Source organism: Plectrocnemia conspersa, unplaced genomic scaffold, assembly GCF_051122295.1.
Source record: "Plectrocnemia conspersa isolate PC_06_02 unplaced genomic scaffold, ASM5112229v1 ptg000003l, whole genome shotgun sequence".
Lineage (NCBI taxonomy): Eukaryota > Metazoa > Arthropoda > Insecta > Trichoptera > Polycentropodidae > Plectrocnemia > Plectrocnemia conspersa.
This window is the reverse complement of record NW_028277167.1, coordinates 26,424,777-26,656,323: the sequence shown is the minus strand read 5'-3', so window position 1 is coordinate 26,656,323 and position 231,547 is coordinate 26,424,777. Positions and strand designations below refer to the sequence as shown.

Genomic DNA, 231,547 nt, shown 5'->3' with positions numbered 1-231,547 from the left:
CCCCTTCGCTCGCTCACATGTTAAATGACGAGAGTGAATGAGAGATAAGCGCGTGCGGAACGTACGCCCGTATCTCTCACTCATTCTCGTCACTTAACATGCGAGAGAGCGAAAGGAAAAATATCTCACCGTACGCGCTTGAATACCAGGGACGTAATTTGGAGGGGACAGATTTTCCCCCTCGACTTTGGCCAAAAAATGCGTGTTATTTAATGAAATATTGTGAATTTTGATAAAATCTAAATATTATCTAAACATATATCTAAACCAACTTTTGCCTCCTTACCTCCTAAAATAACGTCCCTGATTTTAATCCAGAAATCTCCAGGTTATTCCTTAAATAAATTCTAAAAAAAAGTCTCTAATCTATCCTAAAAAAAATGAATACATCATTTGAATGAAAGAACATCAAAATACATTTTTACCGTTAGAAATACATATTTTTACTAGTGAAAATATAATTTATCTGGAAGGTTCTAGTAAAATTATATGATTGTAACTTATTCACACATAGTAATATATATCTATATATATACATAGTTATATTTTCACTCTTAAATTCCAAATCCATTTTCACCAGTATATATATATTTCTTCTATAGAAAATATAATTTGACTATTAGTGAAATTATATGCTGCTCTAAATTGTTTATGAAACTCAATTTGCCAGTTGCGAAACGTATATTTACTGTTGAAAGCCAAACCAAACTTAATGAAAGTTCCAAATTGAATTATATTTTTAAGCTTTCATTAGGTCAAGTCCAAAGTACAAGCTAAGCCAACTCAACTCTCATGGGAAAATAAGCGAAGGAAGACGTACAGACAGACGTCGCATCTTGCATATTGCTCTATAATTTGTCTGAACTTCGATATTACACTATGTTTTAAAAATATGATGCTAAAAGCGGCATAAACAAATTAATTTATGTCCCTCAAATTAACTACGAATTTCGTTTTTTTGTTTTTAACGGAGTTGCAAAATGTTCAAGGGCTTTATTTTTGTTCAAACATTGTTCAGAATGGTTTTAGTTGTCATTAAGGATAAGCTCTCACTTGAAATGAATCGTATTGACTATATTAATATTTATTATTATATATTTAAAAGTAGACAAGACAAGTTTTAATTAAATAAAAAAAAATTCGTGCGGCACTCATTTGTCAAACTTTTTTTATTTTCTCAGCTGTTAGAAAAAAACATCATACAAATAATTGTTACTGGTATGGTTTCAATATAATCCAAAAAGTAGTTTAGGGTTTAATTTAAATCAACTCGTTATGCAGATCATTTCTATTGTGGTAAATAGTTTACGACACAGAAGTACAGGACAAATTTCGTAACAGCGATTATTTTTATTTTAGGACATTTTGTGCGGCACCCATGTTTAATCCTTTTTTTATTATCCTGCGTGTTTTAAGTAGTATACGTATTCTATTTTTAATTCAATGCCTCAATTTAAAGCAAAATAAACAATAAAACTAAATTTAATATTACTGTAATACAATAAAACTTAATATTTCTTGTATTAATAAGCATAAATAAAATGTATTATCAAGAATAGATGAGTTATAAGATATTTTAAAAAATATATATTTGTGCTATTTCTGCTAAAAATATAATAAAAATAATATATGTATATCAATAAACTTAGTTACTATGTAAATTAAAAAGAACGCTTCGTTAGCTATTGTATCTTAAGACTTATGAAAATGATATATCTCTCTGATCTCTGGTTCGTCTGGTTTATAGTTCGAGAGTATATAATGGTCCTTTAATAATGCTTGAATAAATGAGAGAGAATGACAATTTAGAAACAATCGCAAACAAACTTTTTTGAGATCTATTGTTGTAACTCCAACAGTAATATAAATTAATATTTTGTTATTATGGCAACATAAATAAAACCGAAATACTACATATGCAAGATGTAATACTAATAGTATTGATGACATCATTTTGTACATATTTATATACACTAACAAAGTACAATTGTATCTGCCTAATAAATCAATCAAATCCTTTTTTCACAGATTGGCAGTATAGCGTTTCCTTGCAACTCTACCCACGTACAAAAACAGTGCTCATGACATCATCCTACCCACTCAGAGATACCCGCATGGGTCAAAAGTCGCTAGCGACCGGTCGTTTCAGGGTTGAGTTAGGAGGAGCAGTAGCCGAACAACCGAGCTGACGGCAAGGACAGCGGCGATGCAGTTTAGCGAGTTTTAGCAAGTGGAACGAGTTTCATAAACAAATCGTTACGCCTTCATACATAACGAATTATTAGACAGCACTGCAGGCAAAAGGACCGATCGGACATCGATCGTTTAGGACTGGTCTCCGTATTTGGAGACTTTGGACCAGCGAAGAAAAAAATGACTCTAGAGATCGAGCTCTTTGATATGTAAAGAGGTCGCCAAGATTTGGTTCTTTCTTTCACTTTGCAAAATTTAAATTATGATCAAATACACGTGACGGTTCAACAGATGTATTAACTTACAGGTGAACTTGGAACCCTCATGACGTAGATTAAATTTATATTATTTTAATGTTAATGTGCCAACAATTAAATTGCTTGTAAGCTTTATTTGTCTCTCTCCCACGAGAACACCATCAGTGTAGTCGTGGTCATCTGGATGGGCTAGATTCTAGAACTACTGAACTCTAAAGAGTCTTAATGCTGAAAAAATATTATTTAGATTAAATATCTCCAACATATGTTCAGCAAAACCCTTGGGTTAATCTATGCAAAATTTATGTTGTGTTATAAAATATAGACAATCAAAAGTAAATGTATTAACATTTTTCAGTGTACAGATTATTTGAACGTATAATGAAACCACCTGTCAAACACGTGACAAAAATATGTGTTTAAATCGTAATAATAGTATTGGTAACTTAGATAACAAGTGTATTCGTTACGCGGATGCACGTGAAGATCGGAGATTCAGGCGTAATTAGGTCACTTACAAATGCACCATTCAAATGGACCTACAAGTTCAAGCTTTGGAATGAGCCTTGCAAGTACCAAGATCACAAATGCCATGGTAAGTAGTCAATAACTGACAAAATTGCATATTTTAAGACTTGTTTAATGTCTAATTAATATTGTGTTATAAATAGGAAATTCTCCTTTGTTTGGAGGGCATGATCATATAACACGGTCCGTTAGAATAGTGATAATATCGATTACGACACAAACATCACAACATAAAATTGATAGCATCTGTGAGCTTCATCAAAATGTTCACGCTGTACAATGACTTTTATCTAAGTAAAAATAACTAAAAATAAATTTGTTTGTGAAATTAAAAAGGCTGACTCATGCGCAAATGCGTTTTCTTTTACTTGATTGAACTATGATGATTCAACAGACCATGTTGCTATTTTCCGGTCGAACCTTGAACCCAAAAAAAAGCAGTGATTCTCTATAGAAGATCGAGGTCATCGAGATGTGTTACTTTACTTAGCAAAAAGTGAATTGAAGGCTAGTTTGTATTTTAAGAACAATGCTTTCGGTCTTCCGTTAGAACTTTGACCTCAAGGAAAAAATGCTCCAGAGAAGAGAGCTTCATGATATGACGTACAAGATCGAGGTCGCCAAGATTTTCTTCTTTCACTTTGCAAAACGTGAGTTGACATTATATTAATCTTTCGACTTGAGCAAACATTTTGAATAAACATGCAGAGAAGAAAGCTTTTACTTTGCTGACTCAGTCGATCATTGAAAATTTTGGACGTGTATTATAATTGCAGAGCTTAGTATAATATTTGTTCGTCTGAACTTTAACCATTAATTTTCATGTGCTTAATATAATAGTTGCAATTAAATTGTTGTAAAGGGAATTAATTTCTATTACGTCTTATATTATATAATATGGTAAGACGTAAGAAGCGAACAAATAAACAAAATGGAATTCTTTCAACAAGGTTTGAAGAGTATTTATAAAGTGTCACTAGTAATACGTAGTAAACACTAACGAGAGATAGAGAAAACATGACAAAGGAGTTGAAATTAGGTATTAATAATATAATACTAAAACGTAATTTTTAAAGATATACTAAGATTTCTATGAAGATATCTACACACTTTAAAAGATGAAAATTAAAATGTATTTTTTGTTGTTAAGCAATTTGTTAAAAAAAAAATATTAATTAAATAATTTAATGAACTACCCAAAAAAATATAAGACATACATATATAGATCTACTACACGTTTATATCTTTGAAAAAAAAAATATTTAAATATATAATAAATTAATTTAGCTTACTCTTAAACTATTATTAAAATATTTATCATATACACTAGTGAATTTTTTCATAATAATCTCAAGTGACAATAAATCATTATTAAATTATGCATTTTTTATTACGATGTCAACTGTTCAATTATGTTAGTATTATATGTTAATATAAAAAATAGCATGTAACATATATTTATACCTACACAAATTACATTAAATGTTTTATTTACATCATGTAATTTATTTAATCTGTTTTTCCATACGAAGCGATCATTCAAATATAAAAAAACTACAATTGGAAACATCTACAAAAAACTTCAATACAGGTAGTTCATAAAAACTATATTTTAAATGACTATTGATGGTGAATCAAATATAAAAACATAAAAATAGTTCACAGAACCATTGCAATAGGCACGGCAGTATATTAAAACATACGTTACAAATAAGATATCTAGTAATTTATTTTTGTGGACCTTCCTATATATTCTCAATACTCGATGCATTTAATTTTCTTCGAATCTCTATACAAAAAATAATATGTATTATTCATTAACGAATTTTTAGGCACACACGTCGTAAACACTTGTTCGAAAGATTCAAGATATTTTGTTTGACCGGAGCAAAAAATCGTTTGACGCAATTGCAAACACTGGCCTGTGGACCGCAAAGACTGGTTCTTGTATTGTTTTGTGCCATAGCAATAATGGCAAAAAATACTGTACGTGTGTGCGAGTTGGTCGCTTTATTGAAAAGATCAACATATTTTTTTTACGATGCAAAAGGGCCCTCTTGAAAAAAAGTAACGTAACCAGTTTTGATTCATCAGTGTAAACCCGAAAATTGGAATTTCTGATTTTTATTTAGAAGAGTGGTTAGATAAACGATTGATATGTCTAAAAATATGTTAGAGCTATATATCTATGGGCTTATGTTGAGGTCATGTTCTTCGAAAGTCTAAAAAGTACATCTCAAACCTCAAACCTTATACAATAATTAACCAGAACATTTTTAACATGGTATTGTGTATATTATGTATCAATAATCGCTCCTATTGACCTAAAAATATTTTAAAAAGTTTTAGTGTTTTTTTTAAACGACTTTTGTGTTAAATACATTTATAAATATAATAAACAGCAGTTGACCAGAAGTTGCTCTTTGTGGTACACCACGGTATACCCAAAATCATAAACAATAAATTTTCGTTACGATAAAACCGTTAATTTTGATTATATTCTAGCTACCACACACCGATTGATCCACGTTCAAAAGAGTCATTGTCTCAAACCCTAAACTCGCGTTAATGAATGTGACCAAAAACGATCATTTATTAACAATCTAGACAAACATAATAGCGTAAAAAACCTTCGGGAATGCACAGAACACGGGTTCCCTTTGTGGTGAAACAATCACGGATATCATAAATCACAATATCCGTGACATTTCCGAAAATGCAATACGAGCGAATGTTGTTTTCTAAAGGCGTAGATTTATTTCGTCGTTCTACGAAACGACTGGAAGATCGCTGCACATACGCAATTGGCCAACAAGCCTTATAGCCCTAAAGTATATAAGCCCAGACTCTGATGAGGAGAGGTTGACAATCAGAGATCGATAAAATCTTTATAAAATAATTATTTTTCGAATTTATTTTACTTGAGGATGAAATATTTAATAATTTTCCATCGCTCCAATATTCAATGTCAGATTAATCTATACATTTTTTGCCATAATTATCATAACATGAAATCTATTTCATATTTTGTAAATATTTTTTTGTCATGATCACCTGTGATCGTTACGAATCGATTTGTTGTAATAACTTCATAAATCTTAAAAGATTAATTACTTTATTTTTACTCTCAAAAGAATAAAGATTTTTTTATCAACGTTATAACGTGATATTATATTTTTTAGTTGTGTGTTACATCGGGAAAATTCTGTACCAACTGAGTCAATCAGATATAATGAATACCTGCTTACAAGAAAGTATTAACCACCAGACTGAAAGGTTGGAAAATGGGAATATATAATAATGTCACTGCAGCTAGGGCCGTTTTTTTAATAAGAGCGCATTTTTTATTATAAATAAAAATTCGAGTGTCGCTGCCGGGGCTCGAACTCGTAACCTCAGAGTTACTAGTCTGAGACGTTACGGACTACGCTATTCCATCCAAAGTCTATGCAGTACACGGCCAAACTTAACGTGCGTGATCTCTACATAAGTCTATAATATTGCACGCGTAGTTTACTAACAAATGTAAAATTTTGTATAAGATGCAAGGTAATAATGCGCACCACGCATTATTCTTCGATGTTTTTTAAACCACAATGTTTGTCATGAGTTGGAGATCGATTCATTACATATAAACAAATATTTAATAATTTTATAAATAACATCAAAATCACCATAAATGTCCCACCACTGATTCATCACACCATCGATTTAGACATTCGACCTTTATTTATTTATCTTAATTTCAGATTCGCCCCTCACTAGCACAATGCATTGCTAATTGCAAAATGTTTTAGCACCACTTTCATAAGAGATTCACATAGTGGTGCAAAAAAAGCAAATTCGCCATATTATACAACCACACGCACAAGCGCAGGCCACTATCGACGTGACTCATTCGAATCAATCGAACATTATATAGTTGGTTGGTTGTGCAACCGTCGAGCCATTACCACTTTCTACAAACGCCGATCAGTGTCTCATTATCTCTGGTTTTCTGGCGAATGCAGATTTTGGACCTCATCAATGGTACACAAAGATTATACTAGAATGTGACCTCTAAAAAGGATACCAAAGAGTTACTTGTAAATATGAATGTAGCCAATACTGTATGTATGTATGGTAATTATATTATAACTGTATCGCATTACAATTGTGACTGTGCAAAAGCAACAAAAATTGTATGTATAGGAAATGTGCCACTTTCGTTGGCTATGGATATTGTGTGCCACTTTTGATTAATTGCTTTAACAGAAACGAATAAATTTGATTTGTGGATCCATTGTTAACTCATAAATCAAATTAAAAGTAGTACATCTTATCACTTATTATATTTTTAAGCGAATTACTTCATTGCTTTTCTACTGACATAGGAGTACATGTAGATACTATGAAATGAATTTCTGACTATCCAATTAGAAAGTTCTTTAATTCCCTGTACGAAATTCGCAAGATATATATCTCTGCAAATATTTTATTCAACCAGTTGAATTATTCTCTCGTAGGGTCAATTAAAAATATTGGATTTCTGGAAATCAAGTCTCAGTACTTTTAAGATAAACAGATTTGAATATTATAATAATTTAAATAGATACATCTAGAGCTTCCGAGCCGGGTACCCGCATGTTTTAAAAATAACCTGTTATTTTCGATAGGTTTTAATTTCAATATTATAAAAGATTTCTCCATATGAAATATATCTCAAACAATTTTCGAGATGAAAAATTAGTAAGAACGGTGTATCGAAAAGGGACAGGAAATCCCTATTTAACAGTTTGAAAGTATTGTTTCACAATGACACATTTCGTTTCAGCATCCTCAAATATTTTCCGTTTAACAAAAAAATTAAAATGCAAGCATTTGCAAAAAATATACACATCTTACTTTATATTATTTTCCGTCATTGATTTATGAACGTTAGCGCCTTGCCCGATATCTATCGGTTGATGGTTAGCACCGCTAGCAAGAGATGTGAACAATTTTTATTTAAATATTTCAATGCAATTTAGCTCATTATTTCTCTGTATCAGTATATCATACTGAACAAAAATTACCTGGAACCGAACCGGGTACACGGTTAAGTAATGGAAAATACCCGTGAACCGGGTAATTAATTTAAGCCTGGTATTTATATGCCCTAAATATATATGTATGTATGTTCTACTAGTACAATCATAGTATAAAAATATTGGACGCATAGCTTGTGCTTGACGTCGCATTTTATCACGCTATGCAATTTTTAATTTGAATAATAATAAAACATTAAATTTTAACGTTTATAGTAGTATCCAGATTTGTGGCAAGATTTTTATTTTTTTAAGACAAGCTTTTCTAATAAAAAAATTAGGACATGTTTTTCGTTGGTACGTCCGTAGGCTCCAGGCGTTTTTAGTGCGGATTGAACTTTGGATTCTAAAGGTCAAACTAGACCAGAAGAGAGATACGGTAGTTTCTGCGATCTCCGCTGGTCAGAAGTATCGGCCTCCTCATGGTTAAAGTACCATGAACGATGCTTTGAACTCGGAAGCAGATGTTCAAGCATAAAAGCTAGTAGAAGTGTCTTTGAAAAAATCTTAAGTCCTTCTGAGAGGAAAAACTTAGACTTGGCTCCTGCATGGGAGATGTTGTTGTCCGCTCTTTTTCAGTGGGACGAACAATTACAAAAGATTGGCGAACTATTTAGAAAAAAATTTCGTTGCCCCCTAAAGCAGATTATAAACGATGGTTTTGATGGTAAACCCGATTGTATGCGTTATATTTTCTCAATGCAACTGATCCTCTCTGATTTTTAGCGTGTACCTTGTGACTTGAGCTGTTAAATGGTTTACCACGGTGGTGTCCCATTTTAACGAAGAAACATGGGACATGAGACATACCAAATTGAAACTTTTCATCTTTATATAGCATGAGTGAATACCTCGAAATGTGATTTATTTATAGGTTCATTTAATGAACCCATCTGTACAATAAAGTGCAGTGGTGCAAATGATGAAAAATGCTCATATGCTTATGAAATAAAGGTCATTGTGATTAATCTCGTAGAAAGTTCAAGTAATTGAAGGTGGGGATTTAAATGCCAAATACACAGATTGTAGATCAAGAATAAGTACTACGATAAACAATTATAAATTTCATACAATTGATAAACAAACCCACTAATCGTAGAAAAATGCCAGACTTCCTTGACTTATTAATTTATAGAAAATAGCAATAGCAATACTACTTTAATTTAGTAGTGAAATAATAATAGCAAGAGAAAACAGACAAACACTAGCCAACAAAAAAACAGATTAAAAACTTACAGTGCTGAGACCACGCCTGGTGCGTTCATAGAAGTTTGGTACGCCGTGCTCAACGCACCTCGCGCGTTCATAAAATATTTTTCGTTTTAAAGGTAACTTGCACAATCAGCGCAGCTGGAAACATTTAAAGATTATGTTAGCACACGATTTTAATCAGTATTGTTTTTGGTGACAATCGGAGCATGTGTTTATATTTTAACTGAATACCACAATACATTTTTATTTATATTATACTTACTCAACCAGCAGCATCTAAAAGAATGAGAATTGAGAGTGCTCCTGATAATGACAGTTAAAATTATATTTTTGACAATAATGACATCGGAAATGAAACAAACTCAGATGAAGAAGGGGATATAATAGCACCATCAACAACAACTGCAAAATGGAAAGATGTTTGCAGATCAACAAAAAATGTTTCATTTTCTAAAAAATCTGGAATGCCAACAAACCAATTCATTATTTCAATACCATAGCAATTAATTACTTTTATGATTTTATCGTACGTAAATAAATGACTGTAATTGAAGAACTGGCGCAATCAGATGTGACAAAAATATAATCTCAAGATGGAACGATATCAATAAAGAAAAGTTCAAAACATAGCTTGGTTTGTTATTCCATATTGGGAGCATCTGGTTGAATAGAATAAATAATTACTGTAAAAACAACCAGTATTTTCCCAATACATGTCAAGAAACAATTTTTTACTCATTATGCGTACATTACATTTCAATAAAAAAAAACCGAAGAAATCACAGCTTTAAAACAAAAAAATAAAAAATAAAAACAAAACAACAACTCGAGGAATGAGCTGAAAACTTATTCAATGAACTACTAAAGAACTCGCCTATAATATAGTAAGCAATAACTAATAGAGATAATAAAACTGGTAAATTAAAATAGGAGGGGTAAGAAAAGATGGCATCAAACCAGGGAATCAAAAGATAAAAATAAAGCACAACAATCAAAACGAAAAAATCAATAAATAATTACCTTAATAATTTATACAACGACAAAAAGGACCAAAACACCTATAACCCATACGCCACTAATCAAAACGATGAATGGAGATTGCTCGAGAGATAATGAACAAAAAACTTTAACGAGCTGCTGATATGATCACTGATTGGAGCAAAAAATGGAAAATGTAGTTGAATAAATTAAAAACGGTCCATAGCAATTTCATTAATAAAAATACAAAACCAATCGATTACAAATTTTCTTAAATGGCAACACCTTTTCAAATACATCCAAATATGACCCCTAAAAAACATAGAAAATAAGAAGAACTGTAAATCAAATCCTGAAACCACTTTAAGCATAAGGCATACAACTCTAGGTATGTGCCAAACAGTGCCACATTAGAATGATTGTAAGATTCTAAAATAAATGCTACGAAACATTATAAATTCTCTGTGGTATGTTCGCCTAGAGACATATGTCGTGATCTATGTATCGAAGTCATTACCAGTGCTATCTAACGTTATGCTATTACACACGAAACAACTCTTTAACAGCACGTCAATATCGGAGCAGCAATCTTATCAATGTAAATAATTTAAAATCGACTAAAGAAAATTTAGCTTTTCTAGCTAGTGATTATAATGATCATTACTGAAACTTCATTAGTGTTATTGATTGTGTAGTGTTACAAAAAAATGCCTTCAATGGGGCAATATAGTTTTAACAAAGAACATAAACTATAAAATTAATTGTTGTTTTAATATATAATAAAAAAATCATTATTATTAGGATTGACAAAAATCTTTATTCCGCTTACAGTTAATGCAAAGTAATTTTGACTGATATTTTGGGTAACAGCCTATTTAATTCAAAACATTTTAAAGTCGAAGACGACTCAAACGAGAATTGCTCCAATGTGTCATAACATGTGATGAATCATATGTGTATGGTTTTGAAAGCAAAATAAAAGACCAATCGTCTTAATAGAAACGCCCTAAAGAGTTAAAAGCACGTCAATTTCGATTTTGGATATTACTGAAATAAGAATACCTATCACTAAGTTTCAATGCTAATAAATTATTGTCAATATTTTTGACTACCCATAAATCTGAGAAGACTTTTTCGACCATGTTATGCCTGCACTACACTCTCTGGAAGTTGTCCGAACCGAAGTTACAACTGAAGTCAGCCGAGACCTACGACTTCGAGTAAGCGACCACACTGCCACAAATTTCATATGCCGTGATGACGTTTATGAATGACGTACGGATGGCGGCTTCTGTCACGTACAGCTGGCATATTTGCGCGCGATCGAAAAATGTGACAAATAATCGCAATTTTTAAATTGTCATTTTATTAGGTTTGTGTGGGCACTCACCAATACAATATCAGTGAAAACTTTACGGTCGTAAATATTCAATTTACGCAAAATCTTTGTCGGCTTTTGCAAAATGCCATAAGGCATAAAGGTGTGACTATCCTAGAATTTGTCGCCAACGATTCTAAATAAGAATTCGTTATGATGTGATATTTATATAAACCGATCTAGGAAAATACATAAGGATATTCGAAACGGATTTTTTTAACAAAATCATGTACCTCTAATTATTTTTTAATTATTTAATTTCATATGAAAAAAAAAATAACGATATCGGGATATGATTCGCTGAATTCTCGCAGAAAGCTGTATGTCGCTAAGCATTTTTTCAAACTACTAAAAGGTGCTGTCGACAATCCAGCTATTCTCGAGGAATTCCAGTTTTGGGTTCCGGAACATTTTCGAGAATCACGATCGAGACCTCTTTTGATGGCAGTTAGGGCTAGGACATCCGCACTTGCCGACTCGCCTATAGCTGTGGCCATACGGCTCCTTAATACGCTTGCATTACATATTGACCTGTTTAATGTTAGCTACAAGGAGCTGATCCAGTTTGTCTCATTTAATTTTGATATTTTATAATTTTTTGTTATGTTTATTATTTTTAAGTATTGTTCTATTTATGTATAGGTATATACGTTTTTTTTTTTGTTTTATAAATTTAAAATTTGTTTTCGACCATCGTGGCGCATTAGGGTAACCTGTTAGGCCACGATGGTCTTAATTTAATCTAAAAAATAAAAAAAAAATCTGTTACAAGAATATACTTTCAAAAATATAATTAATCCCTTTTGGTGCCCTAAAATATTCAAAGATGTCAGTAAGAGTATGTCGAAGTCCCCTATAAGCATGTGGCATTATAACTTGACCACGTGACTACGATGCAGTGCATGACATGCGTGTTAACCATAGGATGCCTACGCGCATACTGAAATTGAACCGAGTTACTCGTTCTATCTCAGTTTGCGAAAAACCATATCATTATCTCTCTCACTATCGTCACTTAACACGCGAGAGAGCGAAAGGAGAAGTATCTCATCGCTCGCGCTCGAAAGAGCAGCTCTGACTTCGGTCCCTTTGACTCGGAAATAATGCCGACAATGTTCGGAAGCGCTCGAAGCTGGCCAAGTCAACTGAATTACCTCCACTTTACCTCCCGTTCTCGGTAACCTTGGACAACTTCCGAGAGATTTTAGAGCGGACAGAACCGAACTCGACCGAAGTAACCCTTGTCTAATCTTGGCCAACTTCCAGAGAGTGTAGTGCAGGCATTAGATAGTAATTAATCGAAACAAAGTAACAGATTAAATGTCAACGCTGCGCATCATTAACTATTCTAGCAAAAATAGCAATATATAAAAATTATTCAAATAAAAAAACGCTAGCCTAAGTATAATATATTTTATGGAAACTACTAAGAATGATATAATAATAATATTAAAGAATAAATAAACACGTTCTAGAATTTTTTAAATTTTCTTTGTTAAAATCAATTCCTACAATACGTAGTGAAATTTTCTAGGGTCTAGCTTTCTAGAAAATGTTTAGCAATGCTGAACGGAAAACAATTTACCGAAGCCTATCTCTAGCACGAAGCAAGAAATGAAGAATAAGTATTCGCTTCAATGGATATTTATCATCGTCGTATAAGTCCATGCGAACAACTGCTATTTTTATGTCATTTATAAACGCAAAAACAGCAATGAGCAAAGATTTGATTTTTGAGTACTTTGGAAGGTAATGTATGTAATCGTTTGAGTATTTCTAACTATAAATTTACATTACGAAAGGGCCTCCTTTAGTTATTTTTCGTATTGATTTAAGATCACAAGTTATACTAAATATGGTTGTCTCTAGTGAATCATACACAACAAACTTTCAGCAATTCTCAAAATTGTTACAAAAAAATCTTGTTTAGAGTCTTCTTTGTGTATTACAAAATAATATGATTAAAAATGAACTGGTCAATGTCATCATGTTAGGTTTAACATAATATTTTTAAATTGACTGTAATAATAAAAAATATATCTAATTACATGACATGTATCCAATTGCAGTAACAATATTAAATGAGATAATTGTAAACTTCACGTGAATTTAACAATTATAGAGCACTCATTAAAATTCCACTCTACTATTGTTATATCTAATTATCATCATTAAAGATTCAATAAAAACAGTGTTTTTGCATTTCTGTCACTGCGTTTTTCACTCGGTTGCTTTTGAATCATAATTGAAATTCAGGTACGTAATATGAATTTTCAACTCATTGTTTTATATCAACTATATTTTTTACAGCAGTGTGCATTTTCTATTTTTACTTTCTACAGCTACGTGATTTATTTGTATAAAATATATTTCAACATGGTGTATTTTCAGAATTTAAAAATAATAAAAACACTGCATAAATCACAACACTCTTCCTGATCAGGTATTATATAATGCTTTTTTCATCAAAATAAATATTAAAGAAATCGTGACCCTTTCAAAAAAAATTTGCGGTCATCGTTCGTTCATTTTAACCTAAGCTTTTTCCTTAATGCTTTTTTGTATTAAAAAATCAAGATTCATAAGATTCATAAGAGGGTTTTCCCAAGTATCATTACCAATACTTGGTTACGAATCAAAGTAATGATATGTATATAAAATAACTATCACCATTGAAAAATTACTTATCCGTATGTTTCAAGGGTATAGATTGTTATCAGTTCCGTTGTGGTTTCATTTAATTATCATGCATTATTTAAGAATGTAAATTATTTCAATTGAACTTGACATTTGTATATACGTACAAGATCATTTTTGTGATGCTCTAATGATGAATCAAGGTTTTTACGCAAGTGAGACACATTCTAAGAAATATCTATCTATAGGATGTAGTGCTAGTATGATTTATTTTTATTTAATAGTTAATAAAACTTAAGTTGCAAAAAAATAGAGCCTAATGTGAAACATCAGAATAAAAACAAATTTTATAAATCAGTGAAATGTGTTATTAGTTACAAACTATTTTTTATTTCAAATAATTGAGCACGATATTCATCTATGAGACTAGGAAAATCTAGGAAAACCTAAATAATTCTGATCTCTAATACACGATAATAGTTTAAAAACTATAGCGCTCGTATAGGATTCAAGCCCAAGTCTTTGAGGTATTAGTCATAGACTTTTACTACTCGTATATATTATTAGGTAACTAAGATTATTCTCCAAAAGGTTTTAAAAAATATATATATAATAAGCACATAGAGCAGTGAATAAATCATAAAGTTAACCGCAAGGGAAATAATAAACATTTTCTCCTATATTTAATAAAATGATTCCAGATGTTAAATTCGGTCACTTAACTACTCACTCTAGTAATTGAATTCACATGAACATATGTTTGCCTCTTTTGGGTATCAATAATGTTTTTTAAATTGTCTGTCATGGTGGTTTATTATATAAATGCATACTTGCCAATTACTTGACATATCACCGATGGTGTCTTCTGTATGGGCTTAATCAAACAAGAGCGAAGTCCCGGCGGCAGTCCATTTCTGATATGCTGCGGTTGATTAGCGAACGGTAAAGCATACATATTTGTATCAGATTAGATAATAATTTAATTCTGAAATGGGCAAAGTTAAAATTTAATTGAAATGTAAGCAATATATTTTTTTGTTTTGCTTAATATGCAAAAAATATTAATTTAAACATATTTACAGATTTACCCCGTTGTAACGCATTGGTCTTACGCCTGTCAGCTTACAACGGAAGACTTAATACAAAAATAAATTGAAAAATACGCTGAGATTTACATTAGGTAAGTGTTAAATATATTTCTTTAAATAACCAATCAATGATCGTTTTTGCCAAATTAAAAGAAAATCATCAAGAGTAAAAATACTAGTTTACCTATTAAGTATTAACTAATCAAACAAGGACGAAGTCCCGGTGGCAGTCCGCTTTTGATATGCTGCGGCTTATTAGCGAATATTTTAATGAAGTTTTATGGCATTATTGAAAGAATGCGTTGAGAAATATATATTTGATAGTCTTTTGATTTAACACTCTGTTGACTATCAAAATATCGATGTACTACATAATATTTTAAAAAATATTACTTTGGAAAAATTTTTATTCACTCATAAAGCTAATGAAAATGTATCTGACTTTTCTTCGATTAAAACATCGGATCTTGCCAAAATAACAAAAACCAATATATTTGATTTCGGCAACCAAAGGGTTAATGCCGCAAAACGTAACATTTTTATGGAATAAAATAGCATTTTCAATAATGTAGTCAGTTTTGTAATAAGCAGTGTATTAATGAAGATCTTTAATATAATAATAAATCTCTTGTACAATAGATATAAATATAAGTTTGCCGGAAATATCTGAAGAAATCGAATCATGGGATATTGCTGAAGATTTATATAAATATAAATGTGATTTCTTATTATTTTAAAGCTTTATTTCTTTAAACAAACAATAAAATATTTGTGTTTCTGACTAATATTCACTGCAATATAAAATAACACATAGAAGACAATAACTAAAGTTTAACAGCAATTTGAGCTAATTTTAAATTTGTATCATTATAATTTTAGTGTTTAATGAAAATGTACATACATTAATTTTAATAACATAACCATTAGGTAAAATAATAGCCAAAGAAAACCATTTTTAATAAATAATTTAGAAAAAAAAACATTTTTGTATATGAACGACTCAAATTGAGTAATTTAATACTCGACATACAATTTTCTGGAAATATTCTTTTTTATAAGTATAGTATATATATGTATAGGCTTTTTTAATTTTTTCTCAATGTCTAGAATTCAAGCTAATTGACTAAACATTAAAAAAAATGAGAGACATTGTAAATTTAACAACTCAAATAAAATATTATTAATAGCAAATATCATAGTTATTATTATATCATTTCGATTCAATTAAAATGTTATTTTTAGCCCATGATATTGAAGCTACTGTTCACTGCGCAAACTCTATATAAGAAATTACATCTTATAATAATAATACATATTTATTTATATTATTCTAGCTAGTTGATACTGTTATGTCATTCGCAATTATTATGATGTTCGTTATTATGGTCGGTAATCGGATGCCAGAGAGTCATCTTCAATTTTATCGGAATATTCACGTTTCAATCGGAGAGTTTCATAATATCTTGACTGAGAAACCAGTCGATAAAGACGGGAAACTGGGCGTTAAGTACACATCATAGTATGTATATCTAGAAGTATCAAGTAATAATATGGAGTCGGTTGCGAGTACCAGTTTCCGCATTACATCCGACCGCAGTTTGCACCGGTAGATACTAATATCTAAAGGTATTTCTAATGTGAATATATTGTATATTAATAACAAAAATATATATGCAACATAAACACTTTTGATATGCGTGGTAAATTGCCAGTCATATTGGACGCGTAGTTTGTGTTTGACAGAGGCATTTTGTCACGATTTTTTTATTTTAAAAAATACGGTACAAAGGATTTGCATTACATTTTGCGCTAAGAATGAAATGTGTAGTAAAGTAGTGCAACTGTCTAATAATGCTATTGCTAAGGATATTAAAATCCAAAATAAGTGTTTAGGAATGATACAAACATTGAATAATTTGATTAAAATAAAAATTCTGTTTTATGATATTGTTTCTAGAAATTGCTTTGTATGCTTTTTATCTCTTTGCTACTTCAAAAACTCATTGCTTACTGTTACTTCTAAAATTTGTCGTCATTGATTTTACTGAAATGTTTTATTATAACTAATTAAACTGTGCCTTAAGAAACACCATGTATATACTGATATGGGCGCTAAATATTTGAGTGTATACAACAGCATACTTCATTGTAGTAAAAATTGATTTCTGGATATTTTCAATAATAAATATTGATGCTTCCATAAATACCCTTGCTAGCATTTTACTCTCAGTTACATATTCTTTTTTGGTGAATTATTATCAGAAATTTAAAATTTACATTGTGACAAATCGATTATGAGAGAACCATTCATTGTTTAAGTCAATATTACCACATTGCTAAGAATCAATGCAATTCCACGAAATATAAAAAAAACAACCGCGTTCTATGAAGGAACGTCATTTAGGAGGGGCAGGTGGGATTATTTTCCCGTCCTTGAAAAATGCATGTCATATAATAAATCTTAATGAAAAACATATCATAAAAAAATATTGCCCCACTCCCTACCCCAACCCCCACTCCCACCTTAAAAAAGTCTGAAATGACATCCCTGATTCTATATAATAACAGTATAATAAAAAAACTTTTTGGGTAATTATTTTATACCTTGCAGTAGGATTTATAAAATTCGGAATTTAAATCTTACACCTGTTTGTAAAAAATCATGAGATAAATGACAATTATGCGCAGTCCACTTTTTCGTCAACTTTTGTACTGTGAGCTACGCGTTTACTATTGAATCGAAACTTATGCGAAGATTCAAGACGACATAAATCTTCTCGTCGACCGACCCCAATCAGCACCAAATGGAATTGTTGATTCTACTTTCAACTAACGACACTACCTCTCTTTAATATTTAAGTGGATAATTCGGTATACATCTCAAAGCTGTCGATTCATTTATAATACCTAATTGCATATTCTTTAATATTTGAGACTCAAACATAAATAATTCTTACACAAATATTGCTATATGCTGATGGCAATGAATCACAGTAGAATCATTATAATCATTAGCACTATGAATTTTATGTGATCTCTGGTATTTTTAATATATTATACATATCTTATAAATAAAATTTTATATATTTTTAATATTTTGTAGCAATATATATTTTTTAGCTATATAAATAGAATGCGATATTTACTGCTATGATTTAGAAAATCTACGAGCTAGCTGTGACTCGGGTGATCGATATTATCAGTGTCCTGATGGACCGTGTGCTGTTTTGGCAGAACTTAGGTTAATAAAAATGTGAAGAAACTTTTGTCTTAAAATAACTTCGGTACTATAACCATATTTTTAATATTATAGCGACTGCAATAAAAATATTTAAGCATATCTAAAATGCAAGCTTTTTTTCAATAAATATTTAAACAAAGAAAAAAGTTGAGTTGAGTTGCTTCTAGATATGATTGTTGTTTATATAAAAATAATTTATTTATATTAATTTAAAAAAATAAAAATAATGGTTTTTACCAATTCACATTAACGTAGCGTATGATTCTAGGCAATGCTTAAAAAGTCTGTTTATTTATAAATAAATATACAGTAACAAATTTATGATTATTTAAAACAAGTTGAAATGCTAATTTATATATATATATATATACAACCCAATGTGTCATTATAACAGTGAACGCTAAACATAATCAACTTTTTATGAGTAAGAGATTATAATACCAATCTCTTTTACTAAGATTTATCGTATACATAAAACTTGTATTGAAAAAAATAGAGGTGGATAGCCTTTAAAAAAAACATCAAATTTATTTTAGGATAAAATATTTTAGAATAGTAAAACAATATTATTTTAACGCGCAACGAGCCGGATCCGGCTCATGACTTATATACAATAGAAATATCCAACCGATAAATCAATAGTCAAACCGCAGAATAAGTGGGACGAGTTTCAAGAATAGATGATATGAGATAAAAATAATTGTGTGTTTATCCAGTGGCATCTGATGGAAACCGACACTCTTGGAAGTGGTTGTTTGCTTATTGCGGAGTAAAAATTAACACTATCCGTATGCGGTAGCGAAGGTTGCGTCATCTTGGTAATTTTTCCTCGGTGATAATACGAACAATTGAGCCGATTTGGTGTTACGAAAGAGTAAAGAGGAATTCCGGTCTCGTAATGGGAGCACTTTGAGAAAGTTTAATTTCGTAAAGAACACGCGTCGACCTTGAAAAGGCGAGTATTCATCGAGACTCTTGGCGACGAGCTGTGGACTGTTCTATGGAACTGTTTTTATTAATAATAATGATAAACAATACAATAAAGCATTACCGAATAACAAATACAAGAAGTATAAGCACCTGAAGTATAATAGGTATTTGAGATTTCAAAAGCTCACATTTTTTTACCTTATGCAACTCAAGTGGATGAATAACATTGTTTTTTATCCTTACATTCATAAATCATACAATACATATGCATACAATGAGAAAAAATGTAATGGATTTGACGAAATTTTGACACAATCAGATTTTTACCTCTCGTTTTTTGTAATACTTGAGATGATGAGTTATATTCTAATCTCTCGTCATTTCATGGAATTTGGAATTACCACAATATTTTTTCTTACCCACACCAACAGGAAAATCTAATATTGCCAATATTCCTCATTTAAAAATATAATACGGATCAATAACATAACAGCAAACACCTTAATACTCGATATAATATAAATCTTCTATTATACATATAAAATTTATATTATAAAGGATGTAAATAAATTTATTGCGAGATTTTAAAAATACCCAATAAACAGGTAAAATATGTGAGATGGTAAATCTCGAAAAAATGAGAGATAAACTTTTACAAAAATGCTAATAATATAATACACAAAAATAGACCACCCAAAGTATAAAACGGGATTTTGAAACGAGTCGCCGAGAGGATGTACTTAACAATCAAGGATCATAAACCAATGCAAGAGCTGGTACATATTTCAGTGCGATTCTGATACTGTTACATATTTACACGAGCTTCACTTGCCTTTTTTGCCATTTTTTATTAACAGCTAAATTAACTATAATTGGTCCTTTGAGGGTGAAAAACACAATTTATATTGCTAATTTGAAACAGCTATGGTGAATCGCAGATAAGGATGTTGTGGGCGAATTGCATCACTTCTTTGACACACCCTCAAAATATGTTCTCGACTTAAAAGTGAAATTGCTAGGTGGTCACTTTTGGCGATTGTTTTTAATGGGTAAAAATAACAATAGTACATTTCCGTAAGGTAATTTATAAAAGGGCAGTTTCCTGTGTTTTAATTTCATTGGGTTTGAAGACTTCTTCAAAATAGTTAGCAAAGGCGTCAGCTTTTGTTTGTTATCTTTCAAATAAAAAATATGAAAAATATAAATATATTAATCTTATAACAAAATAAAATAATTCATAGCTACATAATAAAAATGACACAATCGTAATATTGTAAAAACGATTTTAATTAAAAATTTTGCAAGTGTGAATAAAACAATTGCTCAAAATTGAACTTTGGATCAAAAAACAACGCACACTTTTCTATGTTTTATTGTTATTAATTATATGCAATTGCTTTTAAAAAAAATAGCACACGAATCAATATTGCAAAATTATTGTTCCATTAAATATGGATTTGTATCATGTACATATATTTCAACATCATCATTATGAATCATAAAATTTGTTCTATTCTCTATTCGATTTGAACAGCAAAAAACGGAAAATCCAGTCGCATTAAAGTTTTCCACTCGATAAACCGCAACGGAAAATGTTCACCAGCAAAGTGGAAGTTATAGGTATTTCTACCAAAGATCAAAACCACACCTTCGATCCAAGAAATTGGTACAGCTACTGTGGCGAAACATTGCGTCAGTCGAGATTTTTTTTCTATCGTTGTTAGCAAAAATGAAGACTTCGACGATTAATTCGCGAATAATTGCAGATAAATACGCATGTGCGATTTTTTGCGTCCGACTGTAATGATATGTGCGCATTTGCAAATCCAAGGAGACTTGAGTAAAAGTTATCGTTTGAGACTCGTGATGAAATTAAAGAGTTTAACGTGCGCCATGCAAATTTTTTTAATAAAAATCTAGTAAAGTGACAATATTAATATAATAAAAGCCCAATGTCTTTCTGAGAAAAAGCGTTATCATAAAATAAATCGATGTTTGATTTTCTAAACCACGTAAACTCGCGTAACTCATGGGATAAACATACCTCAGATTGCGTCCCTTATCCTTGCGCCGTTGTGGCCAGAACGTCAGCGCTCGAGAACGCCTCCCATACACAAGCCATCCATTTTTTTCAGCGAGCTTCACAAACACAATGATTTTTTCAGCAATAGCTACAAAGACCTAGAACAATTTATGTATAATAGTCGTTATATTTGAAACATAATAATTGAGACATTTGCTAATTGCCCTTTATACATATAATTATTATTAAGAATATAATATTTTATGGTAAACATGATATTTAAAGACAACATTCATCAAAAAAAAAACAAAAATTAATTTTAACCACAAATAATATTAAAAATATGTTCCCTAGTAACAGAAAAGTATTTATTTTTGTACTAAATAAAAACATTTCGTATTAACTATTACAAATCAATTATTATACATATAACAAATAATAAGAATCAGCTAACATATTACTAATAGATAAATGATGAATTTGAGCTACATATTTATTATAATGAATCAATTAAAATGATAAACTAACCAATTAGATCTGAATTATAGCGATTATTCATCAAATCAATTATGTATTATCATTGAAACCGCAACAAGAAAACGAAGGTTATAGAAATTATTATACACATAGTATTTTAAAGTAGTAGTTTGTTAATATATAATTATATTTGCACTGAAGAAAGTAAAAATGTAACACTTGTATTATTATTTGGTTGCTAGGAAAATAAATGCATTTATATAATAAATTATAAAAAATAGTATGCTAATTATTTTGAAAAATAAAGTAAAAATTATGCTTATTCCAAAAAGAAAATAATATCTCACGGTGTTCCACATGGTTTCAAATTAGGACCATTGTTGTTTTTAATGTATAATAATGATATAATTAATAGGAGTAGTTTAATAAATATTTAATAATAAATAAAGATGTACATAGATTTAATACTAGAAATGGAGATAATTTAAGGATTGACAGGTATAAGAAAACGAACATTGTACGGAAATGTGAATTTATTTAATAAAATTCCTAGGACAATCCACAAAAATATGTAACAGGTATTTTACTTTTTTTGATATTCGTGCGGCACCCATTTGTCAAGTTTCTTGCTTGACTCTACAATCGGTAGATATTAACTGAAGAAAAACGCCAGCAATATTTTTTATGTATCTTTAAAATTCTCGTCCCATTTCACCGTACGTTTCTTGACGGTGTCCACACCAAAAGCAAAAGCTTTACTATCCGTTTTGAACTCCTACAAAAAAATGCTTTTATTTACTTATTTTTCATATTACTATATTCAATTGCCAAATTTGAAGCAAAATTGATACTAAATGTAGAGCGAAACAAATAAATATCTTTTCCTTAACATTATTGGTTTATGCCATTTTTTATTATAACAATAAGGAAGAAAAAGCAGCATAACTAATCCAATTTTTCATCAACGCGATATTTAAAAAAAAACAACTTATGGTAGTAGTGTGGTCTTTTCAGCAAATATTGATATACTTATGAATTGGATCGTGTCCTTTTCATCATTTAATTTCAAACTTCTTGCAATCTTGCACAAGACGTCACCGACGGAGTATTTTTTAATTGGCCCAAAAAGCGATTAAGGCGGCCATGGCCTTTCCAACTAATTTCACCGATCGGGACGCGTTGGAAAGCCCTGCTTCCGAGGATATGGCGTGTAGTGTGCGCCTGAGACCCGCTGGCCTTGCGCGTCGATGGTGCAAAAGTATATAATGTTTGCACAGACCGTTCATTGCTTGCCTACATTTCCCATTCGCTTTCGACATCGGTGCAATGTAAAAATGCAGCCACCTCTCTGCAGCAGATGCACTCGCCGCGAACGCAATGGTACATGCCAATTTGTGCGGTCGGTCGACTGCGTATTATTATCAAAGCTAACGAAGCGTTACCGTAGACGAAAACGCCACTAATCCGAACATATTTACACATTTACACCTCCCCCATCATACAATTCATCGAACGTCTATGAAAAATACAAAGGAATCAGTAAATTGGGGGGCAATTAATTTTGATTTAAGAAAAACAGTGTGGCGTTATTCTAAAGACTTCAAAATAAGCGTTGCGGTTCACTCCGTTTCAGCCCACTTTCCAATACAGTTGTTTTTATTCCATATCGCAAAATTAATCAGAAAGAACAACCATAAAGATATTACAAGCACTTAAGCATTTTATTTTTTTACAATTAACAAAAAGACCATTTATAAGGGGAGCGGACAATAGGGACCATTTCTATGAACTTTACAATTTCAGGGGCCTAAAATAGCAATATGTTCAATTTATCGACGAACACTTTTTTCTGAACAGTGTGTTTTTTTGTACATTTATTATAACGGCGCCATGCTCAGAAACCAATGGTTATGAACATTAGTTCTACTTTTGGCCCTAACGTCTATAAAAGTGGCCAACAAAATTTTGTTACATAAATAAGTTTTAAGATTAAAACCATACTCTTTTATTGTCGTGCGCGTGTTTTTCTCCCAAACATCGCTTAAAAACCGCAATTAAATGTCTATTAGTATCGTCATTTGTTATTGTGTTATCAAAAACCCTGATTTATAGTGAATTGCGGTTTTTAACCGATGCTTAGAAAATAAACAAGTGCACTGCAAAAAAAAACTAAGTTTTAAATTTTAAAACGTATTAACGTAGCAAAACGTTGTCGGCCACTTTCGCAGACTAGAGCCAAAAGAAGATGTTAATAACAATCTGGCTTCTGAGCGTGGTGCCGATATAATTAACAAGTATATTTTATTATCTTCGAACAAAATTGTCCAAAATTACCTATTTTAGCTCCCACGGCATCTCTAAATGAGCAAAAAAATCAGCTTATATTTGTACATATACTAATGATAACATTTTTATCACGTGTAAAAATAATGAAGTCAATATAATTACAAATTTAACCCAACAGTTTTAAAAGATTGTCTTTGTCTCTGTCCAAAAATTGCGACCTTTTACAGCTAAAAGGCACGCACGCTGGTCGATATTTTTGTCTGTAACATAGCCTCAATTACAATCAGCAGAGATATTTTAACGCACAATCTTTAGATAGTTTTCATCATTATTTATTTCGTGTGAAATGAAATATTATAAATAATACTACACGGTAATTTAGACAAATCAATCAATTTACGCAAAATTTCAGGTTCCTAGCAGAAACGATGTGGAAGTAGTTTAATTATAATTTTTTGTTTTATACCCTAATTTATCTTATCTTTATATTACTATGTATTACTTTTTGAATTTATATTCGTTAGCGCTAGATAATAAAAATTTAGTAGCTGTGTACGACTTTTTTATTTATAGTTTTGAAATATATATAAAAAAATATTTAAGCATTGAAAATATTAGGCACAAACTCGACAAATGCCGGTTTCGAGTTAATCAACTACATGTGTTTTAAAACTAAATTTATAGTTCTAATCACAGGTTGATAATTTTGGGTTATATGTCTGAAATGTTGGAATTTACGCATTTTGTAATTGGTTTGCTATTTTTTGTCGTTGGAATAGTGCCTTATTTTCTATATCTAGCATATTGTAACCTATTTACAAAAATATTTATTATTTTATATGGCTCTAAAATTATCCTGGATCGATTTGTACCTATGTTATTTGAATGGCCGATTGGTGAGATGTTTTTTCTTTCACTCGCTCGCGTGTTAAATGACGAGTGAATGAAAGATAAATGTATATTTTATTGAACGGTCTTATCTCTCACTCACTCTTGCCACTTAACACGCGAGCGAGAGAAAAGAAAAAAATCTCACCAATCGGGCCCAAGTATTTTTTGGGTTCGCCCTTAATAAATATCAATATTTATTTATATTTGTCAAATGTATCGAAGAAAAAAGTACGTAGAACGTAAAAGTTAATTTAATTTTCATTAATAATTTATTTTTGCAAGAGAAATACTATATATTCATTTTTAATCCTTATTATTCTGTATTCTTATACAGAAAACACAATATTTACAATAAGTTGCTGAATTAAATTTTAATTATAATACCTAATGGCCAAATTTTAAAAACTTTAAAGGAAGAACTTAAATTTAAAAAACGGTCATCTGGGAAATTTTCGTTGATCTTAGGAATGTAGTAGGAGTTAAAAAAATATCATCTGGATGCCACGAGAACTATAAAAATTAATTTCGGATTTTTTTGGTAATTTGTATTACGGGAGCTAAAAAAAAAGGTTACTTCGGACATTTTGTTTGACAAAGACAAACAAAGACACTCTTGTCTGATCACCTTAATATATGGTATTTCCCCTTTATCAATTTGGAATAGGGGGATTATTAAGTATTTACTATCTATAGCGTTTAATAAATGTATAAATTATAATATTTATATGCTGTTTTACTCATAAATAAAATTTTATTATTTTTTAAGTTATATAAGCAATTAAATTGCTTTAGACCAAATAATATTTTTAGAATGGCAACTTAAGATTAAATTCATGGCGGTGTCATCTTGACGTTTGTCAAATATACGACTGTAAACATCTGATATGAGATAACCACCGAATCACAAATATGTCGGTCAATTGGTAATGTCATAAATGTATATAAATAATATAGTTTTAATTCGCCATCTTGCATGATACAGCTCAATATTTGTATAAAACAGATTCTTATTATATGAATTATTAAAAATGGCTGACTCTCAGTAACAAATTAATAAGATTTTAATTTTACATATCATAATATGTAAAATTATAATCGTTATAACAAATTAGAGTTTGTGACGTTTTGGAAAGCTTATTTTCGTGTAATCAGTTGTTACTTTTGCGTCACAGGAAATTTTTAAAATGTGAAACTAAATCCCGGAAGAAAGACTGCAAAAGGCTTCCAGCTAATGATCATCCATTAATAAAATCGTCTTTTAAGTTTGTAAGTATTTTATAAGCGAAATGTGATTATTTAAGTTTAATATAGTGATTCATTAAAATATTTCAATATAGGTATCAAAGCATTCCTCAAATAAAAATGTTCCTTCCGATCCTTTGTCGATGGCACTGGACGGCTACGATCCATTATCGATGTATAGCGAAGATTATTACGATGCACCTTCGACTGTAAGAATATATTTGAACAGACTGAACAATTTATATTTTATTAATGTGTTTTATTGTAGGCAACGACTAAAACTAAAGACGAATGGCAAGAAACTTGGCAATCTCGACGTGCTGCAATACTCACAAAATATACGACGGCAGAAAAGTTATCCATTATATCCAGTTATTTACCAGGCGGAGAAAAAAGTATAAATACATATCGTTAACTTGAAAGAAGATATATATTACAAACTTAACATTTTGTTGTCAAATTCAATTATTCCATTGTGATTCAGTTAATTTTTCATTGCAATATATTGCTAAAGATTTCCTGCTTTAAGGAAGAGATCCATTCCCAAAAAGATGTCCATAAAATTGAAATTCCGTAAAACTTTTGATGTAGGAATACAAGTAAAAAGTCCAGATTTACATATTCTTAAAATTCTTCCAAACTAGTGATCTATAAAAAATATATAGATTTATATTCATAAAATATATTGTCTTTTTAAGTTCTTATGAAAACTCAAACCTATGTCGTGGACCAAGTCAAAACTCGACTCGAACAATTGGACGATTTTGAAGAAGGCTCTGTTCGTCAGATGTTGAATTTATCTCAACAAGAATATGTTTTAAGGATTGATATGTTAAACCGTGAATTAGTACAAGTGTGTATTATTTTTAAATTCTCGTTATCACTGAGAAGAAGTTTTTATTAACATGAAATATATTTTTCTAGGCATGGAATACTGAGCAAAGGGTCAAAGCATTGAAGATAGCAATTCAATGCTCCAAGTTATTAGTAGACACGACAGTAATACAGTTTTATCCGAGCAAGTTTGTCCTGATTACGGATATCCTCGACATATTTGGAAAATTAGTCTATGATCGATTGCGGAATAAAGCCGAATATTTTGAGTAATTATTTTATCAATATCTGTGTGTATATACTATATTAATCGATTAATATTTCAGGCCGATTATGAAAAAAAATATTTCTCTCCCGAACAACTTTACACCCGATATGGTACCGGAGATGGCTAAGGAAACGTGTCTCAATTGGCTGTATAAAATGGCTTCTATCAGAGAATTGGTTCCAAGATTATACATAGAAATGTCTCTGCTGAAGTGTTACAGCTTCCTCACTCTGCACGAGTTTGATTCGGCGTTGAAGAGAATAACGTCTATGATACGAGGAATTGGACATCCTCTAGTTGCTGTTTATGCTCGATTTTATCTTTGTAGAGTCGGCTTATCAGTGGGGACATCTAATAAAGACTTTTTCGTTCAAAATATGAACGACTTCTTGCTGACTTATCCACAGGTTTGATATTGCCTAATTTTACATCGATCAAGCTACTTCAATTCCCAATTTTCCCATGAGAAAAAAACGTTTCTTTCATGGACAATACTATATCTCAATGTCATATAAAAATCGTTGCTTATCGTTGAGTATTAAAATATATAACTGGGGAAAAAAGCCAGGTATGATAGTCTTGCATTTAAGATAATGTAATATAGATTAGGTAGAAGAATCAGGGCTTATAAATGATATCTATACATATCAATCTTCAGGTCTTTAATAAAAACGTGGTGAACGAACTAGCAGCTCAAAACGTCGATATCAACAAGTACATCCATCTTTACAGTCCGGCTTTAGATTGGATGCTATTCGGAATGGTCGAATGGTCAAATGTTTCAAGCAATATTTTAAACAAATTGATCGATCAGTGCAAAGATATGAACAATAGGTAGTATAAATCATATAAAAAAAATATAAACTAGTCATTATAATATACATATATATTTTTAGCGATCTTTTATTGCGTTCGATTATATCTTCGTTGAAGCCAAGCGACGTCACTAGCCGAGCTTTGCAATTGCTAGAGCTGATATGTCTGTCGAGCAGTGAAGATCAAACCATGAGCGACATGATAGCTATGTTGGGACAAAGGGTTTGCTGCGGTGGTAGATCTACCGACGATAAAAAGCTACTATCGAGCGTTTGGAGGATACTGAAACACTTCAAACAACCGAAGTATTATTTGGCTTGTGCCGAGCCATGGGTCCAGTTTACGGCTATTAATTTCTCCGTTAGTAATTCAAGATTCATTAAATGAATGATGAAGCAGTGCCTCAATTAATAAGATGATTTATCTAATTTTAGTCAAAACAAATCGATTGGTTATTGGGAGATATTTACGCTTTTGTTACTCAAGCAAATGAACCTGTATCGGAATTCTATAGTCAATTGCAAGCTATATTGAAGAAAATTGCGTTATTTACACCAGATATAGAAGAATTATTGACACAGGTATAACATATTTTATTAACACGATTCTGTCGCTGATTTGATCCACTCTGTTTCAGTCTGCGGACGAGTGATATTTTTATTTATATTTTTCTTAATCTTCACAAGTTTAAATTCATCGATTGCTTTGATACATTTGCATTAATTTCTTAACCAAATTTTTTGTACCACTGCCTCAGATCTTTGAAGAATATATTAACTTTCAGGAACATTTATTACCGATGCTGGAACTGTTCGATGCTGGCTCGTATCTAATGGTATCTTCTAAAGCAATATTGACAACATATCAAAGCCAACAAAGCTACATGATCAGCGATGAAGTTTTAATCAGCAATTTGATGCATATTTGTTTACTCTTACACGACTCCATCAAGTAATATAATATAAAATTAATTTCAATATTGTTTTATAGTATTATTGAAATTTTATATTTTTAATCAGCTCGTTCACTGTTGATGATGAAATGAAGCACATAAGCGAACTGGTTTGCCGTTTTATTAAATCTGTCTCATTCGGCAAAGATTTTCAACGGCAGCTCAAGTTTTACACTGAAGTCAGAGCTTCGTTCTTCAAGTTGGATCAATTGAACGTCCTGTTGGTTCAGGTTATACATTATTTATATATAATTATACATATTGTATTGTTATTTATGATCTTTTTAAATCATAGTTAGTTAACAATCTATCGATGAACGCTCGGAGTTTATCGATGGGCAAAAGCACTCAGAAATTGGAAATGTTTGTGAGGTGCTGTTCAGCTTATAGTTATATAACAGTGCCTTCTGTAACTTGCCCTTTCACTAAGATACAAATGTATTTGCTTACGGGGCAAGTGGCGTTAATTAATCGGTGTTATTTACAAGGTATATATATATAATACATATTCTTCATATCAAAGTATTATGCATAATAATTTATTTCTATTGCAGCCGAAGACTGTCTAAAAGCGTCCTTACATGCCTTAATTAAAATACCTCCAAAATCGTCATTTGATGGTCAAATGCGATCAACCGACGGTTTCATAGTGCTCTTTTTAAGCAGCTTCATGTCTACGTTATTAATGTTACCGGTAAATTAAATCAATCAATATTCTCACAATTACAATACAATAAAAAATATTAATCGTTTAGGATAAACAACAAAATGGAAACTTTCTGTACATGTTCAAAGGAATGTTGAAAGCTATGAATTGCCTTTCTTGGGATACGACTCCTCGTTATATGCTGTTGCTTAAAGCTATAGATTTATTAGCAAATTTGATACAAGAAGATTATCTATATCATGCTGGAGACGGTAGTTTATATATTAATATTATTTTATTATTAAATACTGATTCATATTTTTATTTATTTCAGCTGTGGCAAATGATAGTTTTTTAGTATACAACTCTGATTATATAGATCAAGTCAACGATATGGGTTCGCATATAATAGACGAGCTGTTGTCGATTCTGAAGCAATTGGGTGAAAGCAACGAGTTTCACAAGCAATCGTTATTGGCTTTAGAATTGTTTTGGAAAATTATCAAAAGAGGAGATACAAATGTGAAGGAAATCGAAGTTCTAACTGTGAATCTTTGGAACTTGGCACACAAACATAAAAATTGTGTCGATCACAAAATATCGGTTATATTGTGTTTTATTGTATTATATTTTTTTATATTTCCTGATATTAATTAGGTTATTTTTTCAGATGAAAATGTTTGTGGCGTTAGAATCAGAAGCGATAAATCCAAATATCGTTTCTAAATTGAAGAATATTATGAAATAGTATATAGCATGTAAAAAATGCATTTAAGAATTGCCTTCCATTATATTATATAAATAATATTTTAAACTACAGGTTATGTAACACTGTACAACAAATTTGCACTGTTTTAAAGTTATTAATTAGTTTCTCAAAAAAGGTCTTTTAAGAAATAGCCCATTTTATTTTTGAAAATACATTTTTGCTCTGACAAAATATTTTAAAATATATTTAATTGTATTTATAGTTAAGTTTTCTTAAAAAATCAGTTTTACCAAAAAAAAATATTTCTTGTATGCTTATAAATTCCACTTTCAGTTTGTAAAGAATGTGAGACCTTTCCCTATCTAAAAGAGAAGGGGGTTCTCGGAACCAAAACTTCATAGATTTCGATAAATCACAAAAAAAATTTTAGTCTTTCTAGAACAATGTTTCCCAAACTTCTTTATGCCATGCCCCACCGTAGTCTTTTCAAAAGTCATATGCCCCACCGGCCTCTTTTTTAATTAAACAGTAGTGTGGAATAGTTGATAATTGCCGACGTGTCCCATCTCTGAAGCATGATGCCCCACCTCTGAGACGTGATGCCCCACCGGTGGGGCGTACGCCCCACCGTGGGAAACACTGTTCTAGAAGAACTTGTTTCAAGAAGTAAACTATTAAAAACTATATTTATGTTTTTGTATAAAAAAATCATTGCTTTTTTAAAAGATAATAAAAATATATATTTTGATAAAATATTGCTGTGATTTTTGTAGTAGATCTTTACATGTGCGGATTCTACAATAAATGCTGAATAAAAATAAAAAATTAAATCCAATGTAAATTGAAGCCCTATTAAAAATTTATATTTTTTAATATTTTGTCAAAGCAATTTTTCAAATTTTATAAACAAATGACTACATCTTAAAAATAAAACTTTAAAGAGGGAAGCTTGTGAGTAATCATTTTGAACCTAAAATGCAAATAAATGAAACAATGAACAAAAGTATATTTTATATGTATCTATAAATAAAAATATCTTGCATTTAATCTTTTAATATTTTTAATTAATTATATATAGAAGTTTTATAATATTCTCTATTTATATAACCGCTTATTAATCAAAATTGTATTAAATTTTCAATGTCCATAATGTATAAACATATTGTGATAATAAAAAACTTTATTATATAACACATAATTTAATCATTTAAATTCACAACAACTTTTAAGTTACAATAAATCAATCATCGTCTTTTGAATCATCGGATTCGTCATCTTTATCGGAAGAATTTACTTCTTTTTTATTAACACTAGCTCCTTTCCTCATAGGAACGACTTGCATCAACGTTTCTTCCCAAGCTTTACCTTCTGTGATTCGAAGAAGAATTTCAAATACTGAAATACATAAATTAGATAATAACATACATCGTTTATGAAGTATATAAAATATATGAAATATTTACCATGATCGATAGTTAATACTTTTCTGGTTTTCATGTCTAAATATTTATCGAGAGGTAATCTTCCATGCGATATACCTTGCTCGCAAGCAATTTTATGACATAAGCCCTAGAAAACCATCAAAATCAACATAATTAATTAACAAAAAAATGTTCAGTATTAACTTTTACCTTATGAAAATTATGATCGACTAAACCGCCAATGATATACATTTTATTCGGTTCTATAGTTTCTATAATATTTTCCGATTCACTAGATAAATAAACTAAGTCATTAATTGGAAATAAATCTAAATAATTATCTTCTTCAAATTTTACCTAAAATAAAATCACATCATATAAGATAAACGTTTTTATAATAATTAAATTAATTAACTTACATCCCAATATTCATAGCCATTGTGCCTTGACATCTCAGCTTTAGCCCGTCCCTTAAAATTACTTACGATATACTTCATAGGATTCATCGATCTTCTGTTCAACGAGTAACATCTCAATATTTGCTTAATAACCTTAGCCCTGTCTTTCTCGATCATCAAATTATCGAAGCTGAGATCTATGATCACTCCCGACGTGCAAGAACTATTCGCTACCTTACAATGCTTCAACGCCTTTCTACTAGGACCTATGTCTATATTATTGATCTTTGCCTCGATTCTTCTCTGTTTAGCTTTAGCCTTTTCCTTCGACCTTTTTTCGTTTTTCCTCGCCTCCCATTTCTCTTTTTTCAGCCACCTTCGCATCTGATTCTTCGTGAAGGGTCTCTGTATTATCATCTCATCGTCATCTTTGCCGGTGATATTTAATTTCAACCGCTTTCCATACGTGTCATCGATCTGATCGCCATTTTCGCATTCCTTCACCGATTCGCTAACCTCAGGTACTTCGATCATATTTGATCGTCAATTATTTAACTATTAATAAATTATTTTATACTTTTAACTGATTAACTTTATTAAAAGTGAGAAGACTAAATATAACCTAAAATCTTGCATATGCTTCTGACGTTTGCATTCTTAAAGCAACAGTGGTCTAAACTCGACAAATAACGCGCAAGAGTAAATTCTGACAGCTGTAATAAATATTGTATTATAACTATGTAAAATTACGTTAATATACAATTGTTATAATATAAATTTAATTATATAAATAACTTTAAAAAATAAAATATGTAAAATATCAAAATATTTACAATATATTTTTTTATATTACATAACGTACTTAAACATTTTGACACTTCATAGAAGTGTATTTTTCTCTTTGTCTCTATTCCCCAATTTGCCAAAATATAAAAAAATGATTAAGAAAAACTGTTTATACGTAAAAAAAAATACCTAAATAGCTAAAAAGTTATACTTACATAGCCAGGGCTGCCGAGAGAAAAATTGGGCTCCGTGCTTAGTGTTACTGTGCCCCCCCTTAAGCATCTAAATTACATAAAATATAATATTTAAAGACACAGTTTGCAAATACTATATATGTTTTCTTGTATAAACAAAAATTAAAACTTGTGTTTAATTAAAAATTATCCAGGTCCCCCCCCCCCCAGCAATTACTAGTAAAACTCAATATAAACGGAACTACATCTCTCAATTATTTGATAATTTTAACCGATATTGATTAGTTTCATTCGTTGAAAGATTGTGTACTTTTCAGATAACGATGTATGTATGCGAAACTAGTTGGCGTATACTTATGAATAATATGCTGTAAGCATCAATATAGATGGTACACTTGGAGCAGCTATCCACCTCACTTCTTTCTTGGCGACTACGCGAAAAGGATGTTCCGTCGATCGGTGTATCTCTAAATATTTACGTATATGGGAACCCCAAGACGACCGTCCGTGACGCAAGTTAAGTCCCGCTGAGCCGTGCACCCGAACTAAGCGGCGTTGTACAACCACACCGCACCCCCGCCACCGCAAGCAACGCGCGGAGTGGGGATACTGTTGCGCACCCGACCGGGATTATAAGGCGGTGCCAAAAGGCTCACATAACACATTCGACTCTGGACTTCTGATGCTGCAACACTCACTGGACTACACGGATTCTACACCTCGCCTCCTGTCTGAGCAATCATCTCCAGGACACGCGCTCGAGGTTTAATATCGACGACTGTCGAAGGATCCCAGTCAACACGCGTCAAGAACATACCGGAAGATTTCATAAGGGCTACTTTGTACAGTTCGCTGTACAAACATCCTATCACAAATCGTCAACCGGACCTGCCGATAACTACAAATATAGAAGCGTAACCGCGACCGCTTCACGTATATAACTAGGTAACTCAACTAATACCAACGGCTTTAAACATGTCTCGCTATCACTATCGCAATCCATTCACTAAATTATATTAACACATTTGTTAGAACATACTAAAATATTTATGTAATATATACATTGTATGTAATATATTGCTTAAAGTTTTTTTATAAAATAAACTTATAGAATCGAAGCAAAACTGGAATCGAAGAAGCTATATTTTTTACTAACAGCACAGTCTCGAACTGAAACTGAATTAAAAAACATATTATAAATTATTTTTATTATTATTAGAAAAGAACGATTATAATTTGATAAATACCCCAATTTCCAATCTTTTACTTTTTGAAGAAAATGATAAAATGTGCAAGATTTATAGAGCAAAAATAATAAATTTAAAATATAAGTTCTATCTTTTACAAACAGGGGCACTGAATTTAAAATATCTAACATTTAAAGAACTGCTGGATTAATCAATATTATATGGTTTCTTATATCGAGTAATCAACCAAGCCACTTCAAAGTTAGTCTTTGGTGCTGAACGTTGATCGAATGTAGCTCTAAAGTTGCTGTTCAGTCTATCTTGTGACAGACATTTCCAAATTTACAAAGTTTCCCGCAATTTGGAAAACAGATGTGCGTGTAAATTACCAAAGTGTTTCTTCAATTGATTATTTTTAAAGATTCTGCAGTCATTATTTTCAAACAGACAATACACTGTGGTTTCATTATTACTTTGTCTTACACTCGGGTTGTTTTTATCTATAGACTCGTTTAATGATGATATCACGTCGCCATGATGGTTTCTAAGCAATTTTCTTAAAAAAATTATGTATGTTTATTGAATCCTTATTACTCCCAAAAATTTAATTTTTACCTTATTTGGGATAATTTACCACGGCTCGCCGATCCCTGATGTAAGCTAAATATATAAACTATATGAATTGATATAATTTATATGTATTTAAATAAACAAATAAATATATGTCATATAAATTATCATCACAACTTACAAATAAACATGTCACATTATATTATTTTTTAGTGGCAACATTATTTAGTATGTCAATTTGACATTACCCTCGTGTGTCGTCTCAGGTATGATTTTTACGTCGTTTTTTAAAATCTGTTTTTATATCTTATATTTGACGGAATTTATTAAAAATTTATTCTTATTTAATTAAGTAATTTAAAAAAACATAAGTTTATGTTAAAATGTCTGTCTATGCATATTATTAATTAAATTAATAAATCCAAGCATTTTATTAGATAAAATAATTAAAGTACGATTTGCATTAATTTATTAAAAAAAAAAGATAGTTTCTGACGATTGCGTAATTAGGATAAAATATTACATTGCCATTGACTTTGCAATGTCATTAGTAATTAAACTGATAAAAGTCAATGTTAATGTGTAAATATATAAAAAATATATTATAAAAACAATATTTTATGTCTTTTAAATTATAATATTATAAAAGTATGTGTTAAGTTGTCTATTAAAAAATGTAATATATGCTTAGTCATTATTAGATAACATATTTTTCAGAAACAGTTATCTCTAGAATGTCAAAGTCACTAATAAGACAGAGTAAATTAATAAAAAAATATTTCATATCACCCCAAAATCATTTATGGTATAATATAAAGAAGAGAGAATGCTCTAGTAAGTCAGACGATTTACCAAATAGAGAGGTGAGAAATTGTAAAGTATAATGTGTATTGTATGAATTTATAGATATAATTAATTTTAATTTTTAGAACGAAGAAGTGGAAATTCCAGTACCATGGGGACATATTTCTGGTGTTTTTTGGGGCCCAAGAGATGTTCAACCAATTTTGGCACTTCACGGATGGCAAGATAATGCAAATAGCTGGAAACCGTTAATCAATCTCTTACCTCCTAATGTGTCGATATTAGCTATCGATTTTCCCGGTCATGGGAAATCATCATGGCATCCACCTGGTTAGTGGAATTATTATATTTATGTTTAAAATATATGTTATTATCAATATGTTTATATTTTTAGGTATGTTTTATAGTCATTTCGACAATTTAATGTCTATAAGACGTATTCAACAGTACTATGGATGGAAAAACATATCTCTACTCGGTCATTCAATGGGAGCCATCACCAGTTTCGTTTACGGAGCTTTATATCCGTCCGAAGTCAACTTCCAGATCTTGATCGATAATATAAAGCCTATGAGAACAGTTAATAAAGATAGAATGGGCGATTTGAGTAACGAGATTAATAAATTCATGACGGTGGATCATCGGAATATGAAGAACGACGAACCGCCTTCTTATGATTTCGATACTATCGTAGAAAAGGTATATATAGGCTCTCACAAGTCTATAGAGAAAGAAAACTGTCACATCTTGGCCGAGAGAGCTGTGTCAAAGTCTGGCCGCGATCCAAATATGTATTATTTCAGGAGAGATTCGAGATTGAAGCACTTTTTATTCTTCAGACCTTCCCAAGACGATATCGATCTTATGTTGAGTCGTTCCACTTACCCGATTTTGCACTTTAAGTTTGAGTCTTCGCCTTATTTTGAGCCTAAAGAAAATTACACAAATGCAATCGATATGCTCAAAAAATCCAACGACAAATTTGAAATGCATTATATACCCGGAAAACATCATGGACATATGAATACTCCAAAATTGTTAGCTCCATTGATAGAAGAATTTTTGAAGAAGTATTCAAAACATTGAAATCAATGCAGTAGGATAATTCAGTATTATTTTTACGAAACTGGGATATGGATAGAATATGATAATTCTGAACTTTTAACAGATATTTTACTTACTGTGATACTCAAGCACAATAACCTTCCACAAATAGATATGTATTGTCGACCGATTTAATTATTTATATATTGATTAAATTAAACAATAATTCTTTAATTTGTATTAAAATTACAAATCTTTATCTACTTCTTTAAAAAATATTCTATAAACTTCTGGAATCCCCTTTGATATTTTTCAATAAATACGTAAGAATTGTAATTCGTTAAAAATATGTATATACATACATAATTATCTACTTTTATTTTATTTTTATAAATTTAGAATATTTTGATGGTTTTTATACAATTCCATTTTACTTAGACTTCAGCTCTTGTGAAAATAAAGATCATTACTATTCTCTACATCTATGTTTAATCAGATTCTAACAAAATTATCTATCAATCAGCTATGATTGGTTTCAATTGTTCTTCGTCTTTTCTCGTAAACTTCTCTGGAACATAAATAGTTTAGGTTATCTATTAAGTATTACTCGGATATTCTAGAATATTTGCGACATAAGAAACAGTTTTCAGTGCTGTATTTTCTGCTCGTCAAATTGTTCATAACACAGTGCTATTATTTTTGATTAAGTGGGCTAATATTTATTTTTCCTCATTACTTATTTTTGCGCTATTAGCTAATGGACTTGTTAAAACAGCTAAATGATTGCATTTCTAATGTCTACTCATTTTTTACTTCAACAAGCTTTGAAAATAAAATGGAACCTCATTTGGTCACCATCGCCAATTTGTGAATTATTAACTTCCTTAACAATACTTTTACATATAAAATCCTACAAATCAAATTTAACTGTTAATTGATTGACAAAATGTTCTAATATTCTTTGACTTTCTAGAATTGCGTCAAATAATGTTTTGAAGTGATTAGATTCTAGCTTTTCTTTTAGCTTTTACTAACAAGCTTTTAAAAAATTATATGGTATTTTAAATAACGCTGTGAAATGTTTTATAATTTAAAAAATCCCGAAGAATATTCTCAGTACATATAAATAATTAAATTATTTATATTAACATTGATATTTATTAATCAATAAAAAATTACCAATTTTTATTTTATGATTAAAAAAAAAATTATGATTAAATCATGGCAATATTTTTGACCATAAAATTATTTTTATTACAAAGATTAACCTCAACCGAACTATGATAATTAAAATTGTAATTGTTCTATACAATTTTTTGCCACAAAGGTAAGATAATTCAATGTAAAGCAACTGATGCACTAATGCGTAATTTATAAAAAATATCACTAAGAACCGTGGATATAAGTGTCATTCGTAATTAACTACATTAGTGTCATTTAATATCAGGAAAATTTATACCTATTTTTTACTATTGTTAAAAAAATATCGTTGGGAGCTGCTGACTCACTTATGCTTCATTTGTTATTTTAACGTTAACAGTCATTAAAACAAAAAATATTTGTTCTTTATGGCTAAATTATGCAATGTTATGTTGATATTTTTTGTTTAATTGTTATTTATTTATTGTATTAAAGATTTTTTTATTAAAAACAAAATTTAATTTGTCTGTTAGTTTTATTTTCACATTGGCTACACACATTTACATAAAATTTTATAATTAAATTTAGGAACATATAAAATATTACACGTAGCACACCGTAAAAGTATATTGGTTGTATTGCGATACTTCACAATCATCATAATCATCGCATTCTGGCACTATTATTATCCAATAAAGTAAACATACACTCTTTTCGCTAAACCCTATCGAAGACATTCAATCATGATTTAAAAATTAAAATCACAATCAAAAATATCGCATATATAAAAGAGTGTATATTTACAAATACATATTATATAAACATATATACATATACGTGTTACAATATCAAGTTAAAATTAACTGTCTCACAAGTCGCAAGTTGTGGGTTCTTTGCCTCTCAAGGCAGCGTTGATAGCGTTTAAAAGTGGATGTCTTCCGCATCCGCATTTATTTTGGAAATCATCTAAATCCAATGCCCAAATCATAGCACCTCCGAGTCCCATGGATTTAGCTAGCCGAGCTTTCTGTGCAGCTATTTTTGTATCGTCGAACGAAACCCATTGCGTTCCTCTTCTAGCCCAAGGTCCAACTCTATTTTCCGGATCTCTATCCACTGACCATCCGGCGTGCTTGACTCGGTCACAAATCTAAAATGGTTTTAATTATTATATATCATTTACTGCAATATTTATATCGTTTAAAAACTTGACACTAATGACTAGAAATAAATTTAAATTTCATCGATGAGTCACCCCTCATCTCACCTTTCCTGGAAATAGTTTGGTGATCTTCACAAAACAATAAATCGACACAAAACAATAGATATTCAATTTAAGAGATTTGATCACCTCTTTCAGGAATTAATGACTAGTAATATATCTATAATATATAAAATAATTTAACCGATGCTTAATAATAGTTATTTAGAAATATCTTATTTACTATCTCACATTTTAGAAACAAGAGAATATAAAATTGTGGATATATAGATTAAAAATAAATCAAAGATTCAAAAAGACTTTTTCACTACACTTCATAACAAAATTAAATATAAAATCTGGACCAGACGGTAGACGTGGTTTTAATTTACTAAACCACATATTTCATATCACCGAGCAGATACAGATTTTACTTCTTGTATTAAGACAATAACATTTTTCAATACTGTTTCAGATATACCCTACACTCTATTCAAACATATCTCTTTAAAAATATATCATAGAAATAAGTCAGATCATAAAACTCATACCTGATTTTGCAACATACTTTATAATAAGTAAATATATATATAATATATAACTTACTTCATAATAAGCAAGGAAACCGGGTGCTCTTGTGAATTCACCGGCATCTCCTGGACCACTAGCAGCCACGTTCATTCCACGATTTGCACTATCGACCAGTGTGAATGACTGTCCGTACATTGGTATACCCAAGATCAATTTGCTGGGTGGAGCTCCTTTTTTGATCCAATAATTGATGGAGAAGTTCTAAAAATAATCCGAATGTGATGAAGATACTATCCTGTGGATCACCATTATTTTAAAATTACTCACAGTATTGAAGTAGTCGTAAGTATCTCCAGGATAATAGTACAATGGAGAAACGTGTCCGGTTTTCTTATCCCAATGTCCGTGATAGTCGTAAGTCATGACTGCTATCCAATCTAAATCTCGAGCGAGCGCTGGCACATCATAAGCTTCATTAATGACCATTTGACTAGCCGATACAGCTGCTGACAATAGCCAACCCCTCGGTTTGAAAGCCTGTCTTAATTCACTCACAAATGCAGCGAAGGACTCTTTGTCTGAAGCTGGTCCTGCATTACAGTCGACCTAAAAGACCATTATAATAAATAAAAATATAAATTAATTTTAGTATTATTGATATTTACCTGCCAACATTTAGGATACTCCCAATCCAAATCTAAACCATCAAAGTGCCACTTTTCGATGAATTCCACTACACTGGTCACAAATCTGGCACGAGAGGACGGATCGTTCACGAGGCGAGAGTATTTGTTACCGAGGGAATCGTTCCAGCCTCCAATAGCAATCAATACCTTCTTACCTTTGGCTTTCAAAGCTGTGACTTTACCGTAGAAGTCTATAAAATTAGATTCAAGCATTTAATTTAGTTAAAAGTTTATCTTAAGCTTTATAATATTACCGTTATCGATATCGGCCCATGAATCGTGCGGCGTTATCGTCAATTTGACTGAATCCAAAACGGCAAAACCGTAAGCTATGTGAGTGCAAAGATCGGCGTCTATATCTTCTGGCTTGTATTTTCCATCACCAGGTCTGATGGCCAAATTTATTGATTAATTATTTATAATTATATGATATAAATTCAATCTAGATGAATCGTTTCGTACCTGTACCAAGCCCAGTTTGTGAAGTAGCACACTACTTTTTGATCAGTTGGACCAGAAACACTAGGTTTTTGTGTAGCTATCGGATAAGATGTTGATGTTATTTCTACAGACGGTGCTTTAGTTGTAATTATGGCAGGAGCTTGAGTAACGGGTGCTGCTCCTGCAGTGCATTTAGCACTGGACGGCCAGTCACAATGGTCCTGAAATAATGTTACAAATAGTATGATGAATCAAATACGAGAAACTCAGTAAAGTTTCATTAAATATATCTTCAAAAGCTACCTTATTCCAATGAAGACTAGCTGGACACATCTGCGGTTGTAATACACCATTGTTGCAAAGTAAATATCTATTACAGTCGGTCGGATCGGCAGCGAATATTCTGCCTGAGCACGGTTGTCCTTGTGGAGAGACCTAAAAATAAAACACATGATTTAATATAAAGCATAAGTGTAAGACCCACCACATTGTATTATTTACACACCATTGGTGGTTGTGCTATAGGATCTTGAGACGGATACTCGGCTGGAATTTGTGGAACCACTGGCATAGGCACTGTAACATCAGGTATAACCACTCCAGTAGATTCTAATTGACAGAATGGCTGTGGGGTTGATATGAGCCCAAGTTCCCTGGCTGCTGCACTCAATAGTGGATAATTCTCGCACTTGCAATTTCCTCGGAAGTCGTCAAGATCTAAAGCCCAAATCATACCGCCGGCTAGACCCATTGCTTTGATGTATAAACTCTACAATAAGACATATATAATTATTTATTATTTCTTATATTAGATGATAATTTAATAATATTATCAAACCTTATGTAAAATCATCGGAATATCATCAAATGAGACCCATTGATCTCCTTTGTAAGCATAAGGTCCAATCCTGCCTCTCGGGTCTCTCACTACTTTCCATTGTTGATTTTTGATTCGGTCACAAATCTATCAAAAATAAAGATATTTATATATGATATATGTTACATGCAAAGTGTGAATTTCTAAGATGCTATTTAAATTATCTAGTCAATTTATGCACTGTCAAATCACTTCAGTTACAATGTAACTAGTTATTGTATGTCTCACTGTTCGGTGTTTGTCAAAGTATTCAAAATTAAATAATTTATATATTTAATAGGTATTTTAAATAGTTTGTGTAAAGTAAATTTTGTTGCCAATTTATATAATCCTCATTTTAAGGAGATTTATTGCAATAAGTTATTCATGGGGTATTCACTATTCTGACAAAATAATTTAAACGAAATAGAAATATTAAAAATAGCTGAAATGACGGCACGATTTTATTGCTTTTGACGTGGATTCTAAACAGGGACGTCATTTGGAGCAGCATATACCCAGAAAAAGAGATGTCATTTAATATTAAAAAAAATTGTAACGACGTCCATACTTTGCTGAACAAAAATTTCTAAAAAGACCTTTTTTAACTCCACATAGCAATTTCTCCTTTAAAAATTTTCAGAGATGGCCTTTGAACAACATTTTTGATATGCCCTTTTCTTTAGCTCTCGCAGCAATAACGACCTTTTTATTTTAGTGTCCTTTCATATTTTAAAAATCCTGTCACCTTACTAAAACTCATAGTTAGTGCATACTTTGCCTAGGCATTGTATACTTTATCGAAATTCAACACTTTATCGGTAACATATATAAACAAAAAAAATAAACTAATATATACTTCATAATATGAAAGGAATCCTCTCGCTCTAGTTTGATCGCCAGCTTCACCACCGCCGTAAGTTGGAGCATTCAGGCCGTTATTATCTGGAGACGACAATGAGAATGATTGTCCATAAAGAGATAATCCCATGACCAGCTTTGATCGGTCAGCTCCTTTCGATAGCCAATGATGAATGGTGTAATTGACATTGAAGTGAACATCGGCGTCTTCGGGATGCTCATACATAGGAGCGACATGACCTGTCTTCTTATCCCATTGTCCGTGATAATCGTACGTCATGACAGCGATCCAATCAAGATTTTCTGATAAGACTGGTACATCATATCCAGCATCGATGACCTTTCTGTTTGGAGACACTGCTGCTGATAGCAATAGACCTTTAGGAGCAAACTCTGCTTTCAATTCGCGGACCAAAGCTGAGAATCCATCTTTGTCTGACGCTGGACCTTTGTCGCATTCAACCTAAATAAAAAACAAAACAATAAGTACCAATAAAGACTAATATAATCAATTAAAACTAACCTGCCAGCACACCGGATACTCCCAATCCAAATCCAAACCGTCAAAGTTGTTTGAAGTCACAAAATCAAGAGCGTGTATAACAAATCTTCTACGAGCAGCTGGATTATTGACCAATCTACTGTATTTATCTCCTGCTGAATCATTCCAACCACCCAATGCGAGCAATACTTTGATACCTTTAGCTTTAAGCGCAGTAACCTTTTCATAAAATTCTAAAAAAATATTATAGATTAAATATCAATATAGAAAGAAATAAACTCTGATTGAAAATACTAACTATTATCAATATCTGCCCATGAATCATGAGGTTTGATGATCAAGTTTTGAGTATCTAAAACTGCAAAACCGTACAATACGTGAGTACATAACGAAGGATCAATATCGCTTGGTAAGTATTTTCCATTGCCTTGTCTAAAGTTAACATAAAATTAGTAAAATATATATTTGATATAGCAATATTGGTATAGACTTACCTATACCAAGCCCAGTTTGTGAAGTAACAGATCATTTTATAATCATTGTCTTTGCCACTCGATATGCTTACGTCTAATCCTTGTTCAGGTACATCAACTTCAGCTTCAACTGGCTGTACTGGTGGTTTGAATTCCGGAACTTCTATGACAGGCGGTTCTTCTGGAATGATTTGCGGCATATCTGGTCTCCTTGGTGGTTCTGGCTTAGGTGCAATAGGTTTTGGATGGTCTTTCTCCGGCATTACATTTGACTCGAGTGTTTCTCTAATGGCACTCAACAACGGATGACGACCTCCACCGCAATTATTCTTGAAATCGTCCAAATCCAAAGCCCAAATCATAGCACCGCCAAGATTGAGCGACTTGACAAAGTTAGTCTTCTTAATGATCATATTTCTATCATCGTATGAAACCCATTGGTCTCCTTTGTATGCGTGAGGTCCCATACGTCCTTCTTCATCTTGTTCAATAGTCCATTGTTGATTATTGATTCTATCGCAGATCTGAAATTATTTATTGTATTTACATATAATTAAGCTCATTAAGGATATGAACTCTAGCTAAAAAGAAGAATCGGTATGGCAAAGGAAGCAATAACAAAAGTAAAGAATCTAGCTAGTCAAATCGTTGTCAAATCAAAACTATAAAACCTAGATTAGACATATTAATAACCTAGTGCAAGTTAAACACACGATAATCTAATCATAATCTTTAAGACAAATTTGTAGTGTGACATCATTAAAAAATCTCATTAAGGAGAGAAGAAGCATTTTGATACAAATTAAAACATACTTCATAATATGCCAAAAATCCAGCTGATCGGGTATGTTCTCCAGCTTGTCCTCCAGATCTAGCGGGAACATTAAGACCGTGTCCTCCTTTATTTTCTAGCAAAGCTGGAGGAGTATCCCAACTGGTGCCTAATGTGAACGATTGTCCATACAAAGGCATACCCATGATCAATTTTTCAGGAGCTGCTCCCTCTTTTATCCAGTAATTCATCGAATAATTCTAAAATATATATATAGACCATATATAAAAATCAATGTTTTCATATAATGTTTAAAAATGATGTACACACAGCATTGAAGAATTGAACATCATCATCAGGGTGGTAATAAAGAGGGGCTACGTGTCCAGTTTTCTTATCCCATTGGCCGTGGAAATCATAAGCCATAACAGCAATCCAATCCATGTTATCGGAAAGAGCTTGTACATCATATCCTGCATCAATGATAGTCTTACTGGCTGATACAGCAGCTGATAAAAGAAGTCCTTTTGGCTTGAAAGCTGTGCTGAGTTCTCGCACCCATGCCGTGAAAGCTGCTTTGTCTGTATCCGGACCTTTAGAACAATCAGTCTGAAAAATACAGCATCAATTAGACATTAGTTTTGATAAATATAATATAAGCTGAATTACCTGCCAACATGTTGGATACTCCCAATCCAAATCTAAACCGTCAAAGTTATTTTTTTCTAAGAATGCAAGAGCGTGATTCACAAATTTTGATCTGGCAGAAGGATTATTGACTAATCTACTGTATTTATCTCCTGCTGAATCGTTCCATCCTCCCAAAGCTAATAACACTTTAAGCCCCTTTTTCTTGAAAGCAGTGACACGGTCATAGAATCCTAAAAAAAATATAAAATGTATATCTATTCAAAATATCATTCTATATATAAAAACTTACTGTTATCAAAATCAGCCCACGAATCGTGTGGTTTTATTTCAAGATTTTGAGAGTCCAAAACAGCAAAGCCATATACAATGTGAGTACATAGGTTGGCGTCAATGTCTTCTGGTACATATTTTCCAGCTCCTCTTCTATACCAAGCCCAGTTTGTAAAGTAGCACACAATTTTGTATTTGCCTGTGTATAGCACAAAATTAGGATCTTCCGTAGTAGACGGTAAAGGTTTCGGTGTCGGAGCCCATTCATTAGTCCAAGATGCGGTAGTACTCGGTTGTGTCCATTGATTACTAACGGTAGTAGTTGTAGGTCTAGGAGTCACTGGTGTCTCATCTACCGGTATAACAGCTATCACCACACTGTCGTCTGTAGGAATATTACTTGGAGACTCTTCACATTTAGCATTTGATGGCCAATCGCAAATGCTTCTTTCCTGTAATTTACTAATCATTATAATCCTACTTATATAATATATCTTATATTGAAAAGAATTCTTACAGCATTCCAGTGTAGACCGGCAGAGCAATCAAATGCCTCTAATTTTCCCCATAAACATTGCTGATATCTTGTACAATCGCCAGGGTATGCTGAAAACTGTCCAGCTTGGCATGGAGATCCTGTGCAAAAATAATGATATTATAACTGACACTTTGAAAATGTTCGCACGCGTGATTCGTTCGCATGTTACTACTTAACCAGCGGTTTACCCATCAATAGAAACTTACTTAGTGGAGAAGCACGAGACTTGAACGACGCCCTTTTGTTGCATGTCTTTTTCTTATCAAAGTCACACATCGTCGATTCCTGAACCCACACGAGTCCAGGGGAGCAAATTTGCGAGATAAAGAAATTGTTCACGCATATGTTGAACTTATCGCAATCTTTGTGAGCGTAGTATCCACCATTGATGCATTTCTAAATACAATAATATTTTATTAATATTGTATAGCATATAAGCAGATCATAACCATCGAATCAAAGAATACCTCTTGACTAGGTTTATCTGGTTTCTTTACTGGAATTGTAGTGGTAACAGGCCTTCTGGAAGTAGTAGGTCTTTGGGTCACTCGTTGAGTTGTGGTAGTAGCTGCTGTGGTTGGTTTTCTTTGCGTCGTGTGCCTAGATGGTAGAATTGTCGTCTGTCTAGATGGTAGCATTGTCGTGGTGGCATCGGATGAAGTGCCGCAATTTGCTGCCGCTGGCCAGTCGCACAACTTAGCTGCTGCGTTCCAATGCAACCCTGGAGCGCATTGTTGCCTCCTCTTCTCTCCTCCGGAACATAGCAAATATGCACCGCAATTAGAATCATCGGCATAATACATTCCAGCTTCGCAAATCTCTGGTCCTAAGTCGTTTGAAGGCGTTGGACTACTGTAATCGAGAGTTGTCATTTCAGTTGTTGTTTTTGGTGTGGTGGTAGTAGTTGTGGTAGTTGTGGTTGTGGTGGTGGTTGTAGGAGTTGTGGTGTATGCCGTGGTGGTTGTCTTTTCAGGCGTCCACCATGGTGATGTTGTTGGGTGCTGATGCTCAGTGGTGGGAGATCCCCAAGTAGTACTAGCACCTATTAAAAAAACATTTATCAATAATTCAAGCAATATACATGTTTAATAGTAACATACCACTATCAAAGACTGTAGTTAATACGGGAGGAGCTGGAGTCACCGGGGGAGATGGTCTTTCACAAGAGTTAGTCGATGGCGGAACAGTGCGACCAAGAGCACGATTAGCAGCTCTCAGTAGAGGGAATGGCTCTGAACAGCAGAGGTTATTAAAGTCGTCCAAATCCACTGTCCAAGCGACAACACCTCCGAGGCTTTGCTGATTGGCATATTCGACCTTTTCAGTAATTGAAGCCGGATTTTCATATCCAACCCATTGATCTTTGTGGAAGGCATAGGGGCCAGCTCCTTCTTGCTTTCCAGTGTTCCACCTGAAGTTCCTAACTGTAACATTATAAAAATAATATGTAGTCGAAATGTTTATTTATTATAAATAAACATACGTTGTCATAATAGTAAGAGCGCCATTAAATATGAAATATCATTGGTATACTTTTTGTTAGATTGAACAAAGGGGTATACTTTTTGTTAGATTGAACAATAGTTCAATCTAACAAAAAGTATACCCCTTAAAAGCATAATAAAACTAATTGCCATAGTTATTTGCGATTTGTTAGGAACAAGTTTGTTTTTCTCGTCAACATATACAAGCGCACGTGCTGATTGCCTATTTGGACTGATTGGAACAAAGGATTTCCCTGGCAATACAAATACAAGGAAGAGTCGGTGCCCATTCAAAGTCCAACAGTAATTGGAATGTACCTAGCAGGTACCTGAATTACAAATGCCCAGTTAGAGTATTGTCTAATACCCAGCTATTCAAATAATGACCGTTACAAAAAAAGCATTATTGATAAATAACTAACAGACATTAACATAGTCCGTTTCCGCCCCGAATCATTGTATTGGAAGAGCGAAGCACCTTCATTAACTCTAAAACATTATATAAGCTCGATGAACGGTGTACTACTTGATATTCCATCTGGAACTTATTTGCCAGAACTTGACATTTCTAGCACTTCGCTTTTAGCTTGGAACACACGAAAGTTCAGTCGAACTCGCGCCAAATGGAGATATGCCGAGTATTGACTATCATTAAATTAACCAGACTGTCCTGGATTTGAATTGTTTGTCCCGCATTAAACATCGTCACGGAAAGTTTCCCGCTTTTTGACAAATTCCGAGATGATCTTTTTTTTGCTTCCGCAGCATACCTAAATGAACAAAAAAAAAACTGAAATCATCTTGTTTCATGCGTTCCATATTCCAACCAATAAAATCTGGTCACTTTACCTAAAATAGCCCTAATAGAACCGAAGAAGAAGCCAGTCAAAATTGGCAATTCTACTATTTTTTAATCATCGTACTTTCCCCTAATTCTCAATTTATCAAGGGATATAGAAGCTTGAACTGAAACTGTCAATTTTGACCAGGAACAATCTTTTTTAAGTTAGATCTTAACACTTCGCTTACGACTTGGAATAAACAAGAGTTCAGCCGAACATGCACCAAAAGAAGCTACGCTGAGTATCTACCGAGATGACCATTAGAAGCCCGATAAATCAGTAGCTTCGGAACTGATTCAATTGAGCAGTCACCGGAGCTCCAAGAGTTCAATCAGACATTCTAAACGATTTAACGCAGACAAGGTTCGCAGTATTTCAGTCCAGTATATACACAAGCAGTGGCTTTAAGATAAAAAAGAGAATGCTGTAATGGGTGCGGCAACACCGAAACTGGACACTTGAAGATTGGACGATAGTCATTTGCTCTGACGAATCCAATTAATTGGTCTATGCTATATTTAAAAAATACCTTTATCGCATATTTCATAATATGACAGCATTCCAGGTTGTTTTGTTAAATCGCCTGGCAATCCAGGACCAACAGCTGAAGTTCCAGGGCCGGCATCTCTCTGTGCATTGTTTCTCAATTGATAAGTTTGCCCATAAAAGGCTAAACCCATCAATAGTTTTTCGGCTGGAGCACCATTGCTGACCAAATATTTAATGACATAATCCTAGAATTGCAATCAGTTTATAATAATCTATACTTACCTAAAACAATAATAAATAAATACTTACAGCTGTATATTGTGGATACTTTTCACCTGGCGTGGCATACAAAGGACTGCCGTGTGAAGTGGTAGATTCCCATCCTCCGTGATAGTCATACGACATGACAGAAAGAAAATCTGCATTTTTTCCCAAGCTCGAAAGGTCATAAGCCGCGTCTATCACTTCTTTATATCCAGAAATGGCTACCCCCAACTCCATCGGAGGATCTTGCTTCATGAACTCTTCAGATAATTCTTGGATCAACTTTGCGAAATTAGCTTTGTCCGATACCGGTCCTTTAGCACAATTGCTCTGCCAGCATTTGGGGTAGTTCCAATCCAAGTGTAAGCCTTGGAAATCATACCTGCGTAAGAACGCGACTAGATTTGTGACGAATTTTCTACGCGAGGAGCCAGATGAGACCATTCTGCTGTATTTATCTCCGGAAGAATCTGTCCATCCTCCCAATCCGAGCAAGATTTTCGAATCTTTCAATGCTGTCACTCTTGCATACATATCTATAATAAATAAAATTGTTCAGTATATTTGATATATTTACAATATTAAAATACTGTAGATTATTACTGTTGTCTATATCAGTCCAGGGATCAAATTCTTTAGCAATTAGCTTATCAGGATCCAGAGAAGCATATGCATAAATGACATGGGTGCATAGTCTAGTGTCTAGATGTTCAGGCACAAATTTTCCATCGCCTTTTCTATAAAATGCCCAGCTTGTCATATAGCAGACCATCTTTTTCTCATTGCCTATATAAAACAAAGCATTAATCAGAAGAGGAACTATTAAACCAATAAATTAATTCTACAAAAACTTGCTTTTTTGTGGTGTATCCCTAATATTATAATATTCTTGGTTATAGCTTATCATGGTAAACGATTCCTTATGACCAGCTGCTTTGACGCTTTGTCCTGGTAAGCATTGCGATGATTCCATTACCCTATAAATAACATTAATTAATATTTGAAATAACACTTCAATCTGAACAAAAGATTACCTGCAGAAAGATGAAGATGAATCGTAAAGAGTTCCTTCGTGGCAGTGGAGTCTGTATTTTATACTATTTCTGCACATGTAATATACTGCGCAATTATTAGGATCAGAAGACAAACCTTCTTCATCTTCATCGCATCTTCCAATCATCTTGGTGCTTTCTTCGCGTTTCATTATCGGCATATCTATAATAGATAGTATTTTTTTAATTTGCACTACAGATAGATTATAAAATATAACTTACTTCTTAACGTATAAGCCAGAGTTCCCAATAATGGCCAAGATTCGCCACACAGTCCTCTAAAGTCATCCATATCCACAGCCCAGGCAGCAGCTCCAGCCAATCCCATTTTCTTCAGATATCCGACCTTTCTTATTATAGATTCTTTATTATCAAATCCAACCCATTGATCTCCCTTGACAATAAATGGACTGCCAATTTCATCACTGTACATTTTCCAATCGTTCGAAGCCATTTCATCGCAAATCTAAAGTTGGTAATAATAGTAGATTAATACTTTCGTTTTAAATAAAACTGAATCATCATATTATAACATCAAAGAACAATGTACGCAGTGAGCGCGAGACTTTCGTAAACCATAAACACGTATCGTGGTAAACAAAAGTATTGTAATGTTCCAAAAGGATCTTATCATGTTCATCTTTGAGATATTTTGTTGTCGTCGAAAAGCGACCACAATTGATTTGTTTATAAAGGGCCACCCGGGATTCATACTCATGCTTTATTAAAGGAAGTTGACATTACATAATTGTATGTACCTCAAAATATGCTAAAAGTCCTTTAGTCTGTGTGAATTGTCCTTCATCCCCAAGTCCATCAGCTCTGCTACCCGCGTGATAATGTGCTGGATTTTCCAATTGATACGATCTTCCAAACATCGGTATTCCCAGAACGATCTTTTGAGCTGGCATTCCAGATCTTATCAAATATTTTACAGAGTAATCCTGAAAATCGATTTGTAAGGCATCAATATGTCATCGTGGTATGACACTTAATTAATTTAGAGATTACTTACAACATTATAAAAGGAATCCGTGGTTGTACTATCTCTAAGTCTCGGTAGTAAAGGAGAGTGATGGTCAGCTACATTGCAACTATTGCGATCTTCTCTGAAGTCAAAAGCTTCCAGGGTGATCCATTCTACATAATTCTTAATAGATGCAGCGTCATATCCATCTTCAATGCGGAATCTATACCATAATAAAAATTTAAAAAAAAATAATCTGGTTAACTGTACAACAGTAAAATTTCGTTTAGCTTTCACAAGCTACTTTTTTTATTTATAAGAAGTATGATAAAAACAAAAACGACAATCATTGTCTGTGATGCGCATGTCAATTTTTAACCATATTGGATACGTAGTTTGTGCTTGACAGTCAAATATTGATGACACATTTAGTCACGCTTGGTGATTTCTTCATTTATAAAATGGCAGAGCAAAAAATTTGCAATAAAAATCAAATATAATATCTATCATAATTTGCTAAAATCAATCATAATACGGTGTGATCCAATTCGAGTTTCCTATATCGGCAGCACTGTAAATCAGACAGCTGTCAATAATCACGAGTGTTCTAAGTGTCGTGAGTTAGTTTACAACAACACATTTATTGAAATAACAATTCTGTACGAACTGTGTATCGACATTTACGGGAAGATTGTGTCAATTTTGAATTGTGTATTTCTTTTCACACAGAATATTAGTTTTTATCTACAGCCCAATTGTGTCTATTTGTGCTTATTTTGTTTCGAAATGCGAGACAATCAGAGATTTGGACGGTTTAGAGCCACTTGTAAATGAATCTATGCAATGCACCTAAACAAAGAACAGCCAGTGTTTAAGCAAATATGAAGTGGAATGTGGCTATCAAATACTCAAATTTTAAAATGGCCAGATCTGCAGCTATTTAAATTATGACCGTTACATAAAAGGCTATTTTTATAAAATAAGTATCAGACAATAAGATCAAGGAGTCGAGAGTAGGAAAGAGCAAAAGCACCTCCACTGTATATAAACAGGTGTATACGTACTCTCGACACTTCCTTTCGGAATACACTTCCAAATCTAATCCAGCTACATTCAACCTGGAATATAGGATTATTATATTTATATGTATTTTAATATGTACCTTGATCCAGGAACTGTCATACTGATGATTAATCCTTCTTTATCGAATTCGCTCTTCATTTCCTTCAAAAGTTCTACGAGATTCTGTTTGTCAGTATAGCTACCACCAAAGTCTTCAGCTCCCGGATATTGCCAATGTATATCCACACCATCGAATCCATGCGCTCTGCAGAAAGACACAGCACTCGATATGAAGCTGGCTCTTCTGCTTTCAGTACTAGCCAACTGAGAAAGTCTTCTGGCACTGGACCATCTGTCTCCGCCGACTGATATCATGACTTTCAACTGAGGTTGCTGCATCTTCAATCCCGTCACCATTCTATATCCTCCCTGGACTATATCATATTCTCTATCATTGGACATAAGCGTGAAAGTCTCTGGATGAAGAGTGGCGAAGGCGTATAGGACGTGGGTGCATAATGGAGGCAATGAACCGGAAGAGAAAGACATGGGTGCTTTCCTGTAAATCGACCAGCTTTCTATGTAGCAGACCATCAGGGAAGATTGACTAGATTGCCTCAGACTTTTACCTGAAATGCAAAATAAATTAGTATTCCTGCAGCGATTTTAAGCCAAATAGCGGTTTTTTCACCTCCAAACTCTCTTTTGAGATAGTATTCAAATCTTGGTGTTTGCGGACGTGCGACCAATTGCTGGAACTGATCGTGGGTATTGAAACGGTTCACTGAACTGCTGAAAATATGGAAATATATTTATTTAGGTCAAGGTCACCCGTTGTGGTTTTTTAAAAGCAGCAAAAGCTAAGCTTATTAAAATATATGCTGTCGTGTATTTTTTAATATATTTTATTACTAACGAACAATTTTGAGAGTATCATAAACGTATATGATAATTCTCGAATTTATTCATTTGTGTATATCCTATAAAGCTCATGTGTTAGAATAAAGAGTTCTAGAGCATTTTTTATTATATTCTAATTTGACTTTTTTTAATTATCGACAAATTATATTTCGCACTGATTAACGCCATTATCCAGTATTAGCGGTGCAACTATTTAAAAAATTGCCAGATCTCACGCTTGTTAAAGATATTTAATGACCGTTTCAAGCCTGTTTAAGTGACTGGTTGCAGCCTGTTTAAACTCTAGCACTTCGGTTATATAATTCTAGTAATAAAACAAGCTAATCCGATTATACCTCTAAATCGTCGTAATAGGCAGTGGCGGTAATAAATGGACGAGCACTAAGCCTCCCTCACGGCAAAGCAAGTACTATTTTATATTTAGAATGTTTGTGGTCAACGGTATTTTTAATTTTATGGTCCGTTTTCAAACAGTCATCTTAATATATCTAAATAAAATATATGGCACGACTAATTCAGCATCTTAAGCGTATCATATAAAGCAAAATCAAGCATTGATAATTTTCTTAACACTATTGTAACCTATACATTGGTTGATAAGCAGCATAATGTTGACTCCAAGCGTCATTGTTATTGTACGGTTTAGCAGCTCCATAATACGCGTTTTTGAGACCTGCGTTCATTCTCGTGTGATCGCTATTCTGGTGCAGTTGGGAATATTCCACTCTATCTTTGGGTGGAAGTTGGATAACATAATTGTGTGGAGAATCGCTCTATAATCAAAATATTTTAATGAACATCTCATATTACAGTAGCATTATATTTTAAGCAGCTACACTTACATCTTCGATTTTCTCTGGCTTCTTACCAGGCTTCTTTTTAATGGTCCACGGGTCAATTCCCAGCGATTCCAACTCATCAGTAAGAGCGAATAGATCATCGTCGTAAGCTGGCGGTCTTCTTTCTACGGCATCTCTCATTGGAATTCGGAATGAAATTGCTTCAGCCCGTTCATATCTAAGATAAGATATTAATTAGTATCGCACGTACGATAATAAATTAAAAGTTAATGCTTACTTTGCTGGCATGCTTTCTACTGCAGCTCTTAAAGGCAATCTTCGACTTCCAATCTCATCGTTTCCAGTGGCGACTCTGAGGGCAGCCGATTTTGGACTTGGAATCGGAGAACTTTCGACAGCAGCCCTACTGAAGCTCCTTTGTGGTGGAAATTCTCGAATGGAGACATCTTGCCTTTTGCGTAAAGTTTTGGCGTCGAGGAGACCGGCGACGCAGAGCGTCAGTAAAATGAAAACGCCCTGTGAATAAATAATATTTTTTTATTTAAAAATAAACACTTGTTTTAATCACAAATGCACACAAAATAGATATGCACCATCCCACATAAATTGTTCCAGCTCTTCGTAGCTATCACCTACAACATATTTTTTCTACATTAAATCGCCGAGCATCGACAGATTGTCGACACCACCCCCTCAGAGATTTCAGTGTGTTTTATTGAATATACGCTATGTCGAGAAAGTAATACATTTTATCACAACGCTCTTTGGATACAAATATGGATTCGATCCGTACCGCCACTTGTAGAAATATCTACCAAATAACGTTCCGTATAGACCACGAATCGTCAATAAATTGTTAAGATGATTCGCGCTCCGCGTGACAAAGCCGAGCATCGCAAATTTGCCTGAAAATTTGTGATGCCCAGTCCCTCCCCCCCCCCATACATTTTTTTGCACGGTCATAAAATCAGCATTTCTTAAAATTTTAAATTGGTTATTATTAAGCTCTTGTTATTCATGGATTTGTATATGTTTTAGTGCATTTAGGTTTAAGAACCACACTAGAAGGTCCCGTCGCGAATATGCCGCCCCCAAGCAAGTGCCGCCCGGGGCGGTCCACCCCCCCATAGCTACGCCACTCAGGTTACAATAGAAAATTTAATAAAAATGTTACTGACCAATAAACTGTAATAAATATTGACTAATAAAAATTATGCTTACCATCTGTCAAAATAATTCTTACGATTGAATGTAAATTCTGACCATTTAATATAAATCCGACCATTTAAAATAAATTTTGATAATCTAATATAACAAGCACTTATGTTTAAAATTAGATACTAAAAAAATGATTTATGCATAATGAATAAATTAAATTTTAAAATAATAGAAGCAAACTTAAAGTTAATTTAAAATGATTGCAGAGCTTTTAATGCTACAAATCATATACACATTACAGGTGTAAATGATTATATAGTATATTGTTTTATACTTAACATAACATAACATTAGATCATTTATAAAACACAACCTGCATTTAAGGCGATTTTTATATAAAAAACGGTATCATCGACAGGTTTTCACGCAACCAGTTTTAATGTAAAAATCGTCCATGTATATAAAAAATTCAAAGTCAATGTCATGGATTTATTATTATTATTTTTTTCACTATATTAAAGATGATATTTCTATAAGAGCGATCATAATCTATAAGTGGTACAATGCATATTTAAATTAGATCGATAAATTATTGGACAACATACACACAACGAACGTGTTTTGTTGAAAGACAAAAAAGCAATAATGTCCGCGAAAGGTTTCATTCTTAACATTGTTTTTGATTGTTGTATAGTTCACTAGGCGACCTTGCGAGGGTTGCTGGATGATAAAGCGCTCGATGGCTTTAATCGATTTTGTAGAAAAAAATGCAATGCTCGAGGTGTGTGATTTATTCGGTCGTAATGGTTAAGGAATAACCATTTTTGAACGGTTATAAAAGTCGTAGCATGTTAACGATGCTGTTCTCGGGAAGAGCAAGTCATTTATATATACTGGTAAACGAAGCGTGAAATGTGGTTTCAGCTTTAAAAATGGACAGGTAGTTCGTGATGCGATATCAAGTTGAATCTACGGAAAAGTGGTGAATGTCAAGGTTGATTGCAGCGGCTGGTCAAGAGGTGCAACGATGATGTGATGATGCTTGTTAGATTGAGTGGACGTGATCAAATATAACTGTAGACTAAGACTTAATATTAAATTCGAATTCACATTGTTCCCGAAAGATAATTACATGCATATAAGTAAATCTAAAAGTAATACCAACTGAAAGCGTAAGGTAGGAAGCACTGGTCAAATAGAAACAATTTTCTAACTTTCCCTTCCTCGTATATTCAGATAAAACATAAATAAGAACTACCAATCATTTTTATTAATAAAAAAAGCTCATATATATAATGCTACACTTATTAGAATAGATGAGAGGATTAATGACTAATAAATTCCTATTAAATTATACATAAAATATGACTGTATCGATGTCTATATTTATAACCGGCATTTATCAATTTCCTAATATTTACGCACCTTAAAATGGGATGGCGGTCGTAAATCGTATTATTATTATGACCATTTCCAGCTTATGAATCACACGAATCAATTTGTGTTACGCAAGCGCCTATAGCGCATTTCTTATAGACTAAATAAAATATTACGCGCTTAGACACGAAAAATTCAATCATCTGAATATTTTTAACCGGTTCTTTGATACAAAAAGCCTCTTGGTCGATTATACGCCGTTATAAGGATTTAATTTAGAAATGTCGATGACCTGAGGCGTAAGGACATTGAATGATCAAATGACTAAAAATTTCGGTTCGATGACCGATGTTCTAAGTTTTAAGTCATATAAGACAAATGGGAATTGCAATGATGAAAAAATCAACACGTTAGTCGTTTGTGTATAATTGGACTCTCGAACAAATTACACCAGGTGATTTTCTGTTTGTTTTATATATAAGCGATTTTTTTTCGGTCATGTTTGACGTGCGCTTAATTGGGCGATATTTCATATTACTAGAATCTGAATCTAACATTATATTTTCGAAATATATATAAGGTCCTCCTAAAGCTTCTTAAGCTGTGACTTTCAAATAGTTTGCTTTTAAGTAATTTTATGTGATTATTCTGTCGTTCAAGAAATTGTTTTATAATATGTATATATTTAGTCTTCATTTTACACTATTATAACTAAATATAAATTTTAAAAAATATTTTTACACTAGTAGCAATCTATCTATGTGTAAAAATATATTTAAATATAGGTTTTTGCTCTTGACCAATGTTTTTTTAGTGGTGAAAGAATATTTTATAGTTTTTAATTTACAGAAAAATGTTAATTTATTCTTGATTTTGTTCTCTAATTGTTTTAGTGTAAACCTAACCTTTTTAATTGTAATCTAAATATAGACGTATTAAATTATAAAAAAATGCATATATATTTACAATAAATATTATTTTTTGCATTAAATATATATCCGATTCTTTCTTCAATAATAACGTCAGATTCGACTATTTTACACAAAATATCAAAAGCCGATAAACCAAATATCAAACGTTTAAGTTTTTATAAATCAAATATAAAGTTATGTAACAGTAACTTCAACGGTAGTTTAAAACCTTAAGAACTTCAGAACAAACTGTGCAAGATTTTATTTTTGAAACGTTAATTTACATGACCATTCATTAACAATTGAGAGAAACAAGACAATGTAATGTAAAGGATGGTACCACACAAAGGCCCTTGTTATGACTAGAAAAAAATGTCACATAAATAACACGCAAGGATTCTCATGTTCATTGACAGAAAATTTGTTTGTTGCGCAACGGTCACGAAAAAAAATATATCACCATAAGTGCGACACAATGCGACTCGGAGATGTCCATCAAGCAAATGTCACTTTCTAAAGGCGTATACATATTTCGTTTTTTTAAGAAACGAGTGCAACGATTGGTTGGATGATCGCTGCATGATTGTAATTTGTCAGCAAGCTTTGCAGCCCTGAATATTTAAGGCTGGTCTCCAGTGAGGAGATGGCAGACACCAGCAGACATACGGTCATACTCCACCATACGATCAACCTCCGCTATACTGTTGCTGCCACACCAATTATAACTCTGAGGATCTTCCACTGACATCATCCCTCCGCCAACTTCTCCACAAATACGCAGATTCCAGAAAAAATGATAGAAAGAATCGACAAATAAAACTGAAATAACATTATAACATAAGCTCAAATCAGTTTATTAAACACAGAGCAAAACAATTGGATTTAAACATAATTTTAAAATCATAGAATGCATTTAAAATTACTTTTATATTTTAATAAATTATATAATGCATATATTATTTTTATTAGTATTTTTCATTTTGTTTGTAGTAAATAATAATAAAAATTATACACATTTGTACTAAATTTATCATAAAGAAGACTTCCTACATATTACGTGCTCCTAATAGTCCGGCATTAGTGAATCGCTCTAAACTCACACTAACACGGGGGACCAGCAGCGTGCTTATGTTATCTAGAAAAAGACCTTTTCATATGATGTGCACTTAGTAGTCCTGCTTCAGAATTTGTCAGTACATACTATCTCAGATCACATTGTTTTAAGTACATTTTACATTTTAGAATAATATTAAAGTATTTATTTTTAGGTTAGAGTTTTTTTTTATCAGAAAATAGTTGTTTGTTTATTAATTAAATTTATATTGTACGCCATCTAGCGGCTATGCAATAAATGTTTATTATGCAAATAATGTTCTATATATATTACACTTTTATTGTAAATGATTCGAAATCGAAAGATAAGAAAAATCTAGGAAAACCTAATATAATGTTATCGATCAGATTAATAACTATTATAATCACTAATTTTCATCTGCATTGTAAAAAAACGCAATTGCTTTATCTGAGATTCGAACCCACGACTTTTAGTGAAGTACTCGTTGTGCGAAACAGTGTAAAATGGGCAAGCGTAAGCCCAATGCGTTACAACGGGGTAAATCTGTACCAACTAAGTCAATCAGATATAAGGAATACCTACAAGTAAGTATTTACTACCAGACTGAAAAAGTATGGGAATCGGTGACATCTATATTATTAATTATAAATTATTATGTGCTATACAATTTATAATCAATATAAAAATTCTAGTGCCACTGCGGGGACTCGAACCCGCAAAACTCAGAGTTATATTATGGACTACGCTATTCCGTCCGCTATTGGAATTTTATATATTTATATAATATGATAAAAAATAGGCCAACTACACGCCTATAAATTTACGTCCACAAAATAACGCTTTATGCCCATAAATACGCACTCATCATATCACGCTTTGCGCTCGATAGTACTTGTGTTGCTAAATTTATATATATCAATTCTTCTTTACAATATCAAATCCTTAGACAAAACTGTGGTAGCTCTGAGTGGCTAGAAAATATAATAATGAATTGGGTAATCAAGGCAATTGATATTCAAAAAATTTTGGATCATAAATTCGATCTTCACGAATGAAACTATTATTTTTATAAGTGTAAATCACAACTCGTTATTTAATTAAAATATATTTACTTACTGCTACAGTCATAAGCAAATAAAATAAAAATTAAATAAGAAGCGATATCAGTCATCGTGTTTCGTACATTAAAAAATATTATTAGAAAAAAAAATATACGAATAATTAAGAAAAAATTCTAAAACTTTTTTCAAGTTAGATTTTTTATGATGATCTAAAAAGATGCAACCTTATTAAAATTATTTTGTTCCTGTTTAAAGCTTTGAAATCTGTTGTGTTTATAAAATTTTGATTAATTAAAATATTCTCAATTTTTTTCTCATGACCAAAATAATAATGCATACGGGGCATTAAGAATAATAAGGACGAACTCAATAAATGTTTGTTCTTAAAGAATCGACTAAGGAATTGATATAAGCCTTTTGAGTTACATATATTAGTATTAAAGTATAAAAAAAAAATTTAAATAGTAATATAATATAAATCAATGTTCTGAAAAATACATTTAAGTTAAAAGAACCGTCACAATAACATATAGACAATATATATAAAATAAATTGTAACTAATTAAACAATTATTATATACGACTATTGTCACTCACATACTTTATTTTTAAACAGCGCACAAATAATTAAAATAATGCACTATTTCAAAGATAGATCTATCAAACCCTTTGAGACACATGATTAAAAACATTGTGTCATGATAACGTAATTTTAATAATAAACTAAAATGAATATTTAAATTAAAATAATAACTAATATAAATAACTTACCTTTATATCGCGCTTTCCCATGTCTAATTTGTCGATGTGCTCTTCCTACTGCATTTGTAAATCAATCAAGTGGTTCACTTTCTGTCCTATAACAACAGAAAAAAAACAATGATTGCAACTGTACATTTACAATGAGACACTTTGTTAACCAATCCAATCGTTAACCCAAACATCGCGTCCGGAATTAACAATTTTGCGGTTTTTGGAACGATTTGTGGAAATGTACCTCTATCGAGGAAACTTTGCCAAAAACGATTGTCGCTTTGTTAGTTTTTTTCTGATTATTACAATTTGCGTGTCATTCGTCCGACGTTTAAATTTGCACTGACTCATAATAAAATTTCACTGTCGAATAATAAAAAGTGACTGACGGTCGCAGACAGGACGATCGATGACTTTTAAGGACCTTCCGGTGGATTCGGGGTCAGTGGAACGCATTGGGGGACACCTCTACGTGCAGGTGCATTATTTTTAAATTATTAATAACAAAAATAACTAATCTAACTTCGAACGAAATTAAGAGTTGTGCCAAACAGACGGCCGAAATTACGGTCGCTTACCTTTTTTATTTATGATGCTAACGAATGCTAATAAATTCCAATTTGTCATCCATCAATTTCTGACATTCTTAATAAGACAATATGATATTTTTTACATAAAAATCGTAAAATTATCATTCCATACGCATCCAGCGCGTGATGACCTGTCAAAAGAATACGGATTCGATCTGCCGAGGTGATCAAAGCACATGTCAACTGTTCCGTCCCATGGTCGTCGCCTCGAAATATGTCAACATGCATTGTATCAGTAAAATGTGTCCTTAAAATTGGATTCGAAATAGATTTAATTTATCGTCTGTCAGCACTGCATAGATTGTTGATAAAGGATTGCTCGGGTGTGGGTGGTTCTGGGTGGGCTTACAAGATGTGTAGCACACTAATTCCTTAAAGAAATTATGCATGCTGATGCCTTAACGCGATTGAATATATTAAAAGCTCAAATGAAGAAATTAATACTGTTTATATGGTCGTTAACCCTTTTATCTATAGATAATTTACCAATTAAATGCGTATAATAGAGCAATAAAAAATGTGATTGTCTAGTGAGTCGTAATTTTTTAATTGTAATTTATTTGTGTGCCTAAAAATTTTTATGAACGAGCTTTTATTTTTAAACAAAAAGGCAACAGTGATTGGTGTTAAGTATCAGGAGCGTACGGTGAGATTTTTTTTGAGACTCTTTCGCTCACTCGCTCGTGTGTTAAGTGACGAGAGTGAGTGAGAGATAAAGGCGTGCGTTACATGCGTTCCGCACGCCCTTATCTCACACTCACTCTCGTCACTTAAAACGCGAGCGAGCGAAAGGGAAAGTATCTCATCATGCGCGTCTGATTTTTACACGTTTCAAGCTGTAAGATGACAGTTTAGAACAGCATATAATTACACTAGTTCCTGTCAGATAAATTATATTATCACTAGTACAAATATATAATACATACATATTTACCAGTAAAAATGTATTTTCACCAGAAATACACATAAACTTTTATACATATAATTTAATATTTTTTTTACTAAATTAACCAGTGATTCACATACTATTTTTCTGATTGTTTACAATTTAATGTACGTAGTGAATTTTGAACTTATTAATTTATGAAATTCTTTACATAATAAATATAGAATTTCAATGCAAAAATTTACTACTTTTATATCAAATTTCGTATAAAATAATATTATTTATTACTAAATTTTAATTAATTACATTTTTACGATTAGTTGTAAAATAATATGCTACTCAGTAAATTTTTAATCAAATAATTTCTAAAATGCTTTACATAATATTATAAAATGTTATTGAAAATAATAGTATTTTTTATGGAACTACTTAATATTTATCTACTACATGCATAGTAATAATTTTAAAGTAAAACGTATAATTTTATATATGTATAAATTAGTTAAATAAATATTTGTGAAAAAATAATATTATGAAGAATGTTGTATTTGAAAGCTGTGCATCAAAAGTTTTTTCTTTTTTCATATCAATTTTACATTTTTAAAATCTATAACTGAACTACTGCATTAATTATATAATATGTAAAAAAATATGAACATAATCAGATTAATTGATATTTTCTCAATATAAATACTGATTGAATATTTGCAGTGAAAAAAATATACAATACAAATAATACATATGTAACTTCTTCGTTATAAAAAGCTGAAATAATTTATAGCTTGCTTACAAAAATATCAAATTAAAAAACAGCTTACTGTTGTGAACATAAATATTAACCGCATCTTCCTTAAGAGCACTATAAATCACAATTAAAAAGCCATGCGATAAATCTCCGATATATATCACAGTTTTTTTACTACAAAAACGTAGTTTATACTTAATTATTTTATATGATATGCATCACAACAAAGTCTCAACTACTACTGAGAGAAATTTTCAATAATTTAGTACTTGTTATAAAGTAATATTTTCACTTGCGTGTGGCACGCCTTCATGTAAAAATCATCATATCGGAACGTTATTGCCATTATGGGGAGCAAAAAAATGTTGACAAGCGCTGCGATTTTTTTAGGTTTGATAAGCAGTGAAAATTAATAAGACAAACGCGACCTCAATATTCTAATAAGGAACGCTTTGCGTGAAGTGCGTTTTCACGGTAAACGAAATCGACATTGACCTCTGATTGCACTTTTTGAATATGAATTGACTGATTCATTTTCATGCTAAAGTAATTTTATTTTATTTTATGTATACACAAAATAGAAGTACAGTTGAATGCATTGATCTAACTTTTATAGTTAACATGATTACAGTTCTTATTTAAGATTATGCTTAACATTTTTTAAATTAGACTTTCATTCATGTCAATGTCGATTGATTTATTTATATAAATATGCTTTTAACAATCAATGTCATTGCTGAATTTATTTGATTAAATTTTATTGTGAATCGTTTTAAATGCACAACAACATAAGACATTGCTTATCGATCACTGCCGAATAATATTTCAGATGTAACTATATTTTAATTATATTTATTATGAAAAATGTTTTTTTATATAAATTATAAAATACGGGTCTATCTTATTTTTTTAGAAGAAAAACATAATAATAAAATATTTATATTTGCTCAATCTTTATTCTGTATTTAAATTTTTATCAATATGTAAGGAAAAGTCACAAAGAAAGTAATAACGTGACATTTGTAGCCATTAAAGGGTAAATTATTCTCAGAAGCTTTTTTATCATCATTACAAATAATCAGTGAGTAATAGTTGCATTAGTGTACAATAAAGTATATAATATAATATGTTGAACAATGCCTTATTTTATTTTTTTATTAAATTTATTATATATAATACTTATAAAATAAACACGTTTTTGCGTTAATCTTTTTATGATCATTTAATTTACATTTCCATATACATCGTAAATTATCATAACTGTATCTACACACGTTTTTCCATATAAACATAGGCGTCGTGAAAAAAATCCGTTAGTATTCGGAGGTGGTGACTTTTTTCATATTAATTTATGCAAATTCGAGAGCGTTTGTTTCTCTCGGGATTCCTTCAGCTCCAAAACTCGCATATTGTTACTGTTTAAAACTTCTAGTTCTGATCAGTTATGCAAACAATATGTCGGTCAGCCGGTCACCGATGGAAGGTGATAAAGAAGGAGAGACTTATATCACGTATCGACGATTAACGACTCAAAACTAAGAACGTATCGGTAATCGAACCTTTTATTGTAGTACCATTGTTCGATTTAATCAATCGATTATTGTTTTTGGTGACGAGAAATCACAACAATGTAGTTCAACAATAATTCTTTCTAAAGTGTTTTCGGAATTTTTTTATATGTCTTTACCAGACAGGAAGAAATCAAAAATTTATATGAAGTCTATACATATATCATACAGAAAATAAAAATGCTTTTAGTTAGCCACATAAATTGACAAGGTGATCCAAATTTAGTACAGCATCTATTCCTACGATTTATTTATTACAAAAAATAGTTTTACCAAAAATTGTAATATTTTAATCACATTTCCTAGAATATATCTTTGTTTATCTCTCGTTGCTGTACATATTAAATTTTATTTAGCAAATATAATAATTATCTTGCTTAAATAAATATCCACCAATTATACCATTTTTGTTAGAAAAAATAGACTAAGAATTCTAACAATATACAACTAAAAACAATGGCCTTTATCTTAAAGGTAAATAACAAAAAATACAAGTTTTTTTAATTTTTTAAGAATCCCACAATTATAAAAATAAAAAAACGCTGTTATGTAAGACGATCGATTTTTCACTGTTTTGAGGTATTCTAGATAGTTATATATTCTAGAATACCTATCTAGAATACCTTAAACATTAAATTTCTATGAAAAAATTTAAATGTAAATTAAATTGTATATAATTTTCATAGAAATAGTAACAAAAAAAATTAAATTAATTTTAATTTTTTTTTTAATAATTTCATAAAATGTATTAAGAGCCTCTAATAATATAAAAAAATATATGTAAAATAAAATAACGAAATTTAACTTTGAGCGGTACCGACGTATATGTACGGCGGTTGATCTTTCATTGTTTTTAGGTATTCTAGATAGTAGAAATAATAAATAAAAAACATTTTATTTATATTTATTTTTTTAATTTGATTTAATACCAATAATTTAAAGAGTACGAAATAAATTATCATATTAAAAATTATTTTAAATTAATTTTATAAAAAGTATTGAGTGCTTCTAAATTGATTTTAAAAAAATCCAAATAATACATTATAAATAAAAAATAAATTTATCAAATTTAATAATAGAAAAGTGTCGAAACAAAATATTAAATCATACTAATACAAAAATGTAGTAACTTAAATCAAAGCAATAAAAAGTTAAGAATCTCAGATTTCTACTGTAACTTATTATAATTAAATATAAAATAATAATAAATAAATAACAACAGAAATAATTATGGAAAAATACGTAAAATTAACTTAATACACAAAGGGTAATAACTATTTATAATATGTAAAAGCTATTGAAGATAAAAGTTACATTTGAGTATTATTTACATCCTAGACTTGATTAAACATATTTTGACAGAAAAATATTAAAATCGTAATACAAAAATACGAAATTACTTAGTTACGTATTTAATTTTACTTAAGAATTATCTAAATCTTTGTTTATTTATTTATTCACCAATTATAGAATTTTTGCTAAAAAAAATCGTCAAAGAATGCTAACAGTTTTAATCTTACAACGGTAGATATAATGTTAAAGGTATTAAATTAAAAAATATAGATTTGATAATTAATTAATATGCCAGAAGCTGCTTTTTATAAAAAAAATTGTTGAAAAATACCCAAATCACAGTTGTACTCTTAACCCTTTAAGTTGTGTGTTAATTTATTAACATTTATTAATTTGTGAGTATACACTTAGGAGTGATTTAATTTTACGTATATTTCCATAATCATTTCTGTTGTTGTACAGTAAATATCAATAAAAAAACAGATTTATTGCTTTTACTGTATGTTTTAATAAATTTTTTTAACACATCTATTATTTAATTTTGGGAATTTATTATGCATATTTATTATATATTATATGGCTTTTATGGATTTTTAATATCAATACAGAGGCTTTTAATATCTTTTATAAAATTAATATAAAATATTTTTGGTATTATATTATTTTTATAACATATTTTGTATAAAAAATCATTTACAAAAATTTAAATTTATAAAATATTGTATAAAAATAACGTTTTTTATTTTTTATTTATTCAGTTATATATGTAAATATATTTCAATTTTATTATATGTTAATATATAACTATCTGGAGTACCGCAAAACAGTGAAAGATCAACCGCCGTACATGTACGGCGATATTCCTCAAAGGGTTAAAAATGAAAAATATGTAAAAACTTTAAAGAACGAATTAGAAGTTTACATTTCCAGACTTAATAGAAACATATTTTCAAATGAAAATATTAAAATCTTTAATTAAAAACTCAATTACTAACATTAATACATTACCACAATTAATTATTATTTTTGTACTAATTTTTATGCTCTTATGATTTATACAAAAATCATAAAATGTAATCTAAAAAGATTATGAAACCACTATAGCGCCGAAAATAATACTATTGACCGTTCATTTTTTCACACCTTTTTACCCGCGACAACTTAGGTAGGAGGTCAAGCCTACTATAAGTTCACGCAGTGTAGCGAAAACGAAAGTTAGACTACGTAAAGGTCTGAAACAAATGGCTTGAAACTTTGTGTCACTAATGAGCAAGTGCCAATTTTTTGATAATGCAAAACTATAATACAATAAAATCATTCTTAAAGTTAGATGTAAATATTATAGAACATAGCAATGATATGATATAATATAATATATATTTAATAGAACTTATTAACACTATAGCAACTAAAGGAAAATGTCTCATTAAAACAAAGAAATCCTTACACAATTTTATGACATCATATAGAAGTACTAAATCAACAAAAATAAAGCCTAAATCTAAACATCTATTTCTAAGGATCTTAATGATTTTATTTAATATCTTATTCAAGGATTAATATGTTTATGGTTGGAACTATATTACGTTTCTTTAGTATTAAAATATAATTTTAAAATCTTTAACTATAGATTTCATCAAAAAAAAAAACATAAATTGATTACACATTTTTAAATAAAATTTACCCTAAAAAATAAACTACATATTTAACAGTATAAATTTTAATTACCTACTAGGTATCATATCTAAACCTAATTATATATAAATTTAAGTTAAATACTTTGTCGTACTATTAAATGCAATATACTACAAAACTGCGTTCAGAGTTCAAACCCATATACAACACAGAAAGACCATATATTACGTTGTTGTCCAACACGAAACATACTATACTATTTTATTTTTCTTAAGAAAGCCAGGCGCATAACTCACACCATTCATCGAATCAGGCATTATTGTAGTCTTTGCGTATTTGCAATGCTCGTGCGTTATAAAACAACTCAAAGTATCCATAACTGTCGTGGCCCTTCGGATGTAACTTAATTCATGCAATAAATTCGGCTCTTAGTACTTTAACGTATTAAGCGTTTGTTAATCTTTTTCCGTTACGTGTATAGACCCATTTTTTCTAACGGGCGTGATTCGAATGTTACGATGCTCAAAACACACAGAACTGGATCTCATACGTGTGCGTATGGAAATTAATACGCGACACGTTAACGAGTTAAAAAGAAGGCGCATTGATGCACGTACATGTGTAAAGTGTGTTTATACAAAACGTAAATAAATAACGATAATCTTGAGTATAAATTTCGAGTGGGATCCATTATCGAAGTGTTTGTATTATGTGCTTAAACGGGTGTTAAACATGAAAGGGTGTTTGATAACAAACAATAATTTAAATCGCATTTGCGAAAAAAACAGTAATTACTATGACATCACTTAAGCTAAGTTACAAATAAAAAAAACGTAGCATCCATTAGCTTATCATTTTATGTATGTAGTTTTATAATATTCAATACAGTCTTTCATGTTAAATGTTAATAGACATTGAAATGTAATTGCAGTAAATATTATTTTATAAATATAAAGCAAAGAAATATTTTAGATTCATAATAAAGTATTAATTAAATTCTGCTGCTATGCAAAAATTTTAAAGACTCTCAACAGTACATCTGCAACTTTTCTATAATCATGGAATGTATTTAATTTTGAAAGTCTTCTATAATAAAAATAATAAGATAACGATTATATTTAATACTGGAGATTATGTGAATAACTAATACGAGTCTAATTTTTAAAATATAAATGTCATAGATGTTATGATGCTTAAACAGAAAAAAGAAGAAACTGTCTTGATGCAAAAAAACGAGACGTAACATTAAAAACGTGTTTAAAAAGTCTTGGAAAATGTAAAATGTAATACTATGTTTTAAACTATTTTTTATAATAAAAATTTCCGTCTGAAAAAATTATGGCAAAGTTGAAAACAAACATTAGAAATCCTATTATTTATTTTAGCAGAAAGAATAGGGCACTGAAAATTTTGCTTAAAAATGTATACTAGTAAATTAAATAATAAAAATGATAACTAATGGTAATATATTACATTGTATATACAAAAAATAAATTTTAATTATTACCACTTCATTTTAAGTATTTATTAAATTAGTTAAAAATATAAGAAAAATTATTATCAATTATTTTTAAAACAATTTTAATTGAATTTTATTGTATAATATAAATTAGTGGATAATATAGAAGTAATTACGTAATCATAAACTGAAAAAAATGAATATTACTTAATTTTATTTCGTTATTATAGCAAAATCAGAAAATTGCAAAAAAATTTAAACGGGTTGCGCGCAGCCCCGCGCGTTTGAATCTCCTAAATTTTCTCATACATACAAAATCAACATTTCAACTACTCATATCTCACTCAAAATCAAAGCTATTGCCATAAAATAAATATTATTAAATACGTTAAATATTATTCTAGTATATCCAATTATAAAATTTAAATTAATATTGCAGGTAATATTTAAAATAAAATCATAACCCAAAAAGTTAATAATCAAACACTGATACACACTTTTTCCAGTTTCCAGCGCACTATTAACGACCACTGCTTGCGCGTATTGTCTTGCTAATGAGATATGTGTATCAAGAGTGTAAAAATGTAAAAACTACGAACGTTTGTGGCGAGCGTCCCCGTCTCAAGACTTCGCGAGGGTTTCTGCCCGTGAAACTGTTAGCAAGTCCTCTTTTATAGGCGATAACGGGTCGCCCGTTGCCAAACTATGGTGTAGCCGAACAGTCCACAACCCGAAATTCTTGTATGATAATCGGACAACCCAAGCTCTTTGAACCCATCGGGATGGACACATATCTGATCTGGAAAACAAATTAGACACTTATAGCAATGTGTTCATAAACAATGATTCTTATTCATTGGACGCAATTCATGGTTTTTTTTTCACTAACATAAATTGTGCATTTAGATGTAAATTGTAAATGTCACATTGATGCTTTTTTAGCACTGAGTGAGCGGAATACTAAGGATGAAATCCGGTATTTAAAATATACACGAAAATAATAGTTTTAAATCTGATTTATGTTGTTTAAATTGAAATTTAAAAAAAAACACTGAGCAAAACTAACACTATATGCTTCTTAATATCACTGATATAATTTTTATTGCTTTAAAAGTAAAAAAACTTGAAGTAGAATCATATAATTAATCAGATTTTTATGATATTGCTATAATTTTTATATGATAATAAATTGTTAGTTTATAGTATAATTATGTATATATAAACTTTTTTAACTATATTTTTATTTACAATTATCGCTTATCTTAGTTCGAAGTTTCTTTGACCTTGAACTTGTTAATGTTTTCCGTTACAAAAAGATAAGATTTGTCTGTTTATTCAAAATTTCCCGTATAAACAGTGACACAATCTGAGATAATCTAGTGATTTATGTTTATATTTTAGAATAATTCAAATGTAAATGAATGACATCTTTATATATTGTCGAATTTTATGCATATGTAATATAAATAGCTATGTATTTACCACAATGATTATTTTTGAAAGTATATAATCATACAAAAAAATCAACGAAAGATATGTTAAAACAATACAAATTAATTTGATTTTTCTTTATAACTTACGTAATGAAAATTGTTATGAATTATTATTTTTTTATCATATTTTTTTGATAGAAATATTATGAATTTATTATATAAAAAAGAATTTATTTCTAATATGTAATTCAAAATGAATTATTAATAATACAACTTAAAATATTAGAATAATATTGTTGCATTTTATAAATAAATGTAAAAAAAAGTTAAGCTAGCGATTAATTTTATGTATAAAAAAAATGTTATAATAAATGTACAAATTTTTTTTTTAAAAAAAGTTAATAAATAGTTTAAAAAAAGTTAAAAATTTATAAAGTTAAAATTAAATGTACAAAAAAAGTTGTGTACAAATTAAACTAATGGTTAATTTGTATTTCTTTTATGTACTTTTCGTTTCTAATATTTCTAAATATTAAAAACGAAAAGTACATAAAATACAAATTAACCCTTTGCGGAGTATCGCCGTACATGTACGTTAGTCGAACTTTCACTGTTTTGAGGTACCCAAGATTATATTTACAATTATAACTGAAGAAATATTAAATAAAATCATTATATTTATATATTAAATTTTTAAATGTAATTTAGTGTAAATAATACCAATAAATTAATTTTATAAAAAAACCTTAAGAGCCTCTGTATTAACATAAAAAATCCATTGAAGCAAAATAATATATAATAAATATGTAAAATAAATTAACAAAATTTAGTAATAAAAAAATAATAAAATAAATTAATAAAACATACTAATATAAAAAATAGTAAAACTAATCAAAGCAATAAAACGTTGAGAATCAGTGATTTTTTTTTTATAATTTACTATAAATGCAATAAAAAATTTAAATAAATAAATTGTTACGGAAAAATAGTAAAATCAACTCACTAGTCAAATGATTAACCTTTAGTTTAACTTTTTATGTATTAATATAGCGTGAATATTATTTATTTATTTAATAAGAGACTGAGAGAGTACGCGATCAGTGTCGCGTCGCTTGGCACTCTATCTAGCGGTTTTTGGGGTTGATTCTAATTCGCTAGGAAAACCCAATATGTGATGATCTATCAGAAATATGATTATATAATAATCTCTAATTCTGATCAATCAGATAGGATAAAATTTTAAAAACATTATGGTTCGTGTAAGATTCTAACCGAAGTGTTAGTCATTGCTTTACATCTCTGATTGATCATTCTATAATTTATTTATTAATTTATAAATAAATACAGGTACTGATTATCAATTTGGAAAAATAAAATGGTACTTAATTTCAATTCAGAAATATGGTTTATTTATGGAAAACAATTAATGTAACAAAATTATTTTATTCTGGATATTTTTAAATGCGCCGTTACTAATTTTCCAATTATTTATAATGATACTTCAATGTCAAAAGTTGATTGAAGACATGATTTACCTGTACTAACATTAAAAGAATGACCTAAAATAATATTTTTTAATCAAATACATTCCAATTTCAACGGCATACCACAAGCGACTACCGATCTGTCGAGATAACGGAACAGCGATTGACATATGCGCTTATGAGTAGTTAATAACGCATTTCTTTACATATAAAACGAAGACTAAAAGTTATTCAAATCGTTCGTTAAAGATTTATATGATGCATTCTACGATTTGTGGGAATATTTTAGAACCCATACCGAGAATCAATTAAACTTGTAGCATATCTGCAATATTTGCATAATGTAATACGTCGGTATATAATAAATCTAAAATGAACGCTAAAACTTTTTTTGAGTAAATTTTATAAATCATATAAACAACTGGATTAATTATTTGGTCATTGATCCCAGCGAGTTTGAGGGTTTAATCACGACTCATTTTCAAGATTTCTGCTTGAAGATAAAATATAAAACATAAATAAAAATATGACTAACGCCCTAAACCATGTCGATAGTTATCCTTATGAACTAATTCTCATTTTCCTGTTTCTCACACGGAAAATTTACGGTATTGACAACATTTTTTTCTGGTCCGATTCTTTGTTATGTAATATTCGGCGACTGGTCAAACACCCTTCTCTCGGATGCACGTTTTTAATGTCAAAATATCGATTAACGCATTCCCGAGAATTAACAGGTCTCGATCGTGACCGTGTGCTGTCATCAAAAACAGTCAAAAACAGATTTACGTTCACGTATACGTTATATTGGGAACGATAAGTGAATTCTTTGCGATAAATATCCCACAAAATTCATTCAAAAGACATTTCACTATCGGCTCGTTAAACGAACGACTTGAAGAAAACACATTAACAAATTAAATTAACGCTTGTTTCGAACTAATTATGTTTTAGACCCATCCAAAATCGATCAATCAAAATAACAAGAACGCCTAAATGTCTGCAAAACAATGTTGGATAAGATTGGAACAGAAATACGATACTATTAAAATAAATAATACGTTATTTAAAATCAATACAAAAAAACATAATTTATTATCAAGATAGATTTTATTAATGTATTCAATAAATTATTATTTATATTTCGAATGTTTTTAAAAGGTTTAAAACCACTTTATAGTTCGTTCAACTTGATGCATAAAAATGCATGACATATTTAAAATATTCGAATATTGCGCGAAATTGAACTGTTTTTTTGACATTTCTCAGAGTTGTCCGCTAAAAAAACACTAAAAAGTAAAATTAATTACAACATATTAATTTATTAATTTATCAGTTTTGGACTTGCAGTGACATTGAATCTACTTAACTGGCCTTTTATACCTGTAAGTGAAATTTTGGTACGTTATAATCTATTTTTTTTAGCACGCAGAGAAAGTATAAGTAAATATATATACAATGCATATATTTAATTTCAAAACAATATCATTATTTAAACCAGCGGTTCTCAACCTGTGGACCAGTTATGGGTATGCGAAAATAATATTGGCTATCATAAATAGCTTAAATCATTTTCTTTTATATGTATATATTATTTTTAATTTAAATTTATTTTTTGAGTCCTACATAAAAAGTATTGTATTTCGATTCGAATATATATTTATTTATAGCATTAGTTTGATGCATAAATTTTAACTCACTTTGTCTTACAAATTTTACATATTTGCAACAAAACAATAACCAAAACTATTTTTGCACCTTGCTACTCTGAAATTTATTGACATCGACCATAAGCACTTGTATTTCTAAGAATCTCACGACAACAATATCGTATCGTATTATTTTCGTAGATAAACACTCGTATTTATCATACCGACCGAATAACTTATACCCACGATCGAATTCCTCGCAAATGTATTCACCTCTATGCCATCTAAATTCAGATGTCAAATGTGTCAGACTATAAAAAATCGAGATCTTGCAAGCATTCTTCACGTGTGTGGTAATAAAAATACACCAAGATTAATTTTTATTAGCCATTAAAACGAGGAAAGCTTTCCTAAAATCACCTCAAAAGGGACCACCGCAAAGTTTTCCATAACTCTGCGTGACTCAGTTCATGAAATATTCACGATGGGATGAAACTTTCTGGTCATGAGTTGGCGTTAAATCCAGATTAGGTTCACACAATGCCTTTTTGATTAGGCATTTTACAAGTAGCAGTTGATGGTTGCTGTGGTGTTAAACCAATGAGCGCCACATGAATTGAAATTAAATTTTATTAAGTACTTTATGTGTGACCTTTGCTGCATCGAATGGGAGGTACACTAATTTGTCTGACTGGCTTCACTTTTCATTTAGACAGGTCGAAGATAGGGTGTGCAGAGTACTTGATTTTGTAATTGAATACGACAGTATAAATTATTATAATGATATGGTTATTTTTTACCACATAAAATTTAAAGTAACTGTCGTTTTTATTACATCATATGAAATAAAATATAAAAATGAATTAATATTTTTTAACATACTTCAATTTTAAATTTTGTACTATAATTAACATAAGCTACTGAATTTCATAAACAAATATACAGTAGAAGGGTTTTACAGCTCAGTCATAATTTAAAGCCACTGTCACATTAGAAAAAAAAAATATTAAAACAAAGTTTATTGCCAACCTCCGTAGAGTCAAGTTACTACAATGTTAAGAAGATAAATTATAAATTAATAAACATAAAATATTGATAATATATTCTTAACATAGCATCGTCTAATCTTGCCTTTTTTTAAATTGCTACTCTTCTGACACAACTAATAAAATGGCATGGCTTTAATGCTCCAATTGAATAACAGATAAAATTATTGTACATTATTCACAGAATCATTAGATTTAAAAACAGAATAAAATTATATATTCTGTTATGTGTCATCTTTTATTTCCATTTATTTGTATTTATGCAGGGCCCATTAGCTTGCTACAAAGCATAAAAAGAATATAACTTCATGGGAATTTCAACCACTTGCACAATATATTTGCAGGTCTTTATTTCGAACAAACGAAAAGAGAAGCCAATAGCCTATCGATTTGAAATAGATCTTGAAACTAAGAAATTGTGTTAATACTTGTTAATATTAACAGTACACCTAATAGCACATCCATCCTGAAACGTCAATCATTTGTAATCACCCATAAGTGCAAGAAAAATCTACCCTTTGTGTAAAAAATATGCGCAATACACAATGCGTTTATTGATATTTTTACACTACATTGCTGTTTAATGTTTGATAACCCTAGGGGTGTGACTTTGTAGCCAGTGAGATGCTTAAGTGTAATCTAGTTAGAGTTTTATTACATTATATTTACATACGTTGCGACAGACGAAGACGGTGGAGAAGCTGGTGAAAGGATGATGTCAGTAAACGATTCTTAGAGTTCTGATTGGTGTGACAGCGGCAGTATATTCTCCGACCGGTGGTAGAGAAGCTGGCGGCGGGATGTGTGCGTCCATGATCATATGTTGTCCGCGAGTTGCAGGCTGTAAATCTAGTTAACCAATTAAAATTATGCAGCGATGATCCAGCCAATCGCTGCAGTCGCTTCTAGAGCGGCAAAATATGTATACGCTTTAGAAAGCGACATTAGATTGATGGGCATTGTCCAAGGTCATATTGCATTGTAGCGAGAATCTTGTGGATCTTGTGATTTATTATATCCGTGATCGTTTCGCAACAAATAAATATTCTTTCAATGACGGAGAATATTTACAGTAAGACCAAAACTCATGTTATTTATGGGATTTTTTCTGGGCGTAACGAGGGCTATTTTTTGATAAAAAAACACTTTTAAACGAAGGCTTCTGTGTGTGGTCGCCACAATATAATTAAAAATAAAGTTTTCCCAGACAATTTGAATTTATTCCATATGTTTATCCATAAATATTTTGCATTATCTCTATGGAATTTGTGTGTTGTTAAACCATACTGCAGAATATTTCTTGTCATGGTGAATTTCTGACGTTTGAATAAATAAACGTTTCATGCATAAATGCTCCAACCGGGTTTTTGTGATAATCCACTATAGCAATGTCATCAGCATAGATATTTTTCGGTTTTGATTGCCAATTGATGCGACTTATTCGGCCAGTTTCCGTAGCGCTACTGATCTCGCTTATCTGCATGTGTCTCCCGGGTGTATCTTTATAAGCAAAACCATTGTAGTCGCTTCGCAATAACGAATACATATCAATAAAATCGCAACAAACTGTTCCAAATATGAAAATTTCTCTCGTGCTTTTATACAATTGTCGCTTTGAACTTGACAATTATATTGGATCCTTACAGCAGCAATAGAAGTTTTATTTGTTGTCGGCACTCCAGACTGTACTGTACACAGAGCAGTTTTTTTACCAATATGTAGTGTATTTAATTAAATAAGACTAAAGCTCATAATAATACCGCGAAGTACTTATAGAAAGATATATTATATGTATGTATATTATATAATAAACTTATAAGCTTTAATTAAACAACGACGCTTGATGAACAAACCCTTGAGATAAATCGTCATATTGGTATACTCATGAGTCAGATCAACATAAAAAATATTATAAACACTATAAACATCAATCACTGTAACCAAAACTGCTATATACACTTAACATTATGTCACCATTAAATAATATATTGCACTCGTCGAAACTTTAAGCATTGATTCGCTCAGCAAATGAGTTTATTTATTTAATTGATCCCATCTGTTCAAACTTCTGTGAAAGAACGTATAAAGGTTCACACTTGGTCACTGTTATAATAATTTTAAAAAGGCAGTATTTTCCTCTTTTCGTTTCCTTCACCAGATGCTGGAATTTCCTTAAAACATTAGTAAGGAACTGTTTTATTTTCTTGCCTTCTTTCCATTTTCTAGTTATGTGTATATCGCAAAAAATGTTTATGCTGATGCTCTGTAAGTAACACATTTGAAATCTGCTCTCAGATCTTGGCCAATCTATCATCACTCTCATGTTCCCACCGCAGACTTCCTCGTTGCATCCCCGGCTGCAGCACGTGGCAGCTTATCAGCAACTCTGCAGCCAACTACATTCGCCATCAGACGCGCCCACTCAAGTTCAAGGTGGATCGTTGCCATTTACCGATCTTGTACAAGTCCGGTCCACTACCGGACAACCACAACAACACCATACTTTATCGATCTCATCATTAACCCACATGCAAACTCTAATAGATCATTCACTAGCGCCCTTAACTCCAAACTCCATATATACCGATATAGCGAGACGGACTTACTGAAAGTAAGTTGTCTCGGCCCATAAAACCGCTAACTAATAAAATTTATGAAAAATCACTTTGACATATCAATAAGATCAAGGTTAATACCATGTCCAAAAACGACCACAAAGTGACTTAATAATAAAATAGGACATAACGATGCTCGTGCGATATAAAGAAACAATACGACAACCTAGATTTTTAGCATTTTCAATGTTAATTTATTAACACCTTGACATTTAATTATAACATATCAACATAACAATATAAAAAGCCTTACATATACGTATGTGGCTGTAAAGTTTAAATTGTATGTAGTTGAAGAAGCAATAGAAATAGAATAAAAGCGTCTATTATCTTGACGCCTTTGAATAATCTTTAAATTATTGTTCATATGCCATTTACTTTATCGTGTTATTGTGATTAATTTTGCCCTGCGTCATTAAATTTACAAGTTCTGAAATTTTTAATCGAGTCGAGTTTCAAGCGCACTGAAGCTTTTAATGATCATGCAAATTTTTGCGCAACAAAAAAATAGTGCTCGGATTATTGCGCAAACGAAAATTATGTAGATAATTGTTGGAATGTGAAATATATTTTACTTTTAAACCCAACTGATATTATTCTCTATTTTTAAGTAAAAATTAGGAAATACAAGTGTATTATAATAACATAAATTACCAATATAATTATAAAATATTTTTAAAGCATGATATTTCTAAATTAATATCATATCATACTTATATGTGTATATTGATCATCTAAAATCGGAATTTTTGCTCTTTGAAAAAATAAATATGTTCTCGAGTAAGATTTCTAGGTATAATTTTTTTTAAATATTTCTTTAGTTACTGATTGAATATATGTAGATTATTAGAACACGTTAACAATCTGTGAAACGTAACTCAAAACACTAGTGAAAAAATCTACCATGTAAATGCCAACATCCAGCTTGATATTAGTTTAAAAGTAATTAATGAAGATTAAATACTATTTCTATTTATATATATCGATTATATAATATTCCATTCGACAAAAATAAAATATGTTTAGTGACTAAAGAGCACATATCAGGTTGTTCCATAAGTCTTTACAGTTTTTTTCTTACATTTGCAAAAATGTATTACTTTGTATAAATTAACTATAATTTCACTATTCTCTCGGTATTTGTTAGCAGTAATCAATGATACTATTTAGTAATGAGAATTTTTTGTCGATATTGTTAACCCTAAATCAACAATGGCAGTAAAGATAAAATAATATCAGTTAAGCTATATTATGCTTTATGCGTTTCAATTCAATAATACTGCGACAATAGCAGTTACGTTCCTTTAAAAATTAAAGAAGGGTAATTTACACCAAGTCAACGCTTGCCCTCATGTAACGAAGAAGACGATAGAAAAAAATATTGGATTTTCTTGGAGCTCCTTTCAGCTATTTACATCCCTGCAACAGTTTTTAGATGGAAAAAAATATTTTACAAAGATGGATATAAAAAATGACATTCTCCAAAAAATACATTATTTTTCGAATCAGATATAAAAAAATTAAATACCACGTAAAGAGTAATTGTAGAAAAAGGTGCAATAATATATAATTTAGCAAAAGTATGACATGTTTTAATTTTTAACACATTTAACCCGCACCTTTAAAAACGCAAAGACTTCGCTGCCGCATTTTTATTGATTATCATATTTTTCACCGCTTTTAACTTTGTTTAAGAACAGAAGTTCTTAAAGAATTTTATGTAAAGATTGATTGATTATTGCATAAAAGCAACGAAATTTATTGCAACGGAAAAAAATATATATACTAGCGATATGACGCTAAAATTTTTTTTACGGCGCAATTTACGCATTATAAAAATATATTTTTTTGATAGTCTGGCAAGTCTTTATTTGAGTCTAGAAAAAAATCATCGTCTATTAAAAATCAAAGGCAAAAATTATATTATGATCATAAAAATTATATATGAAGTTTTAAAGCAATATTTAAAATTAATTTAAATATCCGTTAGAATGTGTTGATGAATTATTATCAACAATCAATGTGATTTTATATAATCACAGTAATAAAATGTTGCAATGATTCTGAAATTGCTATCAAACAAGTTTACTTAGCAAATAAAACTGAACATAAAACATTTCACTGCGTGAGAAGTGTGCTAGTGATATATGAACACATTATACATTTTCTAGAGATAAATCTGAACGAAGAACTTAACTTGTAAACAAGTAAATCAGTCCCATAAAAACTTTACAAAATAATAAAAAAAATAATACACCTATCAGATTATAAATTTGACTTTAAAAATCGACATTATAACGGTGAAGACCTGTCTTTTGTGACCTCGCGCAATGGCCTTTGATTTTTTCTGTCAAGGATAATGTCAAGATGTCATTGGTATTTTTTTCATTGAACATCCAGAATCAAGTTCAAGCAAAAAAGAACGCCCATTGTGAGGGTTAGCTTTGTTAATAAATCGTCTAAAGCGAAACCTTTTCAGTATTACTTATTTTACAAAACCAAATCTATAAATACGATCTGAGCTCCCGAACAATACAGAGTCATTATAAATGTATATTTATAAACATGAGTTACGAGAAGACTGTAATTGGTTCATCCCAAAAATCGGTCCGCCCATTAACTAATGACCTGGGCGATATCGAAAACGACTCGTAGGGGTCAGCAAAGTGAGTTATTCGTTCAACATTTTAATACCTGGCTGTCAAATTAGATACCAGCAGGTGCCGGTGCCAATAACCTTTTGCGTGCCATTAGGGGCGATAAGACGAATGGACCAAACATATTATTAGAAAATATCTCGGACGCGATTATATACTTATAAATGCCTCGAAGGACTTATTTTTAAGAAGGCACTGTCGACTTAGCTTGAAAAATTAACAGGTTTATGCTCGCGCTGAGCTTTTATAAAGTATTTTATAAACTTTTTATAAAAATGTATACTCTAAATTATTATTTAGAATATGGAAAAACATAAATGAATATTGATTATACTCACATTAAGAAAAATACTTGGCTAGCCTATCGTTGCTATCGTAGTACTTATTTTATTAAAAATAAACAAAATAATAATAAAATATTATTTTTAAATTTGAAAGTCTTAAGATATGTTTCATGTGCACTTTTCGGTGAAAACACATTATGTAAAAATAAGTAGAACATTTTTACTGCACTTTTAATTTTTTTAAATGCAAAAAGGTTTTTTTTAATTATAAAGTTAATTTATTTGTACCATACATTTTTTTAACATTTGACTTAATATATACATTAATGATTGTTTTATTTATTAAAAAAATGTTCTGTGTAATGAATTTATAGAACTATTTAGTTATGCATTCATCAAAATTAATCTAAATATTTCCGATATGTGGTCATGTTGATTGTGCGCCAATTTCTAAGAGACTGAGAGAGTATGCGATTTTTGTCGCGTCGCTGGGCACTCTATTTAACTGCTTTTGTGGCTGACTCTAATTCGCCTTTGATGCTGTCACAAAAATGAATTTTAATTATTAATTTTATTTCGCTATTTTATTGATACTTGGTTCTTGTTAAATGAAGACATATATTTATTGTCAAATAAATTCATTTGAATTTTGCGACACTGCTATAGCTCGTGCACTAAGACGATATTATCTAAATTATTTATTAAAACACATGCGATATTTTATCAACAAATTTTAGCAACTGAATAAACTATTTTGTATGGGGAATTTAGTAACTTGATTTTTAGAGAGTACGCGATTTTCGTCGCGTCGCTTGGCACTCTATCTAGCGACTTTTAGTGCTAGCTCCTATTCGCCTCTGATGCTGTCACAAAAAATAATTTTAATTCGCAGTTTTATTGATACTTGGTTCTAATTAAATAAAGCATTATATTTTTAAAAGTAGAGGTTCTCTCTATACATAAATGACGTCTGTCATAAATCTTCCAAGAGGCTCGGCTTTATTTTGAAGAACGCAACTTTGACGATCCGTCAGTTATTTGCATCCTTTATGACACTTCCGTTCTCAGCGTTTTTAAATCAGGATCTATAATTTGAAACCTCCGAATAACAAAATACTCCTTAATCGAAAATGTTCTTAAGATACTTTTATTTGGCTATTATCGGTTCTTGTTACCCAATTCCTTTCTTTTAAGAGCTTTGTGATAGGAATCGTTGAGTTCTCGGGTGCTGTCTTTAATCAAACTATCCTCGAGGAATTCTAGTTGTGTTCCGGAACTTCTTCGAGAATCACGATCGCGTCCTCTTTTGATGACGATGCGTCCGAACGCCCGGAAGATTGCCCGTGTAGAAAGAAAATTGTCACGTTAGTACTACTCAAGTGCCGACCAGTTTTGGCCATAACAAATTTAAATCGGCCCCCATATTTTTGTGTGCATTGTAATAAAATATTGAATTGTTTATTTATTTTTTGATCATCGCGACACATTGGGGTAACCTGTTTTGTCACGATGGTCTTAATTTAATCTAAATAAATAAATAAATATTTTATAAAAATTCCTAAATTTTATTTTTGCTCACTATAAATAGATCTATAAAATTGTTCGAACGTGTTTAACATACGCCTAGATCAGTTTCAGATTATTGGATTGCAAAAAACAGCAAGACGATGATCGTCCGAGATGAAACCATGCTCACATAATTTAACGCTAGAATCATGTTTGAAGATCAAAAGTCTTTGACCTCAAATATGCCACTCCAAACAATCATTTTTTATGCAAATGTCCTTTTTTCTCTGTCATCGAGCAACCTGTGCCGTAACAGGTCATTTGCACGTTTTTTTCCACGATTAAATGTCGCACGAAGTAGCACTTTTTGCCAAAAGTATCGATTTAAAAAAAGTCGTTCTTTTTTAGGTCTGTCTAGTAAATCATTATATGCGTTTCAAAATTGTGATTTGAATATTAATTCGGTCAGGCAAATAGCAATGACAACGAGGCCGACAAAGAAGCATAAACCGAATACGAAAATACACTTTACATGAATAATTGAAAAAAATAGCATTAAAATGTTAATTTCATTTATTTAACGAGCGCTTGTTTAACGAGAACTAGTTTATTTAGTACTACGGCAATGGTCGATATAACAACTCTTTATGTTAAGCGCTAGACGCACTAAATTAAAAAATATCACCCGTTTACTATCTCGGATTTTTTCGACTAAATATTTATTTTTTTAAATAAACGGTTGAAAATAATTACTAATATCTCAGCCTGAACTATAGAATATCTTCGTATGCTTTAACTCTTTTAATCAACCTTATCTCTTCCGCATTTGACACTGCCGCCCGATACTGAAACCTGAATTATATGCACAGTATATTATTATAAATAAACACATCTTCCAGCGACTCGACTGTCTGAATAAATCACACTACTCGACGTTTTAAAAATATGATAGCTATCATTACCGATATTACTATGCACTTCTAATATAAAAAGGCTGATCAAAGTATTGCCAAACCGAATTTCGATAACGAGCGTTCAGACTGTGATGTGGATTTTTGATTTCTGAGGAGGGATAATTGTTTTTTGCGCTCTCCTATTTATTGCTTTTGACTTGTACTGGAAATTCACTATATGGCAACACTGAACAGCAAAGAAAACACGACTAATTGTCAGGTAAATGTTATGAATAGATATGCTTAATGCCTAATAAAAATATTTCGCATAAAATATAATTTCAGTAAAATAGTGGCTAATTTTATTATTTATTTGTAGCATAGAAAGGGTTAACTCGTACTTATTATTATTTATTCAAGAAATTATTAGAAATTAAAAAATATATAAAATGGCATTTTTGTCATGAGGTCCGGAATCATTGTTTTCCCAGGGCTCGCGTCGTTTTCGGCGGCCCTGATTGTGTAACATACCATATGTCCTTTTGTGCGTATTTCTAGTTAAATTATAAATTCAACTCCTTGACACCGTAAAATTTGGTGCGAGTACGTATAGAAAACGACACGATTTGTGTAATATCTTAATTATGTGATATATGTTAGAGTGAATGTGTGTTAGCAGTGAAGTTATATATTCACTTGAGTTTCGATAAAATTATATCTGAATACATTTTCACTAGTAGAAATATATTTCCTCGAAGAAACATCTTTGTGCATTAAGAAATAAATTATAATAATAAAGTATTTTTTTATATTCTGTTTATGTTCATGTTATATTTTGTATGTATATTTTTGAAGTTGTAAAAACGAATGCTTTGAAAGAGTACTTATATGAAAGCGAACAGAGCGTATTTTACTAACTTATACCAGGAATATATTTGTTTTATGAACTTCTAGTCAAAATTTGACTTTCCTACCACTTCGCTTCTGACTTGGAACAGACGAGAGCTAATCTGAAATCGAACTAAGCGCGAAGAAAGTCGAGTACCGACCGAGATGACCCTTGAGAAAATCGAGTAAGCAACAGCCTTCTATTTCTGACCAAGTCCAGCTCAGAAGCATAGCATTCTTATAGTTTTGCATCACGTAGTCTTCAGACTTGAAGACTACGTGATGCAAAACTATGAGAATAAACACTTATACATACTAGTTGTATGTGAATATAAAAACTTTGTACTTACTCATAAAAAATAAACATGCGAACCGTCGCTATTTATTTAATTATATTGTTGCAGTGTGCATATTATAATTATCCTCTATTCGGCAAAAATGACGTATAAGGATCACCCGAACGTTAACCCATTTCCCATTTGCGGTTTTGGTCATCGTCATTCAAAACAAAAAGCGGCATCATATTAGTCATGTTTGGGTGAGAGAAAAAAAGCATTGAAAGCATTTCCCATTGTCATCGAGTTATTCATAATAGACAAGATCTGATTCAGAAGAGCCTCGGGGTTGATGTCGCCGAAGAAGTTCGTCAGCTCCCGTCGACGGTTCAAGGTCGAAAGCGTCCAAAACTGGTATTATTTACTTTTGGCCGTAGCACGATCGTTTTTGAAAATGGTCTTCCAACGAAGAGCCACTCAAGAGGCAGCAAAAGCAAAGACTTCAATAAAAAATAAATATATATTCATGAAATTGGATCACGTATCTAACAACTAAGACGCTGATCAGGTCTTTACAAAAAAACAATAAAAATCAAATGTATTCATACAAGTTTTAAGATTAATTGCAGACAACGGGCAAAAAATGGTTTACAACTCCTGAAAGCGTTTAAAAGGTTTCAAATAAAAGTAAACATCGTCGAATGTGTCGTTGGATGAATTTGCAAATCTCGTTAAGAGGTCAGCTGATGTTTTTTTAAGGGTCCGTCTTCCAAAAAGATTAAATTCAACTTTGAAGAATGTTTAATAAACACGATATCGTGCAGAAAAACAATAAAACTTTTATTTATGTCGATAATGTCGCCATGGGTTATTTTGGAAAATAATCACATAAAATGGGCGCAAACAAGACATTGCTATTGTTGTGCGCGACTTATGTCTCATTCTCGCAATAATTTACAATCTTTTGTGGATTTGATTTTATTTATATGAATTTGATACGGTTACCATTGTAAAGTATTTTATATTATAGTATTATTTGTGTGAATTTGATGCAGCTTTTGAACAATGTATTTTTGCACGCTATATTATTTGATATTTATAACTTAATAAATTTATCTTGGTGATATGATGCGGTGAATTTATATGTTTAATAGTAAAAATATAATTTATGAAACTTCCTTTTGAGATTTAAGTATGTTTATATGGGAATTTACGTGTTATATAAAAAATTCTATAGTATTTTAGGAAAACCTTATAATAAAAAGCAATCAGTTGCACAACAATAAAAGTATATCTACATTTACAAAGAATTGATCGTTACATATTATGATGGTTATGACGACCGTTTGAAACCAGATCGCTCCCATATATCAATTATTTATAAACCAGAAATACCAGATGTACGAAAAAGAACCACCGAAATGCTGCTGGACCGACAACTATTTTAATTGCTCGACTAGAACGTGTCCTTCAAGGGGGGCAAGGTCGAGGCATCTGACAACCATTTTTTGTTTGCGATAATGACAGGGCAGCATCCGAAATGACATTTGATATGTCGAAAATAAAGAAGTAGCGGAAACATTCAATGGAACGTCTGTTTTCCCATATATACATGATTATGATTATATAGAGATAAAGCTGCGTCATAGAAAAACAAACATGAATTCAAATAAAAGAAGATAATAAATGGTCTGCCCGCAAAAGCTCTTCAATCATATTTATCATTATCAGCGTCCATTTTATTTCAGCTGTCAAACTCATGTAATAAACTGTCATTTTTAATTTGTAGTCTTAACACCAATTTTTACGACCAATTAATTTTAGATGCAAAAATTTAATGTTTTTTATTAAAACTATACTAAATAATATAAATATAGCTAAAAATAACAATAAACAGAGAATATTCAAATGTGCCGTTAAGATGATTTGATCATTAAGTTTTTCAAAAATTTTCATGGAATATTAATGGTATTATTTGTTTATATTATCAGGAATCGAGGCACTTTATTGATTATTACCCCATAAATATATTGTATGTGTATGTATATATATCATGATATTACCCCCTAAACCAGTAGCGGGACTTTAAATATCTCCACGAAACGAAAAACCGCTCAAGAATCATAAACTACATATTTAATACTGAACCAGTAAACCATTATTTTTGCACAATTATTTTATGTACCAAAACATATTAATCTAAATTAATATTATACAAATTAAAATATATACATATAAAGCAAATGTCAGTGTCGGGTGGCTGTGTCAAATGCGGTAAAGTCCAAATTAGGGCTCTCAATCGAATATTCGAATAATTGATCGAATATTTGTAAAATAATAATTTATACTATCCCGAATGAAAGTTTTATAATTTTTATACTTAAGCAACACTTGTAGTTGTTTTTCTCTCAATATACCGGAGTGACTAGTGCCGTAAACAAGGAAAACGTTAGGAATTGAAATGGTCGTTTTGCCGAGATTCAAAATGACTTCATAGAATAATCCATTAGCAAAAGGGTGCTATTCAATAGTGAATTATTTAAGAGATTTAGCATTTATTCGTTCATAAATACTTTGTTCCATAAAACTAATTGTTTATGCAATACAACAATAAGAAGGGAGCATTAAATAAATGCATAGATTGGGCAATATTTTATTTGTAGGGTGCACTAAAATATATAAACTGCGCATTGGCGTTTCGTAAGTGTAGAAAACGACCGAAGTTAAGCAGCATTGGATGTGGTTGTAACTTGGATAAGTTACTGCTAATAAAATTTCTGGAATATTTTTGTAATAATGCTCAATATAAAACGAAATGATTGTTAAACTAATATAATATGTTTTTTCTCCTAACAAAATCAAATGGTAATATAATTTAATTCAATACCCAGATTAATGACATTTTAACCCAAGGAACTGGAAAAATATAATATTTTATATGTCTAAATTTAATGTTTACTTTGCTTTACATGGACTACAAATATAGTTAACTAAAATAAACCATAATTAACTTAAATTGAACAAAAAAACATGTCCATCTTGTCATATAAAAAAAATATTTATTTAATGTATATAAAACGAAAATTTTATTATTACATTATTCTAATAAACTGCATATTTCTTACTTATAAATTACCATTTTACTATATTTTAAGAAAACTTTGAGGATATTACTAACTTTAAAAATAAAATCAAAATACAGTGCGATAACAGAAAAATAGTAACGGTTGGCTTTACTTTAATTCTCGGTTGATACAAAGTTTCATAATTTTACACAAAAAATTGCTTAATTTGAGTCGACTCAAATACATAAAAAAACAATGTTTATGACGCTGTAGTGACATCAGACATTTTAAAAGGGGAACTGAGCATTTCGATGCGCCCTGGCTATAACACGCCCAAAACCGACCATGCACGCTAATTGCATCGTAAAATATTGAGCGTCGATAAACAAAAATAAACATGGAACATTATTACAGGGCCAGATCCACCCTTTTGTATAAAAAAAATTAGCACGTGACAGCCCCAGAGATTACGATATAAGATGGTCATGGACCCCAAGGGGGGTCACCGCCCTATCGAATTATGGGAATTTTCTGCAATGATTCGGGACTCTCGCGACATTTTATTAGATGTTCGCTTTTATTTTATATGACAATTTATTTTGCAATTTTAGATCGCGCTGTAAATGAAAAAACAGTGGCGTAAAAGGGAATTATATTATTTTTTAAATACGGTTGATACGGTATAGATTTATATTTTTCAGTTCATTCATAATTAAGTTTTCTATAAAAATGTCCTATGATATATTATATAAGCCCGGTACAAATTTAAGATGTGCTTTGAAGGACTATTTAAGAAACAATGAGATAATTAACCCTTGTTTGTAATTGGAATTCCCATTGAATAATTTGTCCAACTTAGAAGAAAGGTTACCGACAACTGATAAAGGACGAGTTGCATTCGCGTGTGCAATATTTTGCATATCCTCTAAAGGTCGCCAATGCATATATGGTGGCTACAATTGGAAAGAATGAGAATGCATTGTTTTATGCTTTGGTTTATTGCGACGTTGCTAAAATACACAAATAGAAATAAAATCTGCGAGGCAAAAAGTGACAAAAAAAGGATGAATTCATCCATTGGCAATTTACATAATCAAATCTTGAATCTATATTTAGATTATACTGGTTGCGTGCGCGTGTGCGGCAAATGTTCAGGGTTTCATAACATCCCTTTTTTGGTCATTTTTATTTTAAATTACATAAACAAAAAGTTTTTTTCATCCCTATTCAAAGGCCTTACTAGGTTATATACATTTTTTTAAATAATACATCGCAATTAAACAAAACATATTTTAAAAAATAAAGTATATTTTAACGCGCAACTCGAAATTACATTATACAAAAAAACTAAAATGATGACCTTAATATTGGGGGGTCGAAACGTCGGCAAGAGAAATAAAAGAGAGAAAATTCGCGATACGCTAGCCCTCCTAACTTCTAAAGCTAAATACCGTGCTGAATTTCCGTAAAAAACAAAACGCTACAATACAATTTATAGCGAGTAACTAAATTCAATGAAAACATTATTTAATAAATCTTACATTCTAAACAAATTTAAAATAAAGATAAAAAAAATGGATACTTATATATACAATGTCTTTTTCCGAACATCACAAAAGATTAGTAATATAAGTCGGCCACTTATACCTGAAAGACCAGGGCTCTAATTTCATACGGACCCTAGCATTTTTAAGCTTTCAATCTGCCTGGAAGATTGGAATTAGTAATTCTTATATAAATTCTACTTTCGATCGATCATCACCATGGATTGCAATAATGCAGGTATTTTAAATACCGGTATTACCGAGAGAAAAATATATTTTTTATATTTATTGTGGTTTTTGTGGTTTTTTAAATCAAGTTTGATTTAAAAAACCACCCGTCAACACATTTTAATTATATCGTCTAGTACAAACTATCTTTAGTTGGTAACAGAAAAAAGTAACATTGCATTATTTTCCAATGAAAAGGTTTTTCTTAAAAAACATACATACATTTCGTGCACTCTTTTAATCAAAAACGTTTTATATTTAAATATAGTTATTGAGACTTAATTATTGCTAATATTTAACACCGATGCTTAGTGAAGCATATTTCTTAGACTATTTTGGTAAAAATATGTCTGAATGGAGATAAAAATACAGTAATATTAGAAAGAATTTCGTGTATGCAATACCTGCTTTTGTTTGCCAGCCATCCCTATCATAAAAAGGGCGCGTTCATTTCTCTATTACATAATATAATTACTGGTAACTGCTAGGTGCCGTTAGATTTGCCTGAAACAAAGCAAATGTATTCCTTTTATGTTGACACGTCGCAAATATATAAGAAATTTAAAAAATGTTCGCCGAAATATCGGCCAGTGGGATTTTTTCGCATAGGGCCAATATTTCGATTCTCTTGACCTAAATGGGACTATATGAATATTATTCTTATTTGCTATTCTACGATAAAACCACTTAATATAATCCTCTACAATTAACATAATTTTATTCTACGCTTTTGCTTTCACGCATTATGGTCATCGTCGTTTTCGTAGTACTAAGCCTTGGAGATATTATTTTCATGTGATAATACATAGCGATTTGAAAAATATCGATATTTTATTTTGTAATACCGGTAAAATCGAAGAGCAATTTTTGCCGCAATACCAGTATTACCGGTATTGGTTCTACCGGTATTGCAATCCCTAATCGTCGCAGATTATGTTTTCATAAATTTTCTTAATTTTACGTATGAACTTTGTGAAATTAGGAAATTAAATAAAATGTGACATGGTCGAGTAATATTGCTACGAAATATTTACAATGAAAAAATATTGTTTTTTTACTGAAATTTTGATTATCGCATTTTAGTGTATGGATAGTGTAATAATCTTTATATGCTAAACGACTTTCGTTTATGTGAACTTCAATATGTTTTAAGCAATGAAACATTGAATACGCTTATTAATTTAAAATATTTAAAAAATATTGGAACTTTCGACGGCACTGTATTTAATAAAATTAAAATATATTGTACCAAATTAACCGCTAACCGGTGAATTTATTACCGCACAGTTCATGGTGGCAAAACGGCCGATCGTCGGCCAAATATTGCTCGGTTTGATACTTATGTATATTTTCTTAAATAATAATAAATCGTTATTTTTTTAGTCGCCCTATTTTGCCGAAGACAGAGAAGTTGGTTTCGAATAACAAAACGCTGCCATTGACATTAAATCGATCACGTTAGATTATTCAACTTTTTTATTTCGTTCTTGGGTTGCGCAACGAAATATTTTGTCTTGCGTTCGCTTCAGATTCGGCATAATTATATAAAAATCCCCGTTTTTTATATATTTACGTCAGATAAAATGTGCCATAATGGACATAACAATAAAAATAGGTCATAGCGTATGCGTGACATTAAAGTTGTTATGGCTCAAAAATGCATCTGTCAAAATATTTTAATAAATTTAAGTAGAAATCTTATTCTATACGGTACTTGTTAATTTGCACAATGTCGCCCTCAAAAACCACTATTATAACGTTATTATATTCGTTTAGGTTAGGTTTGGATTTGACCAGCTGTGGGACGTTTCGCAACTGTCAAATTTAAGTGTGGCGCCGTGCTAACTAACCATTACCCTTTATACATTTATAATAATAGTTTTTTTATTTAATAACACATTGTTTACGGGCTTTTTGTGCTTGAAACGCAAAAGTAATTATAATTTACTATAAACTCATAGTTTGAAATACCATTTAGTAAAATTTTAATTTTAAATTTCGCCATTTACTTCACTATCAAAAGAACTATTAAATAATTTCTGACTCAAAGCTACGTAAAACTGACACTTACAATTAAATAATATTTTAGTTTGAGGAGAAAATAAATAGATCTTAGCAATTTAACTTGTTAACCTTAAGACAAACCTATTAGATATCGCGATATATTTTATTTAAATAGTATAAAGCTCACGATAATCGACCATGAACTTACTATTTTATACAATTATTTATGGAAATAAATATAAATATTTATATAATTGCTACAATTCTATATCATATATTATTTTCTAGCCTGCTGTATAAAAGTAATGCACTCATAATCCACAGTTAAATATCATACATCTACCCTAATTAAACTTTCGTGTTTCTTATACTTTATTATATATGTACATATATACAGCTCTCATTTTTATTTGCAATTCTGCAACTTTTGTATAAATTACTTAAACGTTATTAGCCAAAATAAATTGTATACTCTAAAATAATTCTATTATGCTCTATTTGTGTATCTTTCAAATGAAAAAATGATAATCTAGCCTAGATATATCACAAAAGATTCAGAAGCAAATTTCATTCATTACTAAAAACTATTTACATACAAATTTAAAAAATGTCTCGTTTTGCTGCTAGTTGCTACATCTAGAATATTAATAATATAATAAGAAAATCAAATTCCTTACTCATAAAGTTAAGTAGAAGTAAGTGGTTCAAGAATAATAAGTAAGCGAATTAAATATATAAAAGGAATATTGTACTTTAGCTACACAAATCACGCACAAATAAATGTGTATTATAATAATTATTAAAAAATACACTAACGTTGGTTCAAATTTAAACCTCAAGGCCCTCCCTGATAAATATATTTTATATATATCATAGTCATGACCTTAAATTTATATGGTAGCCATCTTTCAGAAATATATTAAATAATATTTTTTAATTTAAAGTTTCACAATTTAATTAGTGAGTTGCTTTTTTTACAAACTGCGATTCGTAAGCAATCGCATTTTTATCTATCAAACGAAACGGGTATCCATTAAATGGCAATTAACACCGTGTCTCAATTATTGCCAACGTTAAAATTTAATCGCTATCATTTATCGCTACTGTTAAATTAAACATTTCAAGTCCAAAAAAAATTGTTGACAAAATATTGCTTCTCTTGGCGGATTTATATCATAAAATGCAAATCGCATGAAGTAAAACAAAATTTAACGCACTTAAAAATCGTTAAACTTTACCTCCCCCTTTAATTCGTTCGGTATTACCCCGTTATTGCGAAGAGCGTGTGTATGAGATATTTAACTTCTCGTAAATGCATTTACTGACTCGTAACTCGATAACACGTTCCAATACACATTAAACTTGCGTCATAAAAACCCTTTAGTAGGATGTGCTTAATATTTGCAAAACGCTAGTAGGACAAGATTCGTGCGTATTTACTTAGTAATATTGCCTAATTTGGGAACATAATTATGTTTGATCATGCGATTTTATGGTTATACGTGATGTTGGATTCTATTTAATGTAAATGAGCCTATAAACATTCACTACGCTGTAAGAGGATATACATATGTTATGTACTCAAAACTAAGAGCTTTGATTGTATCTTAATCCCGACAATATCGTATGTCTTTTTAACCGCGCGTTTCAATAAGTACAATTATATTGTTCAGTGATGAAAAATTATTTGGATATTATAAAAAAAATCTATAAATTTATGGTGCTTAATCTTACTTAACGGATATTTCATATGTACATAATGAAAATAAAAATAATCGTATTTTTATTTTTTATTAAATCTTCCGTTGTAACCTGACAGGCCTAAGCCCAATGCGTTACAACGGGATAAATCTGTACCAACTGAGTAAGTCAATCAGATATAATGAATACCTACAAGTAAATATTAAACACCAGGCCGAAAGTCTGGGAATCGGTGACATATATATTAAAAATTATAAATTATTATGTGTAATATAATTTATAACCAATAGATGTCACTGCAACTGGGGTCAGTTTTTTTATAGTAGCGCATTTTTTATAAATAAAAATTCGAGTGCCGCTGCCGGGACTCGAACCCGCAACCTCCGAGTTACTAATCTGAGACATTACTGACTACGCTATTCCTATTACGCTATTGATCTATAAATTCAGCTGTACAAAATTCATGATACCAGTGGTCAATATATGAGAGTTTTACTGCTTCAAAGTTAAGAACAACCTATCTTTTGTAACTAATGCAATAAAAATATGAATAATTGAAATATTCATAAGCAGATCAAATATAAAATGTTTTCTCTTCCTATATTAATATACTGCTTGTACTTTTATCTTTCACTATTAAATATACTTTATCTTAATTTAGCATATATTTGACAAATTATAAATAGATAAGAAGGGGATATCGATGAACGCCTACAGATAAATGATTACGGTCGAATGCACTGCAATTGATGTAAACCTGCAAACGATGTAAATCAGGGCTCGAATTGTGCATTAAACAAATATTGACGCCTGCAATAGGCATACATTATAAAAATAATTAGATAATGCTGTGAATTGCATAAAAATAATCTTTTTGAATAAAGAAATAATTTCCTGAATCTCAATGAATTTATTTAGACGCTAAACATCGTTTAAAATGGGGCACTATACATTCGAGTCAATTTCCATAAAATAATTTAACTCACATCGTTTCTTATTTGATAGATACTATGCATTTAAGTGTTTAAATTTTGTCTTTTCACGTGAAACAGTTTTGCCTGAGAAGTGAGGGCAAAATTTATAGTTTGCCTAATTAATATTTTTTATTGGTTGTTAATAATAAAAATATATTTATTCACATCTTTTCTCACTATTGAGGATCATGGTATTATTATGAACGAACTTCCTTTTCCTTGTTCCTTCGACATACATGACAATTCACGTCTGTAAAACTGTATAAACCCCATATGGCAATCGCTGACATATAATTATCTTTACTTGTCGAGAAACACCGAAAATTCATAACCAACATCACATTACTAATAAGTATATATACTTTGACTCAGGGCCATATAGGAATATAGAAAAGAAAAAATATGCAATTATCCTTATTTTGTTCCATTTTTTTTAAATATTCGCCTGCTTTGCCATTACAGATTACAAATTATAAGACAATTACAGACACATAAAACAATCTCTATATCTAATAGTATAGATCTACTACTTATATGGTTGTTCGCAAATCGTAACATAAAATACTATTGAAAGATCAATATCTATTTATTTCCTAAACTATATTTATATTTATTTCCTAAACGTAATTTTTTTCTTACTTACTACATGTCAAAATTCAAATTTTAAATATCTTAGAAAAATAAAATGCAGTCAAATCACAGAATAGAGAATACATAGAACAGCCGTTGCGTATAAATACGTATGCAATAATTGAAGCCGTTTACAGCGCCAATTTGCCTTGAGCGTCGAAAGCCTAAACTATTACCCGTCAGTACCGTACTCGTATCCATCATACATATACATTTTTTAAGAGAAAATATTTAAATAACTGTTTTGCCAATATTATAATTATTATAAAATAAAAATAAACAAATGTAACTTACATAATATGTAATATTAAATTCCGAAAACGAAATATATGTATATATTATTGTAGATTTATTCACACGCGTTCGTTTCCGATGGACCATCGTATTTTGTTTCACAACAACAATTGGGTTTATTTAATTTAAATAAAAGAATAAAATACAATTTCAAATAAAAAAATTTCGCTATATGAATATTCGTTCTAATTAGTATAATTATAATATTTCTACTCTAAAAATATGTTGTGTATTTTCAACAGTGCAAGAATTTTTTTCCCCGCCCCCCGTTGATGTATCTACAGCCAATTGTCCCCTTTTTATTTTAAAAGACTTGTTAATTTACATTGACCTACTCATCTTTTAAGTAAATCTTTAATTATTTATAACAGCTAAAATCCGATAAAACCAGCAGTCGCAATAAAATAAAAAATACTCTGTAATTGCCGAAATTCCGGGAATTACTCATATTTTCGAGTTAATATTATGCAGCTGTGGACTTTTTCAATGCCTCTTCTATTTTAAATCGATAGAAGTAATGATTAGTATTAAGTCTGAATAAAGTAATTTATTATGGTAATTGCCGTTGTTGTTGCTGCAACCCAGTGCTAACAATAAAGGCCACATGAACAGCAACTAAATGAGTCTTTTCGGCAGCAGGAATATTTAAAACGAAACTTCGTATTAATTTATAACTTTTTTAATTAAAATAAATAGTCCTAATATTTAGATTAGAAACGTAAAAATTTTATGTATAAACGTGTCTTTATTATTCAAACTGTATTTTTCGATTCTTCATAACTCTACGAATATGTTGTCGTTTACTATTCGATATTCATCACAGTAAATTGACCTCTCACAAGTTACGAGTCAATTGCTCAGTGTCATTATTTCTGACTGCGCATATTTTCAAGCTCGCATACTTTATTTCTAGATGGACAACGTGCAAATAATACATTCTTAGAACAACCATAGTTAATATATTTTATTTCATAGCTGTATTGTGATGATTAATGAGTTGTTTAGTGACCCCCAATAACACGGTAAATTGGGGACATGATATCTGGGTGCCTGTTACTTTATGTGTGAGCGAGCCAAAGGAAGGTTATCTCACCACACGCACCTGATTCGTACAAATGTATTGCGAAAAATTGTATGAGTATTTTCTAGTTCTTCAGTAGCATGCTCCCAATTTACCGTGTTATTGGGGGGTTTACTGTATATGATTTTATTATACATATATTTAAGTTCACTTCTCAGATTCAAAATGACTTTTTTATTGTATTCATAATGTAAGGCATTCCGCAGTAGTAATACATTTTTATAACAACAATATTACAAAATATGCAAAATACCATACAATTAATAAAGTATTTTTATAGTGCGATAAATTCGCACACTGTTCAGCCAGAAACGATCTGCCATAAAATCGACGCTTTCTATTCTTCTCGAGACCGATTTTATTGCCAATACGCCGCTGAAAATTGGAGGTTTCAGCATAAAAGGGAGACTTTCTGGCTCTCATCTTCAGTCGAGTGCGATCTTCATCCACGAACGTTCAGCACCACTTTCTTCAATGAGGTGTGTTTTCGTTTGTGTGTGAAACAAGCGATTGCGTGTTTGGAAAATATATAATTTGTTTTTCTTTATATTTCAGGATGTGGATGATTTTGAGCGGACTCGTAGTCGTTCTTCTCGCTTTGAGTCACTCAACAATGGCAGCCCCTACGTTGGATTGGCAAGACAGGCTCATCGATAAAGAAGTATTTAATTTTTCAATATATTATAGCAGTGCTTCCCAATCTTTTGACCTAAAAACATATATTATTTGAATCACTTATGTTAATCCTTGATTGATTATTGTGAAGAAAATACCTTATAAGATAATAGTAAATGTAGCAAGAAATTTTATGATTTTATCTCTTGAAAACTGAAAATACAATACCTAATATTTAAAAAAAAAATAGATGTCAAAGAATCTGTATACATTTGATATATAATAGTATCAAAAAAATATTAATATAATAAACACCCAAATCCATATGAAACGCATAGTATTAAAATAAACTAAATTTATTTATTAATTATTTTAATGTTGTAGTGTAATACTGATTCTATATTATACAACATTATACTTACGCGATAGATTAGTATTGGTGTACTTTAAAATTATTAATATATAAATATTTTCAGCAGTTCAAAAATATTTAATATTGAATTAAAATACCATTTTCCATACATATAAATATTTTCAAGTTAATTTACATTAGTTGTATATAAAATTCCAACAAACTTATATCAATGTGAGAAATGTAAATTATCATTTTTTGTTATTTTTGTAAAATTGGATTGTAAAGAGAATCGATAAAGTACACATTAGAAGTATTTATACTAAGTAACTATGTAGCTAGCTGACTTTGAATTCCAATATCCTTATTTAACGATAACTTCATGATACATTGATTTGATTTAAATTCATAATAATCACAAAAAGCACTTAAATAAAATTATTTTAGCTATTTTACATTTTAATTAAAAAATATAGTTTATTACTTTAAACATATGTATCTACATATGTATCTTAAAACATATTTTTGGGACAAAAGATCCAAAGTAGATTGTGTTGTCATGTTTTCTTAAATGCATAAAATAATTCAAATAGACCTCAATACAACTAAAATGGAGATTAAAGCTTCAGCTTAATATGAATTATGATTATGTCTATGAAAAGACCGCTTTAAATTTGTATAACGCATATTATTTTAGGGTTTTGAACCATTAAGAACTATTACTAGTCGCAACAGAATGGATGCCTTTATTATGTAAATTATCACGAAGACTTAGATGGATAACCATATCATATATATTATAATCGAAATATACAATTTAAATTTCAGTATCGCGTAGAACTGTACAACGCCCTCCAAAATTATCTCAACGACGGTAACGATATCCCACGCATCACAGCTTCAAAACGAAACTCCGAAATCATCAACTCACTTCTAGCACTGCCGAAGAGTATGGCCGAAGTGGGACGCTAACTCCCGATTTAAACTCAACAAAACCTAGTCACTCTTGGACAAAAGCAAACGTAGGCCTTAACGACGAAAAAAAAACCACTCGCAATGCTTTGCAAAAATCTTTTACATCGCTTAAAAATATTTTTTAGGGTAATAATGAATGATTGCGCCTTTTATTGAAGAAAAAAAAAGATACTATTTACACACACATGAAATATGTATTTTGATACTGAATGTTTGTTATTATTATGACTTGTTTTATTTGTGAGTACTCAACCATAATCCGGTACTCGATGTTTTTTTTATTATATGTTCAATATGGATTATGGGATTAATGTTCAAAATGTAGGATATAAGGCCAATAAAGACATTAAAACTTATTCAAAATGTATTTTGTTCTTTAATAATCATATCTCAACGGAGAAATAATCACAAACTATTTTTATTCGACTATGGCAGTTTCGAATCATACAAAAATATATGTTAAATATACATGTATATATATATATATACACACATATACACACATATATATATACAAGTACACACAGTGCTAAACTTCTATTAAAAAATATATATTCCGTCTATTTTTAAATTCCAGAAGGCTTCAAAATGTCGAAACTGCTAGCACTGGACATACTTAAATCTATTATACATGGAATAAATATATTTCTATATATACACAATGAGAGAACGGGTAATATTTACATTTTTCTTTTATTATATACCATAATAATAAATTTCTCTTTTACTAACATTATCATATAGTAATATTGGCCCTGAAATTATTTAGTTTGAGAAAAATTAAGCTTTCATGCCAGATCGTTTAATATTGACGAAAATTATAGATAAAAAATACATCAATAATCAACAATTGTATTAAAAATTTTTAAATTAAACTATCGTTAAAACTTTAGTGAAAAACCGGTGGTGACGGGTGGTAGGAATGGTCCTGTTACAGGCGCCGGCTGTCCCATGTGAAATCCACTGGTGGCTTGATCTTCGTCTCTGAGCAGTTTGTATTGATCGCCACCAGAAGGCGGTTTCGGACTGTGCTGATGACGCCGTCCACCTTCGGACTTGGCTGGCCACGTAGGAAACATAGCCGGGTCAATCGCCATCGGTTTTTCCTTAAAATTTAAAATAGTGTTTGAAAATATTTCATCAAAAGCAATGAGCTTTTATATTAATCAACAAATGAACACTAACCTTAAAATAAGCGTGTGCTAAGGCATCATGGGCAGTAATTCTTCGTTGAGGATCATATTTCAGCAACCCTTGTAAAAGTTGCAATCCAGTGTCTGTCAACTGAGTGCCGACTTTGGTTCGTAACCCTCCACCGGGCTGATCGGCCCAAGCGGCTTTCGATCCTGATAGTTGACTCCATCCGGGCCACACCATCTCATTTGGAGTGCCAAGTTCCTTTAAAATAATTTAAAATTTAGACATAAAATAATGTATTTAACATAATTATCAACTGCAAACTAAATACAATACCTTGAAAATCTTGTTTAATTGATCTACGTCACTCTTGCCAGGGAATAGCGCGTGCATTGTGATGAACTCGGCAAAAATGCAACCGACTGACCAAATGTCAATGTGTGTGGAATATTGTTTGGCACCCAATAAAAGCTCTGGAGCACGATACCAAAGTGTGACTACAACTGGTGTGTACGATTTCAATGGAGAACCATATTCTCGAGCAAGTCCGAAATCTCCAACCTGTAACAAAAGGTTACAATTTAAATTAATAAAATAAAATCATCAAATACTTATCTCTCATATATTTTTATAAGCAAAGAGCATTTGTTCAACGGCATAAATGACTGTGGTAAAACAACAAACAATCGAGAAATGGAAGAAACGCGGACATCCTAAATCACTTCTGTTACTTATATGGCGAACACACACAGATGCCTACGTTTGAAAGGGTCTTATTCTCAAAACTCTCGTTAATTTACTGTGACCAAAATGATCATCCATCAAGGTAACAAGACAATAGACCACACAAAAGCCCTAACTATGACAACATAAATAACACGAGTTTTGTTCTTATTGTAAATATTCTTCATCATTGAGAGAATATTTCTTTGTTGCGAAACAAAATTCATAGAATGCCCATCAAGCGAATGTCGCTTTTTAAAGGCGTCAGCAAGCTTTGCAGCCCTGGATACTTAACCCTGGACTCCGATGAGGAGAAGGTAGTCACAACCAGCCACGCGAAGGACAACATACTTTCATGGACATTCACATCCCAAGAGGAACTCCTCCATACGAGCACCAATGTAGCAGAGAGAGATCAACTTCTGCTGTACACTTGCTGCCACGCCAGCTACTAAACCTTTGAAGACCTCCCATGGACATCATCCCTGCACCAGCTTCTCCACCACCGCTCGGAGAAAACATCTCGCTATTTATCGTCTGTCGCAAATATAATATATAATCTGATAAAATCTAACTAGATTCCACCAAGCGTCATACAAAACTTCAGAATTTCATCCAAAACTACCATTGTTTTTGACTGATTAAACGAGAATTCAGTAGAACTTGCACAAACCAAGTGAAGCTATGCCAAGTATCGACTGAGAATATTCTTATAAACCCCAGAAAGCAGACTCCAGCCATCAGACCAGGTCCAGTTAAGCAGTCACCTGTACCCGAATATTGTAGACCAGCGATGAGCAACCTGCGGCCTGCCAGGTGTTTAAGTGGAGCCCACAGAGACTTTTCAATCATTTTCATAATTTGAAAATAATCCCCTTTTCACAATCAGAAATTTATTTATTATGTGTCATAAATACGGTGGAATTTGTTGCAATTTTTAATAAGAAATAATATTCGTATTTTTGTAATAAATTTTATTTATATTTTTTTATCTTCTGCTCAACACTCAACAAACGGATCAAGTAATATCTATCCGTTTTGTCCGCTGCTGGTAATGCACGGGACAGGTAGTGACTACCTTTTATGACTTCTGATGTTTAACAATGGGTTTGGTAGTATCTACCCGCAATAACTAAAGTATTTTGTGCTACTATCTATGAATCAATGTTTATACTTTAAGAAAAAAATGTGAGGTACCATCAAAAAACTCCTTGTTTAAACATGAGATGATAATATAATTTGATCATAAATTATTTTTAAAGCATCATAAATTATTCTTAAAGCTTGACAAAGCTATAAACATCTAAATTTTAGCCCATAAGTCTGCAAAGAGCAAATAAGCGATAATCGAAATGTTTGATAAAATAAAACCATTTGAAAATTAGCTTATAATTTGGATTCGTCAACTTAATTCGAATAATCTGGCACATTTCCAAAATACAAAGGTTTCAGAAAAAATTTGATTCACGAGAGAATAGACGATTTTTTCATTCCAATTCAATTTATATATTGAAAGAATACCCGAAAAATTTAAAATAGAGGTAATTGATTTCCAATACCGTACAGAATAAAAAACAAATTGCAAAACATTGATCTCCTTCATTTTTATAAGAACTATTTCCCATCTGAAAAATTTAGATTATTAGCTAGGCAAATATCTCATCTCATTATAAATACATTGATATTTTTATTTGTATGTAGTTTTTATTTTAATATTATGTAATATCTGTAGTTTTTAAAAATGTATTAACAAAGTTAAATAAAAAATAATAGCCTTGTGGGGTATTCTTAAAACTCGCGTTAATTTACTGTGACTAGGGATTCCATCGTCCGGGATCCCGGGATCCCGGGATCCCGGACGATTTTCAATACCCGATGAGTCCCGGGATTATAAAACATAATCCCGAATTTTTCGGATTGGTTGATTTATCAAGCACAATCGAATTATTATTGACAACATCGTTATATTTCGTGTACAAACTTGCGCTAGTTGCACGTGTCATCTGTGAATCTTTGAGGCTGTGAGTCTGAACGTGCTTTTTCAGCAGCAGGCTGCTTAGGAACCAAAATCAGATCAAGGCTAAATGATAAAACACTTGATGCTTTGATGTTACTTCGTGAGTTTTATTCAAAATAATGTTTTCAATTAATTGTGTATGAATGTACATAATATGTACATACATTGTCAAAAGCTCATTTTTTTCTTCTCAAATAAATATATAAGACCTTCCCTTTTTTATTTTTATTATAATATTTTCTATTTTAAGTCCAAGACTAAAATTATACGTACTTTATACATTGTACGTTATAAAAAACAGATGTAAAAATATATTGTATTATTCATTTTAAATTATTTTTATCGATAAAATAACATGAAAAATATCCCGGGACTGGTCCCGGGATCCCGGGATCGACTAATTGCAATACCGAAATCCCGGGATTGGAATCCCTAACTGTGACCAAAATGATCATCCATCAACAAGGAAACAAGACAATAGCGTAAAGGATGGAACCACACAAAAGCCCTCGTTACGACCAGAAAGAATCACATAAATAACACGCAAGTGTTCTTACTGTAAATATTCTCCATCATTGAAAGAACATTCCTTTGTTGCGAAACAGTCATGAAACAATAAATCATCGGATCCACAAGATTCCCGTTGCAGTCTACGACCTTGGACAATACCTATATCGCTGTTCTAAGAAACAAGTACATCTATTAGCTGGAAGATCGCTGCATGATTGTGATTCGTCAGCAAGCTTTGCAGCCCTTATTATTTAAGGCTTGTCTCCATGGAGGAGAGAGCAGTCACAGGCAGTCACAAGCAGTCACATGCAGACACTGAAAGAGGCTAGCAGACGCCCCTCGCCCGCAAACAACATACTGTCATGGACGCAAACATCCTGAGAGGGACTTCACCATACAAGCGCCGTAGTAGAGGGATCAGCTCCACTATACTGTCACTGTCACACCACCTATAAGACCTCTGAGGACCATCCACTGACATCATCCCTCCGCCAGCTTCTCCACTACTGCTCAAAAATAACATCGCGCCTATCAGTCTGACGCAAAATGTAATATAATTTAATAAAATTGTCAGTAATTTACTGACTATGAAGTCACACCCTAAGGATTACAAAACCTTAAAGTGGTGGACCCAAACTATTAAATTATTATTATATTCTATTCTAAATAAAACTAATCACAACTAGGGTAGCTAACGGTCACGGATTGACCAGGATTGTCCCGGAATTGAAATCACCGTCCAGGATCTCGATTGAGTGTCAAATTGAACAACAGCATCTCTAAATGAACAAATAATATATTTCCGAGATGCCCTTTTTTTTTTTAGCTGTCCCAGTTTAGATCTACATAATGTTGGCAACCCCAATCACAATTAATTTTTGTGTGCGAGTTGCGGTATAGCTTATTGATTTTTCAGTTATGGCCGCCACAAAAAAAGGTTATTCATCACTGGTGTAAATGACTATGTGGTAGAGTAATTAAAAAGGCAATTTTTTTTTTAATTGTGAAGGAAAAACTCACTAAAATTCATCGAAAAATTAAAGTTCTGTATGATGACACGTGTTTCTCACCCCAGCAAGTGTACGAGTGGTCGATAAAGTGTATATTCTTTTCAACCAGGTCATGCACACCGATAGTTACATTCAAAACAATAGATTAAAACACAAATAATAAATGGTAGTATGATCCCAATTCTAAATCCTTACCTTAAGTATTCCTTTGTGTGAAAGTAATAAATTGCTTGTTTTCAAATCACGATGCAAGATCCAGTTGTCGTGAAGGTGATCTACGGCACGCAACAGCTGCTGCATCAGGCACTTGACTTCACCTACAGATGAGAATAATTTCAATTAAATAACGAAACATACTACGGCAAGACAGATCATAACATTCGCAAATCTCATAGACATAGTATAAACCTGGTATAAAAACTTGCTTCCGCTCCCTCATCGTCTCCATCAGTCCTTTGAGGTCGTGTTCGACATAATCCATCACGATGAAGATCTTGTCCATGTTGGAACCTACGACAATTTCGCGCACGGTCACAATGTTGGGATGCTGGCCCTGTAAGCAAAAAAAACATTTTCGCTGATTATCAATACTGCTCCGAAAAAAATGTTTAATTCTCCTCCTCCACATCTCCATCGGGATCTTCATACAAACCGACACCGTAGACAAACTTATTTTTTTAAACAAACAATGATTATGCGATTCACACTTCATAAAATTAGGCGGTTAAAATAAAAATTAAAACGTTTACGCAAATGAGACACTAACTAAATAAAATAATGTTACGACAACATAAAAACTCGTTAAAACACTTGGTATTCACACTCCACATCACACAATCAATTTTAACCCGGCAAACTATCGTCCTTTTGGTCCAAATCCTTATACACCATATCATATACCAATCATAAGCTTCGATTATATGCGTTGCAAGTCTGAAAACCTGTAACAGATAGACTTTTACCGATTAAATATAAAATGCACACTTTTTTTGGTTGTTCATAATATACAATATATACCCATTTCGTGTTGAGTATTTGATTTTACTTAAACATCTTTATTATATCAAGACGTCCACTCATCAAACATTACATATTTAGTTAGTGCTTCGGTCGTAAACCTAAAATATATCCAATTAAAACAAAAAGTGGCACAAATCTACTGAATAGAATGTATAAAAACAATACCAACTTTATGAAATGATATCGCAAATAAAAATTTAATTATCAAAGTATATTGTTTAAAAAAATAAATACAATTATTCTCTAACAGTATAATGATAACTAAAGCAATAGAAATCTTTGATAATTAAATGATTAAAAAATAACCGTATCAGTTTTAAACATGTAATTATACCGATGTTTTTCACAATAACCCAATCAGTTCAAATTATACATATGATAGTTATAGTATAGCTTATAGATAACTGCCATAACTCAATTCCAATACAAAAATATTTGTTATACACAAAAAAAAACAGACAATCGGAGCATTACTTATTAGATAGTTATTATGAAAAACACAAATATTGTACATAAAAATATCGGTTTCATGTATGAAAAATCAGTTTGCTTTAGACACGATTATATGACAATGATCTCTATCTTATTCTACATATGAACATAACACTAGGCAGAACGGCACAACTCCAATCCTTCGGCCATCGAATCCATCATTATTCAATAGCGATTCTACCTGTAAATATTTTTTAAATTTTACGCGTTTAAGAGTTTAAAAATCTATAGTACCACATTCGACTACAGAATCGTCCCTAACAGAGCTTTGTTCTTAATAAATGATTTGTAACAATTCTATTTCCCAATTTTTTACAGGACGGGATGGAATTCTAAGGAAAGGCGAGAGTGAGAGGAAAATCGGATTCTGACGGATCGTGATTATAATATGAATTGTGGCCCCGCCCTTTGCTCTGAGAAGTAGATTGGTTAACCTTGAGTTTCAGAGGTCAATCACAAATCTCTTGCAGAAGAGGTGCCGGGCCTGTAGAATAAAAATACATAATACAATTAATAAGAGTCGGCGACACGCCGCCAAGTGCACAGTGCGCTCGCATCTCTGTTCCGCTCACGCGCGCGAGTCGTTTACCGCGATCATCATTGTTCGGCGACGGAAAAGGAGTGAGCCATACAGAGTACCCCAGACACTGAACACCTGCCGAGAATGAGTATTTGATGCAAGAGAGAGCGGACTACTTTACCTTGAGCAACGTGTTGATCTCTCTGAGCGACGTGATGGGGAAGCCCTCCTTCTCTTTCTCCATCTTGAGGCGCTTTAAGGCTACAATTTCGTCCGTCGTCTTATCCCTAGCTCTATAAACTACACCGTACGTTCCCTCCTCTATTCTATTAAGACACTGAAACTCCTCTACAGATCTGCAACCCTGAAAATCAAATTTTAATATATTTAATAATGGAATGAATATACATGTTTATTTAACCGTTGAAGTGTATTAATATTACCTGAATTCCAGGGTAGTACACCGGAAGATTGAGCCGTTCGTCTGGCGGAGGTGTAGGAGGGGGAGTCTTGACAGGTTCTTCGGGTACAGGTTCTGGGACAGTGCCGTTTTCTTCGACTAAAGGAGGGGATGAAGATCTAGATCTTGAAGGCGATCTGGATATACTGAAAAGCATAAATTGTTTACAATACACGTTGACTCATAACACCTTAAGTATATTATAAAAACCGAACCTGTGCTTGGGTGTCACAGAGTGAGTAGATAATGGTGAAGAATCTATGTTATGAGGTGACGGCGGCTCTGTGATTCTGCCTTCGGATTCGATTTTATTATTTTTATAAGAATTCTTAGGCCTCTCATCACTATCCCTATCCTCTTCTCTGTCAGCATTCTCTTCCTCTTCCTCTTCTTCTTCTTCTTCTTCAGTATCGGAGTCTTCTGTATTGGACCTCGAAGATGAATCTGTCGAACTACCGGTCCCTTCACCTAGATTTAAAGAATTTTTATATGAAAATTTGATTAACACTACGACTTTTGATTGAAATGATTGTAAGTACATGTGTATTTCTCAATACAATTTATAATTCACTGGTATATGCGTTGATACAACTCTATAAATTCATATCAGAGCATAAATAGCTGAAATGTTGTGGAATCCTTGAGAAATTAGGTCAGTTGCACTATCGGCAGCAAGGCAATGAGAATATTACGCACAAAGTAAATATACCCTCTTAGTAATTGTACCCTCAAGCTCTTGAGAACAAATCTGTTGACTAATTGCTACCAAACATACTCGAATTGTTAATATTCGAGTCAGACTCTGATACTTAGCAAAGAGGCATACTCTAATTGTAACAATCAATTGCTTGGTATAATCATTTAGTAATTATTGTATAAACTTATAAAAATTGCAATTCAATAACTTCTTTAACCAATACATTTCAGTGTCATAAAAAAAACTGTACAAGTAGCGTTTCTCAGTGAATAGTTTTATAAAAAAATGGACGGAATCGGTAGTCAGCTTTACGTAGAACAAAATTGTCACTAAATGTGCGATGAAAATAAGTATGTTATGGAGAAACATTTCTTTATACTGCAACAGTAACAATTATCGGATAAACATGCATATTTTAAAGTTTTATACCATCTTGAATGGAATCTGTATTATGAAATTAGCAAAAACAAAATACCTCATTTTATCATTAATAAAACAAAGGATTCCGAATGAATAATGAATTTTGATACCGCTGATAAAATTTATTAACACTGCAGTTCAATATTTTTCTCTTATTAAATCCACTGCGGTCCAATTTATTTAATCACAATTAAGCTTCTTTCTTATTATTTATATATCACTAGCATAGGGTATATCCTGTACCGTCCCAAATGTTGGCACCACTACCTGAAAAATAACCACCTAAGAATGGAATGATAAAAAAAAGAATGCTTCGATTTATTCTTGTAAATAGTATTTAGTTCATTTTTCACTATTGTAATTCACACACCAATGATTCTCAAGATATTTTTAATCGTACGGAATTTGTCGTTTTTATTATTACTCTGATATATGAAACACTACAGTCGACCCCCTATAGCATAGAGATTGGGACTTTGTTATAGGAATACTACGTTATAGGGGGGACTAGGCACAAAATTTGAGATTAGGTTCTTTCAACTGTATTTTGTAAATTTACTGAAATCAGCAAATTAAACTTTTTTCCCATTTTTATGTATTAAATGACCTTGTATTTAGTTTGTAAACAAGAGCATGTGCCTTATGTTCTTATTGCTGCACGCGCGTGAAGAATGTCCTTGATTTTGCGAGTACCAGGGGAGTCAAATGCAACAGTTTTTTTGAGTTATTTTTTTAAAATGCCTAAGCCTACAATGAATAAATAATAATAAGTAAATATGGATTATTAAACTTTTTCTGCAGTATGTTTTATTTTAGGATATTAATAAAAACCTATAAATTATATTAAAAACAAACAATAATGGTAGAAATGAAAAAAGTTAGATCTTATATTGTGTAATTATGCATTTACTGTCAGTGTCGTCTAATATCACGTTCCATTGAGACCTTTTTAATAACTTAATTTCATCACCACTTTCATTAACCTAGCCCGGACCAAGCGGGGGACTCGAAGTCCCCTAAGTCGCTATTTTTCGTTGTAACTTTTTAATTACTAATGTTAATAAGTTCATATTATATGTAATCCTGTATTAAATCATTACACGTATGTTCTGATAATTTTTAGTAGATTTCATACATAAATAAGGATTAAAAACAAACATTTGTGATGAAATACATTGTTTTGATATTTTTGCGTGCATTCGTAACATAACAAGAAGAGCAGTTGGGATAAAATATTTTGTTTCGCTCACACTTACGGTTATAAATGCATAAAATGTGTATTTCATCCATTAGGTGCGAGCGAGATATACATATATCGCTCTGGAATGCGCACGATTTCCGGTGTCGCACGAAGAAACGGATGACGAAACTGCGCTTCTCAATTCGCGTGGTATTTAGTTGACGGCAAATTTACTTTTTTCATCGTGTTTTTGTGATTTCATCGTTTTATATGTTAGTGTTATAATTATTAATGAAATTTACATAATTACATAATATTTAGGTATGTAAGAAGTTTTATTGTCATCATTATTTTTATTACATAGTGTTTTTTTAGTGTAACATGTAAAAACAATAATAAAAATAATGAATCAAAGGCAATATAAAAATTTAAATTAAACATTTCCGATTAAATCTATTGTTTTGGTCTTTTTGCGTGCATTCATAACATAACAGAAAAAGCAGTTGGGATAAAATATTTTTGTTTCGCCCACACTTTCGGTTATAAATGCATAAAATGTGTATTTCATCTATTGGATGCGAACGAGATATACATATTGCTCTGGAATGTTTATGATTTCCGGTGTCGCCAAGGACCTAACGGATCTCTTGCAATTTTTGAGAGTGTTTATTCAATACGCGTGGTGTTTATGTTATATACTCTGATTTTGAATCTATGAATTCCTATAATTATATAATTCAATAAGATTGCGACACAATTTCAACGATGCAACGTAATTAGTTCATCGACCTAAAATCGTGATATAGGAACGTTTGTTTATGTTAAAGCAATTAGAGCAAACAAGGGGTCTATTCGGTATCATTCGTTTGAACGAAACCATAAATCGATGGGACACTTGAAACTGGAAACAGTACTACACTTGTTCTCTTTGTCACAAAGAGATGATGCGTCACATGTAGTCAGAGGGTCGATCGAAGGGACAAATCGATGGTGTACATGTTACCTTATGGAATGTGTCATAAGGAAATGCGTCACGTGTGCAATGTATATAAATATGGGAATCAAATAAAGAGAAGACACTTGATATTGATCTCGGAGAGAGAGAATATTGATGATAATATGTAAAGCCCTGCACATAAATTTATAAATGAAAAAATAAATATGTAGTAAGTAAATATATTATTTTTAATACAATAGTTTGAGAAACAGTAGCACTTGTCGCAACATCGGGTAGTAGTGGGGATAGCGGACACTGTTCTGCCCGCCCACAGTGATGAAAATGACATGCTTCGATGATGACGCTTCTTAGTGTAATTTTATTTTACGTAAAAAAACGATAAAATGTTATAAAATATAATAATTCCATGATATTAATATATGTAATGATTGTTCAAATGCATATACTTGATTTTATGCTATTATTTCTTGTCGAAAAGGTCTAAAAATTAGTATGAAGATCGGGGGTCTTTCCGTACCCACGTTGGGAGCGTACGTTTTTTTCGTACACTCGGTCCGGTAAAGGTTAATAACAGGATAATTTTCTTTATTGTCTTCTGTCCGTATTTCTTCTCGAATTTTATAATTAGGTGCTACACATTTTTCTAATTGTTTTTTTTTAATTCAGCAGATTACTCTGTGGAACAATAATATAGAGTAAATTATTATATTTACGTGGGTTTTCCGTTTAAATTTTGAAATAAAAAAATTAGCTAATTTTAGAAAGATTACATATTATTTTAAATGAACTAAAAGTGTCTTATAGCATGTATCTAAATATATTTTATGATTCATTAATACTTTTTTAGGTTTGTAATAGATATGTATTACATAATTAAATAATAGTTGAAGCCCCCTGAAAAGTGTATACAAAATGTATTAAAAAAACGTGTACATTGATTTGCTTGATCATAATTTTTTCCATAGCTATACAAAAATAAATATTATCTTACTGTATTGTGAAGAATATCCCTGGAATATTATAGCGCGGCAGCGTTTCGCTTGTCACAGAATACGTCTAGCGAAATCAAGGGACATACAGAAACAAAAAGTATGCTATACGGGGGAACGCTATAGGAGGAACTGCCACATATGCTATAGGAAACTTCGCTATAGGGGGAGGGTTTACTGTATAAGGTATTTAAATTACAATTACTTACATTCATTTTTAATCAATTTATCCGTGAAAAACAAATTGAAATAAATCAATAGGCTCCTGAAAACTTTTTGGAATTTTTGGTCTGACTCATTGCCTAAAAAAAATGGCCCTTGTGAATGGCCCTCAGAATGTCACCGCTAATATTTACATTTACCCAGTTGCATTTAAATAATCCATGAGCGTTTCTTTCAGGTTCATCATCGTCATCGTCAATAAATAAATGTTTACGATTTAAATTCATGGGAAAATCTCACTAGGTATTATCACTTTCATAAACTTTATATTCACAAACAGAAATATTTTCATAATAATGCAAATGTTTTTATGTTAAATAAGTTATCATCGTAAGGGACATTATAAAACAATAAATAAAGAATAACTTTCCATCATCACTACTATTGATTTCATAATTTTCGTTATCAGCACAGTAGGCTGTAGTTAAAACAGTTATATAATTTATTTTAAAAAAATATGTACGTAAATTTAAAAACAAAACTTTATAGATTGAGAACCATAGATAACAATTCACACGTCTGGGCTTTGACAAGACGGGTACTTGACGAGCAGCTGACACAGACTGGTTAAAAATCCATCAATGGATTAACAGATTTTACGACGAAATTTAATAACTTGACAATTCCAAGTAAAATGGTTAGGTATTACCAAATCTTTTTCCCTAATATATTAATATAAGTAATATAATACTGGAAATGTTATCATCAAGTCACTTAAAAAGACTCCAGAAAATGAAAATTATATTGGGCATGATATACATGCCATTGGACTTTTAAGGGTTAAACACAAACTTGCCTTCTTCAGAGTTATTGGTTACGTCAGATCCCTTCTCCTTTGTATCCATATCACTAGCATCCGAAACGGTCACCACATCCGAAGGTGTCTGCGGAGACGGAAGATGCGCATGACGATGCCTCTTTCTCTGCACTGGTGAAGTCGTCATCTGTGCTCTCTTGGCGGCGTTTTCTTTCAGTTTCTCTCTGCGAGCGGCCAGCGCCTCTCTCGAAGCCTTCTTCCGGTGAGACATTTCGCGTTCTACAAAAATAAAGACGACACATCATAATCTACTCGAATGCTGCGTGCCAATCAAACAAGAACGGGAAATTACCGGTTTTTAGTAATCGTTCCCTTCTTTCTAACTGGGATTCGTCTAATTCTGGCAGCCGCGATGAAACCCTAGACATTTCGCGTTCCGGACTAAACTCCATACGTTCTTCTCTTTTTTTAGACACACTTTCTCTCTCTATGTGATGTAAATGAACGTTAATTACGAGATGTGTTCGGTTATATTTTAAAAAGACTCAACGTTTGCTATATAAATACCTGATTTTTTAAACTTGTCTCGACGCTCCGGTTGCCGCTCGGGGCTGAAATCCATCCGATCGTCTCTCTTCCTAGACACGTCCTGCTGCTGCTCTTTCGTCTGCCTCTTGCTCAACAGCCGCGACCTTAAATCTTCCAACTCTTTGTCCCCAGAGAGCTTATCCCTATTTTCCTTTTCGTTGTATCTCACGTCTTTCACTCGACTCTCGTCTTCGATGTGTCTCATCCTAGCCTCTTCTCGGAGCGACGCTTTCTTATCCATCTCGGAATGCCGATAAGAGTTTTTCAACCTTTCTCCCTCGAGTTTCGGCATACGTTCCTTATCCCTTACAAAGTAAACCTCTTTTTCTCTGTAAGGATCTTTATCTCTGAACGTTTCCTTTTCTTTGTGATGCTCTTTCTCTCTGTACACATCTTTAGATCTGTAAGATTCTTTATCTCGGTAGTTGTCTTTTTCTCGATACATTTCCGGCTCTCTATACACCTCCTTCTCTTTGTACTCCTTATCTCTGAGGTGTACTCTCGGTCTGTATGGTTCTTTTTCTCTGGGATATTCGCGGTCTCTGACATATTCCCTCTCTCTGTATATCTCTTTAGTATAGTAAATATCATTTTCAGGGTATTTTGTCATGTCATCTCTCTTCATACGAACATCTCCCGCTGGATCCCTCTCCCTAAAATACAAATAATTTTCATCAGTGAAAAAACGTAATTAAAAACTACATTATCCTACAATAAATTTAAATATAACCTGCTTTTAGTTTGCCATAGAAAAATATAACAAGCATAAAATCATAGTAAAAAGATTAGCTAATTAGGATTTTTATTTAGATCAAATCTAACCTTTACGAATTATAGAATACAAGTAAAAACATATGTCAATATTTATATTTTCAAACTAGAAACATAGTTTGCAATTTAATGTATTTTAACGGTCCTCATTGTGTGAGAATAAAATTTATCATCTAACGTTAAAAAAATTTGATTTATCATAAAAATAAATCGCAATAGAAACTATTTCTAAGTATTTGTTACAATAATAATTAAATTAATGGAATTTAAATAACACTACATAAGTTTTCCTTATGAGTTCATAATTGTTTAGTCATTGTAAACACATACGAAATTGCACATACTGTATATCTTATTTACGTATATTTTTACTGCATATTGGATAGAAAAACTGAAGCTGTAATTGTAGGTCACCTCGGATGGTGATACAGCAAATATTAGTATGGGTTTAAATTATCATATTTCGACGTTTCATGATCCTTGTCATATGTTAAATCTAAAATTAATAAAAATTAGAAACACAATATGTGGTGAAAATCGGTGCTTATAAATTGGAAAATGTGGGTTCAAATTTCGCTTAGACTTTCAATTTTTTAAATTGCCATTGATTGAAGTTAACCCTTTGCACTCCAAGCCATTTTCAATGAATTTGTCTATAATTTTGTTTGAAGTAATACGAGGGAGGAAAAAAGAGGTTTTGATATAGAGTTATTAATGGGGTGTTCAATGTTCTGACCAACGCTCGTTTGCACCTAACCTGTCCAACCGTTTATATTTTTAAAAAAGGGTTAGATGGTGGGTTGTCATGAAAAATTTTTTTATTCTTGTTATATTGCTGGATTATATTTTATAAAAAAAAAAATATTTTTTACTTTATATAAAAATGTTAGTTTGCTAATAAAGCAAAAATTAAATCAATATTGTTGGATTGTGACAAACCTAGCACTTTGATTTTAAACAACACCCGGAGGCTTCTTTTTAGTTATAGGAGTCTTTGACAAGTTGTTAACACTCGACATATATTTTTTTAAATTCTAAAATAACTGGCATTGGGGTCATGTTATACGAAAGCTACCGTGGCACGAAAACAGTTAACTAATTAGTGGTTTTTCTAGCATTTTCGTATCTCATGAATGAATATAGAATATATAACTATATGACACTAGATTGTAACTTACATATGAAGAGCTAACGAACATAGCGCATTATTAAACACAGCATATGTACAGGGTATTTTACTAAAATGACGATTGCATCGTAACCACTCAACGGTTATTTTCCCACCAGTTTTACTTCAATTGTAATAATACAAATATTGAGTATACAAAAAATATGTAAAATAAATGAACGAAATTGAATAATAGAAAAGTGTTAAAATAAATTATTAAAACAAACTAATACAAAAAAATTGTAAAATGCAATATAAAACAATAATAAATAAATAACAAAAGAAATAATATAATAATAAAATATATTAAAAATTAACAAATATGACCTACTTTTAGGTGGCATTTTTTTTTACCTAATATAGATTCTTCCAACACGGTATATACGTTTCATTCAAGTATTGTTGATAAAAAATAATAAGTTGCAATAATTAAAAATGAAGTCTAATTTCTACGGACGAACTCTGTAACGCATAGTGCACATGGTACACTTATTTTCGTTGCTTTATAAGATAAAATATCTAAATGGTCCATTATCCGTTATAATCATGATAAGTCACCTGACATTCCTAAGGTGAATATTCTTACTACTTGTCCATAAACATAATAGTAGATGATTCGTATATTGACCTTACATCGTCATTTTAAGAATTAGCACCCAAATAACGATCAAGGTTATCACTATCACCTGTAAGCTCTCTTCTTATCGCGCCTGGCGCTGCGCTCTCTCCTAGCTTGGTGTCGATGCCTGCGATCCCTACTGCCTTCCGCGGCCCGTGGCGGAGGCGGCTTGATGGTCAGGGCGTCCGGGGGCTCTCCGTCGCCGTCGGAGGACAAGCTGCGAAGCAAACGGTCAAACGGTCAGACGTCAAAATAAACAAATGAGATGACATCGAAAACCTCGGCTACCTGTACTCGTGACCAGCGGGGCTCTGCGCCAGCTCGCCATCTTCGCTCTGCTCTTCTTCATAATTGCTCATGATGACGGCGACGCGCCTAATGGCGGACGCTAGTGAGCCAGCCGACAGAGGCGCTGGCGTCGCTGATCGAAAGACGCTAACAATTAAGCGCTAACTTAAAAGCTAACTTAGCGCCTGAATAGTTTATTTATTATAAATATATCTTTATATATCAATACAAATTATTTCATACTTTTACTTTCCATCCAATATCATACGTGATGGAGTATCTCTTCCCAAATGCGTCAATTGCCATCGAATGTTCTCAAATAATTCGATAAAACCTTCATTATTTAAAAAACACATGTTAGCACTTCTCCTGGACTGCAAACGAAGACACCGATTTCTTTAAGCAACAGGAATCTATTTTAATTTAGAATAATTTAAATAAACTGAATATCACATGATTTTTTTTTTTTTAATTTTGTTTATCTACTAAACTATCATATATCCTTTCGAACACAATTTATAAATGCCAAGTATCGAACCGAATGGGACTTGATTTAGTATCGCTATCGATGTAGGTTTTGACGAACCTTCTTTAACACAGCAATTTTCTTGTATTGCCCTTTCGGCTGCTACAGTTTCACGGTGCGTTAAGATTCTTTGATTTGACATTGAAAGTTAATTAATCAATAGATTAAAGACAAGTCGATTATTTGCCCTTCAAATTATGCCTAGGATTGACGAACAAGTTAATAGTGATAAAATAATGCGTCTGATGTGTGAAGAGGATATTGATTGATTCTGTACAAAAGGAAGTTAATTGTGAAGCAACTCCTATGCATCCCGCCTTGATCCCTGGTCCTGATATTTTTTGGTGTTTCTAGTTTTTTGCCTGTTTGATTATTGATGATTGTTAAAGTTGTGATTGAACTGGATTTGAGGTAATGGGTGGTGATGTGATTGGTAGTTGGCGGGTTAGGATAGCTTGTGGGGGTTTGTGTTTTTGTCTAGGTTCGCTAAGTGCTGAAGTGAGGTTACCTTCGACCTTAGACTACTTCTTCGCCGAACGGACTCCTTCAACCTCGGACTTACACCTCGCTTCCTGTACGAGCCATCACCTCCAGACAAGCACTGGCGTCTTCCGGAAGGAGATATTTATTAGGGCCACTTCGTACAGTTCGCTGTACAAACGTCCTCCACAAATCATTAACTACCACAACCGAAAACATCAAAGCTACTACCCACGACCAGAACTCTTCAATTGTTTGTTTAATATATTTTTTAGATTTTCATAAATATATTACTTAAAATAATAGTATTTTTACTTCCACCATAACCGTGATTTTATTTTGAATTTTTAAATGTAATTAATTGTATTTTAAAATATGTATATTTTCTATGTAAATTTTCTGTAAATATATTTTCTATGTATATAAATTTATACCTACCATATGTATGTAATTTGTATCACTATATAAAAAAGTATTTTATTAATTTTTGAAATGTTTTTAATTACATTTTTTAAATAATATATCATATGTATTACATTATTGTCGACCTTTGCATAAACTCGCCAAAGTATGCCGATACGCTGCAGTTTCCCGATATTAACCGTTATTGCAGCGCAGGTAGAAACAATAACACACACAACCGTATTTTCGTGCGACGTATACGATTTTCTTTTTGTAACTCGGCTCTCGCACGTGCAAATGTATGTGTAAAAACTGGAAGCTGGTCCTTGGAGTTAGCTTCTTTACAATGTCGCGGAGCTCTTCTATTTGCTTATGTGCTTTGATAAGTGCTGCTTTTAATTCTACGTATGATGGTTCATTATTGTACATCATGGATACGTACAATGTTTACATTATTATATTTATTTACACCATATTTATAAAAATTAATATTAATAAAAAGTTTTTAGGGTAGAATCACTGGCTATAGTTATTGTCACAATTTTTGTTGTTTGTTTTGATATTGATTTACATGCACTCGACCCAACGACCGATCAATTGCGCTGTTAGCGAATTATTATTTGCGATTATTACATAAAAAAATACACATACGTACGTATTATATTATATTTCATATTTGTATCATTCAATAAATAGACATTATCACAAAATTGATTTTCTGCAGAGCAAGAACAGCAAACATTTTATTTATCGTACTGCAACTTTATTAAATATATTAAAAATATATTGTACAATTATTTGATCGAAAATTAAAAAAAATTGACTATAAAAACATCATTTGATCGTTTCGTTTGTATTAAACGAAGAATATAGAAATAGAGGAACACATCTTAAATTTTTATACGGCAAATAGCAAATATTCAAAGTTTTTTAGTTCACAAATATAATATAGAGAGCATGTTTGATTTACACATCTACCATTTATATGCAGATTTTACATATAAAAATAAAAAAAAGAGTAAATATTACTAGTATATACAAAATGCATTTTATTTTAATTTTGAAATAAGTCTGCATATCTCTACAATGAACACTAGCGAAACACCGCAATAAACAAATTATTGATCCTCAGCTATTTGTAATTGTGCGGTCATCATGCTAATATTATCAATCATATACATGGTTTTCAAGTAGGAGATCACATTTGCTTCGACCCATTTGCCGTCCTCCCAGCACTGCGGGCAGTCTTTTCGATAAGGAAACTGCTTCTTCGGATAGTGAGGGTCTTCATTTTTATCTCCGGCCAATCTAAAGTTCACTCGATTGTGCGCCCACCACAACCAACGGATTGGATCAGAATCGAACGAATACTGCGTGACCATCGCTTGAAAATGTTTCGAGCATTCCGTACAGCCGAAGAAGTGTTTGACGTATTCGAGCATCGCCGGTAAGACTTTGCGTTCGTTGGACTCACTGATAGATTCGTTCACAGTCATCGTATGAAACAAGGTCCATAATCCGCACGTGAACCCTCGGTAGTTATCGGCGCTTCCTCGACAACCGAGCCATTGCAAATTGGTGGAATATACCGGCTCGTGTTTCGTCTCCAATTCTGTAATGAGATCATGTAAGCGTTCGCCGCTCAAATTATTTTTAATCTCCGAGACTTGATTGTTTAAATCCAGTAGAAATGCTTCAGTATTGTTTTTAGATGGAAAATGTTTACCTAGGACGTGCAAATATTCTTTTAAAGCAGCTAAAGATTTTCCTTCGATTGTTTTAATAGATGCGATCTCATGTATTAACGTATATCTTAAAGTTGTTTCTAAGTCGGATTGAAAAACAGTATTACCGACCAGCTTTTTAACTAGTGGATCGATATCGTTTAATATTCTAGGTTGTTCGCTTTTGGGAAGAACATTTGTCTCGATTTTCGACACACTGATGTTGTTCGTGGTCATGAAATTGAACATATCTTGGACGATGCTCTCTTTTAAATTTTTCAGTGATACTAAAACAGTTTTTAACGATCGATCAACGGCAAATACGGCAGGCTGAGTTTCGGGATTCAGAATCGTAACAATAGCCGATTGGTTGTGGACGCTCAGAACCTTCACATTATTCATATTCATCAGATCCAGTTGTATCTCGCTTCCGATCAACGAATCCTGGAGTTCGCATATTAAAAATATTACATCAGTAGAAGCCGATTCGTTGGTCCATATGTTATCTATGGTGGTGATGTTTTGAAAACCGAACATCGGCCAATTTAAGTTACCGCGTCCGGCTTCTTTCTCGGAATGCAACTTTTTGATTATAATATCGGTGAGCTGTTGAGCGGTGATGCCTCTGTCTAATTCTTCTCCGAACGTACCGGGCGCTTCTTTAAAATTGACACCAAAGAACCACACCATGGGATAGTGAACGATTTCGAAGTCTCGGCATATGCCGGAGTTTTGTTCTTGGGCGCAATCGATGGCGCCTATCTTGATTATGCCGTTCCATCCGTGCACTCTGGAGGCGAAATCTTTCCAGATGGGAGCGTAGCGTTGACAGTGACCGCACCAGCTAAGATAGAACTCGATATACCAAGCGTGCGGCTGCTCGTAGAGGCGCTCTTTAAAGTTGGACACGTCTAAGATTTCCACATTGTCTTGAGGTGAGTACAAACCCAGCGCTGAAGTCGATTTCAGTAACAAATTTGCCTTCCTCCCGTCTGACAAGTGGAAAGCAGATGAAATCAGAAACAAATTAAGTAAAGTGAACTCCATCTTACGTCCAGATCTCGCACGTCGACAGTTGCATATAAAAGTCGTCGTTTGTAGGCGGACTTTTGAATGTGACCGAATGACCTGCTAATCAGCATCTTTATAAATCAATGCAAATTTAATGACGTAAACTTAGATAAGAGGTCGCAAGCCGAGTTGATAAGGCGAAATTATGCTTGTACAGAAATTTCTACTTTGACAGCAGCGATTTTTTTTCACGTATGACAGCTGCGCATGCTCAGGCTAACAACAAAAGCGACCAGATTTTTTTTTAAATATTTTTAACCTTGTTTTATCTGTGATGTGTAACTAGTACACATTGATTCTAATAATTTAAATATTTATATAAATATAATAAATACCGGGTTTTGGATGTTTACGCATTGAATAAAATAATAATAACTAGTAATAATTACCACTCATCGGCGCAGCAGAGATATTTTGTCAAAAATCGAAGATAAATTCATCAATACATTTAATCAAACGTATACACATGTGTCACGTATTCTAAGATGCATTTCTGCAAACGAATACAAGTATACAACAGCAGCACACACACACGCTTTGCATCTCATTCTCGCTCTTTTAGCAGCAAGAAAGAGAGGAATCAGTCGCGTTGACTCTGTAGTGTTACGCACTCTCTCACTCACTCTCGTCACTTGACACGCAACCGAGTGAAAGGAAATATAACTTACCGACCGGTTCTGGTGCGGGTGCAAACCAGTAGCTATCGGACATACGTTCAAATCTATATTTTATTCTATGTGCTATTCAGCCAATGTTATTTTTTATTTTCAGAAATTAAATTTCACATATTATTACATGTTGACCTAAACTATGAATAATTAAAGCGATATTTATGAATATTCCGGTTATAAATCACTAATCTTTGCATGTGTATAAACTGCACAGCAGAGTAACACAAGGATTTATTTAACACAGTAAGGAAAAGATTAATGATGTAATTTTTTTCAGAATTTTATAATTTAAAATTTAAATTTACTGTGTGCTCTTATATTTTATTTATTAATTTTGATATTATAATAAGGTTTCCATAAATAGCTGGCCACACATACACGGATTTGTCCACCAGATCTGTCCGAGATGGATGTCCGGCGGACAAATCCGATCGTGTGTGGTGTGAAAAACCTCAGTTGTATCTGTCCGCTGTCACGCAGATCCGAGCATCCGAGTGCACTCGCGAAAACGACGGTTCACTATATTTTTTATTCAAATTTGTCCCTCGAGTGATTTTATGACCTGGGCCTTTATTAATTTGCGCCAAAGTAGCCGCCAACGTCTAAAATAATATTTTGGTGATAAGATTTTATTACTTTATGACCCATAGCAAAATAATGCCTACGTAAAAGATTTCTATTACATCACTATATAATAGAAACAATAATATAAATTTATGATATGATGACTTTATTGAAGTATTGTAACTTTTCCTTTAGTTCTTTTAACTAAATCACAGTTTTAGTTAGCAAGTAATTTAATAATTCCCTTGCTCATTTTTAGCATACATCTCTTGAAAAGCGACTTTATTCCAGTATAATAAAAAAATATATATTCTACAGATTTTCGAATGATTTACTCAAGCAGGGCCGGCCCGAGGGGCAGGCAGTACAGGCGATCGCCTGGGGCGCTAGATCTTGTGGGGCGCCGTGATACCAAATAAAGGCGCAATATTCACTTAAATTTATCAAACAATATTGTTAAAGAATATAATCTGATATTATTTTTTTCTATACACTACTGTGCACTCTTTAGATTATTTCACGAGCAAAAAATTGCGACGAAAATAAATTAAAAAAATAGTATGCTGTCAAATATAATATTAAATTACTTTAATTTGAATTATATTTTTGTGCTCATGTAATGAGTTATTAAAGTATTACTAGGGGGAGGGGGGCGCAAATTTAGTTTTTGCCTGGGGCGCCAAATAACCTAGGGCCGGCCCTGTAACTCAAGTATCTAATTATTGTTTTTACTTTTCTATGAAAGCCTTTGATGCCGTTGCTGATTACAATTATCAACAATGATAACTCTCTTTCAACTTGCCTAAGTATCTACTTGTTATTGTAAAATATCGTGAATATTTTATCGAATCATATTGTTTGATAGTGGAAACTGCTGAATTTTCTTGTGCTTCACAATTATCAATGCACAATATTTTATCAGTTCTAATTTTATATTACAAATATAAAGGTTAAAAAACTATCGTTATCACTCGCACTCTTGGAAATTCTTTCTCTTATCTCCGATAAAAAACCACTGTTATACGTGCATAATATTTTTACATAAAAATATATCAACTTTTCGGTTTATTACGTGTCTAGAATAATGAATAAAATATTATTACTTAGTACGTTTTTAGTTAAAGTTAAAAAATATAGGGTGGGTCATGGCTAATACCGGATGAATAAGCTAATATCTCTACGTTTGATTACATATTTCTATTAAAATAAAATTTAATCTTACATTTTTATTTTCATACTGCATCTCTCACAAAATATAAGATACTTTCCTGTCGGGGGTCAACTTTATTTAAAAAAATATTTATTCCTGGGTTTATACATTTTTTTTATTTATATACAATTATAAATATTATTCTTTAAGTCGATTCGTTGCAGTTATTCATAAAATGTTTACTGTTCTGACAGAACGTTGTCTTGCTACATGTTTTCAAATTTAAACTGGTTAGGTGCGAGCGAGTGAGCGTTGGTCAGAACACAGAACACCCTATGAACACAAGATAACGGTTCTTGTAGTAATTGAATGGCTTCTGTTTCGGTACGACAGTTTAAACACTTTAATGTTATTTTTTTATTTTAAATTAAATCTTCCGTTATTATGCTTATCTAACCTAACAAGCATAAGCCCAATGCGTTACAACGGGATAAATCTGTACCAACTGAGTAAATCAATCAGATATAATGTACACTTACAAGTAAGTGTTAACCACCATACTGAGACATTATAAATTATTATGTGTAATATAATTTATATGTCACTGCAGCTGGGGCCAAGTTTTTTTTATAAATAAAAATTCGAATGCTGCTGCCGGGGCTCGAGCCCGCAACCTCAGTTACTAGTCTGAGACGTTACGGACTACGCTATTCCGTCCAATTGTTTGTATAAAAGTTAATGTTAAATAATTGTATATAAGTAAATAAAATTAATTAATATTTTTTTAGAATAAATTTGACCCCCGATAACAGGAAAGTACCAAATATAAATATTAAATAAAAATAAAGGGTTGTCAAAACATAATATTAGTTACCTGGTCTGGTTGATAGATATAATAAGGTAATCAAAATCAAATTATAAAATAATTCAGCTGGTTTTAAAATTTCGGACGACTGGCAAGCTTAAAAAATATTTGTTAATGATGTTTAAAAACATGTATTTTCAAATAAAATATTTAAGCTCTGGTTATTCTAAGAATGTATTACAGTAACTCTCCTTTCATCTTTTATATTTCTTCACTGGTGAAAATGAATTATTTTTGCTCCTCTTGTTCAACGTTTTAGTTTCAGTATCAGTTTTTGTTTGTGAGTAATAAAAAAAAGAATCATATTTCTGGCATCAGTAAATCCAACATATATTATATAAAAAAACTATATTAACTTTCTGTAAAAATACAATTTTATTATTTACAATCTGTTTTAAAATATAATTACAACAGCAATTTGCAGACATTAATAAAGATCCTCCGATAGAGAAATAACAAAATATTAATAATTACACACATAACCAACAAAGTAGTATACTATCTATATCCTCTTGATATTCTTTAGAAATAAATTAGTTTTCAAGTGCTAAAATGACACGTTATCGATTTTAACGGTGATGGCACAGATTCTAATAAAACATCATACATCTATTTACTTTTGGGATGATCAACGACCCAAATTAAGCGATTAAAAAAATCAAAAATAGACAAAATATACTCCCGACAGCAAGCGACAAATACAAATTTCGTTAAAATTAATACGCAATTATAAAAAAAACTGCCATGGCATATATTCAGATAAAAATCCAAAAATAATAATAAGATTCTTTAAGAACATCTATTTAATTAAAACATACAAAAAGCTCAGGTATCTCGCTTAAGTTTTAAAAATATAAATTGCTCTTTTCTTCTAATGAATATCAATATATATATTCAATCTTTAAAAATGAAATGAAATATATATACGAATGATATAAAATATATTTCATTAAAGGCACTCAGTTTATTTTGAATTTGATATAAATCGTACGAATCGACACCTCAAAGTGGAGAAACTATACATTAAATTACCCTAAATTTGCACAAAAATACACCAAATTACACATGGTTACACGACTGTAATTAATTAACACCTAATTATACACGAGGTGGCGAATCGCACGTTTTTTTAAGATTATTAAAAAATTCAATTATTTCTCAGAGGTATTCACATATCAATCGCCAGCGGAATTGTCCAAATTTATAACCACATTAAAAAATGACAGAAATTAAATGAAACTAGATTTGGCCATGTTGTTATTACAACAACAAAATATACATCAAACTGCTGACGACGTAATATATAATATATATATATATATATATATATATATATATATATATATATATATATATTTATATAAATTAATTAACAATGTCAGGAGCATCTCGAGATTACAAAATAAGTCAAAAATACAACGTTCTTAGATATCTACATATATATTTTTTTGATGTAACATTAATATAATTAAAATTTGGGTAGTTAAACTGATTAGTTAAAACAGTCATGGAAGATATGAACTTTTGCAAACTCAAAATGCTCCCTCATAGTTTTCATTTTTATACATTTTTGTATATAATTTTAAATTTCCACTGTACGAATATATATATGTGTATATATATATATATATATATATTATTTAGCGTTAATAAATACAATTCGATGGTTCACTTACATTTACATATATTAATTTATTTATACTTAAACATATTAACTCGTCTATATACATATGTAGCTTTTATGAACGTCACGTGTGCATTTTTACATGAGTGATTTTGCACAGATATTTTTTTGAAATCGAGTCAAATGAAATCCTAATCTTGTAAATTGGCAGTAATGTTACACATAATTTGAAGAATAGACAATATATGAAAGTATAACACAACAGTGGCTTAAAATGGTGTCCACACCTGCAACGTACATTTCAGTAGAGCAGTGATATAAATTTTGTAATAATGTAGAATTTAAGCTCATTGAATTTTATTGATGAATGAAAACTCAGTATGGTGATGCATTTCTGTCACTTCAGCAAATGTATGAATGGACTAAAAAATCTAAAAAAACAGTTGAAGGCATTGTAAAATAAAACGAAATAGCCTCACTTTTGAAAATTGATCAGCTCACCACACTGTTCATGGATGTTCTGCAGTTCCAGTGTCTACCGCTCTCGCCCCAATGATTTCACATTTTTGGACCATTCAGAGACAGTGGAAAGAAAGAGGTTCAGGTCCATAAAAATATAGTTTTCATTTGACTCACCCTCGTATATAATGATATATACAAATAAAATACAACGTCGTCCTCAAAGCCGACATCGATAACATGGACACATCCTTTGGCTTATTAAACATCATCCATTGTCACAAGCCTTTTTTTTAAGAACAGATTCCATTTCTGATTATTTACAAGACCGAGATTTATATTGTCAGATGAAATTATTCATAAAGAAAGAAAAAGATCCTCTCGCATGCGTCATGAATTTAACATCTCATAGATTCATACAACGATACATACGTATTCGTGTGTAACATTTTTGAACTTTCACTTTAGTCACAATGGACACAGATAATTTAACCACTAGCGTTCGCCAGTCGCCTCATTCCGACTTTTGCTTGCAGTACAGTTCTTTCAATGTTTTTAACTCGTCGATCAGGGCTTTGTTTTGATTCTCGAGCACGGCCACTCGGTTCTCCAGGCACTTGATGTACTCCTTTTTCTTTCTTCGGCACTCCCGAGCCGCCTCCCGGTTCTTGAGCAGCCGCATCTCTCGTTTCCGCGACTGGTCCTCCAAAACTGGCGTACCTTGGGACACTGAAACGAGACGGAAACACGACGAACGAACGTTAGACACCGAAACGGTTTTACCGACTCTCAAAAATCGTCTAGGCGAAAAACAAATAATAAGTTGAAATTAAGGTTGGCAAATAACGACTCACATGGAACAAAAAAATTACCGTCCTGACCAGACGTATACTGAACGATGGTTCCTGCCGATCCGGTGTTTGACATGGAGAGCAAGCCTTCGCCCTGCAGAGCGCCGGCGGGGATCACTGGAATTTATCCATTTATTAATTTGAAAACACGTTAAACAAACGTATCGACAGTGCGAACACACTATGGCGAATTAATCTGCATTATGTCAGTCGTTATGTATTAAACAAAATGAAATATCGGATAGAGCGAGAAGTTTGGAGTAATCTAATCTTAAAATCTTTGTACCGGTGTAAAATAATCTCTTTGATTTACGTTTTCCATTTTATACTTGAGATTATAAAAAATGTTGCAATAAGAATATATACAAGGTCGATAATATGTAAAGGCATATAATAATTGTTTATATTTACTTGAAATAACCAGCGCCGTATTAATTTAGTATTCAAGTATAAAACGTATGCAATTTATAAGTATATACAATTCTAATAAAGCATTTATAGCAAAATAATCTATTTATAATAAAGAATTAGTATCGTAATATAAACACTATATAATATACACAAAACTAAAATAATTTCATGCTTAAAGTGTAAACAAATACAATTCCAAAATTAGGCATATTTCCATCAGATGTAATTCGGGGCTGTGTCATTAGATCGTTAGTTAATAAACCAGGCTGTTTCATAGCGATATACTAAGATGATCGCATGATTTTGTAACCGTTGAAAAACAATGTAAAATTTTGTTGTCGAATGAGAAAGCTGCTTAGCAAAAAATAAAAAAGCTCTCTTAGGTGATGCCATTAGTGAAACTCGAGTTTACGAGCGAATAAGATAAAATGCCAGATCTAAAATGTCCTAGTGATGGCAGACCTTGTCTCTCATGACTAATTTTTATCTGCAGTTTAAAAGGAGACATTTACTAGAATTGACGAGGTGCAATAAAAATCGCTACAGTTCATAAAATAAGTGTTTCCTTGAAGTGCTTAAAAAAATATGATTTGCCCCTGAAGCAAAAACCCTACATCCCATTAAAAATACATCCAAATCTTTTAGCGATAAAGTGGTATCTGGCAATTCTCGCCAAACTAGCAACAGCTGGCAGCGAAAGGGTTAAAAATATTAATTATTTAAAATAGTTAAGATACAATCTTATATGTATATTATTTTAACACTGAAATATTTTTGCCACAAAGATAAGATTAATTGATTTAGGTGTAGAATTAAACGCCGATTTCAGATGTATCATTGTTTTTTTAATATAAATATTTTAATGCAATTTAAGTTGAGTTTTGGGCTCAATATTATAATTAATATATTTTAAATTATTAAAAATATTGTAACGGTTTGTCAAATCTATTGCTGTAATTATTTGATAGCAAGATTTTTGTAAATCTATTTTTTTACAGCTAAATATGATGATTTAACACGATTACAATTGCTTACCACAATGATTCAATAGCTTGATCAATCAATATACATATACATAGAATTATGCAATGATTTCAAAATGAACATTAGTTTTTTTTATGTAATAAATTTGTTACAACGAAAAATTTATATAGCTACATGTCACAAGTAACCGTAAAAAATGATTTTAACAAAAAACCTAGTATATAAGTAAAATAAAATTTAAAAAAAATAATTTAATACAAATAACACTGAGTTTTTCGCCCATTGTTTATTATGTTAAAAATCCATAACCTAGTTCGTAAAACATAGATTAAGGTCCCGCACACGTGCGGGATTTTCGAACTCAGTGATTAGCTTGACAACCGCACATCTGCAGGATTTCGCTTGTCGTTTTTTTTTCATTTACGTTCAGTAATTTATTTTAGTAATATTATTTTATTTTAATGCGTATTTTGTTTTATTTCTCAAAATTTAAAACAATATGGCAAAGATGGAATTATGTATTATTATGAATCATTATTTTATTGCTCAATTTAATTATTATTATATTATATAAAACGGGCACGATTTAACAGGGAATTATTTTAAAAGTTACATTCATTTAAACAAATACTTTATTCCATAAAACGAATTCTTTGTGTACTTATGTAAGGTAAATCTTCGGATACAGATTCGGTGCAGAGTTATTCATGGGATGTTCACTGTTCTGACTAATGCTCGCTCGCATCTAATCTGTCCAATGGTAATGCATAAACAATTCGTTTTATGGAACAATTATTTTATTTATTACTCATTTAAATTGTCCTTTAACACTAGATTAACAGCTATAAACTGGTAAATTTGACGGGTGTCATTAAAAATAGGTTTATAGTGACCAGATTTACAAAAGCAAAAAGTTTCCGAAAATAAAATAGTGTTAATATATTTTCATTCTTCAAATATAAAAGGTCGTAAAAAAAATACTGTCTGATACAAATCAAATCAGAATATAAACCAGAAACCCGTCTATCTGACGGGTTTCGTAAATTTAGTGTTACAAAAACGTGTTTTTTTGAGTATATGTTTTAAAAAAAATATTTTTCTGTTAGTAAATTTAATTTTTATTTAAAAAAAGAGAAGAAAATAATATCGGTTTTTAGAACAACTTTTAAAAAATATTTCAATCATGAAGTGGTTCATGAAATATGCATTATGTACCGATATCAAACAGAAATATTTAAATTTTTTTATTAACACTATCTGTGATACCCAGAAAGTCGATGTCCTCAGACCAGGTTATGGAATAATCCATGTAAAATATTATTAGTGACATATTTTAAGCATATGTACTACAAAAATATTTATTAAGAAAAATTATGTCACACATAGTTTTTAAAGAAATCGCTTAAGCAGCGAAACACAATACATCCTGTGCCGTTTCTCTCCACAAAGGTAGCTGTTTTGAGAAGTTATATTCATTGGTGAATAATTAAAAATCATATTTGTCATCGTAAAAAATTATAATAAAATACAATAACTTTATAAAAAAGTGTTGCGATTTTTGGAGCAGATCATTACTTCTACATTCCAAAGTATAAAAAGAAACATTGTTTAAGTTCAATGTAAATTGAAGCAAAACACTATTAAAAATTGTATATGCTCGCAGTGTTAATATTGAAAAACCGTCGATTTTACCATATTTTATAATAGTATAAAAAATAGAATCATCTACATATATTTAAAAAAAGAGAACCTCTAGCGAACAACTAATGTTTTAGCTGAAATATACATTTGTGAAAAATACTTGTTTAGTGCAAATATAAAAAGATTTTATATTATTTATAAACTGTTACAAATGTGCCTGAATTTGGAATTATCTTGTTTAAAATATTGAAAAAGTCCATTAATTTAATGAAAAATATTATTTAATATTAAAATTCAATTCCTGATATTATATAACGTTAATAATAACTAATGTTAATTAAATTAACCTTGTAGTTTGTCTTTGGACTTCACATTTACCTTATAATATTCTTTATGAATTTAAATGCCCACGATAATTGAGTGTATATATAATTACTTAATATATTTTTATAATTAATGGATTTTTTTCGTATATGCTAATATGTTTCGAAATAAATCTAATTTTACTCAACCCATCACTATGAAACACAAACTTTTCAACATTCCACTTACACCGATTAAACAAAGCGATCCTTCACCGAGTTAGTAATAAAACGCTATACACACTATTCTACTTAATCATACTTTGCATACATACATATGAAACAGTTACTTGTGCATATTTTAGAAACACATGAAAAACCCAGTAGTGTCAACATGTTGGAGTATAGAGAAAATAAATATATATATATATAAATCCCATTAGAGTATGACAAATATAGCTAACAAACTAAATGGTTAAAGCTTGCTATATATTACACGTAATTCAAGGATGTGCATGATTTTCGAGCGATGAAATTTTACATCGTTCTAAATGTATGATTGAGACGTTTTCAATGTTTGTGTTGAATGATCGATCTCTTTATTCCATCCGTGTTAAGAAGAACAAAACAGATACAGCTGCTCTAACGGCCAACATGTTGAGACTGACCTGACGGGTATGACAATGGAGGCGGCAATGATACATCATACTCGCATTCCGATGAGTTTGTTTCCAAGCGATTCTCTGTAAAAGTATCCACCAATTGCTTCAGAATCTATCTAAATATTTTTTTATAGGTCATCCTACAAATTTATTTTTAATATAATATTTTGAACAGCGCCACTAAAATATATTAAGGTATAATTAATTAAGAGTGTAAGGCAAATAATAATCTTAAGAGTGTGATAAAAATTGTAAACACTGCTCTAAGTATTTTAGTGCGGTGATACATATCTGTTACTCCAGCAAGTGTACAGATGGACTAAAAAATACTAGTCTATTGCATCAGTTGTTGTTGAGTAGCAGTGAACAAAATAGTCTCATTTCTGAATATGAGGTGAAGAAGTGTAAATATTATTGATCTGCATTATGAGATAAAAATATCGAAGATTTTCAATTAACTAACCATCGTTAAAAGATAGAAATATTAAATGAAGTTGATTACCGCTCGAAATATTGTCGCTGGTGACTTCAGTGAATTTAAAAAGATGGATACATATATATCTAATGCAACAATCTCAAAACGTATACGTCCACTAACAAGCAACACCTCAATCGGTACCGGTTATTGTATCTTTTGTAGTTCAATCAACAAAACGTAGACCGTTCCTAATACTAATTGCGACTGTTGAGCACTGCATTTCATTTATTCATAAAAAATATAGGATGACCTAAATGAACTTATGTTCATTGTGTTTAATTATCGAATTACTAATAAAGCAGATAATAGCATATTTTAAAAATATATCTACTTATGCATTCAAGAGTGATACTACCTATGCATTTTATATATACTATTAGTACTTCAAAATCAATTTCTAAAATTTAAATACGCAATATGTAGAGGAATCCTCAATGGGATCGTAAGAGTAGTTAATCCAACATTTACGACGCGAATTTAAATTTTAGCAACTGAAATATGTACACACAAGGATGCAAAAATACAGCATTCGTAAGCCGTTGTGAATTTTACCGGCGATTTCCGCTCCGCCCAGGTCGTTAAGTATTTTCCTATACGAGGGCCTCCGCGTCAGAAGATCCCGCCTCTTTTTAGGATTCTCCTCATCGCTCATACTGTCGTCGCTGTCCATCGAATCCATCTTTATCGGCGTCGACCCCGAATTCGGCTCCGGCTTAATCTGAAAGCGTTCACGTTCGATCAGCGACGACGACGAATAATATATACGACGGCGACGAATATGAAACACACACCTGAAGGGTCTGCAGGGTTCCCTGCGTCGTGTGTATGACGGAACTCTGTTTTCCAACGAGTATAACATTGGTTTTCGGCACTTGCATCGACGGCGCCTGTATCACCGATTGCTGATTGGGCTGTATCACCGACTGAACCTGAGAACGGAGACTAGACTGTCACAATGCGATTCGCGCGGTCACGCAGTAACCGAGCGTAAGGGACGCACCATTTGAGAGGGAGTCTGCGACAGGTGAACGATACTCGTGACGGCCACGACGTGCGGCCCCGGATTGGAAGAGGGCGACGATTTCAACGGGTCGATTGAGCCCCCGGTACCGCCCGCCCCATTTTCTTCTACCATTCCGTCCATCCCCTAACGGGGCACCTGTAAAAAGATACGTGAGTTACCTGGCAAAAAGGCATTAATATTTAAGAGCATTATAAAGCCAGCTATAACAAATGTTTATAGCTTTAGTCTGAAAAATTTATATTTTTAAAAGTGACGGTCCTAATACACTGCCTTGTGGTACAAGAGATAAATTTTTATCTCAGATTTAATTTATAATAAACATATTTGTTATAGTATGTACTTATATTAACAATTTTAAATTTAATACATATTATATTGCTACTTATGTTTAAATTTGTTATAGCTGGTTGATAACTAGCTTGTACTTGTAGTGTAAATAAAAAACCTTAGGATTATTAACTTATTAATTACAATTGATAAGTAATTGAAAGAACATTGAAAATTAGTTTCTGAAATTAGAGGATTTTTAAAAAGTAATAGATTACTACAGAAAATGACATCGTTATTAGATAATACCCCTTTTCATCCATAATAAAGCAAATTAAAAACAGTCGTCTTTCTTATGTTTGTAAAAAATAAATCCACAAATCTTTAATCCAACCAAATGCCCTAGAGAGTTATTTTATCAATGAAGTGATAATACCGTGCTGATTTTCTTTAACCGCTTCCAAGGCGCGCGCTCATATGAGCGCAATAAAAGTGTACTCGTAATTGAAAAAATAACATCGTTAGAAGAAATCTGATCCTGGGCGTGCACACTCATGTGAAATTTTGTATATTATTATTTTAAGTTTATCTTGACAGTGGCTCTCAATATTTTTTCATAATAAAAACATTAAATAATTATTTAATATTTATTTAAGAAATTATAAAAATATTTTTTACATTATAGTTTGATGATGTACTTACGAAAACTGCCGAAAAAATTCAGAAAACAACCTAATACATTTCTGGAAAAAATACCATAATGTATGCTATACAAGTATCTGAATCTTGATTCATAGTAAAAATCAGTGATTGTTAAAAATAGAGGTTTAATCTTGAAGGAAAATTCTTCATAATGCAGTTATTTAGTCGATTCAAACAAACATGAGTAAAGTGAAATATCTAAAAATATGCAAATTAATGGAAAATTTGAAAAGCTTTGAAAATACTGATAAAGAAAACATCAAAAAATGGTTGAAACGTGATTAAAATAATCCAGCTTTTCAATTTATGAGTGATTCAAAATTTGTTTCTTATTATGTGACATTTGACCTGAAGCGGAAATGGATGAGGAGTGAAGAGTCTAAAAACTATCTTAATCGCACAAAGGCACTGACTTATGTCGACACTATTGGCATACATCGACTAATGGGAATATAAATATAATGGTATAAGTGTTAAGAAAAATATGTACTGATATTTGAAAATCGCTAGATCAGCTTTTCGCTAGAATCGCTAGAAGATCACAGCACACAAAAATCACAGCTTTTCTTAATGATTAATTTATTGTTAACATATAAAATGATAATTTTAAATCAAAATAAAAATTAGTACTTTTCTATTATTCATGCATCCTATAATAATGTCAAAGTTAACCTAAAAATTCTATTTAAATGTCATCGAAGCAACGTTCAAACGTCAAACTAATCGACATAGCCGACAATCGTGCGACTTTGGCCTAAAAGTAAACGTAAACAAAAGGCAACATGGTCGTAAGACGTCGCGTTTCGGCCGCGAAATTTCGAGTGTACTCGTTCTAGGCAGCTAGCTTATTTATTTATTTACATAAACAAAGTCGGGTCGGCGTCCTTCGGCGGAGACGGGGAAAGGAGGGGTTCGGGGGGGGCGCAGGCGAACCCCTACAGAAAGAGACGGATTTACGTAACGGGAGCGAACGGGGGGCGGGGGCGGGGGCGCAGGCCCCGTTGCGGTGAAAGACGCTCGAGACGGCGCACGCGCACTCGGCGGCACTCACCGATCGCGGCGGTGACGCCGACGTTCGCGCGTCGTCGGCAGTCGGGTCGGAGGGTAGGGTGGCTCCGTCGGCGGACGTAGGCGCCACGTCAGGCGCGGGCGGCCGGGGCGCCCGTCACGCGCACCGCCCCAATGCGCATGCGCACGCTAGCCGGACGAGGCGCTGACGTCACGTCGAGCACGCACACAAGCAAACGTAGATTGACCCCTTCACTGCCCACTACCGAATATAACCCCTCAACTCGCTATTTTCTCAATTCCTTTATCGCCAAAACGTTTATTTTTAGACGAGTTGAAAATTAATAAAATCATGAACATCCTAAGTTCGGTGTAGATTTGAATAAATGCCGTAGGGTTAAATATCTATTTTCCGAATTGTACAAAACAAATGTAGCGGATTTTCAAAAAATTATCCCAATATGGAGTCAAACAAGAAAACACTTTTAGGTACTTGTTAAAGATATCGGCGACACGCTCAGAACTTTTATTCTGCTTTTGGCGTTAAACTATGCGAATGTGGCCAACAACGTTTTGCTACATAAATACGTCTTTAAATTTATAACTTAGTTTTTTATCGCCGTGCGCGTGTTTATTCATGTGCTATTTAGTGTTATCAACGACACTACTAAACGGTTAATTGCGATATTTAGAGAATAAAAAAATAAGTTTTAAACACGGTAATAAAAACTATTTTTTTAAATAAATTTATGTAGCATAACGTTGTTGGCCATTTTTGCAGACGTTAGAGACAAAAACCAGAGCACAGAAAATGTGCATAAAAATCTGGTTTTTGAGCGTGGCGCCGATATAATTAACAAGTACCCACATTTATATCTCTATCAAAAATATATCAGCTGGAGTATCTCAAGGTAAAGCTGAGATTGATGTTCTACCTTTTTATATATTTTTTAAATCTTTCCATTTTAACACGAGGCGTGAGCCCAATGCGTTACAACGGGATAAATCAATCAATAGCTACCAAATCCATGTATGAAAATGGGAGGATCAATTATAAACTATACTCTATTTGCGGTAAAACAGTCAGTTCGAGAGCTGTTCATTTCATCATTCATAACTGAGAAAGAGATTGCAAGTTTGGATTTACTCCTTCACTATTAGCTCTAAATCTCAAGATAGGGATATATGTTCGATATACTTATCATTACTCCGATTGATTGATAAATATAAAAATTATAGTATTGATTTTAATTTCTATAAATCTGCTCAAAATATAAACAGGAGTAATCATATATCGAACGTACATCCGTATCGTGTGCTTTAGAGCTAATAATAGGGACGTAAACCCAAACTTAAAATATTTCTCTCAATTGTGAATAATGATGAAATATATAGCTCTCGAACTGACAGTGTTAACGCAAATAGAGTATTATAGTTCACAACCAATGTGTCATTTTGCAGCTGGATTCGTTTTTATAGTCCATCATCTTACGGAGTATGCTATTCCGACTACTATATAGAATAAAAATTGTATTTATATTATCAATATATAATATATACTTCATCTGCAAACATTTGTGGAATGAACTATTTGGTAGTCTTCGGCTTACTTTATGGTAGCAAAACGTTGTCCTTTCATTGTCCTCTTTATCTGCGATAACAGCCAAAAGTCGCATGGGGGCATAACTGGTGACGACGGTGGCTGCGACATCACGATAGTGTCGTTTTTGGCCAAAATATCGCAAATTATAAATGAAATATCAGTTTGCTTGGCGCTGGTTGTCCACAATTCTGGTTGTTTTCTTTAGATTGCCCCACGCTAAAGTCGCTTTCCACGTCAAGCCAAATATAGTCCAGGAAATTCAGAAAATCAAGAGTTCAACCCGATCTTCATAGGTGACTCGCAGAGTACGTGATGTAGACAAGGCTACGATAACAACACGTATCCATACTATTGCACAAATCGTACGTGTTTTCAAAACTTTTGCAATAATACTAATAATTTATGAATGAATAACTTTGTATTCTATAAAATATTAGCGTATCAATTTTATAAATATAAAGATCTATCTGTTACTGATAGCAATCAAGCGAAAAGTCGTACCACGGCATGATTGATATATTACAAGTTCTAAAGCTTATTCGGACATATGGTATCCGGTTATGGGGATATTTGAGAAACTACATCCATAAAGTGTTGAATTATGTTTGAAAGCGCCGCGATATTAAATAATAGACGCTGTATTAGGAAGTATAAGCTGCGTCTGTTTCAGCATATGAATGCTAATATATCAATATTGATAAATGTTACAGGAAAATATTAAAACCGACCTTGCTAGTGAGATAAGACTCTGAAGTCTACGGGTGATTGAAGGTCATTTATAGATGAAATTTTCTATATAAATTAGCCGACATTTTTAGATTTAAGTTTGTAATCTCATCATCATAGTCACATTATTTATTTTAAATCTTAGTATACAATCAACAACTACAAAATAATTAGTGAGCCACCAGTCTGAAATCATAGTCTGTAAATCAATGACATATATTTTATTAATTATAATCTATTGTTACGGTTTAAATCAATACATATCACTATGCACAACCTAGATGGATTTTATTTTAATTATTCATCACGATATTCATCCGTGAAATTGGGAAAATCTTGATAAAACGTAATCTGTGATAATTGATCGAAATTATAATTATTTCATAATCACTGTGGGAGTCTTCTTATACTCGGGCAGTTAATAGCATAATCAAACGATAATTACAATAATGTATCCTGACAATTGTATAATATAAACAAAGGGTAACCCGCAAGAACGACAACATAATAGACTGACACTGAACGGACCACCATGGTAAACCACCGTAATGTACAGAGGAAAAAACGATCATTTACACATAAAGAATGTGTCGAAGCATGTCGTTATTATCCTCGAAATACAGAGAATCTGTACCCTTTTGTGCATTATGGTTACGCAAACAATACGTCATCGAGCGATAGAAAAAAGACCGTTAATGTTTAACTCTTTGCATTATTTGACATTCGAAAATGTCCACCGAGTAAATTTCACTCTTCAACGGCTTCGTTGGTCGAATATACGAGCGCAACATTTGGTTGAATGAACTCTGTGTGGTTGTAATTCGCTGGAGACCTCCCCAATCTACGATACAAAAGGCTTATCTCCATGGGACGATCGACACGATAAGACAAGACACCTATACGATCGATCACGACCACACACTGCAGACAGCAAGGAGACCTTCAGCTGATATATGACAAAAGGCGACGAGCAACAAGAGACCTCAGAGGACATCATTCCTTCGCCAGTTTCTTCACCAGTGCTCGGAGAATATCACATATTCTACAATAGTTTGTTTTAATGTATGTGATACCAAATAAATTGTTACCAGCTTTACGACGTCTATTACTGGCTGCGAAGTCACACCCCTAAGGCCTAAGAACCATACATCACTAATTTTTATTTTACAGAGACGGTATAAATTGAAAAACACTATGGAACATATGGGTTTCGAAAGAGATCTTTCAGGTATTAATCACCGACTAACACCACTGATCTATCGTGCTGGTTAATATCTTTAAATTAAGGTGACCAGACGTCCTTCTTAGAGGAGGATTGTCCTCATTGAACAAACATTTTCAAAAAGACCTTTTTTTTTAGCTCCCTTAGCATTTTTTTTCATCAAAAATTTTTGGAGATTGCCTTTGAGCAAAATTTTCGAAATTACTTTTTGTAGCTCCCGCATCAATTTGTTCTCCTCAACAAAAATTCCGAGATGGTTGAACAAAAATTTCGGTGACGACCTTTTTTTTAGTTCCACGGCAATCTGTCCTCAAACTTTTTTTTCCGATATAGCTTTTGAACAAAACTTTCCGAAGTTTTAGCTCCCACTGCAATAATGATCTATATACTTTTAGTGTCTTTTGATATTTTCAAAATCTGGTCACCTTATCTAAACATACACTTGTTAATTTTTCCATTAATATGCTCAGTGCCTCATATTATCTCTTCATACCGCTGTTTAAGGATAATGTTATAAATTCGACATATAGGTTGCAGAAAATGATATCAATTTTCTTGTAGACCACATTTAGCCACGGGTGTTGTATAAATGTTATGAACTCTACTATAGTTTAAAACTTCACTTAATTTCCAAAGTTTAATCCGGAAAGCAAATTTTTCAAAGCTAATGTTTTTAAGTGTCCGAATTAATTTTGAATAATTGTCCTATTTTTTTCAAATTAAATGTTTTTTAATATTTGCTGAAATAATACCTACACTAAAAGAGTTTCGTAAATATGTGTATAATAAGCCATAGTAAAATTAAATGGCCTTGAATATGGCTTGCTGTTAAACCTATGTTAGAAATTTACAATGCCTTAAAACACATTTTTTTACGTTCGATAATCAATCATTAAAAAATATTTTTTCCTTAACTACGTAAGTCATATTCGTGGTTAATAAATTAGTTTATGGTTATATTTAAATATAAATATCATGTGTTAGAAATACATCAGATTATACTAAAAATATTATTTTTTGTAAAAGAAAACAGTTTGTGTCATTGAAGTATCGTCATTTACTGCAAAAAATAGTGAAAATAAAAAAGATTATGACATTGAATAATTGTAAAATGAAAGGAAAAATATGTATACTAAATCATTAGCATTTATAAAAACTTTCAAGCAGTTTGAATAAATATGTTCCTGAATTGGTTTTTATACATATTGTAATAAATTATTTAATCAGTTGGTAAATTTAAGAATTTTTTTCAGAGAAAAAATACATATAAAGAGTCAAAGTATTAATTGTAACGGATTGGGCTTATGCTTATTTTAATTCTAGATATACAAAAATATTTAGATAAGAAGGATATATATAATATTATTAGAATCCATTACTATTTGTCTCTCACCTATAAGGATGTTACCCTGCGCTTTTAAATATATAATATCATATGAAAAATAATCTGTACTAAAACCAATGCAGCCATTACATGCAAATGGCAATGCATTTGACGTTTATGTACGTGTTTATCATCAGTATTAAAAATATATTAGATTTGAACTCATAGAAGGATAGAACAAAACCTACGACCTGCAATAAAATATATCGATTTCCTTATAGTAGTAATATACATCATTTTCCTTATTTCTATGGTAATTAAATAAAATTGAAAATTAGTTAAACAATCCAGTGTTGCAAATTAACAATTCATTTAATGGCAAATTTTATTTATAAGTTTGATTTACAATTTATTTACTGATTTGAAACATTCAAGTATACAAAATTTAATATTTCAGGTATGTATCGGTATATTTATTATTAAACTGACTCAATTTGGCCACAATGACGTCATGTCAATTCGATCCGCTTACCGGCTTAGTCACTTGTCCTTCTTTATCTATGCAAAACTTTGGTTGCCGAGTATTTCATAAACGATATATGTAAATCATTTTGTAAAAAAAATTTGCAGCGTAACACATTTCTGTCAAATTTGTTATTGTAATTAGACTTTTTAAATTATTGATAATATATACGTTTTGAAAATAAATATAGTTTTTAGCTACTGAAAAAAAGCTATTTTTGTTTTACGTTTGATTTGTATTCACAAACACATTTAAACTTATTCTAATCAATGCATTCATTATGATTACTCAATTCAAGGTTATAAATATGTTTGCTCAATTATTAATTTTAAATTAGTAGGTTCGAGAAAAAGCAAAGAAAAGTTTTATAATCAAAACTACACTAAGCAATGTGAAACTTGCATTGTTTTGTGTAACTCATCTATAAATATAAGCTACCAGTGGTGCGTTTATACATCAGCGTAGGCATAAGACTTTAAATTTATAAAAAAAAATACTTTTTTATTTACACGTTAATGTTAAATCATTTAACAGGAAAGAGTAATATATGTATGAATAATTAGAAGGTTAACCTCGAAACAAACATTATCTCAACGGAAGCTTTCTATAAAACGGCGTAGAAAATGTAACTTATGATCATTTTACGATTTTTAGAAATTAAGCAAATAGCTCACATTCATTAATCCAGATAAATGTTTCTACACATTTTTTATTAATATATTATATACATACATATATAGATTAGAATGAGAAATAATAACAAAATATAATGAAAATAGATATCAATATTTGAGAATCTGTGGGAAAATATCAGCATTTTACAAATGGAACATTTGAATCTATAGAATCTACGTTCACATCACAAGTATGGACTATGGAGCATGTGGTACAATGTTAAATGCATAGTGCTGCAACAGGTGCGTAAAATGAGGCGAAAAAAATTCTCACTGCGCGACCAATTTAAACTTTATTTAAACCAAATATAAATTTATGAACAAAATGCAAAAAAGCTATACGATCAAATCTACCTATATAGAGTATTTATAAAACAATTTAGGAAAAATAAATATTAAAAAACTTACTGGCAAACAAGTTCTTAATATTTTATTTTAATAAATAATAGTTTTTTAGTAAACAACAAAATAATGTATCATAGACAGAACATTTACTGAAATGTTTAAAATACGTATTTAAAAAAAACAATGCATTAAACGTTTCATATTTTAAATTGCTTCCTAACTTTGTTCTGATTGTTCCTGCTGCTGGAAACAGTCGTCGAGGTTGCCTTAATTGTTGGAAGTGCGTCCAACGTTTATGTTATTCTTTTAGTAATCCAAATGTCTTAAATCTTTTAATTATTTGGACAAATTTTGTTGAAAAATTTTTTTTTTAAATATATCATACAAATATAATGATTTTAACGTATTATTTAATCTATGTAGCATTTATAAAAAAATAAGAAATAATATTTTATTTGTAATATATGTATATTATTATAATGTGAAAATCTATATATATTTTTACAATATAAAATATTATTACATGCTATCTGGGACAATCGAGTGCGGACGTACATGTACGTCCATACTAATCAAAGGGTTAAATAATATTATCTAATCGCTCAGAGAGAAATTTGAGAATTTTTCATAGAAATTTGAAGCACTTGATATTTTCATTAATGAAAATATCTGTTGATTATGAAAGTTTCACAAAATTTCGCCCTGCGCGGCCAAATGAAAATAAATACTTTATTTCAAAGAAATCAGTTACGTCGTTTCTATATCTTAACACTTTTTTCAGAAAATGGCAATCTGAAGTAAAAATTTCGATAAAACCACTGATCAAAAAAATGACAGAAATAACAACACTAAATATAACAACGCTCCAAATCGTCACAATTGGTGAACGCGTCGAAAGCGGGCCGAGCAAAAGAACCTCCTCCATCACGACTAGCGTATATAAATGCATACATGGTACATATAATGCACTTCCACTCGGAATACACTTTCACCAGGAACTTTCGTGAACTGAAATATAAAAAACAAAAAAGCAGTCGCTTTCCTCTTAGCGTAAGCTGTGGTCCAAATCAATATTATTCAGAGGTAGACAAGGCAGGTAAGTATTTAATAAGAAATACAGAAACAATAATTTCGGAACATCAAAATTAGCTTGCAATAGCCATGCAGACTTTCAAAAATCAACAATAATCATTAATTTCCACTACTTAAAAGGTTTTTTCATACGCTACGAGACACGTGCCTAGAAGCAATACGTTGTTATTGCTATACTACGTATTATTTGTAATTATCAGATGGTCGCCCACAAATGGCCACCTGGAAATTACAATTTGTATACGTAATATAATTTGTATACGTAATATAAATTGTAATTGTAGTTTAGATTATAATACAATTGTAGAAATTACAATTATTAAGATTATTAATGACTAATTAATCCTCAACATTATCTTTATAGTAATAACAGTTTACGGGCAATACATTCCAAGATTATTATTTATAATTGGGGGAAATGCGCAACAATACAATGCTAAGCTTGAGGCACTTAATCTGGCTCTGGATTACATTAAAAGGGACATTTAAAACTCTCAAGAGGATACTATTTAAAGAAATTTTCATTTTGACTAAGCAGCCCTGAAACAAAGTATGATCAAAAATATTGTCTTCATAATACAAAATAAAATATGAAAATTGTTTTGTTTAGAAAACGGTTTAAAAATACCGGGTTATTCTAAGAATGTATTACTAACAATACACAGTTACTTTTGAAAAGTACGACTCGGGACCTGTGAGTGGTCAGTGGGTAGTGTAATAACATAATTTATATTTTCATACATAAATAAAACAGTTTGGTTTTGTAAATATGTCGAAAAAGTTATAATTCGCACAGCGCACCGAACGAATCAAACACGAGAGCTAAGCGCGCACCTATACAAACACCGCACGAGAATAAACAAAACAAACATGGCGAACGTTGGAACCGCACGATCGCGCGCGCAATTCGAAAATCGGACGAGCGCACTCCGCGAAAACGCGTCGCTTGGCAACTATTTATAAAATTCGGACGGTCTCAAGAGAGAGCGCGCGGTTATCCAGTTATCGGTTATCTGGTTATCCGTTATCCGGTTATCGGGTCTCGTCACCTGTCAAAACAAACGTGTCGCACAACGATAAAGGCGCGGCGGCGAAAACGGACGAAACGGCACGAAAGACATGCCGGCGGGGTATGGTCGTCGATTGTGGCGTTTACGTTACGTTGGCGATACGTAGATGTGGCCGCGTCGCGCGGAAATAGACGTGACGTCAGCGGTGGCGGCGCGGCGGGGGAGGGGAGCCGCTGACGTCACCGCCGGGTAAGCGGCACCAACACTCGGCCGCTACTGGCGGACACACACGTACGACGCCGTCGACGCGGCGCGCGAACGTGGCGGTGCGGCCCATACACGTTACGATTCTCGCTTCTTATTATAAACATTTTTATTATGCACCACATAAATATCATTATTGCTTTTCAGACGGTCGTTTCATTTTTTCTCATTTTTATAACAACAACTGGCCGTCTCTGAATTATTCGTGAAACATTGCAGTGCGAACAAAGCTGCTCCACTACATCGACCCCAACTTTTCGACTTCGTTTGGCCTTATAGACCAATAAGTGCGACCTTTTGAATGAATACAAAGTTTTAGAAACTTATTCTTCTACTTTTATTCTTAAAATAAACACACTAGGTTTAGAAAAAAATGCTCTAAGTTCTTATGTTTTATACGTTTTTTCCATCGCAATTTGGTGTCCAGTGTCATTCCAAGGTATTTAGCTGTATGTTGTACATTTAGTTGTGTGTTGCCGTTTATGAAAATTTGCAATTTCTTAGTTAAATTTTCCAGCTCTTATTTCTCTTAATTCAGAATATTCATTATATTGCTAAATTCTGAATAAACTGTTGGAAATGTACAATTCAAATAATTCTACATATTGCTTCGGTATTATTCTGAATTAATCCTCTGTTTCATAATTTATTAAAAGCATGAACAACATCTAAAAAAACGGTCGAACAAATAAATAAATCAATGATGCGTTGCTTCTAATCTAGAATGTGAATTTCAGAACCCAAACTGATGGTTAGGAATTGCTTTTTTCTTCTCTATTATGGGTTTTATTTTTTCAACAAGAGTTTTTCTAATGCTTCAGATATTATTGGTAACAATGATATAAGTCTATACGATTTTACTTTGCTTTATAGTTTTCCTTGCTTGGAAACCACTATTACTTCTGCTATTTTTAGCTACTAGACACAAATTTTAATCCAAACACTGCGAAAATTAAATATGCTAGTTTGACTATTGACTTTTTTAAAGCTTCTTCATAATTACGCCAGTTATTAGGGCATATCCTGGTGCTTTATTTTAATTATTACTACTCGTTATTTATATAGCTACTTCTGTTGGTGTTACATATTTTATTTGTTCATTTTCTTGGTTTTTTATTTCACTTCCTGTGTCATTGTATCTTTATCTGCTGTTAAATTATCCAAGTAATTATTTATCAAATTTTTCTTTAGTTTCTAATTGTTTTGTTTTAATTGTTGTGTTTTATTATTTAAAATATGTTTATCCTTAAAGTCTTTGATTTGATGCCATATTTTCCTTGCATTTTTTCACTTACCAGATTTCTTATCTCTATTTCTTATCTTAGTTATTGGTTACAGCCTTGTGGGTGAGTTCTTTAGTATTGTTACAAGCTACTTTTTGTATGTCCTTAAAACATTATATTTACGGCACCCATCAAATTGACGTGTTTCTGATTTGTATTCTGATTTGATAAATGACAAATTTAATGAATGTTGATAGTGATAGTATGTGACAATAAAATAACATTTAAAAGAAACTTTGTAATTCTTATTATCAAAAATCTTTTTAAAAATATTTTTTAGGCCACAAACCTAAATATATGTACTTTTTTTTATTATAAAAAATCTGTTGATTTTCAGCAAATATATTTTAATTTGTTAAGTAATGACGATTTTTAAATCATCGTGAAAATAAATATAGTGGCTATTAAAAATATATTAGTGATGACAAGGTAAGCTTTTAATTACAATTGTATTGGTCAAGGATTCGTTTATTTCATTGCATTTGCTTGGTTAAATTTGCTGAAATGTTTATTGGTAGCGAATAATTATTAACATATTTTTTGATATCATTTAAAATAAACAGACATTATTATATGTACTTTTCTAGCTATAACGAGTATTTATATAGCATTTGCAAGAAATCAAATTACTACTTCCGCTGGTGTCATCTCCAATTCCAAACGTTGGCGACCACCTTGTTGACAAGTTCTATGTATCCTTCCTGGTAAACAATTCTTCGGCTCTCATCCCCGTCCATAAGCGATGTTTCACAACATCTTCTTTTGATCCAATTTTTTCCATTATTGAGGTATGAATAAGTTCATATTTCGAACCCTGAACCATGCGTTCAAAGTACTCTTATCTTCCTCTGTTTGATCGTTGAATAGAGTTCTCGATCGCGTCCTATCATGAAGAGTATATTATAGTCATTGGATACTCTTTTAGTTCATAGAATTTTAAGGGCATAATAACCCACATTTCAAACGCATCCAGTCAATTAATTAATTAAGACTCTAGGTCTCGCGTGTGTATAAAACACTGACCATACATAGCACTTTATTTTTTTAATTATGGTCTGAAGATGTATGTGCTTAGTTGTGAGACCAGCTTTAAACTTTAAGAACTTGCTTTTGGCAATTTCAATGCGGACTTCAATATTTTTATTATTTGCCTAACTACCTAGGTATTTAAAATACTATACTTATAACAAAATTGCTAATGCGCATATATTTCTATCGCAGTATTTTTAAAATAATTTGTAAACAACGACCCATACTACGGTGGGGGGGGGGGGGTCTTCTTAGTATACTCGTGCAGTATATACCATAACCACGAAAATTACAACAATGAATTACACAATGGTAAAATATAAACAATGGGTAACCCGCAATACTGGCAACACAATAGATTGACACTGAACGGACCACCACAATTACCCTCGTAATGTCCAGAGGCATAAACGATCCTTTGAACATAGAGAAATACGTAAGTAACGCGTCGAGCCACGTCGTAATTACATACATTCACGGTTAAATATACAGAATTCTTAGGTATTAAGATTTTCGCAAAATAAACTAAGCCATGGAAAGCCTTTTGAACATTAACTTGTGTTGCTGGAGCTCCTAAAACCACTAATGCACTTTTGTATAAATGAGGATATGTATTTTTATTTTCTTCCCAAAATTCTAAGATATATTTTTTTCTGTCTAATCATTGTACATTGTTGAAGTTATTCAACATAAATTTAATGTCCACATCTGTAGAAATAAAAAATCTATGTGTCTATTGCTAATTCTTTACTTCTTAAAAAATCCTCTAAATCGTCTACCTTTTCATTAGATGTTTCACTAGATGATTTTGTTAATTTGTGACCGAAATCGATTTCTTTAAAAACTATAATTTGCTCCAAATATTTTTCAAATGTTGCACAGCTTGTATTTTTTGTGACTGCGTGCTTAAACATGAAATAAGCCGATATTTCTCGGTTCAGCTCCGGTTTTTGTTGCGACAAAAATAACGGTTTTCGGTTCAATTCCAGTTCGAAGCTCTGATATAATATATGTATTTAGATTAGGAAAAATTAGCGAAAACCTATTGACAATATTTTATTTATACTCACACTTAGTAAAATCGTTATATTGCCTTCTATATTTTATGTAATAATAAAATATTTTTATGACAATAGTAATCAGAATAAATATGTAATAATAAGTTTATAATTTACTGTTGCAATTTTTAAGCGTAGTACATACAAAATAAATATAAATTAAATTTGTAACTAAATCAGAAGAAAATTATCACTTTATTAGTGATAATTTATCTTTTGCTAAAATATTATACCGATAATTTATATTATCTATTTAAATGCGTTTCACTGACGTTTATACACGTCAATGGATTATAGATTTTACGCTGTTGTGAGACTCATAGACGTTATCGCAAATTGCTTTTTATTTATAACACTACAATCACATATAACTGATATGGTTAGAAAAAATATATTAAATGAAGATAACTATTATATAAAAATAAATGACGTCGTAATTTATAAGTTTGTATCGATAGTCATATTTCACTAAAGTTTATATGGTATTGATCATTGAATATAAAGTCAAATAAAAATGGGATTAACGAGCATCAATAAATAAGCTTACAATTATTGATTGTTGAATGTTTATTCACCGCTATTACTTTTACCATTATTATTTGTTAGTTATCAAACGTTTATATATAAATGAGGATACTGAGTTATTTTGTATTGTGTGTATATAGGGCTCTCAAGGTCGACCAATATGGTGACGCATCGTGTTACGTCATCTGATTACGTCACCCCTGTGGTTAGACTGGATACTTTCAACTTCAGATATTGAAGCTCAAGTTACTCATTTGATTTTGTTTTGCGAATTATTTTATATCATAGCTAAATAAGATACTATATTATAATTAGAACGAAATAATATATGAGAAATACAGGAATAAATAAATAAATAATATTATAAAATAAGTAAAATGTTTTTATTATTTTTTTATAGCAAAAATAATTAACAACAGTAAAAATAAGATATTTAAAAAACAAAGTTAAAATAAAAACATTTGTTTTTAATTTTTTTTGAAGATTTTGTGTTTATTCAAAAACTATTTTAATTTTAATATAAGTTCATATTTATTTAACAATCATTATTATATTTTAAAAATTGCATTTTTATAAATTATTTTTTTTATTATAGAGAATTAGTTATGTTTTATTATATATATATATGCACACTCATCCCTCGATTTACGTTCTAAAAAATAGCGTGTAAATCGATGCATAGAACGAAATTTGTAATGAGACGATCAAATAGTATTCACGTGTACTTTTTAATATTTCTTTGACTTATAAAGTAAACAAGAAAAATCTTTAGCGACAAGTGTGTACTTCAAAAAGCAACACACTGCATGGGCAGTAGGAGAGGTTCTAGATGTAGGTCAAGTGCAATAAGTGGAAGTAAGCCCATGCGTTTGTACATCGCCGTGTTACACGTGTGGAACCGAATCTGTTGATTTGTGATTTGGAGTAATAAAAAAAATGTTCTTTCCTGGCCGCGTAAATCAAGAGATAAGTGTGTAATGTAAAATAAAAACGTTATTTATATGAAATCAAAATGATTCAGTTTTTAGTAATAGTTTTCCTTTAGGTCCTCCTAAGAATTTCGATGATTCATAAATCAACTTTCCTCTTAGATAGGTTTGTAGAACTTTTCCTTTTAATTCCATTCCTAAATATGGAGTTAACTGAAATTTTACAATATATTTTTTGATAAAATAACAAATATAATTATGTATATAGGTAGTTATAAAAAAAAATAAACCTTATTCTTATGAAGTATTATGCTCTCAGTAACAACATATTTCTGTTCTGTATCAAACACAATCATATCGGCATCTTTTCCAACTTCAAATGAACCTTTACGATCATCCAAACGACATAATTTTGCTGGCGTTTCACTCATTAACTTAGACAAACCGCTTAAACTCAATCCATATTTTGAGGCATTGGTCCATATAAGAGAAAGACCAAATTGCAATGACGATATTCCTCCCCAAGCTTTCATAAACCCACCCGCTTTCAATTCCGGAGTGCACGGAGAATGATCTGATACGATCAAATTTAGTTTATTGTTCAAAATACAATTCCATAACTCATCCTATAAGATATAAAATAATTAATATAAGCAGCTTGAACTACTTTTAATTATTGTTAAGGTTATATACTCTATTTGTGAGTGAGCGAACTGGAGGAGCACATTTATATTCAGTGTGTGTATCTGGAACTTCTTCAGCTGTTAATGTCAAATAATGCGGACAAGTTTCGGCCGTGATAGACACTCCATTGCTTTTTATATTTGAAACCATTTCAGCAACTTTTGATGCTGACACATGTACAATATGATAACGAGCTCTAAAACGAATGATTAAATTAATAACTATCCAGGATTAAAGAAATTTTAATACTATAAACATTACTTTTTATACTCTCCAGATAATTCATTGATCAGTCTTAAGGCTTTATATTCCATCTCTGGTGGCCGAGAATCAAGATATGTTTGATACTCATCAGGATCTAAAAATATATATAGTTTCAAATTTATATTCAATTTTTAATAGTATATTTTGATAATACATACTGTTTTTATAAATCTCTGTATGATCAGAAGAATCAAGCTCACATTCAGCATGAAACTATAACGTAAATTATAAGAATAAATTGAATTTATAAATATTTAATTATTTAACTTACAGCAAGAACTGAGTCAGTGTTTTGTAAGATATTCAGAGCCAATTTTAAATCATCTTTTGTAACATTAGGAAATTCATCGACTCCGCTCGGACAAAGGAAACATTTGAATCCGACGACTCCGGCGTTGATCAAATCAAGTAGCTCGTTCTATATATCATCAAAATAATCACTAATAGTAATGGTTTGGTAATCGCTTGCTAAGAAACACATACATGATTGCCCGGAATGACTCCACCCCAAAATCCTACATCGACATATATCTCTCTCTTTGCTTCGGCGACTTTTGTACGCAAGTTTTCCAATGTTGTCGTCGGAGGTAAAGAATTTCTGAAATATATGGAATATTATGAAAGTTATTCAAATTTTTGTTTAGGTATGTTATGTAACAATTTTACAATGGCATGTCTACTACGGTGGTGACGCCTCCGGATGCTGCAGCACGAGTCGCATGTGGAAAATCTTCCCATGTTGTACGTCCTGGACTATTGATGTGCACGTGTGAATCTACCAAACCGGGCATCAAAACTCCATGAGTTATCTGTAAATTGATAACTACATTAATGTTTCTACACAATTGCCTTATAGGAATCGACAATCGAACAATGGTGCTTTGACAAATATCCAATAATTTGAAGAGAAGCTAAACTTACAATGGTCACGTAGGTTTTATTAGCTTTAATTACTACAACAAAAGCTATTTAGCCACATGAAGTACCTTGAGATCACAATGATTTTGCTTATAAACGGACACCCGGAAGACATACTCTTGTTTAATTAGATGGGTTTTGGGACTAAATTAGCTTTCTCTCCCATTTGTCCAAGCTGTATCTAAGAAAATGTATAAAAAAATTAGCAAAATTTAGCACTTCTACAAACAGCACTGTGGAAACTCTAATACTCTTCATCGATCCTACAACTGGTTACAATTCATTTGAATCAACATGGACACATGCATTTTATCTATATATTGGTAGAATAAAACTGGATATCAAACAGTTCCTTTGACGTCTAACTGGCTTACTGTAATGATTAATGGAAATTCATTAGATAGTATAATTATTGATTGAATTGAATGATTAAAAATAATTGATAATGTTTGTTTTATTGCCTTATCAGCTTTTGCAAAGCTATATTTTATAAGTTAGATTTAATAAACCCCTCTATGAAATGCATAGTCGTTACAGCACTCCTTAATCACAGTAAAGGGGGACAGATTTATTAAACGAATCTGCAGGAAGTGTTCCTCACAGTTTAATTCAGCGTGAACTTTTTAATCTCTCTATTCAAATATTGATGGCAGAAGTTCAAAACACAATTTCCACAAACAATATTTTGCATTCCTTCGAAGTCTAAATATTTAAAATCAAATGAAATAAGCAGCCGTTGTTTCATGTCACATTTTATAGGATGTCTTATAAACGACACATTTTATGGCGTGTCTTATAGAAGACACTAAAAATAAAAAGCTCATCTCAGAAATGAAAGAATAAAAAAATAAGAACATGGGACAAATTGCTATGATCTCTAAGAAAAAAGGGCATTTCAAAAATTTTGCTCAAAGGCCATCTTTGATTTTTTTTCAAAAGGAGAAATTATTACGGCAGTTTAAAAAAGGTCATTTTAGAAATTTTTGTTCAAGGAAGGCAAAGAAAGAACAAAGGAGAAAAATTCGTCACCTTATTTATACGGTATTATTTTTACTTCACACAAAAGAAAGATTTTGTATTCATCGAAACAGTGACACTATCAAATTTTCCTAACTGAACATTTGACCTACTGAAAGTCCTAAAACAAATTATAGTTTTAGAACTTTCATTAGGTCAAGTCAGGGGAAAATAAGCGGAAAAAGAAATACAGACAAAATAAATTGTTCCATAATTTGTCTGCTGCATGTTTTAAAAATATGATAACTATCCTTACCGATATTACTACAGTCTTCTGGTGTGAGAATATTGGTCAAAGTATATTCAAACTGAATTTTAGTCAATAGGAGGGCGCAAAAACAATTATCACTTCTCAGAAGTGAAAAATTCACGTCAAAAGCAATAAAATCGTGTCGACGCCACTACAACGGCAACATTTTATTGCTTTTGACGTGGATTTTTGACTTCTGAGAAAGGATAACTGTTTTGCCCCCTCATATAGGCCAAATATTGGTTTAGATACGCTTTATTTAATTCTCACTTATGAGTCAAAATATTATTATAAAAAGTCTTATTATGAATGCTAGATAACCGAGCGTTTCCATTGAGATGGCACGATTTTATTGCATTTGGCGTGGATTCTAAATAGGAGCCCCTTTGAATTTGGCCAGAAAAATGTCATTTAATAAAAAAACGAACACAGAATGGCCATCTTTTGCCCCCCTGGAAACATCTGAAATGACATCCCTGCTTGAGTGTAGTGTTTTTCAATTTCTATGCTGCCTGAGTAATTTGAATTCTTTTTTATTATATAATTATAATTTTAATCGATCATCATAGATTAGGGGTTCCAAGATTTTCCTAATCTAACGGATGAATATGTGATGAGTATTTAAAACATCTAGCTGGTCCATGTATAGTGAGCTCTATTGATTGTAATTATTAAAATATATGGCACAAATTATGTTTACCCTGTTGTAACGCATTTGGCTAAGTGACTATCATGTTACAACGAGGTTTAAAAAATGAGCAGCAATGGATCAGCAGAGCGCTATAGCACAAGATCGGAAAAGCCAGTAGATGATTATGCTTTTGGAAATTGATAAATTGATAGAAATCTAGTAGTCAATAGATATATAGATGGTATCAATTTAGGCGTTTATATTAAAGTAAAATATTTTTTATCTACATCAAAAAATGATATCTATGATTGCGTAAGAACTAATTTTTCATTTGATTAAGAATAATTAATTATTATATATACATATGTAAATGTATGTATGTATATTAATTATTATATAAGTATATATTTACATACAGAATGGTCCTCAAACTTTTTACATTAAACATTTTTAATTAGTTGATTGATATTTATTATATAGCATAAACGTTTACATAAATAATACAAATTTCACAAAAATATATCTAGTGGCTTGCAAACTCTTTATATTAAACTATTTTTAATTGATTTATTTTTAAAATAGGGAAATTCTGATTGATTGACTTAATTTATTATACATAAACCACAATCATTAATTTTTTTATTTAATATTTAATTTCATTTATTGATCTAGAATTGAAATTTTGTTTTTTTCAATTAACTAAATATATTATACTATATGACATAATTATTGTATTTAATGAATATTAAATATATTTATTTAATAATTGTTAAAAGTAAATAGTTTAAATGTAGTTAAATCTGATAAATATTTTTTTAATTTATAATAACATAATTTTTTATAATGTATTTTTCAGAATTTTAAATGATTTAATTAAATATATTCATTTAATACTTATTAAAATAAATAACTTAAATTAATTAATTTAAATCGTTTAGTTTTATTTATTTATCTATAATTAATTTATTGTTCGTCAATTAAATAAATAGATTAAATTATAATTACACACGTATTGATTACTTTATCATAATTCACCTAGTAGTTCTTAATATTTTTCCATTAAATAATAAAAAAAAAATAATAAAAAAAGACGTTATTAGCAATTATGTTTATACTGCAAGAAAGATGAAAAAAGCTAAATAGCGACCCATGGGTCGATCTTTTTTGGAATGCTTGCTATGTGACAGAAATGGCACAAGGACATTTGCCGGCATAACCTGTACTATGTTCGTCCAGTCGTTTAGCTTTTGTAGTTCTTCGTCCTTTGTGATTATTTTCTCTATTTTTCCAAGATCGTCGACCACAATTGCTCCTGGCCCGACGACTCCATCTTTGAACAGTATTTTCTCACATTTGTAAGCAGTAGCGCGATGGGAAGACATGATCAGTCGATTGTTGAGTAACAACTATCGCAATCGTATTTTGTTCTCGGTCTCTGGTCGATTGACTACTGATAAAAGCTGTTTATAACATGTGTTTATATCAGCGCTGTATCTCATTTGTGGTTCCAGTCTAGCATTAAAAGTGAGCGGATTTAGATTTGATTTTAAACTTAATTTAATTAGTTTTTATTATTATTATTTAGTGGTGAAAAGTAACATTTTTTTATATTCCATATCGATATTATTTAAGTCTAAATTGAATATCTCAAAATACTTCAGTATTTTGAGATAATCAATTTAGCATTTACTAACATTGATGGATTGTCCTCAAAAATTTTGTCCTTAAACAAAATTTTTCAAAAAGACCTTTTTTTTGAGCTCCTTTCTTTATATGGTCCCATTGACTTTGAAAGCAGATTCATACTTTTTCACTGACGTTTTCGGAAAGTTGCTCCTTTAATTTCACTCGTAAATCGGTCTTGAGGTCAGGATTATTTACATAGATCTAGGATTCTCAATAAATCAATTTACAACATACAAAACATGCAAAAAATTATATTATTGAAAAAAGAAGGATATTGCTATCTTTATAATTCAATTAAATCATAAAAGTAACTAAGTATTTATAGTATTTTTCTGTTTAAAAATAGTATATATTGTTATATGTACATAATATAATATTTTTCACTTTGCTAGAAAAATACAAATATTTATTGTTTTTTTATTTTTTGGTGATCCGATGCTGTCCACTAAAGTTTGTTTTTATTATCAACGTGAATTGTGTGGTCATGTGAGTTGTGTGGTCAAAGATTAGAACAAATATGCAAAAGCAACTAAAATAATAAATGCAATAAAAAACAAAGTTGTACTCATTCAAGAAGATGTTTGTACTAAACCAAATAAAAGCACTTACAACCAGCTCTATCTAACTTTATGCAGTATAACTCTCATTGATTGAAATAATATCATATTAAACAATGTAAGAACAATCAACATTTTAAAAATTATAAAGTCAACCACTTTTCAAGAGCATCAATTTGATTCAAGACCGAATTTCTTGATGTACCACCAATGGTTTGGTTTTCTTCCACAGCCTTTTCATAATCCCACAACTCCGACAAATCACCGGATAATAAATTGCTAAAAAGTATATTATATTAAAAAAGAAATGCTTTATTAAATAATGCTTATAATATAATTACCTAAGAGACGCACGGTCCTGTTCCGGTAGCATATTTAAAGGTATATTTTTCTTTTCAGCAAGAGCTACAGCTTGACCGGCTATTGTATGAGCTTGACGGAAAGGTAGTCCACGTTTAACCAACCAATGAGCTAATCTCGTAGCGAGTTGGTCCGGTTTTAAAGCTTCCATGCATTTATCAGCATTTACCTAAACAGCAAAACTATTATATAGCAAACGTGTATAGGAAATGAAATTATGTATCTAACCTCCAACGTTTTAAGCGTTCCGTTAACAACTTTTAACACTTGGCAGAGAAGATCGAACGATTCAAATAGCATTTGCTTGTCGCATTGCAAGTCTTTGTTGTACGTTGAAGGTAAAGATTTAAGGGTGATTAAGAAAGCAGTCGAATGGCCAATCAATCGACCTGCAGAACCGCGAGCCAACTCCAATCCGTCCGGATTTCTCTTCTGTGGCATAAGACTACTACCAGTAGAGTATTCTTGGCTCACTTTAACAAAGTTAAACTCTTCGGTATTGAAAATTATGAGATCTTCAGCCAAACGGCTCAAATGAGTTCCACACAAAGCGCTCCAGAATAAAAATTCAGCTAAAATTCAATGTGTAATTAATGATCTATGATGATAAAATATATTCTTAATAAGCCATACCAATATAATCTCTATTTCCTACAGCATTCATGCTGTTCATTGTTACTCCTGTGAAGTTCATATTTTTTGCAATTGCATGCCTATCAATCGGAAACGGATTACCAGCCAATGCACCGCTTCCCAGAGGTAATATTGTTGTTCTTTTTAAAATAGTCGTTAGGAGATCTACGTCGCTATGAAAACTCCACGCATGGCTGAAATGTTTTGAAGAAGAATCATTTTATTTATTGTTTATTATATAACAATTAGTTTATTCTGAATTCAAAACCTAATGATCCTGAAACAACATTATCCAGACTACCGATTTACAAAATTGCTGAAAAATTATTCTTGAACTAGTAAATTTATTTTAATACTTATTTACTAATATTAATAGTCATTTGAATGTAGTTTTCATGCATATTATATAGTTTATTCTCAGGCATAAATCAATAGTATAGAAAAATAATATCCAATGGATAAATTAATGCTTAATAAATACACTTAAGGAATACAATTGTATAACATTTATAAATTACCTCAAAATGAAATGACTGAATCTAACTGGTTGAGCTCGCTTCAAGTGCGTATATCCAGGCATTAATACATTGATTTCTCTTTGTGCCAAATCAATCATAATCTAAAAAAACGCATTAAATACATAAGCAAGTCTAATTTACATATATTAAAATAGTATCTTACTTTAACAGTCGTGCGGAGTAATTCCAGGAGGCATTTCCCATTGTTGCTCAGCCACAACCTTACGTCAGTAGTTACTTGATCGTTTCTGCTTCTTCCTGTGTGAAGACGATCGGCAGGAGTTCCTATTATCTCCCTCAGTCTACGTTCATTCACAGAATGTATATCTTCATCATGATTCGATATGTTAATGAGTCCGTTATCCCATTCTTCTCTCACCTATGATTAAATTTATCGTTTTAAAAAGTCATTCATAATAATAAAGTTGAATAATATGAACCTTATCTAGACCCTTGTGGATACTCTGATAATCTTTTTCATCAATAACCCCGGCTTCGTGCAGAGCCTTTGCATACAATTGACTAGCAAAAATATCTTCTTTGTACATTCGTTTATCGACCTCAATTGACGAGTTCAATTCCATTAAAGACGGAGCTGTTTCTTTCGTAAAACATCCTCCCCACATTTGCTTCTTTGAATCCTAATAGATTAAGAATTAATTAGATTGATTCATTAATATGCATAATATATTCTATCTTACCTTCTCCATGTTAATGTAATTCAGTCTGCGAAAACACAAATGAGTTCAAAAACAAATAATGGTCTGATTTTATAATTATAAAGTCGAGTTAAAGGTTATCAAGGTTCAGTTTTTGTTTCATATATCATAATTGTAATTAGCGTTAGTAACACATCCGTCACTGACCGAACGAAGATATACTAGCTTGCAGTTAAATTAAAAATATTTTTTACTATTACTTAAAAAAATAATAACTTGAATTACAATAAATTTTATATAAATTATAATGATTTAATTAAATTTTTATTATTGTATGTATATGAACCTACGTTATATGTAATGTTTGAAAGCCTCTTCATAAATTTTATATAATTATTATGTTTACAATTCATCTTATGACTTTTGATTATTATTCAACGGCTATTTAAAGCATGAAATACTGCTCTTAAAAATATATAAATTATACCTACAATTTTTGAATAAATTTGAAGTAATACATGGAAGTTTTGCGGACGAGTGGTGACGGGTGGCAATTGTACACATATTGGGCCGCTGCCGTAGAAGTTTATTGAAGTCATATACAGTTACATATTGAATCGAATGTTATGGTACGAGAGATTGGCGGACGAGACACCACCGGTCGTCTTCTTCCCGTCGAGGTCCATGTTACCAGACTGCCGCCTGGTTTTTGGCCAAAGATAGCCGCTTAAATAAATCGGTCCTCCCCAATACTCCCCTTAGTAATTTATAATTGTGAAATTTAACTAGGAAAAGAGAAGAGAGACTTAAGGACACACACACGTCGAAGTCGGCGGAGTTGGTATTTGTTCGCAAACAGTGAGTCGTTCCAAACAAGAAAATAATTAAATAATGGAAGCACAGAAGCAAGTCGTGACGTACGAGTGGCATTTAGATAAATATTAAGCCGCTGCAGTAGTATTTATAGAATTACTATACATTTACATATTCAATAAAATATTATGATACGAGAGATCGGCAGACGAGGAGCTGCCGGTCGTCACCTTTCCGTCGAGTTCCACTAAAGAATGTGTAGCCCTCCGCCGCCGTGCTACCAAAGTGTCTCTTGGTTTTGGTCGCATAGTTTAATCGCCCCCCCCCCCCCCACAAAGAAGAAACAGATTAAAATTTTGATTATTATTTGTAAAATTGAAATAATTAGAAAGTTGTAAATATTGTGAAAGTTTAAACATTGGTGCTATGGTGTTGTCCTTTAACTTTCACGCGCCCATACTATACCGCTATGTCAGAGAATTTCGCAAGAGAGATGGGTGAGTATATCGGATGGTGAGTATATCATCTTTTCTCTCGCACGGATTTACTTGTACGTATGCGAGCGATATACACAAGTGCGTGTGACAGAGCGAGAGAGCTAAGAAAAAGTACCTCATACTCTGACTTGTTTTGACGCACGCATCAGACGGCGTTTCAATTGTGTTTTTTGCTTCACGTTTTTGAAAGTATGTACTACATATAATCAAAAGCAGATTTGAGCTTTTTTAATTGTTAAAAATTAGCATAATTGGCACTGTAAATTAATATCGCATGTTTTTTGTATAAGTTATTTATATATAGTTATTGTAATGAAAGATATAAATTCTCAGAAAATATTTTTCTTATTTCACCATTATTGTGAAATTGTGAAGTAAAAAGATCCATATAACACATGCTCAACAAAACTACGATATATTTAAAAAGAGGTAGGATTTTGGTTGAAACCAGATGCTATGAACATCTTCTCTAGATTTCGGCTTCAACAGATGTTTGAAGAATAGATGATAAAATAACAAGTTTTAAAATTTAAAACTTATTTATGTAGTAAAAGCAGGGAAGGTGTTTATATACATTGGTTATATAATTACTGATATAATTAATCAGTACCTTATTTTCTAGTTATTCATTAGTAAGTATTTCTTAGCTTTTATTGAAAAAAATATAGCTAAGAAACATATTTTATAATTTATTTAATATTATGAGTATCATTAATAATTTATTCGTAGATAAAAATGTTTTTTTCATATTTTTATTGTAGATTATGTATTTCTCTAATGGTCAGTTAATATGTTGTTAAGACCAACGTTGTAAAACAACATGCGTCAAATGTCAGATTTCATTAGCTGAGTAATAGCCTTGATAACAAGATGTTATTGTTTTGATACTAAGAGAGCGTTATGTGTCAAATTTAAAAATGGAAGTGGAGCAAATAAAAATCATGGTAAATTAGCACACAATTAATGGACGCTTGCTTACAATCATAAAATGTCAATTCATCATATTCTTAGGGGATGAGAATAATGTCAGCGGTGAGACGCAATAACAGTCCTCCTCCATCGGGAGAAGCTTTGGTCCAGAATCTCCAAGATTCGGCCGAAGCATGCCAAGAGACTTACGGAAACAAGCAATCTTTAGCTACGGACCAAGATCTTAGGTTAGTTTCGACGTTCTTTGTATGTAATTCGATTATGTTTTATCTATTTTATGATATAGAGTGGCGGGCATGTGCGATCGTTGGGTAAAAGTTCTATCGCACGGCTTGAGAGTACCGACTTCGAATAGCTATCAACCAATTCAGACACTAATAACTGCCGGATTAAATTTTGCTTTTAATTTAAATCTTCTAGGTGAGTTTTTAAAACATGCTTTAACATATGCCTGATAAAATATTTATTATCTTTTTTCTACAGATACTTGCTTGTGGAATTATACTAAACTGCATTTAACGAGACACGAAGAAGATCGTTTTAAATTATTAAAAACAGTCAATACGCCTTTGGGTTATTTTAAAGCATTTTTACGATCGGCTCTTAATGAAAAATCGTTGGAACGATATTTACTAAGTTGGACCAGTCATCCGATTTTGAAGGAGTATTACGAAGATTGGGCTGCTCTTCGGGACGTAAATCTAGCCAAAAAATTACCTGATATTGCTGCCGGATTAAGCTCTATATTCTTCGCTATGTCCATAGATAGAGCCGATCTTAACGAATCTCATTTAGTCAATGAAGTAGAAACATATCCTGAACCTGTAGTTCCGCTGAGTGCACCTTTAGTCAAAACGAAGGTCAATAGAAGAACAATTAGGCAAATAATTTCTTTTGATAGCGAAGAAAACTTAAACGAGGAATTTGAGTCTCAAGTTAAAAATAGTACAAATGTCATTGAGATAAGTTCCATGTGTAATGAAGAAGCGGACGAGATTAATAGGTTAAGCGATCAAGTTAACGATTTGTTACTGAGCGATAAACTCTTGGCTTCCGATTCAGGCTCGCATCAAGATTCTGACGTTTCTAGTATGAGCGGAGAGATGAAGCGGATATCTGAGAGTAGGGATAACGATCGGTTGTTAGAACTGAACGTTATTGACGATGAGATTTTTGAAATCGATGACGAGATAAAGTCTAATAAGATGGAGCATTATGAGCAAAACACTTTGTTGAAAATGAAGATGGAACAATTGGAAGATGAGCATAAAGAGAGGAGCGACCGGATGGAAACGGCCATCGTAGATCTTACTAGGTTTGTAATTCGTGTTTATAAAATATGTAATTTTATATTGCCTAACCATTGTGTTGTAGAGAAAATAATAAATTGAAAGAACAACTACGCAATTACGTATCGGCTGTGGAAACTCTCAATCAAGACGGTCAAAGCGATGAGATTAAACATTATGAAGCAAAGCTTATTGAGGTAATTTTAGTCTTTTTATTTTTTATATTGCTGACAATTCTGTCTTTATTGCTATGGGTTGTGTGGCACATAACCTTCAACTGGCGATAAGTGATGCTTTTTTCATTCAATAAAATATTGTGTACTAGCAATAGCTGGCTAATAGTTAACCAGGATACATGCACTATACTTAGCTATTCTTCTTGAGGCAAATGCTAACTTATAACAGCTTCATCAATTATATTTTACATTGAACAAAAAAAAAAATTCAAACAAACTTGCACTTCAAAATATTTTTTAAGTCTTGATTAATAGCCATGTCACACAGTTTATCTTAATGCAACTTATCGATAAATTGGAAAGTGGAGGTGAGGACAGTGTTATCAATTACTGTTTTTATTTAATTTTACTCAGTGATCTGTAGACTATTTGTATAGCACTACTACATATGTTTATATTTTTGATTTTTAGGTGGCACAAATGCATGCCGAGTTAATGGAATTTAATGAAATGCTTCAGAGACAATTGCAAAGACAGATTGAGCCTTTCGGAGCTCATTATCCACTATCGTCGTTCACTGGCATACCCGAGAGTTGCATAAACATCTGGATCCCATCCACTTACTTGATATCTAAAGCATCAAAGTCATTCCATGTCTATCAAGTCAGTGATTTATATCAAATAGATTTGCTTCAATAACTTTTTAATAATAATATTTTTATAGGTATTTTTAAAGGTTGGAATTGATGAATGGAATGTGTACAGAAGATATTCAGAATTTAGGAAATTGTACGGTGAACTGAAAAACATGCATCCAGATATATCCACTGTTAAATTTCCACCAAAGAAAACACTCGGAAAAAGGGTATGAAGACGGCGAATAGCAAAAAAAAACAAATATAAATATTATAATTATAATTAATTTAATATAGGAAGCGTGGCTGGTGGAACAAAGACGGATTCAGCTCCAGGGTTGGCTTCGACATATAATTCACGCATTGCCGCAACTCCAGCAGAGTAATTCTCGAAGAGATTTGATTACTCAATTGCCGTTTTTTAGGTAATAAATATATGGATTAAATATTAGACATAAAAATAGGTTCAATTGCTATTTTATAATTTATTTCAAAGAAAATCTATAAATCAAAATTTACTAAATGGACACTGGTGATTTATTTTGCATTTCAAACGTAATAATTTTTTAAATACCTATTCTAGTGATCCTGGCAATTACGATTACTCCGGAGTACTACGACCATTATCTACACCGTGAACCAAAAAAAATCAAAACTGAATCTTTTATAATTGCATATCGGACGTTGATTCTCGCACTCAATTTGTATAGACATATGTGAAATAATTTTTTCAAGGGTATTACAATAGAAATAATAATCATGAGATGTGATAAAATTAATTGATACATATGTATTTAGGTTATATTCACATTAAAAATTGATGTTAGTCCTATTTGAATGTTTAGTATTTTATTCAACGATTTTAGCAAAATTTTTAATTATAATAATTGGAATGATTAGTATTGTTAATGTGTTGCCATTTTATTGCTGTTTATCAATATTTGACTACCTTTGTTCATTTTTATCAATTTAACACTACATTCCTTTGTGATTTTATCATGCATGTGTGACTTAGGATGTTTTCTTTGACTTTATCACGTCATTCCAATATTATTTTAATTTTAAGGTATTTGTAATGTTTATCTTATTATCATAAATGTATGTGTCAAAGTGACTTTTATTGAAGTTAAATGTGAACATATATATTTTTTCATGTTATACTTTATATGATACAGTATTAATTTTGTGAACCAAATGTTTTAAATGGATAACGTTACCATAGATTATTAAGTGAGTTTATAAAATTATGAATATTTTTTTATGTAATAAACAATATTGTTTTTATGTAATTATAATGTTTTATTTGATTTTTCATATTATTTAATAAAACCTATTGTTTGTTACAACTTTTGTCCCATAATTTGAATATTGCATATAACGTAAATAAATAATATCCATCACCTTTTTAAAACGTGCTATTTATCGTTATTTATGTACTTGGATAGTCAGCCATAAACTGATTAAAAAAAAAAAAGTTTGGGACAGACCGAAGGAACAAAACATTTCGCTATTCGAGTAAATTAATCTCTGCTTCCCAACTGTATCGTCCCCCCGCGGTACTCCTTCCTAGCAATTTAGTAATATAAAATGGGTTGTCAATTGTATTGATCCCTTACAATTGATCTTTCTCCATTGTAATGCGAAAATAAAAATCGAGCAATATAATTAATATTTTTTAAATGAGACGAATCGAGTTAACATTGTTTTTAAAAGCAGAGGTTGTTAACATGATAAGATTTTTCAGCAGTATTGAATATAAAAATAAATAAATTTAATAAACATTAAACTATTTTACTTGACCTCAAGAATCTGTCTGATTCTTAACCGCCCTACCTTTGGGTTATTATTCAAAAGGTAGTTAAAAAATACATTGGGTTTTTTTTTCATTAGATTTCACAATAACAATACTTGTTTACAATATAACAGAAAAAAATACGCAATAGACTCATTTGTGATCCTTTTTTGTATCCTTTGCAAGTCGGAGGTTCTCGAAAAAAGATGTCGCCGAATATTTTTTATAATACCCATACGAACGTATTACGTACGTTCGTATGGGTAGGGCGGTTAAGGCCAAGGCCAATTTTTATTATTATTTGAGCAACGAAATACAATCTGTCAACAGTAAAGGAATTCGACCCAAACCGAGTACCGTTTTTAGATACTGAAATCCACATTTAACCCGAGACTTACATTGTTAACGTAAGCCACATCTATTACACCCTGAGCCATCCTCAATTGGTCCTTTGAAATGGGGAAAATGACATTGAAAGTTGAGCTCCTGACACTAAATTTGGATAAAGATATAGGACATTGGCGATGGTTTCAATGTAAAATTTAAACAAGAGGTATAAGTGTTGCAGAATAAAATTTATTAATCAAATAACAGCAAATGTGTAGTACGGTGTTTGTGAACGACGCGTCAGCACATCAAAGGTCCCTTCTCGTTAATATCGTGTTGTGTAATGGCTGGTCGCGTCCACTGACATGCGTATAATAAATACATAAAAAATATTATGTTACCTCACTAAAATAAAATAAAAAAAAAAACATAAACCAGTAATAATTTACAATACAGGGAGAAATTTTGACTTTTACAAATACACGCTGCACGCCGAAGAGTTATACAATTATTCATATATAAAATATCATATGTCAATTTCGTTTCAAATATATAATTTATATTTTGATCGGCACTCCGCAACAAATCGGTTACAAAAATATGTTTGTTGTACGTACATGAATACATATATATAACAACAAAACGATAAATAAAAAAAGAAAACTAAACAATACACATTCATTGATAAAAAGGCTTGCATTTTTATTTTTATTAATATATATATTTTAGTAATTTACTGTGAGTTTTTTTCCAAGCGAATAAAGCGTTTTAGCATCGATATTCTAGCTTATTAGCCTAATACAAATGTATATATATATATTTATAATAATATAAATAATTGACTATTAAATAATAATTTAAAAAATATTAAATAAAATAATATTGCCTAAATAAGACGTGAAGATGATTTCGCTCCTTTCAACAGAAAAACATATTATGTTGTTAAATTAAATTAAAAAAATTAAAGTGACCCTTTCAGAATGTTATTATTAAAAGATGAAACGTCCAAAATCAAAATGATCACAACCTTAAAAATTCAAATAAATGCATGTTTCGGTTAAAATGCGGTAAAAACAACTCAGTCTTGGCGTTCGGAGTAGCGCAGGAATGAAATCATATGTGTGCATATTTATAATCTAGTCTAATTATTTATTTATTTTAAGAATTGTGCAAAAAATAATAATTTTGCATATCAAGATCTTAGTTTAATTAGATTATCAATAACGCACACTTTATGATGCATATATAAAAACATCTTTTATTTTCCATATAAAATTCATATTAAGAAATTTGTGACGTTTCACTATATAAATATGATACTTCCTATTAGTGTTTTGGCTATATTATATAAAATATATTCGTATAGGGTCTTTTTTGGTTTTGAAAGCGTTATAGGGGAAGAAGTACTTTTAAATTAGATTAAAAAATCAATCTAACCTTTAACATTGGGAATTACAATCAAGATTCAATGGTAAACTATTAGAACTCTTTATTCACCATATATAATATTTAAGTGTGTTTTAGGATCTATTTTATCCTTTTGAAACCGTTTTATTTATCTTCCCCTATAAATAATATACAGTGTCAGTATTAAATTCACTATTCGGCAAGTTGGCATTAGAAAAATTCAACACGTTAAAGCGAACAGTTTACATATTACAATCAACACTTATAGGCCGCTTTATAAAACACATCGTAAAAAAATTCATCGACATTATTTAATAACACCATATTGCATTTCATACACAAATTACATACAAAAATCATCTTCGGGGCCACAAAAAATAATTAAACGACGCACCATCGCTTCACATTGATTCTATAAAAATATCGCCTAAAATACACGTAAACGTTGATATCTCAGAATCGACTAAATCCTCGTTTTTTTTCTCACCGTAAATCATTAAAAAAATCCATCAAAATCAGCAGAAGCAAAAATATCAATATACATTCGTATAAATATATATATTATATACATATACACGATTACGTTTTTTTTTTCACCACACCATATTTTTGAGAGTTACAAGCGTACAAAAATAACTTTTCACCACTTTCTTAAGCGTTATTACATTTGATTGAAAAAATACAATAAGTACTGTGTGTACGATATCAAACGTTTAATATAGCTCACTTATTGTTGTACTATTCTCTAGGTAATCCCTTCTCTTTGAAGATATACATATATAAGTGATTCATCAGACGCCCAACGGAGGATTTCCGAGTCGCTATCTGAGCGCGGCAGATAAGGTCGAAATCCTTGTAATGTCCGTTCGTAAAAAAACAATACAGCAAAACAAAGACACGTCGAAAGCGAATAACAACTTAATAATTTTCATACCGAAAAACACCTTGTGCTGAACATATATTTCGTAACGTAATATATTTAACTGCCTAATATACAAATATATTATATATAAATAACACTGAACTATATATAGTCATATGTATATATATATAGTTTTTGAAATCGAGAGAGTATTCAAAAGCAGCTAAACCTCCGAAAATATTTTATATAAATATAATTTTTGTAATTAAAAGCCAATACTGGGAATTTTTGGTATAGTATATAAGGAAACATTAAAGGTTTTTTAATTATTATTTTGCACATAATAATCTACTCCAAATATATTAAAATTGAAAGGACCGAGTAGGCGACAACATTCAATCTCTCTTGGTGGACTCACAGCCAAAGTTGATTCAACTCTCATCTGAAAAATTAAAGAAACCCTTTTCTAATATATATTGCACATAATACATAATATGCTAGGATAGCGAACGAAGAGATAAAAGCTTCAGCTAGGTTAGATTGTAGCAGTAACAAATTTAAATATCTACTAATTATCAAAAGGACATAAAAATCAGATATTTTATACGGTTGTAGATGTGATCTTTATTTATTTTAAATTGTGTATTATTTAATTTCATCAAATATTTTTAATACTACGGAGGTAATGAAAACATTAAAAATGGGATAAGAAAATCAAAACGTAGTTCTATTGCTCTGTATGGTGGAACAAATAATGCACGCAACACTTACACAGAAGTAGCTTAAAATGTAGCATCACCCCAATTGAAATTTGTCAATAAAAAAAATGTTTAGTATGGTGATGCATGTTTGTCATTTCAGCAAGTGTATGAGTGGACTATATAAAACTGTAAGACTCTTCTCAATCAGTCAAGCTCAAGTAAAAGTGAATCTCATAGCCCTATGAGTCATGGGTCAGCGATGGGTACTATATCAATAAACGATGGCCCTCCACTACTTTTCCATCGAAGCCATAGAAATTCTGCTGGAAAGTTTAGTGTGACTTGAATGGATGGTTTTCATAACTAAATAATTTAATAGCTTTATCTTTCATAAGAATCTGAATTGCTGCGTCATATAACAATGGATTTTTCTTTCACTTCTCCGGAGTTTTAATCAGGTCTATTGTCTTTTTTTTTATAAAAATCTTAATTTCTAATAATATAAGTAGTAATTCTTTATAATGATAATTTTAAGACATACCTCTACCACCGCCGACAATGATGGACTTCCGTTTGTTATCAGGTTGCATCGGTCTAATAGCGGGGCTCGTCACCAAAGGACCTTGGCCAGCGCGGATTGGTTTAGCTGTAAAAAGTTACATTTTAGAAACATATTCCAGTAAATGTAGCAAGCTAAATTGTAAGCATACCGATTAATGCTTGAGCGCCGCGGCGGGCCAAATTCTTCTGACGTACAGCCTCCTTGATGCGATCTACTTCGTATTGATAACGTTTCCTATCTCTCATAGCACCTTCCTTCGCCTCCTACGAAAATAAAAATAAAAACAGTATAAGCATATCAAATCCGATTCGCCAATAATCGTTTTCTTATGATGCGTTACCTTCAAAGCGGTTTCGAGAGCCTTCACGCGCTCCATGGTGGCACGGAGACGCTTCTCCAACTTGGGTAATTCGCATCTGAGATCGGCGTTGTCCCGCACCAATTGCTTGTGCACCTTGGTGAGCTGCTCCAGGTTGTTCTCCAAGAACGAGATCTTCTGCTTCTGGGCCAACGAGCTGCCGTCTTCTTCGCCTTCCTCTGACGTGACGGACTTCTTGATGCGCGTCTATGCAATCACAACGCCATTAAATATATTCGCACACACATCAAAGGTAACATTAAGTGTTGAACGATCTGTACCTGTAAATCTTGAACAAACAGCTTACGCAGGTTGTGGAGCGTTTGCAATTCTTTCGCCACTGTATCTTCGAGACCCTTGAGATCGGCGCGAGCCTGGTCGCGGTGATCTTTGCACGCACTGCATCACATTATCATCATACACACGTTATTATTTACTGTTTTAATGGTCTTTCCAACAATGCCCCCATCCATATTCAATTGTATCACGCTTGTATCTCTTTTTTTTATATAAATTTCCAAACAAAATCTTGCATCATTTTTTCGCTTTGGTTGCTTCGTGCATATTTTGGTCAGTTTTTTTAGGAAATGAATATGAATGGGTCATGTGGAACAAGTCTAAATAAATAATAATAAAACTAAAATATAACATAAAATAAATAAAATAATGTTAATGTTTAATACTACTGGATAAGCTGTCATACTCATATTTGACAAATGTGAGTATCACGGTGAATCATCAGCAATCGCGTGTTCGATTTAAAAAAGACATAATATGCATTAATGTATAAAAATACAATAGTATTTCAATATTTTTATGCTTGTATAAAAATATATATCTCTCAAGTAGGAAACAAAGTCTTTAAAACTTCAACGAGCAAATGATAGGTTTAGGAAATGCCTCCATTACAACGCGAACAATTACAGCCAACATTCGAAACTCACAAATTTACACATAAAATACTCAACGTTACGTCACTACTGCATGTAAATTTTGTTCCTTTTTCTCTTATTGTAAACGGAGATTTTACATTTTCAACGATTAGAAATAACATCATGCCATCATACTGGTGACGAATTGTGGATCTCTCATATTATAAAAAGTCTACTGAAAAACCTAGATAAAATCCATAAAAGAATCAAAATTATAAGTGAATGGAATATTGAGGAGTTATACAGGATGTTATTTCTAATGATGTAAACTATGTTAACGAAGTTAAAAATAAATATTTAAAAAATCTGCAACCTGTGTATTATAGTCCCAATTTACTTATTCATAACGTCGTTATATATAATAAAAAAAACAATGAACATTTAAAGCTCTACATTATTGTTTTAAAAATATATTGCAATCGGATATGTATTTATATACTAAATCAGGAATATTTAAATTCCATCATATCATCAATCGACGCCCAAAACTGAGGATAAATCAGGTACATTCTATACGTCTACCACCTCGTTTCAAAGATCAACATTTAAATCTAGCGATTAAATTAGAGAGCCTATCTTAAAAACGAGTTAACGTTATAATATTTGAGCTATACACAAATCTGCTATATTTAAGGCTTACGTTTACGTGTCACGACCGCGTGAACAAAGAACGACATGTACATATGCATACATTTGTATTTATATATCACAGTTTAACATACTTAACATTTTATAAAATACGTCTATTTGAACGTTATTGTCGAAAAAACTCTATTAAAAAATATATTCTTTCTAAGCTTAATGAAACAAATAAGAGGAGGTGGCAGAAGTGTGCGGCGAGCTCCGGTAAAAAAAACGAAACTAAACCATAATAATAATGTGGGGACAGCGGTGCGTAATCAAAATCATAGTAACCGAAATGAGCAAATGAATGTGTAGGGGATGGATGTGGCAACTGGAGAAAGAGGCGAGGGACGACGCGGTCGTTTGGGCCTTTTGTTTCTTTCCGACGCCGACGCTCTCTCTGTTCATCTCGTTGTTGAATATTTCGAGATTGGCCAAGTCTTTCTGTCTCTTTTCCAAAATTATCCTATTGTCGTCGGCGGCGGCGTAATCCGCAAACGGATACTTATGTGAGTTTTGCATTTGGCGTAATATGTATCGGTTATCGGTGGGGCTTTTTAGGATACTACTCGCAAACTTATCGATAGAGGGCATTTTCGCGGCTACTGACATTAATTCGTGGAGTTTCGCTGACTTGTCGGCCTCGTCGTGCTTCAGTCTGTCGTAGTCAGCCTGCAGCTGCTTCTGCGCCAGTGTTAACTTTTGGTTATCGCTGCAAACATAAAGAATGTACATATTAGTATTAACGAATCTATAAAGCAAATTCATATGATCATTTTTCTCTTTTTAGTATTAACTATGAATTCTTATAGAAATACAATGGATGAATAATTAATGCACGTCTATGCAATAATAAAAAAACGATTACGTTGTACTGTTACCAGTTACATATATTAATATCGTTTACCGGCAAAAAGAGTTGATGGTTCATAGCATTATTGCGTATTATTAAAAAAATACTAACTCTTTAATATCACTAGCGAGTGCATTGGCTGCGTCGAGTTCATCTCGGAGGGCAGCCAACTGTGCGTGATGCATGCTTCGCAACTCTTCAACTTGCTGTTCCATAGCGGCGCGTACTTCTCCGGCGGCTTGTTTCTCGGCACCAGCAGCCGACACCTGTTTGCAAAAATGTATATATTAATATGCTTTCCTGTTAAAATAAATAATATTAAAATATAAAGCTTTTTTAGTTGACATTATCAATAATATTACTTGATTAGCTGCTTTCAGTTTGGCGCATTCGTCGCGGAGTGTGTCAGCAATGTCTTCTAAGGTGCGCTTCTTTGCATCAGCCTCTCGCACGGCTTCCTGAAGACTCTTGGTTCGAGCCTCTTGCTGGGTAACCGCAAGTCTCCATTCGGCTAATTCTCTCTCGTAATCCGATAACTGGATGAATAAATATTAATTAGAATCAATCTTATTATAGATCAATCAAGTCAAACAACATACCTTCTTATTAGAATCGTTGTTGGTAGTTTCGAGACCTTGGCAACGCTGCACAAGATTCTTAACTTCACTCTTCATTTTGCTAATGTACAACCTGGCGACGGTGAATTCTTCCTCCAGCTTTCCAACGGTTTCGGCGTTGATCTAAATATTTTACACAATATAGATCATGCAGCAATAAAATCACAATACGATGATCGATAAGTCTTACTTTAATTTCATTATCATTCCCGCCGATGGCAGTTCCGATATCACCGAGATCCCTAAGTAAATTGGCCAACATCTCAGCAAGACGTTTCTTTTGATGGGCAGTCATGTCACGCAGTTGTTGCAATTCACCGTTGACAGAGTTGAACGAAGACTAAAGATAATAGAATTATTTTTAGATCACGTTATTGATAAGATTGATAATTAACAAGATTCGAATCATACCTGATTTTTCAACTGATCTTCTTGAAGTTGCTCGCATTCCTTGTTCTTGGCGTCGACTTCTTGACTCTTTTGATCGTAGTTGACGGCCAATTCTTCCAAAGCTTGCAAGACTTCTTTGACTTCCTCCTTGGCCGATTCGTTTTCCTGTTGGATGTGGTTCATCTCACCTTGGAGAGACTCATACTCTTGTCTATAAAAATGGCAACAAATTGGTCAGAATAAAAATCAATCTCGGTCAGAATTATATTAACAGCCTGGTCATAATAATGTTATTAAGGGTCAGAATAAAAATATACACAATCAGGATAAAAAGAATGAATGGTCATAATTATATTATTCAGAGCCAGAATAAATATCAAATGGGTAGAATAAAAATAGCATACGGTCAGAATAAAAATATTAAAATATGAATTAAAAAATATTATAACATTTACAAATATAAATGTGCAATATATTTTCGCACCAAAACTATTGGTCAGAACAGTGAACACCCCATGAATAACTCTCAACGAATTCATTTAATTGTATGTAGGATGCTAATGTATTCAGAGCGACAAACGAAGCGGGATTAATGACAGACAGCAGCGTAGAGCACGTTTGGCTTGTGTTGACATCTGACAATGTTGTAAGCCCAACAAAACGAATTGGCCCTAAAACACCTTGATAATGATAATGAACTGCCGACATGGGAATGACAGATCGATTGCCAACTAAAAAAAGGATTCTGACCATCGGTCAAAATAATTCTTACCATTTAATATAAATTCTGACCAGTTCAATTTAAATTTTAACCATTTAATATAAATTCTGACCATCTAATATTTATTCTGGCCACTTATATTCTGACCTTTTAATATAAATTCTGACCCGAAAAATATGAGCCTATAAAAAATGGTTATGTAAATGATTTTTCACCACATATTTTATCATACGACTGAATTACCTAGCTAAATTAATGAGTTCCTCCTGTTCGGCCATCTGCTCTTTGAGCTTCTCAATGAGTTGCGAATGTTGGTTGATTTCTTCATCTTTTTCGTCTAATTGTTGATACAGAGCTTCGAGCTTAGCTGAATCAACAGCGCCACCAGGTACGGCTACAGCCGGAAGTTCCTAAAAATTGCGTATTCGAATCAATGGTCTTATATTGATACTCAACATATTATAGATATAGGATACTTACAGGAACGACGGGTTTCTCTTCGATGATAGATGTGACGGGGGTAACGGCCTCGACTTCGGCCAAGTTGACTTGCTCCTCGGGATTAACGGTCTCACCCTGCCTCCACCTGCTCAACTCTGCCTCTAGCTTCTCGACCTTCCCTTTGAGTCGTCCGACCTTCTCTTTTTCGCGCTCGTATCTGCGCTTCCATTCCTCCGCAGTCAACTCTTCGTTGACGCATACGACGTTCTTCACCGTCTTGGCTCTCTTGCCAAAGTCTAGGGTCGACTTCGTTTCAGATTCGTTGAAGGAAGCCGGCGAGCAGCATATCACAATGGTGGTGCGAGCGTTACCTCCCAGAGATTCTTGCAAGATTCGCGTCAGCTTTGAGTCTCGGTAAGGAATGTGTGTTTTGTTCCCGTCGGCCAGAGCCGATATCACGTTGCCCAAAGCCGACAGGGACTTGTTGATGTTCTTGGCCTCGTCCAGCACCGTTCCTTCGGCTCCGGTCTTGGACACCTTCTCGGAACCAGCCAAATCAACAAGGTAAAGCTTTCCGGATAGTTTCTTTTGATTCTCTAAATTCTCCTGCTTAACGTTTATTAAAAATACTGAATGAGAACGGGACGAATGCTCGTTCATATCTGAAACACACATATAACGTTAACGACTCGAAATAAATTGATAAATTAAAATTATTAAAAATATAATTACTCGTTACTGCAATATGCCTATTTGATTTTCCCTCTTCGATAACTTCAAATACTTCTTCGGGGCTAGATACGAACCTCTCCGTAGCGCCCTTGACGAACGGAACCCTATTTTTGTCCTCGTGAACACTCAAATTTACCTTTGATACTGTAATTAATAATAATCATATAAAAAATATATAAAAAATCATATTAAACATAAACGCAAATTCAACGCACCGTCCAAAAGATCTCTAATTTTATCCATATAAATTTCAAAATATGATATTTTAATATGAAACTCTAGATTCTCTTCCATAGCGTAGATGTGGTTGAATATATCGTAAACAATCCGAGGTATGATACCCTGCTTGGATGGATCACCTAGATCAAAATAACGCAAGTGACGAATTGAGGCATACAAATCGGTTTATAATTAAGTGTTAATTTGGGGTATATTATAGAGTTAAAATTTACCAATGACGCCTTCCATCGTGTGCGTTTTACCGGAGCTGGTCTGACCGTAGGCGAATATTGTGCCATTGTAGCCGGCGAGCACGTCGGAGACGATGCTCTTCGCCGCCTCGCCGTACACCTTCTCCTGGGTCGCATTGGGTTTGAATACTTTATCGAACAAGTAAACTTTACCCTGAAATGATAAAAAAAAATGTAAGTTAAATTCAATCATACGTAAAATTCTAAATTAGGAGTCTAAAATTAGAAATGAAGTATATAATGATGACCAAGACATATGAGTCATGTAACGATTTGGGAAAGGATAATGACTGTACCAAAGAATGTATTTTTTATTTACGCAGTTTAGGGTTAAAAATAAAATAGTAACGGTACACCAGACTATTTTTATATTTAGACAAATAAAAATTGAAGGGAGGCATACTGTTAACATTGACATTTCGGAACATATTTTGTAACAATATTTTGAAGTAAGCTATGCATCATTAATCGAATTAACCATAATAATTTGATTATTTTTTAAATATTTTAACAGTTGCAAAAACAATAAATAAAATGACGATATCTATAAACCACACAGCTTAAATCAGCGTGAATTTTAAATAAAATCTTTTTGTACAACATAATTTATAAAGTTAACTTTTCAAAGTAAAAAAAAACATTTGTTATTGGAATGCTGTTTATTGCTCTTAATTCAACGTTCAATGTGGCTTAGTGAAAATGAGATTTCTTCAACCGTGACTTGATTTCTACATGACGTAGCATGAAGTAAAAAAACCCATATATATGTACATATATATTTATAAGCTGCACACAGTCGAAATGGTTTAATTAGCAAATCATTGTTCCACTTGTTAATGTTTAATTTAAAATTTTGAACTTTTCGCTGTGTAATCAAAATTCTCATATGCAAATAAATCAGCACTTTCTTTCAGATATTATGCTATAAACTAAACGTTTAATCTTTGCAATTGCAATTTATAGGTAAATTATGTTACATAACCGTAAAGAAATACAATAAATAGAAATTTCCCAATTAAATTCAAAGAAAAACGAATTTTCGCATTGTTAACTTTCATAACATTTTAGAAAGTTATAAAGTATTATATATCAAATAGTTTGCATTATTGTTAATGCTGTAATTTAATATGACTTGCAGTCAATGTTATTTTATGCATTTTTTCGATTTCTAAACTACAGCTGATTTTCTGTTCAATGATAAGTAAAGGTAATTGAACATATTTAGTTAGAAATAAATCTCAAATATTCTTAATGTTACTAAATTCATGTCTAACTTTAATAGTAAGGAACAAAAATCCTCTAGTGTTTAAAGCAAGTTTAAAAAAAATCTTTTAGCTGAAATATTGTGTATTCTCTTGCGGTTTTAAAGATGCGAAAATCGTCAGGGAAGATAAAAAAAGTTGTTTGTTCCCCTCGTTTGTCATAAAAGACTGGGAAACTTCTTAGGTTTGCAATACAGAAACACATACTACACATTATAGTTGAATTCTAGTCAGACAGTTTAGACAAACCTTGCTGAATATTATGAATGATGCAGTGCATTGATCCGAAACTCATCTCAGTTATTGTAGGGCTATTTCATTCACTGTTACTCAACAATTTACCTTCACAATGCTTTCTACATCTGCAATGTATTCAATATTTGTTTCACCTAATCTGACCATTTATGATCATTATATTTATAATCCACGCATACAATTGCTGAAGTGACAGACATGCATCATCATACTGAACATTTATAGGTTTTCTTTCACAAACGTTCCCGTCAACTTTTTCTCTAGTTATTTGAGTGGCTGTTGTTAATACTATTTATTCCTAAGAGTGTTATACTAGTTCTGAAGCATCGCAAGGGTCCAATTTGAGTCCTCTGCTCTTTCTTATCTTTATCAATGACATACATTCGGCATTTTACGTATTTTTCAATTATTATTTATTTATAATTTTATATTACGTTTATAGTAAATCATATGAAAAATCAGTGATTTTCAACCATTTATTGCATTGATTTATTTTGCATATTATTCAGCTTTTGTGGATTTTTTTATATTAATACAGAGGCTCTCAATATTCTTATAAAATTAATATAAAATATTTTTTGTTATGTTAATTTATTACGTACTATATAATTTACTGTTATTATTTTCTATAGAAATCATTTACATTAAATCAAATTTAGAGAAACATTATACAAATATATTTTATATTCAATATTTCTTCAGTTATATATGTAAATATATAACTATCTGGGCTATCTCAAAACACCGAAAAATCGACCACTGTACACATATGATGATATCGCCCAAAGGGTTAAGAGCTTAGAATATGTAATATACATGAGTATTTCAGAGAATTAGGAAGTGTATCGTAAATCTGATTTCAACATGCAAATGCTAGATCGTAGCATCTTTGAATCTGGATTATTAAACAGCGAAGCGTTAAAAAATAAGGTCATAATTTTCAACTATATATACGATTATTCGAATAATTGATATAATATTCGTTTATACTATCGGGAATAAAATTTGAAAAAATCTTAAAATAAAACAATTTGTATAGTTGAGCAACACAGGTAATCGTTTTTCTCTCCCAATATATCCGAGTGATTAGTGCCACTCCAAAATCCATGGTCTTTTACTTTTTAAAATGTTTTTACGCCTTCGAAAAACATTTGTGAATAGAATGTTTATTGGCGTATCTACTACGATCGAAATTAGCAGAATTCGTTTGTTGAACAAAACAAAATGTTGGAAAGGCCCATCCTTTATTATCGTTTAATGCTTATCTCAAAAACATGTGTGTGTCTCAAGACGTAAAGATTTTATTTCAATCAGTTCAATAATTCGATTGCATTTAATTTACTTTTAGTTTATATGCAAATCAGCACAAAACGAACACCGATACCGATCCAATCTTTATGTATATCAAAATCGTCTCAAACAATAAATTCAATAAAATTATGTATTTAAAATGTTCTCATCAATTTTGCTGAATTGATTTAATCATAGCTAATCCAAATTGTGTTGATTTGAAAAAGCTGAATTGACTTCCCTGATCAAAAAGTATGTAAAATAATAAATTAAACATTTCCTTTTGACGCCCTCGCTGATTAATAATTCACACATCATTGTATAATGGATATTTTATAAAATTCAAAAAGTTTAACGAATATGAAAGTGATTAATTAAATAATTAATATCAGTAAAAACCGAGAAAAAAATTAGGAATATATTCGAATAGTTGAAAAGTACTAATAATTGAGAACCCTAGTGGGGACACAGCGTACTGGTGATTTTCTTGTTGGCATGTATAGATGTCATCCATGGTGAAAGGGTTAATCGTCATCGGCTCTTAACGTTCGTTTTTACAAATGATGCATTAGTAATTTACCCAAGTGCACAAATTTGTGTTTCGTCATTTTACTTTTATAAAAAAAAACACGCTTTATACTGCATATTTATTGTAACATATTTAATTAGACCAAAGATATTAGGCGAAAGATATCAAGAATAACATATTAAGTAAAATAGTTAAAAAAAATCGATATCCTCCTCTACATCTCCAACTAAACATATTTCGAGTCGATTTTTTTGTTACTTACATCCTATCCTATCACTGTCTGTCAATCATCCTATACACATTCATCAATCCCTAATTTATCTTAAAGGTCGCTAATGTTTGTTTTGTTTAAGTAGGTCAGTGGCTCTCAATTTTTAAAACTGAAAAAACAATCAATAAAAAATCAATAAAAAAAATGCATTCCAAATTTGACTTTTAAACGTTGATTAATAATCTTACTTTTATATATTTCATTTATAATAATTATTTTTCAAGATTCTTTACTGTTCATAATTCAGCACTTCCACTACTTTCATACTATCGCCTAGATAAGAAGATTGCAAATATTGTTTGTATATCATTTTGCTTTCTATTGGTTAAAAGTTCGATAGTCTCTCAGCTGATTGAAAAACATTTGGCCCAAATCCATGTTTGTAAAACGCTCGAAAGCCGACGAAAGCTTCATTATAAAGAAGGTAAATTAGAGCAGGTTATGTAATATTTATGGCTATGTATATTTTTTGTGGGTAATGCAAATGCAAAAAATCGAAGGTCGATGACTCATCGCGGCTGTATGAGCGGAATCGGCAATTATCGGCGTTTCTCCGTCCAGTGACAGCGTCGTCGATCGACTATTTACAAAGTGGGGTCGGAAGGGGTGGGAAGGGTGCGGGGGCGGGGTTGTCGGTCGGTATCGATCGAACTCTGCAGTACAAGTACGAAGGGAAAAGGAAATATAAATCTCACCCCGATGGCGATGCAGTTTTCATCGGCGCCCGAGGGGAACTTGACGACGAACTTGGAGCCGGCTCGCTCCTCGGAGTCGTTGAGCGGCCGAAAGCGGCACACGACTCGAATGCTGTCCTCGGCGGCGATCTCGCGCTCCGCGGCGCCGGCGCCGGCCGCCATCGCGCCTTCGAATCGAACGGAGCGGTCGCTTCGAACCTCACGCCTCTCGCCTCGTCGCCTGCCTCCTGCCGCCTGCCGCCTGCCGCCTGCGATGTCCGACCCCCCGCCGCTGACTCCGCACGCACGGAGCGATCGATCGCCGAGAGACGTTTCCCCGGTGTTGCCGCTTTTTCCCACCGACTTCGCGTTCGATATTACCCTGCCGACGTTTAACGTCTATAATAACAACAAAATAATATCTTCACTCATTTCCTCATCATTGTTCACAAGAACCAATATATGTAATAATATCCCGTAATTAAATAATTCAAACAACAAGTGGACAAACTACGAAACGCAAAGTCTAAAAATAATTTAGTCAATATCTTCAAATAAAAATAAGAAAAAAAAATTCTTAAACAATTTTCATTCGCGAATGTTTGAGTAAATGAATTTTAGATTCGATAGAGGCTATGGACGACAGATCTTGAATAAAAATAAATTTAAGGCGCGAATATTTTATACAAAAAAATGTAAATGTTTATCTTTATCCCTTATCACAAATAATTTGTACATGGGTAATCCAGTCATTTTGTTACCCTATACATTTGAAACACAGCTCTGTGACAAGCAAAACACGCGTAATTTTATTACTAGAACAAAAGTTACATATATGTCTCCGTCCAATATTAGAGTACTACTGGGCAAAGACGATGTAGGAAGATCTTCAGAGGCAAAAGTCTTCAAGAATAATTCTATTGCTGACTTTTGCGGCTTATACAAATAAACGTTCTCACGTTGTTTAATTACAATTTTATTTTATTAAATCGACCGATAGGAGACGTATAAAATACTTTCGACGGCATCGATCGTTGATTCGTCACTCAGAATATCTATACGCATTGAAAGCCATAATATCAATGAGCTCCATAAATATTCTGAAAGGCCACCACCTTGTCGCCCTTACGCAATAATATTTACGAGTCACGTTGTTTCCTAGATCAACTCCGCTTTTTGTTCTGTTATAAAAATTAATCACCGGTGGTCGTTTGTTTTTGCTACCTTCACTATCTGTGTTAAAAACTTTTGTATTGACCAGCAGAACCGTGTGAATTTTTTTTAAATATAAGAAGCCAAGCACACGTTATCGGCAAAACCAAATATACTACTACTATACAGTTCTTTCAACTTAAGAACTTCTTCAATATTTCGGGCTTGTTGGCCCTCAATGTACTGGTAAGAAATAAATCGTTTTGTAATTGACATGGAGAAAAATTGTATGTGATAATATTTCTCTTGGTACCCGAGAGTTAGAAGACTTCTTATGGTTACATGATACAAACGAATGCTTTAAAATTTATTTTATTCATAGCATTATAAACTATTTTGTGGTTTGTGTTTAACTGTCATGTGCTTAGTTTTCTGGTTACCATTTATTACACAATTATTTTGATGGGAGATTTAAAGTAACATTTGATAAAAATTGTTGTGAAGGGCATGGCTAATGCGCGCCGTGCTTAGACTGAAAAAATAACTCTGACAGTTGTGATTAGTAAGAAGCTTGGCTTCGTTATTGTTTAAATATCGTTCTGCCACAATGTCATATACAACTAATATCAGCACCGGTAAACAATGATTAAAATATGTCGTGTAAAGTATGCTATGCGTATACATTTTATATATTATATCGGAAATGTGTTGCAGAGCCAAACATTGGAAATGACCATACAACTGACCCTGCCGGAAAGATCTATCGTCCAAATGTGATAATTAATATATATAACAAAATACTAAATAATAAAACATAAATTCAAATTGGATTATTTTTCTAATAGGAAAGTGTCAAGATTGAACATGATGATAGTGACGAGCTGTACGTTCAAGACGATTTCATTGAAATAGGTTAGAAAAACTCAAATTATTATTATTATTAATTGTTTGTTTTTTGTAAATCAAATGTATTGAAATATTTAATTATCGCCAACATATCTTATTAAGCGTGTTCATTACATCATATTTGCATTCAATACTAGATATCAGCATCTTATATTTGTATAGATTTTTTTACCGAAGAAAGAATGTAAATATTTAGAGATACTATAATATTTTAAATAATACTGAGGTATATAACATATTAAAAATAAAAATAACACAAATCAGATAAAATACACTTTAATTTAAATCGACGATAGATATTAATGTGTAGATATTTAATACAAATTTGTTTTGTATTTTTAGACACACATGATGTTAAAGATATTTTTATTGCAAACACCTATACCATGAACGTTAGTATAAATATCAAATTTATTAAATTACTTGACTTTGCAATTGTAGTCATTATATAAAAAAATAATTTTATTATTTCAGCAACAGGAACCAGGAAACAATTATCACGGTAATGTTTATTATTATATTCAAATAAAATCAATTGTATGTTTAGTTAACACGTTAACATTATTATGTGCAGCAGAAAGTTCTATAGAATCAGTTCAACAGCAAGAAGAATGGACTAAAGATAATACTATCCAGTTACTAGAGCACTTTAAAAAACATGCAATATTATGGGATCTCAAAAACGAAAATTTTTATAACAAAATCCTCAAGTCTGACGCGTGGCAAAAAATCGCCGATTCTATGTCGATAAATGCCCAGAAATGCCGCACAAAGATGATAAGTTTACTACTCTTGTATAAGAGTGAAAAGGAAGAGGAAAGAAAGAAAAAAATTAACGGTAAACGAGATTATTTTAATGTTCATTTTTATCAAATCTAAAATATATTTCATTTATTTAGGTTTATCAAAAAGGTATAAGAGTAACTGGTACGCTTATAGATATATGAAGTTTATGGACAACAGAGGCAATCCTAGAAAGCGAAATAATACGGTAATTTGCCTTTGCGGCTGAATAATATATTGTATCTAGAAATATAATTTATATTTCATATTTTAGTTATCGCCTCAAGATAAGCCAGAGGCTACAGAAAACTCTCAAGACAGCAACGAGCAAAATGCCGATGTTAAGAAAAAGAGAAAATGTGATGATGAGATTTCGAGCGTTAATCCAGAATTGCTTAACTCCAATTCTGAAATTACAAGTTTTATAAGTTATCTCGCAAGCAAGATGAATAAATACTCTGACCAGACAAAGAATGCTATTCAGCATGAATTTTTTGATATAATAAAAAAAGCTGATAACGGCGATTACGACCAAAGATAAATTATAGACAAAAATCAACCTGAACCTTGTATGAGAAAAGTTTTGTAAATATTTTTTACGTCAATTGCAGAAATTCATAAATCTGAAATTAGTTTTATATGTATTGTGAATATCGAACTTCTTATTTACATCAACATTTAAATGATCTAATTGCATGTATATGTAAGTTATAATTTAATAAATAAAATACTTTACATCTTTTTACTTTTTTTTTTGAAGACCGTAGTAATAGCGACGTCTGACTGTATTTCTTCTTCCACTTATTTCCTCCTGACTTGACCTAATGAAAGTTCTAAAACTATAATTAGTTTTAGGACTTTCAGTGGGTCAATTGTTCAGTTAGGAAAATTTGATAGTGTCACTTTTCCGATGAATTCAAAATCTTTCGTTTGTGTGAAGTAAAAGTAATACCGTATAAATAAGGTGACCAGATGTCCTGTTTCGAGGATTGTTCTCCTTTTTCTTTTTTTGTCTTCCTTGAATGTAAATGTAGCTGTCGTTATCCGATGGAAAAGATGAAATAATGTATTGAAAATCAGAGTCTTCGCTGTATTTGTCGGCTGTGATGATACTGGATGATCCGCTCGTGTGTCTCTTATTGTGACTGCTCAAGGTTGGTTTCGGGAGCGACTTTCTCTTCAAAATTAAGTGTCACATCTTTTATATTGCCGATTAGACACTTATGGCGAATTGCAGATGAGGATGTTGGTGGGCCAATTGCATCGCATCCTGGTCCTACCCACTAAATATGTTTACCCTGAAAGTGAAACTTTCAGCTGGCCATTTTCGACAAATATTAACAAAGGGTAATGACAATAGTCTTTTTGGCAGAAGGTAGAAAGCATTGTCTATCGTGATTACAATTGAATAATGTTTTTGTGACCCCACAAGCTCTCTATTCCATTGTTGAGCTTTACTTTCGAGACGAGTTGGATGTATTTTTATTTGTTCAAAATGGTCTTTAGAATGACATCTAAGTTAGCTGGAATTCCCACACTATTGATACCTAAAAATAATAATGAAATGAAAACTCATTTCAAGCCATTTCGCTTATTATGAAATTTGTGAATATCACTTAACAAAGAAAAGAGTACACTGAATAATCTCACATTCTAAAAAATGACGATGCATAAAAATTAATCATTAGCTTGGTAGCTCAAATTAACTCGAAAATAGAACACCAGGTTAATTGATTAAAAATACATACATCTTGGTTCGAAAGAAAAATGAGATTAATAAAATTAACGTATAACAGCAAAAGACGGATATTAAAGGCGTCTCCAGAACTTACACTCTGAATTATGAATGTTATCGCAAAAATCACAGAAGCTATAGATATACATAAGTGGGATTTGAGAGTGATTTAAGATTACTAAGAACACTTTTTTGATTCAATTTAAAAATTAATTATGTCTCATATTATAAAAACATTTCAGTAAAATAAAATAAAATACCATTTTTTATATGTAACTTTTATTTAAATATATATATTAAAACATTAGTATAATTAACACTTTCCACAAAGTCCTAGTTAAGGTTGTGCATTTCCAATGAAAACTATATATTTCCATACTAATAAATAACATAACTGCATTCGGAGGATAATCACATAAAGAAATAATATTAAGTATAAATAAATATTTTTCCACTTTCATAAATAAATAAAATAAATAACATTAGAGTACTAATACGAAATCAATTACTCTAAAATCACAGTTTTTTTTTAAATATTTCGATTCACGCATACATTGTGAATATTTTATATTCAATTTACATCGACGTAATACATAGACTCTCACACTGTACGTAAAATAGTAAGTGGCAATGTTACACATATCCGACTTTACATCGGCAAGCAAGATTTAAAATTTAAAGTAAAAAAATTTAAGCATAAATATTATGTAGAAGTACAACTTTTAATATATATATTTAAAATATAATATCCGAAAAAATCACAGAAAATAATCTCCAAATAATTATTATTAAGTATATATTGACATTAAAAGAAGAACAATAACTAAAAATACTAATCGTAAACAGGTATATAAAAATCTACTTTGGTTAGTTTTCAAGCAAGATATAGACTTCCACTTTCATTTTGGTTTTATTATTAAACTTTAATACGTGCAAAAATAACTATGAATAATAATACGCTTTTGTACTGTAAAATAAATTAAGATTCAAATTATAAATATATATACTGACACATTTTTAGTTATTTATTTTAAGTATATTTAATTTATTAGATTTAAGTGATTTTTTAATAAAATTAATCAACAATTAGTAAATAAATAAGCACCAATTAAATTTTTTTTATATTCAAATCTGGAATAATTCTGAAAAATAATACTTTTCAAAATGGAATGTTCCACAAATTGTTGTGATAAAATTAGTTTGCCTTTAGTTATTCAAAAATTAGTTAATGATACGTGTTTAATGCATTATAAAAATAATAATCGATCGCTTATCATCTTATCATTTAATAGCGTCTCATAAAAAACTCCGAGTTTCCCGAATTCAGCTGAGAATTACTGCAAACATAAAAAATAATTAATTAAAAATTAAGTAAAAAGTATTTTTATTTAAAAAATATTATTACGGTATGCATCGTCCTTGTGAATATTTTATCGAATTGTTGATGAAGTAGTTTCCGTACATGACGTATCGGTTCGGTTGCTCTACCGCATCTTTCAACTGATAATGTTTGGCAAGAAAGTTGATCAGCTTTTCTGACGGCCTATCGTAAGCCATATGCTGGGCATCAATGTTATCATTCTGAAAAGGATAAATTATAGATCCAAATCACTACTACGATAACTAATATTACTACAATCGATTTTATTCTGGTTGTTTTAAGAATGTATTATATTTTTAATAACTGTTTTCGTTCATGTTTCCATCTGGCAAAAGTAGATTAATAAAAACTATAAAAGGTGTTCACCGACTGAGTAATGACGGACAATTTACACTGATGATTTAATTGATAGGCAGTCATGTGCAGAACGAATTATTTTCGTCCCAAGCTATTTTAGATTAATCTGAAACTACCGTTCCAAAAAGTTCGACGACCTTTTTTGATTCGAGAGGCTTAATGGCATTCTATTCAAATGTATATAATTAATTATAACGAAGGCGTTTAATTATAAAATAATTGTATAATTACATGAACTAGGGCATATTCGAAAACATGCTTTCCCCAACCGTGTCTCTGGTACTCTTCTTTGATGAAAAAATCCAATACGCACTGCACGTTAGCCGGCCAAGCTGGCTCTGAACCGTCCGTGACGAACAGATGTTTCTGTCCAATTTTCAGATATCCAATGACGGTACCGTCGCCGCTGCAATGAGAATAAAGCATTGTTTATTCGGCTCTAATGTAAATAAAATAAAATAAGCACTTACTCTTCGTTATAGTCGATAATTAAATAGAGCTTGTGGTTTGATTCCAAGAGCTTATCGTACGTCGTTATAGGATGTTTCAAGTATTGGGCTATGGCCGAAAGTTTTCCGAGTTCATCGATCATTATCTTGATCTTCTGTTCATAAATAGCAGTTTCATGATCGTTAGCACTGTAAAAAATTAAAGTTAACTATCACTTTTCTATTTGTGGTATTATAATTTATCAGTAAAAATACACACGCCTTCATATGTGGATTACATCACCCATTCATTGTATTATTAATGTGCTGTATCGCAAATATTTTGAAACACTAATTTATATAATCCTTATATGGTATAAGGAAAACGTAATTTTAATGTATATAGTCTGTTAGCTAAGCTTTACGTTGATAACATAATATTCAAGGTCAGTAAAAAAGAAAGTGGCATAAAATCATTAAAAAATGTGAGAACAGTAACGTTTTTAATTATCATAGACGGATAATTATAATTGGTATTATAAATACCATCAGTTTGGAAGAAGAAAATGTTAATATATTTGCAGAAGAAGCGTTAAAAAATTTGCATAATAATAAAACGATTTTGATTTATATTAAAATATCAAAAAAAAATTTTTGAATTGTCTTTCAAACTGACAAAATAATTTCGAATGTTCTAGAACTTATAATTATTTTATGAAGTATCTTATAAGCCGGCAAAAAATAAGGAATGTTTAATAAAGTTACTTCTAGAACATCAGTAGAATTTATTTTATTCTGTTCAGAAATCACAGTTAGTATGCAGAATTTAGTAAAAGCCAGCATTAGTCAGCTTTCGTGTTTTTTTTTTAAAGATACATGTAAAAAATAAGGATTCCTTTAACTGTTCGGAAAAAATGTTATATGACACTAAAGAAAACCTTGAACGTCTTATTGAAATGTATCTGATTCTTTCTTCAATGATGGCGTCCCATTTTTCTCCAAAGTAGCAAGCCGAAATATCAGATTTAGGCAACCAGAGATTTGGGTTAATTTAGTGGGGAATTAAAATCTAAAATGAAAAATATTATTCTCTATTTTTTAATAATTTATTTATTACAAAACATTTTTATCTCATAAGATTGAAATAGATCTTATAAATGATCCATGTAGCATAAAGAAGAGTGGAATTTAACAACCGGAACGAAATTACATCGAGAACATCTATCTGTTTCTATAACCTTCTATTTGCAAAATTTTAATTCAATGTCAAATTAAAATCTGGATTTATTTCGTCATAGATTATTCAATATTTTTATAGATAATTCAAGAGTTAAAGTTTAACCCTTTGGTTGCCGAAATTTGAAATAGCGGATTTTGCTATTTACATTGAAGAAAGAATCGGATACATTTATAATTTGTTTCTGAGGAAAATAATATATATTTTTTATTATGTGATACATCGATATTTAGATAGTAATCGCAAAAGACTTGGCAACTAAAAGAGTAATAAATGGACCTCTACACCATGTAGAAAAAAATCAAATTTGTTTTGTAAAATACATAATTTGTCTCATTTCAAAATACTTAAAAAAAACTTTTTTTTATGTGAGATTTAAAAACTAGAACAAATTCTATAACCTTACTTTTGCAAAAGACTTAAACATCATTATAGCTTATTTTATATTGACCTTTAATTATTTAAGAACATATTCTATATTGACTATTTGACACCAAATCTCTTTGATGTTAATTCAAATTTTTTTGAAGGCAAAATAATAATTATAGTATATATATATATAAAGATAACTGAATTTGAAACATTTAATAAATTGAAGAGCATTAAAGATTTTTACTGGAACCAAGTTACCGAATCTAGAACATCTATCTGATTCTATAACCTTCTATTCAAATATGCCATATTTTGTGTGCAATATAGTTTTTTAAAGAGCTAAATAATAATAATAATAATAATAATAATAATAATAATAATAATAATAAAATGATTATTTTCAAGGACAATAATATTTTTAATTAAAATTAGTATGAAATAAATGAACTGAAACGAAGTTATCGCAACTATCTGATTCTATTTATAAAAATTTACTTATAAACATTTAATTACATACTGTGCTTTTTGTACTGTACTGTACTTATAAAGCGTTTCATTAATTTAGATTTGACCATGTTTCGTTGAAAATTCAGTTTTACAGTAGGAATTAGCAACCGGAACGAAATTTACATATCAAATGTAGAACATCTATTTGTTTCTATAACCTTCTACTTGCAAAAATTGACTCAAAAATGTGTGTAAACTGATATTTAGGGAATATTAGTAATAATCGAAATGAAATCAATATGATAAATGAGCCATGAAGCCAATCGATGAGCGGAGCAATTATAATTTAACGACTGGAACAGTTTTAATATCATATTAAAAACATCTATAGCATTCTATAACCTTCCATATTGCGAATTTTCTTTCAATCTTGATAGCTAAAAGGTTGTATACCATTCTGCGTATTATTTAGATTGGTATCGTTGTATACACATTGTACATGTTTTAGCTAGTGTTATATTTATGTAACAGTTATATTTTTGAAATAGACGCAGACGTAATTTTCAGGGCATAACGAAAGTACAGTTAGCGGGACAATGGCACTTTCTTTTTCGTACACAAAAGGTTTTACAAAAAATTGAATAGGCGCTCAGGGTCGAATAACGCTTCTCCCCACTATTCGGAGGCCTCGAACCGTGACATTGACTAAATAGTGGGAGTAACAACTAAAATCTTAGGTTAATGAAAAGGATCTTACAGTCTTTTGAGGAATTCGGCAGTCAGCACGGTGATTCCGTTGGGGAAAATGTCGTGGAACTTCAACGAAGGCATATTTGCAACTGGCGCATACCGACGTCGCAACATGTTTGACAAAAGCGGTGTTGCTATATGAGAGCAAATGTCATTTGTGTAAGCTAACTTAGCGTCGTAAAAGAGCTAACGTAGAAGCTAAATCAAATGGCAATTGTAAATATAAACAAGAATATAATTTTGGAAAATAATAAACACGCAAAAATTAATGTAATTAATATTAATTTAAATTAAAAAATTGTTGTTTATTTGTAATTTCTAAGAATTAAAATAGAAAATCAAATATTTTAGTACAATGTCTCTTTATTTTTGGTGATTGTTTTATATTGCAATTTTTTTCGTTTATGTTGCTTATAAATATATCAAAAAAATACACTCAAACCTTGATTGAAAACTAGAATATGAAATATTTATACTGTCTATACACGTGAAACTCTATACGTAATGGTAAAGTAAATTGACTACGATTCAGAGACAGAAAACAATACAATTACTCCGATAAATAATATTTCTGCTGAAATGTAGAATCACGTATGTATTAATAAGCAAAACCATTCTCGTATTATATTGCATAAAAAAATCAAATTACCACTGCTAATTTCGACCAAGTATTATATAATGATGATAAAGGCCAAGAGTAAATGAGAGACAAGTGTGTGCAATTTCTTGACCTTATTTCTCACTTACTCTCGTCCCTAAATAGGGGAGCGAACGAAAGGGGAAAATATCTCATCGACCGGCCGTGGTTATGATCCCTATTCCCTAATATAATAAAAAATGATAGCTGATCATTATTATGTGGTGGACCAGTTTTATTTGTACTGCAAGGCGATCCAATTCAAGTTTCCTATGTTAATATCACTTTAAATTAGACAGTTGTCAATAATCACGCGTGTTCAAAGTCTTAAAAGTTTGTTTGCAACAACACATTTACGAAATGGATCGCTTAATCACCGCTCAACGTGTTAAAATTATTCAGTTACTTTACAGAAATAGCAATTCTGTACGAACTGCGTATTGAAATCTACAAGAAGATTACAGACAATTTAATCGTCCTACTGGGCAAACAATACGCAACGTAGAAAAAAATGAAGAGACTTGAAGCGTTAGAGATCTAAAGCTTGTGCATCAAAGTGACGCCTATTCAGCCGAGAATATTACTGCTGTAAGTGAAAGTGTGGTCGAAGACCCGGAATTGTCGATTCGTTGGCGTTTGCAGATTTTGGGCTTTTCTTATGGCTCCCTTTGACGTATTATGCGTATGAACTGGCCGGGACATCCCCGAACGCATACAAAAGACGAAACGGCGTCAACACAGTGGACAGCGAAGAATTTTACCAGGTTAAATATTTGAACAGCAAGAAGTTGATGCTGACATTTCAAATAAAATCTTTTTCTTTGATGAGGCACTTTGTCACCTCTCTGGGTATGTTAATAAGTAAAATTGTCGCATATGCGGCGAAGAAAATTCTCACGCGATTTACGAGAGACCATTACATGCCCAAAGGTGACATTTTTGGTGCCATTGTCGTCAGGCGGCGTCATTGGGCCTTACTTTTTTAAAAACGATATCAGACTGTAACTTTTGATGAACGCTATATGCGCATGATAACTGATTATTATTGACATTGCATGTTTTGCGTGAAAATTTCACAAGTCACATTATTTCATGTTTTGGTGACGTCAACTGAACAACAAGATAATGCGATTTAACGCTGTTGTTTTTTTATAGAGTTACGCTAAGATCGTGTCTACGCCGACAAACCCGAAACGTTTGAGCACCTAAAAACCAATATCCGCCAAAAGTGATATATGAAAAGTCGTCAAAAATTACATCGAAAGAATCGGCTGCTGCAAAAGGTCCAAAGGCGGCCATTTATTTGACTTTATTTATTTGCGAATTTTTTACATTCATTAAATAAATGTTGATTTTTTTTATTTTCACCAGTTAGAATATATCAAAATTAAAAATGGGTCATATTAAAGGTAAAAATATAAAAATAAATTGCAGGATTATTTTCCTCCATACGACACTTTTTGTCTTAAAAATGGGTGCGACCAACCGAAAGTTGTCCATTAGAGTAATTTATGGGCTTTTAGAAAATAAGTCTTACTAGAAATTGCAATCATATAAAGTTAAAAGACACGTTGGGCAAATTTTCGCCTACAGTCGGTTAATATGACATGCCACGATATTTTGTATATGTTATTATAAAAGATGACTCTTTGAATTTTTTAAATGTGCACATTTTCTATCTCAATATATACAAATCAAATATGCTATTATTAAGCTATTTCTGATTATGTTTAAATGCCGTCAAAAACAAAATGATTATAATGATCTCCGACATACAAAGTTAATTAAAGGAAAACTTAAATAAAACAATGAAACAAATGAATGCTAATAACAACACGATAGATCAAAATATGCGATAATGTTTTAAAAACATTTTGTGACAAAAGCATATAGAGTTGTATCTATAATAACAGATAGGGCACATATTATGTAAGTAAAAATATTGAAATCGTAAATTAGTTGTGAAAGCTATCGGAGGGGTATGTTATCACGCGTACGTCATGAAAGATAGGATCCCCGAATATTAAAAGATAAAAAAATCATTTTATTAGCATTTAAATGGTTTGATCGACGTTAACTTTCAATCCTCGTATGTACTAAGTATATGTAACATGTTCACGGTTAAAACGAACCTGATTTATTTCTCAATTCGAATAATTATATTTAGTCAAATCTAAGGAATATGTGTGTTTAAACAATTGAAATGCTTTTATCAACAGCTGTTATTGTGTTATCGACCATATTTTTTTTGCAAAATTAGCGCTCCGGTACTATTTTATTTAGCACCACACCACTGCGTGTATGCCTAAGTATGATTTACAGTAGTGCGTGATTTTTTTGTTTGTATAAATATAATATTTTTTATATTATGAATTAGCTTACTATGAGAATTTTTATACCATATATCCAAGCACATCCAAGCTTCATTTTAATGAATCATCGCGATATGCATTCGTGAGATTAAAATATAGGAAAAGCTAATCTGTAATGCTCGAATGAATACATAATTATATTAACTAATACTTATTTCACCGACACAGTATAAATTTAAAAACAATAACGTTTATAAGGGATTTGAATCCAGCGCTTTAAAGTATTATCTATTGATTAACCACTATAATAATTAACAAGTATATTTTTTAAACAATATTTACACTCTGGTATAGAAATATGCTATAAATAAAAAGACGCTTAAACGTGAAACTTTGGACTTTTTTCGTTGAGTTGACATTTATAAAAAAATTGCTTTATTGTACTTTATATCTTTACTAATCCAATCTGATTCTCCTCTGAGGAATCTGCTTACTAATAATAATACATATATTTGCTGGCGTAAGATATAAGGGCTTTTTATGTAAAATCCCCAGTTTTCCATACTTTTTTAATCTCTCGTTGTAATTTGCCAGAGGTTAACATTGTGTGATACAACGAAGTAAATCAGTACCAAATTAGATATAAATAATATCTGCAAATAAGTGTTAATCATCAAACTGAAAGTCAAAAATTATTATCTATGTATGTTATAATATTTATTTTGTATGTTATAATTTAAAATACAGTTTTATAAATACGAATTTGAGTCTGTTAAGGCGACCGGAGCTCGTGGCCTCTGGGTAATCAGCCTAGGCATTACGGACTACGCTATTTCGACCTTGAAGTTTAATTAGCTAATCTGATTTAACTTTAAAATTTTGTTTAGATTTTTAAACACTGTTTATATTAAATTAAATATAAAGAAAATAAAAAAACAAGTGGGGAATTAAATAATTAAATAAATATTAACATACAATATAAAAAATAATATGTTTGGAATGATTAGCCAATTATAATTCACGTAGCGACTTAGTTTACAAATATATTGTATGATGAAATTGTTTATATAATTATTAGCATTCTGGCAACATCCAACAAATTAGTTTAGTTGTTTGACATACGTCGTGAGGTGTAATGGGCTTATGAAGCTCTTCAAATTTTATTGTAAGTTTATACATTATTTTGATATTTTGTTCGAATATATAATACATTTCAATTTAACTTTACTTATTCATTATTCTTATGTATAAAAAATACATAACAGTAAACTTTTACTTATGATTCACACGAAAAAAACTAGTTTTAGTAGTGATTCATAATAACTTTTCCTGCTTTGACCAATTAAATTAAAAGATAAAAAAATGTTACGAACAAATTAGTATCTTGTATTATGTATGTATATGTAGCAAAATCTGTAATAATTAATATATCACTATTATTATTAATACATTTTACCTTGAAACAAATTATTATAATATTATGAAAAATTATATATTATAAAATATCTTGTATTTAACTTTTTTATAAGAAGATAAAATATGTTTAATTAATATTTACGTAATTTAATCATCATAATTTAAACTCCTAAAATAATTAATAATTTAATATTGCTAATTTGAACTCTTAGAAATAAAAAGTATTTATTTTTAAAGTGTTTATAATTGATAAATTATTTTTACAAAATTAAATCACTTTATAAGTATTTGTCATTAAAAATATAATCTACATCCGGAAATTCGTTCATTAACATACATAACATTTTATAATATATAATTTTATTTCTGCGAATATGATTACTATGAATAAGAAACGAATGATTCATTCATATTTCTTGAGTGTGTGAGTCATAAAGTCGTAAAACCAGATGTGTGTTATATTATATGAGAAGTGTATACACAATGCTATATAAATAGAAGCTATATTTTCATATTAAAAATACACGCATGTAATATAATAAATATTATACATATACAGATATATTAAAAATTAAAAAAATAACAATATTTAGTGAATATCATAATTTTAAATATTTATGTCTTTAAATTATCATATGTATATTATATATAAAAAAGTTAAACAAAGTATTTTAGTTTTTGCTTGTTGTTAGGAATTCGTTGCGGTACTTTTGTGGTTTTTATGATTAAACTTATATAATTACACATACTTATAATCTCTTCCTGTAATTAAATAGTACAGTATAAAATAAAATCTATATTATGTAGGATGAAAAAAAAATGAAAATTTTATTTATTAATTTAATAATATATTATAATATTCAGATTTGCAGAAAAAACACTGAGCATTTGATGCAATTCTTAACGAAATATTTTCAAGAGTTTGATGTTTTATTGGATTCTTTTTAACATCTCCGATAAATAGTTTTAAATATAATAATATTTTTATTATATTACAATTATAATTAAGAATTTAGTTGCATGAAATATTTAATCTAGATTATTTTCTATGCACATGCCTTTACTCAATATTTGTTTTTAGATATGATAAAGATCAGGATGTAACACATGGGTGTTTTACTTTTGTATTTACATACATAAATATAATATTTACATATTCTAAAATTATGAATAATATTGATTCTTTCTCATAGAAATATTATATTATTAAATGTAATTTTTTAATAATATTACTGGGTCAAAAGTCAGTTTATCATTTAATATTTAAATAACTCTTTAAATTAATATTGATATCATTATTTACCCTTTACATAATATTCTATATAGAATAGAGATTATTTCACATATACCTAAAAAATAATATCATGTTAATAAACCTCATTTTCATATACACAAATGAAAGCTCTTTCAATGATACATGGATTTCTCCGTGAATGTTTTTCTTCAGTTAATAAAGAAATCGAGATTAATTGTTAAATATACAATCTTTTAAATATCACCATAAAAAAATCTGAATCCGTGAAATGCGTAGGCTTTTGATATTGCCTGTCGAAGTTCCTTTACTAATTGGATGGTGACACTTAAATACTGTTTACCATGCAACTCATTCCAAACTCACGAGAATATTGTTTTACTTTAAGCTTTACAATGTCATGTTTTCCTGGATATGTTCTGAATGAGATCTTTCACTTCCTGGATCCTTGATTTTTGAAGCACCTTAGATCTAATGCCACTGGTTTTAAAGGAGAACTTTTCCTGGTTTTAGAACGGTGATTTTTGCTCATAAAATTCAGTTTTAGTAAAATGCTAGTGTAATGAAAGATTATTTATTATTTTATAAGCAAACTGAAACTCTACAATATTTTAAGAATACTGCAATAAAAATTCAGTAAAACCTTGTTGAGTTCGTCCTCAGTATTTAAGACACTATAATGGCAATGAAACCCATGCAAACTCTCATAATGTCGTTTTATTTTATGTGTGACGCGTTCTTGTGAACCCTTTTATATGCTTCCTGCGAGCAGCTTTGACATATGAAAAAAAGTTTATTTCAACCGATTATACCATATGATTAATATATGGCTTTAAAATTTATTTTTAATCAAATGTTTTTTTTGTAAAAAAATGTGTCGGTAATATTTATTTTTGTATTTTAATATTTAAAAATATACGATATTTAATAATATTGTATATACATATGCATGTATGTCACAAATTGTGAATTTCGATAATGCATACATTAACTAGTTATTGTATGCACTGTCAAATCACTCAGTTACAGTAAACATAAAAGAATTTATGAAATGAACAGTAATTGTATGTTATCCCTGTTTCGTAATTATATTTTTAATTACTTGTATTAAAATAAAAAAAGTAATTTTATACATCGTTTTTTAATATTTTTTTGGAAAAATCTAAAATAGAATTATATATTTTAGATTTTTTGCCAAATTATTTTAAGTAAATATAAAATATATTTTTTAATAAAATATATACCTACAAATATAATAATGTATTGTTTTTAAACATTTATAATTATTTTAATTAAAAATGTGCATCAAATAAATATATTTATGCTCAATAAAAATATTAAATTGAGCAACATTTTATTTGTAGTGTGACGTGAAACGAATAATATGTACATTAAAATAAATAAGCTGCGCATTAGCGTTGTGTACCCAACGATTGAACTTAAGCAGCATTGGGCCTGGACGGTACTTGGTGATAATGCAAAAAGTTATTTGTTAACAATAACAAGTTTTTCATTTAACTGTTGGACGATTAGGTGCGAGTGAGCGTTGGTAAGAATAGTGAACACCCCATGAATAAATCTCTGCAACGAATCTATTTAAAACGAGGATTATATAAATTGGCAACAAAATTTACCTTACATAAATGGTTTAAAATACCTATTAAATATATAAATTATTCAACTCAAGAAAATTTATTTCAATAATATGTTAGATTAAATATTGTCAATATTTATATATTTAATATGTATTTTTAACCATTTGTGTAAATCGTGTTATCAATTTATATAATACTCATTTTAAATAGATTCGTTGCAGAGTTATTCATGGAGCGTTCACTGCTCTGATCAACGCTAATGTTTTTATATTGGCTTTACTATCCTTTTTGGATGAACAGGTGATTAACTTATCGCATTATGGCCAACGACATCTAGTGTGTCATTTTTATAAATTTTTATATTTTAATTTTTACATTCCATTATTACATTTAAAGCAAAGGTTTACCAAATTAATTTCTACGTATATAATTTATTGCATATTTTTTCAATCTTACTAACATGTACTTAAAAATTTATAACTTAAAAATTGATATAGTCGTATTGCCATTAAATGCATTTTACAACTGGTAATTTTGAGTTTTGGAAAGATATAAATCAGATTATCACGATTTATATCTTTCCGAGAACACTATTTCAACAAACTGTTTAAATAAAATATATATACGAGTAAAATCTTTGAATTTCACTTTAGTTATATCTTGACGTAGTACTTGTTAAGTTGTATCGATAGAAATAGGTATTTATTTAAAACTTATTTACAACGAAGTAAATTGTTAGGTAAAGTTTCAATTAATTATTTAAAACTTACAAGTTTGCCAAATTTTCCAGGACAAAAAAATAAATAGATCAATCTAATAAAACTACTATATATTATACGTTTTTATGTGTATTTGTGTCAGATACTATATTAATTTTATTGTATTTAGTATTAATATACGTACACAATTGTGTATTTATTTCCCCATACACATTCACTGTATTGTACCGATTGGCAAAATGTGAACTTGAACCGTCAATTGATTCAGTTAAACTGATTGTCACTTACAATTTTCTCCAACTCTTTCGAGACTCATTTATCTTTACTTTGGACTCACAACCATCAAAACTCATGATTAATATCTATTTTATTTCAGATAGAGAGAGAAAAGATGCAGCATTTACTGATATATATCACCGTCGGATTAATACATTCCACACTATCGCAGCAAGCGGAAAAACTTGTAGGTCTTAATCCTTGTTCGGCGAAGATCAATTGTCATGAATGTATCCAGACGGCTTCATGCGCTTGGTGCCACCAACCCGACTTTGGGCAATCTTCTCGCTGCTTCCAACCGAGCATGACTTCGATTCCATGTCCAGAAAAATACATTTATCAACCTGATAATTATTTAACAAAGCTGGAAAATAGAGATCTTTCTAAAGGTATTAATAAAATATGCATGTAATTAAAAAAAATTAAACAGACTAATATAAAGTTTGTATGAAATTTAAGGTAATATCAGATTAAAAAGTGACGATTCCAATGAAAATGATTGGAGTGAAACTCCTCGAGCATCGGGAGATATTGTTCAAATGAGGCCACAGAAAGTGAAGCTGCAACTTAGAATAAGTCAGTACTATAATTTATTTATATATGGTTTTATTAGTAATGCTTAATATGTGTTTAGATGAACCTTATAATTTGGACGTCTGGTACGCGCAAGCCGAAGATTATCCGGTCGATTTGTATTACTTGATGGATCTTAGTAAGTCTATGGAAGACGATAAGAAGAGTCTGTCTATATTAGGTGCTAAGTTGGCCAACACTATGAAGAATATAACATCCAAATTTCAACTCGGATTCGGTTCGTTTGTAGATAAAGTCGCTATGCCGTATGTTTCGATGGTGCCAAAACAGTAAGATTTACTTTCATCGATAGATTAACTTTAATTTGAACTAATTAACCTTGTGATTATTTTAATTTTATTTAGATTGAAAGAACCCTGCAGTGGTTGTGCTGCGCCTTATGGATATCGTAATGTTATGTCATTGAGCAAAAACACTGACAAATTTGCTGTAAATATGATTTTTTTATTTATTTTTCTATTACCTGAAATTATGACTAGTTTGGGTATTTCATACTGTATTACTTCTTGCTATAATTATTAGTCACAACGATATGTACACTTATAGAACCTTATCGTAATATTTCTTATTGATTTTATGTGTATCTATATTTATATTTCATTCTCAGTAATTTCTGTTTTTTTAATTCAAAATCAGTACATAATAAATTTAAATGAAGTCAAATTTATAAAAAGAAAATCAACGTAATTACATCATTACACTATAAAACAATTTAACGTCGCAGTGGGAACCCTCGCTACCGAGCATTTCCACTGCAACGGCGCCGATACGATTTTATTACTTTTGACGTAAATTTTTGACTTCTGAGAAGTGATAATTGTTTTTGCGCCCTCCTATTGACCAAAATACGGTTTGAATATACTTTGACCAATACTCTCATATCAAAATTCCATATTAATATCGGTAAGGATAACTATCCTATTTTTAAAACAGTAATATCAAGGCAGACAAACTATGGAGCAATATGCGAAATGCGACGTCTTCTGCTTATTTTCCCATAAGAGACGAGTTGCCTTAGTTTGTATTTTGGACTTGATCTAATGAAACTTCTCAATTTATAATTAGTTTTATAATTTTCATTAGGTCGAGATGGGTTCAGTTAATTTGTGTAGGTTAGGTTTGGGTTTGAACAGCAAATGGACGTTTCGCAACTGTAAAATTGCGTTTAATAGACATTTTAGAGCATCATATAATTTCACTAGCGCCTATCAGCTAAATTTTATTTTCGCTAGTAGAAATATATATCTACTGTTGAAAATGTATTAGGATTTCACTAGTGAAAATATAACTTCACTGAAAAATACACATTCACTGTATTTGTATACCGTATGTAAATAAATAATGATAAGTATGTAAATATATATATTATTTGAAGTAACCAGATTTTGAAAATATTAAATAAAAAAGGTCATCTCGGACATTTTTGTTCGAGGAGAACAATCCTCAAAGGTGGACGTCTGGTCATCTATATTACTATGAATAGAAAAGTTGAAATTATATAATTTTACTAACACCAGCCAAATAAATTATATTTTCACTGGTAAAAATATATATCTACCGGTGAAAATGTATTCCGATATGATTTATTTTTAAAAATATTTTTGGGGTAGATTCGGAACTGTTTTTTTAGATTATTTTAAGGAATCACCAGATAATTTCTGGTTAAGAATCAGGGATATCATTTCAGATTTTTACAGAGGGGAAGGGGGTGCAAAAGTTGTTCAGTCAATTTCAGTCGATTTCATTCATAAGCTATTTAGCTATCAAACTATACCTCCTAAGCATTATCGTATTTTACATTGATTCATATGGGAAAAATTGTTTCGCATTATAATTAAGATTCCGGAACGAATTATGCTTAGAGTATTATTCACAACATTATTTTATATGCATGTGTCAAAGATCATAAAATAGAGTACCACGAGGCAGTGTCTTAGGACCAACAGTAATTTTATTATTCATGTTCAAAGGATGAGGTACGCAGGTCAGCCGTGTCTGGAAACTTGGACGCTCCTGAAGGAGGATTCGACGCTATAATGCAAGCAATTGTATGCAGAAACGAGATAGGATGGCGAGATAAAGCTCGTCGGTTACTCGTATTTTCAACTGACGCCGGTTTTCACTATGCGGGCGATGGAAAATTAGGAGGAATCATTAAGCCTAATGACGGAAAATGCCACTTGGATAACGGAGGATTATATACATACTCTTCCGTGCAGGACTATCCGAGCATATCTCAAGTCAATATGAAGGTATCTACGTTGCTACTAATATTTATAAAAATTGAATGGTTTTAATAGTGGTGATTTTATAGGTAAAAGAGAATGCTATCAATATTATCTTTGCTGTGACTTCTGAACAGATTAACGTTTATGATCGTCTTAAGGATCATATTGAAGGCTCTTCGGCTGGTATTTTATCTAACGATTCGAGCAACGTGGTTGATCTTGTCAGAGATCAATATAGCGTAAGATATATTTGATTATGAATATTTAATTTTAAAAACATATGTAAAAGTTGGTAATATAATATTATAGAAAATATCTTCGTCTATTGAAATGAAAGATAATTCGACGAGCGCTGTGACTATTAAGTATCATTCTAAATGTTTAGGCAATGGGCCAGAAGAGCCTAGAAGGAAGTGTGACGGATTGAAGGTAAATAAGATATATTACTGCTCATAAAATGTTCAAATTTAATATAAATACTTTTATTTATAGGTTGGAGATGTAGTTAAATTTACAGCTGAAATCACTGTAACGTCTTGCCCTGAAAATCCCAAGGATTGGAATCAAATTATACAAATTTATCCAGTTGGAATTAACGAGAGTTTAATCGTCGATTTACAAATGCTTTGTGATTGTCCTTGTGAGCGAAAAGGCGAAGAAGTAAGTACAAGATTTAATATTTTAAGCTGGCTGTAATGTAGTGAATAATTTATTTTTTGTAGGGATACAAAGAGAATTCAGAGAGTTGTAGCAATGTTGGGACTTACATGTGCGGAGTATGCGATTGTGGAGCGCAGCATTTCGGTCAAAACTGCGAATGCTCCATGGATATGCTTACTAGTTTGAGCAGTGTTAATTCAACGGGTTGCAGACCTGATAATACCTCTTTGGTGGACTGTTCGGGTAGAGGAACGTGCACTTGCGGACAGTGTAGATGTCAATCTAGGGGCAATGACCAGGTTGGTAAATATTTATAAAGGGTTATTGACATTTAAAACTATCTTGTATAAACATCTAACACAGTCACTATCTTTTAAGAGTTAATATAATATTTTACAGAAGGAATCCATTAGATTGGATTTCAACGTTGAGTTTTGGGTAGTGTGACTTTTGCACATGAACATGGTTCCTGCTCATCTGCTATATTTGATGTTTTTTTATAGATCATTTCTGGAAAGTTTTGCGAATGCGATAACTTCTCATGTGATAGACACGACGGATTGTTATGTTCGGGTCTTAATCATGGGAGATGCGAATGTGGTACATGTGTTTGTGAACGCGGATGGTCAGGAAAAGCTTGCGATTGTCGATCGTCAAACGATACATGCATTTCACCAGGTCATTATAAAATCTTGTATTAAATTATATGTTTTTTTATACTTCTAATCAACTTAAATACATTTTAGAAAGTGGAGAGGTGTGCAGTGGTCACGGGCAATGTGTTTGTGGTCAGTGTGTTTGCGATGCTGGCGATGAAGGCAGATATTCTGGTCAATATTGCAGTAAATGTCATGTACGTGCTATTTAGATATTTAAATATGTTGATGAAATTTTTATTTATTTATCATATATGTATTACAGACATGTTCCGCAAGATGTGAAGAGTTCAAGGATTGCGTTCAGTGTCAGGCGTATAAAACTGGACCATTGATGGAAGATGATAAGTGTTCGAAATGCAGTTTCGTTCCAATCACCGCTGATCATGTTGAAGGTTTGTCTTATTTGATTATATTGTAAATAATACTTTTTATACATCAATATAATTTTATATGTGTACATTTTTTAGCTAATGAAGAAAAGAACGAATATCTCTGTGCCTTTTACGAAGATAGGTGCAGGTTTTCATTTGTGTACAGTTATGACGAAGATGAAAAAGTTATAATTCGGGCTCAAGAGAAGCTCAAGTGCCCTTTGGAGGTTTATATTAATAATTAATAATTTAATTTCTCTAGCTTAGATATTTGAGTCAATATGTTTCATTTCAGGTTTCTGTATTGGGTATAGTCATGAGCGTAATTGCAGCCATTGTGTTAATAGGCTTAGGGCTTTTGCTGTTGTGGAAAATGATCATGACGGTGCACGATCGTAGGGAATACGCGAAGTTCGAAAAAGAAAGAAAAATGGCCAAATGGGATACCGTAAGTTCGTTTGAGAATAATACTTAAAATTATTTTGGAATGTTGAATGGTTATTTATTTATTTTTAGGCACAAAATCCGATTTATAAGCAAGCTACTTCGACGTTCAATAATCCAACGTATTCAGGAAATTAGCACTTTAATTTAATTTTAACAAGCTCAAGAGGAAAAATAGATAGTCTGAACGAATATCTCGAATATTATATTTGTAAAGAAATGTGAAATTTTAAAATATAAGCCGTTAGATATATAGATCTTAATGAATTTGTGCATTTATTTAATTTTATTGTTGAATTTCATGTACAGAATAATATAAAATGTACAGAAGTCTTGGCTTTTGTGCTCATTACAATGGCGTTATGACATTAAATTGATATATTGTAGGACACCTATATATTAAGAATATTTTTATATGTATGTAAAATTAATAAGGATTTCATCGAATATATTTAACTCATAATCATTTAAAGGCAAATTCTGAATATTTTTCTTTATAAATCAACATTGTATTTATCAGAGTGATGAGTAATTTCTTGCGAATTTCAAGTTCAATGTATTTCAACTCTGAGTTTCTACATTTGTCATATAAATTACAAATATTTTGATTTAGTATTCTATGTATTTTTTACAAAAAAAATCCTTTAGACAAAGCTGATCTTAATAAGTTTTAAATCTCTTATCTTTTTTAATTATACGAGTTATATCCCATTTATATTCTGTAGTTGTTCTAAGAATGTAGTACCATCCACATACCATTTGTTGTAATGACTCATTACATGTGAGTGGTTAATTTACTGTGATGATGTATTGATAGGCAGAGATATACATAGTACAAAAATTGTTCATTTTAAACGACTTAATATTAATCAGGGTATAAATAATCATTTATATAACTTCTGTGCATTGAAATTTTCCAATATTAGTACTCTTGTTTGTAATTTTTGGTTTGTATCTCAAAACCCAACTTCTCATTATAATCTTATTGATTACATATGCACAAGAAAGGAGATATGTACGTGCAGCATACATTGCACAAACCACTCTGCATCGTATTTCAGATAAATGCGACGTAATATCAAACGCCACTCGGATAAAAAAATACTAGGAGGTAGTGCATCATGGTTTGTATGTAATGGTCAAAATTAGAAAAAACAAAACTGTTGGTTTGTTTTAAAAATCTGATCCTATGTTTCGAATATAATATTATAATGATAATATTTTTAAGTATAATATTCGCAGTTATTACTTACTCATTAATTATAATATTTTTAAACAATATTGCCTGAAATTTAATATTATTTTAAGTCGCATTCCAGTGAATATTCCAATATTAAGCCGATGATAGATTATGTACCTAGTACTTAAATAATTATGACATTGAAGCAACGATCATGTAAAAATATTTTCAGCCAAAAATGTACAATATTTTTTTTGTTATTTTGTATTTATTTTTATATATTTTATACTGTATTAATATGTAATGTTTTATAAGAAATCTCATACTAAATTGTACCTCCATATATTGACAACTGTGCCATTGTATGTTCGTGATACTTTTTTTATTTTATTGTATGTTATTTATATATTTTATATGTTGTATAATAAAAAAAATTAAATTTCAATGCAAGTATATTTAATTAATTATATATAACTTCCGAATACAAAACACACAATTTAAAAATATTCATTCCACCGATCTTTCAAGAGAATAGAAATAGATCACACAACAACGTAGAGAAATCAAATGGATGTTCATATAAAAAAATAGTATTCACGTGCTAAATATCGACTGCAGTTTCAAAAATTGCCCTTCTAAAAAGCTATAAAGGTTTGGCTAAACAAAACATTAGTTAAATTGAATTTTCATAATCAGGGATGTAGTTTGGTGGGTACAAGAATTTGGACAGAAAAATGCGTGTCATTTGATGAAATACTATGAATTTTAATAAAAACAACGAATACTGATTGGCCAATTTTTCTCAGCCCCCCCCCATCCCTGGAAAAAGCTAAAATGACGTCCATGATTCTAAACCAGAAATATTTAGCTTATCCCACAAAGAAAATGTAAAAAAAACAGTCTCGAATCTATCCCGAAAATATTTTTAAATACATGTCATTTCAATGAAATCATATTGGAAAACATTTTCACCAGTAGATATATATTTTTACCAGTGAAAATATAATTTATCTGACAGGTGCTAGTAAAATTACATGTTTTAAACTTTTCCATACGTAGTAATATATACAGTAGATCCCACTGTAAATTAAAAACATTCTATTTGGGTGTGTGTAGTTGGGGGACTAAAAAATACTCGTACAATACGTATGTAAGATATCTTCCCTTTGACTTGCTCACACATAAAGTAATGGGCATCCGAAAAGCACGTCCCCAATTTACCGTGTTATTGGGGGTCTACCGTACATTTACATTCTTGTCATTATTTATGTATGTGTGATGTATTCATTTTTCGGTGAAGTTATATTTTCACTAGTGAAATGTTTAAATTTAACGGTTGCGAAAGGTACAAACTCAAACCTAACCTACACGAATTAACCAAATCCAACTTACCTAATGAAAGTTTTAAAACTAATTACAACTTTAGAACTTTCATATTATAGTTTTAGAACTTTTATTACGTCAAGTCCAAAATACATTAACACATCTCTCACAAGCGGAAGAATAAGTGCAGACAGACATTGCATCTCACATATTGCTCCATAGTTTTTCTACAATTTGATAATACACTATATTTAAAAAAGATGATAGCTATCCTTACCGATATTACTATGCACTTTTGATATAAGAGGGCTCATCAAAGTATATTGAAACCGAGTTTTGGTCAATAGGAGGACGCAAAAACAATTATCACTTCTCAGAAGGCAAAAATTTACGTCAAAAGCAATAAAATCGTGTTGACGTCGTCGCAACGGGAACGCTCGGAAACGAGCGTTCCCAGTGCGACGGCGTCAACACGATTTTATTGCTTTTGACGTGAATTTTTGACTTCTGAGAAGGGATGATTGTTTTTAGCGCTCTTCTATTGGTCAAAATTCGGTTTAGATGTGTTTTATTCGTTTCTCACTCGTAATATTGTTATAATAAGTCTTAATATAAACGTTTTATAATCTGCGATGGCACGATTTTATTGCCTTTGACCTGGACTAGAAATTCACTATATGGCAGCACTAAATAGCAAAGAAAGCACGACTGATTATCAAGTTAATATTATGAATAGATATTTTTAATAATTTAATGCCTAATTAAAGTATTTCGCATTAAATATGATTTTAGAAAATATGTCGCAACGGTGGCTAATTTTTATATTTATTTGTAGCATATAAAAATTATTTATTTAATAAATTATATTGCGATGTTAAAAAATTGATAAAATGCCATTTTTGTCATGAGGCCCAGAATCATTGTTTTCCCAGGGCCCAGGTTCGCTCTCGGTGGCCCTGATCGTTGATGGATGAAAAACGAGACATTCTGTTAGGACAATGAAAGAAAGATAAAAAACTTTACTAAATATGTCAATAGATTGGCGTTAGATATTAATATAAAAATCATTTTAAATTCTGTCCCGGTATATTAATACTTTTTCTATTAAAAGCACTTTTCGGTCACAGTACTTTTTTATAAATTATTTACAAACGTCTGGCACGGACACACCCTTATCTATGCAACGTTATAAAAAAATGCAGCTGTTGTAAAACGATTAAAAATATTTGTACAAATTTAATTTTTAACAAAAAAAAGGACTGAAAATTTTCTCGAGAAATTTGCAGATTTTCTATATGAGAATTCATAAAATACAAACTCGGGCATGATCGGCTTTATAAGGGATTTATATATATAAAAATTATTTTAAATTTCAATATAAGTATATTTATATATCAATTTCGAATACAAAACACACAATTTACAAAGCAAACTGAACTATACATGAAAAAATATGCGATATAAGAATTCACTACACTACCTTATATCTACGACAATGATAGTGATCTTTCAAAAACATTTCAACAATAATTATACGTATGTCCAACACGAATTTTATAAGACAGGCACGATCTTTGCAATACGAAGTATTGCCAGATCAAAGAACAAACATTTCGGTATGCATCATATCGTTACGTACATTGCATACATAAAAAATCTAGTGTATGTACAAAAACATCAATATAATATTGCTTCAAGTTGTTAAAACATACATTCATTATAATTAAGCACTACTGAAATTCACTTGCACCGATGATGAATACTGAACGGATAAAAAACCATATTTCTTTTATGACTAGCCGATACTGAGAAACACAAATTAACTTCAAAGCAAACGGATAATTCAAGTTTCAAAACCGCTCATAAACAATATAATAAATCTGTTGCAGTTTTGAAACTCGATGACTCAAATATGAAGTGATTCCTTTATGTCTAATTTGTGCTTTTCAATATACGAAGTAAATTTACAATTTTTATATAAGAGATCATATCCTATTTATAGTATAAAAAAATATTAACGGTTATGTAAAACGCAATGGCACATTTTAGTATAAAAAATGGCGGTTAAACTTCTTACATTTCTATAAATGTGATAAATTTGCACGAGTAACAAAATGTAAATAATATTTATATTAAAGTAATACTTAAATTAATTCACTGTTTAAGAATAACACAAATATGACTGTGAATGTCAATATTAAAAATATACAAAGTTAAATGCTCTTTTTAAACAATATTTAATACGCTAAGGACAATTATTTGGAATATAGTCTATATTCTTGATCAGTCCTGACCGTCTCTATATCGACACGGCTTTCTCAAGTTTGCTCAAGATAATCGCAATAGTGCCTGCTATTGCAAAATGCTGATTTAAAAATATTCTATGTTACAATATTATCATTTTGCACATTTTCTATCACAGTTTCAAGTGCAGAGGATAATCTTTTTAGAGTAGATCGCTTTTTATCAGGATTGGGTGAATACGTCGACTGATGTTATATCGGAAGACAGATTATATAGGACGTATCTACCGATTCATCTCTGAAACTATGCAGCGTGGCTGGGAAATAACTGATTTGTTTAAAAAAAAATAGTATAAAAGTGGACAGGTAGTTTCAGAGATGTTCAGATCGTCCTTTATAAACGGTCCTTTTTGAAGAACCTGATTTTATTATTATACAATAAATTAATATGTTTTTACGAGTCCTAGAACGGTATCAATCCCTTTGCTTGAATGGCAAAGGAAACGGCCGCGTCTATGAAGTCAAAGTCTTCTTCGAATTGTCCGTCGTTAGATTGAGACGTGGACGTCTCTTGAGCCGTTTCCCGTTCTTCCGTTTTGTCTTCGTCTTCCTCCATAGACTCGTCGGACGGTTTTTTGTTCGAAGACTCGTCAGTTTCGCTCTGATCGCTCGTTCTATCGCCGCTCGGAACTTCCAGCATAACGTCGCTGCTGTCCAACAAGCTTAAGGAATGCGAGATAGGCTCCGAATTATTTCTTCTATGAAACGGAACGTTGGGTACGGTGCTCGCTCTTCGGTGTGTGTTCGTGCATAAACATCCCGTTTCGACAATCGGCGGTTTCGAGTTTCGATTTCTATCGTCCGACAAATTGACGGTGGAAGTCGAAGACGAACTGGATCGAGGCGGAAGACCTTCCAATTCGTCCACGAGTAAACGCGGCGAATCCAAAAAGGCGTTCAAGTGCTCCGTCTGCAGATCGTTGATGGTCGATTCCGAGAGTCGCCTCGGACCGAGGACGTTAAAATTTCTATACGGATAGTAGCTTCTGTTCTGTAACGTGCCGATGTGTCTGCTGATGGACGTGTGATTGTTTTGAAGGCCGTGAGCGGATATGGCCATTAGAATTCCTTCGTTTTCGATTCCGTCGTTGTTGGCTAAGTCGTCGAAGAGACCCGTCACGTCTAGAGGTATATGGCTGCCGTCGTCCTCGTGATGCGGCGGTAGCGGCGAAACGAACCAAGAGTCGAGAACTCGATTTATGGTGTTGTCGACGTATCCCTTAGCGATCTGAATTATAAATGGTAAAATATTAACAAACAATATATGGCACGTAACACAATTTATAATACCTGTCGGGCTTGCCATCTCTTCAAATAATGATCTTCGAGCAACTTCTGCCTGGTTTTCGCGTACGACGATTGCGTATTACTATTCGTTGTATCATTGGAAGACATGGAAACATCTAAATTATCACTTATATCGCTATTATTGTTATCGCTAGGAACTTTATCGTACGAAGGTGTGTATTTGGGATATGTTGACGAGCTGCATTGCTCCGTGGGAGAGACTTCGGTGAAAATGTTAGTTCTTTCTCCGTTTATCTCAGGTTTGAATATCGTGTCTAATATATTGCAGTCCTGTTTCAGTAAATAATCGCTTAACATTTCCAGATTATCTTTGTCTTCGAGCAAGTCGTTAATTTCAGCCGACTGCTCTACTTCTTCGCTTGCGCTCTCGTCCGGTTTTTTGCGATCGTCGTCTGCTTGAGTCGTCTCTTCCTCCATCGTGTCGTCTCGATCTTTCAGATGGAATTTGCCCTTGACCTGCCATGGAAATTTGGCTTTCTTGAACGGTCGACTGTTTTCCGATGAACTATCATCGGAGGAGTGCTTTTTACACGACGATTCGCCAGAATTACTATTGTCCATGGTTAGTCAAAGTAGCGGACTACAATATTTAGAGTGGCATATTTTAGCCCAACGGAGATCTGCAGTAAAAATAACTTTTTAGCCATACTCTATAAATGTAATATATAACGATTTAGTATCCATTTACCTCTAAAAAATAGTCAATCAGAAAACATCAGATTTAAAATATGTCAGCATTGTGCAGTATCGGCGTATCTATCGTATATAATAAAACGAGCTCAAAATTAAAAAATGTTATAAAAATATTTTTAGGTTATGACTGTCAGAAAATTCGACTCGGTATAAAGATGGCTAAGGTGGTGTAATTTAGCATATATTAATTAAAAATCGACGCAGAACAAAGCGAGAACTCTTTAGGAGACTCGGCTGGCGACGGGGGGCTCGAGGTATCGACGCGACGGGACGCAATCGGCAAAGCTAAATGTAAACAAAAAAGTCGCGAAATGTCAATCAATGACAGATGTTAATTAGCGAACGCCCGGGGTCAGGGACTCTTAATTTAGGGGCTCGAAACGTATGACAGGGCCTTTGACGGGGGCATAGGCGTCGATCGCGCACCTCTTAGACGGAAATGCGCCACCAGAAAAGGCCGGCGGATACTCTCGGTCGCGCCCCGAGTGATCTCTCTTTTCTTTGTATCGATTGCGCTGTCAACTGTACGTGTTCGGACGGACAACCGGCCAGCGGGGCAATACCGAACATGCATACATTTGTATTGTTTAATCAATTTTTAGCGCTTGCATAAAAAATATACAAAACATTCTATCGTCAAACTTCAATAAAAATCTGTTCAAGAGTTAACATTTATAACATTTTCCAAGTACGATTCTAGGAGACTTCATAAGCATAAATAATTTGTTATAAGACACATATGTATAATATAACTGGGCTCGGTGGTTATTGCACACAGTAAATAATAAGCAATATATGCATAAATATATTTTTGGAAATAAAAACAAGTATTTTTTTGTCAAATTCAATTTTATTATGCAACATAGACTCCTTGTAAGTCAATATACTTTTCGCATCTCTTTAGTCCGTCTAAATAATAGTTGGCATCTTGTTCTGCAAAATAGGCATTTGTAAATCTCTGTACTCCAAGTGAAATTTTGAGCCTAAAAAACAGAAAAAAGTCGCTAGGAATCAGACCTGGTGAATACGGTAGGTGGTTAATCAATTCGAACACCCAATTAGTGAATTTTTGCCACGGCGACAGTTAAAGTGTGAAACTTTACTTTTCTTCAAATGCGGCCGTTTTTCCTCAATTTCTGCTTTCAGCTTGTCTAGTAATGATGCGTTATCGTTATTGTTTTTCCATTTTTAAGATAGTCGATTAACACAACTTTATGACTATCCCAAAAAATAGTCGCCTTCACTTTTTAGACTCATCGAACAGTCTTGGCCTTTTTCGGAGCCGATTAATTCTTCGCAGTCCATTGTTTCGATTGTATCTTGGTTTCAGGAGTGTACATATTCTCTGTTCTGTGTTTATAACATTTTTTTAACAGGTGGGCCAATTAATAATTTTGTAATGTGATTATTAGCAGAGAAAAATGTATTTGAATTTAAAATGACATTAATTGCTTTGCGCAATGGCAACACCTCGTCGTATCTGCGATTACGGTTGAAGTGCAATAGTGGCAACTCCGAGCGGCGGGTTTCGTTTCAAAGTATGGAAGTGAGCGAATTGTTCGGCGGCGCCGCCCTCGCTGCCCTCGCGCTGGACACTAGTACCTCGAGGCCCGAGGAGCAGGAGGAGGCTGACGAGCGTCGCGAGCGAGAGAGAGAGGTCAGTTCGCACAGGAACTTCTGTCACTTCTGCCACAGGACGACTCAACGTTTGTGCATATTGCAGTTGCAGAGCGAGCTGGACAGAGGTTTGAAGGGCATCATGGACGAAGACGACGATGACGGCGACGAGACCGACGACGAAATGGGAGATTACGATTCGCGGATAAGAGAGTCCGACGCCAACTTGAGACTGATGTACGAGGTGAGGTCGGCTTCGTTTTATTAAGGTGACCAGACGTCCTCTTCTTTTAATTTTTAGTGTCCTTTGATATTTTCAAAATCTGGTCATCTTCATTTTATGTATTAGTTTAACTTCATATACTTTATAAAACAAATTTATTCTTTATCTTCCTGTCATGTACATTGAGTGTACATGTCTTCTTATTTTTTTAATGTCTATAAATATGCCATATAAAAAGTTCATAATACACTTACATATTGAATTATGAGTGTTTTTTGCTTCGCACGATTTCCTTAATTTCTCTTTATTGTCAAACCAAAATAAGTTTGATTCGAAAGTGAATGTAAAACCAGGACTAATTAATGCTACTAGAACAGCAACTATTATTAGAATTTTTCTGTATAAAGTTGCATGACCATTTTGGACTGTGTTTTTTAGAACAGATTAGAACAACCAAATTTATTAAAAAAAAATTAGCTATGTAATTTTTAAAAAATAGTTGAGAGTCAGAGAAGTACAAAAGTTGGGCGAACAGCTAGAAGAATGTCGACGAGAAGCAGCAACGAAAGAAGATCAACTTTACGCTCGTTTATCAATTGCCAATTCGGAAAAGGAACGAGCTGAACATCTGTTGCAACAAACTCAAGAATCCCTAGGTAAATTAATGCGTTCATGCGATTAATCATCACTGATTATTTGTCATAATATTTTTTAAATTTACAATAGCGGCTGGCGAGCATCGTATAATTGAACTGGAACATAAAGTATCTTCGCTAATGACTAAAATGGATTTATTGCAAACAAAGAATGAAGAACTGGTCAATGAAGTGGCTGCGGGAAATGCTAGTTTAATAGATGCTCAAAATCGACTTCAAGCTGCTAAAGCGACCAATGGAAATAATCAAAATACGGACGGGATGTTCAGAGCTCAACAGGAGAGGTATAAAGAAGACACTGATCGTTTAGAGCGCGAATTATCAAGGACTAGGAACAAATTGATAGAAAAGGTTTACATCTTATTAAACATATAAAATAATTATGAAGTACGAACATTATTATAATTCAACAGGAAAACGAGTTATTAGCTTCTGAGAAGCGTTTTATACACATGGAAAGAGCCAAAGAAAATTTGTTAGTAGAAAAAGGCTCCACAATCAACAAGCTGGCGTTGGAGTTGGAAGAGACGCAGAATAGATTAGTGCATAACGATACCATGAAGTTGAATGATAAAATTATGCAATTGACTTCCGAGAGGCACAGTTATAAGCATCAAATAAAAGAATTGGCGGTATGTTTCATAATTTGTTTTTAGTTTATAATAGTTGTTCTTGAAGTAGCTTATTTTTTTAGAGTAAATTAGAAGCTACTGCGAACGAGCTCGTCGATACTAGGGACAATTTTTCTAAATTGCATATTGAAATGCAACGTTTAGAATTGACGCTAGATCAAGTGACTGAAAATAGAGAATCGGATTCTTTCAGTGAATTATGCCGTAGTAAGTTATCATTGTTTTTAAATAAAATCTATGTTTTTATATATTATTTTATTTTATAGGTGGTACTTTAAGCTCAAATAGTGATAAAATAATTTTACTCAAACAAGAATTAACGAAGAGTATAAGGGCTCAAAAATTAAAAAGAGAGCAAATCAATAAATTGAATGCAATTGTACAAAAGAAGTATGTGAAAAATTTGTATAATATTATTCAGGTGAAGTTATAATAATATATTTTTCAATATTGTAGAGATGAAATGATCATTTCGTGCAAGGAGAGCGAAGAAAAACTAATTAAAGAAATTGAAAGTCTTAAAGAAAATCAATTATTAGAAATCAATACGATCAAATCTCACTTGGAAGTTAAGAATAAACTTAGCGATGAACAAAATGATAATAGTGAACTATTGAAAGAAACAAATATGGTACTTACATAAGAGCCATTTATTTAATTTTTAAAAGACATTTATTTAATTTAAACATTTTAGTTAAGAACCAAATGTGAAGAGTTGCAGAAAAGTATAGAAGAAAAAGAAAAAGCTGCTAAAAACGAATCTGAAAATAATAATCTTTTATGCACGGATCTCCAAAAAGACTATAATAAAGTTTCGTATCAGCTCAAAGATGCAAATAGACAGATCGATGACTTTAAAACTATGTATATTGAAGTGAGTTTTTGTATCCATTGAAGAATATATTTTTTAAAGTGGTTGTTTGATCTTGATTTGATTTAGGTCTGTGTAGTGAAAGAAAAATTGTCGAAAGAAGTAGATGAATTAAAATCTAGTAACATTTATAAAACTCTCGAAGAAGAAAGAAGTAATGTTGCTGAGTTATTACATCAGTTAAAGATAGAGAAAACTAAAGTGGATAAATTAGGAAAGAAGCTACTTGATCAGCAGCTGGGTGGTTTTTGCAAGCAATTAAATAATTGTAAGTTATTTTATAAATATTTATTTATAAAAACTTAATAATTTATATTATTTTTTGTAAATATTTCAGTAAAACAAGATGGATTGAAAAGCAACGATGATTTGATGGAAGAATTTAAAATAAACATTTCAATGGTATTTTTAAATTCATATAAAATATAAGTTAAATGTAATTCAAACAAAATATATAGCTTTTACTTTTTTTAGCTGGAAAAAGAAAATTTGCAATTAAAGCAAATGTGTCAAGAACAGAGTGATAATTTATCTTTAATGACTAATGATTTACAAGAATCTAAACAACTAATAATAGATTTGAACACGGAAATAAGTACTACCTTTATTATATTTAATATTAGTAAAGTAATTCTTTTACTGATGTAGATTTTGATAGAATTGCAGCAAAACCGAGAAGTCTTAGTAAATGAATTAAAAAATAAAGCTAAGCAATTCGAGCAATACATAATGGATCAAAAAAGTAAAGCCGATAGCAGAAAAAGTGTTTATACATGGACGGATCAGAACGAAGATCAAAAAAATTATATCGATCCGCAACAGATGGTAATGTTAAATTATGTCATAATTTGTAATTTATTAAGTTTGATTTTAATTTATTTGTTATTAGTCTGCGATAGAAGATAAGATCAGGCAAGACATGGGCTCTCATTTTGCTCTGGAAATAAAAAATGTGGAAGTGGAATACGGTAAAAAGATATTATATGTAAAAAAAGAACTCGAAAGTCACATAGATCAGTTGGGACAGTTGCTGAAGGCAAAAACTAGAGAAGTTGAAACTTTACAAGACGTTATATTGTTGGAGAGGCAAAAAATTAACGATCTGTCAAAGATACAATCTCCGGTCGATAAAGAATCGTTACACAACGACTGTAAAAGACAGTTGCGAGAGTGCAGCGATTATATAGAAAAACTTAAAATTGAAGTTACAACAAGTGACGGAATGAAAAATAAGTTATTGGAAAGTTCGGGAGAGTTAGAGAAAATTAAAGAAAAATATAAATTGATAAAGAAAACAGCTGTTAAATATAAGGTATTATATAATGAAAAAGTATATATTCCTATTGATTATACAAAACTGATTTTTATGTTTATTTTAGGAATATATTATAGAAAAAGATAAGCATGTAAATAGTGAGATTGATAGGATAAAAGAACATTATAAAGAGTCTTTAAAAAAGATGCAAGATAGATTAGATACTTATATAAAAGAAACTGATCAACTGGTTAGTGTTTTACTATATTTTTAAATTACATATTTTCATTTTATAAAATTAATGTATTTCTTTTTATAGGTCAGCAAAAAAATGCATAATAAAGGTTGATGTGAAATTAATTTTATACATAAGACTGAATTGTACTTAATAAATGTATATAAATCTGATAATGTACTTTTCTTTGTAGGTAATTTAATATAGTTATTGACAGATTAGCAATATATTTTATTGTTATTATTTATGTTAAGTAAATGTTATTTTAATGGTCAAACAATCCTTGAACTTATTTCATTATGAAATAATCATGATTGCTATTTTATTGGGTAATCATGAATAATCAATCATTTTTTGTCATATTTTATTGAGTAAATATAGTAACCCAATTTTTTTATTTAACTTTTTTAGGCCATAACCATTAAAATATATTATAATTTCGTTATGCTACCTCTCCTTTGTCTCATTTCTGTTGGATAACAGTATTTAAGGGAAAGAATAGAGTAAAAACAGGCAATGAATTGAGTTGCTGTTAGACATCACTTACTTTTTGGATGCATACTTTTTAAGACCGGACACCCAAATATCAAATAAATGATTACCATATCACACAATAGTTTGAATCAACTTCTCATTTTCACCCCAAAATTATTTCTCAAATATGATCTTACATAAAACATCCACATGTTCTGATGTCTATCTTAATTAAATATACTGCTCGTGATTAATATTATACTACGACCATATGCACGCTAAACCACTTCTCAGAACTAAATAAGAATGATTCTCAGAAAATTTCGGTGTCATATTAATCTGTGAAGATTTGGTTCCGTGAAACCCCATCCCTCTGCCTGGTATCAGAGGTAACAGGTGTGCGAACCATGGCCTAGTAGTGTAGTGTTAGTCGTCGCAGAGGAAGGACGTGCACCACAGAGAACCAACGCCTTCTGGCTTGACGCTAAGGCTTTGCTTTTGAATTGCCGGGCCTCCAAAGAAAGTCTTAGTTGACTCATGCCGCAGAAAACTACCTGAAAATGGACTAACACCAGGGCTTCGCCCTTGGATAGTTGGGCGCACATAAAAGGGACCTCATCAGCGCCTTAAAAACTGCAGTTCCCAGAAAGTGACTTAAAAAATGAGCATTGCAATAATTACAAATGCTCTTAGCAAAAAAGCATCAAGATACAGCTTTGCTCTAAATTCTTTATCAACAAGGAGTATTTTGCTTCGCTGGGATTCCAAATAAAGAACTAACGCGTAGACAATAAATTGTTTAAGTGATACGCGCTCCGCATAACGAAAAAAAAGCATATTCGACCCATAAATATATTACTTTGTATTTGATATGTATTCAGAAAGTTTCAGTTTTAATCGAAATTGAAAATTCCCTGACATTTGTGTCTCATGTGTTTATTTTTTCAAAACATTTGCTTAATATTATTGCTTATAGCTTCATGCATCACAATATTTTGTCGTTCAATTTCTGTTGGCACCAGTGCTAGTAGTTCACTGTAGGCGGTTTCATCCTTTCTCATATAATTCCTCCGATCATTAGGATCTTTTAGCAAATCCTTCATGTTCAAAATTTATGTGTGAACGTCGGTTTTTATTATTCTTTTTTTTCTTATCAACAAACAAATAAAAACAAATGAATTCATCACTAGGCAACATGACTGTGAGAAGTGGATCGATGTTGAGGATCGAGGCCCGACTGAGATAACCGTGCTGGCAAGACTTAGTAAAAACTGCATGGGTGAAAGCCGCTTAAGATGTATAGTAAAAGCACTTGCCTAATGTCTGGTAAGTGTTTGTTTTTTTATCTGAACTATGACCGAATGGTGATAAACGGTATATATGTTTAGACAGGGTGTCATTTGGACGTCACCCCCCCCCCCCCTTGAATTTGACTAGAATCAAGCATGTCATTTAATGAAATACTATGCATCTTATTGACATTGAAATATTAAAAAAACGACCACTGATTTTTGACCCCCTTCCTAGAAAAAAAATCCTGATTTTAAACCAGAAATTCTCAGGTTATTCTTTAAGAAAAATCTTAAAAAAACAGTATCAAATCTATCCCGAATTTTTTTTAAATATGTCATTTCAGTGAAATACATTTTCACCAGTAGATATATATTTTTAATAGTAAAATTATAATTTATCTGGAAGGTGCTAGTAAAATTATATGATTTTAACTTTTTAATACATAGTAATATATACATTTACATACTTATCATTATTTATTTACTTGCGATGTATATATTTTACAGTGAATGTGTATTTTTCAGTGAAATTATATTTTCACTAGTGAAGTCTAAATATATATTTAATAGTAAATATACATATATATATATACTAGCGAAAATGTAATTTAACTGATAGGTGCTGGTGAAATTATATGCTGCTCTAAAATGTCTATAAAGTCAATTTGACAGTTGCGAAACGTCCATTTGCTGTTCTCACCCAAACTTAACCTAATGTTTTATAACTTTAAGTAGGCCAAGTCTAAAATATAAACTAAGCCAACTCATCTCTCAGGGAAAAATAAGCGAAAAAAGAAATACAGATAGAAGTTTGTTTGTCTGCCTTAATATTACACTATGTTTTAAATTTGTGATTACTATCATTTTACTATAAATCGATTTTACAATAAACTTATGATATGAGAGTGTTGGTCAAAGTATATTCAAACTGAATTTTGGTCAATAGGAGGACGTAAAAATAATTATCACTTCTCAGAAGTCAAAAATTCACGTCAAAAGCAATAAAATTGTGTCGGCGCCGTTGCAGTGGGAACGCTCGGTAACGAGCGTTCCCACTGCGACGGCGACGACACGATTTTATTGCTTTTGACGTGGATTTTTGACTTCTGAGAAGGGATAATTGTTTTTTGCGCTATCCTATTGATCAAAATTCGGTTTAGATATGCTTCCTTAGATTCCCACTTATTGTACGTCATAATATTGTTATAAAACGTTCTAATATAAACACCAGATAACCAAACGTTCCCACTGCAACTACGCTGACATGATTTTGTTGCTTTTGACGTGGATTTTTGATCTCTGAGAAGGGATAATTGTTTTTTGCGCTCTCCTATCGGTAAAAATTCGGTTTAGATATGCATAATTTGATTCTCACCTCGTAATATTGTTATGAAAAGTTTTAATATTAACGCTAATATGTATTGAACTATTTCAGTACAAATAGTATGTCACAAACAGGGCTGTGGAGTCGTTAGAAAAAAACACGACTCCGACTCCGACTCCGATTCCGATATTTACCAACAACACGACTCCACTCCGACTCCGACTCCGACTCCGACAAAAAAGTTTAATTTTATCAGGTATTTTTGGTGTTTTTCTACACGTTTAATATTCATACGCTATACACATTCATTATTACGCAATTAAAATTTCATAATTTAAAAAAATGCATTTTATAGAAAAAATGGTCGGAGTCGCTCATTTTTCACGACTCCGACTCCGACTCCAACTCCGGCCAAAACACCACGACTCCACGACTCCGATTCCGACTCCGACTCCGACTCCACAGCCCTGGTCACAAATATGCAATATTATGAAAATAAAGAATTTATGAAACATTATAGAAATATTATTACAGTTGGAGTTTGTTGTATATTTGCAAAATTATTGAAAATAATATGAATGACCCTCGACCGTCGCGCTCCCATCACGCCACCGTCACGTCAGTGTTTGAGATAAAAAAAATCAGCCTCCTACATATATAAAAAGGGTCTCGCATTTGACTAATATTTGTGCTGTGTTCTCTGTACTTGTTTTGAATCTGCTGGTATAACAAAAAGGTCAACCGACCTGCCGATGTTTATGACTTAATAGAGTGAATATTTGAATAGAAGTTTTTTATAATTAATCCATTCATTGGGACCTGTCTTTTATTATTAATTGCTTCAATTTATGAGACTGATAGTAACATACTATTCCGTCGGGTTCTATTAGAGACATGATATTAAGTAAAAAGTCTAAAAAACAGGAATGTGGATAATGATAATACAAAGAAACATGCTTCAAACCCAATAGCGATAAAAGGTTGTTTAAAACTGTTTAATAGCGCCTCACATGGCTTCAAACCTTCGATCCCCTGGATCCTTAACGACCTCCTTTACCTCCTGACCCTCGGCGCTATCTTCGCCAGGAGATAAGTCATTAATGAATATTAATGCACCCGTGGGCAGCATTCTAGCATGAAATCAGCGACAATGAAAGTGAAATTAAGTTGTTGTAGTGGCGGTCCGACTTTGCTTTTTGTCTGTGGGCAAGCGTGGCCTCTGCATTGTCGTGTGGCCAATTTCGTTCATAGAACTCCAAGCATTGGAAGGCCATTCTTGGTCACGCCAATGAGCTGGTGAAAGAAGATACACACGCGTGAATGGTAATTGGTAGATTGCAAGATTCTAGTTTATGATCTATCTACACAAGGACGTTGTATCATTGTTTATTCTGGAGCTTCATTTTGATTATATTTATGGCAGTCAAGTATTCCTTGTAGGTCATAGAACTTACTTTCACAATAAACAATTTTTCTCGTAACTGAGTTTACTCAATATTTATTTACAGAACTTTGTTCAAGTATTTTTAATGTTTTAAAACTTTTAAGGAAAATTTTATTAAATTTATTAAAACATGTTAATGTATTATGTAACATGCAGTCTGTTATTAATATTTATGGAAAGTCTTCAATGGTGATGTTTAGTTATCTAAAAAACTTATTTTCTAAATGTGTATCCGTTGGCATAAACTTAGAGGACTGATAAGCTCTCTCAAGTGGCCCCAGATTCTTTGCCAGTCTCTACATTGTCGTAAAGTGCTATCCCATAAATCGCTACCACTCCCGCCCGTGCCATTCGGCGCGAACACGACCTTACTTTAAGCATGCGCTCGTTTGTCTCTCCTCAGAGTTTAATGCAATTAGGCATGTCGCAGGTAGGCCACAATTGTGACTTGTGGCATGTGCCACTTACATAATTGCCACCTCTCGCCGCGTATCGATACCATTCCTGACTCAGACTGGTTTGGCATTCAATCCGCGAAATATCCACGCAATCAGCCTTGTACGCAATAAGTTCAATTTCCCATACCGATTGGCACGCGCGCGTCATATACCAATTGGAAAAAATTGTGTTTTGGACCTACCTCATCTCATTCTGATTACTGGTCAACAGAGCAAAAAAAAAATGGCTGATATCTCACGAACGATAATGATATTAATTAAAATTAAAAACTCTAATATTAACCAAAGACATTATAGGAAAAAGTGCCAATGTCCACTTTTTTTTTAAATTTGTTTTATTGTCGAAAAACAACCAATGTCCTTAACATTGGTGGTTCTCTATAATAAAATGACTGAACAATGCATCTATAAATTTTAAACTTTGAATGATCATTTATGTATGTCTTCCTCCTTAAAATTTTAAAAGGTTAAAATAATCAATAAAATATTAATTCTCATATTTCATGTAAATAAAAAAAAAGTTTTATATTCCTCGTTTTTGTTAAATGGTGGTATTAAAAAAATGTGATGATATATGTATGTATAATTAAAAACTGTCGACACATATCGATCCTTTTTTATATAGGAGGATTGAGCAGCTTCTATTACATAAACGCCGCAAAAACATAAGAGCAAACGCGTGACACAGAACATATATGCATATCATGTCTATTTTACATAAATAAAATTTCGTTTATGTAAATGTTGAGGGGATACTAATTTATTACATTACTCAAAAAAAATGTGCAACATGTGCATTTTAAATGTAAAAAATACATCTGTTTGAGTGATTCGGTTGTGATTTTTTAGCACAGTCTATTTATAATGAAAGGTTTAATTGTCTTCACACGTGCACCACCTCACGTTTCAAAACAAATATTGAATTTAAACATTAGGACTGTTTTATGTGAAAGTGTATCATAGAAATTTAAGCATAAATGTTTTGCTGAATTGTTAATGTTCACAGTATTTCATAAATACGGAAAATTCTAATAAATAAGTTTTATATTAAGTAGAAAAGCCGATTTATAATTATAAAACATAATTTTGCCTCGAGTCCCGGATTACTTTCTACACCTTATAAAAACTTTGAAAAAAGTAACTCTTTAAAAACCTTAAAATTTTTTTTTTTAATTTTTAAATTTTTTAAATTCAGGCGTTATAGGGTTAATATGTGAGATTATGTGTATATAATACTAACATATTAGATAATAATATTTTTTTGTAAATTAAATTTGACTGCAAAAATTAAACTGTTGATCAATTTATATCTTTCTTTTCGACAGGTACTTGGTATTAAAATTTCATTTTACTTAAAATGTTTAACGAGGTTAGAGTACGCTCGGGATAAGGATGCGGGTTTGTTATTGTGTGCGTGTACATGTATATGAGAGGGAGAAGCGATGTAGCGTGTACTTCGTTGTCTCGCTTTCTCTTTTAAGGACAGTCGCTGATTCGTCAACGCTGGTATTCGTCATTAAAGTGCAGTGTGGCACAGAAGTTCGATCTTCTCTAGTGATTTATTTTAAATAATTTTGTGTTGATATTGGTTTAACCCAGATATGCCCACTGTCCCATGGGTAGGTCACTAAACTCGTGCCACTGTTTTTTATTTATAAATGAAATTTTAAGAGAACAATATTTCTTGGGCATATCTGGGTTAATTGATATCAAGGCTTCAAATATACACTGTAAGTTATTCGTTCTCTTACCCGTGGATTAAAATATTTTAATTATTTTTCCATTAATCCGTACGTTGTTGGTTTTTTTACACTATTCTCTGTAAGGCTTAAAAATATTATTCTTATCGTTGCGCCAATGATAATTTTTTAATTTATTCAATGGATTCTAATGATTTAATAGAGTCGTCGAGCCATTAAACATTCTGCGAATAGTTTCTTTCCCCATTTTATATCTTTTTGCTTTTGAAGAATAGCTAAAGACTTCATTATTTTTTTGACTAGTGAAAGATTTTGAATTTTGCAAATATTTAATTAATGACATCAATGTCTGGTTTCTTCGATTATATAATATATTTTTAATTGTCCGTTGAAATTTCTAACTTAGCTCAGATGTATGTATGTTAAATAAACATATATTTTCTTTTAAAATAAAAAAATTAAATATTCTGAGCGAAATTGTTTTGAGCCATACGGTTCACGCACACAATAACAAACCGGAATCTTTATCCGGAGCGTACTCTAACTTATTTTGATTACTATTTATGTTCAATGTTTAAGATTTCGATTATTAGAATTCTTTAGTTTTATTTAAAAAAAAGAGGCTTTCTAGTCCATCATGTTTTTTTTGCAATGTTTTATTACTATAGTACTAAAAAGCTATATAAAAGAAACATATACTATTTACAGGAAAAAAATTTAAGTTAAAATAAATAAACAGTTCTTGAAAATGATTAAATTTAAGAATTATTGGATTTATGTGATAGCCATAAAAAATAAAATAAAGTCGAATACTTATGGATCTATATTTATTTTTACACAATTTTAACATACATTAAAAAATATAAATAAAATAGCAAAATAATTAAAAAAAAAAATCAAAAACAATGTTCAATTATAGATATGCATATATTAGGCAAATATTCAATATACACAACTTAAAACGAATATAGTTTGCGAATATTAAGGTAGTCGATTCATGTCCTAATGCGATTTTCAATGTTAGGGTTCCTAAAATATGCTCGAAGGGTTTCAAAGGTTGTAGAGCACAAAATTAATTTGTTACATAAGGTTAAATTTTAGTATCTCGTTACAATAAATTAATTATTAAATAAAAAAATATTACATTATAAAATATATATTTTTTATCCATCATGCAATTAAAAAATGTACCTTTTAAAACTGTTTATTATTAATATGTGACAATTCAATTGGTTATTTATTTGTGTGAAATTTGTATTATTTCCATGTAGTTTATGTGTTTCATTTTTTATATTCAGTTATAAAGCGATTTTTGGTGTATTGTGCAATACATTAATGGAAAGTAAATGAGCTTTTATTTTATGTTTTTTCCAGTAGCTCATTTGCCAATTGGTGTTATGCTAAATACTTTTTGTTATGCTTGTCGGTAACTTAACAACATTACTCATAACATGGTTCTTAAGAATATTGGCACATAATTCGTTTCAAAATTGATTTAGCATTATACAAACAAACGTAATTAGTTTAAATATATTAGAAAGCCAAAGTAAGAAACAGAAGTAACTCTTCGTCATGTTAGTTCAAAGTTGAACTATTGTTTTATTCAAGAAAATATTATTTCAATGAAACTTTATGATATAAAGTTTTATTATGCATTTCTCCGAATGCCTTATGCAACAGTATATCGACACGGTCGAACCTTTCATTGTCACCTTGAGCACACTTTCACCTCAACTGTTTGATGCGAGTGTTTAAAACTTCAGTTTCCTCTTGCTTCCACTGCCACAGCCCGCAACGAAGATCATATCGGCACTCTTTTACGAACAATCTGATCTTTGGACATAACAAAATGTTTATGTATTCTATAAAATATCTCTGCATAAATATATTTGATAACTTTCACCAGACGTCGTCATCATTATCATAACTAGTTCGTTTAAATTGTAATGATGACGCATTGGTAGTAATATGCCATAACAATGTTGTAATCAAATGCCATTTATTATGTAAGTATCATGGCAAGCAAAATAAATTTCCAGTGTGTTCTAAAAGTAATATATTTTTATTAAATTAAAATATAATTCTTACTACAATACAAAAGAATCTAGATGAGTTGATCCATTCCAGTGCCAAGAATTTATATTATACACAGTATCCAGGTAGGTTTTTTTCACCTGTCGTTGTTTGAGCACTTCAAATAGATAAAAACGGTCTACGCTTAACAGGTAAACAAGGACGAGGTGTCTTAACAATGAAATCACCGTGGGGTCAATATAATTGCCTAGTATTAAACAGGAGTGGTGCTCGAGTGTCTTTTGAAGCGTGCGAAGGTCGTGAAGAAGGTGATCAGGATAGTAAAAAATGCGATGGGATGATGCGATAAGACGGGTTCAAAGAGTATATTCAAAGAAAATAAAAACTGTATAAAAAAACATATTTTTTAGTACTTTGGATTCAAGAAAAATCTAATCTTGGGTAGCAAAATCGAAAAATATATTGCTACAATACTTGAAAAGAAAGTGAGAGAGGCATAACTTGTCATTCGGATCTAGTGCTTAATATAGTTATAAAGAAATGGCTTTATAAACTTGAGCGATACTAACGATTAAGAAGATTTGAAGACCATGTCAAGGGGGAAGAAAATTGTGCTTGGAGTTGTAAAAATTCTGTTGTATGTAAGCATAATGTAAAGAGAATAAATAATATTTAAAGAGCAGTAAGTTGTTTTAAAGTTTAAAATATATTAATACAAAGAATTAATTAGTTTTCAGACAAGTTTTTCTGAAAGAAAGCAGCAATATGGGAAGACAAAGAAGAGAAGAACTCAAAGTTGAATTAATAGTGTCGGTAAATTTGGAAGCATATTCTTGTGGGCACTGTGATAGTTCTTGAACTGACTGTGTTACCGCAAATAGAGTATACAGTCAAGTAGTTCGGCTGCCATTTTGTTTGAGTGGAGCTCACTGTATGTCGTGTATATGTTTGTTATTTAGTTTTTTATGCTATACATTCTATCATTTGTAGAACTTTGTTTTGGAATCTCTGGATGATGGCAATTAGGGACGTCATTTCAAATTTTTCTAAGGGGGGGGGGGGAGAAGGCAAAAGCTGGCCAGTCAATGATCGTTTTTTGTAATATTTCAATTTCATTAATATTCATAGTATTTCATTAAATGACATGTATTTGTTTAGAATCCACGTCAAAAGCAATTAAATCGTGCCGTCGCCATCGCAATAGAAACGCTCGGTTGTTTAACGTTCATATTAAGATTTTTATAAAAATATGCCATTTCAGTGAAAACATTTTGACGGATAGATATATGCATTTTCCGGTGAAAATATAATTTATCCTGGCAGGTGCTAGTAAAATCATATAGTTTCATAGATATTTTAGAGCAGCATATTATTTCATTAGCGCCTATCAGTTAAATTATATTTTTGCTAGTAGTTAAATTATATATATATATATATATATATATATATATATATATATATATATATATATATATATATATATATATATCTTTTGGTGAAAATGTATTTGGACTTTACTAGGGAAAATATAAAAAAATACACATTTACTGTAACATTTGTAAACCGCATGTAAATAAATAATGTGTAGTATATCTGATTTTGAAAATATCACTAAAATAAAAAGGTCATGTTTGAGTTTTTTTTGTTCGAGGGGGACAAAGGGGGACAACATTTTTGAGAACAATCCTTTTCAAAGGAGGACGTCTGGTTATCTTATACGTATGGAAAAGTTCAAATCATATAATTTTACTAGCACCTGCCAGATAAATTATATTTTTACTGGTAAAAGTATATATCTACCAGTGAAAATGTATTTAAAAATGTTTTTACTGAAATGGCATATTTTAAAAAATATTTTGCGATAGAGCCAAGACCGTTTTTTTTGATTTTCTGGTTCAGAATCAGGGACGTCATTTCATATTTTTAAATATTTTTATTCCATTAAGATTCATAGTATTCAATTTTTTGCCCAAATTCAAGGGAGGAACAAATTTCACCACCTGCCCCTCCCAAAATAACGTCCCTGAAGGTGATGGTGGAAACACAGGCGCTACTCCAAAGTTGAATCCCATATGTCCATACTGGTTTGATAATTAACTTATTTCCAGTGTCATCTAGGATCTTCACACCATCCAGTGCATTTTTCGAAGTTGTGAATCTTTTGTCGTTACAGGCGTTGATTTTGTTGAATTTGTTTCCATTGTCCAAGTTTTCATCCATTGTTAGATTACGTTTACGTTTCTCTGGAGGTTTTTTGACGCTTTCAATGGGTCATGATGAGAAGCGATCACAGTGTTGCTATTATAGCTGTATATATTAGATAGAGTACTGATCGCAATACACTTCTCTGTGGAACTCCAGAGTTGATTTCATTCAGCTTCGTTAATTCTGCGTTGATTTTCTCGCGAAAGTATCAAGCTCTAATGTAGTATTCTAGTATTTTATATTTTTTTTCGACAGGTTTACTTTTATTTTAAAGAGCAGTCCATCGTGCCAGTCCGTTAAAAGCCTGACTGATATCTATAAACGCAGCGGTGCAATACATTTGGCACTCAAAAGCATTGCTGATTTTTTTCGATTGATTCGTAAAGCTGGAGACAATCGACAGTATTATGTTGGTTTAACGGACACTCGCGACAGCCCAGGTAGGAGGTCGTGCCTAGCCTCAGTTTTAAAGCAAAAGCCGGACTAGGTAAAGGTCGCATTTGCGAGAGCTGATTGCGCAAGGCTATATTATTAAAATATTTTAAATCAAGCAAATTAAACATTGTTTTTATAAATTTAATTTACCTACCATCATATGTGCGTAATTAAGCTGATTTTAACGTACATGCTTAAGGTGATATTCATCTTTAATATACAGATAAAACACTTCTTTAAATCATAGTGCTAGCAGGGTTTTGTGACACAGTAAGTGTCTACCCATTTTTTCGTGGATGTCTTATTTTGTACACCACCATCCAGATTTAGCACTCTTTTTATGTTTTGTAATGAATATATTTATGTATATATGTTGTAACATGAGTTTTTTTTAATTATTAATAACATTATTATTATATAAAAAATATGTTTTTTTTTATTTTCAGTGTTACTACGAAGGTCTTAAAATGGGCTTTAGTCTAGGTGTAAAATGAAAGAAGAATAGTCGTCTAGTCATTGTAGGGTTAATGAAGGATCAGTTCAAGAAAATTGCCCAAGTGCCCCCCACGACGACCGTTGCATACTTGGGTAAGTGGCCGGCGTTAACAAATCAGTTTTAGTACGGCCCTCTCTCCTATCGGTCGCGACGACATTACCAGGAAACTACCATACCAAACCAAACATTTCTCGGTACCGCTAATGGTGTGTCTCTCTCGCCGGCTATATAGACGATAAAAGTGAAAGCCTCCCGCATTCCGTCCTTAGTACCTGTTTAAAATAGAGCGGCGCCAGCGCGCGAGGTGTAGTTTGCTCGACTGTTCTGCGCCGAGGGAACACTCTTACCAGTGATTAGTGCAAAGATGAAGGTGAATATAACGAGATTTACCTATGTATCTAGGCTTAAGAAAGTAGATTTTTTTGCGTTGAAATTGCATTGTATACGATTTTCCATACTTATAATTTAGTATATATTAGAACGATCTTTAGATATGTTTATAAAATATCTTCCCAAAATAGTCATATACATATAAATATTTACATATAGATTCTATTGATTCAGATAAATTTAAATAATACCTATATTTAAGATTAGTTTTTCATACTCTAATAATAAACATGACAACATAAATATACGATCAATGTTTTCCTTTTTTTTTGTAATATAATTTACATCGGCGTTTTATTTTTTTAATTTAAAAATATCAATGGAAAATACTTGAAACATATAGATTGACAATGTATGTTTTTTTTTTAAATTCCAACTTCTTTTTATTTTATTTTTATTTTTTAAACGGCTGCCGTGTGCATTGAATTTGTCCTTGAAATCATATATTGATAGACAGGTCTTGATTTTGTTAGTGTTAACGATTTTTATGCTAATTAATAATATAATATATATTTTTTTTTCATAACCAAACAATTAACGATTTATGTTTATATCTTAAAAATATATTAAGTTATATTTATAATTTAGGGGAGGGGCTTACCATGCAATTTTTATGTATATGATGCATGTAGCATAAATCAAAATTAGTTTTTTCATAACAAATTGCTGATTTTCACTAAAATATTTTAGCAATTATTTTAGTTTATAAGTTACTTTAACATATTGAGTATATTTTTTAGTAATATATGTAGTATATATTTGACAGTTTTATTTATAATTTATAATTTATAATGAATTATTATATATTATTAAATTTATAAAAATATATGGTGTAATTTAATTTTTAATAAAATAAATTTAAAGCTTAAATAACATATCACGTTTATAGTTATAAATATATTTATCTATACTATTTATTTAGCTAATAGTTATCTGTATAATAGAATCAATACAATATCAAAAAAACATACATAGATAATATAAATATAATAAATTAATTTGAGTAAAAATATTATAATTGCAATCAAAATGCAGGCTACTCAACGAGACAATTGTATGCCATTTTTTATATAGTTATTAGTTAAAAAAACAAATTTACATAAACATATGCATATATCTAATATGCAGTAATTCATTTAGGCAAATGAAGTAAAAAATGTTATATGTGCATATAAAAACAATTATAAATGCAGACCATGAGGTAAAAAAGTCCTTCAAATACTTCGTTGTATCTGTGTCAGATTTTTTTTATTTTAAAATAAGTTTAATTTTTAGATTAAACATTTATTTTATAATATTTTACAGTAAATTTCTTCTCTTTATGACATTTTTTTAGATAGTTTTAGGTATTAAATCAATTTAATAAAAATATATTTATGTCTGTAATGTTTAGTTATTTATTTAAGTAAAAAAAAAAGATATTATTTTTTAGCATTTAAAAATTATTTTTAATGCAGGCCACATAGTGAAAAAATTTTATGCCATATTTTTAAAGAATATCTTATTCATAATTTGAGTTCAATGATTTTTAAACTTTTTATACAGCAAGAATCTTAGATATTTTCATCTGAAATGATTTTATGAATGCATTTTTAGTAGAACAATTTTAGTTAACATAAATATAATCGTATCTGTAATTTTTTTTATTGAAAGTCCTTTAACTTTTTCGCTAATGCTTAATTGTAGACAATATCTTAAGTATCTTTTTTTAGATATTTTTGTTTAAAATAGGTATAATTTTTATATCAAAGATTTCTTACATAAGATTTTAAAATAAATTTCTTCTTATACTTACAATAAATTTCTTATTATATTGGAATTTAAAAATTATTATAAATGCAGGCCACGCAGTAAGAAAAAATAATGTATTTTTTGAGTAAAAGTCGCTAATGCTTAGTTTAGACAATATCTGAAAAAGATATTTTTGTCTAACATAAGTATTTATATCAAACATTTATTTTATTAGATTTTATAATAAATTTCTTCTCTTTATGGCATTTTTTGTATTTATAAGTAATAAATCAAGTTTTTAAAAATATATTTAAATTTGTAATTTTTTTGCATCTAAAAATGGCAGTGAGAATATCTTATGCCATATTTTTTTTATTCAGATCGAACATTTATTTAATGAAACTTTACGATCAATTTCATTCCTTAATATCATTTTTTGTGGTTTTTAGTAGAAACGCAAATTAAAATTAATATACTCGTATCTGTAATATATAGTTATTTATTCAAGCTAATAAAGAAAAAAATATTAAATTTACATTTAAAAATTATTACAAATGCAGGCTACGCAGTGAGAAAATATTGTTTTTTTTTTAGTAAAAGTCCTTCAATTCTGTTCGCAAATACTTAGTTCTAAAAAATATTATAATATATAAAAATATTGGTGTACATATTAATTACTCTTAGCATTTAAGTTGTTTTTTTAGATATTTTTATCCAAAAAAAATATAATTTTTAAATCGAACATTACGATTTTTATGCCATATTTTTGTGGTCATCAGAAAAAAATATCTGGAATATGCAGCTGTTAATTTAAGCAAATACAGAAAAAAAAATTATATTTGCATTTTAATATTTTTATAAATGACAAAAATTATTGCCATTTGTTTTAGTGAAAGTCCTTATATTTTTTTAAAAATGCTTAGCTGTAAAAAATATCTTTAACATATTTAAGTTTTTAATACTTCAAACATATAGTTAGGTGCCATAGCAACATTTTTATCTAAAATATTTGTAAATTTTTCATCGACAATTTATTTTATAATATTATATAATAAATTCCTTTTCTTTCCTCTCTAAAATACACCGATTAGTATTTTTTTTCTAAGATGTTTTATGCGCATATCTTTTATTTGTTTCTTGTCATTATAAACAAAAACAGTGCTTCTCAATGCAATTTAGTTACGAAACCCTTTTAGAAACTTAATTTGCCCTATGTTATTACGAGACAATGATCTAGAGTGCCTTCTTTTTATGTTCTGAAGAAGGAATAAAGCCTTATAAGATATTATTTGTAATAAATAATACATACTTTCACTTTAAATTTAGTGATGTAAGCTCATCACTAAATTTAAATCAGAGTTAATAAAATATGTAATTTTTCCAGTGTTTTTTCAAGTTGGCAACATTATTTTTCGTATAGGCATTTCTTAGTCTTATAAATTAAAACGCCACGTCGAATGTTTTGGCCTTAATCGCATTTTTTGCGTCTCGCATTTTTCACGCTACGCCGAGTGCCGAAAGTTTTGAGTTACACCTACGAGGGCTAAATGTGAAAATTCGATCGCGCCATTGAACATCCCCCATTTCTTCCTCCGAGAAGCGATTCTTGCTATTTGTTCGCGGATCAGTGATTTTCAACCTACGGATCGGATCGCGTTATCCTACCGACAGGGGAGTAGTATAAAGAGAACAGGAAGAAAAATTAACATCGAGAAATGTCTGAATTGCAGGTGCTAAATTGCAACTGCGGAATAATTAAACAGGATATACGACCACCTGGTGACCGTGTATCCCTTTGGCACTGGGACTGTTTAACCCTTAACACACAGGCGACACCTGTGACTATTAGATCAAGTCGTACAATTTGGATTGGGTAACACCGGTGAAAATGGCATATTGGGTCGTAAAACAATTAAACTATCTATAAAAGCAATATTATTTATCATTCTGCGTAAACGTTTGACAGTGTTTCTCAAATTTTAGCTATGTGAAGTATTACTTTAAGTAATTATATTTTCACGTAGATCGTTTAATAAAGCATAATGTTTTTATTAACTATTATGAAATGGGCTTAACTTCACTTAAACGTACACTAAAATCAATGACGAAGAAAACGCTATTGGTGACACTACAAAAATAGGTATTAAAAACGGACGCAGCAGAAAATTTCATTTTTGTTTATTGTTTCATTTATTTTTATATTATGTTATAGAAACTAAACACACATAAAATAATGCTTATGTTAGATCAGGGTGAATTACATTTAATGTCATGTGAACTACATTTGATTTTTAAAATTATTTAATATATGTATATAATGTGACTTTTTCATTAGTTAATTTAAATATTTTTAGAATTGGTGGACGTGTGGTTTTACTTTTGCAAAGACAAGACACGATACCACATCTTTAATAATAGTTCTTCCTGAAGAAAAGATACAATAAAAGCAAATCGCGTTAGTTTTTAACACTACCTCCAAAACCACCGTATTAAGGGAAAGTTGTTTTAATGTGGCCGTACGATAATTACAAAGGATTGGTAAAATAACGCTCACTCGATGCGTAGCAAGTAGTGTAATTTTAGCCAAACTGAGATCCATATCCATATAAACTTCCGTTGTAACCTGAGAGGCGTATGCCTAATGCGTTACAATTGGATAAATGTTACTTTGAGTAAGGGCCGGTTTTTAATAATGGCGCATTATTTGTTATAAATAAAAAATTGAGGCTGCTTCCGAGGCTCAAAACTACCTAGTTAGTTAAAGATTTTGTTTGTGTGGCTATTGTGCATTCAAGGTGTTTAACCGATCTCTAATGTTTATATTTGTAAGTCAAACCATTTTCCTTTGCAGATTTCTTATTGTTATTATCCGTCAGAGTATGTAACATAATTTTAATATAACATATGTAGGCGTATTAAATAAGCCCAAAAAATAGTTTTAGATAATTTATGTATTTTTTACCATAGTAATCAAAAATTTCAATGCGTTTCTTGGACTATTATATTTTTCATAATAATTTTTTCAGGACCCAACGCACGCATAATTTCCGATAGACGTTGATAACAGTTTTATAAAAAAACTGTAATCGACAATTTTTTGTTTCGTTAAATGCCTAAAAAAACGATATTTATTTATTTTTAATAATTTTCCGTTGTAACCTGACAGGCGTAAGTCCAATGCGTTACAATCTGTGTTGGGTCGTTTTTTTGATGATGAAAATTCGAGGGCCGCTGCCGGGGCTCGAACCTGAAACCTCAGAGTTACTAGTCTGAAACGTTACGAACTACGCTATTACGTTAAATGAATACAAAATAGCATATTAGTTTGTATGGCACTTCACATGTGTACATAAATGATTTATTATGAGTGAGTAGCGCGAGATTATAGGCGTGTAATTTAATTATAAAATATTTCAAGACGCACACCTTGTTATGTATATAAATAAAAACTAGTCATGCGATAATTTAAATTTAATTTAATTTATTTGCCATTTGATTATAATTGCCATTATAAAAAGGGCATATTAAAAAAAAATCAACACGCTATATTTCGTAGCGTTAAAATATAATTGCATGTTTCTTGAAATCGATGTAAAAAGTATCTTAAAATTCGTTTTGTACGCTTATTGTTATATCCAAAATCAAAATGGCGGACGTTTCCTTATTATTGCCATTAAAAATAATTATGCGAATAAAGAAACAAACAATAAAAAAAAATCAATTTGCTTATCGAAGCGTGATAATTATAAAATAATTCGCTTGCATTGCTATTTCGTATTACATTATATTATATAACACACTTCCGTATTTTAACCATAAAAAAATGTGTGCTATAAATTTTTTGGTCGTTTATATTTATATGTTGTACATATAAATACATATAAAAGAGCATAGAGAGTTCCAGTTCGATTAATTTTACATTATCTATGTCATTGGGTGTTTAGGCATATTTTGTATTAAAACACTTTTCTTAATTTATGCCGCATTATAATCATAATATTATAATAAAAGTCTAATATCTGTCTGTAACATAGCGTAATCGGCATAAATGTTTTTTTTTTATTATATATTTATTATTAAACTGAAGCCCCACTTACAATATATTAAATTCAAAATTGGATAATATTAAAAAAAAAACATATAGAGAAACTACTCCATGATAAATGATCCATTTTATTTAATCCTATCCTTTCTTGCAATTTAGGCATCGATGGCCTTTGACTTACGAATCTCGATTTGGTCTTAGAAGCTAGCTATCAAGACGCTTCATTAATCCCCGGGCTTCGGCTCTCGAGCCTTAGCAGCTAGCTGATAGGGCTTTGTCTGAACTTGTCTATTAGATAAGTAGGTTTAATGGATGCACGCTGCTGTCACTGAGATTGATTGATTACGCCTGAAATTCGGCACCGAAACTCTCTTCTTTGTGTGCCGTGGAAAACCTCGCGGGTGTAAAAGTTTTCGCTTGAATCATTGATTGCCTTAATGCGTTTCCCGAAAAAGGGCGAAAATAATTTTCTTCCCAAATTTGAAAACACGCACTTTGAAGAGGTACTTATTTTTATTGCGTATTGTTCGGTAGCATTAATGGATTGCGAAAGAATTGATCGGTGTTAGTCTGAAGTGCTATAATTCAAGGGCATAATGGCTTAAAAAATAATATTCAAATTATTATATTTGCTTGAAGATGATTCCTGAGGAGATCATACTGGCAATAATGTTCTTCCTGAGGATTCAACACTCATTGCAGAATAGAATAAGCATAATCTTTTCCGCTGGTTATCGATTAGCAGGAGTGAACTAAGGATAGAATTGGTTTGGAGCACACCGTGTAGATCGTTTGGTGGTTCATGAGTGGGTGACTTGATTTAGAACAGGGTTTTCAAATCATTTTCTGCGGTTAAGTATTTCATAAAACATAAAATTTTAACGATACATTTTATTTATTTTGTAGGGTAAATAATGATTCATAATCACAGTTAAAATTAATTATAAAAAAAATAATTATTTAAAACATAACACATAAATAAAGTTCTTAAGAACTTCAATGATTGTGAGTCCTTGAATTGTTATATATTTTTGTATTCAGCTACAATTAGGCATTCTGATTTCTCGATGCTATTTATTTAACATTTCATTAGATTTGTGAGCAAATTTATTATTGCTGCCAACCGACTAATGACATAAAAATATGTGCATCGGGTGCGAAAATTTAGTCTTTATTTATCACTCGCCTGTTAATATATAGTCATAAATGTTTTAATTCTGATTATAGAACATCTTTATTGCAAACAAACTTTTCGCGAAACACCAGTTTTAAAAACCGCAAGTAACAGAAATTCATAACAATAACGAATTTTTATTTGATGATGATTTTAACTTGGTATACATCAAGATTTAAAAAAAAACAAATGACAAAGTGCTGCTGCCCTTTGGTGCATGTTGATTAATGCGGTAACTATTTTATGCTATTGGTGCAAATTTTAATTTATATTAGTTACATTTTTTTCTTAAGATTATTCTGTTTTTTTTTTTTAATTATAAACGACAATTGAGTCACTTGGATGAATAAATTCCAAGATGACATAAGAATCCGTATTGTCTACATTTATAATTATTCAAACTAGCATTTACTATTACTAATTTGAGCATTCGTGCGTAAAATGTTTTCACGCTGGCAACTTTCCACCTTGTACGTTTGAAACGTTAAACGCAAAGTTCACTATTATTCTTTATTAAACATGACGCGTTTTTAAGTCACATGCGAGTCAGTCACGTGTATTTTCATTTTCTCAAATTATAGCCAGACATGAGTGAGGGCATTGAAACGAAACGATATTCGATTATCCGGACGAGAAGCGGTTAACCAGGCGTTTGCTACACGCATCGAGTTTATGCTTCCGAGCGGATGGGGGCGCATTAAAATCCACAAATACCTCCGGCGAATATATGATACGCGGCTCCATCTTCCGCTGGCAGCAGGTGTGGCCGATTCCCTAAATCGGGCCAACCCCGAAGGCCAGAAGTGGATAATTAATGCAAACGAAACATAAAATTGGGCCACCCTTGCCCCCACAAAATAGCATAGGCAACGCGTAGCACCTTCATCACGAGGCGCCACTGTCGGGCGCGTCCAGACAATCCGATTTTTTAAAATTTTAAATATGTAAGGATTTTTTTGTTAAATTATGTTGTTTGTAATTATTAAGATTTTTTGTATAATGAATATTTATTTATGTTACTTGGTGCATTATTGTGATGCATGTGCGCGAAGCAAACGTACACTAACGACGTCGGCGAGCCTTTTAAAATCGTACGCGATTGCGCTTCGGATTTTTTTAAAATGTGGTTGACCTTAAAGTGTTAAGTGGCGTTATTCTAAGTGGGTATTATGTTTTTTTAATATCTCGACCTATCACGGACTTCCTAAATCTTTGAAAATTCACAAAATATACATATGTTTTTTAAAAATTTCTAGTATTGATTTCGAAGTTAGGCTGAACTCTAGTTTATTCCAAGTCAGAAGCGAAGTGATAGTTCTAGATAAGTTACGAAAGTGATATGGTACGGCACATTTCTGGTTTATCAGCACTTCAGAATTAGAGAAAAGTCCACCTCTTTCAGTCCTCGATCCTCTGATGTAAATAATTCGGGGTGGAACCAGACTTTTTGTTATTGTCAAATACAGATTTTGTTGATAAGACTATTTAACGTGTATATGTCTTACAATAGATTTAAAATCAGTATATTTAGTGATATCATAATCTACTTAAATGCGTAATCCAAAGTTTCTGTAACTGTTTCAGCATATATATTTGCCATTTGAATGGCTTAAATTAACACCGTTTTATGTTTATCCGTTCGGATATGCATGATCGATTTTTTCTTATGCCGACAAAAAAGCTCTTTGATCTTAGTAAATTTACGGGACACAAATCTATTAATTTTATGACCCTTTTTTTTTATTTTATTATTATTTTCTACGGGCAATTATTAAATTATCAACAAATTTCGGTTAATTTATACTATAAATATGTTTTGAATCAGCGAGCGTTAAGAATCTTTTTTAGAAGACTTATTATTTTTTTCTCAGATGTTATATAAGATGATTTAACAGCATTTTTTTGTCTAAAAATAATATTTTTATTACTTTAATAAATTTCTTAATCTAATATTAAAAAATGTCTAACAACAGTTCCTAATTTATTATTTAAATTTTTCAATCAAAATTAAGTTTGTTAAGTGTTATATAATATATAAAAAATAAAACGCATTTGCCCTAAAATATTTAATTTTATGGTACTTCTTGTAGAGATGTAATAAACCTTTTTTTTTCAATATTTCGAGCATTATACCACAATTCAATACCCAATTTCTACTGCTATAAATGTTTATTTAAAGTAATTATGTATCTTATGATTAATTGTTTAATGAATATGTATTATGATTGTCAATTTAGAAATTACAATAAATAATCAACCCTGTTGAGAAAAAGAAAGCAAAGATTCCGTTTTAACATAATAAGCGTTAGCCTAATGCGTTACAACGTATATATATTATTTTTATTTATTATTTATTTAGTACATATATGATTATGAGCTAAAGTAGCTGAACATTAGTTCTTGTTTATATCTAATATGTACACATAAGTACACTGATTTTATTTTATAAAAACAATCTGTATTTTTTATTAATTATTTAATGTCGTTTAAATTACTTAAATTTAGTTAAAGTGAAGTTAAACTGTGACGCAATAGTAAAAAAGGGAAAATATTTAACATTATATTTATATATTCGATGATGCATTTTCAAAATATAAGATACTAGTTAATCAAGGTTTATTTATCAATGCAATCTACAAATTTACAACTTTCACACAATCTTATGTACCAAAACAAATAATAAAATTCTCAATACCAAATACATACATTAAAATATGTAAATATTTTATTAATGTGTAAATCTCACACTCGCGTCACGTACGCAAACTAAAACAAGTTTTCCACGTCCTTTGCATACAGACATTAATATGTACATACATATATTTTATTAATATTATTCTGTTTATTTGTTACAGTTTTTATTGAGTTTTGTCTGCGTCATGACTGTGGCTGTAGTCGTATGCTCTGCTGCTACTACTAGAGTTACAGACGATGCACTAGAAATGGCTCTTAACGACAAACGCTATCTGATGCGTCAGCTCAAGTGCGCTTTAGGAGAAGGTCCTTGCGATCCTGTCGGAAGAAGGCTTAAAAGTGAGTTGGGTTCTGTATAATAAAATCTAAAAAATACATATTAATGAATCGAATCTTGTCTTTTAGGTTTAGCCCCTTTAGTGCTTAGAGGCTCTTGTCCCGAATGCACTCCCCAAGAGATGAGGCAGATCCAAAAGACTCTGAGTCACATCCAAAGACAGTATCCCAAGGAGTGGTCGAAGGTCATCAAAGAGTACGCAGGGTTATAATTTAAATAAATTAGTATTGTATGTGTAATCATCGGTGACATTAAAGTAGTGCTTTAATAAGAAAAAAATAGATGAACATAAAATTTATTTAATTCTCCTGAATTGTATGCACTGTCGAACGAAATGTACTTATTTCCAATGTTACAGATTAAATAAAAATGTTTGCGTTTACTGTATTTTAATGTCACTTCTGAACAGTATCTCAATTGAGTAGTGATTTATTTAATTGTGTAATTAGTATAAGTTATTTTTAATAAATAAAATGATTTGAAATAACGATTTTTTAATTATATTTTTAAAAATGACTTTTTTGCACGGAGCCACCCTTTCCTATGCAGCCGTTATGAAACATTTAAAAATATTCGTACAAACTTAATTTTTAACACAACAGGTGTGTAATATTTTTTTCAAGAAATTTACTGATTTTTGAGATGAAAATTTACAATTAAAAATTTCCGAGTTAAATCGGGCATGACCGGAAAGGGGTTAATAGGCAAGTAATAAAGAATGACTGTCTTTTTGTATATTCTTTTTGTTCGGCTGTCCATTCCCGATCGATATAATAAAATGTCATTAGTTTGTCGGCAGTTGCCAATATTGTCTGAGCTAAAAAAATTGTTTATAAATCAAATGAAAATATGAAAAAATAGCTCTAAAATATATGTTATTCAATGCAACACTATCTAAATTTTAGAGGAAACAAGTCTGCAGCAATAATACCTATTTTACAAATAAATGTGTGTTGTTTTATTGAATAAAATTCAAACTATTTGTCATTTGTTTAAATGCATATATATATATAATTGTTTAAATTTACATAAAAATTACATTTTGGCAAAATTGTTGCACATTTAAATATTCAAAAACTATTAAATTCAGGAATTTAACCAAAAAAAACATATTAAAAGACAATGTAAGTCATTGGTA

At 31.3% G+C, this 231,547-nt stretch overlaps 18 protein-coding genes and 2 long non-coding RNA genes across 44 annotated transcripts; 9 read left to right on the top strand and 11 right to left on the bottom strand.

Moving 5' to 3' along the window:
* Nucleotides 1–22,528: 22,528 nt before the first annotated feature.
* On the bottom strand, nucleotides 22,529–23,406 carry LOC148237139 (uncharacterized). Its single transcript, XR_015809224.1, has 2 exons — nucleotides 23,038–23,406; nucleotides 22,529–22,783 (listed from the first exon to the last, which is right to left on the bottom strand). It is a non-coding gene; the product is annotated as an uncharacterized LOC148237139 (long non-coding RNA).
* A 2,569-nt stretch (nucleotides 23,407–25,975) lies between these two features.
* LOC148237138 (VPS35 endosomal protein-sorting factor-like) lies at nucleotides 25,976–31,301 on the top strand. The gene is made up of 17 exons (XM_088182475.1): nucleotides 25,976–26,108; nucleotides 26,358–26,451; nucleotides 26,523–26,636; nucleotides 26,696–26,822; nucleotides 27,126–27,280; nucleotides 27,352–27,530; nucleotides 27,588–27,936; nucleotides 28,188–28,363; nucleotides 28,426–28,705; nucleotides 28,780–28,926; nucleotides 29,130–29,296; nucleotides 29,365–29,527; nucleotides 29,593–29,785; nucleotides 29,852–29,991; nucleotides 30,053–30,215; nucleotides 30,278–30,546; nucleotides 30,614–31,301. The coding sequence occupies exons 1-17, from the start codon at nucleotides 26,095–26,097 to the stop codon at nucleotides 30,689–30,691; spliced, it is 2,808 nt and encodes a 935-aa protein (XP_088038601.1). The 5' UTR covers nucleotides 25,976–26,094; the 3' UTR covers nucleotides 30,692–31,301.
* A 530-nt stretch (nucleotides 31,302–31,831) lies between these two features.
* LOC148237137 (tRNA methyltransferase 10 homolog A) lies at nucleotides 31,832–33,162 on the bottom strand. The gene is made up of 4 exons (XM_088182476.1): nucleotides 32,493–33,162; nucleotides 32,284–32,430; nucleotides 32,116–32,221; nucleotides 31,832–32,047 (listed from the first exon to the last, which is right to left on the bottom strand). Exons 1-4 carry the CDS (start codon nucleotides 33,003–33,005, stop codon nucleotides 31,893–31,895), a joined length of 921 nt encoding a protein of 306 aa, XP_088038602.1. The 5' UTR covers nucleotides 33,006–33,162; the 3' UTR covers nucleotides 31,832–31,892.
* Nucleotides 33,163–35,437: 2,275 nt separating this feature from the next.
* LOC148237136 (putative serine hydrolase) lies at nucleotides 35,438–37,231 on the top strand. Its single transcript, XM_088183053.1, has 4 exons — nucleotides 35,438–35,474; nucleotides 35,932–36,071; nucleotides 36,138–36,342; nucleotides 36,407–37,231. Exons 2-4 carry the CDS (start codon nucleotides 35,943–35,945, stop codon nucleotides 37,096–37,098), a joined length of 1,026 nt encoding a protein of 341 aa, XP_088039179.1. The 5' UTR covers nucleotides 35,438–35,474; nucleotides 35,932–35,942; the 3' UTR covers nucleotides 37,099–37,231.
* Nucleotides 37,232–38,712: 1,481 nt separating this feature from the next.
* On the bottom strand, nucleotides 38,713–69,017 carry Cht10 (Chitinase 10). Of its 10 annotated transcripts, none has more exons than XM_088183044.1 (36): nucleotides 68,868–69,017; nucleotides 60,213–60,298; nucleotides 54,137–54,375; nucleotides 53,902–54,076; nucleotides 53,642–53,832; nucleotides 52,830–52,930; nucleotides 52,239–52,767; nucleotides 51,125–51,299; nucleotides 50,868–51,053; nucleotides 50,332–50,575; nucleotides 50,092–50,272; nucleotides 49,913–50,034; nucleotides 49,661–49,843; nucleotides 49,103–49,593; nucleotides 48,834–49,038; nucleotides 47,079–47,402; nucleotides 46,446–47,020; nucleotides 46,185–46,374; nucleotides 45,958–46,076; nucleotides 45,460–45,892; nucleotides 45,189–45,400; nucleotides 44,850–45,128; nucleotides 44,561–44,779; nucleotides 43,769–44,271; nucleotides 43,573–43,706; nucleotides 43,296–43,507; nucleotides 42,771–43,235; nucleotides 41,894–42,019; nucleotides 41,561–41,824; nucleotides 41,359–41,490; nucleotides 41,077–41,276; nucleotides 40,869–41,002; nucleotides 40,594–40,805; nucleotides 40,256–40,534; nucleotides 40,004–40,189; nucleotides 38,713–39,346 (listed from the first exon to the last, which is right to left on the bottom strand). In XM_088183044.1, exons 2-36 carry the CDS (start codon nucleotides 60,231–60,233, stop codon nucleotides 39,065–39,067), a joined length of 8,523 nt encoding a protein of 2,840 aa, XP_088039170.1. In that variant the 5' UTR covers nucleotides 60,234–60,298; nucleotides 68,868–69,017; the 3' UTR covers nucleotides 38,713–39,064. The 10 variants fall into 10 exon arrangements, with proteins under 10 accessions (XP_088039170.1, XP_088039173.1, XP_088039169.1 ...); XM_088183047.1 differs by having other exon boundaries at nucleotides 53,648–53,832; XM_088183043.1 differs by having other exon boundaries at nucleotides 68,970–69,017.
* Pdf (Pigment-dispersing factor) lies at nucleotides 60,557–96,919 on the top strand. Its single transcript, XM_088183055.1, has 4 exons — nucleotides 60,557–60,672; nucleotides 94,902–95,100; nucleotides 95,177–95,282; nucleotides 96,417–96,919. The coding sequence occupies exons 2-4, from the start codon at nucleotides 95,096–95,098 to the stop codon at nucleotides 96,558–96,560; spliced, it is 255 nt and encodes an 84-aa protein (XP_088039181.1). The 5' UTR covers nucleotides 60,557–60,672; nucleotides 94,902–95,095; the 3' UTR covers nucleotides 96,561–96,919.
* Pitslre (cyclin dependent kinase 11B pitslre) lies at nucleotides 96,915–113,214 on the bottom strand. 4 transcript variants are annotated; one of them, XR_015809112.1, is made up of 14 exons: nucleotides 113,110–113,214; nucleotides 112,889–113,038; nucleotides 110,243–110,916; nucleotides 110,028–110,162; nucleotides 109,715–109,954; nucleotides 104,668–104,920; nucleotides 104,436–104,598; nucleotides 104,174–104,356; nucleotides 103,907–103,956; nucleotides 102,369–102,513; nucleotides 102,156–102,277; nucleotides 98,037–98,261; nucleotides 97,749–97,961; nucleotides 96,915–97,669 (listed from the first exon to the last, which is right to left on the bottom strand). XR_015809112.1 is itself a non-coding variant. In XM_088183051.1 (13 exons), exons 1-13 carry the CDS (start codon nucleotides 113,178–113,180, stop codon nucleotides 97,445–97,447), a joined length of 2,799 nt encoding a protein of 932 aa, XP_088039177.1. In that variant the 5' UTR covers nucleotides 113,181–113,214; the 3' UTR covers nucleotides 96,915–97,444. The 4 variants fall into 4 exon arrangements, 2 of the variants coding, with proteins under 2 accessions (XP_088039177.1, XP_088039178.1); XR_015809113.1 differs by lacking the exon at nucleotides 110,028–110,162; XM_088183051.1 differs by lacking the exon at nucleotides 103,907–103,956.
* Nucleotides 113,215–115,171: 1,957 nt separating this feature from the next.
* LOC148237132 (sulfhydryl oxidase 2-like) lies at nucleotides 115,172–117,948 on the bottom strand. The gene has a single exon (XM_088182004.1). It carries the CDS (start codon nucleotides 117,286–117,288, stop codon nucleotides 115,636–115,638), a length of 1,653 nt encoding a protein of 550 aa, XP_088038130.1. The 5' UTR covers nucleotides 117,289–117,948; the 3' UTR covers nucleotides 115,172–115,635.
* A 4,181-nt stretch (nucleotides 117,949–122,129) lies between these two features.
* On the bottom strand, nucleotides 122,130–139,792 carry CrebB (Cyclic-AMP response element binding protein B). Of its 9 annotated transcripts, none has more exons than XM_088182007.1 (6): nucleotides 139,646–139,792; nucleotides 128,975–129,133; nucleotides 128,766–128,903; nucleotides 128,527–128,692; nucleotides 123,500–123,613; nucleotides 122,130–123,374 (listed from the first exon to the last, which is right to left on the bottom strand). In XM_088182007.1, the coding sequence occupies exons 2-6, from the start codon at nucleotides 129,116–129,118 to the stop codon at nucleotides 123,160–123,162; spliced, it is 777 nt and encodes a 258-aa protein (XP_088038133.1). In that variant the 5' UTR covers nucleotides 129,119–129,133; nucleotides 139,646–139,792; the 3' UTR covers nucleotides 122,130–123,159. The 9 variants fall into 9 exon arrangements, with proteins under 9 accessions (XP_088038133.1, XP_088038132.1, XP_088038131.1 ...); XM_088182006.1 differs by having other exon boundaries at nucleotides 139,534–139,772; XM_088182005.1 differs by lacking the exon at nucleotides 139,646–139,792 and adding an exon at nucleotides 131,019–131,171.
* On the top strand, nucleotides 139,728–141,275 carry LOC148237130 (uncharacterized). The gene is made up of 2 exons (XR_015808954.1): nucleotides 139,728–139,820; nucleotides 139,906–141,275. It is a non-coding gene; the product is annotated as an uncharacterized LOC148237130 (long non-coding RNA).
* A 2,958-nt stretch (nucleotides 141,276–144,233) lies between these two features.
* LOC148237129 (putative allantoinase 1) lies at nucleotides 144,234–149,843 on the bottom strand. Its single transcript, XM_088182093.1, has 9 exons — nucleotides 149,564–149,843; nucleotides 146,197–146,339; nucleotides 146,014–146,128; nucleotides 145,802–145,948; nucleotides 145,689–145,743; nucleotides 145,528–145,624; nucleotides 145,276–145,462; nucleotides 144,873–145,208; nucleotides 144,234–144,795 (listed from the first exon to the last, which is right to left on the bottom strand). Exons 1-9 carry the CDS (start codon nucleotides 149,726–149,728, stop codon nucleotides 144,661–144,663), a joined length of 1,380 nt encoding a protein of 459 aa, XP_088038219.1. The 5' UTR covers nucleotides 149,729–149,843; the 3' UTR covers nucleotides 144,234–144,660.
* A 748-nt stretch (nucleotides 149,844–150,591) lies between these two features.
* Nucleotides 150,592–152,982, bottom strand: Argl (Argininosuccinate lyase). The gene is made up of 8 exons (XM_088182092.1): nucleotides 152,802–152,982; nucleotides 152,541–152,741; nucleotides 152,264–152,479; nucleotides 152,101–152,201; nucleotides 151,583–151,776; nucleotides 151,178–151,521; nucleotides 150,931–151,118; nucleotides 150,592–150,868 (listed from the first exon to the last, which is right to left on the bottom strand). The coding sequence occupies exons 1-8, from the start codon at nucleotides 152,808–152,810 to the stop codon at nucleotides 150,733–150,735; spliced, it is 1,389 nt and encodes a 462-aa protein (XP_088038218.1). The 5' UTR covers nucleotides 152,811–152,982; the 3' UTR covers nucleotides 150,592–150,732.
* A 1,911-nt stretch (nucleotides 152,983–154,893) lies between these two features.
* Nucleotides 154,894–158,388, top strand: LOC148237127 (sorting nexin-29-like). Its single transcript, XM_088182049.1, has 9 exons — nucleotides 154,894–155,013; nucleotides 155,081–155,226; nucleotides 155,286–155,419; nucleotides 155,483–156,314; nucleotides 156,374–156,485; nucleotides 156,936–157,127; nucleotides 157,189–157,329; nucleotides 157,397–157,524; nucleotides 157,683–158,388. Exons 1-9 carry the CDS (start codon nucleotides 154,987–154,989, stop codon nucleotides 157,735–157,737), a joined length of 1,767 nt encoding a protein of 588 aa, XP_088038175.1. The 5' UTR covers nucleotides 154,894–154,986; the 3' UTR covers nucleotides 157,738–158,388.
* Nucleotides 158,389–161,743: 3,355 nt separating this feature from the next.
* Nucleotides 161,744–173,463, bottom strand: Khc (kinesin heavy chain). Of its 3 annotated transcripts, none has more exons than XM_088182047.1 (17): nucleotides 173,191–173,463; nucleotides 168,871–169,042; nucleotides 168,634–168,777; nucleotides 168,419–168,562; nucleotides 167,726–168,348; nucleotides 167,489–167,655; nucleotides 166,546–166,735; nucleotides 166,325–166,474; nucleotides 166,117–166,257; nucleotides 165,880–166,053; nucleotides 165,629–165,783; nucleotides 165,275–165,376; nucleotides 163,390–163,507; nucleotides 163,091–163,315; nucleotides 162,899–163,013; nucleotides 162,730–162,834; nucleotides 161,744–161,929 (listed from the first exon to the last, which is right to left on the bottom strand). In XM_088182047.1, exons 1-17 carry the CDS (start codon nucleotides 173,350–173,352, stop codon nucleotides 161,919–161,921), a joined length of 2,898 nt encoding a protein of 965 aa, XP_088038173.1. In that variant the 5' UTR covers nucleotides 173,353–173,463; the 3' UTR covers nucleotides 161,744–161,918. The 3 variants fall into 3 exon arrangements, with proteins under 3 accessions (XP_088038173.1, XP_088038172.1, XP_088038174.1); XM_088182046.1 differs by having other exon boundaries at nucleotides 168,634–168,786; nucleotides 168,874–169,042; XM_088182048.1 differs by lacking the exon at nucleotides 161,744–161,929 and having other exon boundaries at nucleotides 162,719–162,834.
* A 1,101-nt stretch (nucleotides 173,464–174,564) lies between these two features.
* On the top strand, nucleotides 174,565–176,751 carry LOC148237125 (uncharacterized). Of its 2 annotated transcripts, none has more exons than XM_088182280.1 (8): nucleotides 174,565–174,956; nucleotides 175,036–175,094; nucleotides 175,167–175,233; nucleotides 175,570–175,619; nucleotides 175,702–175,729; nucleotides 175,805–176,065; nucleotides 176,127–176,218; nucleotides 176,285–176,751. In XM_088182280.1, the coding sequence occupies exons 1-8, from the start codon at nucleotides 174,929–174,931 to the stop codon at nucleotides 176,549–176,551; spliced, it is 852 nt and encodes a 283-aa protein (XP_088038406.1). In that variant the 5' UTR covers nucleotides 174,565–174,928; the 3' UTR covers nucleotides 176,552–176,751. The 2 variants fall into 2 exon arrangements, with proteins under 2 accessions (XP_088038406.1, XP_088038405.1); XM_088182279.1 differs by having other exon boundaries at nucleotides 174,822–174,956; nucleotides 175,802–176,065.
* A 1,256-nt stretch (nucleotides 176,752–178,007) lies between these two features.
* LOC148237124 (alpha-tubulin N-acetyltransferase 1-like) lies at nucleotides 178,008–182,849 on the bottom strand. The gene is made up of 5 exons (XM_088182372.1): nucleotides 182,725–182,849; nucleotides 179,954–180,121; nucleotides 179,715–179,889; nucleotides 179,151–179,326; nucleotides 178,008–179,082 (listed from the first exon to the last, which is right to left on the bottom strand). The coding sequence occupies exons 1-5, from the start codon at nucleotides 182,829–182,831 to the stop codon at nucleotides 179,031–179,033; spliced, it is 678 nt and encodes a 225-aa protein (XP_088038498.1). The 5' UTR covers nucleotides 182,832–182,849; the 3' UTR covers nucleotides 178,008–179,030.
* A 3,924-nt stretch (nucleotides 182,850–186,773) lies between these two features.
* On the top strand, nucleotides 186,774–197,040 carry LOC148237123 (integrin beta-PS-like). The gene is made up of 16 exons (XM_088183764.1): nucleotides 186,774–186,831; nucleotides 191,025–191,313; nucleotides 191,384–191,500; nucleotides 191,559–191,787; nucleotides 191,863–191,947; nucleotides 193,489–193,770; nucleotides 193,833–193,985; nucleotides 194,056–194,175; nucleotides 194,239–194,406; nucleotides 194,469–194,705; nucleotides 194,910–195,084; nucleotides 195,153–195,259; nucleotides 195,328–195,457; nucleotides 195,533–195,663; nucleotides 195,732–195,884; nucleotides 195,953–197,040. The coding sequence occupies exons 2-16, from the start codon at nucleotides 191,040–191,042 to the stop codon at nucleotides 196,016–196,018; spliced, it is 2,427 nt and encodes an 808-aa protein (XP_088039890.1). The 5' UTR covers nucleotides 186,774–186,831; nucleotides 191,025–191,039; the 3' UTR covers nucleotides 196,019–197,040.
* A 2,706-nt stretch (nucleotides 197,041–199,746) lies between these two features.
* Nucleotides 199,747–203,213, bottom strand: LOC148237122 (uncharacterized). Its single transcript, XM_088181972.1, has 4 exons — nucleotides 203,114–203,213; nucleotides 202,683–202,750; nucleotides 201,977–202,614; nucleotides 199,747–201,914 (listed from the first exon to the last, which is right to left on the bottom strand). Exons 3-4 carry the CDS (start codon nucleotides 202,553–202,555, stop codon nucleotides 201,090–201,092), a joined length of 1,404 nt encoding a protein of 467 aa, XP_088038098.1. The 5' UTR covers nucleotides 202,556–202,614; nucleotides 202,683–202,750; nucleotides 203,114–203,213; the 3' UTR covers nucleotides 199,747–201,089.
* A 932-nt stretch (nucleotides 203,214–204,145) lies between these two features.
* On the top strand, nucleotides 204,146–208,349 carry LOC148237121 (uncharacterized). 2 transcript variants are annotated; one of them, XM_088181969.1, is made up of 16 exons: nucleotides 204,146–204,344; nucleotides 204,411–204,548; nucleotides 205,027–205,183; nucleotides 205,254–205,534; nucleotides 205,597–205,815; nucleotides 205,878–206,022; nucleotides 206,082–206,205; nucleotides 206,272–206,446; nucleotides 206,510–206,689; nucleotides 206,756–206,954; nucleotides 207,024–207,088; nucleotides 207,161–207,281; nucleotides 207,345–207,511; nucleotides 207,576–207,998; nucleotides 208,066–208,191; nucleotides 208,261–208,349. In XM_088181969.1, the coding sequence occupies exons 1-16, from the start codon at nucleotides 204,228–204,230 to the stop codon at nucleotides 208,288–208,290; spliced, it is 2,667 nt and encodes an 888-aa protein (XP_088038095.1). In that variant the 5' UTR covers nucleotides 204,146–204,227; the 3' UTR covers nucleotides 208,291–208,349. The 2 variants fall into 2 exon arrangements, with proteins under 2 accessions (XP_088038095.1, XP_088038096.1); XM_088181970.1 differs by lacking the exons at nucleotides 206,756–206,954; nucleotides 207,024–207,088; nucleotides 207,161–207,281; ... (2 more) ...; nucleotides 208,066–208,191; nucleotides 208,261–208,349 and having other exon boundaries at nucleotides 206,484–206,560.
* Nucleotides 208,350–220,154: 11,805 nt separating this feature from the next.
* On the top strand, nucleotides 220,155–230,893 carry LOC148237120 (putative odorant-binding protein A10). The gene is made up of 3 exons (XM_088181968.1): nucleotides 220,155–220,408; nucleotides 230,234–230,411; nucleotides 230,478–230,893. Exons 1-3 carry the CDS (start codon nucleotides 220,403–220,405, stop codon nucleotides 230,618–230,620), a joined length of 327 nt encoding a protein of 108 aa, XP_088038094.1. The 5' UTR covers nucleotides 220,155–220,402; the 3' UTR covers nucleotides 230,621–230,893.
* Nucleotides 230,894–231,547: the final 654 nt, after the last annotated feature.

Bases quoted from the DNA above. Each gene is read 5' to 3' on its own strand.
- LOC148237136 (XM_088183053.1), top strand. From the start codon at position 35,943: ATGTCAAAGTCACTAATAAGACAGAGTAAATTAATAAAAAAATATTTC. The intron at 36,072-36,137 runs GTGAGAAATTGT...TTTAATTTTTAG, and splicing joins ACGATTTACCAAATAGAGAG to AACGAAGAAGTGGAAATTCC. The intron at 36,343-36,406 runs GTTAGTGGAATT...TTATATTTTTAG, and splicing joins ATCATCATGGCATCCACCTG to GTATGTTTTATAGTCATTTC.
- Cht10 (XM_088183044.1), bottom strand. From the start codon at position 60,233: ATGGGAAAGCGCGATATAAAG. The intron at 42,020-42,770 runs GTATATATTAGT...TATTTTTGATAG, and splicing joins GATTCCTTTCATATTATGAA to ATTTGTGACCGAATCAAAAA. The intron at 41,491-41,560 runs GTGTGTAAATAA...TTTTATTTTTAG, and splicing joins CTATAGCACAACCACCAATG to GTCTCTCCACAAGGACAACC.
- CrebB (XM_088182007.1), bottom strand. From the start codon at position 129,118: ATGGACGGAATGGTAGAAGAAAATGGGGCGGGCGGTACCGGGGGCTCA. The intron at 128,904-128,974 runs GTGCGTCCCTTA...CTCCGTTCTCAG, and splicing joins CGCAGACTCCCTCTCAAATG to GTTCAGTCGGTGATACAGCC. The intron at 123,375-123,499 runs GTGAGTCGTTAT...GTCTCGTTTCAG, and splicing joins CGGTAATTTTTTTGTTCCAT to TGTCCCAAGGTACGCCAGTT.
- LOC148237121 (XM_088181969.1), top strand. From the start codon at position 204,228: ATGGAAGTGAGCGAATTGTTCGGCGGCGCCGCCCTCGCTGCCCTCGCG. The intron at 205,184-205,253 runs GTAAATTAATGC...AATTTACAATAG, and splicing joins ACAAACTCAAGAATCCCTAG to CGGCTGGCGAGCATCGTATA. The intron at 206,206-206,271 runs GTATGTGAAAAA...TCAATATTGTAG, and splicing joins AATGCAATTGTACAAAAGAA to AGATGAAATGATCATTTCGT.
- LOC148237137 (XM_088182476.1), bottom strand. From the start codon at position 33,005: ATGATCGAAGTACCTGAGGTTAGCGAATCGGTGAAGGAATGCGAAAAT. The intron at 32,431-32,492 runs GTAAGTTAATTA...ATTTTATTTTAG, and splicing joins ATGGCTATGAATATTGGGAT to GTAAAATTTGAAGAAGATAA. The intron at 32,222-32,283 runs GTAAAAGTTAAT...ATGGTTTTCTAG, and splicing joins TCGATCATAATTTTCATAAG to GGCTTATGTCATAAAATTGC.
- LOC148237122 (XM_088181972.1), bottom strand. From the start codon at position 202,555: ATGGACAATAGTAATTCTGGCGAATCGTCGTGTAAAAAGCACTCCTCC. The intron at 201,915-201,976 runs GTATTATAAATT...TTTATAATTCAG, and splicing joins AGAGATGGCAAGCCCGACAG to ATCGCTAAGGGATACGTCGA.
- LOC148237120 (XM_088181968.1), top strand. The intron at 230,412-230,477 runs GTGAGTTGGGTT...CTTGTCTTTTAG, and splicing joins TGTCGGAAGAAGGCTTAAAA to GTTTAGCCCCTTTAGTGCTT.
- Khc (XM_088182046.1), bottom strand. From the start codon at position 173,352: ATGGCGGCCGGCGCCGGCGCCGCGGAGCGCGAGATCGCCGCCGAGGAC. The intron at 169,043-173,190 runs GTGAGATTTATA...TTATCATTTCAG, and splicing joins AAAACTGCATCGCCATCGGG to GGTAAAGTTTACTTGTTCGA. The intron at 163,014-163,090 runs GTAACGCATCAT...TTATTTTCGTAG, and splicing joins CTCTCGAAACCGCTTTGAAG to GAGGCGAAGGAAGGTGCTAT.
- LOC148237127 (XM_088182049.1), top strand. From the start codon at position 154,987: ATGGAAGTGGAGCAAATAAAAATCATG. The intron at 155,420-155,482 runs GTGAGTTTTTAA...TTTTTTCTACAG, and splicing joins TTTTAATTTAAATCTTCTAG to ATACTTGCTTGTGGAATTAT. The intron at 157,330-157,396 runs GTATGAAGACGG...AATTTAATATAG, and splicing joins AGAAAACACTCGGAAAAAGG to GAAGCGTGGCTGGTGGAACA.
- LOC148237138 (XM_088182475.1), top strand. The intron at 27,937-28,187 runs GTTTGATATTGC...ATCAATCTTCAG, and splicing joins TCTTGCTGACTTATCCACAG to GTCTTTAATAAAAACGTGGT. The intron at 28,927-29,129 runs GTATAACATATT...ATTAACTTTCAG, and splicing joins TAGAAGAATTATTGACACAG to GAACATTTATTACCGATGCT.
- LOC148237129 (XM_088182093.1), bottom strand. From the start codon at position 149,728: ATGTCTTCCCATCGCGCTACTGCTTACAAATGTGAGAAAATACTGTTC. The intron at 145,625-145,688 runs GTATGTATTATC...ATATATTTTTAG, and splicing joins TACAGAGATTTATAAAAACA to ATCCTGATGAGTATCAAACA. The intron at 145,463-145,527 runs GTAATGTTTATA...CATTCGTTTTAG, and splicing joins TTATCTGGAGAGTATAAAAA to AGCTCGTTATCATATTGTAC.
- LOC148237125 (XM_088182279.1), top strand. From the start codon at position 174,929: ATGTCATATACAACTAATATCAGCACCG. The intron at 174,957-175,035 runs GTAAACAATGAT...AATGTGTTGCAG, and splicing joins TACAACTAATATCAGCACCG to AGCCAAACATTGGAAATGAC. The intron at 175,620-175,701 runs GTTAGTATAAAT...TTATTATTTCAG, and splicing joins CAAACACCTATACCATGAAC to CAACAGGAACCAGGAAACAA.
- LOC148237123 (XM_088183764.1), top strand. From the start codon at position 191,040: ATGCAGCATTTACTGATATATATCACCGTCGGATTAATACATTCCACA. The intron at 191,948-193,488 runs GTAAATATGATT...TCATGTTCAAAG, and splicing joins AAAACACTGACAAATTTGCT to GATGAGGTACGCAGGTCAGC. The intron at 195,664-195,731 runs GTTTATATTAAT...GTTTCATTTCAG, and splicing joins AGCTCAAGTGCCCTTTGGAG to GTTTCTGTATTGGGTATAGT.
- LOC148237124 (XM_088182372.1), bottom strand. From the start codon at position 182,831: ATGTTGCGACGTCGGTATGCGCCAGTTGCAAATATGCCTTCGTTGAAG. The intron at 180,122-182,724 runs GTAAGATCCTTT...AATTTTTTACAG, and splicing joins GCCGAATTCCTCAAAAGACT to TGCTAACGATCATGAAACTG. The intron at 179,890-179,953 runs GTAAGTGCTTAT...TTCTCATTGCAG, and splicing joins ATTATCGACTATAACGAAGA to CGGCGACGGTACCGTCATTG.
- Pitslre (XM_088183051.1), bottom strand. From the start codon at position 113,180: ATGAGCAATTATGAAGAAGAGCAGAGCGAAGATGGCGAGCTGGCGCAG. The intron at 102,278-102,368 runs GTTTATACTATG...TCTCATCTGTAG, and splicing joins GAAGCAAGTTTTTATACCAG to GTGAAGTCAAGTGCCTGATG. The intron at 97,962-98,036 runs GTATTGTATTTA...ATTATTTTAAAG, and splicing joins AATTAAACAAGATTTTCAAG to GAACTTGGCACTCCAAATGA.
- Pdf (XM_088183055.1), top strand. The intron at 95,283-96,416 runs GTATTTAATTTT...TTTAAATTTCAG, and splicing joins ACAGGCTCATCGATAAAGAA to TATCGCGTAGAACTGTACAA.
- Argl (XM_088182092.1), bottom strand. The intron at 152,202-152,263 runs GTAAGATACTAT...GCGTTTTTTTAG, and splicing joins TACTCCGCACGACTGTTAAA to ATTATGATTGATTTGGCACA. The intron at 151,119-151,177 runs GTTAGATACATA...TTTGCTGTTTAG, and splicing joins GAACGCTTAAAACGTTGGAG to GTAAATGCTGATAAATGCAT.
- LOC148237132 (XM_088182004.1), bottom strand. From the start codon at position 117,288: ATGGAGTTCACTTTACTTAATTTGTTTCTGATTTCATCTGCTTTCCAC.